Source organism: Rhinatrema bivittatum, chromosome 4 (genome assembly GCF_901001135.1).
Source record: "Rhinatrema bivittatum chromosome 4, aRhiBiv1.1, whole genome shotgun sequence".
Lineage (NCBI taxonomy): Eukaryota > Metazoa > Chordata > Amphibia > Gymnophiona > Rhinatrematidae > Rhinatrema > Rhinatrema bivittatum.
Window position 1 is genome coordinate 484,314,435 of NC_042618.1, and position 288,358 is coordinate 484,602,792.

General features: G+C 47.3%; 5 protein-coding genes across 5 annotated transcripts in view; 2 read left to right on the plus strand and 3 right to left on the minus strand.

Moving 5' to 3' along the window:
• The window catches only part of ANKS1B (ankyrin repeat and sterile alpha motif domain containing 1B), a 591,267-nt gene extending 569,149 nt beyond the window's left edge, over positions 1–22,118 (minus strand). Inside the window, exons 1-2 of the mRNA XM_029597376.1 lie at positions 21,838–22,118; positions 16,741–16,821 (exon numbers count right to left, since the gene is read on the minus strand). Coding sequence (XP_029453236.1) covers positions 16,741–16,821; positions 21,838–21,974 — 218 coding nt within the window. The 5' untranslated portion in view covers positions 21,975–22,118. The remainder of the gene's footprint in view (positions 1–16,740; positions 16,822–21,837) is intronic.
• Positions 22,119–66,403: 44,285 nt separating this feature from the next.
• LOC115089253 (protein SSUH2 homolog) lies at positions 66,404–67,929 on the plus strand. Its single transcript, XM_029597377.1, has one exon. The coding sequence runs from the start codon at positions 66,537–66,539 to the stop codon at positions 67,857–67,859; it is 1,323 nt and encodes a 440-aa protein (XP_029453237.1). The 5' UTR covers positions 66,404–66,536; the 3' UTR covers positions 67,860–67,929.
• Positions 67,930–70,412: 2,483 nt separating this feature from the next.
• Positions 70,413–71,800, plus strand: LOC115089254 (protein SSUH2 homolog). The gene has a single exon (XM_029597378.1). The coding sequence runs from the start codon at positions 70,535–70,537 to the stop codon at positions 71,720–71,722; it is 1,188 nt and encodes a 395-aa protein (XP_029453238.1). The 5' UTR covers positions 70,413–70,534; the 3' UTR covers positions 71,723–71,800.
• A 38,156-nt stretch (positions 71,801–109,956) lies between these two features.
• On the minus strand, positions 109,957–239,825 carry PWP1 (PWP1 homolog, endonuclein). Its single transcript, XM_029597379.1, has 15 exons — positions 239,566–239,825; positions 235,594–235,652; positions 215,059–215,231; positions 214,478–214,563; positions 213,122–213,218; positions 204,905–205,015; positions 198,152–198,282; positions 182,870–182,943; positions 174,460–174,556; positions 166,685–166,746; positions 161,050–161,161; positions 136,750–136,840; positions 116,235–116,356; positions 111,290–111,395; positions 109,957–110,188 (listed from the first exon to the last, which is right to left on the minus strand). The coding sequence occupies exons 1-15, from the start codon at positions 239,629–239,631 to the stop codon at positions 110,085–110,087; spliced, it is 1,491 nt and encodes a 496-aa protein (XP_029453239.1). The 5' UTR covers positions 239,632–239,825; the 3' UTR covers positions 109,957–110,084.
• An 8,957-nt stretch (positions 239,826–248,782) lies between these two features.
• The window catches only part of LOC115089256 (L-lactate dehydrogenase B chain-like), a 45,205-nt gene continuing 5,629 nt past the window's right edge, over positions 248,783–288,358 (minus strand). Inside the window, exons 2-8 of the mRNA XM_029597380.1 lie at positions 287,769–287,903; positions 275,982–276,099; positions 273,959–274,132; positions 270,646–270,819; positions 267,128–267,245; positions 262,429–262,552; positions 248,783–249,044 (exon numbers count right to left, since the gene is read on the minus strand). Of these exons, the coding sequence (XP_029453240.1) occupies positions 248,877–249,044; positions 262,429–262,552; positions 267,128–267,245; positions 270,646–270,819; positions 273,959–274,132; positions 275,982–276,099; positions 287,769–287,903 (1,011 nt within the window). The 3' untranslated portion in view covers positions 248,783–248,876. The remainder of the gene's footprint in view (positions 249,045–262,428; positions 262,553–267,127; positions 267,246–270,645; positions 270,820–273,958; positions 274,133–275,981; positions 276,100–287,768; positions 287,904–288,358) is intronic.

Genomic DNA, 288,358 nt, shown 5'->3' on the forward strand with positions numbered 1-288,358 from the left:
CACCCTCAGCTCCATCTGCAACCAGATTGGTCACTTTCAGCCCTATTTATGAAGGAGGGGGCAATAAACCCTACTTTTATGCAGGCAAAGATTTGATTAATGCCTCCTAAATTTGTAATGAAGGACAGTGTGTGAAGTTAAAAACAAACGAAAAAAAACAATAGATTATAAAACTAAAAATCAAATCCAGAATCAGAGAAAGTATCTGAAGAAAGAGCCAAGTCTTCACAGATCCTCTGAAAGCCAAGTAACCTGTGCCTGCTTCAGACGGGAGTCCATAAACTCAACCACGAGCATGACAGAGAATGGCGGAGTGCAGAAGAGCAATTCTTCCGCTGATCTCAGTGTCCTCGCAGCTTCTCTTATCCTGTAGATCAGGGGTCCCCAAACATCCCTGCTGTAGATCATACAGAACTTTAAAAGCAAGTAATAAAACATTTAACTGCAGAATACCTTAGAGAAAACTAATGTAGTTTCATTAAAACTGGAATAAGGTAGGAACAATAATACCCTGGGCTTCTGCCTTATGCACTGGTTGCAACGTCCATCTGTCCTTCACAGGTAAAGAGCATTGCATTGCAATCACCTGAACGTGATATATCAGTGCGAGTATTACACAGGCCAAATTCAGTGTTTTTAGAAATAAAACGAGCTTGGATATTCCAGAGCAGCCTTTGACACAGAAGGACTCTTAAAACGCATAAGCCTGACTGCAGGGCAAGGGTCAGCTTTCATGTTCTCACATTTTTTAAGGGTTTTACTGCTGATCCCTACTTCAGCCACTTTTACACGATTGCATCCTCCGTCCTCTGATCCACTGCTACATGAAGCTGCAGGTGCTCAGCGCATTCATACATCGCATTTTACTTTTTTATTTCATTTACGTTCTGCCTTTCAGCCATTCCCTTCAGGTTTTCAATTCTCTTTTCCAAAGGCTGAATATAAATGTTGGAGAGCACGGGCAACAAACTGGATTCCTGGGTCCATGCATGGGATACTCAGCAGGTTCTTCCCTGCACAAGGCCTGGTACCACCAACTCCCAAATCTGATAAACAGCCTAACAGAACCTATGGTGTCGGACGCCACACAGAGATCCAATAAGAACGCATTTCTTATTTACTTATCATTTCTTAATCGCTTTACAGATTAAAAATCTACTAATGCTGTTGGGGCTCTTCCAGTACAAAGACTGAATTGGGTGTAGCTAACTTAAGCTTGGATTTATCAAATCACGATAAATATAGCAGAAATATGGCGCGCTAGCATCCCACAATAAAAATGTGGGCATGGTGGGGAAATTAGTGAAAAACCGCCCTGTGTATGTAAGTATCATGCCGCGCGTCATTTTGTTTCTATAAAGCAGCTTTCTGCAGCTGCCTCTTTCAGAGTGTGTCAGGAGTTGGAGAGAGGAGATGCTGGTAAGTTGTTTTTGCTGTGATTACCTGAGTTGTCCTTTTTCCCTTTCCCTTTGTCTCTTGTGTTTATCTGTATGTGTAAGTTTTTCTCTGTTTATCTGTTTGCCCCTTTGTGAGGAGGAGAGGAGTGGTGGAAGAATAGTGGATGAGAAGAGTGGTGTAGAGAGGAGTGGTGAGTAGCAGGAGAGGATGGCGTGTGAAAGGCATGGAGAGAAGGAAGAGGCAGGAAGAGAGCGGGAGTAATGGGAGGAGTACAAGTAAGGACAGTAGGAGTAGAGATAGGAGGAGGGAAGGGACAGGAGGAGGCAGGGTAGGGCTACACAAAGAGGGCGGGGGGTAGTGGAGCTCTCACAGCAGGTGCGGGGGGGGAGTGGGGAGTGGAAGCGAGAGAGAGAGAGCGTGAGTATAGTGACGCCTCTCCAGAAGTGGAACTGGCAACCCAATCCTCCGGCAGGATGTCAGCTGCGTTTAAACATGGAGGAGAATGAGCTGCTCCTCGCCAGATCCCAGAGAATTATAACCGGGCAGCGAAGACTCCCAGGGCTGCCGATGGCCAAATATGCTGGACTCTAGTGCAGGCGATGTCTGGACTGAGAAGCATCACGTGGAGCGGAGAGCGGGTGGCAGAGACACTGACGCATGTGCCCAGTCATTCGGACACCAGTGGAGGACTGGGCTCACTAAACAGCTGGGACTGGATGTCCTTGGGGAATGGAGACGACGTGAGCCAGGGCTGGAAAGTCACCTCAGCTGGAAATGTCAAGTCTGCTACAGATGTCCACATAGTTTTGCATAGGAGGCTCACATTCAATGATGCAAAACATGACGCCTGCACTTCTTATCTTCTTCTTTGTTTGCACAGCTCTTGCCCAGGAAACCCCCGGTCACCGGCTGTAAGCCCCAGGGACCAGCAGCTCAGCCCCAGGTCTCAGCGGCCCCTTTTCAAATGGATGCAGGGATGCAGTGGAAAGAGGAAGAGGAGGAGCGGCAGCCACAACAGCTACTTCAACCCCTTGGGTCGCCCCTACCCCATGATCTTTGGCTTTATGGAGGGAATTGCCCTGCCATGGGAGGAGCCAGCCCAATTGCCACCTACCTTCAGCAAGCCACGTGACCAGTGGGAGGTACAAGGCAGCTCATCCCATGAGCCTGGCGATGCCAGCACTGGAGCCACAGAGAGCACCTCAGTGACCGCCAGCCCCAGCAGTGGATCCAATAGTGAGGGCCACAGTACATCACATTGAGAAGAGACATGGGCTGCAACGTCACCACATACAGGCAGAGATTGTCCACGTGAGGGCTCGGGTCACCCATAGCCCTTACCCAGAGCAGCTTAACCACCATCACAACCTCGATCAATAATTTCACAACAGCCATCCTACAACTAATTCAGCATTTGCCACAGCCTGCACCCATGCCATCACTCTCCTGGCAGGAGTCCACTTTGAGAAGCAGTCTCTGACTCTCAGGATGCAGCAAAACGCCCTGGGGAGGAAAAGGCCCATGAAGCTGACTAGTGCCAACCAACCATAACAATTGCACTCAAAGATAGATGCAAATTCCAGCCAAGCCAGGCTTTACCTCTGTACAGAGTTCCTGTGCTGGCTGGATGGAAGACGACTGCTGGGCCCGTCCTCACTACAGAGTTCCTGTGCTGGCTGGATGGAAGACGACTGCTGGGCCCGTCCTCACTACAGAGATCCTGTGCTGGCTGGATGGAAGACGACTGCTGGGCCCGTCCTCACTACAGAGTTCCTGTGCTGGCTGGATGGAAGACGACTGCTGGGCCCGTCCTCACTACAGAGTTCCTGTGCTGGCTGGATGGAAGACGACTGCTGGGCCCGTCCTCACTACAGAGTTCCTGTGCTGGCTGGATGGAAGACGACTGCTGGGCCCGTCCTCACTACAGAGTTCCTGTGCTGGCTGGCTGGAAGACGACTGCTGGGCCCGTCCTCACTACAGAGTTCCTGTGCTGGCTAGATGGAAGACGACTGCTGGGCCCGTCCTCACTACAGAGTTCCTGTGCTGGCTGGATGGAAGACGACTGCTGGGGCCCGTCCTCACTACAGAGTTCCTGTGCTGGCTGGCTGGAAGACGACTGCTGGGCCCGTCCTCACTACAGAGTTCCTGTGCTGGCTGGATGGAAGACGACTGCTGGGCCCGTCCTCACTACAGAGTTCCTGTGCTGGCTGGCTGGAAGACGACTGCTGGGCCCGTCCTCACTACAGAGTTCCTGTGCTGGCTGGATGGAAGACGACTGCTGGGCCCGTCCTCACTACAGAGTTCCTGTGCTGGCTGGATGGAAGACGACTGCTGGGCCCGTCCTCACTACAGAGTTCCTGTGCTGGCTGGCTGGAAGACGACTGCTGGGCCCGTCCTCACTACAGAGTTCCTGTGCTGGCTGGATGGAAGACGACTGCTGGGCCCGTCCTCACTACAGAGTTCCTGTGCTGGCTGGCTGGAAGACGACTGCTGGGCCCGTCCTCACTACAGAGTTCCTGTGCTGGCTGGATGGAAGACGACTGCTGGGCCCGTCCTCACTACAGAGTTCCTGTGCTGGCTGGATGGAAGACGACTGCTGGGCCCGTCCTCACTACAGAGTTCCTGTGCTGGCTGGATGGAAGACGACTGCTGGGCCCGTCCTCACTACAGAGTTCCTGTGCTGGCTAGATGGAAGACGACTGCTGGGCCCGTCCTCACTACAGAGTTCCTGTGCTGGCTGGCTGGAAGACGACTGCTGGGCCCGTCCTCACTACAGAGTTCCTGTGCTGGCTGGCTGGAAGACGACTGCTGGGCCCGTCCTCACTACAGAGTTCCTGTGCTGGCTGGCTGGAAGACGACTGCTGGGCCCGTCCTCACTACAGAGTTCCTGTGCTGGCTAGATGGAAGACGACTGCTGGGCCCGTCCTCACTACAGAGTTCCTGTGCTGGCTAGATGGAAGACGACTGCTGGGCCCGTCCTCACTACAGAGTTCCTGTGCTGGCTAGATGGAAGACGACTGCTGGGCCGTCCTCACTACAGAGTTCCTGTGCTGGCTAGATGGAAGACGACTGCTGGGCCCGTCCTCACTACAGAGTTCCTGTGCTGGCTGGATGGAAGACGACTGCTGGGCCCGTCCTCACTACAGAGTTCCTGTGCTGGCTAGATGGAAGACGACTGCTGGGCCCATACTGTCTACAAAGTTCCTACACCAGTTTGCTAATGTGGATGGTCTACTGTCTGCCAGTTTTGTGCTGCACCTTCCTTCTTATGCCCTCCTCTATGCTCTGCCCATAGTCCTGCCTTCTTCCTGCGGTCTCTTCTTATCATGTCTCATCTCCTGGGGCTGCTGCTTCCATGCTGCTGTCTCATCTCATCCTGCTGCTGCTTCCTTGCTGCTGTCTCATCTCCTGGGGCTGCCGCTTCCATGCTGCTGTCTCATCTCCTGGGGCTGCCGCTTCCATGCTGCTGTCTCATCTCATCCTGCTGCTGCTCCTTCCTTGCTGCCGTCTCATCTCCTGGGGCTGCCGCTTCCATGCTGCCGTCTCATCTCCTGGGGCTGCCGCTTCCATGCTGCTGTCTCATCTCATCCTGCTGCCGCTTCCATGCTGCTGTCTCATCTCCTGGGGCTGCCGCTTCCATGCTGCTGTCTCATCTCCTGGGGCTGCCGCTTCCATGCTGCTGTCTCATCTCATCCTGCTGCTGCTTCCATGCTGCTGTCTCATCTCCTGGGGCTGCCGCTTCCATGCTGCTGTCTCATCTCCTGGGGCTGCCGCTTCCATGCTGCTGTCTCATCTCATCCTGCTGCTGCTTCCATGCTGCTGTCTCATCTCCTGGGGTGAGGCGGATGCCACAGCAGTGTTCTGAGAGAGGCGTTTTCTGCCGCCTCAAAATTCTGCCATCCGAAGCAGCCACCTCACCCTGCCTCATTATAGAACTGCCCTTGCTTGCAGGTGTGTGAAGAGCCTTGGTTCCCGTCACAGAATACAAGCACAGTAAGAACTAGAAGTCCTATTGGAAATGCAGGTGCTCACATAGCCAGGTCTCTCTAGCAGGCTGTGCAGGGGATCTAGAATAAAATTACTACTACTTTTATTTATTTATTTGTTTGATTTCTTCAATTCTTACAAAATAAAACAATGTGATGTACAAAAAAACAAAGTGCAAAAAGGTTACAAAGAACAAAATAAAAACAGAAATGAACATACAATTAAAGATAAAAATAAAAACCTAAAATTGTATCATAACAATAATATTAAAATATCATAACATAAAAACTTATGTGATAAAAATTACTTAGTAAAAAGACATTACCAGGAGGCTACAAGGACCAAAACATTTAAAATGCAGAAACTAAGAAGTCAGACACTGAAATAAATCAAAACATCTCATTCAAAGAACTGAACAGCTGTATTCAGAAATTAGCCAGCGACTAAAAAATGAAATTTAAAAAGCAAACCTAGAAGGATGTTATAAGAAACATTTCAATGATTACAGAGATCATTCCATTATTAAGAAAACAGCTAAAGTCTACAATTTCTAGCTAAGGGGGGGTCATTCATCAAATCGCGTCTTAGGGCCCTAACGCCTGCAATAAATAACGCATCGCAAGACGTGTATGCAAATTTAAACATGTAGTCAAATGGGAAGAGTTTATGAAAATGAAGGGTGCTTAACATTGTGTGTGATAGCGTAACGCACGCTATTGCGGGGTTTAATGCCAGAAATAACTGGCATAAGGCTGTACATTATGCCTGAAATAGGATAAATATCCCAAATCCTGTTTTGGGCAAGGAAACGGGAGAAGGGAGGGGAGAGAGAGAAAACGCCTACATATTAGGCAACTTTTTATACCACTGCAGGAGGGATTACCAGTAACTCGGGCTGAGGTTTTGGGGCAGTTTTACATGCACAGTCAGAGGTACAAACAGCACAGTACACATCAGTGAAGCTGTGATGTGATTTGGAGTGATGACAGGTACAGAAAGATGAGATTTGCACATTGTACTCTCGACCTAGCGTGATGCACTCTCTGTCTAACTGCTATGAAGCCAGATCGAGAGTATAAATCTCATTTTGTGTACCTTTCATCACTCCATATCACATCAAATCTTCACTGATCATAACTGTGCAATTCGTACCTCTGACTGTGCATGCAAAAGTGCCCCAAAACCTAGGCCACCACCAAAACCTCACCCCGAGTCACTAGTTGCCCCGATACAGTGGTATAAATAGTTTTCTTATATGAGAGCCTTATAAAGACTCTCTCCACACCACACCCACACACACACCCACATCACAGTTTGCAATGTGAAAATATCACAGGTGCAATAGATTTAATGCACATTGCATATAATATGGTATCTGGAAAATTACCCTAACCACACCAGCTTTTTTTTTTTTTTTTTTAAATCGCGGGCGCTATTCTCGTGAAATTTAATTCTAGGCCTTCAAGAAAAGGAAAGTTTTCAAGGCTTTTTCTAAACGTAAGATAATCCTTTCTGAGGTGCGTTGCAGAGACTGGGTGCTAAGTATGAGAAACCTATTTCTCTTATTCTCTCTAGTCTGATTTGTTTTGGAGAAGGTAAAACTAATAATTCTGGCTGAGAGGAACCAAGCTGACGAGCAGGCTGATGAGGAACTGTGAAAGAAGCAAGATCTGAGGGGGAAACCCACCGTAGGGCTTGAATGCTGCGCACACAGTTTTAAATTGTGTTCTTAATGAAACTGGAAGCCATCGTAAATCTTTATTTATGAATCAACAAACAGCCTGTTCTACACTTCACAAACACATCAGAGTAAAAACAGCCAGGATCAATTTAAAGAAAATCAATAACATCCCTTCTAATAATGGTGGCCACCCAGTTTGCCTTACACCTCTATGGGGTGGCATTAAGAAGGAAAAGCCATTGCGAAGAAATATGGGAAGATTTTAAAAGGAACAAGAGGAGTTGATTAGTACATTGCAGTCTCTCTAGCTGCGTTGTACAAACCTTATACACAGGCCCGGCTCGACCGAGTGTGCATACTGTGCATTTGCACAGGGCGGCACACCCGGGGGCGGTGGGTCTGCGGCAGCAGCAGGAAAGGCCATGGGGCCACTGGACATGTGCATGTGTCAGCGGGTGTGTGTGTGTGTGTGTGTGTTTCAGATGGGTATGTGTGTCAGCATGCATGAAGGAGTGAGTATGTGAGTGTGTGTGTGCGCATCAATGTGTGCAAGGGAACTAGTCTGTCCGTATATGTGATGGGAGAGTATGTTTGTGTGTTTCAGCTATCAGCATGTACGATGGACGTGTGCATGTGTCAGCGGGTGTGTGTGTGTTTCAGATGGGTATGTGTGTCAGCATGCATGAAGGAGTGAGTATGTGAGTGTGCATCAATGTGTGCAAGGGAACTAGTGTGTCCGTATATGTGATGGGAGAGTATGTTTGTGTGTTTCAGCTATCAGCACGTACGATGGACGTGTGCATGTGTCAGCAGGTGTGTGTGTGTGTGTGTGTTTCAGATGGGTATGTGTGCCAGCATGCATGAAGGAGTGAGTATGTGAGCGTGTGTCGGAGACCCTAAGGGCGCATGTGTGTGCAAAAGCATACATGTCAGAGACTGTGAGGGAGCATGCGAATGTCAGAGACTGTATGTGAGGAAGCAGAAAGTTTGTGCACCCCCCTCCCACCTCCACTAATCCACAACAATCTCAGAATGACTGGAAATTACAAGCTCCCAAGTATATAAAGCGAGGAGTTAAATTGTTAGTGGTTTAATTATTGGGAGTTACTTGATGTCTGCTGTTAAATATTTTATTGGTCTTTGGCAAAATTAAAATAATTATATATGTTTTTAATTTTAGGATTTTCTATTTGGCAACTGTTTTGAAATATTTATTCTTTTTATTATTATGGTTTCACTATTACTGCTAATTTATATTTCTTGATTTCACTGTTTGATGCCTGGTAACTTGCCTACCTGGTGCGAAGGTGGCGGACCTCACGCGTCACCTAGATAGGATTATAGACAGTGCTGGGGAGGAGCCGGCTGTCGTGGTACACGTGGGCACCAACGACATAGGAAAATGTGGGAGGGAGGTTCTGGAAGCCAAATTTAGGCTCTTAGGTAGAAAGCTTAAATCCAGAACCTCCAGGGTAGCTTTCTCTGAAATGCTCCCTGTTCCACGCGCAGGTCACCAGAGGCAGACAGAGCTCCGGAGTCTCAATGCATGGATGAGACGATGGTGCAAGGAAGAGGGATTCAGTTTTGTAAGGAACTGGGGAACCTTTTGGGGAAGGGGGAGTCTCTTCCGAAGGGATGGGCTCCACCTTAACCAGGGTGGAACCAGACTTCTGGCGCTAACCTTTAAAAAGGAGATAGAGCAGCTTTTAAACTAGAACAGAGGGGAAAGCCGACAGTCGCTCAGCAGTGCATGGTTCGGAGAGAGGTATCTTCAAAGGATACTAATGATGCATTAGAATTAGGGCATCCCGACAGTGAGGTTCCAATAATTAGAAAAGGAGTCCAAGTGCCTGTAACTAAAAACTCACCTGAGCTAAAACATTCTAACTTATCCCTATCAATTAAAAAGCAGAATGAAAATACAAACAAAAAACAAACTTTGAAATGTTTGTATGCTAATGCCAGAAGTCTAAGAAGTAAGATGGGGGAATTAGAAGGTATAGCAGTGAATGATGACATAGACTTAATTGGCATCTCAGACACATGGTGGAAGGAGGATAACCAATGGGACAGTGCTATACCGGGGTACAAATTATGAAAGGAATGGAGAATAAAACAGAGAATATCATAATGCCTCTATATCACTCCATGGTGAGACCTCATCTTGAGAGCTGTATGCAGTTCTGGTCACCCCATCTCAAGAAAGATAGAGCAGAATTAGAAAAGGTACAGAGAAGGGCGACCAAGATGATAAAGGGGATGGAACAGCTCCCCTATGAGGAAAGACTAAAGAGGTTAGGGCTGTTCAGCCTGGTGAAGAGACGGCTGAGGGGGGATATGATAGAGGTCTATGAAATAATGAGTGGAGTAAAAGGAGTAAATATTAATCAGTTGTTTACTGTTTTGAAAAGTAAAAGACTAGGGAACACACAATGAAGTTACTGGGTTATATATTTAAAACTAATAAGAGAAAATATTGTTTTACTCAATTCATAATCAAGCTCTAGAATTCATTGCCAGAGAATGTGGTGAAAGCTATTTGTGGAGCTGCTTTTAAAAACGGTTTGGACAAGTTCCCAGAGGAAAAATCCATAAACCATTATTAAGACAGAGTTGCAGAAATCCACTGCTTAAGAACATAAGAACATGCCATACTGCATCAGACCAAGGGTCCATCAAGCCCAGCATCCTGTTTCCAACAGTGGCCAATCCAGGCCATAAGAACCTGGCAAGTACCCAAAAACTAAGTCTATTCCATGTTACCATTGCTAATGGCAGTGGCTATTCTCTAAGTGAACTTAATAGCAGGTAATGGACTTCTCCTCCAAGAACGTATCCAATCCTTTTTAAAACACAGCTATACTAACTGCACTAACCACATCCTCTGGCAACAAATTCCAGAGTTTAATTGTGCGTTGAGTAAAAAAGAACTTTCTCCGATTAGTTTTAAATGTGCCCCATGCTAACTTCATGGAGTGCCCCCTAGTCTTTCTATTATCTGAAAGAGTAAATAACCGATTCACATTTACCTGTTCTAGACCTCTCATGATCTTAAACACCTCTATCATAGCCCCCCTCAGCCGTCTCTTCTCCAAGCTGAAAAGTCCTAACCTCTTTAGTCTTTTCTCATAGGGGAGTTGTTCCATTCCCCTTATCATTTTGGTCGCCCTTCTCTGTACCTTCTCCATCGCAGTTATATCTTTTTTGAGATGCGGTGACCAGAATTGTACACAGTATTCAAGGTGCGGTCTCACCATGGAGCGATACAGAGGCATTATGACATTTTCCGTTTTATTCACCATTCCCTTCCTAATAATTCCCAACATTCTGTTTGCTTTTTTGACTGCCGCAGCACACTGAGCCGACTATTTCAATGTGTTATCCACTATGACGCCTAGATCTCTTTCTTGGGTTGTAGCACCTAATATGGAACCCAACATTGTGTAATTATAGCATGGGTTATTTTTCCCTATATGCATCACCTTGCACTTATCCACATTAAATTTCATCTGCCATTTGGATGCCCAATTTTCCAGTCTCACAAGCTCTTCCTGCAATTTATCACAATCTGCTTGTGATTTAACAACTCTGAATAATTTTGTATCATCTGCAAATTTGATTACTTCACTCGTCGTATTTCTTTCCAGATCATTTATAAATATATTGAAAAGTAAGGGTCCCAATACAGATCCCTGAGGCACTCCACTGTCCACTCCCTTCCACTGAGAAAATTGTCCATTTAATCCTACTCTCTGTTTCCTGTCTTTTAGCCAGTTTGTAATCCACGAAAGGACATCGCCACCTATCCCATGACTTTTTACTTTTCCTAGAAGCCTCTCATGAGGAACTTTGTCAAACGCCTTCTGAAAATCCAAGTATACTGCATCTACCGGTTCACCTTTATCCACATGTTTATTAACTCCTTCAAAAAAGTGAAGCAGATTTGTGAGGCAAGACTTGCCCTGGGTAAAGCCATGCTGACTTTGTTCCATTAAACCATGTCTTTCTATATGTTCTGTGATTTTGATGTTTAGAACACTTTCCACTATTTTTCCTGGCACTGAAGTCAGGTTTACTGGTCTATAGTTTCCCAGATCGCCCCTGGAGTCCTTTTTAAATATTGCGGTTATATTGGCCACCCTCCAGACTTCAGGTACAATGGATGATTTTAATGATAGGTTACAAATTTTTACTAATAGGTCTAAAATTTCATTTGTGAGTTCCTTCAGAACTCTGGGTGTATACCATTCGGTCCAGGTGATTTACTACTCTTCAGTTTGTCAATCAGGCTTATCACATCTTCCAGGTTCACCATGATTTGGTTCAGTCCATCTGAATCATTACCCATGAAAACCTTCTCCGGAACAGGTACCGGTATATCCCCAACATCCTCTTCAGTAAACACCGAAGCAAAGAAAGAAGAACTTAAGAACATAAGAACTTGCCATGCTGGGTCAGACCAAGGGTCCATCAAGCCCAGCAATCTGTTTCCAACAGAGGTCAAACCAGGCCACAAGAACCTGGCAATTACCCAAACACCAAAAAGATCCCATGCCACTGATGCAATTAATAGCAGTGGCTATTCCCTTAGTTGAGTGAAAAAGAATTTTCTCCAATTAGTCAAATGTGCTACTTTCTAACTTCATGGAATGCCCCCTAGTCCTTCTATTATCCAAAAGTGTAAATAACTGATTCACATCTACTCATTCAAGACCTCTCATGATCTTAAAGCAATTTACATATGGCATATAAAATACAAATACAATCAATATAAATTATACAAATGACAATGACCAGACAAAAATTTGATCCAGTCCAATTGATTTTAACTGGAAACTGAGGTATTTATTTATTTTATTTATAACTTTTCTATATCAATATTGGTGGGGACATCATATCAGTTTACATGAAACAACAAAGCATAAAGAATGGAAATTACATAAAACAGGGAGGTGTGGATGGAGAGATAGGAACTGTAAGAACGTAGGTTGAAAGTAGATAGGAATCAGGCTACTCTGAAACAAATGAGAGCCTAAGAACTTTGGGATTATATTTGTATAACCAGATAAAAACAACACCACAAATAACTATATATAAGGGTTCGGAATGGGTTTGCATGGGTCCGGTGTGTTTGCATGGTGGTGAGAAGGGTGTTATTGTCGATAGGCTTTTTTGAAAAGCCAGGTTTTTAAGTTGGCTCTGAATTTAGAGGTACAAGTCTCGAGTCTAAGATAGGGGGGGCAAGGAGTTCCAGAGCGTGGGTCCAGCAATAGATAGGGCTCTTTCCCTTGTGGAAGTAAGGTGTGCTTTTTTTTAGTGGGGGTACGTAGAGTGTTCCATTACTGGAGGCTCTGGTGGATTTGTTGGAACGTACAGGGCAGAATGGCTCAACGAGTCAATTTGAATTGTGTGTGTGTATAGCTTTGTGGGTCAATGTTAGAGTTTTATATATGATGCGAGGGGGGATTGGGAGCCAGTGCAAGTTCATGAGAAGGGGAGTGATATGGTCGTATTTGCGGGTATTGGAGATAGTTCTTGCTACTGCATTCTGCAGCATTTGGAGGGGTTTTATTGTAGAGTAGGGGAGGCCAAGGAAGAGGGAATTGCAGTAGTCCAATTTTGTTGAGAGAGTAGCTTGAATGACGGTCCGAAAATCACTGGCATGAAGAAGGGGTTTCAGTTTCTTCATGACATTAAGTTTGAAGAAACCTTCTTTGAGGATCTGATTGATGTGCTTTTTTAGGTTCAGTTGTTGTTCTATGTGAACCCCTAGGTTTCGTGCATCGGGCTGCTTCAGGAAGGTGACATAGGTGGGATCATTTGCAATGGCTGGTTTGGGGGATGATTGTTTGGAGATGAGGAGTAGCTCGTTTTTGAAGTGTTTAGTGCTAGGTGAAGGTTGGATAGAAAGGCATTGATGGAGGCAAGACAACCTCTCCAGTGGGTCAAGGCGTTTGTCAGGGTGTCTTGAATGGGTATGATGATTTGCACATCAGCGTACAGGAAGAATTTGAGACCAAGGTCGGCTAGGTGTTGGCAGAGGGGGGTAAGGTATATGTTAAAGAGGGTGGAAGAGAGGGAAGAGCCTTGGGGAACTCCCTGTGAGAGCGCATAGGGGGCAGATTCGGCAGTGCCTATTTTAACTGAGAATTTTCTATTGGTGAGATATGATGTGAACCGATGAAATGCTGTTCCTGAGATGCCAATATGTGCTAGGCGGGTGAGGAGTTGTTTATGACTTATAGTGCCAAAGGCAGCAGATATGTCCAAGAGGGCTAGAAGATAGCAGGTTCCTTGGTCCATGCCTCTGAGAAGGAAATCGGTAAGGGAGAGAAGGAGGGTTTCTGTATTAAGGTGTTTACGGAATCCAAATTGGGAAGCGTGCAGTATATTATTTTCCTCCAAGTAGTCAGATAATTGACTGTTGACAACCCTTTCCATAATTTTTGGGATGAAAGGGAGATTGGAGATGGGGCGGAAATTGGCTGGGTCATCTGGGTTCAAGGATGGTTTTTTTAGGAGGGGTTTGACTGCAGCATGTTTGAGGGAGTCAGGGACAATGCCAGTTGATAAGGAGCAATTAATAATGTCTGCCAGCGGTTTAGTATGGTGTCAGGTATTGTGAGGAGGGCTTTGGTGGGGTCAGTGTCAGAGGGGTGGGTGGGTGGCTGGTCTGATCTTTTTGAGGATAGTGGCTATTTCCAAGGAGGATGTGAGGTTGATGGAGTTGAAGGAGGCAGCTGTGGGGCGTGGGCAGGGTGAGATGGGTTGAGGGTCTGGAGTGAGTCTAAGGAGGATGTTTGCTATCTTGTTATGAAAGTAATGAGCCACTTCTTCACATTTGCTGCCTGCCTCTTTGTCGGGGATGAGAGGGGGGCTTGGTTTTGTAAGTTCAGTGACATAGGAGAAAAGGGCTTTTGGGTTGTAAATGTAATTGTGAATTTTTTTGGCGTGGAAGTCTCATTTGACATTGAGGGTGGAGGTTCTATATTGGTGTAGTGCTGATTTGAATGAGGATGTCTTATATGGCGATGGGTCTTTACGCCAGGCTCTTTCCTTTTGTCTGAGACTGTTTTTCAAGTGTTTTAGGTCAGACGTGTACCATGGTTTTTGATTTTTGGTAGAAGAGTTAAGGTTACGTGTGGTGATGGGGCATAATTTGTTTGCAATTTCCAGGGTGAGGGCGCTCCAGGAATTTATAGCATCATCAGGATTGGAGCAGTTGAAATTGGATAGGGCTTTGGACAGGGCAGAGCTAAGATCCTCGCTTGGGCAGGATTTTCTGAAGGTTATAGTGTTGGTGTCTGGATAGTGTGTTATGGGTGTCTTAATGGAGAGGGAGGTTTTGATGAGAGTGTGGTCGGACCAGGGAACTGGAGTGCATGTGGGGGTGTTGGGAGAGTTAATGAGAGAGTTAATGAATAACAGGTCCAACGTATGGCCTGCTTTGTGGGTAGGGGAGGTGATAATTTGCTTGTAGCCAATGGCATCGAGAGAGCTTAGAAAGGCTTCGCAAGATGAGGAGAGGGGTAGGGTGTCGACATGGAGGTTAAAATCTCCTAGAATGATGGTGGGGAGATCGATATTGATGTTGTCATTGATAAATTTGATGAGGGGGGAAGGGTTTAGCTCTAGAAGGTTAGGGGGAGCATAGACGAGGCATATTTGTATCTCTTGAGATTTGTAGAGCCCTATCTCAAGCTTGGGGGGGGGGGGGGGTTCAATGTTGATAGGCTTAAGGTTTAAGCGCTTTTTAACTGCTAGGAGGAGACCTCCGCCTCGTTTCTTGGGTCTAGGGGTGCTGTAGATGTCGTAGATGTGGTTAGGGAGTTGCTGGAGTAGGGCCAGGTTTCTGTGATGGCACATACGTCTGGTTTACAGTCAGATAGTAAGTCGTCGAGGATAATGGTTTTTTTGGAGATAGATTGAGCATTGAAGAAAATTATGGAGAGGGCTGAAAGTCCTATAAATTGGGTGAGTGGGGAGATGAGGATAGGTATAAGGGACTTGTGATGGACGGGAGCATATTGAAAGGAGGGGGGGGGGCGAAGTGGTCTGCGGTGGGGGAAATGAATGCATGGGATTGGGGAGCTTAAGTAGCTTGTCATGGCAGGAGTGTAAGGGTGCAACGAGGATGGGTAAGGGTCACAGTATGGTGGCAATGGGGCGTTGGGGGGGGAAGGGTGTTTAGAGGGGTGGGTATTAGAGCACCTTGGATAGAGCAAGGGGGTGAAGGGGCTAAGGTGCCAAGGTAAGATAAAGCTGTACATTAAATGCTGAGTTTGTATACAGGTAGAGATAATAGGTAAATTAGCATACAATGTGTGAATAGTTTGTATACAGGATAAATAGTAGGTGTAGTGCATACAGTAATTGCTGAGCAGGCAGAGGAAGATGCGTAGTCAGGAAGCAAGATGGAGGCGATGATTATGCGGTTTGCTGGATTGGAAGTCCGGTGTAGAGAAGCTTGGTGGTAGTCGCTGAGAGTTTAGGTAGATAGGAGAGCACAAAGGGGCGCACTAAGGGGCAGGCCCCTGTGGGGCGCGGCGCCACTGAACAGGGTCGAAGTTAAGGGCTGAAATGGCCGGCCTCCCAGGCGTCAGCAAGGACGCGGCTCCCTCCCTGACTGGAGGTTCGGGAGCGGCGGCGCGTTTCTTACTTTCTCTCTTAGTTGTTAGTTTAGAGGAGGATGGCGTCTTATCTGTCATACCTCATTCATTTAATCTTTCCGCGATGGTGCCCCTTTAACCCCTCGATCATCTAACGGTCCAACTGACTCCCTCACATTCTTTCTGCTTCGGATATATTTAAAAAGGTTTTTACTGTGAGTTTTTGCCTCTACGGCCAATTTGTTTTCAAATTCCCCAACTTATGCAGCTAGAATTGAGCCGCGTGCCGTGATGAATATCGCTGGGTAGCGACGGATAACTTTTTACACCCCTGTGACTCTCCCAGCCAGCTCCCGAGTCAGCTGCAGCACTCAGACACCCACTCCCCGGGTCAGCGCCAGCCAGGCTCACTCACCAAACACTGTGACAAATGCAGCGCCATTTATAGCAAAGGTCCCCCAAAGAATAGAAGCAAAGAGAAGGCCAAACCCGATAAAAACATCCATTAGAGCCCCAGTACTCCCAGCAAGCTGCCCTGTATACGCACTGGGAGAGGCCAGCACACCAAATCCCAGGGCCAAAAAGTCAATGCAAGCTTGGATGTGGCGCGTTCAACAGCAGCTGTGACAATATTTCCGTGCAGATTACGCTCGCATGTAAACCCTGATACAGGTACGTTTACAGCATTAACCAGCTCTATCCAGCATACAGCCCGCTAAGCAAACATCTAAGTACATAGAAAGCCAACAAGTAGGGCAATCTCTCAACCTCCCACCTCCCAAATTAAATAGAATAACTTTGTATGCAATCGATTCCCCCAACTTCCCAATTTAAGGAAGAAAGGTAGCAGGTGAGACCCCTCCTTCCTGTGAGAGCCGGGCTGCCTCCTCCTGGTCACCTGCACACCCCTCCCGAGCGCTGGGACGCGTATAAGAGCTCACTTACTTGTGTCCGTTCAGCGCAGCCTGGTCAGCTGCCCCTCTCCTGGTATAAGAGCTCACTTACTTGTGTCCGTTCAGCGCAGCCTGGTCAGCCGCCCCTCTCCTGGTATAAGAGCTCACTTACTTGTGTCCGTTCAGCGCAGCGTGGTGTAACGCGGTGTAACCCGATGAGTCTGTGCAGTTTATGCTGGGACCTCGCCAGATGCTGCAAAAACACACAAACAAGGATTCAGTTTATAGCAGGACCAGGACATGGCAGGAACCCTGCTGACGACGGGGAGCACCGTCAGCGCCAAGCCCTGGAAGCTGAGTACCCTCTGGGACCCTGTGCGCCTGGAAAGTGGGTGAGCAGCGCCAGATTTAATCCAACCACCTGCTTGCTTGGGTGATGCTCGCTGCTCATCCTTCTGGAGAAAGATGAAACGGGGGACTGCACTGGTCAGAGCTGGGATGTACTGGGCGAGGTAATGCTGCACTGCACTCACCTGGGCTGCACCCACCACCCCCCACTCTCCTCCTCCTCTCCACCCTCACTCCCCTCTTCTGTTTCCCACCTCTGCTGAAGCCTCTATTTCCTCCCTCTCGCTGCTCTGCAAGAGCCCCCCGAGCTCCAATCAACCAAAAACACCTTCTTCCCATTGGATCCCCAAGTCAGGACTAGAGAGCTTCGCTTTCCTCCATCTTCTAGGCCTCGCACTGATGACTCCTGTGTGTGGTGCGTGCTGCATGTGTGTGTGTGTGTGTGCCGCATGTGTGTGTGTGTGTGTGTGTGTGTGTGTACGTGCTGCACGTGTGTGCGTGCCGCACGTGTGTGTGTACGTGCGTGCTGCATGTGTCTATGTGCGTGTGTGCGCCGCACGTGTGTGTGCTGCGTCTGTGTGTGCTGCGTGTGTATGGGTGCGTGTGTGTGTGCGCTGCGTGTATATGCTGCATGTGTGTGTGCGCGCTGCGTGTGTGCGCTGCGTGTATATGCTGCATGTGTGTGTGCACTGCGTGTATATGCTGCATGTGTGTGCGCGCTGCGTGTGCGCTGCGTGTATATGCTGCATGTGTGTGCGCTGCGTGTGTGCGCTGCGTGAATATGCTGCATGTGTGTGTGCGCGCTGCGTGTGTGCGCTGCGTGTATATGCTGCATGTGTGTGTGCGCGCTGCGTGTATATGCTGCATGTGTGTGTGCGCTGCGTGTGTGTGTGCGCTGCGTGTATATGCTGCATGTGTGTGCGCGCTGCGTGTGTGTGCTGCGTGTATATGCTGCATGTGTGTGCGTGTGCGCGCTGCATGTGTGTGCGCTGCGTGTGCATGTGTGTGTGTATGTGCGCTGCGTGTGTGTGCGCTGCGTGTGCATGTGTGCTGCATGTGTGTGCATGTGCTTATTTCCAGTGTCTGAGCTCCCCGCTGAGCTAGGGCTGTTTCTGCTGTCAGGTCAGGATGGCCTTGCAGCTGGCAGTGACTGTAGCAAGAGGGGCAAAGAGAAGCAAAGCCTGAGTTGAGTGGAAGGAGGGATCCTGCAAGACGTTGCAGAGCTGAGGTAAAGGGGAGGCAGGGAGATGTCTGGAATAAGCTTCAGTATTTCTGGGAGAGGAGCAGAGAAGAGGGAGGCCCTGCACCCAAGGACAAAGGTGGCCCAGTGCTCCTGGGAAGGGATGTCAGCAGGGCAATAAAAAACCAGAAAACTGGGGGAACAGCTACGGTGGGGCCCTCACAGTCTGGGGCCTGCAATGTCACCCCGATCGCCCCTCCCCTCCCCTCCCCCGCCAAGCGCAGCCCTGGATGGTGGCGGAGGTTCAGTGCACTGCAGTGCGACCATGGTAGTGCAGGAACAGCGAAACACAGCAGATAATAACCAATGTGGACCATCTACTCTGCCAACAAGTGGTTTTGGGTAATAGCAGCTGCCGCTCCATGCAGGCCACCCCCAAGCCTTCTGTTAAGGGAAGTAACAGCTGCTGCAATGTGCAATCTACCCCAACTTTTCTCTTAAGAGTAGTAGCAGCTGCTGCAATCTACCCCAAGCCTTCGGTTAAGGGTAGTAGTAGCTGCTACAACGTGCAATCTACCCCCAAGCCTTCGGTTAAGGGTAGTAGTAGCTGCTACAACGTGCAATCTACCCCCAAGCCTTCGGTTAAGGGTAGTAGTAGCTGCTACAACGTGCAATCTACCCCCAAGCCTTCGGTTAAGGGTAGTAGCAACTGCTGCTACACTGTGGTTTGACAATGCCACTGACAGTGCAGTAGCCATGCAGTGACGAGGTAGCAGAGTAGCACTATGGTTTGACAATGCTGCTGACAGTACAGCAGCAGTGCAGTTTGACAGTGGTAGTGGAATAGCACTATGTTTGACAATGCTGTTAACAGTGCAGTGACGATGGTATGGAGTAGCACTATGGTTTGATGTTGCTGCTGACGGTGCAGGAGCAGTGCAGTGACGATGGTAAGGAGTAGCACTATGGTTTGACAATGCTGCTGACAGTACAGCAGCAGTGCAGTTTGACAGTGGTAGTGGAATAGCACTATGTTTGACAATGCTGTTAACAGTGCAGTGACGATGGTATGGAGTAGCACTATGGTTTGATGTTGCTGCTGACAGTACAGCAGCAGTGCAGTTTGACAGTGGTAGTGGAATAGCACTATGTTTGACAATGCTGTTAACAGTGCAGTGACGATGGTATGGAGTAGCACTATGGTTTGACAATGCTGCTGACAGTACAGCAGCAGTGCAGTTTGACAGTGGTAGTGGAATAGCACTATGTTTGACAATGCTGTTAACAGTGCAGTGACGATGGTATGGAGTAGCACTATGGTTTGATGTTGCTGCTGACGGTGCAGGAGCGGTGCAGTGACGATGTTAGTGGAGTAGCACTATGGTTTGATGTTGCTGCTGACGGTGCAGGAGCAGTGCAGTGACGAGGTAGCAGAGTAGCACTATGGTTTGACAATGCTGCTGACAGTACAGCAGCAGTGCAGTTTGACAGTGGTAGTGGAGTAGCACTATGTTTGACAATGCTGTTAACAGTGCAGTGACGATGGTATGGAGTAGCACTATGGTTTGACAATGCTGCTGACAGTACAGCAGCAGTGCAGTTTGACAGTGGTAGTGGAGTAGCACTATGTTTGACAATGCTGTTAACAGTGCAGTGACGATGGTATGGAGTAGCACTATGGTTTGATGTTGCTGCTGACGGTGCAGGAGCAGTGCAGTGACGATGGTATGGAGTAGCACTATGGTTTGACAATGCTGCTGACAGTACAGCAGCAGTGCAGTTTGACAGTGGTAGTGGAATAGCACTATGTTTGACAATGCTGTTAACAGTGCAGTGACGATGTTAGTGGAGCAGCACTATGGTTTGATGTTGCTGCTGACGGTGCAGGAGCGGTGCAGTGACGATGTTAGTGGAGCAGCACTATGGTTTGATGTTGCTGCTGACGGTGCAGCAGCGGTGCAGTGACGATGTTAGTGGAGCAGCACTATGGTTTGATGTTGCTGCTGACGGTGCAGGAGCGGTGCAGTGACGATGTTAGTGGAGTAGCACTATGGTTTGATGTTGCTGCTGACGGTGCAGGAGCGGTGCAGTGATGATGTTAGTGGAGTAGCACTATGGTTTGATGTTGCTGCTGATGGTGCAGGAGCGGTGCAGTGATGATGCTATGGAGGGATACTGCAGTGATTCTGCTGCTGTCAGTATTGCACATCATGGCATTGTTGTTGATGATGAAATGGCATCTGTCCAAATTCTAGTCCATTGCCTCCTGATCCATCAATATTTTGTTGCAGTGCAAAAATTTTAAAAGTGTTACCTTCACCTCTAATATTCTAGTCTAAGATGTCTTCAACCTGATACTCCAAAGCTTTTAGCATAGATTTGGAATGGAAGAAAAGCCTTGATAATCCCAGGCCTGTTATACAGAACCAGTGCTAGCAAAACACTTTTCTTGCCATCTCATCAACTTTTGGAGGTCAATATTCAGCTGTGGTCCAGCCAACAAAGTTAGTCAGATAATCTTCTCTGGCCAACTTCACAGGAATATTCAACAGTGTGGGTACACCACTGAAAATCAGCTAACTTTAGTACAGCTCTTCAGCAGTCCTAGTTATCCATCTATTTTAAGTTAATAACACCGAAAACTGAGGTTTATCTGCCCATCTGCCCCAGAACAATCCCAAGCTGATAAATCTTTCGCTGGATAAAAGGTAGCCAGCTAGCTCAGGCCAGTCAGCTCAGCGGGATTTCCAAATTTACACTCTTAATATTGGCTTCTTAGCTTCCTAAGACTTCTTTACCCTCCATTCCCCTGTCGTGATGCATTTTATAACATGCCAGCACCTTGCATTACCTTCATCGGCATGCATTGCCAAAGTGTCATTTAGCACAGGCAGCTCAGCTGGATCACTTGTATTGTACAGGGGAGTAAAGGACAGTAAGACAAACCCGAACTGCTGGAGACAAGATTAATGAGGTGAAATTCAAATGTTTTAATTGAATGACAGCAACAAACAGGGACCCTTATAAGTAGACATGTTCCAGCAGACAGCTCGGACAGTCCTGCTCTTGCCCCATTGCATGCAGGGAGTTGTAGTTCTGATTTCCCTATTGCAGGCCTTAAGAGAAGCAAGACTACTAGTCCCTGCATGCAATGGGGCAAAAGCAGGACTGGCTCAGCCTGGTTCTCTGGAGATGGAGTTACATAAATACATTAAAACCTGAAAAGTTTGTTTGTGTGTGTTAAAGTTAAAATAAAAGACTAGCACTGGGAGGGAGTATTTTACTGCAGAAGGTTTCTGAGTCTTGTCCCAGCACTAAGCAGCATCTGCTTACCATTAACATCTGGGGCTACCATGCACTACAGGCAGATCAAACTTCCTGCAGCAGGCTCAGGAGACTCCTGAGCCCAGCTCCCCGTCCCCAGCCACACATCCTGCCAAATTCACTGCTCTGCCCTCTGCACCCCGGGCTTTAAAGAGGGGACAACAGTTCCCTTAGGCCCGCAGTGCACATGGGAGAGGATTCAGAGATATCCAGCCTGCCCCAGCAGGAAAGAGAGGGGCTCTGCCTTGCAGACTTGAATTTCACAGAGCAGCAGCCCTCAGGATTAGGAATAACGGAAAGGCAGCTCCTGGATTGTAAAGCCCAGGGCATCCTCCCGCGTGCAGAATCTGCAGAGGCTGCACCTCTGTCCTCAGCAGGCAGGGCTGGGGGGGGGATGCCCGGGAAGCCGCTCCTTACCTCAGGAAACTGGCCAGGGGGAGGCTGGAGGAGGCGCTGCCGGCCAGGCCCCCGCCTCGCTTGCCGCAGAACAGTTTCTCCACCAGGGTCACGTTGCCCGTGCGGGCGGCTTCCAGCAGCTCGTGCTCCTTCCCCATCGCCGGTGCGGGGGCCTCCTCACTCCCCGGGAGAAGCGCCCGCTCCGTGCACAACGCCCATGAGCTGCTGCCTGCAAAGAAAATGCATCCTGCGGCTCAGTGCGCATGCGCCGCCCAGGAATCGCAGGCAGAGGAGGAGGAGGAGGAACCGAAGCCACGCACCCCCGGGGCACTGCCACGCACCCCCGGGGCTCTAAGCTGCCTCCATCGTGCCAGCCCCTGCTGATGAAAGGACCATGCTGAGGAGGCCCAGAGATTGAATCACAGGTGCAAGGGGGGAAAAAAGGCAAAAAACAAAATAAGTTGCCACAACACAAACAAGGACTTCTTCCAAAATCATAATCAGGCACCACCCTGGTAACAGCTCTTAGACCCCAAAAACCTCAATCAGGCTTCAGAGCAAAACTGCAGAACAGATATACAGATTCAAAACATAAAATCTATAAGCTCAATATTCATTGCATTTGATGGGACGTGGCTGGAAAAATGACAGGATTTAATCATTACTGCCCTCTGAATGTAACCGTCTCTTTTTAGTCAGTAAGGAGGCCCAGACAACTGATCCGCAAAGATAGACTTTTATTGCCAGCAAGATGCAGCTAAGACAAGGGCTCAGTACAACTGCATGCCACGCCCCCTTAGGAGCAAACTTTTATACACTTTACAGTTCTTATCTGTGGCACATGCGTTTTACTTTTTGCTGAACAAACAATTTACAAACTGCTGAACAAGCATTTGCTAGCGTGGTCCTCTAGTAGGTGTAGCTTATGATCAGACTATTGTTTCGTCATTTAATTGACGTGTTAGACATTTTACAGCGGTGATCGAATTAATACAATACAAATTATTATTCCAAAATGGAGTCACGTTACACTAAATGTTAGTGCGTAACTGCGTCACTACGCATTATGTGCCGTTTGCGTTGCAAATGTTAGTACATCCAAAATGGCCGTGCGTTTCACTGCTGGCCTAGTTAGTCGAGAGGTTTTCAGTTATTTCATTCTTCAGATGTTCACGAAGTTGAACTCCTTCATTCCCCCCTTTGATACTTCAACTGCGATGGAAGGCAGAAGTATCACTTGTATCTGGGAAATAATTGAAAAAAAAGACGATAGTTAATACACACAGCACTCCAGACGGGCCCTAAGATGTTGCCAGGTTGTTGGTTTCTTCACGGGTTTGAGACGGGTGGACCCTATTGGTGTCACCCCCCTTTGTAGCCCGGCTTACCCTAGCTAACAAAGTGGCCCAGGTTGGTTAGTGAAATAAGTTGCATTATAGGTTAGTATCAAGGTATTCATCTTCAGAATCATCGTCGGAGTCCGATGAACCAGATGAGGGAAATGTAGAAACTGAAGCATACTTGTTCATCATCATAACATGGGCAGCTGCTCTACAATCAGCAATGTTTTCAATCATTGAGCGTAAATTCCTGAAAATAAGAGGGAGACATAAAGGAAAGCAGAGACAAGTTATAATGAGGAATGCGAGAGGAAGGAAAAGTTCTCTCAGCCCAGGAATCGATGTAAGCCAGTTGGGGAGGGAAGCCGTCCAATCGAAAATTCCAGTCCATGTTTGTACAGGAACATGGGCTAGGCGTACCATCCGATCGGTGATGTCCTCGATAACTTTGCTCTTATCATCAATCTGTAAACAACAATTAGACAGGTTAAATTTACCACAGACACCTCCTTCCTGAGCTAGGAGATAGTCCAGGGCCAGCCGATTTTGATAAACGGCTGTAATAATTCTTGTGTTTTGCTTGGCTAGAATATTTAGAGCTAGAGCAGAGTCATTGGTTAGGAGTTCCAAAACTGCTTGTAGACGAATGATGCGGTTTAGCATATAGATAGGGGTTCTATATCCGTAAGAACCATCCTCTGCCCATGTGGCAGGTCCATAGTACTGCACAATTCGCTCGGGTGGCCATTCCTGGTCCTTCCAGTCTCCAATTGTAACTGTGTTACTTCTGCGACGTCTGTTTGGTTTCATTGGACTATAGACTGGGACCCCTAACGTTTCCCCAGCTGAGACTGGTAAGAGAAAGAAACTGGGTTGAATCGTTGCCAGAAAAGAAGTTCCATACCAACTTGTAGGCAAGAGTTCATAAGTTCTTCGACCGCATACAAAATAATATCCATCAGGAGCGGTGAAGGGAGTAGTGGGTACTCCAGCAGTTGTCCATGTCTTATTGAGAGTTGGTTCAGTCCAGAAGGGAGCAGGCATAGTAGAGTTCTCAGTCTGCCACCAGGTATGAGTGGTCATGTTGACAGTGAGGACCCCTGTGCAAGGGGAATTCCCAATGAGTATGCTGTATAATTTAGAATGTTGTCGGGATATACATTGTCGGCCAATGACATCAGTTTGGAGAGCCCATTCGTACGGATTGGTTTTTCGTGTATAAGTTACAGTAGTATTCAGAATATTGAGATCAGATTGGAATACTTCTTTGGCCTCCCATGGCCATTGCTCTCCGGCATTCGTTCCTCCACAAATGAAACAGTTTTTGACTTCCAAAGAGAGAGCTATGTTTTCAGCCAAATTCACGAACATATTCTTTGCTTGATGTGATATTGTGTGCTTCTTTAATTCCTCAGTCACGTGGGATATTTCATCAAAGAATGATTGATAACCAACTACAGTGGTTTGGTGGATGATTGGACGGGGTTTGTCTCTCCGCTGAGTGATTGTAATGTAAGTCATTGGGTCTTTTCCAGTTCCGTCGATACCGAATCCCCAAGTATCCTGCCATGGAGATCCTTCGCCTCTGATTGGCCATTGCAACGACACAATGTTTCCAGTTACTTCAGTAAGCCTGCCTATTCCGTGGCAGCCGTGATATCCTCCTCCTCCATCCGGATAGAGTGAGGTCCCCCGCACATGGCATCCAGCTAGATGGATTAGCTGCTCGATTGTAGGGGCAAAGGTATTTATGGTTGTAAGCATAGGAATCTTTCCAGGATTGAGATCCACAATGGAGTGCGTTGGGATGTCTATCAATTGCTTCACAAGCATCGAAGGTGAGTGTAACGCTAGATCCTCCTCCTATGAGGATCTTAGTTGAATTGATGTAGTACAAGATTCCTTTTCCTTCTGGTATAATGCTGGTGGTATAGCTCTTTGGCAACCCAGCGGTGAGGGTAATGTTGTAGTACTTGGGAGTGGTTGGTGAATGACAAATGACTTTGTTACCCTCTAGACATCGATGAAAGGATTGATATCCCTGGGTAGTATTTAATGCACAGGCAGGTTGTGTTGCACAAGAAGGAGGAGGTTGAGATTGATGTATGATTGTAGAGACAAGTTGAAATCCATCTTGAGTTGTAGTACGTATTAGTTTGATGCATTCGGTACAATTCTTGCTCAGAGGCAGCTTAAGAGATGTGGTTGATGCGCATGAGATCAGTAGTAAGGCTTGTAAATATTTTGACAGTTGAAAAAAAGAATAGGAGGTAATACAGATCTGGAGGCGTAGGCCGGGGTGATACCGCATTCTTCAGGACTTATGAGCAGACAGTTTAATGCTTCATGGATTATTGTCTCTGAAAGAAGGAGAGAAATGGATACGTTAGTTATTCTTCAGTGGTTTACTTAAGACTTTTACTTAGGAGTATCTTTCTGCCTGCCTTGGGAGAATCTTAATTTATGGTCCCCTATCCTGGAGACCTGCCAGTGAGTGGAAGCAGGTTTGAGTCGAGTCCAGTGGATCCATGACGGACATCCAGAGACTTTTACAGCCGTAGGTGTGGTTAATAGCACAGTATATGGCCCTTTCCATCGTGGCTTGAGGAAATCAGACTCATCCCATACTTTCATCCAGACAGAATTTCCAATTTGAAATGGATGAATGGGTGTTGGCAAGACTAGCGGTTCAGTTTCACAAGTGTAATTACGGATGGCCACTACTGTGTCATGTAGTCCTTTGAGTTGGTTGCTGAGGGACATTTCTCCTTGTATTTGCAAAGAGTCAGGAAAGGATGGTAGAGGTGGAGGTCTGGCATACATCATCTCATAAGGTGTTAAGCCAGACCTTCTAGGAGTGCATCGGATGTGTAGCAAGGCTAGTGGCAAGATATTTGGCCACTTAGTTTTTGTTTCCTGACATAATTTAGCTATCTGATTCTTTAGAGTCCTGTTGGCTCGTTCAACTGCTCCGCTACTTTGAGGTCTCCAAGCACAGTGCAAATGCCATTTGATACCCAAAATTTTACTTAGTTGTTGAGTGACTTCACTGGCGAATGCTGGTCCATTGTCAGAATTGATCTGTCTAGGCAATCCGTATCGTGGTAAGATTTGATGAAGAAGTAAGGACACTACCTCCTTAGCAGTTTCGGTTCGTGTAGGCATGGCTTCGACCCATCCTGTATAGGTACAGACTGCTACTAACAGTGCTTTGTATCCTTTTGAAGGAGTCATGTGAGTAAAGTCAATTTGGCAAACTTGGAATGGTGTTGTTCCCCGTAGAATGTGTCCGGGGGCAGGACCAGGTCCATTCCGAGGGTTGTTTTTTGCACACGTAACGCACTGATTAATCGCATGCTTTGTTAGCTGATAATTCTGTTGATGTAATATGTTTTCTCCAATAGTTTTATTAACGAGTCTCGACCAAGGTGGGTTTGATCATGGGCTTCTTTAACTATAGCCCAAGAAATTGCATCCGGTATCCATATTCGACCATCTTGTAGAACCCACCAACCGTCCTGTTGGTGAAACTGCTCGTTCTGCGCCCAGTCATTCTCGTTGACAGAATAAACAGGACTTTCAGTTGGGAATTGTAAGAGTGGGCAAGCCTTGGCAGCTGCTTGCATTGATGGCACACGTGCCGCTTCTTTCGCTGTTTTATCTGCCCATTGGTTTCCCTTTGCAATGGGATCTGACTTTCCTGTATGTGCCTTGCAATGCATGACGGCTACCTTTTTTGGTGCCCAGACAGCGTCTAGCAAGTTGTATATTTCAGATGCGTTAGTTAACTGTTTTCCTTCAGCAGTTAGAAATCCTCGTTCCTTATATAGAGCTCCATGTACTTGAATGGTAAGAAAGGCGTATTTAGAGTCAGTATAGATATTTACAGTTTGTCCTTCTGCCAACTGCAAAGCTCTGGTTAGTGCGATCAGCTCAGCCTTTTGTGCGGATGTTCCTGGGGGTAGAGGCTCAGCCTCGATGATGTCGTCTTCGGAAACGACAGCATAACCAGCAAACCGAACTCCATCAATAACCTGGCTACTTCCATCAGTAAATAAAGTCCACACTCCCTGCCAGGGTTGATCTCTTAGATCGGGTCGACTGGAATGTACGGTAGCCATAACTTCTTCACAATTATGGCTGACTGGATTGGGGGCTGGCAATAAGGTTGCAGGATTCAGGTTTTTACTGTCTTGTATTTGGATTTCGGGAGTTTCACATAGTAGGGCTTGGTACTTTACAAGACGAGAGTTAGTCATCCATTTTGGTCCATGAGTTTCTAGTAGTCCTTGAATGGTATGAGGAGTTGTTACTTGTAGAGTTTGTCCGAAGGTTAATTTGACTGCCTCTGGAATGAGTAAGCATGCGGCTGCGATGCTTCGAAGACACCCTGGCCATCCTTTTGCAACATTATCCATTCCTTTTGACAGATATGCAACAGGTCGTTCCCAAGAGCCTAGAGTTTGAGTCAATACCCCAATGGCCATCCCGTTCTTCTCATCAACGAATAGATGAAAGGGTTTCATTACATCTGGTAACCCTAGTGCGGGGGGTTCAATCAAGGCTTCTTTCAGTTGATCCAGTCGTTCTAATTCGTGTCTTTCCCATTGGAAAGGTTGAGATTCTGCCTCCTTGCCCCGCAACTTATCATATAGGGGTTGAGCAATAATCGCATAGTTGGCGATCCACAGTCTGCAGTATCCTGTGGCTCCGAGGAACGCTCGGAGCTCCTTCTTACAAGTGGGTACAGGTTGATCTCTTATTGAATTTGTATGAGAGATTCCGAGGCGACGAGTACCTTCACGGATTTGGAAGCCCAAATACTCTACTTCCAATTCACAAATTTGCGCTTTCTTTTTGCTTGCACGATATCCTTTTGAATACAAAGTCTTTAGCAAGTGGAGGGTGGCTACTGCACATTCAAGATACGTTTTTCGAAACAACAGAAGGTCGTCCACATACTGTATTACTGGCCCATACATAACTTGATACGTCTTCAAGTCTTTTGCCAGTTGCTCACCAAACAACGTAGGTGAGTGCTTGAACCCTTGAGGCAAGCGAGTCCATGTGTACTGTTGCTTTATTCCAGTGTGCGCATTTTCCCATGTGAAGGCAAAGATCTTTTGACACTCCTCAGCCACCGGAACGGAGAAGAAAGCATCCTTGAGATCGATGACACTGTACCACTTTGACACAGGAGAGACTTGAGCCAAGATTGAATATAGATTTGGTACGAGGGCTACTAGATCTGCTACTTGATTATTTACCCTTCGTAAATCTTGTACTGGTCGGTAATCAGTTGAACCAGGTTTCTTTACAGGCAACAAAGGGGTGTTCCAAGCAGATCGGATTCGCCGGAGAATGCCCAAATCATACAGTCTCTGCAGATGTATCTGAATTCCTTGCCTGGCCATATATGGAATGGGGTATTGAGGTTGATTGATCACCTGTGCATTCTGTTTCATCTCTATCCATATGGGGGTAGCGTCGATAGCTATTCCTCCTGGGTTCTGTTCGGACCATACTTGGGGTACACTATCCATCAGTTGTCTTCGTTTTTCGTTGAGGGGGGTGTTGTTTTCATATCGATGTTCGATGGTTCGTTCGACTATGGGAAGATGTAGTCTCCATTCTTCTTGGAGGGGACAAATGAGGGAGACTGGATTATCAGCGAACGATGCTTTAATTTCACCAGTAGACTCGAATTGCAAATTGGCTCTTAATTTGCAAAGAAGGACTCTCCCTATGAGTGGCACTGGGCATCCTGGGACATAAAGGAATTGATGGGACACTAATTGTCCTCCTACTCGAACTTGTCGTTTCTGGAGAAAGGGAGCAGTTAGTGGCTTCCCAGAGGCTCCAACTATAGAGATGTTCTTTGAAGTGGACGTGGTGATAGCAGTAGTCATTACAGATCTTTGAGCCCCTATGTCCAGCAATCCTTTGAATGTTTCAGTCCCTACTTTTATTTCCACCAAAGGATCAAGGGGGAGATTTCCCTTGTCTAGTCATGCTTCACTGTCTTCGCCGGATGTTTCACCTATGGCCATCTGCCATTCCGCTTCCTTTGTTTTGGACGGATTATATCCTTCCTGCTTTACTTGCAGGGACTCCGGGCACTCAGACTTCCAGTGTCCTTCTTGCCTACAAAATGCACACTGATTGGCTCCTAACGGCATTCTTCCACCTTTAAACGGTCCTCCTCTACTCGCTCTCCCTCTAGGCGGCCCTCTTGAGGGCGATCTACCTCTTCCTCTGGGTCCAGGATATCCTTGATAGTGCCTGGACGCATTCCCGAAATTAGTTTCTCCAGCGCTGCGGCTAACAAACTGACACTTTCTCTTAACTTTCTACTTTCTTTTTTCTCCTTTTTGTCTCCGTCCGGTTCTCGGTTTACATAGACTTTGTCTGCCATGGCTTTTAATTGGCTGATAGTCATTCCCTCAAATCCTTCTGATTTCTGTAACTTCCGGCGAATGTCTGGACAAGATTGCCCGACGAAGCTCATTACTATGATGGATTGATTTTTGGAGTCCTCTGGGTCAAATGGACTATACTGCCGATATGCATCCATCAATCGCTCCAAAAAGTTTCCGGGGGTCTCATCTTTTCTCTGCACTACGTCTTGGATTTTTCCCATGTTCACAACTTTCTTCTTTCCCTTTTTTAAAGCTTCAAGGAACGCTCTTTGGTAAGCAGCAATGCGCTCGCGCCCTGCTGCGGTCTGAAAATCCCAGTTGGGGTCTACAACCGGGGCTTGTTCTTTCATGGCTTCGTCAGGATTACCATCTGATCCAGCTCCTAGCCGAGCTGCTTCTTCCAAATTTAATTGTATTTGTCGACGTTCCTCAGTGGTGAAAAGAATGGAGGCTAAATGCCGAACGTCAGCCCAGTTGGGGTTATGGGCTGCAAAAATTCCCCGTAAAAAGTCTATCATCTGATCTGGTTTTTCAGCGTAAGAGGGGCCAAGCTGTTTCCAGTTAAAGAGGTCGCTGGATGTGAAAGGTATGTAGGTAAATAATTTTATTGTTCGCGTAGTACGATACTCGTTTTCTTCGGTCGGGACCAAGGGAACTACAGTAGATGTTTCCCTGATTGGTAGGTGCAAACTTGCGGCTTGGGTTTTACTACGAGTACCGCCTGCCACAGACGACTCGCCGCCGTCTTCAACTTTTGCTGCCGCAGCTTCAAGCTGTGCTTCGGGTGCCGGTTCTGCTATAGGGTCGGCTTGTGCATAGGCGGGGACTAAGGGGGCTGGTGGCGCGGTATACAATTGAGGGCAACTAGAGGCATATGGTGGCGGCAAGAGATGTTCCACATCAGATGGTACTGCGGGCGGCAGGGGTTTAACTTTTTTTTCTTGAGTCTCTGAATTCTCTTTCACTACAAATATGGCCGCTGCAGATGACGCATGATCTTTGATTCCCATAATGGCCGCCTTTCCCCTTCTCTTCCGGTTTGGGGACTTCCGGTCACCCATTTTGTGCACCTGAGCCACCATAACGAGGGCGGCTCCCTCCACTAACTTTTTTGCCCATGACGGAGGATCTTCAATGACTGCAATCCAAGCAGTTATGTACGGTATATCCTCAGGGCAACCCGGATTCCCTTCTTGGGTAACGATTTTCTGGACCCTCGTGGCCGTTGAGAAATCGAAAGTTCCCTTCGGGGGCCAATTTACACACAAACTAGGCCACCTATGGGCGCATCGTTGAATCATTCTGGGTTTCGTACATTTACGTCTATCAAACACTTCACTATAGTGCTTCGTCATGGCTTTTAGCGGAGTTGAATAGCCCCCTCCCATTAGGATAGAATCACAGACAAAGGAGGGAAGGGAAGACGGATAGGTAAGGGGTCCATACCCGTCAGACACAAAAGGGTCACAATCGCCTCGACTAGAACGCGGTCGCCCGGTCTAGAACTGCGAGGCCTTTCACTCTCTTTCACACAACAAGAAACCTATTCCCGCTATTGTACACTCTACTTATAATTTTTCCTCTTATGCGCGTGGCCTTCGGAACAGAATTCCTACTGAAACACTGCGCGGGGTGTGATCAAAGCCCCCTCGGTCCGCTCGGGGATGGACCGGCTACTCTTTATCTATTCTTCACTTCTTCTACTGTTCCCATAATACTCGCCTGCAGGGGTCTTCCGATCGTCACGAAAGCCTTCTTCCCGGATCACCAGCCCAGAGGTCTCAGAAGAATTTCTGTGGAACGGTCCCCTCAGAAACCTGATCGCTGAACTCAGCGGTGGCCACTCACCAGGTAAGTCTGGGGGATCGCTCCGCCACCAAACTACCGGACCCACTGGGGGGCTAAAATAGCGTCCCCGGTACCTCCTGGCTGGCTCACCAAATGTAACCGTCTCTTTTTAGTCAGTAAGGAGGCCCAGACAACTGATCCGTAAAGATAGACTTTTATTGCCAGCAAGATGCAGCTAAGACAAGGGCTTAGTACAACTGCATGCCACGCCCCCTTAGGAGCAAACTTTTATACACTTTACAGTTCTTATCTGTCGCACATGCGTTTTACTTTTTGCTGAACAAACAATTTACAAACTGCTGAACAAGCATTTGCTAGCGTGGTCCTCTAGTAGGTGTAGCTTATGATCAGACTATTGTTTCGTCATTTAATTGACGTGTTAGACATTTTATAGCGGCGATCGTATTAATACAATACAAATTATTATTCCAAAATGGAGTCACGTTACACTAAATGTTAGTGCGTAACTGCGTCACTACGCATTATGTGCCGTTTGCGTTGCAAATGTTAGTACATCCAAAATGGCCGTGCGTTTCACTGCTGGCCTAGTTAGTCGAGAGGTTTTCAGTTATTTCATTCTTCAGATGTTCACGAAGTTGAACTCCTTCATGAATACCTTTGGGTTTTAAATGTGGATTAAGGTGAACCGGTAGATATAGTATACTTGGATTTTCAGAAGGCGTTTGACAAAGTTCCTCATGAGAGGCTTCTAGGAAAAGTAAAAAGTCATGGGATAGCTGGCGATGTCCTTTCGTGGATTACAAACTGGCTAAAAGACAGGAAACAGAGAGTAGGATTAAATGGACAATTTTCTCAGTGGAAGGGAGTGGACAGTGGAGTGCCTCAGGGATCTGTATTGGGACCCTTACTTTTCAATATATTTATAAATGATCTGGAAAGAAATAAGACGAGTGAGATAATCAAATTTGCAGATGACACAAAATTAATCAGAGTAGTTAAATCACAAGCAGATTGTGATAAATTGCAGGAAGACCTTGTGAGACTGGAAAATTGGGCATCCAAATGGCAGATGAAATTTAATGTGGATAAGTGCAAGGTGATGCATATAGGGAAAAATAACCCATGCTATAATTACACAATGTTGGGTTCTATATTAGGAGCTACCACCCAAGAAAGAGATCTAGGTGTCATAGTGGATAACACATTGAAATCGTTGGTGCAGTGTGCTGCGGCAGTCAAAAAAGCAAACAGAATGTTGGGAATTATTTTATTTTATTTAGGCATATATCGTCATTCCAAATGAAGATTACAACGGTTTACAATATCACCATTCTTATTCTTGTTAGGAAGGGAATGGTGAATAAAACGGAAAATGTCATAATGCCTCTGTATCGCTCCATGGTGAGACCGCACCTTGAATACTGTGTACAATTCTGGTCACCACATCTCAAAAAAGATATAATTGTGATGGAGAAGGTACAGAGAAGGGCAACCAAAATGATAAAGGGGATGGAACAGCTCCCCTATGGGGAAAGACTAAAGAGGTTAGGGCTGTTCAGCTTGGAGAAGAGACGGCTGAGGGGGGATATGATAGAGGTCTATAAGATTATGAGATGTCTTGAACGAGTAGATGTGACTCGGTTATTTACACTTTCAGATAATAGAAGGACTAGGGGGCAGTCCATGAAGTTAGCATGGGGCACATTTAAAACTAATCAGAGAAAGTTCTTTTTTACTCAACACACAATAAAGCTCTGGAATTTGTTGCCAGAGGATGTGGTTAGTGCAATTAATGTAGCTGGGTTCAAAAAAGGTTTGGATAAGTTCTTGGAGGAGAAGTCGATTAACGGCTATTAATCAAATTGATTTAAGGAATAGCTGCTACTGCTTATTACCGTCATGAGATTTATTTATTGTTTGGGTACTTGCCAGGTACTTGTGACTTGGATTGGCCACTGTTGGAGACAGAATATTGGTCTGACCCAGGATTGCATATCTCATGTTCTTACATTCTTAAAATTTTAGCATTCATAAACTACAAGAGATGGCAGAAAGAGGAAGACAGGTAAAATATCTGGAAAAGCTAAGAGAAGCTGGAAAAGTAGCAGGAATATGAAAACTTGAATAGAAGAAAAAAATAGCAATTATGGTAAAACGGGGACAAGATTTTTTTTTTTTTTTTTAGATCTGTTAATGATAGAAGGAAGTGCAAAAGTGGCATTGTGAGACTCAGAGGTGAAGGGGAGGAATATGCAGAGGAAAAAGCTAAATTGCTTAAATATTTCTGTTTGGTGTTCACAGTGGATGGCTTGGAGCAAGACCACAAAAAACAAAAATAAATAAGATTGGAAGTGAGGTAAACCTCAATCAATTTTGAGAATGGTGTATTCTTGGGGAGCTAACTAAATAAAGTAGATTTCATCTAGTCCTTAGTGGAATACAGGCTTTGGTGTGAGAGGTAACAGTGAGGGAGCCACTTGGCAATAGTGATCACAACATGATCAAATCTAGCTTAATAACTGGAGGGAGCACACGAAAGAAATCTACTATGACAGCATTTAACTTTCAAAACAGTGACTATGATAAAATGAGGAAAATGGTTAGGAAAAAACTGAAAGGAGCAGCTGCAATGGTTAAGAGTTTAGCTCAGGCATGGATGTTTAAAAATGCCATCTTAGAAGCCCAGACTGGATGTATTCCACGAATTAGAAAAGGTGGAAGGAAGGATAAATGACAAATGGCATGGTGAGAGAGGCTATACTATCTAAAAGAACATCTTCCAAGAAATGGAAAAGGGATCCGAATGAAGAAAACAGGAAACAGCATAAGCACTGGCAAGTCAGATGCAAAGCATTAATAAGGAAGGCAAAGAGAGAATTTGAAAAGAAGCTGCCATGGAAGCAAAACCTCATAATAAAAACTTTCAGGTACATTCAGTGTAAAGAACCTGAGAGGGAGTCAGTTGGACCATTAGATGATTAAGGGATAAAAGGGACACTTAGGGATGACAAAGCCATAGCAGAGAGACTAAATGAATTCTTTACTTCAGTATTCACTGAGGAAGATGTGCGAGAGATACCCAGAAATGATATTCAAAGGTGATTCAGAAGAACTGAAACAAATCTCAGGATAGCAGAGAGACTAAATGAATTCTTTACTTCAGTATTCACTGAGGAAGATGTGCGAGAGATACCCAGAAATGATATTCAAAGGTGATTCAGAAGAACTGAAACAAATCTCAGGATAGCAGAGAGACTAAATGAATTCTTTACTTCAGTATTCACTGAGGAAGATGTGCGAGAGATACCCATGCCAGAAATGATATTCAAAGGTGATTCAGAAGAACTGAATCACCTTTCTTTCTTTCTGGCCCTTTTAGACATTTCCGCTGCCTTCAACACTATTAACCATGCTATATTACTCGACAGGCTAGCTGACATTGGCATCTCTGGGACCCCCCTCCGCTGGTTCAAATCATACATAAGTGACAGACAATTCAAGGTAAAAATTGAAAACCACGAATCTGAGCCTATCGATATCACAAGGGGTGTCCCCCAAGGCTCCTCCTTATCATCCACCCTCTTTAACATATACCTCCTCCCCCTCTGCCAGCTACTCTCAAATCTCGACCTCCCACACTTTGTCTACGCAGATGACGTGCAGGTCCTTATACCCATCACCGACTCCATCGCCAACGCACTAAAAAGATGGGATAATGCCCTCTCATCCATCAACTGTCTACTCACACAACTCAACCTAGCCCTAAATCCCAATAAAACTGAACTCATGATCATTTCCCCTCAACCCATCAATCCTTTACCCACCCCCTCAGCCAACTCCCCCCTTGCTCCCCCAGTCCTCTCGCAAGCCGTAAGAGACCTAGGGGTTATTCTTGACCCTCAATTCAGCTTACAGAAATTCATCTCCTCCACCCTCAAAGATTGTTACTATAAATTACTCACCCTCAAAAAACTTAAACCCATCTTGCACTTCAACGACTTTAGGACAGCCTTACAAGCCCTAATATTATCTAAAATTGACTTCTCAAATGCTCTACTCCTAGGTCTCCCGAAGAATAGCCTTGCCCCCCTGCAGTTGCTGCAAAATGCAGCTGCACGCGTATTAACAGGCACCCGTAGAAAAGAACATATCACACCCATTCTCAAGCAACTTCACTGGCTCCCCATCACAGCCAGAATTCAATTCAAAACCCTTACCCTTATCCACAAAGCCATACACAATCCTGATATGCATTGGTTCCCTGACAGCTTACACATCCGTTCCTCTTCCAGACCCACCAGAACGTCCTACACCGCAAACATTCACACTCACTCTTCCATCTCACAGCCACTAAACAACGTGCAATATCCCTAGCTGGTCCCTCTTTATGGAACGCTCTGCCCACCCACCTACGCCTTGAGAAATGCCCTAAAACATTCAGATAGAATCTCAAGACCTGGCTGTTCACAGGAGCCTACGCATGAGCCGCACTTCCCTTCTCTTCTATTCCCCTGCACCGATTCTTTCGCCATCCCGACTGAATTCCCCCCCCCCCTCAATTCTCTCCTCCCAGTATACTATTATACATTTTCTTGTATTTAAGTATGATTTTTGCGTGTAAATATTTGTACAGTTTAAAATTAGTTTCCCTTACCCCTCTACCCCCCTCCACATCCCCTCCCTCAATTTCTCCTCAGTTGCTTTGTAAAGCCTCCTCCCTCCACCCCGTCCCCCCCCCCCTTTCGCCCCCCTCCCCTCTAGTTCTTTTATCAGTTGCATTGTAAAACCCTGTTGGCCAATTATTGTTCTATGGAAACCGATGTGATGTTTTCTTAACGAATGTCGGTATACAAAAACTTTAAATAAATAAATAAATAAACTGAAACAAATCCCAGGGAACCTGAACGGCAGGGCAAACTGACAAACTAAAGAATAGCAAATCACCTGGACCAGATGGTATACATCCCAGAGTGCTGAAAGAATTGAAAAATGTAATTTCAGACCTGCTATTGGTAATTTGCAATCTATCTTTACATCATCTATGGTCCCTAAATATGGGAGGGTTGCCAATTTAATGACAATTTTTAAAAAGAGATCAAGGGGTGATCCAGGAAACTACAGTCAGTGAGTCTGACATCCATGCCAGGCAAAATGATAGAAACTATCGTAAAGGACAAAATTGATGAACATATAGATAGGCATAGTTTAATGGAACAAAGCCAACATGGATTTAGCCAAGGGAAGTCGTAAATAAAAGTGGATAAAGGTGAGCCAGTAGGTATAGTGTATCTGATTTCTATAAAGCATTTGACAAACTCACTCATGAGAGATTTCTTAGGAAATTAAAAAGTCATGGGATAGGGGGCAGTGTCCTATTGTGGATTGCCAATTGGTTAAAAGATAGAAAACAGAGAGTAGGGATAAATGGTAAATTTTCCCAATGAAGAAAGATGAATAATGGAGGGCCCCAGGGATCTGTGCTGGGACCGATGCTTTTTAATATATTTATAAATGACCTGGAAATGGGAACAAGTGAGGGGATCAGATTTGCAAATGACACAAAATTATTCATTGTTAAATCACAAGAGGATTGTGAGAAATTGCAAAAGGACATTGCAATACTGGGAGACTTGACAAGTAAATGGCAAATGAAATATAATGTGGACAAGTGCAAAGTGATGCAATCAGAGTCTGGACCTGATTGCTGGGAGAAAGCGTGAGCCCTTGCTCCATGGTACAACCCCAAGGGGCAAGGCTCCAAGGTAGGTGCCATGGGTAGGTGATCACATCCAGAAGCTTGGAGCACTTGGAGACTCCGCTGAACCTGCATGCACAGGAATGAAACCCAGCAATGCAATGCTAGTTTCTGGGGTAGCCCTCTGGCCACTCGGAACTGCTGCTTGGGAGTGGCTTGTGCCACAGGTCAGACTGAGGTCACGGACAGAAGATGACAGAAGAGACAAGAACTTAGATGAAAGCACAGAAGACTTGGAACTAGATGAAGATTCGGGTTCAGGTTCAGGTGCAGATTGAGTCCTATGCCACAGCACACCCTATACAGCCCATGGGCTGGTCATGGACCACACCGAATGCCAAGCATACTCTGGGCTTGGAAGATGATGAACACTTGGCACTAGAAACGATGAAGACTCTGGGAGAGTCCTGCCCCACTGCGCACCCTACACAACCCAATGGCTGGTAACGGGCCATGCCAAAGGCAAAGCAGACTCTGGACTTGAGACTTGGGCATGGACGTAAGCTGGGCAAGGAGCTCCAAAGACCAGGATCTGGATTCAGGGACTCAGAACCAGGTATAGGACCCCAGTGTTTAAAAACAAGGGGCTTCCAGAAACATGACCAGCAAAGGAGACAGGTCTTGTGCCACATAGAGCCCTACACAACCCATGGGCTGGTCACAGACCATGTCGCTAGCACGCCTGGAGGAGTAGATGAGAGAGAAGACCTGGAAGGCAGAACTTGGAGATGAGGACTGGAACATCAGGAACTTGACTGAAGACTAGGAAAGCTGGATATCAGGGTCAAGATGCAGGGACCGTTGAGAGACCAGGAACATAGAATGAAGAACACAGAGGAGCTAGCACAAAGAACAAGAAGACATCGAAGGAGCGAGGAAACAGGAACTCCGACAACTCCTGGAACAAAGGGCTGGAACAGGAACTCCAGTGACGAAGCAACGCCTTGCGAAGGCAACCAGGAAGTGTCTGAGGAGTCCTTTTATAGGACTGCAGGCATGAAGTCATCAGGAAGGGCCAAGGGGCTTTTCCCACCATGGGGCCTTTAAATGTTCAAGCGAGGCGCGCATGCATGCCTAGGAGGACCTCGGGGGCAGGAATAACATCAGAGGCAGGAGTGGCGAAATGGCGTTGTTTCCAAGCTGCATCAGATGTTGGAGGCGGCATTCAGCCGTGGAGAAGCAGACTGGCAGAGGACCCAGCACTGCATGGGATCAGCAGCAGGGCTCGGCAGCCCCTGCAGGCCATGGTCGGTGACACTTCAAGGCCATGCTGGAAATTAGTGCCGGAGTCAGGGGAAATAAGGTGCGAGAGCTGCTCAAGCAGTGGTGCAGCCAGAATTGATTTTTTGGATGGGCACAAGGTTAACATGGGTGGGCTGTAGGCATGCAGGTCTGAGACCAACTAGTTGTTTTCTTATTGATAAATAATGCCATATACTGCACCCTACAATGGCTTTCTAAGTAGTTTGCAACAGCCATTATGCATCATGCGTGAAACTTTAAAATATTTTATCTCAATTATTTCAAGCACTTACCAGCATTATTATTAATCTGTATTTTTATTTTATATTTACTGCAGTTTATAAATACACAAGTATAACATGTAAAAAGCAAACAAAACAATCAGATCCAATCAATCATGTAATTAAAAAAAAAATGTATTCTTTCATGAATCCTCCTTGCAGAAAGCCAGAAATCTTCATAAGTACAATAAAATATAATTAATCATCAGAGCAGGTGCAGAGCAGAGCTAGGACAATTCACATTATAACTCACATGAAGAAAATATTCAAATTCTGGTGTCACCTCAGCAAAAAATATCCCTCCACTGCTATTTTGTGAATTAACACAAACTCCTGCAAAGAAAGAGGCATCTAGAACCTTGCCATACAGTCACAGCACTGACTCTCAGGACTCAAATAACAGCAACCTTATGAAAAACGTAGCAATGCAAATACTACACCAGGCCCTAGAACATTAATACACCACCTACTGGAACAGAACAAACTGGACTACTACAGAGAAACTACACGCAAGCAGAAATACTGCACTTCAGTCACACACACAGGCAAAACAGAGACCGATCTTTACCTAACATAGAAATAAGAGACTATAAATTAGAAACAGAAACATGCAGATAAAACCAAAATAGAAAGCCTGAGAAACAAGACTCTGAAAAGTGGAATTCTGAAGAAAGAGCAAAATACAAAAATATAAGAAATGCACATTCCCAAAGATGGTATATTCAAATTGCTAAAATCTCAAAATATTTTTTTTTCCTATGTTGTCTGATATTTGTATTTTTCTAATCAGTTGGTCCTGGTTTCTTTTTCCCTTGTCACTCATTTCTTAATTCCTTTTCAGTGTCTCTTTTCCACTACTGTCTTCTTCCCTTCCTCACACACACTTTCTCTCCCAGACTCCCTCATACACTCAAGCTCTCACTCTCATATGTTCTCTCTCACACACACACAAGCTCACATTCTCTACACACACACACTGACGCGCTCACTTTCTCACCCCCCCCAGGCTCCCATTTGATGCACACACAGACCCACATCCAAGCTCACATTCTTATGCACACACTCAACACATATTCAAGCTCCCATTCTCACCCACCCATACGCACATTCAACACATATTCAAGCTCCCATTCTCACCCACACATACACACATTCAACACATATTCAAGTTCCCATTCTCACCCACACAGACACACATTCAAGCTCCCATTCTCACCCACACATACACACATTCAACACATATTCAAGTTCCCATTCTCACCCACACAGACATACATTCAAGCTCCCATTCTCACCCACACATGCACACATTCAAGCTTCCATTCTCACCCACACATGCACACATTCAAGCTCCCATTTTCACTCAAACATACACACTTTCAAGCTCCCATTTTCACCCACACACACGCCCAAGCCCTATTCTCAACCACACACACACACCCAGGCTCCCATTCTTACTCACACATACACACAGTCATGCTCCCATTCTCACCCACACATACACACATTCAAGCCCACACACAGCTCCCATTCCCTCCCCCCCCCCCCCCCAAAGAAGGAAGATCAGTGGGTCTCTCCTGCTGCCGTTGGCCTTCTATCTTTGGGCTGTATGGCACACCACTCTTCCTGCTTGGGAGGAGGAGGGAGGGAGTGAAGGGAGTGGAAACTGTGCACAGCACTTCCATTCCCTCCTCCCCTCCCCAAGCAGGAAGATTGGTGGACCATATGGCAGCAGGAGATGCCACGGGCTGCTGGCAGAGCCTAACCAGTCAGCAACCTGCCACTTCCCCAGATGTGTCAATCCGTGGCCATGCAAATGCATAGAATGCACTCCCAGTCGCACCAGGCCTGGGTCTCCTCTTTGCTGGTGCAGGGATGGGATCCCACAATGGCTTTGCAGTTCCGGCACTCCTCTTCTGGTTCCAGTTGAGTGGGCCTGGGTCCAAACTGGGTCCATTTACAACAACCTGTTACATTTAAAGCATTTAACAACAATGATGGTAGGGAGTCACGTGATGCAATGTAGGAGGAAGCTGTGATTCTCCTGCGCAGCGCCAAGCCTCCGAAATCCAACCCCATCCACCGCTTTAAAATCAGCGAAATTTCTGGGGAACTTTTGCCACCGGATCTATCTCACTAATTTGGGGTCCGGAGACTCTTTGATGGCTACGAGACTGACAAAACGGGACAGAGAGAAAGACCGGCCAAGAACGTCTGAACCAGGGAATATGGCGCCGCCCTCTCCCCCTTCGCAGGGCACGGCGGCAATTGAGGACGTTAAAGTGGCGATTTCAGAATTGCTTGGTCCTGAGCTTCAGTCGATCTCTACCAAACTGACTGCGCTTACCGAGACGATCGCCGGCTTTGAACCCCGCTTTTTGGAACTTGAGCAGAGGGTCTCGGATCTGCAAGATGGCGGCCATACCGCCGCGGGGGAAATCACAGCCCTTAAAGCTACCCTGGTGAAGCATCAAGAACGGTTAGAGGATCTGGAGAACCGATTGCGTCGGTCCAATTTGCGCCTTTTGGGCCTGCCAGAAACTCTGCTAGAACCAGACCTGCCCGCTTTTATTGAGGGATGGCTGACCAAGGAATTTGATATTTCCTCAACGCATGGGCCCTTAAGAATCGAACGGGCGCACCGCCTGGGCCCCAAACGGGACGCTGATCCGAGACCACGTGTGGTCATTGTTAAGATACTTAACTTTGTGCATAAAAATCTGATCCTCCGAGCCATGAGAGCGGGCAAGGCGCTACAGTACGAAAACCGTAAGATTTTAATCTTTCAAGACTTCTCCACGGATTTGGCGGCGAAACGACGACAAATGGCGCCCTTGTGTACACGCCTCATAGAGGCTGGAAATCGAGCCACCATTGTTTACCCTGCCAAACTTCGGATTGCTACAGAAGCTGGAGTCCGATGGTTCACAGATGCGGAAGAGGCCCGAAAATTTGTGAACACCATAGTTCCGTCTGCGCCACGGCCGGCACCCCCCTAACCTACTAATTGGCGAGCTCGGCCTTCTCTTTGCGCCTCGGGGGCTTTGCCTACCTTACCGTGTTCCCTGGTGGTAGGTAGGCTGGGGATGCGACCCCTGGAATTGGGGAATCTTTTTTTTGGCCTCTCGCCTGTTGTGGAGCGCCCCCAACAGCAAAAGAAACTTTTTTTCTTTTTCTCTTCTTCAGTGCATACTGCTTGGGACGCTTTGTACGTTTCTCATGCCGGTTTTTTTTAGCTTATTGTGCTCCGGCTACTGATGGTATAGACTGAGGTCTGCCTCTACGATATTCCAAGTGTTTCATACCATTTATTGATAACTGTGTTTAAGTTCTGGTTGTTCTGTTAGTGTGGATGGGGTTGGAATTGTGGGGGGAGGGGAGGGTGGGTGCCTGTATGTGTGGAAGTGACTCCACGTGACCCAATATGGTTCGGGTTCAGGTGATTGGGGGTTTTTGGGATGGGGTTATTGGGATAGGGGATTTGGGTGGGGGGGGGAACAGAAAGGAGTCCGGAAATATTTTTGGCTGTATTTACTTTTGTGTATTTATGTTACTGTTTTTGCATCATCTTTCCTTGCTCTTGCAGTGGGGGTTCCAGCTGGGAGAACCCTTGCTGTTCTACTGCTTATCCTGTTGTTACAATCTCCTTACTGGAGGTTCCATGGCTCCTAGTATTAGTACTAGAGTCCTCTCATGGAATGTCTGCGGCATAAATTCTCCCATTAAGCGCAATAAGATATTAACATATCTTCAAAGGAAGCAAGATGATGTGGCAATGCTGCAGGAAACACACCTTTCTGATAGCGAACATCAGAAGTTGTGTCGTGGTTGGGTAGGGGATGTTTACTTTGCCTCAGCGAATACTAAGAAAGCAGGTGTGGCTATATTATTAAGTAAACATCTCTCCTTTCAGGTGCTACGGGAGGTTAAGGACCCCATGGGGCGCTTTCTCCTCCTAGTTACAAAGATTTCCAATAGGACTATAATTTTCTGTAATATCTATGCGCCAAATGTATACCATCCCCAATTCTTTCGTGATATTCAAGGTCTCCTGATGCCCTATGTAGATGAATGTATAATCTTGGGAGGGGACTTCAATGCTATTAGAGACGTTCATTTAGACAAATCCAAGGCTGTATCTAGGGACAATAAAGCTAGTGTGGGATTACAGGACCTGGAGCGGTCGTTACATTTGGTGGACGCATGGAGGGTCCTTAACCCCACTGACCGGACGTTTACACACCTTTCTCGGGCTCATGATACCTGGTCCCGATTAGACTATCTCTTTCTCAGTAACAGTCACTTCTCCCTGTTAGGGGATGCTAATCTGGATGGGATATTTTTGTCGGATCATGCGCCGATATGGTTGGATCTGCACCTTTCATCGGGTGGGGTGGATCAAAGATTGTGGCGGTACCCATATTTCCTAGCAGATGATGCTCAATTCCAGGCGTATATCTGGGCTAAATGGCGAGCTTACTGCACTTCCAATGCGCAGCATGAGTCAGACCCTATTCTATTTTGGTATACCGCCAAGGCTGTCCTTAGAGGAGACATCATTTCTTACCTGTCCCACCGACGTAAGTCGCTGGATAAGCGCATTCTATTACTATCTACTCGGATGACAGCAATACGGCAGGCTTTAATTACCCATAATCGGCCTTCTGATAGAGTACTATACAGGGCTCTCCAAGGCGCTATCAATTCCTTGCTACATCAAAGAGCAAAAAAAAGTTTGTTGTACTATCAATTTCATCTCTACCAATATGGGAACAAATCGGGGAAGCTACTCAATAACTTAATCAAGACCCGACGCAGATCCAATCATGTCGCTGCTATCCAAACAGCTCAGGGTCATGTAGTTACTACCACTAAGGATATTCTATCCCAATTCCATGCATTTTTCTCGAATCTTTACGATTCTGAGGGGTGGAGTCAGGCTGCCTGTGACCGCTTTTGTGAGCGGCTTAGTTTGCCGTGTCTTACTATCGATCAACAAATATGGTTAAACAGACCTTTGGAGGTAGACGAAGTACAACTGGCGATTAAAAGCGCAAAGCGCTTTAAGGCTCCAGGCCCCGATGGCTATACTGCCGAATTTTATAAGTGTCTCATTGACCCCTTAAGCCCGGTGCTCACTAAGGTGTTCTCTGCATTGATTACTGCAGGGGCCTATCCCTTGCATGTTAATCGGGCCCATATCACACTTATTGGTAAACCGGGGAGGAATGCACAATCTGTGACATCGTATAGACCAATCTCGCTCCTCAATGCTGATCAGAAATTGCTGGCAAAGATCCTTGCCGAGCGGTTGGCGGTGGTCCTTCCATCTCTGATTGGTCCCAACCAGGTGGGTTTTGTTCGCCATAGGTATGCGCTTAATAATATTCGAAAGATTGTGGCCGCCCTGGAAATGAGTCAAGCTATGCAAGACCCCTCTCTCCTGATCAGCTTTGACGCGGAAAAAGCGTTTGATAGAGTGGAGTGGGGTTATCTGTTCTATATCATGCAGAGAATGGGCTTTGCCAGTCTGTTCTTTACAGCTATCCATTTGTTATATAAAGATCCTACAGCTATAATTGTGGCTAATGGGTCCGGTTCTGAGGTCCTAACTATTGCCCGGGGCACCCGTCAGGGATGCCCACTGTCGCCCTTACTTTTTTTGATACAACTTGAACCGTTGCTTAGAGCTATCTTGGCTACCCCTGCCATCCGTGGGATTCGCATGCATACCGAAGTTTTTAAATATGCAGCCTTTGCAGATGATATCATGGTGTTCTTGACGAATCCCCAAAGCTCGCTGCCCATTTTGATGGATTTGCTACTCGATTTTGGTGGGTTTGCTGGTCTGCGCCTTAACCTCGATAAGTCGGAAGCTTTGGCTTTCCCTGACGCCCTACGGGAGCGTTGGATAGGAGACTTTCCCCTACATTGGGCTGAAGGATCTATACGGTACCTGGGGGTCTTTCTTTCTACCGTACCATCACAGTTTTATTCCCTGAATATAGACCCCTTGCTTAAGCGCACGCGCGACCTATTGAGGAATTGGACCAATTTACCTCTTTCATTATGTGGACGAGTGAACCTTTACAAGATGGTCCTGCTTCCCAAGTGGTTGTATGTGTTGCAGAATCTGCCCCTTACTTTGCAGAGGGCGGACCTACAGGTCGTGGACAGGGAGTTGGGGCGCTTTCTGTGGAGGGGGGGTCGTTCTAGAGTCTCATTGGCGGCCTTGAGGGAGCGCTGGGGGGCAGGGGGTCTGGGGGTTCCAGACCTCCGCCTCTACAATTTGGCTGGAAACCTCCGTTTGCTTAGGGATTGGATAGTGGGTGGTTCCCATTATGTGCCCATCCAGTCTGAACAAGCGTTGACCATGCCGTTTGCCTTAACTTATGTACTGCAGGCCCCTGGCTCACGCCTTAACCCTTGGATTGTCCAATCCCCCTCTATCCGTCCGGTGCGCTTAGCTTGGCGGGCACTTACAAAATTGTTAAAGATCCCTAGGTGGTGCGCACCATTGCTGCCTCTTGAAGGTAATAGTGATTTTAGCCCTGGCACCCACACAGCGGGTTTCCGTCACTGGAAAGCTAAAGGAATCACCCATGTAGGCCATGTGCTCGATGACGATGGCCAACTGTTATCATTTTTGGATTTACAAACCCGATATCATTTGGCCCCGAACCAGGTGTTTAGTTATCTACAACTTAAACATTATTTACAGTCCCTTCCCGGGGGGTCCCATTCCCTGGCGGTCTTAACTGCTTTAGATAAGATATTGAAACTTAATGTTCAAAAGCCGCCCTCGTTATCTTATTATTATAAACAACTTCGGGAGCTGGTTAAACAGGAGCCATACCACATATTGGTGGAACGTTGGAATAGTGATGGTTTGTTTGTTCTCACTGTACCCATCCTTCGAACATGCTTTGCCAAGATCGCCACCCTCACGATGAACATGTATTATCGTGAAATGCAATTTAAATTTTTTCGACGGGCATATGTCTCTCCCCAGAATGTGTTTCGCATGGGATTGGCGGCCTCCGCCTCCTGTCCTAAATGTACCCATGGAGTGGGCACCTTGTCTCATTCCTTTTGGGCCTGTCCGCCTATCCGCAGGTTCTGGGGACGCATTGCTGTTTATCTTATGGACCTGCTGGGAGTTGTTCTCCCCATTACTCCTTTGTTTTTTGATTTTGGCTCCCGATTGCGATTTCGGTGAGGTGAGCGTCAATTCATTGGTAAAGCATGTTTAGTGGGGGAAAAGGTGATTTTATTGCAGTGGCGAGCCACGGAGGGTCCTTCCTTTTGGACCTGGCGCAATCACTTACATCGTATGCTACAGATGGAAGCCTTGGGCTCTCGACGCTCCCCGTCTCTACGCCGGAAATTTCTGCTGATTTGGGATCCTTATATCCAAGCTCTGCCACATCGTGCTCGAAGCTTGCTTTTGAACGATTACCCTCTTCAAGAAGCATAGAGCGGACTTTCTACATTTGAGAGATTACCTTTTCTGTTTTATTATACAGCCTATTCAGTATCTGACTTTTTGTTTATACGGACTTCTGGAGGTTACAATGGGGGGGGGGAACATAACAAAAATAGGGGGGGGGGAGAGGGGGTGGTTAGGGGGGGAAGGGGGGGAAGGGGATAAATCGCCGATATTTGTTAATACCTTACCTGTGGTTCTGACTAGTGAGGGTTAAGTAACCGCCCTCCTAGAATCTGTACACTTCGGTTGTTTGGTGAAACTTAATAAAAACCGTTTATACTAAAGCATTTAACAATGGCTGAAACTGGTTCCGAACAGCAACTTAATCCAAAAACAATATCTACAGTATAACGAGGTATATATCAGTGCTCAAAATCATGAGAGGGGGGAATTAAAAAAGGGGAAACTCGATAAAGTTTCAGTGAATCCGTGAAATAGTCATTGGAAAGATATTGCATGCCCGAAGTGGAAATGCAATGGGTGTGGTCTGTTGTCTTATCCTATGCCATCTTTGAAAGTTTGGCTGAACAGCCTCTTTTTTAAAGATGTATGTTTTCTAGTGAGCTCAGGTGTTGAGGTAAAGAGTTCCATAATTTTGGGCCCGTGATGGAGATGGCTCTGTTTCTTGTGGATGACAGTTTGGCTAGCGGTAGTGATGCACTTAGGGAAGAGGAACCCACAATTCAAGGTTCCACATTAGGAGTCACCACCCAGAAAAAAGATCTGTTAAGCTCCTCACCTTTTATCCGAAGTGGCTCCGGCATAGCCTCCAGCAGCCCGGGATAGAACCTCCTCCCTTTATAGGTCCTCTTGCCTGGACTTCCTGTGGTGCTGGCTGATGATGTCACATCCTCCAGGAGTATATAAGGAAGTCTCTTGCAAGCAGCCAGTGCCTCAGCGACAGGACTCCTGGTGCCCTTGTGTTCAGTGCTATATTTTTCTTTTTCTTGCCTTGTGCTCCTGCTTTGTTTCCTTGTGTTGTCCTTCTGTCCTTCTGCTCTGTTCCTTGATTGTCTGCTTTAGTTCCTGGCCCTGCTTGTTTCCCTTCCTTCTTGTCCTGCTGGCTTTCTCTTGGATTGACTACCTGGATCCTGGCTCTGGCCTGGCCCCTGACCTTCCACTGTCTGCTGCCTGTCCTGATCTCCGGCCTGTTACCCATTCTGCTGTCTGCTGGCTGCCACCACCCTTGCTCAAATGAGACTCTCATTCAGCTTAGCCCCAGGGACCCACCTAAATCCTGCCTGCTGCCAGAACCAAGGGCTCAACCTGTGGGGGAGGCGACTGGTATAGGTGAAGCTCTAGCCAGTCCTGCATATGGGTTCCTCTGCCAGCTGCCTATGTGGACCTAGTTAGTTTGCTCACTAGGTGGCACCAACCACACCACAGCCACAAGGGTCCACTTTCTTGACAGCATCACAGGATCTAGGTGTCATTGTTGAAAATATGTTGAAATCCTCTGCTCAGTGTGCAGCAGCAGCGAAGAAAGTAAACAGAATACTAGGGATTATTAGGAAAGGAATGGAGAATAAAACAGAGAATATCATAATGCCTCTGTATCACTCCATGGTGCATCCTCATCTTGTGTTCACATATTATACACAAACAGAATGCTGGGGATTATTAGGAAAGGAATGGAAAATAAAACAGAGAATATCATAATGTCTCTGTATCACTCCATGGTGTGACCTCATCTTGTGTTCATATATCATACACAAACAGAATGCTGGGGATTATTAGGGAAGGAATGGAGAATAAAACAGAGAATATCATAATGCCTCTGTATCACTCCATGGTGCATCCTCATCTTGTGTTCATATATCATACACACACAGAATGCTGGGGATTATTAGGAAAGGAATGGAGAATAAAACAGAGAATATCATAATGCCTCTATAGCACTCCATGGTGCATCCTCATCTTGTGTTCATATATCATACACAAACAGAATGCTGGGGATTATTAGGAATGGAATGGAGAATAAAACAGAGAATATCATAATGTCTCTGTATCACTCCATGGTGCATCCTCATCTTGTGTTCATATATCATACACAAACAGAATGCTGGGGATTATTAGGAAAGGAATGGAGAATAAAACAGAGAATATCATAATGTCTCTGTATCACTCCATGGTGCATCCTCATCTTGTGTTCATATATCATACACACACAGAATGCTGGGGATTATTAGGAAAGGAATGGAGAATAAACAGAGAATATCATAATGCCTCTGTATCACTCCATGGTGCATCCTCATCTTGTGTTCATATATCATACACAACAGAATGCTGGGGATTATTAGGAAAGGAATGGAGAATAAACAGAGAATATCATAATGCCCTCTGTATCACTCCATGGTGCATCCTCATCTTGTGTTCATATATCATACACAAACAGAATGCTGGGGATTATTAGGAAAGGAATGGAGAATAAAACAGAGAATATCATAATGCCTCTGTATCGCTCCATGGTGAGACCTCATCTTGTGTTCATATATCATACACAAACAGAATGCTGGGAATTATTAGGAAAGGAATGGAGAATAAAACAGAGAATATCATAATGCCTCTGTATCGCTCCATGGTGAGACCTCATCTTGTGTTCATATATCATACACAAACAGAATGCTGGGGATTATTAGGAAAGGAATGGAGAATAAAACAGAGAATATCATAATGTCTCTGTATCACTCCATGGTGCATCCTCATCTTGTGTTCATATATCATACACAAACAGAATGCTGGGGATTATTAGGAAAGGAATGGAGAATAAACACAGAGAATATCATAATGTCTCTGTATCACTCCATGGTTGCATCCTCATCTTTTGTTCATATATCATACACAAACAGAATGCTGGGGATTATTAGGAAAGGAAGGAGAATAAACAGAGAATACATAATGTCTCTGTATCACTCCATGGTGCATCCTCATCTGTGTTCAGATATCATACACACACAGAATGCTGGGGATTATTAGGAAAGGAAGGAGAATAAAACAGAGAATATCATATGTCTCTGTATCACTCCATGGGGCATCCTCATCTTGTGTTCATATATCATACACAAACAGAATGCTTGGGATTATTAGGAAAGGAATGGAGAATAAAACAGAGAATATCATAATGCCTCTGTATCACTCCATGGTGCATCCTCATCTTGTGTTCATATATCATACACAAACAGAATGCTGGGGATTATTAGGAAAGGAATGGAGAATAAAACAGAGAATATCATAATGCCTCTGTATCACTCCATGGTGCAACCTCATCCTGAGTACTGTGCTCAGTTCTGGTCACCACATCTCAAGAAAGATATAGCAGGGTTAGAAAAGGTACAGAGAAGGGCGACCAAGATGATAAAGGGGATGGAACAGCTCCCCTATGAGGAAAGGCTGAATAGGTTAGGACTCTTCAGTTTGGAGAACAGACGGCTGAGGGGAGATGTGATAGAGTCCTATAAAATAATGAGTGGAATGGAACGAGTAAATGTTAATCAGTTGTTGTAGATGTTGAGTCCGCTGGAACAATGGATCCTCTGCTTGGCTGTGCTGTAGTGGAAAGAGACTGAGAGTTACGAGTACACAGTGAGAAACATATAGAGTCCCAGGTAGAATAGGAGAAGCTCCGAGACATGGAGAGCAGGCCCTCGAGAAGCGAGTACCTGATCCCTTAGAGCAGGGAGACTCAGTGGTATTGTACTCACACAGCAATTCCACTAGACGAGAGGTCTGGCACTGGAACAGAGGGCAGAGCCTCGAGGAGCGAGTACCTGGTACCAGGGAAGCAGTACTGTAGAATAGATGGTAGTTGAACTCACGGATGGATACTGTTAGTGAGGTCTTCCAAGTAGAAAGGGTTGTAGATGCAGGCAGCGTCTCAGGGAACAGGGGCCTTCGAGGAGGGAGTACCCTGCTAGCAGTAAGAGTTCCAGATATCGCTGGAGTGGCAGAGTTGCTACTGTACAAAGAGGGAATCCTATCCGTAATAGTTCCGGTAAGGAGTCCGAATCATTGCTAACTCGATTAGCTAGCAAAAGAGGAAGGCTTAAATATCCGGGCAGTGTGACGTCATCTCAGGGGGACGTCCCTGAGGTTTCTCTCCAATGAGGAAATAAAGATGAGGGTGGCGTTCGCATCATGCCCCATGGTACCTTGGAGGAGCATGGCGGGAAGCAGCACCAAAGCCTGTCCAGGGAAGCTGGAGAGGTCGGCAGACAGACGCCGCGGCAGCCAGTAGTGAGGTGAGCAGGAGGAGCCGCAAGAAGAGTAAGGTAGGTGGGGTGAAGCCGTCACAGACCGACGGTCGCAACAAAATTAAAACCTTTACTAACATTGACAAACTTCAGAACAGTCTTACAAGCACTAATATTTGCTAGCACCGACTATTGTAATGCCCTTCTCCTAGGACTACCATACACAACAACAAGACCACTCCAAATACCGCAAAACTCTGCCGCAAGAATACTTACTGGTAAACAAAAAAAATGATCACATTACGGAAACTCTGGCAGAACCACACTGGCTTCCCATCAGATACAGAGTTCAATACAAAACACTTTGCACAGTACATAAATTAATTCACGATGAAAAAGCAGAATGGCTGAACCCAGCACTACGTGTTCATGTCCCACACAGGAACCTCAGATCTGCTAACAAGGCCCTCCTAACCATCCCCTCGGTTAAAACAGCAAGACTGACCCAAGTTAGAGAACCGGCTCTATCCTTAGCCGGACCGATAGAAATTAGACTACAGAGAGATTTTAAACTATTCAACAAGAGTTTAAAAACCCTGGCTTTTCAAGCAAGCCTTTTACAAAAAGAGCGGTGAATAGTGGAATATGAAATCTGACAGCAGAACGTCAGCACGCAGCCCCTTTCTGCTCAATAAGAGAGTTTTATTAAAACAAATCATACATCCCGATAGAGTTATATATGCAATTAAAACCGTGAACATAGAAAAGGACAAGATCTTTAACTTTTTGCAATAGTCTTTATTACAAAACGATGTTACCGGACTTTAATGGCACTTCCTATAGAGAGTATTAACGTATACATTTTCCATAGATGTATGTATGTGCCTCATTGTTAACCGTTGTGATGGTATAGAAAAGATTTTAAATAAATAAATCTACATTTAATTTCCAAATCTGAGAGGATCCAGACAACAGTTCAGTTGATAAGATGCCACTGTTTGGATTATATTGATCGCTGAAGGCGAGTGTAGGAGGGTTAGGAAAGGGGAGAAATAATGAAAATGCTCATCACAACTTTGGATTACTGCACGATATCCTGGGGTGTTTTAGTTTGTTAACTGTTTATTGACGATGGAAAACAAATAAATACATGCAAAAAAATTAAAAGTACAAATATGCAGCCTTATCACTTGCACATACTCATGAGGCTAAATTATGACTTTTCTGGGGGACGTGATGACGTCACCTGCGAGCATGGCGGCTTAAGCGAACACTCCCGGCTCGACCCTGTACTTTTTTGCCTTAAAACGCGGCGCTCATAACTTTTTCACTTCGCTCTTTGCCGCTCTCGACCCCCCGAGGTTTCGCGATGGCGGGGAAGAGAAAAGCTGTTAATTTAAAGCAATTCTCCTATGAAAAAACGGAGACTGAGGCCGGCGCACCAGCGGAGGAGCAGGCCATTGAGGGGGCCATGGCGTCTGAGCCCGACCATGCGCTTCCACAGACGCTCGATGACTTACCCTCGCGCTCGGAGCTCCGGGAGTGGTTTGTGGAGCTCCGAGCAGATATGAAACAACACAAACGCGACCTGCACCCTCATAACGGATGTTAAAGAGGATTTGGCGGCTCTGGGTCGTCGGGTCGACGATTTGGATAACCGGATGGACAGGCAGGAGGAACTCATGCGGTGCACAGGAGAGCATCTAAAAACTAGCAGCGTGGAGCGCATGACCTTGGAGGAAAAGCTGGAAGACCTAGAAAACAGGTCACGACGCAATAATTTGCGCCTACGGGGCATTCCAGAGACGCCAGCATTTTCTGACTGTAGGGAGGTAGCCACACCTGCTTCGCTTTATCATGCAGTCGGCGTCCCCTGCCAGTTCTGAGGGGGAACAATCCTCCTTTACTTATAATATTGAACGAGCACACCGCGTGCAGGGACCCCGCACAGGAGACCGCCTAGGATATACTGCTTTGCATGCAAGTCTTCGGGAGAAGGACAAAATCTATTTAGAGTCCAGGAAACAGCGAGAGTGGGTGTGGGAAGGCCATAAGGTGAGCATTTATGCGGACCTGGCGGCCTCCACCCTTCGTAAGCGGTACGAGCTGAGAGCTGCAACATCAGTGCTGCAGGGGAAGTCGATTCGCTATAGTGGACTTTTCCCTTTGGGCTTCTCTTACTGTAGCCGGAGTCTCCTACCGGATCAAGAATCTTGCAGAAGCAAAGGAGGCGTTCACTAAAGCTAACATCTCTAATGATCTTCCTACCAGCCGGCCGGAGGAAATGCCGTTTCGAATGATGCCAACCGGGATGGCAGAGAGTGGGCAACAACAAGCGCCTGGCGCGACAGAAGTCTAATCTCGATCACCACTCTCGAGAGCCAGTGCCTGACTCATGACTCCACAGTGGCTGGTTACTGCATACTGTATTAAGATTATGAGTTGCCTGATTTTTCCTCAGTACAGGTTGTTTATCTCAGAGCGCATTTACCAGGCTGGCTTTGTTCTGTTACCAATGCCTTTTTTCTTAGCCTAATGTAGGCCCAGCCTGGGCAGTGCGCGAATCTTTGTTCATTACTTAGCCGGATGAGCTTTCTGCTCTATGGTGCGATCACGTTCTCAGATTACAGGTATCCAGGGAGTGGATACAAATGGTTTGGGGGGATTGGGAAGGGTGGGTTTTATTCCATGAGTTCACAATGTTCTTTGCTGATTGGAATCCAGGTGCCAGTATCTTGGAGAGATTGGAGGGCATATGCTGTTTTGGCCTGGGGTGGGGAAGGGAAAATTATGAATGGCTCTGAGGGTATGGTCCCTTAATGTTAAGGGCCTTAATTCTCCCAAAAAGCGACAACTCCTGCAGAGAGATTTACAACAACAAAATGTTTCGTGGCTCTAATTCAGGAAACTCATATGCGCAAGCGCCATGAAAGGTTATTACAATTCGCTGGATACCCTCATGTATATCTGGCAGCCAGCACTCGAGGCAGTAAATATGCTGGGGTGGGTATTTTGATTGCCAGGTCCGTCACGTATGACTATATTTCTCATTTCGCAGATCCTGGTGGAAGGTATATTTGTTAAAGGTAAAGTTGGCCCAGCATATATATACGATTATTAATCTTTATGCACCAAACAAGGATCAGGGGCCTTTCCTCCGATCCCTCGCTGACAGCTGCATCCCTTTGTTGAAGGGCGGATTATCTGGGGGGGTGATCATAACCTGGTGCGCAATGCGCGGCTAGACACTTCCCACCGTGAAAACCGGAAGCTGGACTGCCTCATCTGAGTTATCTACTATTGTCTACATGGGGTTGGTAGATATTTGGAGATCTCGCAATCCCTTCTCCAGAGTGTATACCTTTTTTTCTCACCCCCACACCTCGTATTCGAGGATTGACTTCTTCTTAGTTGATAAGGGGTTACAGAATCAGGTCCTGGATGTGGGTATTGGTGATATTACCTGGACAGATCACGCCCCTGTGTGGGTGACAATGACACTCGCCCCTGTAGATAATGGGTTGCGCTTCTGGAGACTCGAGAGGATCTCTTGGGGGACGCAGAGCGGTGCAAACTGGTTAATGAATACCTCCGGGAGTACTTTCACCAGAATGAAGGTTCGGTGTCAGACGCCGGATCACTCTGGGAATGCTCTAAGGTGGTCATCCGCGGTAAACTCATAGCGTTAGCTACAGGGAGAAAAAGCAAAGGGAACACCGTAGAGCAGAACTACTCGGCCAACTGCACCGGCTGGCCCGCCAACATGCACTACCCTGAATGCTGATACACTAAGACAGTTGGGGGCTGTTCGGACAGAACTTAATCTGCTCGATGCTGCGTGGGTTGCCCATGCTCTGGAACGCACAAACCAGAGATTCTTTGAGGGTTCCAATAAAGCAGGGCGCATTCTAGCTCGGCAGTTAAAGCAACGAGCCTGCAGAAAACATAGCCCAGATTAAAAACTCAGAGGGGAAGTATGTTACCTCTAATACAGAGATTAGGGAGTGTTTTACTAAATTTTACGAAACCCTCTAAAAGGGATGACACCATTCAAGATCAGTCTGTTGAGCAATACCTTCAGGCTTTGGTGCTCCCTGACCTAACAGTGGACCAACAGGGCATTTTAGATGACCCGATTAATTTGGCAGAGGTTCAGACGGCTATTCGGGACCTAAAGGCCGGTAAAGCACCAGGCCTTGATGGCTTTTCGGGGGCGTACTATAAGAAATGCAGTACAACCCTTCTCACTCCTCTAGTGAATTTTTTTAATAGCTTGCGTGAGGGCGCTCACTTACCACCACACACTAACACAGCGGGCATAACGGTGCTGGCCAAGCCTGGTAGGGACCCCACCCACTGTAGTTCCTACCGCCCAATCTCACTAATTAACCTCGACCTCAAGATACTGGCGCGGGTTCTAGCGGCCCGTCTTAACTTAGTTTTGCCGGGTTGGTGCACAGGGATCAGGTTGGGTTTATCCCGCAAAGAATGGCGGCCGATAATGTTCGCAAAGTTACTGATATTATGTGGTGGGCCAGGAAGCAGGACATCCCGTTGTTATTATTGGCCATCGACGCAGAAAAAGCGTTTGACCTTGTGCATTGGGACTTCTTATTCGCTACCTGCAGAAAATGCATTTGGGCCCATGTTTATAAAATGGATAAGGGTACTTTACCACCTGCCGCAGCACGCATAAAGGTCAATGGGGGTTATGGGGGTACGTTCCCAGTGCAGCGGGGAACTAGACAGGGGTGCCGTTGTCGCCCTTGCTATTTGCCCTTCTGGAGCCTTTTGCGGAGCGAGTGCGTACCTCCACGCAAATTACGGGTGTTCAATTGGGGGATTTACACCTGAAACTCTCGCTTTTTGCGGACGACATACTCATGACTATTACCAACCCCACCACCTCTTGCGGGCCATTACAACTGAGATTCAATCCTTTAGTGCGGTGTCTGGTTTTAAGATTAACCTTGATAAGTCCGAACTCCTTAATGTATCGGTTGATGCCGGCACAGTCAGGGAGCTACAACAGCTGTATCCGTTTCGCTTAGCTACCACCTCTATTAAATATTTAGGGGTTCACTTAGGGGCCGACATCAATGCCCTCTATAATCTCAACTATATTCCCCTGCTAGGGAAAATAAGGAAGGATTTACAGGTTTGGGATAGAGGTCGGCACTCTTGGATGGGGCGTGTAGCCATTGTAAAAATGAATATTTTGCCCAGATTTTTATACCTGTTCATTACTCTGTCTATATATCTCAGCTCCGCTTCTTGAGGTCTTGGCAAAAGATCTTATTCGATTTTATTTGGCGCAAGCGACCCCCGCGAATTTCTCGTCGACTATTATACTTGCCCAGGGATCGGGGAGGCCTTGGAATGCCTAATCTAGAAAAGTATTATGTGGCGGCTCAACTTTTGGTTATCCTGGATAGTCACGGGTGTCCACTGCCAAACAGTGGGTAGCGCTTGCTGACCACGTTTTGGGAGGGATGCCACTATCGGCCCTGTTTGGCAGCCCCGTTTCACGTGGTTGAAAGCAGACCTCCTCACCCCATCCACACTACCACCATGAGATTATGGGCTAAGTGGAAGAAGCTTGTGGTAGGACACGCCAATATTTTTACTCTACCCATGTCTCTCATCTGATTAACTTCCCAGCTGGGCAATACCCCTGCCTTTCGGAATTGGTACATCCGAGGTCTTACCAGGATTGAACACTTTCTAGGGGGTGGAGCGGCTTTAACCTGGCCTCAACTTCAGAGTACGTATCAGTTGCCTGCTACGGACTTCCTAGCCGGCTATCAGATCGCTCACTTCCTAAATAGTGCGACTGTATCTCCCTCCATAGCACAGGGTAAAACTTTAATGGAACACTATTGTGCAGCCGTTGATAAAAAGCGGGGAGGGAATGGTTTCCAAGCTATATATTCTTCTATCCGGGGGTGATGCGAGGCCTTTTCCTCACACGCAGGCCTGGGAGAGGGATCTAGCGAGGGTCATTACGGTTGAGGAGTGGCTACAAGTATACACTACTGTCAAAAAATGCTCTATATCGGCGAATGTTCAGGAGAATTGTTTTAAGATGGTTACCAGGTGGTACCTGACCCCTCTTACCTTGCATAAACGTTACCCTAATCTTAGTGCTATGTGTTGGCGTAATTGTGGGTCTCAAGGCGACTACCTACATATGTGGTGGACCTGTCCCTTGGTACAATCTCTGTGGTCCCAAGTGGCTCATTGGGTGGAACATATCTTGCAGGTCACGGAGCTCCACAATGCTGGATTCATGTTAATCAATTTACCACACAAAGAACTGACCAAGCCACAAGCTTCATTGTGTCAACAGGTATTTATTGCAACCAGGATGGTACTTGCACAACATTGGAAGCAGTCGATAATTCCTGCCCTTCCACGTATTCAACAAAAGGTTCATTACTTGTGTCGAATGGCGGCGATTACTGCGGAGATTCATCACACTGTGTCTACTTTTAAAGCCACATGGACACCGTTCCTGGACTGGGAAAAGACTGTTTCTGATTAGCCTTGATCTAACCGGGACTATGACTCTCTTTTCTTCTGGCCTTGGCAGACTAAGTCTATCCTTGCTACGGGAGTCCAATCTGTGATAAGTCTTTCTCACTATTCCTAATTACGAACTCATGGAAGAGGGTGGGGATCCGGGGGTAGGGGGTGGGGGGTTGGGGGGGGGAAGAGGTTCTGGGTGACGTTTCTAATTTGTAAATGTTGAAAGACAACAGGTCTGCCATTTTGTTGTTATGTTGGTCTTGACTGTTTGTTTTCTTTCAACTTAATAAATATAAATTTAAAAAAAAAAAAAATTATGACTTTTCTGGCTAAGTAGCATCTTTGTTCCTACATAGGCAGACAAATAGGAACTTAGCTGGACTTATTTGGTTATATTCCAGTTTATTTGGTTGAGTAGCAGCGGATAAGCCTGAAAAGTGGCCCTTGTCCATCTAAGTAGTGCTTTCCAGACTTACTACATACTGCTACGTAGCTGGAGAAATCGGTTTAAGTCTAAACTCGTGCAGCTTGTGGTTTTTATGTGTGTGCGCAGGTTATAAAATACAGTAGTAAATACCATGTGCCCATATATATGCACATACAGGGGCATGGGAGCAGTTTTCAAAGTTACCTTCCCTGGGAATAGCCACCACTTATTACCGGCATCAGTAGCATGGGATCTTCTTAGTGTTTGGGTACTTGCCAGGTTCTTATGGCCTGGATTGGCCACTGTTGGAAACAGGATGCTGGGCTTGATGGACCCTTGGTCTGACCTAGCATGGCAATTTCTTATGTTCTTATGAACTGGATGGGAATTTGGCCAGAGGGACAAGCAGTGAGTTTGGAGGAGGAGAGAGATGGACAGTTTCCTTCACGGTGACTTTAGAAAAAGAGGAGAGAGTGGGGGGAAGCCAGAGGAAGGGTAGAGGAAAGAAGTGGGGGAGAGGGAGGTAGAGGTGACCTGGTTGAGAAGACACTAATTTTGTGAATCTTGTCATGGACGTTGTCCACCATAGCCTGAGCAATGAAGGGGGGAAGGAGGCAAAGGAAGTTTGAGAAGGGAATTGAGTGTGGCAAAGGGACAGCAAGGGTTAGATGGAAGAGAATTTGTCAGATGGACATGTATCCTTGCTTGGTAAGTGCAAGAGCAGATAAGAAGGAAGTCAGCATGAATTTGAAATGTACAGGATTTTAGCCAGAAATGTTCTACAGGGCAGGCACAGGAACGTAGGAAGAGAATTCTAGAGGGAAGCCAAGGCTGGGACAGTGCTAGGGAAGGGCAGGAGTGTCTACAGCAGAGGAGGGAATCGTTTGTTTGTTTATTTATTTATTTATTTATAGGCTTTTCTAACCAATATTAGTAGGAACATCATATCGGTTTACATCCAAAACTGCAGGTAGAAATTACATTAAACAGGGAAAGGGGTTGGGATAATAGGAAAATAGAGGAGAAGCTAACGAAGGAGAGGGATATAAGGCTGCAGATAAGTAGAGAAGTAACATGATAACACATGGTAACATCATAACATAGTAACATCATAACATGGCATGAGTGTTAGTAGTTTAGAGGCAAAAACTGCGTGCAGGGGTGAATTTATGGAGTAGGCCTAATCTGGGTATGCCTGTTTGAAGAGCCAGGCTTTAATTTTTTCTTGAATTTGATGGTGCAGGGCTCGAGGCGGAGGTTCACAGGTAGTGTGTTCCAGCGGGTGGGTCCTGCAATGGACAGAGCTCGATCCCTTGTGGATGACCGGTGTGCCTTTTAGCGTGCCATTACGGCTAGTTCGAGTGGGACGGCTGGATTGTATGAAGTGGAATGGCTCATCAAGCCAATTAGAGTTGTGAAGGTAGATGGATTTATGAATAATGGTGAGGGTTTTGTAGAGGATGTGTGAGGGATAGGGAGCCAATGAAGGTCTTTGAGGATGGGGGTGATATGGTCGGATTTACGGGCAGATGTGATGGTTCTAGCTACAGCATTCTGCAGCATTTGGAGCTGTTTTATGGTGGAATAGGGGAGGCCGAGAAAAAGGGAACTGCAGTAGTCCAATTTGGATGAGAGGGTTGCCTGAATGACTGTGCGAGGTCATGAGATGGAGAAGCGGTTTGAGTTTTTTCATGATGTTGAGCTTAAAGAAGCCTTCCTTAAGGACTTTGTTGATGTGTATTCTCATGTTTAGAGACTGGTCTATCAGGACACCTAGGTCTCATATGCAGGACTGAGAGGCGATAGAGTTGAAGGCTGGGTCGCTTGAGAGGGATGGCTTAGGGCTTTGCTGGTTGGATATAAGAAGCAGTTCAGTCTTGGAGGAGTTTAGGGCAAGGTGGAGGTTTGCGAATAGGGAGTTTATGGAAATGAGACATTTCTCCCAGAAAGTAACATGTGTTGTAAGAAGAAACTACTTCAGCAACTGATTCACAGAATGTAGTAGAGGAAAGGAGAGATGAAACAGTATTGGAGAGGATACAAGTGTATACAGCTTGGAGATTCCTGAAGGTGTTGGTGGTAACTAAATGAGGCTATAGGAGAGGATGGCTTAGTGTGAAAGTTATCAGATAATGGTGAGAGAGGAAGAACCGAGGTAGAGAAGTCTGAGAGACAGCAGTTGAAGGAAAGGATGAAGCCAAGGCAGTGGCCATGCTTGTGAGTAAGGGCGGTAGAGCAGAGCTGGAGATCAAATGAGGAGGTAAAGGAAAGGAGTTTTGAGACAAAAGTCAGAAGAGTCATCAACATGGAGGTTAAAATCACTAAAAATAAGGGAAGGGGAAGATGGATCAAGGAAAGCCAGGAATCAAAGTCAGTGAGAAGGGAAGGGGGGGGGGGATTTATCAGGGGGTCATCAATAAAGAAAGCTACCCTGGTTATAGTGAAATGAATAGGTGGATGGAATGAGCCTGAAAGGAAGTAAAAGAGTGAGTCTAAGATGGAAGAATGTGTTGGTGAGACCGCACCTTGAATATGTGAACAATTCTGGTCGCCGCATCTCAAAAAAGATATAATGTGCGATGGAGAAGGTACAGAGAAGGGCAACCAAAATGATAAAGGGGATTGAACAGCTCCCCTATGAGGAAAGGCTGAAGAGGTTAGGGCTGTTCAGCGTGGAGAAGAGACGGCTGAGGGGGGATATGATAGGGTCTTTAAGATCATGAGAGGTCTTGAACGAGTAGATGTGGACTCGGTTATTTACACTTTCAGATAATAGAGGACTAGGAGGCATGCCATGAGTTAGCATGTGGCACATTTAAGACTAATCGGAGAAAGTTCTTTTTCACTCAACGCACAATAAAGCTCTGGAATTTGTTGCCAGAGGATGTGGTTAGTGCAGTTAGTGTAGCTGGGTTCAAAAAAGGTTAGGATAAGTTCTTGGAGGAGAAGTCCATTAATGGCTATTAATCAAGTTTACTTAGGGAATAGCCACTGCTATTAATTGCATCAGTAGCATGGGATCTTCTTAGTGTTTGGGTAATTGCCAGGTTCTTGTGGCCTGGGTTTGGCCTCTGTTGGAAACAGGATGCTGGGCTTGATGGACCCTTGGTCTGACCCAGCATGGCACTTCTTATGTTCTTATGAAAACCTACAGAGGGGGAGAGCAGCAGTCCAGGACCACCACTGTGGCCTATTGTACGAGGTTATAGGAGAAAGATAATCTCTGTGACAGAGAGCAGCACTGAAGCAGACTCTTCAGTGGAAAGGCCAGATCTCAGTAAGAGACAAAGGAGATGAAGAGTGTGAGAAATAAAGAGGTCATAAAAAATACGCAAGCTTCATGGAACCAGAGTGTGCACGAGAAAGGAAGAGAAGAGGAAGGGAGAAGGGAATGGCGGTACAGTTGGAGGTTAATGGTTTGATATGAAGCAGTGGGGTGAAAGTTGCCGTGGAAGGCTAGGATTGGGATTGATATCCCAGCTGGAGAGTAGGAGGAAAGCAGAGAACTTGCAGAAGAGAGATAGAGTTCTGACGACAGCAACAAGGAAGAGATGCTGTCAGGGAGATGGCTAGATGAGAGGAAGAAAACTTACAAGTTCAAGAGCAGCAGACAGTGCTGATGAGAGAGTAGCAGGTGAGATAAAGAATGTAGGGAATGGGGAAGATGGAAATAAAGAGAGGCCTGCAACGTTCCCAGTACCTGGCCAGCTGCTCAAGGAATGTAGGATGGGGATAGCTCAAGCCTGAGATGGATTGGACTGACTCCTGGAGTCAACCACCAAGGCAACTGGGAAAAATATGTAGATGGGCTGCAACCTCCCCAGTCCCTAATCAACTGCTTAGGGAGCATGGGCTGGGAGCAGTTCAGGCCCAAGGTGGGCTATGGTGTCTTCCAGAGTTGACCACCGAGGCAGCTTGGAGAAGTGTGCAGATAGGTTAAGAACATAAGAAATTGCCATGCTGGGTCAGACCAAGGGTCCATCAAGCCCAGCATCCTGTTTCCAACAGAGGCCAATCCAGGCCATAAGAACCTGGCAAGTACCCAAACACTAAGAAGATCCCATGCTACTGATGCAATTAATAGCAGTGGTTATTCCCTAAGTATAATTGATTAATAGCAGTTAATGGACTTCTCCTCCAAGAACTTATCCAAACCTTTTTGAACCCAGCTACACTAACTGCACTACCACATCCTCTGGCTACAAATTCCAGAGCTTTATTGTGCGTTGAGTGAAAAAAGAATTTTTCTCCGCGGCCAGGCAGGTGAGGCGGGGGCTGGGGCAAAGTTTGCCCGGGACTGTGAAATTTCGTCTCTCTCTCTGCTGGGGATTGGGGTTGGTTTGGTCTGGGACTGTGAAATTTCGTCTCTCTTGCCCGTCCGAAGGAGGGTTGCTTTGTTGCGCTCCGTGCCTCTGATCACCGGCTGCTGGGGCTTGCTGGCGCCGGGCGCTCAAGACAGCGGGGTCTGTAGGAGAACCATCCACTTCCTGGAACCTGTCATTTCAAACGCCATTTGAAATGACAGGTTCCACGCACCCAGGATACTGTATAGGCACTGTATTAAGCACCTATACAGTAAAACGGATTGCGCTTCATGGACGCTTCTTGGACGCAGCTTGCATTTGCATGCCATTTAAATACTGTATCGAGCGGTATGTGATCCGGACGGTGCGCGCGGCAAACGAGCGGGCCCCGGCACTGCGGCACTTTTTTCTTACGCGCCCTTACTGTATCAGCCTGTGTGTTTGTGCGTCCTGAGTCCAGCCATTACTGTGTCTCCCCACGGGGCTCCTCCGGTGGGCGTGGTCATCTTCCACAGTACCCAAGAATCCACTCAAACACCTCCATACAGCAATGGTATCTGGAAAATGACCCTAACCACACCAGCTTTTTTTTTTTTTTAGATCGTGGGCGCTAATTCTCGTGAAATTAATATCTAGGCCTTCAAGAAAAGGAAAGTTTTCAAGGCTTTTTCTAAACGTAAGATAATCCTTTCTGAGGTGCGTTGCAGAGACTGGGTGCTAAGTATGAGAAACCTATTTCTCTTATTCTCTCTAGTCTGATTTGTTTTGGAGAAGGTAAAAACTAATAATTCTGGCTGAGAGGAACCAAGCTGACGAGCAGGCTGATGAGGAACTGGGAAAGAAGCAAGATCTGAGGGGGGAAACCCACCGTAGGGCTTGAATGCTGCGCACACAGTTTTAAATTGTTGTTCTTAATGAAACTGGAAGCCATCGTAAATCTTTATTTATGAATCAACAAACAGCCTGTTCTACACTTCACAAACACATCAGAGTAAAAACAGCCAGGATCAATTTAAGAAAATCAATAACATCCGTCTAATAATGGTGGCCACCCAGTTTGCCTTACACCTCTACGGGGGGGCATTAAGAAGGAAAAGCCATTGCGAAGAAATATGGGAAGATTTTAAAAGGAACAAGAGGAGTTGATTAGTACATTGCAGTGTTGCGTCATTCGGTCTCAGACGGCTTCGACCCTTGTGCCTCACCTTTTTCTCTGCTCTCCCCGCTAGCCTTGGGAAGATGGCTACCACCGCGTCTACAAGCCGCGCTCTCCGACGTCCCCAGAACAGCTATGGCGTTGCCTCCTGCCCCTCTCAAGTGACGTCACGGCCATCGGGTATTTAGCCTGTACTTGTTTGCTAGCTCATTGAGTTAGCAAGGATTGGACTCGTCCAGTCTATGCTACTCTGCCGCTTCCGTGCTGATGCTCTCTCTCTCTGCCTTTCGGGGTAATCTCTCTAACCTGGGTACCCGCTCCTCGGGGGCCCTCTGCTTTATTTCAGGTGCCTTACAGGGAACAGGTACTTGCTCCTCGAGGGCCTGCTCTCCCTGCCTCGGTGCCTGTTACCATCTACTTCAGCCTGGTGGAATCGCCTACCTACAGCAAACACCTAGTGAGTCCTCTAACTCTCAGCCTGTCTCATCCACAGCATTGCCTTGCAGGGAAACCTACACCGGAATCCCCCTATACCAACGGGGTGAGACGAATTCCCTCTGCCGAGGGTCCCGAGACTGCTACATCTGAACTACTTCACTACTGCCACCTCTGGTGGTATACATCAAGCTGTACAATAAAAGAGCTAACTCTGTGTTTGTGCATCCTGAGTCTAGCCCAGTACTGTGGCTCCCCACGGGGCCCCTCCCATGGGCGTGGTCATCTGCCACAGGACCCAAGGATCCACCCAAACACCGCTAAACCATAACAGTGTGCTCCTTTCAATTACTTGAAACACAAACTCGTCCGACATTGGCTGGCTGTGTTTCGACACATTGCATCTGTGTCAGGGGCTGTAGGATGGAGCTGGTTCTTATAGACCCTCCTTGCATTCCCCCCCCCCCCCCCCCCCCCCCTTAGCATGCCTCTGTTGATAAGACAGGTTAAGAGAGAATTTGAAATGAAATTGGCCATAGAGGCAAAAACTCACAGTAAAAACTTTTTACAATATATCCAAAGCAGGAAATCTGTGAGGGAGTCAGTTAGATGAACTAAGGGTTAAAGGGGCTCTTAGGGAAGATAAGGCCATCGTGGAAAGACAATTTTTTGCTTCCATGTTTACTAATGAGAATGTTGGGGAGATACCAGTTCCGGAGATAGTTTTCCTAGATACTGAACCTGGAAGATGTAGTAGGCCAGATTGACAAACTAAAGAGTAGCAAATCACCTGGACCAGATGGTATGCATCCTAGGGTACCGAAGGAGCTCAAAAATGAAATTTCAGATCTATTAGTAAAAATTTGCAACCTATCAAAATCGTTCATTGTACCTGTAAATTGGAGGGAGGCCAATGAAACTCTGATATTTAAAAAGGGTTCCAGGAGTGATCCAGGAAATTATAGACTGGTTAGCCTGACTTCAGTGCTGGGAAAAATAGTGGGAAATATTCTAAAGAATAAAATCACAGAGCATATAGAAAGACATGGTTTAATGGGACACAGCCAGCATGGCAAGGAAAGTCTTGCCTCACAAATATGCTACATTTTTTTGAAGGGGTGAATAAACATGTGGATAAAGATGAACCAGAAGATGTAGTGTATTTTAATTTTAAGAATGTGTTTGACAAAGTCCCTCATGAGAGGCTTCTAAGAAAACTAAAAAGTCATGGGAAAGGAGGAGATGTCCTTTCGTGGATTACAAACTGGCTAAAAGACAGGAAACAGAGAGTAGGATTAAATGGTGAAGTTTCTCAGTGGAAAAGGGTAAACACTGGAGTGCCTCAGGGATCTGTACTTGGACCGGTGCTTTTCAATATATTTATAAATGATCTGGAAAGGAATACGACGAGTGAGGTAATCAAATTTACAGATGATACAAAATTATTCAGAGTAGTTAATTCACAAGTGGATTGTGATAAATTGCAGGATGACCTTGCGAGACTGGAAGATTGGGCATCCAAATGGCAGATGAAATTTAATGTGGACAAGTGCAAGGTGATGCATATAGGGAAAAATAACCCTTACTGTAGTTACACGATGTTGGGTTCCATATTAGATGCTACTGCCCAGGAAAAAGATTTAGGCTTCATAGTGGATAATACTTTAAAATCGTCGGTTCAGTGTGCTGCAGCAGTCAAAAAGCAAACAGAATGTTAGGAATTATTAGGAAGGGAATGGTTAATAAAACGGAAAATGTCATAATGCCTCTGTATCACTCCATGGTGAGACCACACCTTGAATACTGTGTACAGTTCTGGTCGCTGCATCTCAAAAAAGATATAATTGTGATGGAGAAGGTACAGAGAAGGGCAACCAAAATGATAAAGGGAATGGAACAGCTCCCCTATGAGGAAAGGCTGAAGAGGTTAGGGCTGTTCAGCTTGAAGAAGAGACGGCTGAGGGGGGATATGATAGAGGTGTTAAAAATAATCAGAGGACTAGATCAGGTAAATGTAAATTGGTTATTTACTCTTTCAGTTAATAGAAGAACTCGGGGGCATTCCATGAACATAGCAAGTAGCACATTTAAAACAAATCAGAGAAAGTTCTTTTTTACTCAATGCAGAATTAAGCTCTGGAATTTGTTGCCAGAGGATGTGGTTAGGGCAGTTAGCTTAGCTGGGTTTATAAAAGGTTTGGATACGTTTATTTATTTATTATTTATTTATTTATACAATTTTTGTATACCATTGCACAGTGCAATTCCATCACTATGGTTAACATAAGAGATAAAAAAATATAAAATGTTAAACTCATTTAAAAATATTAACCTATTAAAATATTACAGACAATTATAAAATCTTAGACATATTACAATCAGTTATTAAAAAAACTTAAACACTAAAACAGGAATTTAATATTAAGCTAATATACTGGAACTATATGGCTCTCAAACTCCTTCCCTGATTTCCCTCTCGAATGCCTGACAAAACAACCTTCCTGTACTTCTTTTTCACTTGCTGAAGCCTTAATTTGGTTGGCAACTGATTCCACAGCCTGGGTCCTGCGACGGACAATGAGCGACCTCTACATTCCTGGAGGAGAAGTCCAAACTGCTATTTACTGGCAGTAGTAGCATGGGATCTATTTGTATCCTGGATTGTCCATTGTTGGGAGCAGGATTCTGGGCTTGATGGACCCTCGGGCTGACCCACTTATGTTCTTAAGGAAAGAGCAATGTGAGAGCCTTAAAAGGAAACCTCCCCCCACGAGGGAAACCCTGGAACACAAATCTAATGGGATAGCAACAGTGTGCAACCAAATAGTGTGAGAGATACGGCCTCTGGAACTATTTAAGCATCACAGGGAGGTAAATCTTAAAAATGAACTAATCCACAGATAAAGCACCACTTTACCCATAAAAACAGCTTTGAAAATTACCCCCTTATTGTCCTTGGGGATTCAAAAGTCAACTTAACTATGAAATAATAGCCTCGGTCTTTTGCTTTCAGAATCATTTGTGTACTGCTCTCAGCCTCAACAGCACCCACTGTCAACTATTCAGTCTTATGCTCTAGAGTTTGTTTTGCCCAGAAAACAATTCAGTTTCATCAGCTGTGAAGAAGCTGCAAGTTTTCCTGGGTTCTGTGACATCAGTGGAATCCTCAGCATCCATCCGAGTTCCAAATTCTGATGCAGAAAAAGAAAACACAGAAAAATACAGCACTACCTTGTTCAAACCAAAGAGAAGAAGCTTTTCCTAGAAAAAAAATGGCAATGTAGCTACCCTTTGCCCTTCCATGAAGTAATTCCTATCACAGCACAGGCACAGGAATACATCATCATGCAAGAGGCCCTGAATCATTTTGACAAGTCTTTATCCAGTGTGGAAAATTTACCTTATATTTTAAGTTTTCCATATGATCTACCTTCGCTTCCATCATCTTGTCCATCTCCGAGTCCAGTGGTACAGCTGACACCACTGTCATCGCAAAGATCATCACCGTATTCAATACTTCGTTTAAAATCACTACCATTACCAAGACCATCAACACATTCAGCTCCACAGCTGAGATCACCACCATCACTAGAAGCACCAGGGTCTCCAACTCTACAGGCAACAACAGTTCCATCACGAAAGCTAGCATTCAGACAAACTCAACAACCAACACCACCATCATCAAAATCCTGGGCCAGAAGAGGCAAGAAAGAGAGTAAAAAAACTCAAACAGAACTCTTTCTCCCTGTTCGTTTCCTGCCTTTGTCAGAAGAGCAGATCCGGAAGGTTTTGCTTGATTGGGTGTCCACAAGACGTTCATATCGGAAAAGGGCAGCACGAGAGATGATATTTGCGGTAATAGATTTTGTAATAGTGTATCTGTACAGGCTAGAAACATTTATAGAAGAGCGGTCTGTCACTCTTCAACATAAACCCTTTGGCACGTCTGTGGATCATGGTGCCATTGAGGACTGGCAGATGGATCCTTGGGATGTAGCCACTGCCCCTTCTCAAATGTTTCATAATGAGATAAAGTACTTGCGTATGCCACACAGTGAGGAGGAAAAGATCTGCCTTGAGTGTGGAGGAAGCAAGTGGGTCGAATGTGATGCGTGTCTTTCATCAGGCACCATACGTTGTTCAACCTGTCGTGGCAGTGGGAGAAGTCTCCTAGGAAGCTTCTGTCACATCTGCGAAGGAAAGCAATTAGTCAAGTGTATGAATTGCATGGGAGAGGCCAAACACATTTGCCCATCCTGTGCAGGTCAAGGACTTCATTATTACTTCAAAGAATTAAAAGTTGAATTTAAGACCAGCATTCACCAGCATATCTGTTCCACTGTAGAGATTCCCCACCATTTAGTAGAAGCAGCAGACGGGGAAATCCTATATGAACATGATGCAGAAAGAGTCGACCCACTCACGACCTTCTCTGAGCAGGAAATCAATCGAGCCTCCCAGATGTTTGTGGAAATTAGTGAGAATGTACTGAATCCTGGCTGCAGAATCTTACGACAGAGACATTACCTGAAAGCAGTCCCCGTCACCAGGGTCTACTACCGATGGACTACAGCGGTTGGACTTTTCTTTTTGTATGGAATAAAAAACTCTGTTCACTGTACTGATTATCCAGATCAAAGTACTTCCTGCTTACCAGTCTGTTGGTAACATATTTCAGTAATGATGCAGTGTTTCTTAGTTTCTTCAACTGAAAAATAAAGGTGGATTTCTGATGCTAGATTATTATTCACATCTCCTCTTACTATTGCATCTTCTGTTATTAGGAATGTTTCCAGCTTCTTTTTGTAGGACTATCACAGAATCCAATGTATGGGTAACCCTGAGATGGGCGTAGACTCCAAACACAAGCTTTAGAATTCTTACAACATCAGTGGTCGATCAGGTGTTGTAGTGGATTGGTGAGTGAATCACTCACTCACTCGCTCCATGGTGAGACCGCACCTTGAATATTGTGTACAATTCTAGTTGCCGCATCTCAAAAAATATATATCTACGATGGAGAAGGTACAGAGAAGGGTGACCAAAATGATAAAGGGGATGGAACAGCTCCCCTATGAGGAAAGGCTGAAGAGGTTGGAGCTGTTCAGCTTGGAGAAGAGACGGCTGAGGGGGGATATGATAGAGGTCTTTAAGATCATGAGAGGTCATGAATGAGTAGATGTGAATCGGTTATTTACACTTTCAAATAATAGAAGGACTAGGGGGCATTCCATGAAGTTAGCAAGTAGCACATTTAAGACTAATCGGAGAAAATTCCTTTTCACTCAACGCACAATAAAGCTCTGGAATTTGTTGCCAGAGGATGTGGTTAGTGCAGTTAGTGTAGCTGGGTTCAAAAAAGGTTTGGATAAGTTCTTTGAGGAGAAGTCCATTAACGGCTATTAATCAAGTTGATTTAGGGAATAGCCACTGCTATTAATTGCATCAGTAGCATGGGATCTTCTTGGTGTTTGGGTACTTGCCAGGTTCTTATGGCCTGGATTGGCCACTGTTAGAAACAGGATGCTGGGCTTGATGGACACTTGGTCTGACCCAGCATGGCATGTTCTTATGTTTTTATGCACAGAGCTAAGCAGAAAGGGTGGTGGATGCCTGGTGGGCCCTTCTGGAGGAGGTGGTGGAATTAAAAATGCTTGGGATAAGCACAGAGGATCCATTGTGGCAAGAGGATGGTAATGAAGTACATTGGGGTAACCTGCTCGGAACCACAATTGCAATCATTTTTATCAGAGCTCAGAAAAAACGTAGGGTCTAGGGAGGACAACAGTTTGATAAGTGCGATTGACTTGGCCATGCTTGGGAACGATATGAGAGGAAGATAGATAGGTTGAATGTAAAACACAAGATAGGAGATGGTGTTAGGTTGCATTTGGGAATTTTATCTGCATGTCTTCCAATACAGGATGAACCTCAACTGAGCAGACTGGATGGGCCATTGTAATTTTTATCTGCCATCATTTAGTATGCTACGAAGTTTCAAAAGTGCCTGAAAATCAGGGTTGAGTTGACATTCAGGTGGCTTGGAGCTCAGTTTGTGCTGCGTTAGTTGATTAACAAGCCTTATCCTCTTGCTGTAATTCCACCTTTGATACCAGTATGAGATGGAAAAGAAATCTGCATTAGAAGTGAAATTGTAATGTACGCAGCCTGGACTAGAAGCATCTCAGAAGTGCACAGAATGATTTCCAGTTGTTTTTATTTTGTAACTTATTGTACACCGCCAGCAGTTAACAAATGCATAGATTAATAAAGCAGGCAACTTCTGTGCAAAACAAAGGGGAAAGATCAGCTCTCAGCTACATCTTATCACACAGTCATAGTATTTTTAGAATAGAAGCAGAGTTGCATCTATCAGGTTCAACCTCTTTCTGACTCTTGTTACAATAACTTTGGTTCAATGTTGTATTATATCGTCGTATCTGTTACTATTCTATACCTTCCTGAAAGTATCTAGTTTTTAAAAAAAATAATTTATTCCCTGTTCATATTGTTGTACATTTACCTCTGCCCTCAGGATTGACTTTGATCGTCCCAGTGGGTACCTCTGCACCAGATGGGCATAAACTTGGTTGAGGAAGGAGAGGTACTGTAAGTCTGAGGAGTGACTCATTATTCAGGCCTTTGTCTAGTCCCCTCCCTTCTAGGGACTGTGTATGTTTGCATGTCTTTAACAGCTAAAAGGACACTAATGACTAGTGACAAGAGTCTCTAATTCAAGATGATGATCTCTAGAGCCTCCCCTCCCTATTTAAGAGGAAACACTCCCTAGCATTTAATTGTTGCATGCCGAGGAGATGGAAAGGAGGCTCTGCAGTGAGGAGAGGGCAAGAGATAAGGATGAAAAGGGGTAGCATGGGCAGTAATCTGAGGAAATACTAATGGCACCTGAATGTTCCTATGTTCTTATGAATTTCACTTACCCTAAGCTACCAATGAAAAGGTGAGAACTAAATGCACACTAAATAAATTAGGGAATATTCCTTTACAGAAAGGGTGGTGGGTGCATGGAGACAAGGCCCGTATCTCAACTCAAGAACGCACAGGACAAGCACAGGGAGTAGTAGAAATTGTAAAGCTGAGCAGACGAGTTAGGCCAGATGATCCTTTCCTGCTGGCAGGTTTCTATGACATCAGGTGGGCACCTGTGACATCAGTGGAATCCTAAGCATCAATGTCTAAGTTCTGATGCAGAAAGAGATAACAAGTTCACACCAAAGTAAACAACCTTTTCCTGGAAAGAAAATGGAATGGAAGAAATGTTGTAAGCTTTTGCACACCATGCAGTAATTTCTGTTACAACACCAACCACTGAGTACATCAGCATGCAGGAGATGCAAGAGGCCCTGGATCATTTTGATAAGTCTCTAGAAGGTGTAGAAAACTTACCTTATATTGTAAGTTATCCACCACTTCCATCTCCACATCCAAAGTTACGCTCGACATTAAGATCCTCACCGTATTCATCAGGAAGACCCTCGCCACAACTAACTAGACAGTCAACCCCCATGAGGTCTCCATCGCCATCAGCCAAACCTGGGAAAAAGAGAGGCAAGGAAGAGCTTCAATATGGCAGAGGAGAAGTTTTTTATGCAATCCATTTTCGTCCTTTGTCAGAACAGCAAATCCGAGAATTGTTGCTTAAATGGGTCTCCACACAACCTTCCTATCGGAAGCAGGCGGCAAAAGAAATGATCTTCCGCTCAGTGAGCTCAGTGACAGTGTATCTCTATAGGCTGGACACCTTTATAGAGGAACGGTCTATTCATGCCAAGTTTGAGCCCTACGGTACCCATGTGCTTGACAGACCTGTGGAGGGGTGGAGGCTGGATCCATGGGACCTAGCTGCCTCTCCTTTTCAGATGTTTAACAATGAAATAAAGTGTGTGAGGGTCCCACACACAGATGAAGTGCAGATGTGTCCTGAATGTGAAGGCAAACGGTGTGTACCTTGTAAAGCCTGCTTCGGCACTGGTACCATGAGATGTTTGGCCTGTGAAGGCACTGGCAGAAATTGGTTTAGGATGTCCTGCTCAGCCTGCCAAGGCAGGCAGCTTCTCAAATGTACCACCTGTTTTGGCACTGCCCAGCTCTCCTGCCAATCCTGCATCGGCCAAGGATTTTGCTGTTACTTCAAAGAACTGAAAGTGGAATTTCGGAACATCATGTACCAGCATATTTTTACCACACTGGAGATCCCTCGCCATCTGCTGGCCGAGGCTGAAGGAGATATTCTGTATGAGCAAGATGGTAGAAGGGTCAGCCCAATCACCAGTTTTCCTGACGAAAGTATTAATAAAGCATCACAGGTGTTTGTAGAAATAAGCAAAAGATTCTCAGGTCCTGATTGCCAGATCTTGTGGCAGAAACATCACTTAAAAGCAGTTCCTGTCACCACTGTTTGCTATCAGTGGAGAAAGGATGGAAAATTCTTTGTGTATGGAATTAAAAACTCTGTTTATTGCATTGATTATCCGAGTCAAAGTACTTCCTGCTTACCAGCATGTTGTTAGTATGACCCTAGAACAAAGCTCAGAAAGGAATAATGCAAGTCCTAAGGGGAGGTGTGTGCTCCAGTCTCTTGCACAGCAAATAAAAATCTGATGAAACTGCTGCCTTCCCGTTCATACTTTTAGCTAAGTTGGAAGTGCCAGGAACTGGGAGCAAAAGTGCCACCTCTCCTGTGAGAGGGGCTCTCTCTTTTTGTCACCGTAGGGAGAGGAAATGAGTGCTCTACGCATGCAGAGGCTTTCCCAGGGTGGGCTTTACAGGTGTGCACAGATGTGCACAGTTTGTCCCAAGAAAACCTATGCACATACATTAGCAGGTGTAAACAAGCACTGCTCACATTTCTGGGATAATGTTATTTATTCTCTTTTTTTATGAATTAAAAGCAGTACAATGCCAGATGTTACGCATATAAATCAATATAAAGGGTTCAAAACACAAATTAACACATCTGGCTGAAATGGACCACATCTCAGTGAACATATTGCTCCATTTAAGCTAAAAGACATTTAACCTAAAAAACATGGCTGTTCTGCCGAGCCTTCCCTGCCACTTGTCCAACAGCCTGACTTAGAATTGTGCCAGCAATTATGTAAATAATAACGTTCCAGCAATTATGTAAATAAATAAATAAACGCTAAATCATGTTACAAGTTATCATGAGGACGGCTCCTTGCCCCTCTCACATACTCTCTTGTATATTGTACTCTATCTTCGTTCCCCCTACTCCCGGTTAAGGCATCCTTGTTATAATGTAACTTTATACTCCTTCAAATTGTCTCTTGTTGATTGGTTGGTTATAGTTACTGCCTAGTTCGATGTAAACCGAGTTGATTTGATTTGTATCAAGAAAGTCGGTATAAATAAATAAATAAAAACCCTATGCAGTTCAAATGTCAATGTGAGGACGTGCTCCAATACTCTATGATCACCAATACAATCTGTCAATCCACTAACTATAAGCCAAAGGGCTATCCTATTACCCCAACTAAATCAACGCTAGTAAGAGGAGTTGTTCTAGAATTAAAAGATTACCTTATTTTTGGTACTTTAGGATAGGAATCTCATAATTGGAAGGCAAGGAATTCTGTTGTGTAGACTTGCCAAAGTAGTCGCATCTAAACCACCAAGGAAGGCGTGAAACTCAGACTCCGATGGCAGCGGCTAATAAACGATTTACCTGTCTAATTCCATTATCGTGATGGAGCCAAGACAGAATCTCAGACCAGCAAACTTGAATCTTAGGGCTCATCCCGTTCCCCATAATCATGCTAACAGGTATTACTCATTCTTTTTAATTTATCGGGGGTATAATACCATTGATGCAGGACCTTATAACCATTTTCTTGTCTAGTAACATTTATTTATATTCCGCTCTCTGGCACTTCAAAGTGAACTACATTCAGGTACTGTAGGAATATGACAAAAGATTTTCTCCCAGCTCGAATCAGGTAGCCCCCTCCTTATAACCCCTTCTTTCTCTTTCTTTTAAAAATCCCATCCTCTTTCTTGGATTGCAGAAGACAATATAGTTTGGAAATGAGACCTTCACTCTGGAAGAGGCCTAGTGCCAATTTTGCAAAAGCTGTCAACTCCCCTCTGCAAGAATTCCTTCTGGATGCCCTGAAGTTGCAGATATTGGCACACAGGTCGCCCTTTTCAGCTGCTGAATGGAGCAAGCATTCCTTTATCATACGTACCTCTGGTATACTTAGTTTTCAGTTTTTATTTTATTTTTCCTGGGAATTTCCATGTTATAACAAAAAAGAAATCTGTGGAAAAATGACTTTCCCACTGATTTGTGTGTTATAATAGTAAGTTTCCCAGGAAAAAAAATAAAATTTCAAAATGAAGAGGCCCCTAGGTATACTCTAACCAATCCAAGGCTTCTCCACCTGCAAAAGGATTGAGTTCTGAACTGCAATGGGGAATCAGGATTTTCCCATAATAGAGGCAACGGGGAAGGAATGATTGATATCTGATGCCCACTGACCACCTTTTTCCATGTTTCCGAATCTAAGCTGATAATAGCAAGCTTTTGCCAACTATAAAGCCCATAAAAGATAGCCAGGGAGATAGGTGCCACCGCCGATCTGCAGCACAATTTCTCTCCAGCTCAACCTCAGGGCAGGTATGGCAGGCAAGCACCTCTGAGACAGTTTTTGCACTGACGCAGGTTTTGCACTGAGACAGTGCAAAACCTGCGTCACCCCAGCCCCTAAGTCTTTAGATGCTGATAAGTTTGAGATATTTTCGGCTTCTTTCCTTGCTATACAAACTTAGATAACATTACATTCAAAGAGGTAAAGACATTAAATTATAGGGAAGCATTTCCAAATGAAAAAGAACTCGGCATGCAAGAATGAATCTGGCCACCGTCCCTCAAAATCTTCCTCACCAGAGGCACGGAAAATACAAACTCTCCCAAATGTTGGATATAAAACTCAAATACCGGTTGAAGTCTTATGACCATTTAGTAACCATTTGTTTCTTAATCAGTGATAAAAGTACAAGGAGAGAGACTCATTCCCAAACAGTAACAATTGCCAATGCACTCACTGGAACAAGGCACAGCCACAACCATCGCAGGTGACCAACATTCTGTATTCATAGGTGTAATTTTATATAACTTGGTCGGAAAAATAAATTACCCCTCCCCCCCCATCCCCATCCCCCATAGCGGTCCTGGATCCAACATGTGTTAGAAGCGATGTTCCAGGTCAACAGGTGAATATACATCATCCTTATCGAGTTACAGTGCCTGGCTGTCTGGTTCTGGTCCAGCCACGGCCAACAAAGCTCCAGGGAGCTGGAGCAGAGAAGGCATCAGAAAAAGGAACATCAATATTAACATTACCATTAATTCCCACCCCCATTGTCTGTATTATGGGAAAATACTGACTCCCCATTGCAATTCAGAACTCAATCCTTTCCCATCCCTCGAGATGCATCCTTGAAACTTTGTTCATCACAGACATGATCAATGCCTTAAATATTAACCACATGTGTAGATATGGGCTTTATAGGCGATTTAACAAAAGACTTACTCTCCCAGCAAGACTTTGAACATAGCTATCCACAGACAAGACAGCAAGAAATTTATTTTTTGCTAGTGGCGAGTTAACCGCTATAGCAGGCCAGTACAGTACAGTGCGCGCCGGCGGAGTGCACTGTTAACCAGCGATTGGATGCGCGTTTTCGACACGCTAGCTTTACCCCTTATTCAGTAAGGGGTAATAGCACGTTGAAAACGCGCATCCAACACCCCGAACCTAATAGCGCCCACATCATGCAAATGCATGTTGATGGCCCTATTAGTTATTCCCGCGCGATTCAGAAAGCAAAATGTGCAGCAAAGCCACACATTTTACTTTCAGAAATTAGCGCCTACCCAAAGGTAGGCGTTAATTTCTCCGGTCACCAGGAAAGTGCACCCTCCGACTTAATATCATGGCGATATTAAGTTGGAGGTCCCGAAAGTTTAAAAAAGTTTAAAAAAAATTTTTTTTAAATCGGCCCGCGGCTCATGGGTTGAAAATCAGATGCTCAATTTTGCCGGCGTCCGGTTTCCGAACCCATGGCTGTCAGCAGATTTGAGAACCGACGCTGGCAAAATTGAGCATCGGCTGTCAAACCCACTGACAGCTGCCGCTTCTGTCCAAAAAGAGGCACTAGGGATGCGCTAGTGTCCTAGCGCCTCTTTTTGCTGCAGGCCCTCATTTGAATACAGAATCGCACGCACAATATAGCAATAAAACTGGTAAATATTTGGCTAATCTTGTTCGACCTGTGAGGGGATCCAGTTATATTCAAGGGTTACGCACATCTGATGGAACAGTAGTTCATACCAACAAGGATATTACAAATTCCATGATGATGTATTATCGGGAATTATATACTTCCCAATCATCATCTGCTAATTTGATTACACAATTTTTACACAAACTAAATCTTCCCAGCTTCTCAGAGACTCAACTGGCCCAGTTAAATTGGCCAATATCGAAAGAGGAAATTCGCATGCAAATTAGCCAGGCCAAACCATTGAAAGCTCCCAGATCTGATGGATTTAGCGGGGAATTCTATGAGATATTAAGTGACCCGATCTCTCAGCTACTTATGCAAGCTTTCCCAGCTCTTCTAGAGAAAGGGGAATATCCTATAGGGGGAAAATATGGCCCAAATAGTAGTTTTGCCTAAGAAGGGCAAGGACCCTATGATGCCAGCCTCTTATAGACCCATATCGCTAGTAAATTTTGCCCAAAAGCTCTTTGCTAAAATCTGGGCAGACAGATTGGCACCTCTCCAATCTAACTTTATATTAGCCCTGGACAAGTGGGATTTGTGCGTGGGAGGCACGCTATTGCCAATGTGCGGCTGGTGATGTCTGCCATGACTTATTGCCGCCAATATCAAATACCCTTCTTGGCAGTTAGCTTTGACACTGAAAAAGCGTTTGATAGGGTAGAATGGGATTACTTGGAGGAAGTGACGTCATCGGCCTAAGATGGCTGCTTGAACTTTCTCTCCGGCTACCCCCACAGCATTTTATGCATTTCTAGCCCACTATAGCGAGATATTCGCCTCGCTTGCATTGTACCTTGCGTAGGGGACAACACCGATTATGTCTCTCCGGAAAAAAACGGTGGATCTTCAGCAATTCTCCTTTGATGCGGGCGGATCCCGCTTTGCGGCCTTGGGAGACACGAGTGCGGGCTCTGGCCACGAGGGAGACGGGGCTAAACCGCGCCAGGAGCCGCCGGAGATGGAAGGCGGGGACGAGCCTATTTTGAAGAAAGATCTACAATATTGGTTCCAGGACCTGAAAAAAGATATTAAAACCTTGACGGAGGAATTTCGCGACGCCATCGCTACTCTCCGCACCGATGTTAATGATCTAGGTCAGCGGGTGGCGGATGGAGAATCAATATTGGAGGACCATGATCTTCGGCTACTTACCTTGCAGTCTGAGTTTGTTCAGCTAAAGTGTCTCCATGAAGAAACCGTTCTGAAGCTAGAGGATGTGGAGAACCGTACACGGCGCAATAACTTGCGCATCCGCGGCCTCCCTGAAGACCCCAATTACGCTAATGCGATGGAGGTGGTCCAACGGATCTGCCAGGCGATTCTCACGGCAGCCTCGGAGCCGGGGCCTGGAGTGTCGACGGAATTATCAATGCACCCAGAGACATAGTGACTTGCCTGCACAGTTTCGTGGTCAAAGAGGAGATAATGAAAGCGGCAAGGAAACTTGAGTCTTTTGAATGGGATGGGCATGAAATCGCTATATACAATGATATTGCCCCAGCGACACTGAAGCGGCGAAGAGATTTTAACCAGGTGACTGCCTTTCTCCGCAAGGAACATTACCGCTATCGCTGGCTGTACCCATGCGGTATTGCGTTTACTGTCAAAGGAATTACCTCGAGGGCAAAGACGCCTTCGGAAGCAGCGGGTATACTTCAGGAGGTGGGTCTGGAGATTACATGCCCGGAGCCTGCCAGTGAACCTGCGCGAGTGGCCGTGGATCGGGCAAAATGGCAGCGAGCGGGAAAGGGAGGACGCCGCTTGAAGAGGACATCTGACCCTGAGTCCCGATCGCGGATACCAGCGGCCGGGAGTGGGAAAGACATGGCTCCTCCTTGAGCTTGTATGGGGGGTGTCTGCTCTGGACTTACACCTCATGAGTCTTTCAGAGGCTTAAGATAATTGAGACATACTTTATTGCTTTGGGGCGCGACTGGCTATAGGCCGTTTCCTTTTCACGCATACCTCTATGTCCCACTTTTTTCTGGGGTTTAGAGGATTATCTTTTGTTTCGGTGGGCTAAAAGGTTTGAAATTAGTGATTGTGTGCATGCTGGGGGGGGGGGGAGAGAATTGGATGTGACTTCCTCTACTCAGAGTCAGGCCTATGCTGGGTGACTCTGTATGTGTGATGGGGGGGAGGGGGGGGGGAGTGCAGGGGGAAACTGGGAAGTATTGGGCTGCATTGACTGATCGCATTTTGCTTCGAAGGCTACGAGGGAGTGTTGGCAGGGGGTGGGGGGGATCCTGTTCTGATGTCTCTTAAGTTTCTTTCCCTGAATGTGAAGGGCTTGAATTCCCCGTTGAAGCGACAACAGCTATGTAATGAGTTGCAGAGGCACCCTGCGTCTGTGGTCTTCATTCAGGAGACGCATTTAAGGCGAAAGCATGAACATTTACTTCGCCCCAGGTTGTATTCCCACAGATATTATGCTGCCAGCACTCCTGATAGCAAATATAGCGGGGTAGGAATTTTGTTTGCTAATAATTTGGGAGAAAAAGTTCTTGATAGTGTCGTAGGCCCTAAGGGCAGATATTTAATTTTAGTGGTGGAAATTCAAAACTGCAAGTATACCCTGGTTAATTTATATTGCCCGAATCAGGGGCAGGGTGACCTGTTACACGAACTTAACCAGAAATTGCACAACCTGGAAGGGGGATATTTGATAATGGGAGGAGATTTTAATTTAGCTCCTACAGCAACTCTTGATACCTCATCGGGTCAGGGGGGCACGCATGCTCGGGATAGGAAGTCTCTCAACCAGTTATTGACGGATTGGAATTTAGTTGATATTTGGCGGGCGTGGTATCCTCACAGCCGGAATTACACTTTTTACTCAAGGCCACACAACACATATTCCCGGATTGATTACTTTTTAATAGACAAAGCATTGAGTGACCACACAATAAAAGTAGATATAGACCATATTACTTGGTCCGATCATTCTCCTCTGTGGTGGGAGGTGAAAACGCCTTCCGTGCAGCAGAGATCTCAGTACTGGAAACTTAATGATAGCTTACTGAAAAATAAAAAATATCTGGTTAAACTGCAAGCCCAACTGGAGGACTATTTAGTTCTTAACTCGGATCCTGCGGTGTCTCCGGTGACAATTTGGGAGGGATTGAAGGCCACCATGAGGGGTAATCTTATCAGTCTGGGGGTATATCACAAAAAACAGAAGGAGGCCACTCGGGTCAAATTGGTGGAGCAATTAACGAAGTGGGAACAGGAACATAAGAAGAGTCAAACGCCCCATGCTCTTAGAAAACTAGATGAGATCCGCAGGCAAATAAAAGACTTAGATGCGGAACGGATTGCCTTTCAACTTGATCTTGTTAAGCAGGTGTATTACGAACAGGGTGATAGGCCTGGGAAATTGTTGGCCCATAAGCTGAAAGGACAACGCTTACAATCTCACATTCAGTCCATTAAAAATGACAGGGGGCAATTATGTACCCAATTGTCCGATATTAAGACGTGTTTCACCAGCTTCTATGAGGGGTTATATTCCACTGATCATGATACGACTGCTGCAGATATCGATCATTTTTTGGACGGTCTGGGGTTGCCCACGATGTCCAGTGCCATTGGGGATAGGCTAGGCTCTCCCATAGTGGACAGGGAAGTCCAAGAGGCTATTAAATCCTTGAAGCAGGGGAAGGCCCCCGGCTTAGATGGGTATACACCCTTCTTTTATAAAAAATTTAGGGACCTATTAGTGAAGCCACTGAAAGATATGTTTAATGCATTGCGGGAGGGTCATCAATTGCTGCCCAATGGGAATGTAGCGGGTATCACCATCCTACTTAAAGCCGGCAAGGATGCCACGCTTTGTGGGTCATATAGGCCTATATCATTGATCAATATTGATTTAAAGCTGTTAGCGAAAATCATGGCCAATCGTTTAAGGGGGGTTATTCTTGACCTGGTCCAAGAAGATCAAGCGGGTTTTATGCCGGGGCGGTCCACCTCAGATAATATACGGAAAATATTAAATCTCATCTCGATCGTAAAAACAGGCCCTTCTCCAGCGGTGCTACTGACTATTGACGCCGAGAAGGCATTTGACAGGGTGCACTGGCCTTTCCTGTTTGCTGTGATGGAGCGGATGGGGGTGGGGGGATATTTCTTGGCGTGGGTTAAGGAGCTATACAGAGACCCCCGGGCCTGTATTAAAATCAACGGGGGGTACAGTCACTCGTTCCCTATCCATAGAGGTACCAGACAGGGGTGTCCACTCTCGCCGCTGTTATTCGCCCTGAGCGTGGAACCCTTAGCGGAAATGATCCGACAATCCAAGGACATCCATGGGATTAATGTTGCGGGGACCCCATATAAAATTTCATTATATGCGGATGACATTATTTTCACGGTCCGGAATCCCCTCACATCCCTTCCAGCTTTGTCCAATGCGTTGCAACGCTTTGGAGCGGTGTCTGGCTTCAGGGTCAATATGGAGAAATCCGAGCTATTTCCTATTGGGCTGCAGCCAGACCAGATCTCTACTTTGCGAAGTCTGTTTCCCTTTCGGTGGACGAATGGTCCTATACGATATCTGGGTGTCAATTTGGTGGAAAATCGTCAGGATTTATTTACGGCTAACTATATCCCCCTGGTCGATCAATTATGCAAGGATATGCAACATTGGGATAGATTTCATATATCCTGGCTGGGACGAATAGCAGTTGTAAAAATGAACTTGTTTCCCAGGCTTAGCTACCTTTTTCAGGTATTACCCTGTTTGGTTACAGAACATTGGTTGAGAAGTTTACAACGGAAATTTTTTTCCTATATCTGGAAACGAAGGCCTCCAAGAATAGCAAGGAAGGTGTTATACAGGTCTCGGCTTAAGGGAGGTTTAGGTGTCCCCAATCTTCAGAAATACTATGTGGCATCACAATTACAGGCAGTGGTGGATTACCATATCCCGGGGCCTAAGAAACAATGGATAATAATTGAACGATCGTGGCTGGGGAGGGATGTCCCAGAAAATGTTTTTTGGGACCGGATACCTCCCCCGCAGAGGGATTCTCGTATTCTGCCTTCTCTGCGTTGTACGTTGATTTTGTGGTATAAGTGGAGGGAAAGTCTCACTGGGAAGAAGGGTTATTTCTTTCCGGCTCGTTTCCATGGTCTATCAGATTTCCTGATTGGGCGGGGTTCCCGGACGTTTTGTACTTGGGTGGACAAGGGACTCCACCGGATTCAACAGGTCTGGGAAGCGGGAAAGGTGAAGTCCTTCTCTCAGTTTCAGAGGGAGTTCCTTTTGCCAGACGGGGATTTCTTAGCTTATGCCCAAATACGCCATTTTTTACATAAGAGAGAGGTCCTTCGAGATCTCCAGGCAGGAGTCTCATTGATGGAAAACTTTTGTACTTCATTGAAACGACCTCCTAAATTGATGTCCAAACTTTATAAACTCTTGGAGGATACTGATGTGTATCAGGCCTCGCACCTTCAGGCTTGGATACGTGATTTAGGGGGGACCTGGGACAAGGAACGCTGGGACACCTGTTTTCTGAGTTTGGGGAGATATGCTATGTCCACAAGTATGATTGAAAACGAATATAAAATGCTGTACCGGTGGCACCTTTGTCCCGGGACCTTAGCAAAGTGGTACCCGGCACTCTCAGACAGGTGTTGGCGGTGTGCGGATATGGAGGGGACCTTTGCTCATGTGTGGTGGTCATGCCCTGTCATACGCACCTTTTGGACAAAGGTCCAGGGCCTCGCGACCGCCATAGTGGGTAGGGAGCCCAGATTAAGTCCGGAGTTGTGGCTTCTGGGTCTCTGGCAAGAGGAGACGGACCTGCGTAATACTAGACTATTGCGCTACTTGGCAATAGCTACCAGGTCGGTGATAGCCCAATGGTGGAAAAAACAGGAGGCCCCGCCTTTGCAGTTGGTTATCACCAGACTCAAAGGAATCAAAACGATGGAAAAAATATCTGGCCTCCGGAGGGACCGGATGGTTAAGTACGCACAGATTTGGGACCCCTTTGAACACTGGCTTTCGAACCATGAGGGTAGGGGAGGGCCTTCAGATGGTCACTCATTGCTGGACGGGGCACCGCCTTCACACTAAATATCATTATTGCTGTTGTTGGCTAGGGAGTGCACTTCATTGCATTTTATGCTGTACATGGTTGGCTATTGGGGTCCTTGCATTCTCTCCTAATAGCCGGTGTGTTTACTCTTGTTTAGCTTTGCTTGTTCTTGTAGTCTACTGTGGTGTATTAATGTTGGGGATCATGTTCAATGCAGGTCTGGGGCTCTGGGGTTGGGGAGGGGAGGGAACGGAGGGGGGGTGTTTATACCTGAAAATGAATGGGTGACTGGACAGTCCTGTGTGGGCTGCAGCTGTATGACATAATTCTGGCTTGTCTATTTACTGTTATCCAAATAAAATGTTTAATTACAAAAGAATGGGATTACTTATTTGCAGTTATGCAAGCCTTGGGTCTGGAAGATCTATTTGGCAAGCAGTGAGATTGCTCTATACTAACCCCCAAGCCTTTGTGATGGCTAACCAAACCCAATCTGAACGATTCACAATTGGCCAGAGTACCTGACAAGGCTGCCCTTTGTCTCCCATTCTCTTTTTGTTATTTTTGGAACCCTTTCTGCACATGCTGCAAAATGATGAGTCCATAGCTGGAGTACATTTAGGGAACTATCACTTTAAATACGCGGCTTTTGCCGATGACATTTTGTTTTTTCTCACGTCACCACAAACCTCCCTGTCCTCTTTGTTGTGGGAGTTTTTCAGGCCTCAAACTCAACATAGACAAATCTGAAGCATTAGCAAACCACCTACTCTGTTTTCTGGATGGGGTGATAGCTTTCCATTAAAATGGGCAGACGGTCAATTTAAATACTTGGGCATCCAATTATCTACTGACCCAGTCGAATATTATGCCCTTAGTGTTAGTCACTTAATGACCTATACTAGGGATAAACGTAACTCTGGAAAGGTTTACCATTATCATTGGGGGGGAGGGTGAATCTATATAAGATGGTATTGATCCTAAAATGGTTATTTGTACGACAAACTCTCCCTATACGTTTGTCACGAAAGGATCTCAACAAATTGAATTCCCTTCTTTCTAAATATATATGGCAGGGGAAGAAACCGCTTATCTCTTTTTCCTATTTAAAATTACCTTGGGAACAGGGAGGATTGGCACTACCAGACCTAGAGGAATATAACCTTATCAGTTTATTACGCATAATATGAGACTGGGTATACAATAAGTCAGATTGTATTCACATAGCAGGGGAAACAACTTTGGTAGGTCCCTTAAGTTTGTGATTCATCCTCCATGCTACTCCCAAAATACTTGCCATGGATATACGTAGCAATGTCTTAATATCCCCCTTGAGATGGGCTTCGAAAGGTTTATTGCAGAAATGCAACCACTCTTATAATTGTTCCCAAATGTTACCCTTATATGGAAATCTGAACTTTCTCCCAGTAGCCAATCAATCAAAGGACTTTCAGAAGTGGTTTGCATGAGGACTCACTCACCTACAGCAGGTTTGACTGAGGAAGGGAATATGCAACCCTTTGCTTCTTTAAAAGCTGCATATGGCCTCATGGATGCTAACTTCTTTTCTTACCTGCAACTGAAACATTATGTGAGCACTCTGCCCGTACAGGATCTGCACAATAAAGTTTTGGAATTGCTGGAGGATCTTTTCGGCCCTGAAAGGGACAAATGTTCAGTGTCTACTTTGCGGAAGAAACTCTATAGACTTGCACCTTCCCCTGAATACACAGCTGTGGTGGTTCGCTGGTCCCAGGATGGAGGACTATCAGTCCAGGAAGATACGATTAATCACTGCTTTCAAAATCTGAAAGACCTGTCTGGGAATATAGTTCTCCGAAAATTACACCAGAAGTTTCTGAGAAGAGCTTATGTGTCACAAGTACAAGCCTTTCGGGCTGGCATCACACAGTCACCCCTATGTCCGTGCTGTCTGGTGGAGCAGGGAATGTTGACTCATGCTTTTTGGTCCTGCTCATTAGTGCAACAAATTTAGGCCAAAGTTATAGGATACATAGAAACATAGAAACATAGAAATGACGGCAGAAGAAGACCAAATGGCCCATCTAGTCTGCCCAGCAAGCTTCACACATATTTTCTCTCATACTTATCTGTTTCTCTTAGCTCTTGGTTCTATTTCCCTTCCACCCCCACCTTTAATGTAGAGAGCAGTGATGGAGCTGCATCAAAGTGAAATATCTAGCTTGATTCGTTAGGGGTAGTAGCCGCCGCAATAAGCAAGCTGCACCCATGCTTAATTGTTTTACCCAGACTATATTATTAGCCCTTATTGGTTGTTTTTCTTCTCCCCTGCCGTTGAAGCAGGGAGCTATGCTGGATATGCGTGACGTATAAGTCTTCTCCCATGCCGTTGAAGCAGAGAGCCATGCTGGATGTGCATCGAAAGTGAAGTATCAGGCACATTTGGTTTGGGGTAGTAACCGCCGTAACAAGCCAGCTACTCCCCGCTTTGTGAGTGCGAACCCTCTTTTCTTCTCCCCTGCCGTTGAAGCAGAGAGCTCTGCTGGATGTGTGAAGTATCAGTTTTTCTTCTCCCCTGCCGTTGAATCAGAGAACTTTGCTGTATATGCATTGAAAGTGAAGTATCAGGCTTATTTGATTTGGGGTAGTAACCGCCGTAACAAGCCAGCTACTCCCCTCTTTGTGAGTGTGAATCCTTTTTTCCACATTTCCTCTTGCTGTTGAAGCTTAGAGCGATGTTGGAGTCACAGTAAGCCTGTGTATGTTTATTTAATAAGGGTATTGACTCCAGGCAGTAGCCATCATTCTGGCGAGTCACCCACTCTTCATTGGCAGCCTCTTGACTTTATGGATCCACAGTGTTTATCCCACGCCCCTTTGAAGTCCTTCACAGTTCTGGCCTTCACCACATCCTCCGGAAGGGCATTCCAGGCATCCACCACCCTCTCCATGAAGAAATACTTCCTGACATTGGTTCTGAATCTTCCTCCCTGGAGCTTCAAATCGTGACCCCTGGTTCTGCTGATTTTTTTCCTTTGGAAAAGGTTTGTCGTTGTCTTTTGATCATTAACACCTTTCAAGTATCTGAAAGTCTGTATCATATCACCTCTGCTCCTCCTTTCCTCCAGGGTGTACATATTTAGATTCTTCAATCTCTCCTCGTACGTCATCCGATGAAGATCCTCCACCTTCCTGGTCGCCCTTCTCTGTACCGCCTCCATCTTGTTTTTGTCTTTTTGAAGGTACGGTCTCCAGAACTGAACACAGTACTCCAGGTGAGGCCTCACCAAGGACCTGTACAAGGGAATAATCACTTCCCTTTTCTTACTCGATATTCCTCTCTCTATGCAGCCCAGCATTCTTCTGGCTTTAGCTATTGCCTTGTCGCATTGTTTCGCCGACTTCAGATCATTAGACACCATCACCCCAAGGTCCCTCTCCTGCTCCGTGCACATCAGCCTTTCCCCCCCCCATCGAATACAGTTCATTTGGATTTCCACTCCCCATATGCATGACTTTGCACTTCTTGGCATTGAATCTCAGCTGCCATATCTTCGACCACTCTTCCAGTTTCCTTAGATCCCATCTCATTCTCTCCACTCCTTCCGGCGTGTCCACTCTGTTGCAGATCTTAGTGTCATCCGCAAAAAGACAAACCTTACCTTCTATCCCGTCCGCAATGTCGCTCACAAAGATATTGAACAGGACCGGTCCCAACACCGATCCTTGCGGTACACCACTTAAAACCGCTCTCTCTTCAGAGAAGGTTCCATTTACCATCACACATTGTCTTCTGTCCGTCAACCAATTTGCAATCCAGGTCACCACCTCGGCACTCACTCCCAAGCTTCTCGTTTTATTCACCAGTCTCCTGTGCGGAACCGTATCAAAAGCTTTGCTGAAATCCAAGTATATGATATCGAGTGCTCTTCCTCTATCCAATTCCTTGGTTACCCAGTCAAAAAAGTCAATCAGATTTGTCTGACAGGATCTTCCTCTGGTGAATCCATGCTGCCTCTGGTCCATCAATTCTCCGGACTGTAGATAGTTCACTATTCTCTCTTTCAACAGTGACTCCATTACTTTTCCCACCACTGAAGTGAGGCTAACTGGTCTGTAGTTACCAGCCTCCTCTCTGTTCCCACTCTTGTGAAGAGGGACCACCACCGCTCTTCTCCAATCACTCGGCACCACTCCCGTTTCTAGGGATCTATTGAACAGGTCGCACAGCGGTCCCGCCAGCACATCTCTGAGCTCCCTCAGTATCCTTGGATGAATCCCATCAGGCCCCATGGCTTTGTCCACTTTCAGATTCTTTAGCTCTTCCCATACATTATCTACTGTAAATGGTACCTTTCACTTATGGTACTGATACCTCTCACTTATCCTGAACCATTCTATCCCACTGGACTCCGGAGCCATCCCTTTTTGAACACCTTACCCCTACAGGCCTTAAATCTCGGGGTGCGGCCACACTATTTCGGAAGGCCTGCTTATTGGGAAAAAAACCTATACTACTGACTTGACAGAAAGCATCAGGTCCTTCATACTGGACATGGCGCAATTTATTTCACATTTTAGCAGTGATGGATTACGAAGCTTCACACCACTCCTTCAAGAAACAACAAGCTTTTAAATTAATTTTTTATTTATTTTAAGTTTTTATAGACCGACATTCATTGGGAACATCACATCGGCTAAAGGACCCTCCCCACCATCATGACTCCCAGAGAAACCTGCAATCTCAAAACACTGGCCTGCTTGTCATCCCTCACACAAAACTAGCCCACCTCACCTCCACCAGAAAACGCACCTTCTCAGTAGCAGCCCAATCCCTCTGGAACAAGCTGCCCACCCAACTCAGACTGGAACCCTTCACCCAATCATTAAAAAAACCCCCTGTAAACCTGGCTATTCCAAAAAGCCTTCCAACACACAGACTAATCCAACTACTCCGCCCATGCCCCATAGCAGATGCAAGTATTCTATCCTCTCAGCAATCAACGTCATCATCTCATACGTTTTCTCCATTTCAATGCTATTATGTTCCAATGCTTCAATGTTACCATGTATCAATAAGACACCTTAGTCTTAAGTTAAATGCTTATATGTTATAATGTATTAATAAGTCTCCTTAGTTTTTTTAAGTTTTTAAGTTATTTTTTTATGTTTCGCAATGTTACAATGTATCAATAGCAAGACACCTTAGTCTTACTATTTCTAACAGTTACAATGTAAACCGATGTGATATACGCCAATGAATGTTGGTATATAAAAACAACTAAATAAATAAATAAAATCAGTTTACATGGAACTCAATGCAGCAAACAGAAGGCTTTACATGGAACTGAGATCAAACCAGAGTAGAACTAATTTAGAAACTGTAACATGGAACCAATTTAGAAACTATAACATGGAACTAATTTAGACACTAACATGGAACTCAATGCAGCGAACAGAAGGCTTTACAGGGAACTGAAATCAAACCAGAGTAGAACTAATTTAGAAACTGTAACTTTAGTTAACATTGACTAGGATTATAAAAAGGCACAAAAATTACAATGGAACAATTGTATTGCGATTATCTTAGAACAAGAGAACAAACAGAGATGTGAACCAAGATTTCAAGTAACAGAGGGGAGGTGGCATTTAAATATGAGTATTGCATTAAATGAGTGTTATGCTGTAGAGATATCAGCAGGTGGGGAGGGAAGAGAATAATTGAGTGGATTTCAGTTGGAGAAAATAATAGAAGGGTAAGGTATGTTAACATTTTGAGGAGGATGTTAGAGTATGGAGTATCAAGTATAGGCTTGTCTGAATAGCCATGTCTTTAGTTTCTGTTTAAATTTTTTGGGCAGAGTTCTTGTCGAAGGTGTTCCATAGGACTGGGCCGGCAATGGATAAGGCACATTCTTTAGTGGTGGTGAGATGGGTGAGTTTGGGTGATGGCGTGTATAGTGTTGCCATGTATTGAGTTCTGGTAGGTCTTGAGGGGGTGCGAAGTCTTAAGGAATCATTGAACCATTGCATATCAGGATTATGTAGGGATTTGTGGATGATGGCAAGGTCTTGTAGTGGATCCGGGATGATACTGGGAGCCAGTGAAATTCCTTTAAAATTGGAGTAATGTGTTCATTTTTGCGGGTTCTGGTAAGAATCCGGGTGGCGGCATTTTGGAGTAGCTGGAGGGGGTAGGTTGCGTTTTTGGGAGGTCTAGGAGGATGGAGTTGCAGTAGTCTATTTTTGATAAGATAGTAGGCTGGAGTACTGTACAGAAGTCATTGAGGTGTAGGAGTGGTTTGAGTTTCTTTAGAGTGTGTAATTTGAAAAAGCTTTCTTTTATTGTGGAGTTTATAAATTTTTTTAGGTTGATTTGGTTGTCGAGTATGACTCCAAGGTCTCGTACATGTTGTGCAAAGGAGATTGGTGTGGGGGTGTGGGGGGAGGGGGGTTCTTAGTGAGGTGTTGTGGGGAAATTATCATGAGTTCTGTTTTGGATGCATTGAGGGCAAGGTTAAGAACATAAGAACATGCCATACTGGGTCAGACCAAGGGTCCATCAAGCCCAGCATCCTGTTTCCAACAGTGGCCAATCCAGGCCATAAGAACCTGGCAAGTACCCAAAAACTAAGTCTATTCCATGTTACCTTTGCTAATGGCAGTGGCTATTCTCTAAGTGAACTTAATATTTATTTATTTTATTTTTATTTATTTAAAAAACTTTTATATACCGGTATTAGTATGCATACATCATACCGGTTTACAATGTAACTTAAAAGGCAGAAATTACAATGAACAGGGAGGGCGAACAAGGAGGAGTATACATAGAGCAGGAGGAGGAGGAATTAAAGCAATAAATAAAACTGCAACGGACTATTTACAGGAATATACAAGGCGTAGGCAAGATACTTGCGGAAGTCAGTGTATTTAATCAGGGTAGGCTTGTCGGAAGAGCCATGTTTTAAGTTTTTTTCTGAACTTGGCGTAACATGGCTCTAGCCTGAGAGTGGTAATGGACTTCTCCTCCAAGGTTGAGGTTGGTAAGGAGGCTGTTGATTGATGTGAGTGCTGCTTCCCATGTGTTAAGGGCTTTTTGTATGGTATCGGTCATAGGTATGAGGATTTGAACATAGTCTGCATATATGAAGTGCGGAAGATCGAGTTCGGAGAGGAGGTGGCAGAGTGGTAGTAGGTATATGTTAAATAGGGTGGAGAACAGAGAGGATCCTTGTGGTACACCTCGTGATAGGTAACAAGGAATCCAAGGCTATTGACCTATTTTAACTTTGTATTGCCTGACATTAAGGTAGGATTTGAACCATTGAAGTGGGATTCCACTGTTGCCGATTTCTGTGAGCCTATCAATTAGGATGTCATGGCTGATGGTATCAAAAGCGGAGGATATATCTAATAGTGCCAGGATGTATGAATGTCCTTTGTCCATGCCTTTGAGGATGTAATCTGTTAGTGAGATAAGGAGGGTCTCAGTACTGTGATATTTGTGGAATCCATATTGGGATGGGAAAAGAATGTGATGCTTATCTAGGTAGTCCGTTAGTTGCAAATTCACTGTTTTTTCGAGGACTTTAGCAATGAAGGGTAGGTTAGAGATGGGGGCGATAGCTAGTTCAGTAGGGTCAAGTTTTGGTTTTTTTAGTATGGGTTTAACTATGGCTAGTTTGAGAGATTTTGGTACAGAGCCAAGGGTAATGGATCAGTTGATAATGTCGGCTATGGGTTTGGATATTATATTAGGGATGGAGAGTAAGGATTTGGTGGGAATTGTATCTAGTGTGTGTGACGATGGTCTTATTTTCTTTAGGATGGATTCAATTTCAGAGGAAGATGTGGTCTCAAAAGTATTTAGTTCAGCATTAGGTTGTTTGGGAAGGGTTCTGGTGGATGAGGGGGTGGTAGGGAAGCGCGTTGTAAGTTTGGTGATTTTGTCATGGAAGTATGATGCTAAATCTTCACATTTAGCTTCGACGTTTTCATCAGGTGAAGGGGTAGGTGATGTTTTTGTTAGCGCTGAAACATATTCGAAAAGGGCATGGGCATTAAATTGTAAGTTGTGAATTCTCAAGGAATAGAACTCTCGTTTGGTTTTGTTTATGGTCTCACGGTATATGTGTAGGGAGGATTTGTATGTTGCAATATGTGTGGCAGAGGATTCTTTGCGCCATCTTCTTTCATGGTTTCTCAGGTTGTGTTTCATCTTTTTTAATTCTGGAGTGTACCATGGGGTTTTTTTTGTTATGTGAAGGGTTTATTTCTTTGGTTTGTAACAGGCAGAGATTGTTAGCAATGACGCTGGTGAGGTGATTCCAGGATGAGAGGGCAGAGTCGGGGTTGGTTAGGTCTAGTTTGTCGAGATCTTTGGATAGGACTAAGATTAAGTCTTCCTTGGTGCATGGCTTTCTGAATTGGATGGTGTTTCTTGAGGGTGACGGAGTGGAAGTGTTTTTTATGGAGCAGGTTGTTCTGATGAGAAAGTGGTCAGACCAGGGGACAGGTGTAAAAGAGGGAGCTCCGGAAGGATTAGGGAGTTTATAAAGATTAAATCTAGGGAGTGGCCTGCTTTGTGGGTAGGTTTGGTTATGATCTGTTTGAGGCCCATTGCATTGAAGGCGGCCAGGAGAGAGTCACAGCTGGAAGAAGGTGGTGTTGCATCTACGTGGAGATTGAAGTCTCCAAGGATTATAGCGGGGGAGTCTATGTTTATGTTTTTGGTTATAAATTCAATAAGGGGGGATTTTTTTCTAGCAGGCCTGGGGGCCTTGGGGTGGGGGGGGAGAGTATACTAGGCAAATTTGCAGTTTAGGAGATTTGAATAGCCCAATTTCAAGTTTGGAGTGTGTGTTGACAGATTGAGGTAGTAGTTTAAGTTCAGTTTTTGAAGCGAGTAGGAGGCCTCCACCTTTTTTCTGGTCTTGATATAAAGATGTCGTATTTATTTATTTATTTATTTAGAAATTCTTCTATACCAATAGCCATTTGCACATCGTATCGGTTTACATATAACCAATAATAATTAGGCAGAGCCTTGGAACAATTAGGCAGAGCCCTTACAAGGAACAGTAAACAATTATATGAGGGAAGGAACAGTAAAACAACTATATGTTAGCATACGAGGAACTTATAATACATAAAATTCAATAATACTAAAAAAAAACAAAAAAAACCACCTTATAATATATATTATTCTAGAGTACTAAAAGAACGAGATATGGTGAGCTAAAGTACAAAGATACAGAAACTCTTGCACATTCCAGAGCAACGCTCGTGGAATATTTACAGGGCAGAAAGATAAAAGTCTATGCTGAATAGAAGGTGACATAAAGAACTTGATGGGGGATCAAGGAGGAGCTCAGATAAATAAATGGACAGAAATGGTTCCTCAGAAGAAATTGATGGTAAAGGGAAATGGGGGGGGGGGGGGGGGGGGGGGGGGGGGGGGGGGAGAGAATGACGTAGTAATCAAATAATTGGTTCGACTACACGGAATTTAGGAATTCTTCTCGGAGAGGGAGGAAAGTGAAGGGTAGGCTTGGAGGAACAAGTCTTGTTTGCGAGTTGGTTTAATAGGACTGAGTCCGTATCTTTGAGCCATGTCTCAGTTATGGCACATATACCTGGATGTTCATCCAGAAGGATGTCAGTGAGTATTGTTGCATCCGTCAGTCATAGACGGCTGCGACTGCTCTACCTCTCCTCTCTTTTAACCTTTTCCCCCCTCCATTGGAAGAATGGCTGCCTCCGCTGCTGTTTGCCGAAACCATCAGCATCTCCGAGCCAACATGGGCGTCCCCATCCGCCATGCTTCTTCCTAAGGCCTCCTAGGATGCACGCGCGTGCACGCTGCCTATGTTTTTGTATAAGTCATGGCGGGAACCTCGGGGGCGGCCCCACCGCATGATGTCAGTACCTCTGGGTATTTAAACCTCCACTCCGCTCCAATTAAACGAGTTAGCAAGGACTTCGGTTTTGCTACTCTGACCGCTTCTAAGCTGCTCGCTTGGATTCCTCGCTACCCTCTGGGGTATCTCGCTACTATGGAAGCTCTGGAGTATCAAGTATAGGCTTGATACTGCTCCTCGGGGGCCTCTCGCTTCTACTCACCCTCCAGGGCTAATCTGCCTAACCTTAAGGACACCCGCCCCTCGGTGGTCCTGTCTGCTTTCTTTCAGGAACCCTTGGCGCTCCTAGGTACTCGCTCCTTGAAGGCCTATTCTGCTCAGGGTATCCTGCACCTCAGACCTCGGGTCCCTCTCTTCATTCAACTACCGAAGGAAGTTATCAGCACTGCTACTCTGAGTATCACTACACTCCAGCTCTCCTCATTCCACCCTTCAGGTTCACGGCCTATCCCGCGCTGCGAAACACTACCGGACCTTTGCTACATCTGGGTGAGACTATCATCTACCGAGACTGTCTGAGCCACTGTGTAACGCTGGACTACAGCACTGTCCGTGAGGATTCTACTCATTGGCTGCAGTATAATAAAGCTTTCTCTCCTCAGTGTCTGCTTACTAAGAGTCTAGCCAATCGTTGTGGTTCCCCACGGGGCCCCTCCCTGTGGGAGGAGTCATCGCCACTTTGACCAAGAGTCCACAATATGCCACAAACCCAACAAGTATGTGTGTTTATTTGACTATTGATTGCGAGTTGAAAAGCATGAGGGTGAATGCTGTGAGGCCAATAAGTTGAGTAAATGGGGTAAGCGTGATAGGTAATAATGTCCAGGGTTGTGAGTATGGGTGGGTAAGGTGGGAAGTGTTAACCTTAGGACTGTAGTATTTGAGGATGGGTATTTGGTGGAACAGCATGTTTAGGAAAGTGGAGGGTATTGGTTGTCAGTGGTGCAATGAGGTTTGTTGTATTAGGAGGAGATTGTTGAGAGGAAATGAAGGCTGGAAAAAGGGAGGAGGCGGCAAGTCTGAGGTGTGGGGTGTCTTGAGGGAAGAGGTACTCGCTTGTAGAGTGAACCAGTTTGAGATGATTGTGCTGTCCTCTGCCTCTTGGCTCTTCTTTGATGTGTTAGTGTCAGGACAGGAACAGCATTAAAGGAGCAGGCCCCTTAGTCGTGCTCCTTTGGCGCAAGACGCTGGAGGCCTGCTTCCTACTTTTAAAGATCCTCCTGGACCGGATGTGATGTGCGCCGGGAGGGGGGGGGGCATTCCGCTCGTCGCGTGAAGGTCGGGTCGGGTAGAGGTAGGCCGTGGGCTCAGCTCGGCTCAGTTACCTACGCTCCTGGTCACCCGGAGCCAGAAGTTTAGTCTTGAACAATGTCTTATAATTTCTGTCAATCTAGGTGTAAAATCTGCTCCCCTTTCATTTTCCATGTAATGCCAAACTTGGTACATGAATCTTATGCATCTGGGAGGGGAATGGGGGGGGGGGGGGATTGGAAAAGGTTTCTAACAATGACAGTTCTGTATGTTGATCTGTGGATTCAGGGAGAGTCAGGGACCCACATTCCCCATCTCATGATGGTATGTTTGTAAGTGCTTATCATGTCATATTCAAAATAAAAAACAGATTAACCATAAGGGAGTATAATAACAACAAATTCTGCCAAAATAGCCTTCTTATCAGTAATTAATTTCCCTACTGAATTCTTAATATGGGAGATGAAACTGGGCCCACTAGATGTTTTAATCAGAGAAGACATAAGTTTCCCGGCCTTATCACTATACAATTGAAATTTATAATACACAATGCTTTTCATCGCCCTCTGGTACAATAACGTATTCAAAGCCTGTTGCGTGGCCATATACGCTTCTTTGTTTATGGGTGTGTTACAATTTGGTAGTAAAACCTTAAGTTTCCTTAGCTTGGTTTCTAGGGTAAGAATGCGTCTATTCATGTCCTTACGGCGCTGTGATAGATAGGCTATAATATCACCCCTAATTAATGTTTTCGCTGTATACCAAAATAAGATTGGATTGGATTCTCTTTGGGGGGTGATATTAATTAAGAAATCTTTCCATTTAGAGCACAGGTAAGCATGAAAGGACGCATCCTCTATTAAGTAATATGGGAATCTCTAAGGCATAGTATGGGCACTCAAATCAGCATTACATAAGGCAACCCAAATAGGAGCGTGGGCTGAAATTTTTATGTCCCTGTACCAGCCTCCTCAATCTTAGAAAACCCATGAGAAGATGTCAGAAGGTAATCAATCCTGGAGAAAGTACCATGTGCCCAGGATAAGTGAGTGTAATCTTGCTCGAGTGGATGTAGTATTCTCCATACATCCATCAAGTGCAATTCCAACAACCTCAAGAGGATCCCTTTATTAGCACTTGTGGAAGAACCCCTTGATGTTTGTGATTTGTCCACAGAAGGATCCGCAACTAGATTAAAATCCCCCCATAACTATAAATTCATCTGTATAAGGTAACAAATGTTTGATGAGGTCGTAGACGTACTGGTGGTCATAAGTATTGGGCCTATATACATTATTTATTTGTTTGTTTATTTTTCTATACCGATGTTCATCGGCCATATCACACTGGTTTACAGTGTAACAGAGGAGTCTATTAGTGTACATTATATAGCACAACCTTATCCCTATTCAATTCTCCTATAATGTAAATACCTATACCTAATGTTATTCTCTCCCTTTTCTTCTCTCCTCCCAGTTCTATTACCTTGTTATTTGTAACTGCTTCCTTCTACACAAATAGGTTATTGAATTGTTCACTGTACACCCCTGTTATATGTAAACCGGCATGATGTGTTTGCAACATGAATGCCGGTATATAAAAATTTTAAATAAATAAATAAAATAAAATAAATAATAATATATCTACTATTGAAGTCTTTGATCTCGTTCCTGACTGTTAAGGAGAAGTTTTTGTGTACTAGTTTTGCCACTCCCGCAGATTTGGTGGAGGGCAAAGCATAGCTAACATATCCAACCCACCAACACTGCAGTTTCTGGTGTTCACAGTCTGTCAAGTGCATTTCCTGTAAAAATATCACATTGGCAAACATACGTTTTAAAGCTGTGAGTATTTGGGTATGTTTCACAGGTGTATTGATCCCGCCGACATTCCAAGAAACTGTTTTCATTGTATTAGTAACCATAGCATAAACAGGAGAGGGATCATACCAACTTTATATCACCGTCATATATTATTAAGCAAGGACCCTCCCAGTTAAGGTCCCCGCTTGGGTCATAGAACAGAGGCATCGTATTAACTGTTATTAATGAAATTAGGTGGTGCATCTCCCAGGAAACCGCCCTACCTCCCCCCATGTCCCCACTACCATATATTTCATACAAATTACGCTCGACATTCAGTTCCCCCCCCCCCCCCCCCCCCCACATATGCATTCACACTGTCCAAATTCTTTCGAGGTCCATACTGACGCGACTTCCTCGATGAGCTAGATTCAAAAAAAGTAAATCCAACAGAAGATGTATCAATCACCGGCCCTGTCATGATGTAGTTGAATAGAGAATCTTTAAAGAACCAGAAGTGTGTGTGGAAGACGAGTACCGTACTAAGAATCACAGGAGAATCCACTTGATGAGGGCACCCCGAGCCATATCACCCAAGATATCAATTTGTAATGCGCCCGACAGCACCAAATAAAATGGTACTACAACACGGGTTGCGTCGTCATTCCAGTCCATGGACAAATGTCGGAGTCAACATAGCAGATCTGGTCCAAAATATTAGTACTACTGAGTGTCCTGGTTAAGAACAGTGTCCTAGCTAGCCCGGCGCAAAGCATACTGTAGCAAGAAGCAGAGCCTCTCCTATGGTCTTATGGGCATATATACTGAGCTGTTAATATAGAAAAGTCGTGCAGCGGAGTCAGAATTAAACTTTCACACCCACGATCCAAAGCGCCTTATATAAGAAACAGTCCCTTCATGTTTGCAGAATGCTATCCATGGTTATTTTGTCCCTTTCCAAAGTGGGAATCACTCACCTCCGGAGCCACGGGTGGATTCCATGATATTCACTAATTGCTGTGCTGTGGCTGCCATAGTAAACCACTTAATTCCAGCCGGACATGCAACTTGCAATTTTGCGGGGTATAGGAGAGCAAACCCCAGCCCCAAGCTGTGTAGTCTTTTGCATACCAGGCCAAATTCTTTTCGTTGCACAGGCAATTTTTGCAAATAATCTTGAAATACCAAAATTTTGTTGTTATAGTGCAGGGTCTTACCGGCTCGCAAGCTCTGTAGGATTTCTGTTCTATGAGCAAAATCCAAGATTTTCACTATCAGTCTGGGTTTCCCCATATCGGTGCGTTTGGCGCCAAGCCGGTGGACCCTCTCTTTTCTTAATGGGCCTCGTGTGGCAGAAAGTCCCAGCTTGCTTACCAGCCACTGCTCTAAGAATGGGAGCAGCTCTTTGTGGGACACCAATTCAGATATCCCTATGAAGCATAGATTATTGCACCTGGAGCGATTTTCCAGCTCCTCCAGCCGGTCTTCCTGTCTTTGTACTTGCTGTTTTGTGGCCTGCAGTTTGTCCTTCATGAATAATTGCGTCCTGGTCCGCTGTTCTAAGTCTTGACAGCGAGTCTCACATATTTGCATGCGGGAGGTGAAATCTTCAAATTTGTCTATCATCTTCTGAAATTCAGGGGATAACACTTCGACAACTGCCATTTTTGTTGCATCGGAGGTGGACCCTTGGGCCGAGGTGGGATTGACGCAACCCACAGGTAAGGACCTATGGGTCCCCACCGTCCCCAGCCCTCGTTCCCCATGGGTTGAGCCTTTGGGTGCCGGGGCTGGCAAGACTTAGGTGGGCCTCTGTATACAGTTGCAGGAGAAGTTGGTTCAGCCCAGAGACAGCAGGTGAGAGATGGTACAGTCCTACTCTGGACTGGGTAATGTCCTGGAAACTCGGGTGCCAATGGAACAAAGGCAGACAGAGGGCACTTGAGCAAAGGTAAGTCAAAGTCTGATGAATCCACGTCCAGGGAGTAGACAGAAGAGGCGTCCAATGATAAGCTTGAGTCAGGGCTGGTGGAAACCAGAGGCAATGGCAAGCAAGGCTAAGATCTGATCACGCAGATAGTCAATAGCGAAGTTGGACGAAGCAGAGGTCAGGGTCTAGAGATAAGCAATATGTAGGCGGACAAGCAAAGGTCTGGGTCTAAAGATGGGCTGTAGCGTAGTCAGGCGAAGCAGAGGTCTGGGTCTGGAGATAGTCAATAGCATAGTCAGACGAAGCAGAGGTCAGGGTCTGGAGATAAGCAATATGTAGTTGGACAAGGAAAGGTCAGGGTCTGGAGATAAGCAATATGTAGTCAGACAAGGAAAGGTCAGGGTCTGGAGATAAGCAATATGTATTCGGACAAGGAAAGGTCAGGGTCTGGAGATAAGCAATATGTAGTTGGACAAGGAAAGGTCTGGTTCTGGAGATGGCCTGTAGCATAGTCAGGTGAAGCAGAGGTCTGGGTCTGGAGATGGGCTGTAGCATAGTCAGGCGAAGCAGAGGTCTGGGACTGGAGATAGGCTGTAGCGTAATCAGGCGAAGCAGAGGTCTGGGTCTGGAGATAGGCTGTAGCGTGGTCAGGCGAAGCAGAGGTCTGGGACTGGAGATAGGCTGTAGTGAGGTCAGGCAAAGGAAAGTCAGTCCGTGTAGTCAATCCAAAGCATAGACAGGACAGGAACAAGGAAACAGGAACCAGGAACAACAAGAAACAGAAACGCAGGGAAGAGACGAATCTCTTAATAGCAACGAGTACTCGACCAGCTAGGAGACCTGTTGCAAAAGCAAAGCTATGGAGCGGAGCCTGAGCTTAAATACTGTGAATAGTTTGATGTCATGATCCGGGGCCGCGGCTAGGTTCCTGCCGCGGTCCCTACATAAGGATCAGAAATGGGCGCAGTGCAAGTGATGGTGTCTCTCCGCGGGCCACACGGAGAGGCCTGATGAGCAGTGGCATCAGGACTGGGAACGCCAGGGACTGTGGCAAGGCTGGAGGCACCAGAGGATGCCTGAGGACGGAACTGGCGGTCCACCGCCACCAGCGAGGAGGAACCAGAGGCTGAAGTCCTTGTGGAAAGGTGAGAGGGCTGTGCGGGTCTGCCGCGGACAGCACGTGTAACAGTTTTAAGTTCCTGTAGAGTAGTGTCCTGTCTCAGTGCCTGCTCCTTAGCTGGTGTACCTTCAGCCATTTTGTGGCGGCCTTGGACTTCTCTTTCTTTTTATCCTTTTCTTTCCAGCTAAAACGGGTCTACATGCCCTGAAATCGGGACAGTAGCTTCCCCCATTAAGGAGTTGAGTTGTTCAGCGATCCAAATCAACAATTTGTAGATGATGGGAGTGGATGTTGTGAGTGGGAGATCAGAGCCAGGCAGATCACATACTACCGGCTCAAGATGTCACGTGATCTCCCCCACATGATCATTTAAAAGGGTAATCTCCTTACTAATGTTCATCTCCAAAATGTCTGTCTTGGAAACATTACTTTTGTAATCTGAGAATTTTCCAAAACTCTCAGTCATGGTCATAGCAGAAGAGTGTAGGTCACAAACATATAACAACATATCATTTACAAATAACGCTATCTTATGATCAATGATGGCTGAGCAAAAGCTTCTGGGCTGAAGCAGTAAATCACGCTGACGCCAGCTTTTTCTAATGCAATATTCACTTTTATTCATATAATCAACAACATAACACTCGACTGCCTATCTAGGCAGTATTCAGTTTACTTACAAGGTTGAAGACTGTTTTCCCTCTGGATAGTGCACTTTCAATCCATTCTGGTTTGGTCAGAAAAGTTACATAAGAACATAAGAAATTGCCATACTGGGTCAGAGCAAGGGTCCATCAAGCCCAGCATCCTGTTTCCAACAGTGGCCAATCCAAGTCACAAGTACCTGGCAAATACCCAAATATTAAATAGATCCCATGCTACTGATGCTGGCAACAAGCAGTGGCTATTCCCTATTGATTAATAACAGCTTATAGACTTCTCCAGGAACTTATTCAAATATTTTTTTAAAACCCAACTACACTGTCTGCCTTAACCATATCCTCTGGCAATAAATTCCAGAGCTTAATTGTGCAGTTGAGTGAAAAATAATTTTCTCTGATTTGTTTTAAATGTGCCTCTTGCTAACTTCATGAAATGCCCCCTAGTCCTTGTATTATCCAAAAGAACAAATAACCATTTAACATTTACTTATTCAAGTTATTCCATGATTTCTAGACCTCTATCATATCCTCCCCTCAGCCATCTCTTCTCCAAGCTGAACAGCCCTAAACTCTTAAACCTGTGCTCATAGGAGAGCAGTTCCATGCCTTTTATCATTTTGCTCGCCCTTCTCTCCACCTTCTCCAGTGCATCTATATCTTTTTTGAGATGCGGCGACCAGAATTGTACACAGTATTCAAGGTGCGGTCTCACCATGGAGCGATACAGAGGCATTATGACATTTTCCATTTCAATTGCCATTCCCTTCCTAATAATTCCTAACATTGTTTGCTTTTTTGACTACCGCAGCACACTGAGCCAATGATTTCTATGTATTATCAATATCTACTATGACGCCTAGATCTTTTCCCTGGGTGATAGCTCCTAATATGGAACCTAACATTGTGTAACTATAGCATGGGTTATTTTTCCCTATATGCATCACCTTGCACTTATCCACATTAAATTTCATCTGCCATTTTGATGCCCAATTTTCCAGTCTCACAAGGTCTTCCTGCAATTTATCACAATCTGCTTGTGATTTAACTACTCTGAATAATTTTGTGTCATCTACAAATTTGAATCCCTCAGTCATCGTATTCCTTTCCAGATTATTTATAAATATATTAAAAAGCACCGGTCCAAGTACAGATCCCTGAGGCACTCCACTGTTTACCCTTTTTCCACTGAGAAAATTGTCCATTTAATCCTACTCTGTTTCCTGTCTTTTAACCAGTTTGTAATCCACGAAAGGACATCGTCTCCTATCCCATGACTTTTTAGTTTTCTTAGAAGCCTCTCATGAGGAACTTTGTCAAACGCCTTCTGAAAATCCAAATACACTGCATCTACTGGTTCACCTTTATCCACGTTTATTTACCCCTTCAAAAAAATGAAGCAGATTTGTGAGGCAAGACTTCCCTTTGGTAAATCCATGTTGGCTGTGTCCTGTTAAACTAAGTCTATCTAAATGTTTTATGATTTTATTCTTTATAACAGTTTCCATGATTTTTCCCAGCTCTGAAGTCAGGCTCACTGGTCTGTAGTTTCCTGGATCGCCCCTGGAGCCCTTTTTAAATATCCAGGTTACATTGGCCATCTTCCAATCTTCAGGTACAATAGATGATTTTAATGATAGGTTACAAATTAATTGAAATAAGTCTGAAATTTCATTGTTTAGTTCCTTCAGTACTCTGGGGTGTATACCATCTGGTCCGGGTGATTTACTACTCTTCAGTTTGTCAATCAGGCCTACCACATCTTCTAGGTTCACCGTGATTTGATTCAGTCCATCTGAATCATTACCCATGAAAACCTTCTCCATTACGGGTACCTCCCCAACATCCTCTTCTGTAAACACTGAAGCAAAGAATTTATTTAATCTTTCCGCGAGGGCCTTATCCTCCCTAAGTGCCCCTTTAATCCCTCGATCATCTAAACGGTCCAACTGACTCCCTCACAGGTTTTCTACTTAGGATATATTTTAAAAAGTTTTAATTATTAGTTTTAGTCTGTATGGCTGACTTCTTTTCAAATTCTCTCTTAGCCTGTCTTATCAATGTCTTACATTTAACTTGCCTGTACCATCTTCTCATCCACAAATTGGGATCCTGCATGTGGAAGACAGCATTTCAGAAAATGGCATCCTGAAAGTTCTGGATTTCAACTTTCTATGTAGGCACCTAAATTTGGCTTCCAGAACCTCTCTTCCATACCATCATATGCCATCGGTGCCTACATGTTCCACAACAGCCAGCTCCTCCCCAGCTCTTTCTAAAATCCTACCTAGGTGATGCATGATGTCCGCCACCTTTGCACCAGGCAGGAAAGTTACCAAGTGATCCTCATGTCCACCAGCCACCAATATTCCTAATAATCGAAGCACCAATTATGACGGCAGACTTAACTCTTTCCTCCTGGGCACAATCCCTTGGAGTTTCACCCTTGGTGCGAGAGGATAATACATCACCTAGGGAGCAGGTTCTAGCTATAGGATCACTTCCTGCTACACCAAGGTGATTCTCTCCAACCATGTGGCCTTGCTCCTCCAAGGCAGCACAGGGACTGCCAACTGGAGATGGGACTGTTCTATGTGCCTGAAGGTCTCCTCTATATTCATCTATCTGCCTCAGCTCCTACAGGTCTGCCACTCAAGCTTCCAGAGTGTAACGGTTCTGCCTATATGCAACCTCACCTGCCAGCAGAGATCTTCACCGAGAAACCCTTGTTTTCGCTCTAGACATCTTCTTGATAGGTCCATGAATCAGCAGGGTCAGCCCTGCCTCACTCACAACTCTGTACCTCGTCGTTGGCTCCTGTGCAGCCCTTGGGGCCTCCTGCTTTGTGGTTTTCCTTGCCCTGTGGCCTCCTTGGCCTTCTGTCCTTGTCTCCTGGCCTAGCCTTGCTCTGTTCTACCTTGCAGCCTTTAAGATGACTTGCTTTGCTCTGTGGTCCTCAGTCTAATTCTTACCTTATCCTGCTCTCAGGCCTTCTTGCTATTCCCATGCCTTGCCCTGTGACCTTCGGGCCTCTTGTACTGCCTCCCTGTGCCTTGGTACTCTGTTTTTCTTATCTTATCTAATCCTCCCTGGTCCCAGTCTCCAGTGGGCCTTCTGTGTCTCCAGCCCCTGGCCCTGTGCCCTTGTCTCTGGTCCCAGGCCTTGCCCTTGTTTTGGTTCTAGCCACAGCTTATCTCCAATACAGACCAAGTCCTGCTAGCCACCAGATCCCAAGGGCTCAACCTGTGGGGAAGATGGCTGGTCCAGGCTGAAGGATCCTGCCCAACCTTTCCCTAGAGACTGGCCCTGCTCCTCCAGGGGATCCCCATCCAGCTGGTTCCCCAACTCTGTGACACCGAGATTGGACTCATTCTCTGAAAGCCAGGAGATCGTTGCACCAGGCTCACACATACAAACTCTCACCAACTGGTAGATAATCATACATGTAGCACTCTGCGCAAAGAGTAGAAGGCTCCCATCTTGCTGCTGGACTGCTAGCTACATCTTAATATTGTTGTGTTCTTAGTTAATTTAGGTTACTAAGGGAGAAAGGGTGCATATGTTAAAGTCCTTTAAATTTGTGTAATTATTTCATGCTAATTTGGCAATGACTTGCAAGAGAACAATAATGAATCTATTGATAGGGCTAGGTTACTCCATTGTTTTAGATAAATCCCTGATTGATTTGTGTTGTGAAAATTTCTCTTGCTCCACTTAAATAGGATAAGAATGTGCTTAAGGGTTTATGGGATGGGAAAAAGAGACACTAAAAATTACCTACCTTTCCTTTTTTGTAATCAGGCACACGCTAAAATTTACCACCTTTTCTTTCTTGTAATCACTCACACACACTAAAAATTACCTACTTTTCCTTTCTTATAATCAGGCACCCACAAAATATTACCTACCTTTCCTTTTTAATTAAGCAAACTAAAGGTTAATTTATCTCGCAATTTCACCTCTCCCCCAAACTTTAAGTCTTAAAATTACCCAGCAATGCATTACTCACCAGTCATCTTCTTCCATTCTCTATACTCCTCCTACGATTTTTCCCAGCATTGATGTCAGAGTCACTGGTCTATAATTTCCAAGATCACCACTGGAATCCTTTTTAAAAATTGGCATTGCATTGGCCACCGCCAATCTTCAGATACAATAGACAATTTTAAGGATAAATTTCAAATTACTAGTAAAATTTTCCAAAAATGGAATATCTGTATTTGATATATGCTGACATTCAGTTTTTTATACCTAGTGCAGATTTGACTTTTCTTGTACTACTGTTTCACAAGTATATGGATGCCATTAGTATCTGGTTAAAAGACAATTGTTTAGCCCCTAATATTAAACATCCATTTTAAGGGTCAGTAAACCATTGCACTCAAGCACATCACTGAGCATGTCGTATAATGGTAATAATTTACCTGTCTTGATTGAAGCAAAGAATCTAGGGATCACCTTGGATTCACAGTTAACTTTTAAACCTCATATAAGACAAAAATATGATCCTCTTTTTATAAGTTAAAAACACTTTATCCATTAACGTTTCTGTTAGCACGCTTCTACAGCGCCCTGCAGGCTTTCCTATGGAGGGGGAAGAAAGCAAGGCTGCTCATGGATGTACTTTGTGCACCACTGAAATTTGGAGGATTGAGATGTCCCGACTTATTGCGATACACACAGGCTTGTAGTTTGAGGTACATTAAAGATTGGATATTCCACTCCTCCATATACACCCCGTGTCAATATTTGATGGCTCGGTACTGGGTACCTTTGCTTAATCATCTTCCACAAATAGACAGTCAGGATGTTCCATCTCAAGTGAAACCTCATGAACAATTCAGAACTTGTAGGAAACCTTGGCTTCACCTTTGTAAACACTTTGGCCACGCCTATCGCTTGATTTCACTAATCATTATTGCCCATAGCCCCACATTTCTCCCAAGTCAGGGAGAAGCAGCCTTTTTCTGATGGCATAAACAAGGCCTAACATATATATATCAACTGTTTAATGCAACTACGGGGGAACGGTTAGACTTTTCATCGCTACAACAATATAGACTAGGTCAAATTGACTTTTACCCATTTTTACAAATCCATCATCTTATAGACCGAAACCTTCTCTACTATATGGAACTAGGGGCCAACCAGAAAATACACATGGTCATGTCCACTGGAAAGACACAAATCCCTAACATATCTTACTTTTATAAAAGACACTGAGTACTGATGGAAGTTCTCATCGGTTGGAAGCTCTACTTGCCCGGTGCAAGCAGTGGCATCAGTTCTCAGTCCCCTTCGATGCCTTTAAAATGGTATTTCAAACACTTCCGGACATCTCCGAAAATATTTTACTACAAGAAACAGAATATACATTTCTTTGGCAATGATACATACCTCCCGAACGAGCATACCGTTATAACCTTACCACCTCCAACACATGTCTTAAGTGCCAACAGAGTATAGGTACTTATGTTCATTGCTTCTGGGAGTGTCCCTTAGAGTTCTACACTTTTGGGGTCAGATACGAGACACTTGTGCTTCCTTGGTAAAGATCATAACTACCACTTACATCTGATTTGTGGCTTTTCAATTCTAGTCAGTTGAGGCAGTTCCCCCAGGATTCTTTGACCACACTTTTTCTACGGAAAGCTAGCCTTACTGATAAGAAAGTTATTCTAACGAAGTGGTTAGATGCCCAAGCCATGAACATTGGTTCAGGAAAATGTTACACCTTTGCTCTATGGAATATGCTATTACCCGGAATATGACCCCCAAGAAACACGATTCTGTCAACTTTGGAGACCACTACTTAAATATCTCCTACGATACAACTACAAGCTGAACCCAATTATTAACTTGGTTATCAAGTTATGCGTTTATCGGGTGGATAACTATATGGTGACTAAGACGCGTTTGACAAGGCTTGCCAGATTGGCTTATTAGCTACGCCTAATTACTAGAAACCGCAGGTTCAAGTTACCCCAAGTAGCTCTTGTGGAAATAGGCTTAAATGTATAATCATTGATGTTCTAGGGTATTATTATTATCATTCTAATTATATTATCATTTTTTAAGGTCCTATTTTAATCTTATTTTTGTGTATTCTTTATTACTACAATTGTATCTCTGTGCAATGTCACTTACGGCTTTATGGGAATCTAGACAAAATGAGCTCGAAATTTGCATAATTTGCATGAATCTGAAAGAATATATATAATACTATGTTCAGTCCGATGGTTATAGACACCTGATGCAAAGGATCAAGTTTAAGATCTGGAACACAGAATTTGAACATAATCCTGATAAGGTTTTACATCACAGATAGGTAAAAGTAAAATACCTTAATGGAAACCATAGAGGAATGAACAGGAATGGGAGAGGGGAATATTGGAAGGGATTCAAGAACTGCGATATGTACTATTATTCCATTGTCATGTATTTGGTTTATTGAATCTCAATAAAATATATTACACAAAAAAAGTTTCTGTTAGCTCTGGAGATGTTTAGAGCTGTTCTCCCATCAATACTATTTGGCCAGCTTGATTATTGTATTGCCATAGTGATTGGCTTCCTAAATCCCACCTAAGAGTATTGCAATTAATCCAAAACACTGCAGCCAGGCTTATTGATGGGATAGGACGTTTTGAACATATTTCATCAACACTGCAGAAGCTGCATTGGTTGCCTGTGCAACAGTGCACACAATTTAAATTGTTAATTATTATCCACAAATTACTTTTTGGGGAGTGTTGTTGCATTTTACAAAATACATTGATGGTTTACCTGCCCTGCTAAAAATTTGTGTTCTGCAGATTCCCAATTGCGAGCTGTCCCATCCCTACATAAATACAAGTTACAATCTACATGCATTAGAGCTTTACCTATTGTAGACGAGTACTCTGGAATGCCTTGCACCAGGATTGATGCAGAGAAGCAGATATTAAGGAGTTCAGAAATAAGGTGAAAGCACTGAATTTTAAAGAAGCATTTAAACATTTAGGTTAATTTTTACTATGTATTTGCTTTTATTATTTTACTGTTCTATATCTTGTCATTACTTTTATGAACCTATCACAAAATACTCGGTGTTATGTATTTCAATCAGATATTCACTGATAATCAATCAAAATGTTAAATCCAAAAGGATCTTTTTATTTTTTGTTCTTTAGAAAAATTTTTGTGGAAGATGGGAATGGTTTCATACGTTATATTCGGCAAAGCCCTTTGGTGCCTTTATCTCTTTAATCATAAACGCATCTGCCAACCTCCATATTTTTTATTTTAATTTAAACCAACTTTTTAAAACCAATTTTTGATTTGAATTTCAGTGAAAATCGCTTTTCTTATATGTGTTCGTGGTCTATTTCATTTCATTTCTCATTAACTTGTCTCTGTACAACGTACTACTAAATATTTATTGTAAGCCATCAGCAATAACTGGTTTGTACTTAGCTTTAGTAAGATCTCTGAATTAATCCCGACTTGCGCAAGTTTCGACATACAAATGTCTTCATCAGGGTTCATTCATGTCCTTTATTTTTTCTTCAAAAGGTATACATCGGCCGCACAAAGAGAGCCATCAAAATACGCTTAGCGGAACATAGATCACACATTAATAATGCTACGTTAACGGCGCCAATTGTACAACATTGTATGGAGCGAAACCACACGTTCGCCCAATTGCAATGGACAGTGATTGATAGTTTGGAGGACAAGCAATATAACCATACTCTGTTGAACTATCGCGAACAGTCATGGATCTTTAGATTGAAATCGGAACAGCCTGCGGGTTTAAATGATCAGCTAGATTGGTTCTCGTTAATCTAAGATTTAAAACTAATTGGTATCCAGGAAGGGTATTTAAATTGAGACCGGAAGTAGGATAACGTTGAACGCCGTCAGGAAGAGCGTTGAATGGAGGCTTGTTCAGAGCACCGAAGAACAGAATGAATGGATAGCTTTTGAAGAAAAAATAAAGGACATGAATGAACCCTGATGAAGACATTTGTATGTCGAAACTTGCGCAAGTCGGGATTAATTCAGAGATCTTACTAAAGCTAAGTACAAACCAGTTATTGCTGACGGCTTACAATAAATATTTAGTAGTACGTTGTACAGAGACAAGTTAATGAGAAACGAAATGAAATAGACCACGAACACATATAAGAAAAGCGATTTTCACTGAAATTCAAATCAAAAATTGGTTTTAAAAAGTTGGTTTAAATTAAAATAAAAAATATGGAGGTTGGCGGATGCGTTTATGATTAAAGAGATAAAGGCACCAAAGGGGTTTGCCGAATATAACGTATGAAACCATTCCCATCTTCCACAAAAATTTTTCTAAAGAACAAAAAATAAAAAGATCCTTTTGGATTTAACATTTTGATTGATTATCAGTGAATATCTGATTGAAATACATAACACCGAGTATTTTGTGATAGGATTATAGTTGCACTTGGTGTAGAATCTCACTTTGAAATTTTGTGTCATTACTTTTATGAATGCATGCTTAAAATCTGCTTTGAACCACAATGTGCAAATGTGTGGAATATAAACAAGGTGTAAATAAATAAAATAAATAGGTCTACAATTTCATTTTTTAGTTCTTTCAGAACTATAGGGGTGTATACCTTCTGATCCAGGTGATTTGCTATGCTGTAGTTTGACAATTTACTCTATTACATCTTCTCAGTTCACTTTGATTTGTTTCAGTTCCTCTGAATCATCACTGGCATCTCCCCAAAATCCTCCTCCATGAACGCTGAGGGAAAGAATTAATTTAGCCTTTCCAAATATAGGCTCATCTTCTCTAAGTGCCTCTTTTACCCCTCAATCACCTAATGGTCCAATTGACTCCCTCACAAGCTTCCTGCTTCACATGCATTTGTGTATGCTATATTATACCCCGCTTGGAACCCTGGAAAGTGCGGGCAACAAATATTTTAAAATAAATACATAGAAGTTTTTTTTCTTTACAGAAAGCTTCATTACAAATTCTCTTTTTGCCTGCCTTAATCAATGTTTTGCAACTAACTTGCCTGTGCTTATGCTTTTGCATATTTATTTCATTTGGATCCTTTTTCCATTTTTTGAAAGAAGGTCTTTTGGGTATAACAACCTCTTTTACCTCATCTTTTAATCATGCTGGCAGTCATTTGCCTTCCTTTCACCTTTTTTAATACATGGAATACATCTGATCTGGGCTTCCAAGATGGGATTTTTAATGTCCACGCCTGATGTAAATTCTTAAACTTTGCAGCTGCAACTTTTAGGTTTTTTTCTGTTTTCCTCATTTTATCTCCCTTTTGAAAGTTAAATGCTAGCGCAGTAGTTTGCCTTAATGTCTTTCCTCCACTTGTTAAGTCAAATTTAATCATGTTATGATCACTGCTGCCGAGTGGCTCTACCACCATTAGCTCTCACACCAAATCCTGCAGTCCACTAAGAATTAGGTCTAAAACAGCATCCCCTCTTGTTGGTTCCTGGATCAGCTGCTCCATGAAGAAGATATTATCCTGCTTTCTGGAAGAAGGAAAAGTAGGTTTATGACATCAGCATGCCTGTGTCTGTGGGTCCTCCCCTACTAACCTTTGTGTTTGATATCTTAATCATATCAAGTCTTCAGGACACTGCAGAGGAGTGTGTGTTTGAAGGAGGGGAATGAACCTCCTACCCCTCCACTGTATATATTCCCCCTTTTGAGTTAATGCTCTGTTTTCTTAAACCAGTTACCTGTTCCTCTAACAACTCCCCCTTTACCTATCCACTCTTCTCTATCCTTTTCTCTTCTCTTAGCCTCTTATTTAATCGCCCCATCTCGAACCTGCCCCTAATAGCCAAAATCCTAGAAAAGTCAGTCAATCGACAATTAACCGAATACCTTGACGAAAACAATATTCTCTCGCAGTCACAATACGGCTTCCGTCGACATCACAGCACTGAGACCTTACTCGTCTCTCTGTCTGATTACATCCTCAAAAGCCTCGACAAAGGTCTCTCACATATCCTGATCCTCCTTGACATTTCTTCTGCCTTTGACACGGTCAACCACAAAATATTAACAGAACGCCTCACTGACACTGGCATCACAGGCTCAGCCCTCCAATGGTTTCAATCCTACTTACAGGACAGGCAATACAGCGTCCAAATAGACAATTGTACGTCCAAACCAATCCCCCTTCCACAAGGTGTTCCACAAGGCTCTTCCCTTTCCTCCACTTTATTCAACATTTATCTCCTCCCCCTCTGTAACCTCCTATCCAAGCTAGGCCTCCCGCACTTCATCTATGCTGACGATGTGCAAATCCTCATACCGGTACATGACACACTTCACAAAGCCAGGACAGGGGGGGGGAAATAGACGTCATGGGAACTTCACCCTATCGATCATTAACACTCTCCTGACAAGCAACTTCCTTGCACTCAACACTGCCAAAACAGAGCTTCTCTACATTGCACCACAAAGCATTTCCCCACCCCTCCAGTCAAACACCCCCTCCTCCGCTACTGCCTCCATCCAACATGTGCGCAGCCTCAGCATCACTATCGATAACCACTTCACCTTCAAAAAATTCATCAATAATACAATCAAAGCCTGTTACTTCAAACTTCACTTACTCAAGAAACCGAAATCCCTTCTACACCTCAATGACTTCCACACCATTCTACAGGCCTTCATCCTATCCAAAACTGACTACTGTAACGCCTTGCTCCTAGGACTACCCAAAAGCACCTGCAACCACTTCAATTGCTCCAAAATGCTGCTGCCCAGATCCTAACACCCACAAAAGCGACCACATCACTCCTGTACTGCAACACCTACATTGGCTTCCAGTCACTGCAAGAATAACATACAAATCTCTCACCCTAGTCCACAAAGCCCTCCACAACCAAAATATGCACTGGCTAGAAGAACACCTTACTTTTCACAACACAGACAGACCAACAAGACAGCAACACCGCGCAACACTGCATATCCCTTCTCCCAAAGACTCTAAGCTCAGCTCCACTAAAGCTCAGGCACTGTCATTAGCTGCACCCACCCTTTGGAACAATCTCCCCCCCTCCCTACGTCAAGAATCATGCCCCAAAAAATTCAAACAGAACCTGAAAACCTACCTTTTCAAACAAGCATACTCTGACCAGCACACCTCCCTCCCATGACGTCTATTCCCCCCCCTGTCCATCACGACATTCTTGTAAATAGTGATTTTTAAGCTTCATAGTTTATGCCTTATAATTTGTAAATCGTTCAATTTTATCCTATCTGTATATTCACATGTTCATTGTTTCACTGTAAAGCGCTTGTTGCTGATTTTCGTTTAATGTGAACCGATGAGATGTTCCCAACGTTCATCGGTATATAAAAACTTCTAAATAAATAATCAGTTATTTGTTATAATGTAACTTTTTTCTTCCGATTTCTCTTCCTCCCTTTCGTTTTATGTAAACCGATGTGATGTCCATACGAACTTCGGTATATAAAAGTGTTTAAATAAATAAATATGTGTTTGTATATCCCAGAAGCAGGCTCCATTAATTCCATGGGGAACTACTACTTCTCTTCTAGAGAAAGGGCCTGTAAAAGACCCGTGTAAACAGCAGATCATTGCAGAGTGGAACTATAAGTCATAAAGCAGTGACTTAGCAGCACCATTCAATATCTGTGCTGCCAAATGTCACTATAATCTTTTCACCACTTCCTAAACAAAAAATATTTAATTTTTCACCTGAAAAAGATCACATTTTTATTAACAGGGTCTGTAAGCCTTACTACCATAGTACAATGCACTTTTAAAGTACAGGAAGAGACACATAAAACGATGCTGAAACTGATTAGCACATCTTCTCTATCTCTCCATGGCTGTGTCCCGGCTGCAGGAAGTACTGGCCACAGGACCTGAAGAACCACTGCTGAACATTAGTCTCTCACGGTTTCCAAATATTTCTTTCACTGCAACAGAAAATCAAGGGAAGAACCTGGGACTGAACGATAGCGTTAGGAGTGTGCGAGTGTGAGTGTGAGTGTGCGAGTACAGCATATGCGGCTGTTGGGGGACTAGGCTATTAATGATACAATTGTGTACCATTCTGGAAACCATACACAAAGAAGGATTCACACCAAACAGACAGCTGGTCAGTGATCTTTATAGACTTAAAATCTAAACATGTATACCTTGGAGGAGAGGTTGGGAAAGGGATATAAGATAGAGATACTTAAATACCTCCAAAGAATAAATGTACAGGAGGTGAGTGTCTAGCAATAGAAAGAAAACTTGAAAAAGGGTAAAAGGGGGTAGATATGGAAGTATTTCATCACAGAAAGGATAGCAGACACATGGAATAGCTTCCTTCTGGAGATAGTGGAGATGAAGAGAGCCATGAGATAAGCACAGGGGATCTCTGAGGGAGAGGAAGACACTATAAAGCTGAAGAGAGCTTCCTTCTGGAGATAGTGGAGATGAAGAGAGCATGAGACAAGCACAGGAGGATCTCTGAGGGAGAGGAAGACACTATAAAGCTGAAGAGAGCTTCCTTCTGGAGATAGTGGAGATGAAGAGAGCATGAGACAAGCACAGGGGGATCTCTGAGGGAGAGGAAGACACTATAAAGCTGAAGAGAGCTTCCTTCTGGAGATAGTGGAGATGAAGAGAGCATGAGACAAGCACAGGGGATCTCTGAGGGAGAGGAAGACACTATAAAGCTGAAGAGAGCTTCCTTCTGGAGATAGTGGAGATGAAGAGAGCATGAGACAAGCACAGGGGATCTCTGAGGGAGAGGAAGACACTATAAAGCTGAAGAGAGCTTCCTTCTGGAGATAGTGGAGATGAAGAGAGCATGAGACAAGCACAGGGGGATCTCTGAGGGAGAGGAAGACACTATAAAGCTGAAGAGAGCTTCCTTCTGGAGATAGTGGAGATGAAGAGAGCATGAGACAAGCACAGGGGATCTCTGAGGGAGAGGAAGACACTATAAAGCTGGGTATGAGACGTGGATGGGCCATGTTCTATGTTTCTACAGAGCATGCTCTGTGGCTGTGAGCGATGGACCTTACCTGCACCAACACGGCTTATATCCCAGACCCTGAGTCCTTCTTTCTGACCTCCGAAAGCATACACAAATGGTAAATCTGGGCAGCAGGCACTACAGAAGAGAATACTCTGCAAAATAAATAAGAAACACACACAATGTAGAGAACAAAATGATCAGCCAGAAGGCAGATTCTGTACACCCAATCAGATTCCAGTTCTCATTGCACGTTTTCATCAAATTTATTTTCCGGACTAAATTAAGGTAATTAAGGGGTAAAAAGAATTTTAAAACTTTTAGAAAAGCAAGTTTGCTTACCATAAACGGTGTTTTCCGTGGACAGCAGGGTTGGATTAGCCATGTACTCTGGGGATCGTCCTCCGGTCCTCTAGGTGGCAGAGCTCCTCAAAGCACACATAGCTGAGCTGAGGTGGGCAGGTCAGCATGGCTAATTCACCCTGCTGTCCACGGAAAACACCGGTTACGGTAAGCATACTTGCTTTTTTCCCCGCAGATAAGCAAGGTTGGATTAGCCATGTACTCTGGGGAGTCCCCAGCTAGCAGGTTAGATACCCCCTAGTCTCTGGAAGTGATGGTGATCTGTTCCGGTCTTATTGGGGGTGCGCTCAACCTGTCACCTCACTGCGGACAGTCTGCTGGTAAGGCAGTCTTGAGAAGTAAAAGGTATGCAATGATGACCACGTGGCGACTCTATGTATGTCCTGAATAGGTACTTTGCTGAGTAGACGATGGATACTACCATCGTTCTGATTTAGCAAACCTTCACTGATGTAGGTATAGTGTCTGTTGCCTTATATTAGAACAAGATATGCCGAGAAATCGTTGACAATATGTCTCTCCTGGATCCTGATAGTCCAGAGCTTCTGGGTTAAAGGACCTGAAAGTTCAGAAACTCTGGACTCTGAGTGTGCACGTTCTTCATAGCGAGCTGAGGCACTCCTGCAGCCCGCTGTGTGCAGCAGTCTTTTCATCTCTGATATATGCAGCTCCGGAAGGGTTACCTATCTAGTTAGGGGGTAACACTGATACCCCACGGGAAAAGGAGTAAGGGCATGCTTTCGGTGGTACCTACCACAATAGCACTTGTAGGTCACTGATTCCCTGTTGATGTTCCAGGCAACCAATAAGCACTTTCTTCCCGAGGGGATACCTCATCTGGCTACCGATCATGAGTTCAAGGGCGGTAACATCAGCTGCTCCGGGGGTTGAGATCCCTCGGTCTTTGAGCCGGTGGGCGTATTTAAAAGATGCTGGACAACTCTGGGGACCCATGGTTGGCATGACACCAAGAAGCCCTCAAGGAGAGTAGTAGCAGAATATTGCTGACATGTACTCTACGGATGCTGTTTGCTAGATTTGCCCAATCCAACAAGAGGCGATGTTGCAATAGACATTCCTGGGAAGGAGAAGGATCAACTTCGCATTCTCCATGCCACCCTGGATACATGGTCCCCTTGCTCGATAATACTTCATGTCGGAGATTTTCCTGGAGGGTACCAGGCCATCCAGGATTGATCTTGGTAAGCCCTGGGTTGTTCATGCTGTCCTTTCAAATCCCACCCTGTGTGGCAGGGAAGCAGGTACAAGAGATTAAGAAGGAACTCGTCCCGCTGCAGTCAGGTTTGGGTTGGCAGGTGGGTAAGATGGGTATATTTCTGTTGCCGAGACCACCCTACCTTCCTGACCATGAGACTGGTACTACCTAGTCTTGCGTTTCTTATGAAGGGGGGGTGAGCCTGTTGTATACGGTAGTCTCTCCCCTTTGTGTATCTCCTGATGTACACCACTTCTGACAGCTCATCTGGGCCAGACTCTCTTCCTTCGCTTGTGAAGAATATCTATCTCTGACTGCTTCTGGCTCACTCAGGGATCCATCTCCGAGCTGTCCCCCCTGGATTGACTGCTGAGAGGCATCCCTGCTGACATCTGGGGATGCACCTTCACTGTGACCCCTCCTCCATGTTCCTGGTGGCGCTGTTTCCTGTGGCAGGAGCCCACATATTCAAGCCTCTTTGCCAACACCGTATTTGCCACTGTGTGCCTATTACGCAATGTTGAATTCATCACCAGAAGTAGCTCGAAGGCTGTGCTGTCGAAGAATGGACTCTGCAGGACCCACCTCTTTTTGTAGCAGAGGAGGGTTTCCAGTATTTCATGCTTCTTGACACAGGTCACAGACCTTGAGTAACTCTGATAAGGGCACTCCGGATCCTTGGAGCCCGAGAAGGCACCATGGACTGGATGCAGTTCACTCGGCCCACCATGAAGTCCTGTAAGCGGATGCGGTGGTTGAATTTAAGCGCATAAGACCTAGCCACTGGTCCCACCAGACGTAGGGCTGCAATGAGGTGATGTATTAGGGGGAGTCACTGAACTCCCATTAACACCTCAAGGTTTGAGCAGAGCCTAGTCCTCGTGAATTCTTGCAGGTCATCCCCTCATCCCGTTAACCATGGTGATAGTTGAGGATACTCCTAGCATTCTTGCTGGGTCTTGAGAGAGGTTAAGACAGCAGCTTCACGCAGTTGTCATAAATCTGCTATCAAGTACAGAAGCAGGCAACTGCGGGAATATGGACCCCCCGAGGATAGCTCCTACTCCTCTTCCTCAGTTAGTAACAGTCAGAGTGGGCTGGCAGGAAGTTATCCCGCTTCCTGCTAATGATGGATCTCTTTAGAGCCGACGACCCTCTGATCTCTCGGGAATGAGGAAGTGCGGGCACAGGGCCCTCCGCCCCGTAGGAAAATGGGAAATCTGCAGCTGCAACCTTGTTAAGGGTATCTAGAGGCCTTAAGGCCGAGACTACTGCTAGCATTGTCCACGTGTGCTGGCCCATACAATGCACTATTGGCCGCGGCCCTGCGCTGCCGTCGTCTGGAGTTTTATTCCAAATTTATCCCACGAACTTTGATCTGGGCCCATACCACCAATCTGGCCATAATACTCATAGATTCTGGGTGACGCCCTGTGTCCCCTGACACAGCAGACTCCCCCCCCCCCCCCCCCCCCCCAACCTAGCATGTTGTTACTTTGGGGAGGGTTGCTATCCGGCAGCTGTAATGGTCCAGCTTTGAGGGCTAGAGGACCTCACACCAGCACTGCATAGTCCAGCATTCCCGCCTGGAGTATACGCCGTGTAGAGCCTGCTGTGCTTGATGACGACAGAAGAGTTGCTAAGCAGCTCTAAAGGCATGCGCCCGAAGTAGAGACACCCAGGAGCGACTGCCTTCTCCTGCAGCAGCCGGATAGTCCCTGGCTGCCTGAACAAGAGAAATGTCTGGAATCACTGGGAGGTAGCTCCCACTAGATTATCTCTATATTGGGTGCCCCCTTGTGCCATGTTGCTCCAGGGCTCCTGGCCCTGAGCTGGCGCTGCGTCCTGGTCACTACCTCCTCATGCAACCCCCTCTAGGGGCTGACAGCAGTCTGCCTTTGTTTACCTGGAGGTGCCTGATGAATCAGCATCTTTAGGGTGGCTCGGCGCCCCCGACGTTGGCCACGAGCATCGGCGCTGGCGGGAAGCATTACGCCTTCTCAACATGTCGGTACCATTCAAGTCATTCACCCATGCCATCACGGAATATAACTCCCTGCAGGATACCAGGACTTGCGCAAGGCAGCTTTCGTCACTGTCATCATTGCGCTGAATCTTCCTGGCCCCTTGACAGATCCTCGTGTCTATGCCATTCCCCTCAAGCGGACAGCACTACAGTCAGCCGCCCACACCAGCCCTATTGGTAGTTCCACCTTGCTGGGGGCTCGATGCGTGCTTCAATGTGCCGGCCTCAGCGCTCCTGATCTCTTGACTCTGTGCTCCATGAGCTGACCTGTCGGGTTCTAGTGCGCCAGCCCAATATTCCCCATGGCGCCCACGTTGATACATGACACACCGGCCACTCGGGCGAAGGCATTCCATGTCGCCTGGGGAGCTCCCTCGGGAAGGGCTCCCCGCCGAATTAGGGGCTGGGAAGAGGGCTGTCTGTCCAGCGGTCATTCCCCTGCTTCCCTTCCATCGAGACCTGCAGCGGGTTAGGCGACAGGGGTCTTGCCTGATTCTGGCTCCACTGAGCCGGCTCTTGCAACTGCTCCTCCCCCCCGGGTCCTGCATATAGGCCCCCGGAGGGAATCCAGAGCCAGCCCGAGGCCACCGCTGCATCGCTTCCCCCAATGCTGCTCCCTAACGAATGGCAGGGGGACTTGAATGCTGCCCCTGGTGCAGGGCTCAGAGGAGACGGTAAGCCTCGGACTCCGGGGACTTCAGGCCCAGAGTGGCTGTGATTCTACCCCCTGCCGAATGCAGGGTGGAGAGGCTCTCACCAATCCTGCAGGAAAAGAGAGAAAGAAAAGTAGTAAAGAGGAGATTCCGTGCACACCATGCAGCGCGGAGAAACCAAAGACTGGAGCAGACTGGGAGACTGCATGGTTATATACACAGCCAGGCACACAGAGCTCAGCTGTCTGTGTGCTTTGAGGAGCTCTGCCACCTAGAGGCCCGGAGGACGATCCCCAGAGTACATGGCTAATCCAGCCCTGCTTACCTGCGGAAAATACAAATTCAGTATTGGACTAAAGGGTATAAAAGTATAGAGAACGGGAACTGCAGAATTAAGACAGACACAAGAAATCATGGACTCTGCATAGAGATGCTGTAATGCAGCTACAGCTGATCACAAGGTATATATTATATATAAATGTGCTACAGCTGATCACAGGGTATATATTATATATAAATGTGCCACTACATTCACATGGGAGGCGCTGTGTCCAGGGAGGAACTGTGCCACTCCCCTTGGTGCCCCATATGGTATTGCAGGAAGATGCAGTCTTGTTCTCATAGTGTATCCCTGTGGTATCACAGATGCTGCAGCATACAAAGTGTGTTAGCATCATATGCGGAGAAAGATGTGCTCTATATGAGATCACAGAGCTCTGCTACAGTGTCACTTTACCATTTTCATATTGCGAGAATGGATCAGACTTGGCCTGTCTCCCAAAATGTCCCAGACCTTCACATATTTATCTGCAGAGCAGGTAACGAGGCATCCCCGGATCTGGCTGCTCAGCTGCAGTCCTGCGGAAACAGAGCGGAAACCATAAGAACATAAGAAGTTGCCATACTGGGTCAGATCGAGGGTCAATCAAGCCCCGGCATCCTGTTTCCAACAGTGGCCAATCCAAGTCACAAGTACCTGGCAAGTACCCAAACATTAAATACATCCCAAGTTACTAATGCCAGTAATTGCAGTGGCTATTCCTTAAGTCAACTTGATTAATAGCAGTTAATGGACTTCTCCTCCAAGAACTTATACAAACCTTTTTTAAACCCAGCTACACTAACTGCACTAACCACATTGTCTGGCAACAAATTCCAGAGCTTAATTGTGCGTTGAGTGGAAAATAATTTTCTCCAATTTGTTTTAAATGTGCTACTTGCTAGCTTCATGGAGTGCCCCCTAGTCCTATTATCTGAAAGAGTAAATAACCGATTCATATTTACCTGTTCTAGACCTCTCATGATTTTATAGACCTCTATCATATTCCCCCCTCAGTCATCTCTTCTCCAAGTTAAAAAGCCCTAATCACTTTAGACTTTCCTCATAGAGAAACCATTCCAATACCTTTATCATTTTGGTCACCCTTCCCTGTTAATTTCTACGGTGTAACTATATAATTTTTTAGATGCAGCAACCAGAATTGTACACAGTATTCAAGGTGTGGTCTCACCATGGAGTGATACAGAGGCATTATGACATTCTCTGTTTCATTCACCATGGCCTTCCTATTAATTCCTAACTTTTTGTTTGCTTTTTTGATTGCCGCAGCACACTGAGCCAACAATGTCAATGTATTATCCACTGGGTGGTAACTCCTAATATGGAACCTAACATTGTGTAACCACAGCAAGGGTTATTTTTCCCTATATGCATCACCTTGCACTTGTCCACATTAAATTTTTTCTGCCGTTTGGATTCCAGTCTTCCAGTCTCACAAGTTCCTCCTGCAATTTATCACAATCCACTTGTGATTTAACTATTCTGAATAATTTTGTATCATCTGCAAATTTAATCACATCACTCATCGTATCCCTTTCCAAATCATTTATAAAATATTGAAAAGCACTGGTCTAAGTACAGATTCCTGGGGCTCTCCACTGTTTACCTTTTTCCACTGAGAAAACTGACCATTTAACTCTGTTTCCTATCTTTTAACCAGTTTGCAATCCATGAAAGGACATCACCACGTATCCCATGACTTTTTAGTTTTCTTAGAAGCCTCTCATGAAGGACCTTGTCAAATGCCTTCTAAAAATCCAAATACACCACATCTACCAGTTCACCTTTATCCAAATGTTTATAAACCCTTCAAAAAAATGTAGCAGATTTCTGAGGCAAGACTTCCCTTAGATAAATGCAGGCTGGCTGTGTCCCATTACATCATGTCTTTCTATGTGTTCTGTGGTTCTATTCTTTGTAACAGTTTTCATGGTTTTATCCAGCACTGAATTCAGACTCACCGGTCTATTGTTTTCCGGATCACCTCTGGAGCCCTATTCAAATATCAGGGTTACATTGGCTACCTTTCAGGTACAAAGGACGTTTTTAATGATAGGTTTCAAATTACTTGTAATAGGGCTGAAATTTCATCTTTGAGTTCCTTCAGAACCGGGGGTGCATACCATCCAGTCCAGGCGATTTGCTACTCTCTAGTTTGTCAATCTGGCCTACTATATGTTCCAGGTTCACCATGCAACCAAATCATCACCCTTGAAAACCATCTCTAGAACCATTATCTACCCAACATCCTCATTAGTAAACACAAAAGCAAAGAATTCCTTTAGTCTTTCCACAATGGCCTTATCTTCCCTAAAAACCCCCTTTAACCTCTCAATCATCTAACAGTCCAAACAACTCCCTCACAGATGTCTTGCTTCGGATATATTTAAAAAGAATTTATTTTGAGTTTTTGCCTCCATAGCAAACTTATTTGTTTAACAGCTTTTCTATACCGACATTAGAATGCACATCACATCGGTTTACATCTCAACAGTAGGTGGAAAATCCAATGAACAGGGGTGGGAGAGGGACAACAGTAGAAACTTGAGGGCAGGACTGAAAATTGAACTAGAGAAGTAACAATAACTCGAGAGGTAACATTTACATGATGCAAATTACTTGGAGCGAGTCAAAGATAACAGAGAAGCAGGTGGAAGAGCCAAGTCTTTAGCATTTTCTTGAATTTAGTATGGCAGGGCTCCAGGCAGAGGTTTGTGGGTAGGGCATTCCAGAGAGTTGGGCAAGCAATTGAGAGAGCACGGTCCCTTGTTGCTGTGAGTCGGGCCTTCTTGAGGGGTGGGACTTGTAGGGTGCCTTTGAGATTTGCTCTAGTGGGGCGGGTGGATTGTGTGGATCGGAGCGGTTCGCTGAGCCAAGAGGAATTATTTATGTGGATGGATTTGTGTATGATAGTGAGAGTTTTGAATAAGATACGTGATGGGATGGGGAGCCAGTGGAGGTCTTTAAGAATGGGGGTTATGTGGTCTGATTTGCGTGCGTTCATGATTATCCTTGCAGTGGCATTCTGTAGTATTTGGAGGGGTTGATGGTGGAGTAGGGAAGGCCAAGGTACAAGGAATTGCAGTAATCCAGCTTGGATGAAAGGGTGGATTGGATGACTGTTCTGAGATCGTGTGTGTGGAGGAGTGGCTTGAGCTTTTTTATAACACTGAGTTTGTAAAAGCCTTCTTTTAGGACGGAGTTAATGTGTTTTAGATTTAGATGTGGATCAATTAGAACGCCAAGGTTTCGTACAGGAGGCTGTGAAGTGAGGGAGGTGGCTGTAGGGTCGTTGGGAAGAGAGAGCTTAAGGGTTTGGTGGTTGTGGATGAGGAGAAGCTCAGTTTTTGAGGAATTGAGGGCAAGTTGTAGGGAGGTGAGTAGTGAGTTTATGGATACAAGGCATGTCTCCCAGAAAACTAGTGTTGTAGATAATGATTCATGGATAGGGATGATGATTTGTACATCATCTGCATAGATGTACAAATTGAGGCCAAGGTCAGATAGATGATGGCAGAGGGGCACGAGGTAGATGTTGAAAAGGGTGGATGATAGGGAGGAGCCTTGGGGCACTCCTTGGGTGAGGGCGAAGTGTGTGGATTCTGAGTTGCCAAGTTTAACAAGAAATGTCTGTTAGCCAGGTAGGATTTGAACCAGAGTAGGGCTATGCAAGAGATACCGATGTCAACCAAGCGGGAAATGAGGAGGTTGTGGCTAATCGTATCAAAGGCTGCAGAGATGTCAAGGAAGGCAATGAGAAAGCTATGACCGTGGTCAAGGCCAGTGAGGAGGGCATCGGTGAGGGATAGTAGAAGGGTTTCTGTGCTCAGGTTCTTACGGAAGCCAAATTGTGAAGGGTGAAAAATGTTGTTGTCTTCAAGATAGTCCATAAGCTGGGTGTTCACCACCTTTTCCAAGATTTTGGCGATGAGGGGGAGATTTGAGATGGGACAGTAGTTGGCCGGGTCTTTAGGGTCAAGAGATGGTTTTTTGATAAGGGGTTTGACGACTGCGTGTTTTAGGGAATTGGGAACTGAGCCAGCTGATAGGGAGCTGTTAATGATGTCTGCTAGGGGTTTGGCAATGATGTTGGGGATGGACAGGAGGGTTTTGGAGGGGATGGTATCGGATGGGTGGGATGCGGGCTTGATTTTTTTGAGAATGGACTCAATTTCCTTGGAGGAGGTGAGGTTGATGGTGTTGAGTGAGTTGTTGGGGGAGGTGTGGTGGTTGCTGGGCATGGGAGTGGTTGAGGGAGAGAACCTGAGGAGTATGTTTGTTATTTTGTTATGGAAGAAATGAGCGAATTCTTCACATTTTGTGCTGGCTTCTTTGTCGGCGATGAGAGGGGCGGGAGCTTTGGTGAGGGCGGTGACATATGAGAAGAGGGCTTTGGGGTTATAAATATATTGATGTATTTTGGCAGAGTAGTAGTCACGTTTGGTTTTTTGAATGGCAAGGCGGTATATATGTGTAAGAATGATTTGTAGGCGGTGGAGTGTTGTTGGGTTGGGTCTTTACGCCAGGCTCTCTCTAAGTCTAAGGTTGTTTTTCATATGGTGCAGTTCTGTGGTGTACCATGGTTTGTTGTGTGGGGGTGTAGTGTGTTACTTGCGGGTGATGAGAGGGCATAAGTTGTTGGCTATGTCGAGGGTGAGGTTATCCCAGGAGCTGAGTGCAGCTTCGGGTGAGGAGCAGTCTAGTTTGCTTAGGGATTCGGAGAGTGCGGTGGTAATTTCTTTGGACAAACAGTGTTTACGGAAGGAGAAGGAGTTGTTTTGGGGAGGATTACAAGTGGTGGTGGCGCTTGTGGTAAGGTGAGTCTCAATAAGTGAGTGATCAAACCAAGGGACAGGGGTGCAGGAGGCGGGAGATGGTATGTGGATGCAAGAGTTGATGAAAATGAGGTCTAGGGTGTACCCCGCTTTATGTGTGGGGGTGGATATGATTTGGGTGAAGCCTAGGGCCTGTAGGGCGGCAAGGAATGTTTCACATGAAGGTGAATGGGGTATGGAATTTACGTGAATATTGAAGTCTCCTAGTAGTATGGCAGGTTTATCATAATTGATGTTGTTGGATATGAATTCAATGAAGGGGGAGGGATTGTGTTCCAAAATGCCTGGGGGGGAGTAGACTAGTCAGATTTGGAGATCTATGGATCTAAATAGGCCAATTTCGAGTTTGAGTGGGGGGCTGATGTTCAAGGGCCTGAGTTTGAGGGGGGTTTTTTGGCGGCTAGGAGGATGCCTCCTCCTCTTGAAACTTCATTTCAAATTCTCTCTTAGCCTGTCTTATGAGTGTTTTACACTTAAGAAAAAGCATAAGCATTGTCAAGATATTTGGATCCTTCTTCCAAGTTTTGAAGAAAGTTTTTTGGGCTAAAATAGCCTCTTTCACCTTGCCTTCTAACTATGCAGCAATTGTTTGGTCTTCTTTCCATCTTTCTTAATGTGTGGAATACATCTGGACTGCACTTCTAAGATAGTATCTTTAAATAATGTCCATGTCTGTTGTACATGCTTAATCTCTGCAACTGTATCTTTCAGTTTTTTTTCTATTTCCTTCATTTTATCAAAGTTTCCCTTTTGAAAGTTTAGTGCTAGAGCCTTAGATTTAAATATTGCCCCCCTTCCAGTCATTAGTTCAAATTTGATCCTGTTATGATCACTATTGCCAAATGGCACCATCACCATTACCTCTCTCACCAAATCCCTCGTTCCACTAAGAATTAAATCTAAAATAGCTCCCTCTCTTGGTTCCTGAACCAATTTCTCCATGAAACAGTCATTTATTCCATCCAGGAACTTTACATCTCTAGCATGCCCTGATGTTACATTTACCCAGTCAATACCGACCAGTCAATTTCCTTATTTAGGTCACATGTCCTGCCATTATACATTGTATAATGGCAGGACATGTGTTTGCTGATTTTAGATTCGCGGTGATTGAACAACCTAAACCATCACAGAGGGGTGGTAATTTTGATTCGGTACTTCTACAAAAAGAACAGAAGTGGATCCATTATTTTAAAACAGTGACCCCTAGTGGTCTAAATAAGGAAATTGACTGGTCGGTATTTTAAATAAAGTTTGTTTAATGAGGAGTAGCCCCTTTAAATGTGATTGACAGCTGGAGTTTCCGGGCGGGTGGCTGGGTATAAATGTTGTTGAAGGAAGTGAGGATATGAGTTTGAACGCCGAGGCACTATTAATGCTGCAATTGAAACTACTACGTAAATAAGAATCCTGGAATGATATATGAGTGGATAAGCTCAAAGAGACCTCATATTTAAATGCCGGAAGGCTAAGCTAATGTAAGCTTTTGATAGCATTCAATCAATTTTTAATCATTGGTCTCAATGGGCTGAAATTTCGAGGGCGCGGGGAGCTGCCCGTTTATGCACATTGAAAACTGAAAGTACTTGTAACTCGGAATGCTGACGCTTAAATCCGACAATGTACTTATCTTGCCGTGTCCGTAAATGAGCCTAGTGATGATAAGCTTGGTGGACTCCGACGTTGCCCCGACACTGAGTGTTTCGGAGAGGACCTCCTTCTTCAGGGGGCCGGGTACCACTAGAACAGGCTCTGTAGATGTTCGGAGGACTTTGACAGACTGTGGGTAAAGTAAGTACAAGAAACAATGTGCATAAATAATACCACTCAAATTTAGAGAAATGGCGCCGGAATGTAGGAGAACACTTACTGTTACAAGATTGATTATTGGTGCAGTAGCATCGATAGCGTTTCTATTTCACTCTGCGAACATAACATAATGCCGTCTATAAGCGATGTAGTTCAAAGTATGAACTTATATTAAAGATCAATACCTGTTCCTCTTAAAATACTGACTTGTACAATGCTGGACTGGAGGTAATGCGCTCGGCCGTGATCCTTCTATCGGCGGCGGCAGACAATGGGAGAACGCTGACCTTTAAAGGAGGCAGAAAAGGCGCCAAGCCAAGGTATGTGTCCATAAATGGATATCTACGTCATGGGGAACACCTTATAAGGGAAATGACGTTTGTCAGACGCCATGTTGGATTACTCTCTCATTGACGGGTTACCCGGAAGGAGCTAAAAAAACGGACATCTACGTCACTGACTACAGCAAGAAAACATCATATTCAAAGGAACAGTAGTTAGATGAGAGTGTACCACTCAATTTTCTCATTTAACCCATATGGTTCCACCGATTTAAGACGATGAATCCATTGCTGTTCCTTAAAATTCAGCGAGGAAACTCTGTCCCCGCCTCTCCATGATGGAGCGACATGTTCTATAATGAGCCACTGGAGATGCTCAAAAGTGTGTTGATATATGATGCAATGTTGTACAATCGGTGCTTTAATGTCCAGATTTTTCATGCGACTCCGATGTTCCGTCAGGCGGGTCCTGATTTTGCGTTTGGTCCTGCCCACGTATACCTTATGACATGGGCATATAATGCCATAAATAACAAAGTCAGAATTACAATCAACTGAGTGTCTGCGTGTGATACGCATCTGGGTATTGGGATCTTGCCACGTGATCCCTATAATAGCTTGAGCGCAAAAACTACAGTGACCACATTGAGTTTGTCCACTGGGGCCAAGAATAGAATCACCATCTTGTGTGGCACGAACCACCTGTTGTTTGATATTAGTACCCCTGCTGTATGCAAACATCGGTAATGCATTGAAAATTTGATGTGGACCGGCGCCATTTCTCTAAATTTGAGTGGTATTATTTATGCACATTGTTTCTTGTACTTACTTTACCCACAGTCTGTCAAAGTCCTCCGAACATCTACAGAGCCTGTTCTAGTGGTACCCGGCCCCCTGAAGAAGGAGGTCCTCTCCGAAACACTCAGTGTCGGGGCAACGTCGGAGTCCACCAAGCTTATCATCACTAGGCTCATTTACGGACACGGCAAGATAAGTACATTGTCGGATTTAAGCGTCAGCATTCCGAGTTACAAGTACTTTCAGTTTTCAATGTGCATAAACGGGCAGCTCCCCGCGCCCTCGAAATTTCAGCCCATTGAGACCAATGATTAAAAATTGATTGAATGCTATCAAAAGCTTACATTAGCTTAGCCTTCCGGCATTTAAATATGAGGTCTCTTTGAGCTTATCCACTCATATATCATTCCAGGATTCTTATTTACGTAGTGTTTACTAGTTATATCCTGTATATGTGGATTCTTTACGTGCAATTGAAACTACGGCAGAATTATTTCGTATGTAGTGACATTTTTTGAAGGTAGGAGACTATGAGAATGAAATAGGGAACAACTAATTTGGGAACAAGATGTTTAATGGGTGGTGTTTGGTGATACGTATTCATGTGGTGAGAATTTTTAACATTGTTTGTTTTAGGTTGAATTGATTGACTAGAGCGTCGGAAAGGCAAATATGAAATTATGATACAAGGCACCCCCTGATGAAGACTGGAAACAGTCGAAACATGGCCCATGTCGGGACAGTGTTAAAATAAAAAAAATCTACAGTGGGAGCTAAGTATAACTTTTAATGTGCATAATGCTTCATTAAATAGAAATTAGATTTAATGAAAGTTTGCTTTTGGGTTTAAAGAAAATAAAGTTTTTTAAGTGGATTAAATAAAAATAGCGGGAGTAAACGGGAAACATCAAATGATTATAATACAGTGCTTGACAAACTGCTGATACTGCCTGCGGCCCATTGCGTGGCGAGAGGCAGTGGATTAAATTAGATCTGCACTTATTCTTATGATGTTGTTTTCGTGGTAGTAATTAGATATCAACAGGTTGGATAATAAATAAGATGTATCCTCTCTATTTCATTAGTTTGATTATTCTGAGAGGATAAGAGCTTCTGTATGGTGATTTGAAACCAGAATCATCACCATTCCTCAGAAAACATAAAACAAAATAAAGAAATATGAATCATTAATAGTGAATATCAATAAATATGAAAGGTCTAGCCCAAATACAAATGAGGATTGTATGGAATCATCCGGGGAAACCTCATATGGTGCGCCTATGTGGCTACTGCAACTCCAACCCCACCACTGTGGATGTCAGACTGGTTTATAATCATTGGTTGCCCCAGACGAAAAGGAAAATTATGTTCTTACCTGATAATTTTCGTTCCTGTAGTACCAAGGATCAGTCCAGACTGCTGGGTTATGCCTCCCCTCCAGCAGATGGAGTCAGAGAGAAAACTGAAAGCACCCCCTAGATATACTGGTGTGCCACCTGCAATCCTTCAGTATAATCGATAACAAAGCAGAAGAAGTAACACAACTCCTCCGCTAAATGATTAACTATGGCAACTGTCTAGATCAAGTAGTAAAACTCTTTAACATTATTATTAACATTCTTCAAACAAACCAACCCCAACGAAACAAAATGGGTATCCACTTACCCAAAATACCGGATACCTGAAAGAGCTGGTAAGAAAAGAGAATCGAGCGGACTCTCCTGAAAACATAGAATTTGTGCGGGCGTCTGGACTAATCCTTGGTACTACAGGAATGAAAATTATCAGGTAAGAACATAATTTTCCTTTCCCTATACGTACCAGGATCAGTCCAGACTGCTGGGATGTACCCGAGCCGACTTAAATGGGGTGGGACCCAGAGAGTCCCGCTCGAATTACACTGCTTCCAAAGGAATCAGCTGATAGCCCTCGAACATCGAGCCGATAATGTCGAGCGAAGGTATGCAACAACTTCCACGTGGCCGCCCTGCAAATCTCTTGGCTAGAAACCAGCTGACTTTCCACCCATGAGGTAGCCTGAGAACGCAGTGAATGGGCTTTGAGTCCTTCAGGGACAGACTTACCACAACCAATGTACGTGGATGCGATCAAGCTCTTCAACCAACGGGCAATAGTCGCTTTGGACGCCTGCAGCCCCTTCTTGGGGCCCTGCCACAGAACAAACAGGTGATCCGACCTTTGAAAGTCGTTGGTGACCTCCAAATATTGCAGGAGCACTCGACGAACATCCAAACGTCTCAGATCCGAATCTTGAGCAGACTTTAGCTCTGTCGCCGAGAAAGAAGGCAAGTCCACCGTCTGATTAACATGAAAAGCCGATACGACCTTAGGTAAGAAGGAAGGTACCGTACGCAATGACACACCGGACTCCGAAATCCGCAAGAACGGTTCTCTGCAAGAAAGAGCTTGTAGCTCCGATACCCGACGGGCGGACGCGATGGCCACTAGAAACACCGTTTTGAGAGTTAAATCCTTTAAGGAGGCCCGCTTGAGAGGCTCAAAGGGAGCCGCGTTGAGGCCTTTGAGAACCAAGTTCAAATTCCAAGAAGGACAAGGAATCCTAAGCGGAGGACGTAAGTTCCGAACGCCACGTAAAAATCGTGCTATATCTGGGTGACACGCGAGAGAGGACCAGTCAACCTTACCCCGCAAACAACCCAGAGCCGCCTCTTGAACCCTCAGAGAGCTGTAAGCCAAACCCTTCTTCAATCCATCCTGCAAAAACGTAAGGATTTGACCTACGGAAGCTCGGTGTGGTGAAATGTTAGAGACACCGCACCAGGAGTCAAACACTTTCCACACTCTAGCGTAAGTAAGCATAGTAGAAGGCCTCCGTGCACGAAGAAGCTTGGAAATGACAGGTTCCGAATATCCCTTCTTCCTCAACTGTCTCCTCTCATAAGCCAAGCCGCCAGACAAAAGCGATCCGCCAGATCGAAAAATACCGGCCCCTGTCGAAGGAGGTGCGGAAGATGACCCAGACGTAAGGGTCCGTCCGTCGCGAGATTGACTAGATCTGCAAACCATGGCTGTCTTGGCCACTCCGGGGCCACTAGAACCACCCGACCGCGATGGGATTCTATGCGTCTTAACATCTTGCCTATCAGGGGCCACGGAGGAAACACAGAGAAGAATGTGACGAAGCCATGGAAGCACTAACGCATCCACGCCTTCCGATCCGTGTTCTCGCCTTCGGCTGAAGAACCGCGCTGCCTTTGCATTTAGCCGAGTCACCATCAGGTCCAGACGCGGAATCCCCCACCGCCGGGTGATGAGACTCATTGCCTCGGCTGAGAGCTCCCACTCTCCGGGATCCAAGCGTTGTCGACTGAGATAATCCGCCTGAATGTTGTCTACTCCTGCGATGTGGGTGGCCGCGATGCGGGATAGAAGACGCTCCGCCCAGGTCATTAACAACGACGCTTCTGTCGCCACCGGCCGACTCCTCGTGCCGCCTTGGCGATTTATATACACTACCGTGGTCACGACGTCCGAGAGAATCCGTACCGCCCGACCCTGCACCATCGGGAGAAGGTGACACAAGGCTAGACGTACCGCTCTGGTCTCCAGATGGTTGATGGACCAAGAGGCTTGGCGAGGGGTCCACGTTCCCTGTACCGCTCTGGATTGACAGACCAGCCTGAGACTAGCATCCGTCGTCACAACAACCCATGGAGGAGGATCTAGGTCTACTCCCTACAAGAGATGGTCCGGGACCAACCACCAAACTAGGCTTGACCGTGCCGGCTCCAACAGTGGCAACTGGACGCTGTAATCCTCCGATCTCTGGTCCCAGCGAGAAAGAAGAGCCGTTTGCAACGGACGCATATGCGCAAAAGCCCACGGCACCATTTCTAGAGTAGAAACCATATGCCCAATGACTTGCAAATAATCCCAGGCTGTGGGTAACGGGAGATCCAGCAGGTTCTGAACCTGAACCATCAGGTTTTCCATTCTCTGCTGCATCAGGAATACCTTGCCCTCCAAGGTATCGAAACGTGCTCCCAAAAATTCCAAATACTGGCTCGGAACGAGCTGACTCTTTGCAAAGTTGACTACCCAACCTAGCGATTGAAGTTGCTTCACTACCAACTGGACCGCTCGCCTGCATGAGTCCTCCGACTTTGCCCGGATGAGCCAATTGTCGAGGTAGGGATGTACCAGTATTCCCTGATGCCGCAGGAAGGCTGCGACTACTACGAGAACTTTGGTAAACACTCTCGGAGCAGTGGCCAAACCGAATGGGAGGGCGCAAAATTGGAAGTGTTCTCCTAACACTATGAACCTCAGGTATCTCTGATGACACTCCCTGATCCCAATGTGAAGATACGCCTCGGCCAGATCTAAAGAAGCCAAAAATTCTCTCTTGTGGACGGCCGCAATAACAGATCGTAGAGTCTCCATACGAAAATGAGGAACGCGCAGGACCTTGTTTACTCTTTTCAAATCCAGGATCGGCCGGAACGTGCCTTCCTTCTTTGGGACCACGAAGTAAATGGAATACCAGCCCGTCCTGGTCTCGTCCGGTGGAACAAGCAACACTGCCCCCAGGGTCCGCAACCGGTCCACAGTTTGGGTTATAACCAGCTGTTTTTCCCGAGGACCGCAAGGAGATATCATAAAAAGATCCCAGAGGGGCCGAGCAAACTCCAACTCGTAACCGTAACGAACAATGTCGAGGACCCACTGGTCTGAAGTGATCTTGACCCATTCCTCCCAAAACAGGGACAACCGACCTCCGATGCGTGGAAGGGAGGAATGGGCCTGCGCGCCTTCATTGCGAAGGTTTGCCGGCGGCCAGATTCTGCAAGGATCCCAATCGCTGCGGCCGCCTGCCTCGAAAGGAAGGAGTCCAAGACTGAGACCTGGGCCCCTGCTGCTTCTGGGGAAAAGGACCTCCCCTTCCCATGCAAAACCGGCGTTGCCCCCGAAAGCGGGTCCGCGAATTTCCGAAAGAACGAAACTGCCAGGGCTTGTCCTCAGGCAACTTATACACCTTATTGTCTCCCAAGTCTTTGATGAGTTGATCCAACTCCTCACCAAACAACAACTTCCCCTTGAAGGGAAAGGAGGCTAGACGCAATTTAGAAGAGGCATCTGCCGACCGACGGAGCCAAATTAATCGCCTAGCTGCAACCGCCGATGACAGTGCGGGCCGAGGTTCTCAGCAAATCATACAAGGCATCCGCAGTGTAAGCGACTGCCGCTTCCACACAATTGGCTTGTTCTGCCTCGTCCAGCGGGAGCTCCTGTGTGGTAAGCAATTGCTGAATCCAGCGGAGAGTGGCCCTCTTGACCATAATGCTACAAGCCGCTGCCCGAACTCCCAATGCAGCTATCTCAAAGATGCGCTTCAATAGGATCTCTAACTTCCGGTCCTGGAGATCCTTCAAGGCTACCCCTCCTGTGACGGGAATGGTAGTATGCTTAACCACAGCTGTGACTGCCGAATCTACCGAAGGGACCTTAAAGATATCCAAAGATTCTGATGGCAGAGGATATAACTTATTCATTGCCCTGCTAACACGCAAGGACGCTTCCGGAACTTCCCATTCCTTAGAAATGAGTTGTAATACCTTGGGATGCAAGGGAAAGGATTGTGGAGGGGCCCTGAGACCCGCCATAGCTACATCCCCTGTGGAAGTATCCATGTCTTGCTGCGGCGCCGGGATTTCTAACTCCTTCAAGACATGAAGGATCAAAAAATTAAGCTCATCTTTGCCAAACAGGCGCAAAACCAGGGGGTCGTCCCCCTCGAGGGATCCTTGCGCGTCTGAGACTTCTGTCCCAGCGCCATCCTGCGAGCCTTGGGTGAGATCCGGGACCCCCGGATCCCCTGTACCCCCCAATAAATGCGCTCCGGCTTTTTCTGTAGCCCCAGCCCCGTCCTGAGCCCCTGATTTTTCCTTAACAGGAGCCAACTTGGGAATCTTTGCAGGGGGGGGGGGGTTCATCTGGCTCCCAATCTGCTGCTGCCTCCAAAAACGCTTTGTGCATCAAAAGCACAAATTCTGAAGAAAAAGGTACTTTCCTTTTAAATGAGCCCCCCGCGGGTCTTGCCGGGGCGGGGGGGGGAGGGGGGGCTCGAGGAGGTTCAAAGTTGGAGCCACTGCGCGGGCTTAACGCAGGCGGTGAGAGAGGAAAAGAATCCTCTTCTTCCAACGGTGAATCAGAAGACTGCCGCGTGTCAAAGATGGCCGCCGGCTCATTTTCAGTGGGAGGCGGGGCCGAAGAACGAGCTACAGACCGGCTCCCCAGCCGCGCCGAAGAGGACACAGACGTGCCGCTGCGGGCAGTGTTCGGCCCCCGGGAGGGTCCCTCGCCCCCGGGAATGCAGCGGGAACAGAGACCCTCCCAGGAGAGTCGCGCCCCCGCCCTCCCACAGGCCGTGCAGGCCGAAGAACAGGGCATCCCGAAGCAGGAGAGAAAAAGCGCGCCAAAAGTGAGTCCCCTCAGCAATAGCTAGTAATGCCGGGTGACCTCTGCCACCCCCTCCGGAGTCCCTGGTCGATTAGTAAGAAGCGCGGCAGGCTAGGGCTGTAGTACAGAGCACTGCCTGCTACCAACAGGCCTTATGTGTCCCTTGCTCTCTCTTTTTTCTTTTAGCAAAAAAGAAAAGCCCTCTTCAGATGAAAACACCTGGTAGAATTGCGGGGGGAGGGTGACCGGCCCACCGGTAAACTCTCCCCCAGGACCAAAGGGACACACAGCTTCCAGGCACTTTAGTGAGAGCAGTGCTCTCAACGCCTGCCTGTACGCTGCGCTTAATGAAACAGGACTACTAACTAAAAATCTATAGCATTCTAATTTTTTTTTTTTTTAAACTAAGAAAGAAAGAAACTAGTTGATCTAGACAGTACAGACAAGATAATAATAACACCTGAAACGTATTTTAGTCAGGACAGACAGGACCACAGGTTATGCCTCTCAATCTGCTGGAGTCAGAGAATATACTGAAGGATCGCAGGTGGCACACCAGTATATCTAGGGGGTGCTTTCAGTTTTCTCTCTGACTCCATCTGCTGGAGGGGAGGCATAACCCAGCAGTCTGGACTGATCCTGGTACGTACAGGGAATGATGCTTTCCTTATTATTTATAAAGCTATCTTTTGAGTCCGGTATGAGTCCACTGCTGTGGATAAAAGTGCTGGTATACAAAAGTCTTGTTATACCAGACTATCGTATTATGCTCACTGTTTTGGGGCCAAGATTATAATCGGAAATCTTCATGCAGCAAGTGTAACAGTCCTGACACTGCAATGTTTTGAATGTGAGTTCTTCGTCAGGGAATCACTTTTAGGCATGGAATCTGCATGTGAATCTCGGCTGGAAATACTCTGGTAGTTGTGGTCAATGTGCTTCCACGGTGAAAACTCTTGGCTCGGTGTGCGATCTCAGTCTGCGTATCCGGCTGTCCGGCATCCGGAATGTCAGGACATCCGGATGCACAGGCTGAGATCGCACCCCATCACTCCCAGATAAGCTGCATTGCTGTTTCCGACAGCGCCCATTCTCCGGGATCTGCGACTCAGAAAATCCACTTGAATGTTTTTCAAACCTGCTAAGTGTGACACTGCTACGCACTCCAAATGTTCCTCCACCCATTAAATCAACTCCTGAGCTTCCTTAGCCACAGCTCAACTCTTTGACCGGCCCTGTCAATTGATATAGGCTACCATAGTCGCATTGTTTGAAAGCACCTTCATGGACCAACCACTGACCAAAAGCAGAAAGGCTCACAATGCCAAATGCACCACCCTGGTCTCCAACCGATTGATAGACCAGGAAGTCTCTTCCATACCCCAAGAACCTTGAGCTGACTGGTGCTGACAAACAGCTTCCCAACCAGAGAGACTGGCATCTGTAATAACTACTACTCAATCTGGAACCTCCAATGGTATCCCACACAGCAAATTGGAATCCAGTAGCCACCAAGACAGACTGTCCCATGGCACATCCTCGAGAGGAAGGGGAAGAAAAAAACTCTTCCGAGAATGGGTTCCATCAAGCCAAAAGAGAGCCCCCTCATATAGGCAAACGCCATTGGGACTAGCTCCAGGGTTGAAGCCATTGAACCCAGAACCTGCAAATAATCCCACGCCTTTGGAACTGGCAAGACCAGCAAGTGCCAAACCTGCCTCCGCAGCTTCTGAGTCCACTCGTCTGTCAGAAACACCTTGCCCTGCTGCATGTCGAATCAGGCACCTAAATACCACTGACCAAAAGCAGAAAGGCTCACAATGCCAAATGCACCACCCTGGTCTCCAGCCGATTGATAGACCAGGAAGTCTCTTCCATACCCCAAGAACCTTGAGCTGACTGGTGCTGACAAACAGCTTCCCAACCAGAGAGACTGGCATCTGTAATAACTACTACTCAATCTGGAACCTCCAATGGTATCCCACACAGCAAATTGGAATCCAGTAGCCACCAAGACAGACTGTCCCATGGCACATCCTCGAGAGGAAGGGGAAGAAAAAAACTCTTCCGAGAATGGGTTCCATCAAGCCAAAAGAGAGCCCCCTCATATAGGCAAACGCCATTGGGACTAGCTCCAGGGTTGAAGCCATTGAACCCAGAACCTGCAAATAATCCCACGCCTTTGGAACTGGCAAGAACAGCAAGTGCCAAACCTGCCTCCGCAGCTTCTGAGTCCACTCGTCTGTCAGAAACACCTTGCCCTGCTGCATGTCGAATCAGGCACCTAAATACTCCAGTGACTGAGCAGGAACCAAGTGACTGAGCAGGAACCAAGTGACTCTTTGCCAGGTTTACCACCCCACTGAGTGCTTTGAGCAAACGGACCACCTTCTGCACTGACTGACGACATAGATCCTTGGACTTCGCCTTCAGCCAGTCATCCAGATAAGGATGTACCAAAACACCTTCCCGACACAATACGGTCACTACAGCCACCATCACTTTGGTTAAGACATGAGGAGTCATGCCAACCCGAAGGGAAGAGCCTGAAATGGAATATATAAACTGAAGACTATAAACCACAGAAACCGCTGATGATCCCTCCAAACGGGAATATGCAGATACGCCTCCATCAGATCTACTGGAAGCCAAAAATCCGCCCGCACGGACTTCTGCAATAACATACTTCAGAGTCTCCATGCAAAAACGCGGAACCCTGAGCGACACAATCACCTTTTTTTAAGTCCAGAATTGGCCAAAAAGTGTCTTCCTCCTTTGGATGATGAAGTAAATAGAATACTTTCCCTTCCCATTGCTTGTCGCGAGGGACGGGAACCACCACCCCCAGCCGCCACAACCTGTTTAGCGTTTCCCGGACTGTGAGACACTTGACTAACGACCCACAAGGGGAAACAAGGAACAAGTCCAGAACAGGCCTTGCAAATTCTAACACATAACAATCTCTTATCACCGTGAGGACCCACTGATCCTGAGTAATCTTAGTCCGCTCCCCTTACAACTCACTGGGCGACACCCCTATAGAAGGAGCGCCGGAGTGGACCAGCCTCACCTCATTGTGAAGATTTAGCCCCCACGGCACTACCGCCTGCGGTTTCTCAGAAGGGCCTTCTGCCCCCAGGAATTGCACCAAGCACAGAACAGTTTCTATGGCCCCGAGAGTCCCCTAGCCGGCCGGGACCTTCTGATATCCCGAAAACGAGAGTGCACCTGAAAAAAAATCTCTTATTCTTAGGTTTATCCTCAGGCAACCTATGGACTTTATTCTCCAAGTTCTTTATCAACTGCTCCAAATCCTCTCCAAAACAAGAGTTTACCTATAAAAGGTAAGGAACCCAGTTGAGCCTTGGAGGAGACATCCGCCGACCAGTTACGCAACCACAATGGCCTCCTGGTGGACACTGCAGATATCATAATTCTAGACGATGTCCTCACTAAATCATACAAGGCATCTGCCATTGCCGCCTCTATGTGCTCCGCCCTGTTCACATCTCCTCCAGAGGTTAGCTGTCTCCTGTAGCTGTTGAACCAGCATAAACAGGCCCTCTGCATAAGGTTTGTACAAATAGCAGCCTGCAGACTTAAGGCAGACACCTCAAAAATCCTCTTTAAAAGTACCCCTAACTAGCAGTCCTGCATATCCTTCAATGCTGCGGACCCTGCAACTGAAATAGTTGTCTTAGTTTCTGCAGACAGTTGTAACATCTGCTCGGGCAGGAGGTAAAGCTTCGCCATAGCTCTCCCCACCTTCAAGCTGGCCTCAGGAGAATCCCACTTCCTGTCCACGAGCTTCTTCACCGATTTGTGATAAGGGAAGGCTGTTGGCGGGGTCCTCAAACTGTCAAGAACTGGATCAGCACCTTCCAGATCCGAATACTCTTGAGGCACTTTAACATCCAGCTCGTGAAGAACTTGAGGAATTAGATTTAATTAGAAGATCTAATTCCTCCTTCCAGAAAAAATGCATAACTGTTACGTTTCGTGGACCCAAGTGCTAGTATAACAGCCTTACCTGAGTTAGATCAGCACAGAGATTCGGCCGAGGTAGCCAAGACACAGAATCTGATACGCAGTCCGGGTCAGAGAAGGCAGCAGGCAAACAGAATCCAATAGTCAGTCCGGGTCAGAGGCGGGCGGAAAACAAAACAAATCCAAAGGACAGTCCAGGTCAGAGGCAGGCAGCAGGCAAACAAATCCAATGGGCAGTCCAGGACAGAGGTAGGCAAGGAAATCCAGAAAACAGTCCTGGTCTTGAGGCAACACAGAATCACCAAAAGGCATCAGCACAAGCAAGCCTATGGCCGAGGCATTGCTGGATCTGAAACGCCGGGCTAAATACTATAATTTTCCCATGCTGACGCAAGGCCCCTCAGAAAGACGTCAATGTGAGGGGAGGAGTGTTGCCAGCTGAGTGTGGCGCACAGCCATGATGCCAACAGGGAATGACTGCGTCGTGTCAGGAGGCATCTCCCGACGGTCAGGTATGCGTCTGCACTGCAACAAAAACCTTTGGGTCATCACTTTCGGAAACCGGGAAATCATCCATAACAGCTCCCTGGACATCAACTCCCGAGCCAGGGTCTACAGGCACATCTTGCTCAAGCGGGGCTCCAGCTCCCACAGGAGAAACAGAGTCTCCGAATCCTCCCCCTCCAGAACTGCCGGGATGTGACCTGCAGACCCCTAAGGTGCCTGGTAACCCATCAGCTGCCCCTCTGATCAACCACTAGGACGCCGAAGGAGCAAAGGCACCTGCTACCTGGCCAGATAAGCCTCATGCAGTAATAACACAAAATCAGATGAAAACGGCTGAGGGTTATCATGCCTAGCAGAGCAGGACTCCTCCTCCGAGCCTTCCTGGTCTCCTTCAGCGCTAAAAAGAATCGGGGACAACCACAAAGGAGCGTATCCTCCCCCCCCCGATGGCACGAGAATGACCAACCTAGACTTAAAATGGCCGCCGTCCCCACGCCGAGCGGGAAGGGATCCTCTACCTGCTGTGCTACCCAACAAGGCTTCCGATGTGGTGGCGAAGCGAAACGCAGCCTCTTGCCACCACCCAACCCTTGGACGGGCCTTCCTCAGCCGCGGCGCAACTGGCACAGAGGGCCTCTCGATAAACCCGAGATCGCACCAAGCCGCACACGCAGCATGCACACCCCTGAGGAGGAGGATTTGCCTTTTTTTGTTTTATTTATATAAACTTTAAGAAGTTAGCAAACCTGAAAAAAAAGAAACACAGGGCAACCTCAGCTTTAAAGAGAAACCACTCCCTGAGCCTGTAGCCGCTGTAGCGACCTCATGAAGGGAAGGAATCTGGACAACCAGATTTACACCCCGTGGGTGCATGGACCAAGCCTACAAAAGGATTACTAACCCCACATTCATCCACTTCTATCAGACAGGGAAGGACCCACCAGGATCCAAAAATCCCCTGGGAGAAAGGCTCAAAAGAATAAAACTTAACTCCACCATCTGCTGGAGACAGAGAAATACTGAGGAGCTGCAGATGGTACATGAGGTTAAGTGGCAGCATCAGCAAAACTTTGTCTCCATCTGCTGGCAGGGAGGCAAAACGCAGGAGTCTGGACTGATCTGGGATCACGCTCTGGCGCTGACTAGACAGGCAGCAGTACCTGCTTCTTTGCCGGCGTCTGTCCGCCCTGCTTAGCCTGCATGGCTGCAAGTGTTTTTCCATGCTAGAAGCACTAGCAGCCCCGGAAGGGAGAGAAGCTGTAGCGGTTGCACTGCTGCTTAAGAAACTTTGATCTGCCTCTGTTCCACTGTGACTGGAAGTGCCTTTTTGATGTGGCCTGTGGTCACGGCTAGCTATGGCCCTGCACTATCCCATTGGTTATCCTCTTTCCACCATGTCTCTGAGATGCCAATTAAGTCTATGTCATCATTTACTGCTATACATTCTAATTCTCCCATCTTACTTCTTAGACTTCTGGCATTAGCATACAAACATTTCAAAGTTTGGTTTTTTGTTGTATTTTCATTCTGCTTTTTAATTGATAGGGATAAGTTAAAATGTTTTAGCTCAGGTGAGTTTTTAGTTACAGGCACTTGGACTACTTTTCTAATTATTGGAACCTCACTGTCGGGATGCCCTAATTCTAATGCATCATTAGTATCCTTTGAAGATACCTCTCTCCGAACCATGCACTGCTGAGCGACTGTCGGCTTTCCCCTTTGTTCTAGTTTAAAAGCTGCTCTATCTCCTTTTTAAAGGTTAACGCCAGCAGTCTGGTTCCACCCTGGTTAAGGTGGAGCCCATCCCTTCGGAAGAGACTCCCCCTTCCCCAAAAGGTTCCCCAGTTCCTAACAAAACTGAATCCCTCTTCCTTGCACATCGTCTCATCCACGCATTGAGACTCCGGAGCTCTGCCTGCCTCTGGGGACCTGCGCGTATTTACTTAGCTTAGTCCTGTGCCTAGGCCTTTTCATCCTCATTCGATGAGAACTCATACAATGTTGTCAGACAGTCACCATTCCCTCTTTGGCCTGCTGCTCCAGGGCCCGGGTTTAGGCTAACGGAGGCAAGGGAAGTGCATAGGTGCTGTGAGGCCTAACACAAGCCCTTGCTGGCTTCCCAGATGACATTGGCTGTTCCCTCTGGCCCAGATGAAAGACAATGTCAGCAAGGATAGGACCAGTGAGGCGGAGGCTTCAGTAGCCAGTTTTGACCATTTATGCAAAATATAAAAATTAAGCTCTAACACTCACCAGATATTTCTCCATCATGAGCCTTTAATGTGAAAAGTGGCTTATCGGAGCGAGCATCCAGACAGTACATAAATCCATCCTCTGTGCTAGCCTAGGATAATCACAGACACAGCACAATATTTATTTTAAAATATTTCTAGTCCGCCCTTCTTACATTCAGGGCAGATTACAAAGATACACTCGCAGTGTTTGACAAAAGAAATCTACATAAAGTAAATTTTAAGCAAAATAAAATGTAAAATAAAATGGATTTTAAATTCTGAAATAGACAAAAACTAAAAGTAGACTAAAAGTAAATTATTCATTAAAAGCAATATTGAAAAGGTGGGATTTAAGCTTTATTTATTTATCTATCGAGTTTTATATACCATCGTTCGGTTTCGCCATCACAACAGTTTACAAAGTTTCGATGTTTAACAGTGTTCAAAATTTCATAGGCTTGTTAACAGAGTTATTTTAGTCGTTATAAACACAGTTTGGTTGTAAGTTGTACAGGTTAAATTACGTGTTTTGGATTGGATCTTGCATGATTATATGGGTCAATAGGGAGGGAAGTTGTAGCACAGAGTCATAGGGTGTTTTGGTAGGCTCTGGTGAACATTTAGTTCTTTTTTGAAGGTTTTTAAATTTCGTTGTGTTCTCAGTTCGGTTGGGAGGGAGAACCAGAGTTCAAGGCTTCATAGGGATGTGGCTCTCTTCTGAGTTGAGGTAAATTTGTGACGAGCAGGTGGAATTTTTAATAGACCTTTGTTAGCTGAATGGAGATTTCGGTTTGGTGAGTGTTTTATGGATGCACTTAAGAGGGATGTGCTGCGGGCTAAAGCTGATCAGGGATTACCAACCCCCTGCCCGCTCGCCCGGCTCAACCTGAGAGATGGCCCACGAAGGAACCAAACACCTCAGGGACATCCTTCAAAAATTGGAAGAAGGATCCATCAGAAGAAAATAGGATAAAGCATAAGCATTGTCAAGCTAAGTGTAAAACTTTGATAAGACAGGCGAAGAGAGAATTTGAAATGAAGTTGGCCATAGAGGCAAAAACTCATAATAAAAACCTTTTAAAATATATCCAAAGCAAGAAACCTGTGAGGGAGTCGGTTGGACCATTAGATGACAGAGGAGTTAAAGGGGCTCTTAGGGAAGATAAGGCCATTGCAGAAAGACTAAATGAATTCTTTGCCTCCGTGTTTACTAATGAGGATGTTGGGGAGATACCAGTTCCAGAGATGGTTTTCAGGGGTGATGAGTCAGACGAACTGAACGAAATCACTGTGAACCTGGAAGATGAAGTAGGCCAGATTGACAAACTAAAGAGTAGCAAATCACCTGGACCGGATGGTATGCATCCTAGGGTACTGAAGGAACTCAAAAATGAAATTTCTGATCTATTAGTTAAAATTTGTAACAATGTTAGGAATTATTAGGAAGAGAATGGTTAATGAGGCGGAGAATGTCGTGGTGTCTGTGTTGCTCCATGGTGGGACCACGCCTTGAGTGCTGTGTGCGGTTCTGGTCACCGCATCTCAGGAAGGATGTGGTTGCGATGGACGGGGTGCAGAGAGGGGCGACCAAAATGATAAAGGGGATGGAACAGCTCCCCTATGAGTAAAGGCTGAAGAGGTTAGGCCTGTTCAGCTTGGAGAAGAGATGCCTGAGTGGGGATAAGATAGAGGTCTTTAAGATCATGAGAGGACTTGAACAAGTAGATGTGACTCGGTTATTTACACTTTCGAATAATAGAAAGACCAGGGGGCACTCCATGAAGTTAGCAAGTAGCACATTTAGGACTAATCAAAGAAAATTCTTTTTCACTCAATGCACAATTAAACTCTGGAATTTGTTGCCAGAGGATGTGGTTGGTGCAGTTAGTGTAGCTGGGTTCAAAAAAGGTTTGGATAAGTTCTTGGAGAAGTCCATTACCTGCTATTAATCAATTTTACTTAGGGAATAGCCACTGCTATTAATTGCATCAGTAGCATGGGATCTTCTTAGTGTTTGGGTAATTGCCAGGTTCTTGTGGCCTGGTTTTGGCCTCTGTTGGAAACAGGATGCTGGGCTTGATGGACACTTGGTCTGACCCAGCATGGCAATTTCTTATGTTCTTCTAACTTCTCTTCTTCTGTTCCTTCTTTCTTTCTTCTTAACTACAGGTTTGCACCTCTTCCATCTGCTGGAGACAGAGAAATACTGAGGGGCTGCAGGTGGCACTCTCGGTTATGTAGCAGTGCCTCAAAGCTTTCAGTTCTCTGCCTCCATCTGCTGGTAGGGATGCAAAATCCACTGGTCTGGACTGATCTGGGGTTCAAACAGGAACAATCAGTTTTGAAAACCTATCGTGATGGTATTACAGCTTGTGAGATTAGGATTTTGCACTGGGAAATGCTGAGATTTCTCTATACCTAGGCACCTTCATTTTCAGCTTATTTTATTCTTTTCTGCGAATTTTATAACAAAAAAAAAATCAATGGAAAAATGACAATGGTACAGGAGAAAAATCAATGGAAATATGTTTTCCACTGATCCTTTTATATCAACATTGATATTCCAAGAAAAAATAAAATAAAAACAAGAAGTGAATGATGTTTACTGAGAACACTGTATTTTTTTTTATAGCAACTATTCAAAAGTTTTAAAATAACTCATCTGCTTGCTAGGCTATAAATATTTTTAGCATCCCTCCTACCACACTCTCAAATTTTCATTAAGACTACTGCATAATTAGGGGGCTGAAAAAAATTGTGTATTATAGGAATCAATTAATAAGTTCACACAAATAAGTGCAATCAACCCCAACTACAATTTAAGGAAATAATAGGTCACTGGCAAACAGTGTAAACAAAGATATACCAAATAAATTTTAGGGACTTAATAACTAAAAACAGAATGACACAGACAGCAGTCCAGCAGTGAGATAGGGGCTACCTTGTGTCGTATCTACGACTGCTGCCTGCTGATGGGAGGTTGAATGTTTTCATCTGGCGTTATGATCTCCTGGAGGTCAGACGTAGACAGCGTTATATAGAGAAGATCTTCAGGGACATAATACAGGGGTCCCTTGCCCGCTGGTGGAGAAAGGGTCATCTAAAAGGAAACAGTCACCTTGGTGTGGCAGAAGTGGTACCCGTCCTCCACATGATGCTTTATCCTTTCGTACCAAGGATGTGTTTCCAGGGCAAGTGCCCAAGCGAGAAGGAACAAGGCCCAATCAATCATTAGAAACGCAGATAGACGGAGGGTTGCCTGCCTGGTGCAAAGGCGGTGGATATGATTTTAAAGCGTGCTGGGGAGGAGCCGGCGGACATAGCACATGTGGGCACCAATAACACAGGCAGATACAGGAAGCCACATTTCAGATGTTAGGTAGGAGAATAAAATCTCCAGAGCCTCCAGGAGAGCTCCCACCTCCACAGGCAGGCTGAGCTCTGGAGTTTCACCGAGTGGGCGAGATGATGGAGAAGGGAAAGTGGTTTTCAGTTTCTTATGAATTGGGGATGGGATAAGCTCCACTATAATCAGTGGCTGCTTGTGCTAAGAATTGAGATAAGCAGTGGGGTGCCCCAGGAACATGTAATGCGACTCATACTTTTAAATATATTTATAAATGATCTGGAAAAGGGAACGATGAGGGAGGTGATTACATTTTCAGATGATACAAAATTATTCAAAGTTGTTAGGTAAGGAGGAAGTGCAACAGGACCTTGTGAGACTGGGGATTGGGCAAAGTGAGGCCTACAGGGAAAAATAATCCAAGCTGCCTTCTATATTACACGTCTCCAGCCAGAAAAAGTTTTGGAGTCCTTGAGGACAGTACTAGGAAATAATTGGCTCATTGTGTGGCAGTGGCCCAAAAACCAAACAGAATGCTGGGGATTATTAGGAAAGGAATGGAGAATAAAACAGAGAATATCATAATGCCTCTGTATCACTCCATGGTGCATCCTCATCTTGTGTTCATATATCATACACAAACAGAATGCTGGGGATTATTAGGAAAGGACTGGAGAATAAAACAGATAATATCATAATGTCTCTGTATCACTCCATGGTGCATCCTCATCTTGTGTTCATATATCATACACAAACAGAATGCTGGGGATTATTAGGAAAGGAATGGAGAATAAAACAGAGAATATCATAATGTCTCTGTATCACTCCATGGTGCATCCTCATCTTGTGTTCATATATCATACACAAACAGAATGCTGGGGATTATTAGGAAAGGAATGGAGAATAAAACAGAGAATATCATAATGCCTCTGTATCACTCCATGGTGCATCCTCATCTTGTGTTCATATATCATACACAAACAGAATGCTGGGGATTATTAGGAAAGGAATGGAGAATAAAACAGAGAATATCATAATGCCTCTGTATCACTCCATGGTGCATCCTCATCTTGTGTTCATATATCATACACAAACAGAATGCTGGGGATTATTAGGAAAGGAATGGAGAATAAAACAGAGAATATCATAATGTCTCTGTATCACTCCATGGTGCATCCTCATCTTGTGTTCATATATCATACACAAACAGAATGCTGGGGATTATTAGGAAAGGAATGGAGAATAAAACAGAGAATATCATAATGCCTCTGTATCACTCCATGGTGCATCCTCATCTTGTGTTCATATATCATACACAAACAGAATGCTGGGGATTATTAGGAAAGGAATGGAGAATAAAACAGAGAATATCATAATGTCTCTGTATCACTCCATGGTGCATCCTCATCTTGTGTTCATATATCATACACAAACAGAATGCTGGGGATTATTAGGAAAGGAATGGAGAATAAAACAGAGAATATCATAATGTCTCTGTATCACTCCATGGTGCGACCTCATCTTGTGTTCATATATCATACACACACAGAATGCTGGGGATTATTAGGAAAGGAATGGAGAATAAACAGAGAATATCATAATGTCTCTGTATCACTCCATGGTGCGACCTCATCTTGTGTTCATATATCATACACAAACAGAATGCTGGGGATTATTAGGGAAGGAATGGAGAATAAAACAGAGAATATCATAATGCCTCTGTATCACTACATGGTGCATCCTCATCTTGTGTTCATATATCATACACAAACAGAATGCTGGGGATTATTAGGAAAGGAATGGAGAATAAACAGAGAATATCATAATGCCTCTGTATCACTCCATGGTGCGACCTCATCTTGTGTTCATATATCATACACAAACAGAATGCTGGGGATTATTAGGAAAGAAATGGAGAATAAAACAGAGAATATCATAATGTCTCTGTATCACTCCATGGTGCATCCTCATCTTGTGTTCATATATCATACACAAACAGAATGCTGGAGATTATTAGGAAAGGAAGGAGAATAAAACAGAGAATATCATAATGCCTCTGTATCCCTCCATGGTGCATCCTCATCTTGTGTTCATATATCATACACAAACAGAATGCTGGGGATTATTAGGAAAGGAATGGAGAATAAAACAGAGAATATCATAATGCCTCTGTATCACTCCATGGTGCATCCTCATCTTGTGTTCATATATCATACACAAACAGAATGCTGGGGATTATTAGGAAAGGAATGGAGAATAAAACAGAGAATATCATAATGCCTCTGTATCACTCCATGGTGCATCCTCATCTTGTGTTCATATATCATACACAAACAGAATGCTGGGGATTATTAGGAAAGGAATGGAGAAGAAACAGAGAATATCATAATGTCTCTGTATCACTCCATGGTGCATCCTCATCTTGTGTTCATCTATCATACACAAACAATGCTGGGGATTATTAGGGAAGGAATTGGGAATAAAAGAGAGAATATCATAATGTCTCTGTATCACTCCATGGTCAGCCCGTATCTGGAGTACTGTGTGCAATCCGGTTGTCGCATCTCAAAACAGACAGCAGAATTTTAAAAGGTTCAGAGAAGGGCGACCAAAATGATAATAGAGATGGACAACATCCCTATGAGGAAAGGCTAAAGAGGTTAGGGCACTTCAGCCTGGAAAAGAGACAGGATAGGAACAGTTATTTACCCTTTCCAATAAACTATTAGGCAGCACATTTCAAATGAATTGAAGAAAGTCTTTTTTCATTTAGCACTCAATTAAACCGTGAAAATTGTTGTCAGAAGAGGTGGTGAAAGCAGTTAGTGTAACTGGGTTTAAAAAGGATTTGGGCAAGTTCATGGAGGAAAAATCCATAAACTGTAACTGGCTCTGTAGACTTAGTAAAGCCACCGCTTATCCCTGGTTATGAGCAAGGACTGGATCTATTCTTTGGGTTTCTACTTGGTACTCATGGCCCATACTAGCCACAATCAGCAATAGGATGCTGGGCTTGATGGACCTGACCCAGTATGGCATTTCTTATATTCTAGTGTGGTCCATGAACGACATTTTACTTTTCCTTAGTTTTTAATTATGTTCTTTGTAAATTTTCAAGTTTTTATTTCTTTTATTTGATGTTTATGTTATTAGATGTGTCTTATATGAAAATTAGTTCTTACCTGATAATTTTCGTTCCTGTAGTACCACGGATCAGTCCAGACACCTGGGTTGTGACTCCGCACCAGCAGATGGAGACAGAGCAAAACTTGACGGGCTCCCTACATATAGTAAGGTGCCACCCACAGCCCCTCAGTCGAACGAACTGTCAAAGCAAATCAGTGCCCGACTAACTAACTAGAACAATTTTAACCAATTCAAACACCCCCTGGCTGAAAACCGAAAACATCAGACCAGAGGCAAGCGGCATTATGCCAAGAACTGGAACAATTGCAGTACGAATAACCAAACGAGCGGACTCTCTCTCTCTTCATCGTACCGAACAGACGGGCGGGAGCCTGGACTGATCCGTGGTACTACAGGAACGAAAATTATCAGGTAAGAACTAATTTCCATTTCCCTGTACGTACCCGGATCAGTCCAGACACCTGGGATGTACCAGAGCAAACTACCGAGGGTGGGAAGCAGAGAGTCCCACTCGGAGGACACTCGCTCCAAACCCCGGCGCTTCAGACGCCTGGACATCCAGCCTGTAATGCCTAGTGAAAGTATGCAAGGACTTCCACGTCGCAGCTCTACAGATCTCCTGCGTGGACACCTGAGAGACCTCGGCCCAGGACGTGGCTTGCGCCCGAGTGGAATGAGCACGAAGCCCCCCCAGGTGCCACCTTGCCGTGCAGAAGATATGCGGAGCTAATGGCCTCTTTGAGCCAACGCGCAATAGTGGCCCGCGACGCAGCAGACCCCCGGCGAGGCCCGGACCAGAGGACGAACAGATGGTCGGAAACCCGGAAAGGATTCGTAACCTCCAGATACCGAAGCAGAATCCTGCGAACGTCGAGCTTCCTTAACTCTTTCATCCCCTTGTCCATCTGATCCCCGACCTCAAAACCTGGAAGGTCCACTGACTGATTTAAGTGAAACGAGGACACCACCTTAGGCAAAAAGGACGGCACCGTCCGCAGGGAAACTCCGCCCTGCGAAAATCGCAAGAACGGTTCCCGACAGGACAAGGCCTGCAACTCTGAGACCCGACGAGCAGACGTGATGGCTACTAGAAACACGGTCTTCAAAGTAAGATCTTTCAGCGTCGCCCGCTTAAGAGGCTCAAACGGTGCTCCCCCAAGCGCCGAGAGCACGCAATTCAAATTCCAAGACGGACAAGGATTCCGTACCGGAGGGCGTAAATGCTTTGCCCCGCGAAGAAAACGCACCACATCCGGATGACACGCCAAGGACACTCCGCGAACCTTACCGCGCAGACAACCAAGCGCAGCTATCTGGACCTTCAGGGTACTCCAGGCCAGCCCCTTCGAGAGGCCCTCTTGCAGAAAGGCGAGGACCCCCGGCACCGGGGGACGTACAGGATCCACCTCATTAGTACTACACCAGTCCTCAAAAACCGTCCACACCCTCATATAGGCTAAGGATGTAGACTGTTTTCGAGCCCTCAACAAGGTCGCAATCACAGCCTCAGAGTACCCCTTAGTCCTTAAGCGCGCCCTTTCAAAAGCCATGCCGCGAGACAAAAGTGATCCGCATCCTCCAAACAGACGGGTCCTTGTCGCAGAAGAGATGCGGCCCCGTGAAACCGAAGCGGAGGCTCCGCCGCCAGCTGAATGAGGTCCACGAACCACGGGCGCCTTGGCCACTCAGGCGCCACCAGGATCACGTCCGCCGGATGTAACTCGATTCGGCGAAGAACCTTGCCTATCAGCGGCCACGGGGGAAACACATATATCAACACGTCCGTGGGCCAGGGAAGTACTAGAGCATCGACTCCTTCTGCGCCCCGTTCCCTCCGACGGCTGAAGAACCGTGGGGCCTTTGCGTTGTGAGCGGTGGCCATCAGGTCCAGGCGTGGCGTTCCCCACCTGGCACAGATGAGGCGATACGCCATGTCTGGTAGCTCCCACTCGCCTGGATCCAGCCGATGCCGGCTGAGGAAATCCGCCTGAACGTTGTCCACACCTGCGATGTGAGACGCCGCCAAGCCGCTGAGGTGTTGCTCCGCCCAGATCATGAGCAGCCTTGCCTCCTCCGCCACTTGCTGGCTCCTCGTGCCCCCTTGACGATTGATATACGCCACCGTGGTTGCGTTGTCCGAGAGCACCCGAACCGCCTGGCCCCGTATCCACGGAAGGAACGCTTGCAGGGCCAACGACACCGCCCTTGTCTCCAAGCGGTTGATGGACCACCTTGACTGCTGGCTCGACCACTGCCCCTGGACCGAGCGGCCTCCGCAGACCGCCCCCCATCCGAGTAGACTGGCATCCGTCGTCACTACCGTCCAGGTGGGCATGACCAGAGACACCCCGCAGGACAGATGATCCCGGGAGAGCCACCAGTGCAGACTGGCCCTGGCACAGGGCGTGAGAGGCAACGGAAGATGGAACTCCTCCGAAACCGGCTTCCAGCGGGAAAGTAACGCTGATTGTAACGGTCGCAGATGAGCGAATGCCCAAGGGACCAGAGCGAGGGTCGACGCCATGGAACCCAAGACCCTCAGGTAATCGCAAACCAGCGGGCACCGCATGGACAAAATGTGGCGCACCTGTCGCTGGAGCTTGCCCACTCTCTCCTGAGTCAGCGACACCATGGCCCTCTCGGTGTCGAACAGGGCCCCCAGATACTCCAACCGCTGCATAGGCTGCAGATGACTCTTGGACAAGTTGACCACCCAACCGAGCGATCGCAAGAGTTGTAGGACCCTGGCAATCGCCTGCCGACACTCGGCCTCCGATTTCGCCCGGATGAGCCAATCGTCCAAGTAAGGATGCACCAGCAGCCCTTCCCTCCGGAGCTGGGCAGCCACCACCACCATCACCTTGGTGAAAGTGCGTGGAGCCGTGGCGAGGCCGAAGGGAAGAGCCCTGAACTGGTAATGGCCGCCCAGGATGCAGAATCTCAGGTACCGGTGAAAAGCCGGCTGAATCCCGATGTGAAGGTACGCCTCCGTAAGGTCCAGCGAAGCGAGGAACTCGCCCGGACGAACCGTGGCAATTACCGAGCGGATTGTCTCCATCTTGAACCGCGGCACCCGCAGGCACCGGTTGACGCCCTTTAGATCGAGAATGGGCCGAAAAGCTCCATCCTTCTTTGGGACCACGAAGTAAATGGAGTACCTTCCCTTGCCCTGCTGATCCTGCGGCACGGGAGTAATTGCGCCCAGGTCCACTAGCCGCCGAAGGGTGGTCCGGACAGCGGCGCGCTTGACGAGGGCCTTGCAGGGTGAGACGAGGAACTTGTCCACCGGGAGCCGAACAAAATCTAACGCGTAACCGTCTCTTATCACCGCGAGGACCCACTGGTCGGAAGTTATTCTGGTCCATGCCTCGTAAAACAAGTTGAGCCTCGCGCCCACGTAAGGTACGAGGGCTGGAGGCAACGAGGAATGGACCCCTCTCGTTTCATTGGGCCGACTTGGACCCCGAGCCGGACGAGGGTCCACTGGCTCTGTTGAATTTCTTCCCTCGAAAGGACTGGGACCAGGAGGACGATCTAGCCGAGCCGGACCGATAGGACTGGCCTGACCCCCTCTGCGGCCGCTGACGGCGGTTGGACCGGAACCTGTTCCTTCCAGCAAAGGACGACCGCTGCCTGGGCCTATCCTCCGGCAACTTAAAAGCCTTGTTCTCGCTCAGGAACTGCATCAGATCGTCCAGCTGCTTGCCAAACAGGAGCTTACCCTTAAATGGTAAGGACCCCAGGTGGGCCTTGGACGCTCCATCCGCAGCCCAGTTGCGAAGCCAAAGGAGACGACGCGCCGAGACCGCCGACACCATCGCTCTGGCCGATGTTCTGATTAAATCGTGCATCGCATCGGCGGTGTAGGCAATCACCGCCTCCAAGTTATCCGCCTGAGTAGCCTCCCCCGAGGAGAGGTCGGCGTTCGCTTGCAGTACTTGGGCCCACCGGAGCCCCGCTCGCAGTGCAAAAGTACTACAAATGGCTGCCCGCACTCCCAGTGCGGACACTTCGAAGATCTTCTTCAACTGCACCTCCAGCTTCCTATCTTGGATATCCCGGAGGGCCGTAGCACCCGTAACGGGGATGGTGGACCTCTTCGTCACTGCTGACACCGCCGCGTCCACCCGCGGGAGACGCAGCAGTTCCAGCGCGTCCTCTGGGAGGGGATAAAGCTTGTCCATAGCCTTACTCACCTTCAGCCCCAGTTCCGGGGTATCCCATTCCCGAAACAATATATCAGAGGCCGAGAAGTGAAAAGGGAAGGCCAGTGCAGGGCCCGCCAGGCCCAACAGCACCGGATCCATCTTGACCCCCTGCCTGGACTCCACTGGAGGAGGATCCACTCCGATCTCGTCCAGAATGGCTGGGATAAGTGGAGAAAGTTCTTCCCGACGAAACAGGCGGATGACCTTAGGGTCATCACCCTCTGCCGCCTGCGGCCCTTTGCCGGCTCCCGGCTGGGCCTGCCCCTCGTCTTCGTGGCCCTCCTGGCCCTCAGGGGATCCCAACAGCGCCTCCTCGTCCGAGGAGGCGGTGGACGCTGACTCCGACTCCTGCAGGTCGCCACGCGGCTGCCTCTTCTCCCGTGGCACCCCCCGGGCGTCCCGGGTCCGAGCAGCTCTCTTCCGGGGCTGGGAGTGTGCTTCCCTGCCCCCTGAAGCCTTCCCAGCCTTTATTCTTGACTTTTTATATTTCGCCAGTTTTTGCATCAAAAGGGAAAAATCCTCCGAAAACGAGCCCTCCGATCCGGAGGAGTCCTCCCCAGCACAAGGGCTCCCCGAGCCACGGGTCCCTGGGGGCTCTCCCCCCGAAACCCTGGGCTGTGGCGATAGCGCGGGAGGCTGGGCGCCATCTTGGAGCGCCCTCCTCGTGGCTTCCCGCACTGTAGACAAAATGGCGTCCGTTCCCGCGCTAAGCGGGAACGGATCAAAGGACGCGGCCTCCGAAGGTCCGGCGCGCGATGGCGAACGGGCCCCCGCGATCGACCCCCCCGGGTGACCTCCGACGGACCCTTGCCACCTGCAACGCATCCGGAGCAGACCCCGTCCCTGGAGAGCCGCGCGCACGCAGAGCCGCACGCGCGGCAAGTCGACCACCTCGGCTACCAGGCTCCCCAACCAGCGCCCCCCCTCCGCGAACGATCGACCCGACCGGCGAAGGGACGGCGAAGAGGGAGAGAGAGCCGGCGGCCCAAAATTAAACACGCTGGTTTTTGGTTTTTTTTTTTTGTTACTTAGCCGCTAGCCGTGGTCCTGCAGTCTTCAGCTCCAGCGGGGGTGAGTGAACCGGGCTCCCCGGTGTCACCCCCGACGCTGCTGCCCGCACAGGCCGGGTCCTCGACCCCCAGCAGCGGCCTCGACCTGGAGGGGATGGTCCTCTCAGGACCTTCCAACCCTCCTGGGAGGCTCCCCCGACGGGAGACTTCTGTCTTCTTCTTTATGTCTTCTTTCTTCTTTTTTTTTTTTTTTTTTTTTTTTTAAACACACACTGCCCTAACAACTTAGGCTTAAATACAAATGGATCCCTGACTGACTACCCCGAGCCACAAAAACAACCAAGGATCCCCGAGACTGTGGGTGGACCTGCCCCATCTGCTGGAGACAGAGAAAGACTGAGGGGCTGTGGGTGGCACCTTACTATATGTAGGGAGCCCGTCAAGTTTTGCTCTGTCTCCATCTGCTGGTGCGGAGTCACAACCCAGGTGTCTGGACTGATCCGGGTACGTACAGGGAATACATGTATGTTTATTCTTTTATTTAGTGCACTATTTTTATTTTGTTTTTTACATTTAGTTATTGTTTGTTAGATATTGTTTCTTTTAATTGTACAGTACATTGTCTTGGTTTTTCTTTTATGGGAAGAAAGGTGGTTTATCAAATGTGATAAACTAACTTGCATACATCATGGATAATGTATTTTAATCTAAACATGGGCCTTCATAATATTAGCGGTACTGTCACATCAGAGCATTGTATATTATGAAGGTCCATTTTTGAATAATGTAATTCATGGCGCATGGCAGTACGCTCTGCTCATGACTGATTTTGGTACCAGTAGTTTGAAGTTGGGTTTACTGGATGTTCCTTTTTTTATGTTCTTCCAGTAAGAGGCACTCAGATCAGCAGAAGGCGAAGCAGGATGACTCAGAGCATGTGGGGATTTTGTGTTGCTGTTCGGGATAGTATTTGCCGTTTTGTGAATTTTCATGTGCCCGATTTTTCATATGTGATGTGTTCTCTGGAGAGTCAGTGTGAACAAAGGCTGGCAGTAAGCCCTGTGGAGATAATAAACAGAGGGGTACAATAGCACCAGCAATGCAGTGTGATAAACGCTGCAGCTCTCGGAGAGCAGAGGGGACAGCAGCACATCCTGGCACGATGGCTGCGGACATACTTGGACCTCATATTTGATGGCTGCGGACACCTTGGACCTCATATTTGTAAACTCAAGCATCTCACACGCAACTCCACCCATATGCAAACCTGTCCCCTGGTCTGACCATACATTAATATCTTCCACCTTTTCGTTGGAACAAAAGAGAAATAAACTTGTCCCGCAACCAGAATTTATATACAGGAAATCCTGCACCTCCGAGGAATTAAACAATCATCTTGTCCCAGAACTCCCACTCATAGACATTTCCTCGCCCAACTCAGCCCTCCACTCTTGGTCCAAGATAACAGAAACAGCAACAAACAAACTCTGTCCACTGGCAACAAAAAAACTCAAACACAACACCTCCAAAAGACAACCTTGGTTTAACGAAGAACTTCAAAAACTCAAACACTCCCTTTGACAGAATGAAAGCAAATGGCGGAAAGCACCCTCACCGACCTCCCTCTCCGCCTACAAACTCGCCCTCCACCAATACAAAAGCGCCACATTAAAAACAAAAAGGGACTTCTATGCGCAGAAGATCCACCATCTCATTTTTTATTCAAAAGCCCTTTTTGCCTATGTATCAAATTTAACGCAAACCATTACTCCTGACATCCCTGCCAACCAAGCACAAGAAAAAGCAGGAGTTGGCCCTTTTCTTTAGCAACAAAATCTCCAACCTTATAACACAGCTGAGATCCAACAATTCAGCGCCATCCAACCCATACTTCCATCACAACAAAGACATCATTCTACAATCCTTTGAACCCTATCACTACTTCAGAGATACTTTCTGCATTGAAGAAAATGAAACCATCGTCACACCCATTAGACCACATCCCATCCAAACTTCTCCTGCTAATACCAGACACCATCTCCAATGCTCTGACAGACATTATCAACTGTTCCTTAGCACAAGGAATCTACCCCGACGACCTGAAAATTGCATCCATCAAACCGCTCTTAAAAAAACCTAACTTAAATCCCAAAGATCCTACCAACTTCCGTCCAATATCCAATCTCCCTTTCTTAGCCAAGGTAATGGAAAAATTAGTTAACGCCAGACTCTCAGACTACCTCGAAGAACATAAAATTCTGTTCCCGACCCAATATGGTTTCCGAAAATCTTTAAGCACTGAATCACTACTCATATCCCTGACAGACTACCTTATCATGGGCCTGGATAAAGGTCACGCCTACTTACTGATCCTCCTGGACCTCTCAGCTGCCTTTGATACGGTTAACCACTCCACCCTACTAATTCAATTAGCGAACATTGGAATAACAGGAACAGCATTGTCGTGGTTCAAATCGTTCTTGGGGAACAGAAAATACAAAGTCAAAATACACAACAAAGAATCTCAGCACTATTCTTCCTCTTTGGGAGTTCTGCAGGGCTCTTCCCTCTCACCAACGCTCTTCAATATCTACCTGCTCCCTCTGTGCCAACTGCTAACAAAATTAAACCTTAAACACTTTCTATATGCAGATGTCCAGATAATCATCCCCATCAAAGAATCCTACTCTAAAACTCTAGAATTCTGGGAAACTTGTCTTCAAAAAATTGACGGACTCCTCTCCAGCCTAAACCTAATACTAAATTCCTCAAAAAGTGAACTCCTCCTAATCTCCTTTGAAAACAGTAACATCTACACAAATACACCACCCAATTTACAAACTCCACAAGTAAGAGACCTAGGGGCTATCACTGATAACAGGCTAAACCTAAAATCATTCATAAATACCAATATGACTTCCGCACAGTCTTGCAGGCAACTATTTTGTCTAAGATTGATTACTGCAATGCTCTGCTTCTGGGTCTACCTAAAGCTACAATTCAACCTTTGCAAATGTTGCAAAATGCAGCTGCCCGCATTATCACCGACACAAGCCGCCACGAGCACATTACCCCAGCACTTCAGTCCTTACACTGGCTACCAGGATAATATATAAATCTATGACGCTGATACACAAAGCCATTCAAAACAGAGATATGCACTGGTTCACTGATCTACAATTCAACACTTCATCCCGCCCAACGAGATTCCAGCATTTAGCCAAACTAAAGATCCCAGCACCCAATCTGACTAGACTTTCTAGTACAAAAGAACGGTCATTCATCATTGCTGGATCAACAATATGGAACACCATGCCCTCTGAATTACGCCAGGAAATTTGTCACAAAAAATTTAAACAAAACCTTAAAACCTGGTTATTTAAAAAAGCCTACTATTAATGATCTGAGTCCTATACCATTCTTCACCATTTCCACAGTCTCTTATATTTCGATTATATTCTTTTAATACAAAGTTATACATGGTTTTGTATTTGTTCAGTTTCTATGTTATATTGTAAAGCGCAATGCTGAATTATTGTTTTAATGTAAACCGCGGTGATGTTACTTACGTACCCCGGTATATAAAAATCTGCAAATAAATAAATAAATAAAACTACCAAGGACTGCTTCTATAAACTCCAAGTCTTAAAAAGAATAAGACCACTTTTCCACTTTCATGACTACAGATCTATTCTGCAATCAATAATCTTTGCTAAACTAGATTACTGCAACTCTATACTATTAGGTCTTCCTTCATCTCACACTAAACCCCTTCAGATGGTTCAAAACATGGCAGCGAGAATATTAACAAACACACGGAGAAGAGACCACATATCACCAATCCTCAAAGACCTGCACTGGCTGCCAATTCACTACAGAATCATATATAAATCCATAACCACTATTTACAAAGCCATACATCAACTCTCTCCGCTTAACCTTCAAATTCCACTCAAAAAATATACCTCCTACAGACCAGTCAGAGAGTCCTACAGAGAATCCCTACAAGTACCACACCCCAAAACCATGCGGCACATAACCTCCAGAGACAGGGCTTTCTCCACTGCAGGACCTACACTGTGGAACTCCATCCCTCCAGATTTGCGACAGGAACCCTGCCTTCCTACATTTAAGAAAAAACTCAAAACGTGGTTATTTATGAAAGCCTTTCCGGACCTAAACTGAACCACTAGTCAACATTAACTAATCGCTTAGACTTTGCCTTAATATGGTAAATAATAACTCCACCCCAACAGGGTAATTCACTAATGCTACAAATGCCGCTATGTGCATATATGTTCGCTCTGTTAAATCCCTAACTTCTTTTCTCTGTTCCAAGTTGTATAACTCCCTTGTTTTATTGTAACTGCAATTCCTTAGCCTTCACTTGTTTAATGTTTACTATTATTATTATTATTTATTATCTTTTTTGTTCCCTCTCCATGTTAATTGTAAACAGACATGATGCGATATTCATCGCGAATGCCGGTAGAGAAAAACTTAAAATAAATAAATAAATACTGATCCCAGGGCTTAGAAACATCGTCTACGAAGGTAACATAGTTATGACGGCAGAAAAAGACCAAGATGGTCCATCTAGTCTGCTCAGCAAGCTTCCCAAGGCAGTAACTGCTGCTCCGTGCAGGTTACCCCCATGTTTCTCACAAGGGTAGTAACTGCCGCTCCGTGCAAGTTACCCCCATGTTTCTCACAAGGGTAGTAACTGCCGCTCCATGCAGGTTACCCCCATGTTTCTCACAAGGGTAGTAACTGCCGCTCCGTGCAAGTTACCCCCATGTTTCTCACAAGGGTAGTAACTGCCGCTCCATGCAGGTTACCCCCATGTTTCTCACAAGGGTAGTAACTGCCGCTCCATGCAGGTTACCCCCATGTTTCTCACAAGGGTAGTAACAGCTGCTCCGTGCAGGTTACCCCCATGTTTCTGTTAAGGGTAGTAACTGCCGCTCCGTGCAGGTTACCCCCCATGTTTCTCACAAGGGTAGTAACTGCCACTCCATGCAGGTTACCCCCATGTTTCTGTTAAGGGTAGTAACTGCCGCTCCGTGCAGGTTACCCCCATGTTTCTCACAAGGGTAGTAACTGCCGCTCCGTGCAGGTTACCCCCATGTTTCTCACAAGGGTAGTAACTGCCGCTCTATGCAGGTTACCCCCATGTTTCTGTTAAGGGTAGTAACTGCCGCTCCGTGCAGGTTACCCCCATGTTTCTCACAAGGGTAGTGACTGCCGCTCCGTGCAGGTTACCCCCATGTTTCTGTTAAGGGCAGTAACTGCTGCTCCATGCAGGTTACCCCCATGTTTCTCTCAAGGGTAGTAACTGCCGCTCCATGCAGGTTACCCCCATGTTTCTCACAAGGGTAGTAACTGCCGCTCCATGCAGGTTACCCCCATGTTTCTCACAAGGGTAGTAACTGCCGCTCCGTGCAGGTTACCCCCATGTTTCTGTTAAGGGTAGTGACTGCCGCTCCGTGCAGGTTACCCCCATGTTTCTGTTAAGGGCAGTAACTGCTGCTCCGTGCAGGTTACCCCCATGTTTCTGTTAAGGGTAGTAACTGCTGCTCCATGCAGGTTACCCCCATGTTTCTGTTAAGGGCAGTAACTGCTGCTCCATGCAGGTTACCCCCATGTTTCTGTTAAGGGCAGTAACTGCCGCTCTGTGCAGGTTACCCCCATGTTTCTGTTAAGGGAAGTAACTGCCGCTCCGTGCAGGTTACCCCCATGTTTCTCACAAGGGTAGTAACTGCCACTCCATGCAGGTTACCCCCATGTTTCTGTTAAGGGCAGTAACTGCCGCTCCGTGCCGGTTAAGCTTTTTTATTTATTCCCATCCTCCAGCCTTTAGGGATCCACAGTGTTTATCCCACGCCCCTTTGAAATCCTTCACAATTTTAGTCTTCACCACTTCCTCTGGAAGGGCATTCCAGGCATCCACCACCTTCTCAGTAAAGGAAAATTAGTTCTTACCTGATAATTTTCGTTCCTGTAGTACCACGGATCAGTCCAGACACCTGGGTAGTGACTCCGCACCAGCAGTTGGAGACAGAGCAAGACTTGTCGGGCTCCCTACATATAGTAAGGTGCCACCCACAGCCCCTCAGTCTTACGTAATGTCAAAGCAAATGAAGTGCCCGACTAACTAGCTATAACACGACCTTCAAAACAGGCCAATTCAACTACACCTCCAGCTGGGAGAACTGCCAGAACCAGAGGCGAACGGGCATGCTTCCGAGCTTGAATAAAAGAGAACTAGAATCCAACCGAGCGGACTCTCTGTCACTTCAGCGCAATCCTAAAATCAGAACATAAGGGTGGGAGCCTGGACTGATCCCTGGTACTACAGGAACGAAAATTATCAGGTAAGAAACTAATTTTCCTTTCCCTGTACGTACCCGGATCAGTCCAGACACCTGGGATGTACCAGAGCTAATTTCCAAGGGTGGGAGCAGAGAGTCCCGCACGCAGAACACTCTCCCCAAAACCCCTAGCATCAGCCGCCTGGACATCAAGCCGGTAATGTCTAGAAAAAGTATGCAGCGACTTCCACGTCGCCGCCCTGCAGATCTCTTGCGGGGACACCTGAGAGGCCTCCGCTCAAGACGTAGCGTGTGACAGAGTCGAATGAGCGCGAAGGCCCCTGGGAGCCGATTTGCCCCGCAAAAGATACGCCGATCCAATAGCCTCCTCGAGCCAATGCGCGATCGTGGCCCGAGAGGCAGCCGCACCCCTCCGAGATCCAGAACACAAAACAAACAGGTGGTCTGACACTCGGAAAGGATTCGTCACTGGGGCCTGAGGGGCCCGATAAAGAGGGACCAGCTCAGCCAGGAGCCGGCAAAGGAGCACAGGCGACGGATGGAGATGATCCAAAGGTCGTGCGCCTGTTTCGGAGGGAGGAGCTGTCCCCCCTCATTCCGGCCATTCTCCAGGAACTCGGTGTCGAGGCCCCACCGGTGGAGTCCCGTCAGGGGGCAAATATGGATCCGGTGCTACTGGGCCTTGCCGGCCCACAGGTGGCCTTTCCGTTCCACTTCTCAGCCTCTGATATCCTTTTTCGGGAATGGGATACCCCGGAACTAGGCCTGAAGGTGAGTAAGGCCATGGACAAGCTGTATCCTCTGCCAGAGGAGGTGTTGGAACTTCTTCGCCTCCCTCGTATGGATGCAGCGGTGTCGGCGGTAATGAAGAGGTCCACCATCCCAGTCACGGGGGCCACAGCACTCAAGGATATTCAAGATAGGAAGCTGGAGGTGCAACTCAAGAAGGTCTTCGAGGTATCCGCCCTGGGGGTTCGGGCGGCCATTTGCAGTAATTTTGCGCTGCAGGCTGGGCTGTGCTGGGCACAGAATCTACAGGCGAATGCAGGGCTCTCTGAAGGGGAGTCATCGCAAGCGGATCACCTGGAGGCGGTGATCGCTTACAGTGCGGATGCGATGCATGATCTTCTGCGGACATCGGCCAGAGCCATGGTGACAGCGGTCTCGGCGCGCCGCCTCCTCTGGCTTCGAAACTGGGCGGCTGGCGGGTCGTCCAAGGCTCACCTGGGCTCCTTGCCTTTTAAATGGAAGCTATTATTTGGAAAACAGCTGGACGACCTGATGCAGTTCCTCGGGGAGAACAAGGCATTTAAGCTACCAGAGGACAGGCCCAGGCCTAGAACCTCCTTTTCAGCGAGAAGTCGTTTCCGAGGAAATAGACGACAGCGTCCGCAGAGATCATCCGGGTCCGGGCCTTCCTACCGGTCCGGCTCTACTAGGTCCTCTTCATGGTCCCAGTCCTTTCGAGGGAAGAAGTTCGGAAGTTCTGGAGGTGCCTCGTCGGGACCGGGTCCCAAGTCGGCCCAATGATACGAGGAGGGTCCATTCCTCGCTGCGGCCTCTGGATCTCGTGCCAAACGTGGGAGCAAGGCTAGCATTGGTTTTCGAGGAGTAGACCAAGATAACTTCAGACCAGTGGGTCCTCAGCGTGATAAGGCACGGTTACGCTTTAGATTTTGCACGTCTGCCAGCGGACAAGTTCCTCGTATCTCCATGCAAAGGGTTAGCAGAGAGCACTGTGGTAAGGGCAACCCTCCGGCGCCATTACTCCCGTACCCCCGGGACAGCATCGCCGGGGGAGGTACTCCATTTACTTCGTGGTGCCCAAGAAAGAGGGGACGTTTCGGCCCATTTTAGACTTAAAAGGGGTCAACAGGTGTCTTCGAGTTCCACGTTTCAAAATGGAAACGATTTGCTCGGTGGTGGCCGCGGTTCAGCCGGGCGAGGCGTACCTGCACATCGGAATCCCGCTGGCCCATCACAAATTCTTGAGGGTTTGCATCCTGGGCAGACACTATCATCGGGCCCCTCAGGCCCCCCTGGGACCGTGTCCTCCGAGGAGGAGGAGGTAGACTCCGAGCTCGAGCCCTGCGGGGCTCCCCACATAGGTCGCTTTTCCCTCGGTGGGTCCTTCAGCGCCCGATCCCGGGCCGCCCTCTTCTGGGGCCGAGAGCGATCCTCCCTGCCCCCCGAGGCCTTAGATTCCCCCGGCTTCTTCCTGTTCTTTTTGTATTTAACTAACTTGTGGAGCAATAAACGAAAATCTGCTGAAAAGGAATCCTCCGTGTCCGAGGAGACGTCCTCCACGCTGAGGTCCCCCGAGTCAGGCCCCCCCGGGGTCCCGCAGCTGCGGTGATAGAGGAGGAGGCTGGCCGCCATTACAGGCCCGCCTCGTGGCTTCCCTGACTGTCTGCAAGATGGCCGCCGTTCCCACGCTGATCGGGAACGGCTCTGAAGCCTGGTCCTCTGACTGCACGGCACGCGGCGGCGAGCGGTTCGCCCGAGGACGGCCCCCAAACCGACCTCCAATGACCCCTCGCCTCCGGACACGCGCGGCACGCCGCTCCCCTCGGCATCCCCAACCGTCGCTTCAAAACCAGCTGAAGGAGAGGTAAGCTACCCTTAAAATCACCACACACCCCCCCCCCCCCCCCCGGCGAACGACGCGATCGCGGAGACAGCGAGAGAGAGACGGCGCGGCAAGAACAAGTCCTGCAAAACAAAAAACTTTTTTTTTTTTTTTTTTACTTATGCCGCTAGCCCGGGTCCTGAAACCGTCTGCTCCAGCGGGGGTGAGTGAACCGGGCTCCCCGGTGTCACCCCCGACGCTGCTTCCAGTGAAGGCCGGGTCCTCGACCCTCAGCAGCGGCCTCAACCAGGGGGGATGGCCCTTCAGGACCTTCCCACCCCCCTGGGAAGCTTCCACTGACGGGAGCCTTTTCTTCTTTCTACTAAACAGATCCTTTTTCTTTTTTTTAAGTTTCCCTGACTAACTATATCAACTACCCCAGGGATCCCAGAGACTGTGGGTGGACCTGCCCCATCTGCTGGAGACAGAGAAAGACTGAGGGGCTGTGGGTGGCACCTTACTATATGTAGGGAGCCCGACAAGTCTTGCTCTGTCTCCATCTGCTGGTGCGGAGTCACTACCCAGGTGTCTGGACTGATCCGGGTACGTACAGGGAAAGAAATATTTCCTGACCTTGGTTCTGAGTCTTCCTCCCTGGAGTTTCAAATCGTGACCCCTGGTTCTACTAAATTGTTTCCAATGGAAAAGTTTTGTTGACTACCATGGATCATTAAAACCTTTCAGGTATCTGAAGGTCTGTATCATATCAGCCCTGCTCCTTCTCTCCTCCAGGGTGTACATATTCAGGTTCTTCAACCTCTCCTCATAAGTCATTCAATGGAGACCACCCACCATTTTGGTTGCCCTTCTCTGGACCACCTCCATCCTGTCTCTGTCCCTCTTGAGATTCGGTCTCCAGAACTGAGCACAGTACTCCAGGTGAGGCCTCACCAAGGCCCTGTACCAAGGGGATTATCACTTCCCTTTTCTTACTCGATATTCCTCTCTCTATGCAGCCCAGCATTCTTCTGGCTTTGGCTATTGCTGTGTCACACTGCTTCATCGACTTTAGCTCGTTAGACACCATCACCCCAAGGTCTCTCTCCTGCTCCGTGCACATCAGCCCTTCATCCCCCAACACACATTGTTCTTTCGGATTATGACACCTCAGATGCATGACTCTGCATTTCTTGGCATTGAATCCCAGCTGCCATATCGTCGACCACGCTTCAAACTTCCTTAAATCCAGCCTCATTCTCTGTACTCCTTCCGGCGTGTCCACTCTGTTGCAGATTTTAGTATCATCCGCAAATAGACAAACTTTACTTTCTATCCCTTCCACATTGTCACTCACGAAGATGTTGAACAGAACCGGTCCCAACACCAATCCCTGTGGCACTTCACTTAACACCGCTCTCTCTTCAGACTAGATACCATTTACCATCACCCGTTGTCTTCTGTCAACCAGTTTGTAATCCACACCAACACCTTGGAGCTGACTCCCAAGCTTCTCATTTTGTTGATGAGTCTTCTGTGCAGGACCGTATCAAAAGCTTTTCTAAAATCCAAGTAAATTACATCGAGCGCTCTTCCCTGATCCAGTTCTCTAGTCACCCCAAAGAACTCAATTAGATTCGTCTGACAGGACCTTCCCCTGGTGAATCCATGCTGCTTCTGATCGAGCAACCCACCGGATTGTAGATAGTTCACTATCCTTTCCTTCAGCAGAGTCTCCATTAATTTTCACACCACCGAGGTGATGCCAACTACCCTGTAGTTTCCAGCCTCTTCTCTGCTCCCACTCTTGTGAAGCAGGACCACCACTGCTCTTCTACAGTTACTAAGCACTAAGAACATAAGACAATGCCATACTGGGTCAGACCAAGGGTCCATCAAGCCCAGCATCCTGTTTCCAACAGTGGTCAATCCAGGCCATAGGAACCTGGCAAGTACCCAAAAACTAAGTCTATTCCATGTAACCATTGCTAATGGCAGTGGCTATTCTCTAAGTGAACTCAATAGCAGGTAATGGACTTCTCCTCCAAGAACTTATCCAATCCTTTTTTAAACACAGCTACACTAACTGCACGAACCACATCCTCTGGCAACAAATTCCAGAGTTTAATTGTGCGTTGAGTAAAAAAGAACTTTCTCCGATTAGTTTTAAATGTGCCCCATGCTAACTTCATGGAGTGTCCCCTAGTCTTTCTACTATCCGAAAGAGTAAATAACCGATTCACATCTACCCGTTCTAGACCTCTACACCTTTTTCCAGGGATCTATTGAACAGGGCACACAGTGGAGCCACCAGCACATCTCTGAGCTCCCTCAGTATCCTGGGATGAACCTCATCAGGCCCCATGGCTTTGTCCACTTTCAGTTTTCTTAGCTCTTCCCATACCTTACCTTCCGTAAATGGAGTTTCATCTAACCTGCATGAGCAGCAGTTACTACCCTTAAGGGTAACATGGGGGTAACAAGTGATGGTCCTTCTCCAGGGTCTTCTTTAGTGAACACTGAACTGAAGTGTTCATTTAATGTTTCTGCTAATTCATCATCTCTCTCCACCCAGTGATCCTTATCCCCTTTCAATTTCACTCTACCACTATGTACCTTTCTCCTTTCTCTGATGTATCTGAAAAATGTTTGTCTCCTCACTTTATCTCCTTGGCAATCCTTTCCTCTGCCTGACTTTTTGCTTTCTTGATTACTTTTTTCATCTCCTTCAGTTTTGCCAGATAATCCTCCCTGTGTTCCACTTTTTGGGATCCTTCATATTTCTTAAAAGCTGATTTTTTTGCTTTTTTATATCAGCCACCTCCTTTGTGAACCAGGTTGGATTCTTATTTCTCTTACTTTTGTTTACTTTTCTAACATACAGATTTGTGGCTCTTGTAATTGCTCCTTTTAGTTTGGCCACTGTTCCACCTCTCCCATTTTCTCCCAGTCTTCAAGTTCTGCCTCCAGATATTTCCCCATTTCTACAAAGTCTGTTTTTTTGAAGTTCAAAACTTGGGTCTTTGTGACACTTTTCCGGATCCTATTTGCAATATCAACCCATACTGTTTGATGATGACTGGTGCTGAGGTGGGCGCCCACCCGGACAGAGACATTATCTCCATTAGTGAGCACTAAATCGAGTATAACTCCCTCCCTCGTGGGATCCATTACCATTTGTTTGAACAGAGCCCCTTGCAGGGTATCCACTATCTCTCTACTTCTATTAGATTCTGCAGAAGGGATTCCCCAGTTTATGTCCGGCAGGTTAAAGTCTCCAACAATCGACACCTCTCCCTTCCTTCCCACCTTTTCTATGTCTTCTATCAGCTCTCTGTCTAGTCCTTCTATTTGAGTCGGAGGCCTGTAAACCACTCCAGTAAAAATGGATGCACCTTCATCAAACAAGGCACAATCTTATTCAAATATAAAGCCCGATTACATTACGCACAGGTAAATAACAAAATAAAATTGCACTTCGTGTCAGCAAGGCTGTGGCTCATGAAGATCCCAGGTAAGGAGAACAGTCCGTAAGCTCTGAAGAGATCCACAGAAAGGAAGGAGAAAGACATGCCCCATAGGGCCTGTCGCTTCGTTGCTAGAGGTCCAGAAAGATGAGCACCCGCCTGTTCCCCGACAGTAAAAAGATGCATCCCAGAGTCATTTGCATAACGAAGAGAGAGAGAGGGGAAGCTGCATCCAAAACCTACCAGAAAGTTACAGGGAGAAAAATGGTTCCAGGTTACTCTCTCCACCTGCCCACTGAATCTCCAAAGGCGATGGCTTCCTTCAGGGTTTCGGCAATCATACAGGATGGCAGCCCTAAGGGGAAAGCAAACATTCATGCCCATCAGAGCCCTGATACATTCTCTCCTCTCAGCAGAGGAGTCAAGCAAACTTGAAGAGGATGAAGGCTAGAAGGAGAGGATAGAGAAGAGCAAGCAGTGGGGGACAGCGGCAGGAGAGCAGGCTTAGAGAGGGACAGCACCAGAGGAAGGGCCATGCCAGACACAAGCAAGCGCAGACAGCAATAAGCAGACTGCTTCACTGTACACTGGGGGAACCTCTTCCTCTGCCAGTGTTTCTTAAATTAAAGTCTGCACTTTTTAATTATAAAATACCAAGACACACAAAATCTAGGGCAGTGACCAGAGGTTATGCACACCTGGAACAGATACAGAGAGCAGTGTGAGGGCAGGTGGGGGGGAGATGCAGGTAAAACAGTGACAGAGGTTACGCACACCTGGAACAGATACAGAGAGCAGTGTGAGGGCAGGTGGGGGGGAGATGCAGGTAAAACAGTGACAGAGGTTACGCACACCTGGAACAGATACAGTGTGAGGGCGGGGGGGAGGTGCAGGTAAAACAGTGACAGAGGTTACGCACACCTGGAACAGATACAGAGAGAGCAATGTGAGGGCAGGTGGGGGGGAGATGCAGGTAAAACAGTGACAGAGGTTACGCACACCTGGAACAGATACAGAGAGAGCAGTGTGAGGGCAGGTGGGGGGGAGATGCAGGTAAAACAGTGACAGAGGTTACGCACACCTGGAACAGATACAGTGTGAGGGCGGGGGGGGGAGGTGCAGGTAAAACAGTGACAGAGGTTACGCACACCTGGAACAGATACAGTGTGAGGGCGGGGGGGGAGGTGCAGGTAAAACAGTGACAGAGGTTACGCACACCTGGAACAGATACAGAGAGCAGTGTGAGGGCAGGTGGGGGAGGTGCAGGTAAAACAGTGACAGAGGTTACGCACACCTGGAACAGGTACAGAGAGAGCAGTGTGAGGGCGGGGGGGGGGGTGCAGGTAAAACAGTGACAGAGGTTACGCACACCTGGAACAGATACAGAGAGAGCAGTGTGAGGGCAGGTGGGGGGGAGATGCAGGTAAAACAGTGACAGAGGTTACCCACACCTGGAACAGATACAGAGAGAGCAGTGTGAGGGCAGGGGGGGGGAGGTGCAGGTAAAACAGTGACAGAGGTTACGCACACCTGGAACAGATACAGAGAGCAGTGTGAGGGCAGGTGGGGGGGAGATGCAGGTAAAACAGTGACAGAGGTTACGCACACCTGGAACAGATACAGAGAGAGCAGTGTGAGGGCAGGTGGGGGGGGATGCAGGTAAAACAGTGAAAGAGGTTATGCACACCTGGAACAGGTACAGAGAGAGCAGTGTGAGGGCAGGTGGGGGGATGCAGGTAAAACAGTGACAGAGGTTATGCACACCTGGAACAGGTACAGAGAGAGCAGTGTGAGGGCAGGTGGGGGGAGGTGCAGGTAAAACAGTGACAGAGGTTACGCACACCTGGAACAGATACAGAGAGAGCAGTGTGAGGGCAGGTGGGGGGAGGTGCAGGTAAAACAGTGACAGAGGTTACGCACACCTGGAACAGATACAGAGAGAGCAGTGTGAGGGCAGGGGGGGAGGTGCAGGTAAAACAGTGACAGAGGTTACGCACACCTGGAACAGATACAGAGAGCAGTGTGAGGGCAGGTGGGGGGAGATGCAGGTAAAACAGTGACAGAGGTTACGCACCTGGAACAGATACAGAGAGCAGTGTGAGGGCAGGTGGGGGGGAGATGCAGGTAAAACAGTGACAGAGGTTACGCACACCTGGAACAGATACAGAGAGAGCAGTGTGAGGGCAGGTGGGGGGGATGCAGGTAAAACAGTGACAGAGGTTACGCACACCTGGAACAGATACAGAGAGAGCAGTGTGAGGGCAGGTGGGGGGGAGATGCAGGTAAAACAGTGACAGAGGTTACGCACACCTGGAACAGATACAGTGTGAGGGCGGGGGGGGGGAGGTGCAGGTAAAACAGTGACAGAGGTTACGCACACCTGGAACAGATACAGAGAGAGCAGTGTGAGGGCAGGTGGGGGGGAGGTGCAGGTAAAACAGTGACAGAGGTTACGCACACCTGGAACAGGTACAGAGAGAGCAGTGTGAGGGCAGGTGGGGGGGATGCAGGTAAAACAGTGACAGAGGTTACGCACACCTGGAACAGATACAGAGAGCAGTGTGAGGGCAGGTGGGGGGGATGCAGGTAAAACAGTGACAGAGGTTACGCACACCTGGAACAGGTACAGAGAGAGCAGTGTGAGGGCAGGTGGAGGGGATGCAGGTAAAACAGTGACAGAGGTTACGCACACCTGGAACAGGTACAGAGAGAGCAGTGTGAGGGCAGGTGGGGGGGATGCAGGTAAAACAGTGACAGAGGTTACGCACACCTGGAACAGGTACAGAGAGAGCAGTGTGAGGGCAGGTGGGGGGAGGTGCAGGTAAAACAGTGACAGAGGTTACGCACACCTGGAACAGATACAGAGAGCAGTGTTAGGGCAGGTGGGGGGGAGATGCAGGTAAAACAGTGACAGAGGTTACGCACACCTGGAACAGATACAGAGAGAGCAGTGTGAGGGCAGGTGGGGGGGAGGTGCAGGTAAAACAGTGACAGAGGTTACGCACACCTGGAACAGATACAGAGAGCAGTGTGAGGGCAGGTGGGGGAGGTGCAGGTAAAACAGTGACAGAGGTTACGCACACCTGGAACAGATACAGTGTGAGGGCGGGGGGGGAGGTGCAGGTAAAACAGTGACAGAGGTTACGCACACCTGGAACAGATACAGAGAGCAGTGTGAGGGCAGGTGGGGGGGAGGTGCAGGTAAAACAGTGACAGAGGTTACGCACACCTGGAACAGATACAGAGAGAGCAGTGTGAGGGCAGGGGGGGGAGGTGCAGGTAAAACAGTGACAGAGGTTACGCACACCTGGAACAGGTACAGAGAGAGCAGTGTGAGGGCAGGGGGGGAGGTGCAGGTAAAATAGTGACAGAGGTTACGCACACCTGGAACAGATACAGAGAGAGCAGTGTGAGGGCAGGGGGGGAGGTGCAGGTAAAACAGTGACAGAGGTTACGCACACCTGGAACAGATACAGAGAGCAGTGTGAGGGCAGGGGGGGGAGGTGCAGGTAAAACAGTGACAGAGGTTACGCACACCTGGAACAGGTACAGAGAGAGCAGTGTGAGGGCAGGTGGGGGAGGTGCAGGTAAAACAGTGACAGAGGTTACGCACACCTGGAACAGATACAGAGAGCAGTGTGAGGGCAGGTGGGGGAGGTGCAGGTAAAACAGTGACAGAGGTTACGCACACCTGGAACAGATACAGAGAGAGCAGTGTGAGGGCAGGTGGGGGGGAGATGCAGGTAAAACAGTGACAGAGGTTACACACACCTGGAACAGATACAGAGAGAGCAGTGTGAGGGCAGGTGGGGGGGAGATGCAGGTAAAACAGTGACAGAGGTTACGCACACCTGGAACAGATACAGAGAGCAGTGTGAGGGCAGGTGGGGGGGATGCAGGTAAAACAGTGACAGAGGTTACGCACACCTGGAACAGGTACAGAGAGAGCAGTGTGAGGGCAGGGGGGGGGGATGCAGGTAAAACAGTGACAGAGGTTACGCACACCTGGAACAGATACAGAGAGAGCAGTGTGAGGGCAGGTGGGGGGGAGATGCAGGTAAAACAGTGACAGAGGTTACGCACACCTGGAACAGGTACAGAGAGAGCAGTGTGAGGGCGGGGGGGGGGTGCAGGTAAAACAGTGACAGAGGTTACGCACACCTGGAACAGATACAGAGAGCAGTGTGAGGGCAGGTGGGGGGGATGCAGGTAAAACAGTGACAGAGGTTACGCACACCTGGAACAGGTACAGAGAGCAGTGTGAGGGCAGGTGGGGGAGGTGCAGGTAAAACAGTGACAGAGGTTACGCACACCTGGAACAGGTACAGAGAGAGCAGTGTGAGGGCAGGTGGGGGAGGTGCAGGTAAAACAGTGACAGAGGTTACGCACACCTGGAACAGATACAGAGAGAGCAGTGTGAGGGCAGGTGGGGAGGTGCAGGTAAAACAGTGACAGAGGTTACGCACACCTGGAACAGATACAGAGAGAGCAGTGTGAGGGCAGGTGGGGGGGAGGTGCAAGTAAAACAGTGACAGAGGTTACGCACACCTGGAACAGATACAGAGAGAGCAGTGTGAGGGCAGGGGGGAGGTGCAGGTAAAACAGTGACAGAGGTTACGCACACCTGGAACAGATACAGAGAGCAGTGTGAGGGCAGGGGGGAGGTGCAGGTAAAACAGTGACAGAGGTTACGCACACCTGGAACAGATACAGAGAGCAGTGTGAGGGCAGGTGGGGGGGATGCAGGTAAAACAGTGACAGAGGTTACGCACACCTGGAACAGGTACAGAGAGAGCAGTGTGAGGGCAGGGGGGGAGGTGCAGGTAAAACAGTGACAGAGGTTACGCACACCTGGAACAGGTACAGAGAGAGCAGTGTGAGGGCAGGGAGGAGGTGCAGGTAAAACAGTGACAGAGGTTACGCACACCTGGAACAGATACAGAGAGCAGTGTGAGGGCAGGTGGGGGGGATGCAGGTAAAACAGTGACAGAGGTTACGCACACCTGGAACAGATACAGAGAGCAGTGTGAGGGCAGGTGGGGGGGAGGTGCAGGTAAAACAGTGACAGAGGTTACGCACACCTGGAACAGATACAGAGAGAGCAGTGTGAGGGCAGGGGGGAGGTGCAGGTAAAAGAAATTGTGGAGGAAGGGAAGAGGATGGATTTTGGACTAGTAGAAGATTAGAAGGTCAAAAGGAGGATAAGACAGAGCCAAGCTTGCACTGAAGCGTATGGGGTAGAGCTGACTGAGGGAAGCAGGCTGACCTGGCCACATTTGATCTCTTGCTTGTGGTCAAGCCTGTATGGCTGGCATCCAGGTGATATCCTGATTGCCAGCAGCAGAAGCAGGGACTGAACACAAATGGATGTAATGTGCTATCTTTTGGCTGCACCTTACTTTCTAAGTGCAGTGGGATGTTTAAAAACCACCTGAGGGTGAGGAAGTTTGGCTCTTTCTAGAAAAGAACTAGTCGAAAAGTCCCATCAAAAGAGAGATCGACACAGCCTCCCCTGTAACACCCACTACTGCTGCTCCAGCGGTGCCTCGGCACTGCCACATGGACCATTGCCAATATCAGCTTCTGAAAGCCCAGGCAGACGAGCTTCAGCAGGCAGGCCCTGACCCTAGCACGGGTGAGTCACAGCCTATCCGACTGCACTGCTCCATGCCATCTGCCCCTGCACAACAATCCAGCTGCCGAGTATTTACTGTGCACGACCATGCAGGGAGAATAAGCTCCCTTCACTCTACATATCTGCACAGCCCAATATTACAGGGAGCTCCAGGTTCAGCACATGTCCAAAAGTGCCCTGTGTTTCTAAGAAACAGGCGTATTAAATGAGACAGCAAAAGAAGCCCTAGCCTCTATTCCTTACTTATCATACGATCCAGAGACCAGAGTCTGGGGCTCAAACGGATGAAACTGCAGTGTTTGAACCTGAAAAAAAGGAGAGAGGTTTATTCCACAAAGACCCATCAATTGCTTCCTTACAAATGCTAAGGAGAATCAGGGATGGAGAACAGAAACATAAAACTGCCCTTCAGCAACGTGAATAGTGTCAGCAGTGTATTAGAAAACTGGGTCTTACCTACTAAGTTTTGTTCCTGGAATTCCCCAGATCAGTCCAGACCAGTGGGTTTTGCATCCCTACCAGCAGATGGAGACAGAGAATAAAAACTTTTCAGGCACTGCTACTTAACCGAGAGCGCCACCTGCAGCCCCTCAGTACTGACCTGAACCTAAGCTAAAGTACAGCCACATTCCCAACTTCCCCCCTAGGGCCAACACAGGAACCCCCCGAAGCAAAGTCTTCACATCCAACAACATTCAGCTGTAAATGTTCCAGCTGTGCACACAAAATAAGCTCTGCATAAACACGTATCGCAATCTTATCAGACTTTCGGAATCTAGGGAACGGGTCTCTGGACTGCTCTGGGGCATTGCAGGAGCGAAGATTAGCAGGTAAGAACCAAATTTTCCTTTCCTGTTCATACTCCAGATCAGTCCAGAAAAGTGGGATGTACCCAAGCTCCCCTACACTCTCAGAACCCACTCACTGAAACTCGCAAATCTAAGCGGTAATGAGGGTGAAAGACTGAAGGGAAGACCATGCCGCTGCTCTACAGCTCTATTGTGGCGACACCAACTGACATTCCACCTAAGAGGCTGCTTGTGCTCCCACAATCCCTCCGAAACCTTCTGACCTTTTCAGAGATAGGCCGAAAAAATAGTCTCCTTTAACCACCAAGCAACAGTGGCTTTACACACTCGAGTTCCTTTATTCAAGCCCATGAACAAGACAAATAGACAAACTGATTGTTGGAAACTGTCAGTAACCTTAAGAATATGCATCAGGGTCCGCTGCACATCCAATAACTGAAGTTCCCTCGCAAGCGTTCCCTCCACCGACAAAGACCTTACAAAACCAAGTTAAGATTCCACGAGGTCGCAAATGCTTGGCCCCCTTGAGAAAACATATACTAGTTGGATGAGAAGCCAAAAATCTTCCCTGCAACTTCTCCTGAAAGCAACCTAAGACCACCACCTGCACCCGAAGTGAATTATAGGCCAGACCCTTTGACAAGTCCTGTAGTACAAAGGCCAAGATCTGCAGAATATCCACTCACAACAGCTCCAGGCCCTCTTACACACACCAGGACTCGCTCCACACTCTGACATAAGCCAGCGAGGTGGACTGTCTCCTTCCCTGAAGCAATGTAGCCACATCCGCCTCGGAGTACCTTTTCAGTCTCAAGTGTCTCTTCTCAAAAGCCAAACCACTACACAAAAGTGATCCACCTGGTCTAAAACGATAGACCCTTGCCTGAGCACACCTTACAGACAAGTCAACCAGATTGGTTCATCCACGGCAAGATGAATCAGATCCGCAAACCACGGACGATGCGGCCACTTGGAGCCATCAGAACCACCCTGCCTGGATGTTGCTCTATGTACCACAAGACTTGACCTACGAGAGCCCATGGAGGGAACTTATATAGCAGAATTCCCGTTGGCCATTAAGAATCAGAGCATCGATCCCTTCGGTCTCTACCTCACTTCCGCAACTGAAGAACTGAGCCGCTTTCGCATTACTGCAAGACACCGATCAGATCCAGTTGGAGATTGCCCGACCTGGCTCAAATGAGATCCAAGGCTTCTGCCAACAATTATCATTCCCCTGGATCCAACTGCTGCCTCGTGAGTTAATCTGCCTGCACATTATCCATTCCAGCCACATGTGATGTCACAATCCCCTCCAGATATTGCATACAAATAAATCTGGGTCTCCAGAGCCACACCTCAACTCTTCGTCCCACCCTACCAATTGATATATGCCACTGTTGTTGCATTGCCCGAGATCACTCGCACCATTCGCCCATGAACTTGAGGGAAGAATTCCAACAATGCTCTGTGCACCTACCTCATTTCCAAATGATTGATAGACCAGGAAGCTTCTTCTGCAGACCACAGCCCTAATTAGCTTTAGTTAAAAATAAACAACCTGCCCTGAAAAATAGGCAAACCATTCTTGTAAAATAGTATTGTAAAGAGCCTGCAGCTGCCTCAGCGGCCTTGTGAAGGGAGGGATCTGGACAACCAGATTTACACCTCAAGGGCACCCAGACCAAGCACACACAAGGGTGCCAACCCCCGGCTCGGTCGCCTCAACCGGACAGGGAAGAACCCTAAGGATTCTAAAAAAATAAAAGAAACCCCCGGGAGGAAGGCTCAAAAGAAAAAAATTAGTCAACTGCAGAATTGCAGGATTAACAGCCTCTCAGCCATCTGCTGGAGTCAGAGAAATACCGACGAGCTGCAGGATTAACAGCCTCTGCCATCTGCTGGAGACAGAGAAATACCGACAAGCTGCAGGATTAACAGCCTCTGCCATCTGCTGGAGACAGAGAAATACTGACAAGCTGCAGGATTAACAGCCTCTCAGCCATCTGCTGGAGACAGAGAAATACCGATGAGCTGCAGGATTAACAGCCTCTCAGCCATCTGCTGGAGACAGAGAAATACCGACGAGCTGCAGGATTAACAGCCTTTGCCATCTGCTGGAGACAGAGAAATACCGACGAGCTGCAGGATTAACAGCCTTTGCCATCTGCTGGAGACAGAGAAATACCGACGAGCTGCAGGATTAACAGCCTTTGCCATCTGCTGGAGACAGAGAAATACTGACAAGCTGCAGGATTAACAGCCTCTGCCATCTGCTGGAGACAGAGAAATACTGACAAGCTGCAGGTGGCACGGTTGCTTACATTCGGTGTCAGCGAGGTTTTTTTTTTCCTCTGTCTCCATCTGGACTGATCAGGGTACGTACAGGGAATTACTCCTGGGGGAATTCTGTGTAAAAAAAAAATGTAAAATTCTGTGCACAAAAACTTAAAATTCTGCAAACTTCATATTGGTCAAAATAACACAATTTACATGACAGTCTTTAAGAAATTACATTTTAAATTAATGCAGAAAAAAGTTGTTAAAGATGCAGAATTTTAAATACTTTGAGCAGAATTTCCATAGAAATTCACTGTAAGTGTCCCTTCCACTCGCTCTCCCTACTCCCCTTGCCACTTTGCCCTCTCAGGACCCAACTCCTCCACCTGCCAGTATCTCTCCCCTCCACCTCTAGGCTCAACCCCTTCCACTCTATTGCCAGTCCCAGAGTTTGACCCCGTTCTCAGTACTGCCCCTCACACAGGCTCCCTCTGTCCCTCCCTCTCACACACACACAGGCTCCCTCTCTCTAATACACATACACACACCCTCATACAGGCTCCCTTCACTCTCTCTCGCAACACACATCCCCTCATACAGGGCCCTCTCTCTTGCATACCCACCCACACAAGCTCCCTCTGTCCCTCCCTCTCTCACACCCACACAAGCTCCCTTTCTCTTTCAAACATACATCCTCACACAGGGTCCCTCTGTCCCTCCCTCTCTCTCTAATACATATTCACACAGCCTCATACAGGCTCCCTCACTCTCTTGCACACACACATCCGCTCATACAGGGCCCTCTCTCTTGCATACACACCCACACAAGCTCCCTTTCTCTCTCACACATACTCCCTCACACAGGCTACCTATGTCTCTGTCTCACACATACACACTCCTTCACAATCTCCTCATATAGGCTCCCTCCCTCTGGCACCCACTCTCAAGCACCCCCCCCTGCCTCTCTCACACTCACTGTCACTGGGGCCTTCATCTTCACTGCGAATGGTGCACACTCTGTTTGTGGCATGCCGGGGTCTCCTCTCTATTTTCTGCGAAGAATTTGTCAATTCTGTAGGGGGGGGGGGAATTCTGCACAAATTCTGTGCTCCACAGTAGCACAGAACTCCCCCAGGACTAGATGATGGTGCTATATCAGCTTGAGGTAAAGGCTCAGAGCACTAGGGGAAGATGCTGGTGCTATATCACCAGGATGTGTGGTAAAGGCTCAGAGCACTAGGGGAAGATGCTGGTGCTATATCACCAGGATGTGTGGTAAAGGCTCAGAGCACTAGGGGAAGATGCTGGTGCTATATCACCAGGATGTGTGGTAAAGGCTCAGAGCACTAGGGGAAAATGCTGGTGCTATATCACCAGGATGTGTGGTAAAGGCTCAGAGCACTAGGGGAAGATGCTGGTGCTATATCACCAGGATGTGTGGTAAAGGCTCAGAGCACTAGGGGAAGGTGATGGTGCTATATCACCAGGATGTGTGGTAAAGGCTCAGGGCACTAGGGGAAGGTGATGGTGCTATATCACCAGGATGTGTGGTAAAGGCTCAGAGCACTAGGGGAAGATGCTGGTGCTATATCACCAGGATGTGAGGTAAAGGCTCAGAGCAGTAGGGGAAGATGCTGGTGCTTTATCACCAGGATGTGAGGTAAAGGCTCAGAGCACTAGGGGGAAGATGCTGGTGCTATATCACCAGGATGTGAGGTAAAGGCTCAGAGCACTAGGGGGAAGATGCTGGTGCTATATCACCAGGATGTGTGGTAAAGGCTCAGAGCACTAGGGGAAGATGCTGGTGCTATATCACCAGGATGTGTGGTAAAGGCTCAGAGCACTAGGGGAAGATGCTGGTGCTATATCACCAGGATGTGTGGTAAAGGCTCAGAGCACTAGGGGAAGATGCTGGTGCTATATCACCAGGATTAGTGGTAAAGGCTCAGAGCACTAGGGGAAGGTGCTGGTGCTATATCACCAGGATTAGTGGTAAAGGCTCAGAGCACTAGGGGAAGATGCTGGTGCTATATCACCAGGATGTGTGGTAAAGGCTCAGAGCACTAGGGGGAAGATGCTGGTGCTATATCACCGGGATGTGTGGTAAAGGCTCAGAGCACTAGGGGGAAGATGCTGGTGCTATATCACCGGGATGTGTGGTAAAGGCTCAGAGCACTAGGGGAAGATGCTGGTGCTATATCACCGGGATGTGTGGTAAAGGCTCAGAGCACTAGGGGAAGATGCTGGTGCTATATCACCAGGATGTGTGGTAAAGGCTCAGAGCACTAGGGGAAGATGCTGGTGCTATATCACCGGGATGTGTGGTAAAGGCTCAGAGCACTAGGGGAAGATGCTGGTGCTATATCACCGGGATGTGTGGTAAAGGCTCAGAGCACTAGGGGAAGATGCTGGTGTTATATCACCGGGATGTGTGGTAAAGGCTCAGAGCACTAGGGGAAGATGCTGGTGTTATATCACCAGGATATGTGGTAAAGGCTCAGAGCACTAGGGGAAGATGCTGGTGCTATATCACCAGGATGTGTGGTAAAGGCTCAGAGCACTAGGGGAAGATGCTGGTGCTATATCACCAGGATGTGTGGTAAAGGCTCAGAGCACTAGGGGAAGATGCTGGTGCTATATCACCAGGATGTGTGGTAAAGGCTCAGAGCACTAGGGGAAGATGCTGGTGCTATATCACCAGGATGTGTGGTAAAGGCTCAGAGCATTAGGGGAAGATGCTGGTGCTATATCACCAGGATGTGTGGTAAAGGCTCAGAGCACTAGGGGAAGATGCTGGTGCTATATCACCAGGATGTGTGGTAAAGGCTCAGAGCACTAGGGGAAGATGCTGGTGCTATATCACCAGGATGTGTGGTAAAGGCTCAGAGCACTAGGGGAAAATGCTGGTGCTATATCACCAGGATGTGTGGTAAAGGCTCAGAGCACTAGGGGAAGATGCTGGTGCTATATCACCAGGATGTGTGGTAAAGGCTCAGAGCACTAGGGGAAGGTGATGGTGCTATATCACCAGGATGTGTGGTAAAGGCTCAGGGCACTAGGGGAAGGTGATGGTGCTATATCACCAGGATGTGTGGTAAAGGCTCAGAGCACTAGGGGAAGATGCTGGTGCTATATCACCAGGATGTGAGGTAAAGGCTCAGAGCAGTAGGGGAAGATGCTGGTGCTTTATCACCAGGATGTGAGGTAAAGGCTCAGAGCACTAGGGGGAAGATGCTGGTGCTTTATCACCAGGATGTGAGGTAAAGGCTCAGAGCACTAGGGGGAAGATGCTGGTGCTATATCACCAGGATGTGTGGTAAAGGCTCAGAGCACTAGGGGAAGATGCTGGTGCTATATCACCAGGATGTGTGGTAAAGGCTCAGAGCACTAGGGGAAGATGCTGGTGCTATATCACCAGGATGTGTGGTAAAGGCTCAGAGCACTAGGGGAAGATGCTGGTGCTATATCACCAGGATTAGTGGTAAAGGCTCAGAGCACTAGGGGAAGGTGCTGGTGCTATATCACCAGGATTAGTGGTAAAGGCTCAGAGCACTAGGGGAAGATGCTGGTGCTATATCACCAGGATGTGTGGTAAAGGCTCAGAGCACTAGGGGGAAGATGCTGGTGCTATATCACCGGGATGTGTGGTAAAGGCTCAGAGCACTAGGGGGAAGATGCTGGTGCTATATCACCGGGATGTGTGGTAAAGGCTCAGAGCACTAGGGGAAGATGCTGGTGCTATATCACCGGGATGTGTGGTAAAGGCTCAGAGCACTAGGGGAAGATGCTGGTGCTATATCACCGGGATGTGTGGTAAAGGCTCAGAGCACTAGGGGAAGATGCTGGTGCTATATCACCGGGATGTGTGGTAAAGGCTCAGAGCACTAGGGGAAGATGCTGGTGCTATATCACCGGGATGTGTGGTAAAGGCTCAGAGCACTAGGGGAAGATGCTGGTGTTATATCACCGGGATGTGTGGTAAAGGCTCAGAGCACTAGGGGAAGATGCTGGTGTTATATCACCAGGATATGTGGTAAAGGCTCAGAGCACTAGGGGAAGATGCTGGTGCTATATCACCAGGATGTGTGGTAAAGGCTCAGAGCACTAGGGGAAGATGCTGGTGCTATATCACCAGGATGTGTGGTAAAGGCTCAGAGCACTAGGGGAAGATGCTGGTGCTATATCACCAGGATGTGTGGTAAAGGCTCAGAGCACTAGGGGAAGATGCTGGTGCTATATCACCAGGATGTGAGGTAAAGGCTCAGAGCACTAGGGGAAGATGCTGGTGCTATATCACCAGGATGTGAGGTAAAGGCTCAGAGCACTAGGGGAAGATGCTGGTGCTATATCACCAGGATGTGAGGTAAAGGCTCAGAGCACTAGGGGAAGAAGCTGGTGCTATATCACCAGGATGTGTGGTAAAGGCTCAGAGCACTAGGGGAAGATGCTGGTGCTATATCACCAGGATGTGTGGTAAAGGCTCAGAGCACTAGGGGAAGATGCTGGTGCTATATCACCAGGATGTGTGGTAAAGGCTCAGAGCACTAGGGGAAGATGCTGGTGCTATATCACCAGGATGTGTGGTAAAGGCTCAGAGCACTAGGGGAAGATGCTGGTGCTATATCACCAGGATGTGTGGTAAAGGCACCGAGCACTAGGGGAAGATGCTGGTGCTATATCACCAGGATGTGTGGTAAAGGCTCAGAGCACTAGGGAAGATGCTGGTGCTATATCACCAGGATGTGTGGTAAATGCTCAGAGCACTAGGGGAAGATGCTGGTGCTACATCACCAGGATGTGTGGTAAAGGCTCAGAGCACTAGGGGAAGATGCTGGTGCTACATCACCAGGATGTGTGGTAAAGGCACCGAGCGAATGGAGGAGATATCGGCAGCACATAGCTATGCTGGTATTTTGTAGGTGATCATACCTTGTCTGTGTGCAGCGTTAGGTCTGCAGCTGGCTTTCCCAAGTTCATATCCCAGAGGATAACGCTGTTGTCAGCTGATGCACTAGCTAACACGTTCCTGATATACATAGAAACAGAACAAGAATGCATTTTAGAACTGGTGCTCTTACAAAATGTAACAATAATGAGGTATGCAACACAAACTCAGCATCTTCACACCGGGCATGCATACACTCTGTGCTCCTGAAATCACTTTACATACATATGCATGGGTTTACTACAAGGACACCCATATTCTCTGCTTCCTCCGCCTGCCTGGGGTCTCCCCTTTCCTTCCTGAGCCCGCTCACGGGGACGGTGACTTTAAAACAAGCATGAGATACGCCTCAATTTCAAATTATCCTCGCAATTGTGCGCATACAATATCAAATTTTCCCAGTGCACACAGATGTGCTCCTAATTTTAAGCAGTTACACAATGAAATGTTATTCGTGTGACTTTCCTTAGGCTTTGTCGGTATTTACAAACGCAAGTGAGCGCATTTTGAAACATGGGTGCGTGAAGGAAATACCAATTTAACCACTTAGTCCACGAGTTGGCCCAGTCTATCTCTAGGTCATCAAGATCCCTCTGATTCTTCAGCCTGACTCCCCCCAGCCAGTCAGTTTTTGGTTATAATAAGTTTTATTCAGACTTAGACCTGAATGAAAAACGTGGCTGAATGAAAAACTTTCTCCACCAAATAATAGTTTTTGGTTATAATAAGTTTTATTCAGACTTAGACCTGAATGAAAAACGTGGCTGAATGAAAAACGTGGCTATTCACGAAAGCCTTTCCTGAACTAAACTAAACCTATTCCATTATTACCTATTCGCTCAGACTTTGCCTTAATCATAGTAATTAATATCCCTACCTCATAAGGGCAATTCTTCAACGCTATAAGCACATTGACTGGCATATATGTTATATATATTTAAACCCCTGCTTCTTTTCTCTGATCCAAGTTATATTACTCCCTTGTTTTATTGTAACTGCATTCCTTAGCCTTCTCTTGTTTAACGTTTTTTACTACTATTACTATTATTTTATTATTATTATTACTTAGATCAATGTTATTTATTGCCTTTTGTTCCCTATCTACTTGTTAATTGTAAACCGACATGATGCAATTTTTATCGCGAATGCCGGTATAGAAAAACTTAAATAAATAAAAAAAATAAATGAGAGCAGAAGTAAATATGCGCAGGTCACAGCCTGGCGCACGCTGTGTTCATTGGATTTAAAGTCAGGATTTGTGTGCATAAATGTTGGACCAGTCCTGGAACTAACCCCATACGAGGGTTATTTACTCAGCTGCATTACACTTTTACTGTGCATTATTTCACCCCTGATACTGCTGGAATGATAATGCATGCAAAGCAGCTCATTACCAGGCAATTTCTTGTTAGTAGAATAACGTGGTTTACTGAAAGCATCCGTAAGCTGCATGAAAGTAGCCACAGCTGAAGAGTTGCAGCAAACCTTCCCCAGAAGATCGGGTGCTATCGCCTGTCCCAGTGCTCCTGGAGAAGAGACAAACTCTTCTCCCGGAGTGTCTGTGAGTTCTGTCTCCCCCCGACCCCCCACCCCCAGTGCAAAAGTTAAAACAAAATAAAACATAATGCACAGTGCAGGCCTCTCCCCTCCCTTCCCAACCTGGCCCCCTGGAGAAGAGACGGCTGAGGGGGGATATGATAGAGGTGTTTAAAATCATGAGAGGTCTAGAACGGGTAGATGTGAATCGGTTATTTACTCTTTCGGATAGTAGAAAGACTAGGGGGCACTCCATGAAGTTAGCATGGGGCACATTTAAAACTAATCGGAGAAAGTTCTTTTTCACTCAACGCACAATTAAACTCTGGAATTTGTTGCCAGAGGATGTGGTTAGTGCAGTTAGTATAGCTGTGTTTAAAAAAGGATTGGATAAGTTCTTGGAGGAGAAGTCCATTACCTGCTATTAAGTTCACTTAGAGAATAGCCACTGCCATTAGCAATGGTTACATGGAATAGACAAGAAAATTATTACTTACCTGCTAATTTTCGTTCCTGTAGTACCATGGATCAGTCCAGACAGTGGGTTATGTCCCCAATCCAGCAGATGGAGTCAGCACAAGCTTTGAGGGGGCGTCACCTTAAGTACTACTACCCCCTCTGCAGGAGTTCAGTATCGAGTATATCAAAGCCAGAGTAGAAACCCCCGAAGGATCAAGTTTGTGGAAACAGATAATGAAAACAATTGTAACCGCAACAAGTAACTGCAAACATCCTACCAACTTGTAGGGAGCTGTGAAAAACAGCGAAAAGAAACGACTGTGAAGACACAGAACACTGCAAGCAAGAAGCAGCGCAGAGCTGAGCAGGATCAAGAACCCAAACGTGGTGGGCGTCTGGACTGATCCATGGTACTACAGGAACGAAAATTAGCAGGTAAGTAATAATTTTCTTTTCCCTGTACGTACCTGGATCAGTCCAGACAGTGGGATGTACCCAAGCTTCCCTAAACCGGGTGGGGTCCTGCGAGGCCTGCTCGGAGAACCTGCTCGCCAAAGTGTCCAGAGACCGAAGAGGCGAGGTGCAGACGATAGTGCCTCGAGAACGTGTGTAACGATTTCCAGGTGGCTGCCCTACAAATTTCCTGCGAGGATACCGAGCGAACCTCCGCCCAGGAAGCCGCCTGAGAACGTGTAGAATGCGCTACGATTCCGGGTGGGGGAGTCCGACCCGCCCCAATGTAGGAAGCAGCAATGCCGGCCTTCAGCCATCTGGCAATGGTAGTCTTCAAGGCCTGAGACCCCTTCTTAGGACCGGCCCAGAGTACGAAGAGATGGTCAGAGGTCCGGAACTCATTTGTAGCCTCCAGATAGAGGCGCAGAGTGCGCTTGACATTCAAGAGACGGAGAGACTTCGGCTCTGAGGAAGAGAAGGATGGCAACTCCTCCGTCTGGTTCACATGGAATGCAGAAACCACCTTCGGAAGGAAGGAGGGAACGGTGCGAAGCGAAACTCCAGAGTCGGAGAAACGGAGATAGGGCTCTCTACACGACAGAGCCTGCAGCTCCGAGATGCGTCGAGCGGAACAGATGGCCACAAGAAATACAGTCTTGAGAGTGAGATCCTTTATCGTTGCATTGCGCAGCGGCTCGAACGGTGGTCCCGACAGGGAGCGAAGCACAAGGTTAAGACTCCAGGAGGGACAAGGGTCCCGTAACGGAGGACGCATATGCTTGCCACCCTTGAGAAAACGAGCAATGTCAGGATACTGTAGAAGAGAGCCCCCATCGCTCAACAGCGAACCAAGGGCGGCCACCTGAACCCGTAGTGAATTATAGGCGAGCCCTTTTTCCACCCCCGCCTGTAGAAACTGAAGGATCTGAGGTACAGAAGCCTTAGCGGGTCTCGTGGCCTGGCTGGTACACCACAGCTCGAACACCTTCCAGACTCGAACATAGGCCGCCGATGTCGATGTCTTTCGTGCCCGCAATAGCGTGGATACTACCGCCTCCGGGTAGCCCCGACGCTGGAGGTGGCGCCTCTCAAAAGCCAGGCCGCAAGACAGAAGAGTTCTGCCTGCTCGAAAAATACCGGGCCCTGATGTAGGAGCTGGGGGAGGTGCCCCAGCCTGATTGGCCCGTCGATCACCAGCTGTAGCAGGTCCGCAAACCTGGGTCGCCTGGGCCATTCTGGGGCGATGAAAACCACGGTCCCCTGATGGCTTTCTATTCTGCGGAGCATCCTGCCCACCAGGGGCCATGGTGGAAAAGCGTAGAGCAGAAGATGTGGCGGTCACGGGAGGACCAGGGCATCCACTCCCTCCGCGCTGCGCTCTCTCCGGCGACTGAAGAAGCGTGGAGCCTTGGCGTTGAGAGCGGACGCCATCAGATCCAAGTGGGGGGCCCCCCACCGATGGACGAGAAGTTGAATCGCTTTGTCGGAGAGAGACCACTCTCCGGGGTCCAGCAGTTGACAACTGAGGAAGTCCGCCTGGACGTTGTCCACACCGGCGATGTGCGAGGCCGCTAGCCGGACGAGATGACGCTCCGCCCATTGCATCAGCAGCGCCGCCTCGAGCGCGGGCTGCGCGTGCCTCCTTGTCGGTTGATGTAGGCCACGGTGGTAGCGTTGTCCGATAGGATTCTGACTTCCCGGTTCCGAAGAAGCGGGAGGAAATGTCGCAGAGCTAGCCGGACCGCTCTGGTTTCCAGACGGTTGATTGACCACTTCGCCTCCACCGTGGACCACGTCCCCTGCGTGGCGCTTCGATCGCAGACTGCACCCCAGCCTGCTAGACTGGCATCGGTGGTCACCACCACCCAATTTGGCAGATCGAGGGACACGCCACGGGCCAGGTTCGGCGGATCCAACCACCAGCCCAGACTGTCCCTGGCATTCTGCGGGAGTGGGAGAATCATCTGGTAGTCCTGCGATACTGGTTTCCAACGGGAGAGGAGCGCCCACTGTAAGGTCCTGAGGTGCGCGAAAGCCCAAGGTACAAGGTCGATGGTGGACCCCATCACTCCCAGGAGTTGCAGGTAGTCCCAGGAGGTGGGCTCTGGTAACGCAGAGAACCGTCGTGTGTGATCCCGCAAGGATTGAGCTTTGTTCTGGCGCAGAAAAACTTTGCCCAGTAGGGTGTCGAAGGTCGCCCCCCAAAAAAACCCAAGCGTTGCGAGGGCATGAGGGAGCTCTTGGAGAAGTTCACTACCCATCCCAGGGAATGTAGAAACCGTACTACTCGAGTCACCGCTGAGCGTCCATGATCGAATGACTTCGCCCGGAGGAGCCAATCGTCCAGATAAGGATGAACCAGGATGCCCTCCTTCCGGAGAGCTGCCGCCACGACTACCATGATCTTGGTGAAGGTGCGCGGCGCCGTCGCCAATCCGAACGGGAGAGCCGTGAACTGAAAATGCTGGTCCAGAATTTTGAAACGAAGGAAACGGTGGTGGTCCGGGCGGATGGGAATGTGCAGGTAGGCCTCTGTTAAGTCCAGGGAGGCGAGGAACTCCCCCCGATGCACCACCGCAATCACTGACCGGAGCGTTTCCATGCGGAACCGAACGACTCGAAGGGATTTGTTGACTTCCTTGAGGTCTAGGATAGGCCGGAAGGAACCGTCCTTCTTTGGTACGACGAAATAGATGGAATAGTGGCCCGAGCCCACCTCTCCGAAGGGCACGAGCGCAATAGCGCCTATCTCCCGGAGTCTGTCCAGAGTCAGCTGCACTGCTCCTCTCTTGAGGTCCAAGCCACAGGGGGAAAAGATGAACCTTCCCTGCGGGGGGCGGACAAATTCCAATGCGTAGCCGTGTTTTATGGTATCCAGGACCCACTGGTCCGAGGTGATCCGTGCCCACTCCGCGTAGAAATACGTTAGTCGGTCCCCAATCTTGGGGACAGGGGAGTGGGCGAGACTGGCATCATTGTGAAGACTTGGTATAGGGGTTCCCGGTTCCGGGAGTAGTGCGTGCGGGCAGACGCCCGCGAAAGGAGCGCGACCAGGGCTGAGACCTGGGGGCGGATGACCGGGAGCCCGCCTGTCTGTATCCCCTGTAGCGCCGTTGCGCTCTGGCTCTGGTCTGAGAAGAAGAAAATGCTCTGGATGGTCGAAACCTATCCTCCGGCAGCCGATGAACAGCGTTCTCCCCCAGGGACTTGATGATCTGGTCCAAATCCTCCCCGAAGAGGAACTTGCCCCTGAAGGGAAGAGAGCCCAGACTCGACTTAGAGGACGTATCAGCCGCCGAATTGCGTAGCCACAGTAGTCGTCGTGCTGCCACTACCGAAACCATGGATCTTGCGAGGACCAGAAAAAGGTCGTACGAGGCGTCCGCCCCATACGTCACTGCGGCTTCTAGCCGATCTGCCTGGGCAGCCTCATCGGACGGCAGGTTCTGAGACGTGAGGAGTTGTTGCACCCAAAGGAGACTAGCCCGCTGGGCAAGCGAACTGCACATCACCGCCCGCATACCCAGAGCGGAGACCTCGAAAACCCGCTTAAGGAAAACTTCCAACTTACGATCCTGTGTGTCCGCAACGCCGCACCTCCCGTCACTGGGATAGTCGTCCTCTTCGTGACCGCCGACACTGCGGAGTCCACCTTTGGGACCTTGATGAGGTCCAGAAAATCTTCGGGGAGCGGGTAGAGCTTTTCCATAGCCCGGCTGCTCTTCAGGGAGGCCTCCGGGGTGTCCCATTCCCTGGTGAGAAGTTGTAAAAACGAGTCATGAATGGGAAAAGCCCGAGCCCTCAGCCGGAGTGCCGCCAGGACAGGATCTCCCTTCCTTGAAGAAGTGACGACAGCGGGAGCTACTGGGGCAGGCGGGTCTGGTGGCGGGTCCAAATCTAATTCTTGGATGATCTGCGGGATGAGGTCGTCCAGCTCTTCCCTCTGGAAGAGGCGTAGGGTACGCGGATCATCCCCCTCCTGCGTGCCGTCCCCTTGTCCCCCGTCCGAGAGGTCAAGTCCATGTCCCGCTGGGTCTGGCACCGCCCCCACTGCCGCGGGCGTGGATCGGACCCGGGTAGGAAGGCGGGAGGCCCCCACTCCCGGAGGGTCGGGGGGGGCCAGCGTCGAGGGCGACATCCGAGGGATCTTAGGAGGGAGGGGTCCCACAGGTGCTTCCAGCCCCTGCAGATAAGCGGTATGCATGAGCAGGATAAACTCCGGAGAGAACCCCGGCCTGCTCGGGTGCGCTTCGGGGGCGGCGTGGTTCCTGCTCCCTGGCTCTGGGTGCTTGGTTCCTGCACCAAAATCGGGGGAACACCCCCGCTGGTAGAGTCCTCCAGGGATCCGTTCTCCCTCGTGGCCTCCAGGGATCCGTTCCCCCTCGTGGCCTGCGCCTCAGGGCGCTCAGAATGTAAAATGGCCGCCGTTCCCGCCAAAAATGGCGGAGTGGCCGGCCCGCGCCGCCCGGGCAAAAAAGAGAAATCAGTCAGGGACTGTGAGGTACCTTCCCCCCCGGGGAGGCATCGTGCACAGATGCCCTCCCGGGAAATCCGGGACCCCGGGTCTCCGCAGGCCGCACAGCGGGACGGCCGCGGCATCGGGATCGCTGTAGGAGAAAAGAAAAAGCCACGGGGGGGGGGGGCCACGCGCACAAAAGCGCCGCTGCGGGGGGGCCTGGTCGGCCCGCACTGCCCGCTGTCCGAAAATAGAGGAGGGTGCCGCGGGGGGGCCTTCCCGGCCACACGACCCGCCCCAGACATCTTTCCCTAAATGGCTCAGCAGCCCATGAGGAGCTGTAAAATGGCCGCGGGTGAGGGAGTAAAGAGCGAAGAGGCCGGCTCCACCGGCTTTCGCGGGCACCGGGGGCTGAGCTGTGAAGGAAAAAACTACAAAGGAAAAAAACAAACTTACCCCTGGCTGCAACGAGAAATAAACAGCAAGGCCGCAGAGAAGAGACAAGGAAGAGAAGCCACTCCCCAGAAGTTGAAAGAACTCTGCCTTTTTTTTTTTTTTTAAACTTAATACAAACTTGATACAAACTTGATCCACAGAAAAAAACAACAACAAGCCATAATCAAGCAAGAAAGTGAAGAAAAAGGAAAAGGAGGGGAAGCCTGATTCCCCTACTCGCATCTGCTGGAGTCAGAAGATACTGAACTCCTGCAGAGGGGGTAGTAGTATATATGGATACGCCCCCTCAAAGCTTGTGCTGACTCCATCTGCTGGATTGGGGACATAACCCACTGTCTGGACTGATCCAGGTACGTACAGGGAATTAGTGTTTGGGTAATTGCCAGGTTCTTATGGCCTGGATTGGCCACTGTTGGAAACAGGATGCTGGGCTTGATGGACCCTTGGGGTGACCCAGTATGGCATGTTCTTATGTTCTGTCAATATCCCTACCCCCCAGCATCCCTCTCCCTGACCCTGCACCCCGCCACCAAATCATACCATGCAGACTGGTGGCCCAATAAGGCCCAGAGCATCCCCTAAGCCCTGGGCTCTGCACCGTCCCTGAAAAAAATGCCCCTCAGTGCCCAGCATCCCTTCTATCCATCCCCCATCCTTCTCCTCTCCTCGCTTTCTCCCCCCAGCAACCTCCTCTTTCTCCCTTAGCAGCACATCATCATCACTCCAAGCTCTGCCGCCCAGCGACCTCTCCACCCTCTGCCTACCCAGAATCCAAATTCTCACCCTCTCTCCAAAACTCCCTTACCCACCCAGCTTCCCATCCCCAGAGGGAAATGCCGACAGCCCCTAAACGCAAGGCGCTTTGAAGGGCCCGAAATACAAATCAGGAAAATAAACCTACCCAGCATCCATTCCCCTCTGTCTTGTGCTGCAACGTCCTAAAAGGGGGTAGGTGGCACCTCGAGCTTTCTGGAGTATTTACATATGGAAAAAGCTGCGCTCCTTTGCAGGGAGATTACACCAAGCATTTTTACCTGATTTGTCTATTCCATGAAAGATCAAGAACAGCATCTGAATGACCATCAGGTGTGCCTTCAGCTACTGAACTCTGTAAACAGATAAACAACACCGTCCTTAGGGATCGTGCCCCCAGACATCACACAGAGAACACACATACAGCACCATCACCACCACCGTCCTTAGGGATCGTGCCCTCTGCCATCACACAGAGAACACACATACACCATCATATAAAAACATAAGAAATTGCCATACTGGGACAGACCAAGGGTCCATCAAACACGCTTTGAAATGTTTGTATGCTAATGCCAGAAGTCTAAGTAGTAAGATGGGAGAATTAGAATGTATAGCAGTAAATGATGACAGACTTAATTGGCATCTCAGAGACATGGTGGAAAGAGGATAACCAATGGGACAGTGCTATACCGGGCTACAAATTATATCGCAATGACAGAGAGGAGCACTCGGGAGGAGGTGTGGCGCTTTATGTCCGGGATGGCATAGAGTCCAACAGGATAAAGATCCTGCATGAGCCTAAATACAAAATTGAATCTTTATGGGTAGAAATCCCTTGTGTATTGGGGAAGACTATAGTGATAGGGGTATACTACCGTCCACCTGGTCAAGATGGTGAGACGGACAGTGAAATGCTAAGAGAAATTAGGGAAGCTAACCAAATTGGTAGTGCGGTAATAATGGGAGTTCCTTGTATGTACCCGATCAGTCCAGACTGCTGGGTTATGCCTCCCTTCCAGCAGATGGAGTAAGAGAAAAAAAGTTGTAAGGTATCCCCTGATAACCCGGTGTGCCACCTGCGATCCTTCAGTATTTCTCTGACTCCAGCAGATGAAGGATGGCATAACCTGCGGTCCTGATCCTTTACAAATTTTTGATTCTTTAATAAGTTGGAAGGGGTCTTTTTGCCTTTGGGTGCCTTTGGCTAGATCAAAGTTTTAGTAAGTAGCTTGGTGAAGAAAAAAAAAAAAAGTTTTAAAGCTGAGGGAAGTACAAGGAGTACAGATTCTCCCTAGGAGGGACAGTTTCAGTGTCAGCAGGCAAGGCGGGGCCTTTGGTCCTAAAGCCTCTGTACCTGGAGTAATTTCAGAAGCCCGGTGAGTAGGGGGGGGGGGGGGGATTTACCGGTGGGCCGGACCCTCCCCCCTCCATACACGTTCCATTCCTCTGTTGAAAGCCTCTATTCAGTAATTAAACACAGGGACGTTTCATTTCCCTGGTTAATCGGCTCGATTTAAAAAAAAAAAAAAAAAAGGCAAGTTGAGCCGCGTAAGCCTGCTTATTGTAATTTTCTATTACCCAGCTGATTTCCCCTGCAGCTTCACTTACCACGCCACGGGGATCACGGGGATCACGGTGCTCGGCCTGTGGAGAGCCAGCAGCACGGCTCACCCGCGAGGAACTATGTTCTTGCTGCATTCCCGGGGGTGAAGGCCCTTCACAGTTGCCTGTAGCAGGCAAAAGAGTATCGCTCCCACGACCACGAGGAGCTGGATTCAGTCAGCTGCTTCAGAAAAACGGTCAGCTCTGGCCCCAATTAGCGCGGGAACGGCAGCCATTTTGGGAGACTCAAGCTCCGATACTGCACAGGGCTCCAGGAGAGGAGATTTCCCACCGCCTCCTAATTTAAGCCCTGAAAGGCCTCTCGATTCGGGATTCATCCTTCCTTGCCTCTGGGGGAGGGGGGGCCTTAAAGAGGCAGCACCCCTTTTCTTCACAATTTGTCCTTTTACTGCATATGGCTTACATTGAGGCAGAGGCTGATTTGGCTTTGCGGAGTCTCCTCCAGCAAAGATCCCCAGGCCTGTGGACGGCCAGGGGGCTCTTAGGGACTGACTACCCCAGCCAGCTCCTGATGCAGTGATAACAGCACCCCCTCCCCCTCCTGACCCCTCACCCCAAGACCCTCTCTCTGCGGACACGGGTGATGACATTGATAATTCCACTCCGGTAGAGGAGGATGACCCACGGGTGCCCAGTTTACTTCGAAGGTAGGAGCTGGATCCTCTAATCCCTCACGTGCTCGCGAAACTCTATATTCCAGCTCCACAGCCAGTGGTAGAGACTTCCCTGGGGGATCCTCTGTTGGCAGGTCTTCGCGCCCCTCCTAAAACTTTTCCTTTTCACCCGAGGCTCTTGCAGCTCATGACCTGGGAATGCGACGCCCTGGAAGCCAGTCTGCGGATTAAGTAGGGCCATGGAGAAGCTTTATCAGCTCCTGGATGAGTCCTTAGAAATTCTTAAGATTCCTAAAGTCGATGCGGCCGTCTCGGCGATCGCCAAGCACACCACAATTCAAGTGACTGGAGGGGCTGCCCTCAAGGATCTCCAGGATAGGAAGCTGGAGGTTCTCCTCAAGCGGATTTTTGAGGTGTCGGCGCTTGGCGTTAGGGCAGCTGTCTGCAGTAGTCTCATGCAGAGAGCTACCCTTAGATGGGTACAGCAGTTGCTTATGGCTCAGGAACTTCCCCCAGCAGAGGCAGAGCAGGCGGAGCAGATGGAAGTGGTGGTCGCTTATACAGCGGATGCCCTGTATGAGTCTCCTATGTACTTCCTCACACACGATGTCCTCAGCTGTGTCAGCGAGGAGGCTTCTTTGGCTCCGTAATTGGTCGGCCGAGATATCTTCTACGTCTGAGCTGGGGTCCTTCCCGTTTAAAGGAAAAAAAACAAAACTTTTATTCGGGGATGATCTGGAACATCTCATTAAGGACTTAGGGGATAACAAGGTTTACAAATTGCCGGAGGACAAGTTCAGGTCTTCTTGCCCCTTCAGTTCCTTTAGGGGGCGTTTTCGGACGAGAAGAGCCCTGTCCTTTCCTCCTCGCCAGTCGTCTTCGAGGTCCCAGGCTTGGGCCCATTCCTTTCGCAGCAGGCGGCCTCTCCGCGATGGAGCCTCCCAAGGATTCTCCGCCAATAAGTCTACCCAATGAAGGTGCGCCAGCCCATTCCTCCGTTCCGGAGATCGGAGGTCGTCTCTCTGTTTTTGCAAGGAATGGGTCAAGATCACGTCGGATCAGTGGGTCTTGAACATTGTAGAACACTGTTATGCTTTAGATTTTGCTCGCTCGCTGTGGGATCTCTTCTTGGTGTTTCCTTGCGGATCTTGGGCGAAACATCAGGTGATACTCCAGACCCTGTGTCGTTTGAAGGCTTTGGGAACAATCATCCCGGTTCCACCGGGCGAATGCAGGACCGGAAGATACTCCATTTATTTTATGGTCCCCAAGAAGGAGGGCTCCTTCCGTCCGATTTTAGACTTGAAGGTCAACAGGGTGCTTTCGGTACCTCGCTTTCACATGGAGACGTTGAGATCCGTCATTGCAGCTGTCCACAAAGGCGAATTTTTGGCCTCTTTGGATCTGATGGAGGCTTACCTGCATATCAGCATCCAAGAGCATCATCAGCGGTTTCTGCGGTTCATGGCATTGGGCGAACATTACCAGTTTCAAGCGCTCCCGTTCGGTTTGGCGACAGCTCCCTGAGTTTTCACCATGGTAATGGTGGTGGTGGCAGCGGCTCTCCAGCGGGAGGGGATCCTAGTTCATCCCTATTTGGACGACTGGCTGATTCGAGCAAAGTCGGAAGACATTTGCAGGAAGGCAGTTCAGGTGGTCTTACATCGTCTTCAGTCGATCGGCTGGGTTGTCAATTTCTCCAAGAGTCAGCTGGTACCATCTCAGGTGTTGGAATTCCTGGGAGCCCGTTTTGACATGGTGATAGGCAAAGTTTTCCTTTCCCAGGAGAGGATGAACAAGCTCATGACTCAAGTTCGCCATCTGTTGGCCCTTCCTTTGCCCACAGTCTGGGACTACTTGCAAGTTCTTGGCTCTATGGCATCTACTCTGAAGTTGGTTCCCTGGGCGTTCGCCCATATGAGATCTTTGCAGAGGGCATTGCTTTCTCGCTGGGATCCCAAGTCAGAAGAGTTCCACTTATGCTTACCCCTCATGGATCCAGCCAGGAGCAGTCTTGGATTTATTTATTTATTTATTTAGGATTTTTATATACCGACCTTCTCAATACAAGTATCAAATCAGGTCGGTTTCCAAAAAACAAAACTGTCGCGGTTAAGGCGTTACAATAAACAGAGTTTCTGAACATAGGAACAACATAGGAACAACAGTAACTCGTCAAAATAACGTGAATAAATATAGGGAATGGCTAAATAGGGGTAATGTAACATGGGATATAATGTAACTTGGATGGTGGATGGTGGTTGGGTCCCGACCATTTACAGCGGGGGATGGACCTGGAGAATCCCCAGTGGATAATTGTGACAACATATGTCAGTCTCTCTTGTTGGGGGGCAATTTGCCAGTGGACAACTCAGGAGTCCAAGTGATCCATAAATTGTTTGCAGACCAGAGTGGTTTGTCTAGCGCTGCACAGTTTTCTCCCCCTTGTCCACCATCGGTCCCGTAAAGGTTCTCTCCTACAATGCGACCACTGTGACGTACATCGGCAAGGGGGGATCAAAATGTCGGCCGGTGGCCATGGAAGCGGACAAGCTGATGATCTGGGCGGAACGCCATCTCATATGGATAGCGGTGTCTCACATAGCTGGAGTGGACAATTTAAGAGTTTTTATATGCCGTCATTAAGTAATACACCATCATAACGGTTTACAGATGGGCACCTATAACAAAGTAAATATAGATACAATGTCCAGGCAGATTTTCTCAGTCGCCAATGCCTAGATCCCGGAGAGTGGGAACTGTCCGAGGAAGCGATGAGGCTCTTGGCTCATCGGTGGGGAGTGCCCCATCTTGACTTGATGGCAACTTGGCTCAACACAAAGGCGGCTCCTTTCTTCAGTCGCAGAAGGGAGCATGGAGCGAAAGGGGTAGATGCCCTGGTCCTTCCGTGGCCCCACAACATACTTCTCTATGTGCTTCCTCCTTGGCCATTGGTGGGCAAGGTCTTGAGATGAATAGAGTCCCATCAGGGGTCGGTGATCTTTGTAGCCCCAGAGTGGCCACGGAGACCTTGGTTTGAAGACCTGATCAACTTGGCGGTAGATGGGCCCTTGCGTTTCGGTCACCTTCCGAATCTACTTCAACAGGGTCCAGCATTTTTTGATCAGGCGGATCGCTTTTGTCTAGCGGCTTGGCTTATGAGAGACGGCAGTTAAGAAAGGTTCTCCGGATGCGGTTATTTCCACTCTGCTATGTGCCCAAAAGACCTCTACCTCGTTCACCTACGTTAGGGTCTGAAAGGTTTTCGATTTTTGGTGCGGCGGGTTGAAGGTTTCCCTGCATTGGGCCACCATTGTGCACATTCTCGCATTCTTACAGGAAGGCTTAAAGAAAGGCTTGGCGTACAGTGTTTACTGAAGAGTATGTTAGGGAGATACCCGTACCAGAGAAAGTAGGCCTGATTGACAAAATGAAGAGCAGTAAAATCACCTGGACCAGATGGTATACACCCCAAGGTTCTGAAGGAAAAAAAAAATGAAATTTCAGAGCTATTAATAAAAATTTGTAACCTATTATTAAAATCATCCATTGTACCTGAAGACTGGAGGGTGGCTAATGTAACCCCAATATTTAAAAAAGGCTCCAGGGGTAATCCAGGAAACTACAGACCAGTTAGCCTGACTTCATTGCCAGGAAAAATAGTGGAAAGTGTTCTAAATATCAAAATCACAGAACATATAGAAAGACATGGTTTACTGGAACAAAGTCAGCATGGCTTTACCCAAGGCAAGTCTTGCCTAACAAATCTGCTTCACTTTTTTGAAGGAGTTAATAAACATGTGGATAAAGGTGAACTTGAAGATGTAGTGTATTTGGATTTTCAGAAGGCATTTGACAACATTCCTCATGAGAGGCTTCTAGAAAACGTAAAAAGTCATGGGATAGGTGGTGATGTCCTTTCGTGGATTGCAAACTGGCTAAAAGACAGGAAACAGAGTAGGATTAAATGGACAATTTTCTCAGTGGAAGGGAGTGGGCAGTGGAGAGCCTCAGGTATCTGTATTAGGACCCGTACTTTTCAATATATTTATAAATAATCTGGAAAGAAATAAGACGAATGAGGTAATCACATTTGCAGATGATACAAAATTATTCAGAGTAGTTAAATCACAAGCAGATTGTGATAAATTGCAGGAAGACCTTCTGAGACTGGAAAATTGGGCATCCAAATGGTGGATGAAGTTTAATGTGGATAAGTGCAAGGTGATGCATATAGGAAAAAATAACCCATGCTATAGTTACACAATGTTAGGTTCCATATTAGGAGCTACCACCCAAGAAAGAGATCTAGGCATCATAGTGGAAAACACATTGAAATAGTCGGCTCAGTGTGCTGCGGCAGTCAAAAAAGCAAACAGAATGTTGGGAATTATTAGAAAGGGAATGGTGAATAAAACGGAAAATGTCATAATGCCTCTGTATCGCTCCATGGTGAGACCGCACCTTGAATACTGTGTACAATTCTGGTTGCTGCATCTCAAAAAAAGATATAATTGTGATGGAGAAGGTACAGAGAAGGGCAACCAAAATGATAAAGGGGATGGAACAGCTCCCCTGTGAGGAAAGACTAAAAAGGTTATGACTTTTCAGCTTGGAGAAGAGACGGCTGAGGGGGGATATGATAGAGGTGTTTAAAATCATGAGAGGTCTAGATCAGGTAAATGTGAATCAGTTATTTACTCTTTCGGATAATAGAAAGACTAGGGGACACTCCATGAAGTTAGCATGTGGCACATTTAAAACTAATCGGAGAAAGTTCTTTCACTCAATGCACAATTAAACTCTGGAATTTGTTGCCAGAGGATGTGGTTAGTGCAGTTAGTGTAGCTGGGTTTAAAAAAGGATTGGATAAGTTCTTGGAGAAGTCCATTACTTGCTATTTAGTTGATTTAGATAATAACCACTGCTATTACTAGCAACAGTAACATGGAATAGACTTAGTTTTTGGGTACTTGCCAGGTTCTTATGGCCTGGATTGGCCACTGTTGGAAACAGGATGCTGGGCTTGATGGACCCTTGGTCTGACCCAGTATGACATGTTCTTATGTTCTTAGTACTGAGCAATGGGTTCTGTGAGGCGGACAGGAAAAGCCAAGTAGAAATAGTGGTTCCTGGCACTCTCTTCTGAGATCTGAGGATGCAGGCTTTAGAGCAGAGCTTTCCAAACTTTTCATGTTGGTGACACACTTTTTAGACAAACATAATTTCACGACACGGTAATTCAGTCTACTAGTAAACCAGAGGTTAAAGGTTAAACGAACAAAACATATTTCGACAATTTATGTATGTTTCCTTAAATATATACATAAATAAAATGTTTCACGACACAACCTATCTCATGAAAACCTTAAATTTATATTAAAAATATATATTCCAAGATTCATGTTATTGTTATAATTTATAAGAAACAATAATAAAACAAATTGTCTGTCCCCCACACACTCATCTCTCTCCTCCCCCCAGCACATGTCTGGCCCCCACACACTCATATCTCTCCCCCTCAAGCACATGTCTGTCCCCCCAGCACGTTTGCCCCCCACTCACTCATCTCTCTCCCCAGCACATGTCTGGCCCCCACACTCATGTACCTCGTCTTTTTGATTGTTGCCAGTTAAGTGCTTCACTCCCTTCCATGATCACCAGACACTGCTGCTTGCAGTCAGTACTCCTCATGGCCAGGCCTCATCGGCAGCAGCAGCCAATGCAAGGATGGCTGGGCTCATTCCACCCACCAAGCCCCCCCAAAAAACACGATTGACAGCAAAAATCACCCAATAATAAGCAACCCATAAACCGAAAAAAAAAAGTGAATCTCTAGGGAAAAAAAAGCCCAAACTCGCATCAGAGTTGACCGGGCTTGCGCGACACACCTGCACACTGCAGGCGACACACTAACGTGTCCCGACACACAGTTTGGAAAGCTCTGCTTTAGAGGATCAGAAGGTAGAAAAGGAAAATTGGTTCTTATCTGCTAATTTTCGTTCCTGTAGTACCTCGTATCAGTCTAGATGCCCGGGCTCATACATCCCTGCCAGTAGGTGGAGACAGAAAAAAAAATTGCCTGCCACTGCTACATAAACCCTAGAGCCACCTGCAGTTCCTCAGTATGTTCTCTTTCCCTGTACGTACCAGGATCAGTCCAGACGCCTGGGCTCATACATCCCTGCCAGCAGGTGAAGACAGAGAAAAACTTGCCTGACCCTGCTACATAAAGCCTAGAGCCACCTGCAGTTCCTCAGTACAGATCTGTACCCAAGCAAAAAATTGCAACTCTCAATCCAATGAATCAATAGGAAAAAAGTAAAACCTGAAACAGGCTGCTAGGAATCTGTACGCATAAGGCAAAACTACAGCTGAGCGAGCGGCTCTCCACCTCCAGGAAAAACGGGCGGGTTCCGGACTGATCTGTGGTACTACAGGAACAAAAATCAGCAGGTAAGAACCAATTTTCCTTTCCTTGTACGTACCCAGATCAGTCCAGACCCTGGGATGTACCAAAGCTCCTTAAATGGGGTGGGACCTGGAGAATCCCGCTCGCAGAACACTTTCGCCATAAGAAAGAGACCCAGAAGCCCCCAAATCCAGGTGATAGTGTCGCGCAAAGGTATGTAAGGATTTCCAAGTTGCAGCTCTGCAAATCTCCTGAGGAGATACCAATTGCGCTTCTGCCCAGGTTGTCTCCCGAGACAGTGTAAAATGAGCACGTAAGCCCTCCAGAACCTGCCGCCCAGCAGTAATGTAAGTGGAACCAATTGCTTCCTTCAACCAGCACGCTATAGTAGCCTTGGAAGCTTTAGAACCTCGGCTCACGCCGCTCCACAAGACAAAAACAATGATCGGATCTCCTGAAATCATTACTTACTTCAAGATAGCGCAAAAGAGCTCGGCAAACGTCTAATCTCTTGAGTTCTCTCGCAATGGGAGCAGATGCCTCCCCCTCCGGAAAAGCTGGAAGCTCCACCGTCTGGTTCACATGAAACACAGAAATGACCTTCAGTAAAAAGGAAGGCACCGTCCTGAACAAGACCCCTGAGTCTGAAATCTGGAGGAATGGATCCCAACAGGACAAAGCTTGTAACTCCGAATTCCGCCTGGCAGAACAAATCGCTATCAGAAAAACCACTTTGAATCTCAAGTCCTTCAGCATCGCCCTCTGCAAAGGTTCGAACGTCGTTGAACAAAGACCCTGTAGAACTAGAATCAGGTTCCAGGATCGACACACTTTCCGAACTGGAGGTCTCAAATTCTTCGTTCCTCTGAGAAACCTTATCACATCCAGATGAGCTGAAATAGCGGAATCACCAACTTTACCCCGCAGACAGCCCAAGGCCGCCACTTGAACTCTAAGGGAATTCTGAGATAGACCCTTAGCAAAACCTTCCTGCAGAAAGGACAAAATCTCGGGGATGGAGGACCGAAGGGCATGAACCCAATGAGCAATACACCAGGCCTCGAACACCTGCCAGACTCTAATGTAAGCCAGATTAGTAGATTGCCTCCTAGCCTGCAACAAAGTGGTGATAACCTTTATTCCTTAACCTCTGCCTTTCAAAAGCCAAGTCGCTAGACAATAGCGATCGACCTGGTCGGAAAATATGGGACCCTGCCGAAGAAGACCCTTGAGATGTCCCAAACGAATTGGACCATTTACTGCCATGTTGATGAGATCCGCAAACCATGGACATCTAGGCCACTCCGGCACAACCAGAATCACTTCCCCGTGATGTCTCTTGATGCAACGCAACACCCTGCCCACCAGAGGCCAAGGAGGGAACACAAAGTAGAACCCCCTGAGGCCAAGGCAGAACCAGCACGTTGATGCCTTCGGCCCCGGGCTGTCTCCGACTGAAGAAGCGTACCGCTTTGGCATTCTGACAAGTCGCCATCAAATCTACGTGAGGAGACCCCCCAACATTTCCAGATGAGCTGCATCGCAGTCTCCGCTAACTTCCACTCTCCTGGGTCTAGGTGAGTGCGACTGAGAAAATCCGCTTGGACATTTGACGCCGGCTATGTGAGATGCTGCTCTAGATGGACCTCTGCCCTACACATCAAGAGCTGAGCCTCCTGATCTATCGCCTGACTCCTGGTACCACCCTGCCGTCACATTGTCCGACAGGATTCGGACTGAGCGACCTGTTACTAGCAGCAAGAGCTCCCTCAACGCAAGCCGCATTGCCCTGGTCTCCAACCGGTTGATAGACCATGCAGACTCTTTCGTAGACCAAATGCCCTGGACGGAATTGCGCTGACAAACCACCCCCAGCTGAAAAGGCTGGCATGGGTCGTCACCACCACCCCCAATCCGGGACCTCGAGGTCCATTCCGTGGAGAAGATTGACCGACTGAAGCCACCAAGATAAGACTCTCCCTGGCCTCCCCCCCTCCAGGGGCAGAAAAAATTCCTCTGAGCTCGGCTTCCAATGTACCAAAAGCACCCTCTGCGATGGCCTCATATGGAGAAAAGCCCAGGGAACCAACTGCAAGGTTGAAGTCATGGACCCTAAGACCTGCAAATAATCCCATACTCTGGGAATTCGTAATTGCCACAACCGAACTCTGTTCTGAAGAGATAGCGCCCTTTCTTCCGACAAACACTTTGCCTAACCAGGTGTCGAACCTCGCTCCCAGGTAGATTAGGGCCTATGTCGGGGTCAAATGACTCTTGGCCACATTCACCCCAGCCGAGAGAGTGGAGAACATCGCAAACCCTGCGAATCACTTGTCGACATAGATCTGCCGACTTTGCTCTGATCAGCCAGTCGTCTAGATAAGGATGCACCAGGAGACCTTCCTTCCGAAGTGCCGAAGCTACCACCACCATCACTTTGGTGAAAGTGCATGTGGCAGTGACCAGACCGAAAGGAACATAAGAAAATGCCATACTGGGTCAGACCAAGGGTCCATCAAGCCCAGCATCCTGTTTCCAACAGTGGCCAATCCAGGCCATAAGAACCTGGCAAGAACCCAAAAACTAAGTCTATTCCATGTAACCATTGCTAATGGCAGTGGCTATTCTCTAAGTGAACTTAATAGCAGGTAATGGACTTCTCCTCCAAGAACTTATCCAATCCTTTTTTAAACACAGCTATACTAACTGCACGAACCACATTCTCTGGCAACAAATTCCAGAGTTTAATTGTGCGTTGAGTAAAAAAGAACTTTCTCCGATTAGTTTTAAATGTGCCCCATGCTAACTTCATGGAGTGTCCCCTAGTCCTTCTACTATCTGAAAGAGTAAATAACCGATTCACATCTACCCGTTCTAGACCTCTCATGATTTTAAACACCTCTATCATAGCCCCCCTCAGCCGTCTCTTCTCCAAGCTGAAAAGTCCTAACCTCTTTAGTCTTTCCTCATAGGGGAGTTGTTCCATTCCCCTTATCATTTTGGTAGCCCTTCTCTGTACCTTCTCCATCGCAATTATATCTTTTTTGAGATGCGGCGACCAGAATTGTACACAGTATTCAAGGTGCGGTCTCACCATGGAGCGATACAGAGGCATTATGACATTTTCCGTTTTATTCATCATTCCTTTTCTAATAATTCCCAACATTCTGTTTGCTTTTTTGACTGCCGCAGCACACTGAACCGACGATTTCAATGTGTTATCCACTATGACACCTAGATCTCTTTCTTGGGTTGTAGCACCTAATATGGAACCCAACATTGTGTAATTATAGCATGGGTTATTTTTCCCTATATGCATCACCTTGCACTTATCCACATTAAATTTCATCTGCCATTTGGATGCCCAATTTTCCAGTCTCACAAGGTCTTCCTGCAATTTATCACAATCTGCTTGTGATTTAACTACTCTGCACAATTTTGTGTCATCTGCAAATTTGATTATCTCACTCGTCGTATTTCTTTCCAGATCATTTATAAATATATTGAACAGTAAGGGTCCCAATACAGATCCCTGAGGCACTCCACTGTCCACTCCCTTCCACTGAGAAAATTGCCCATTTAATCCTACTCTCTGTTTCCTGTCAGGAAGTGCCCTGAACTGAAAATGTTGTCCCAAGATCATGAAGCAAAGAAAATGCTGGGACTCCGAGTGAATCGGAATGGCAGATAGGTTTCCATAAGATCCAGAGAAGCCAGGAACTCCCCCTTGTGAACCGCTGCTATCACCGAACGCAAGGTTTCCATCTGGAAGCGGGGAACTTTGAGGGCAGTATTCACTCTTCAAATCGAGGATGGGCCAAAATGTGCCCTCCTGGAATGACTGCCCCCAATTCCTGGAGGTGGCCTAAGGTCTCCTGTACCGCCTTTCGCTTGTACCCCGGACTGCAAGATGAAATTAGAAACAGATCTCGAACGGACCGAGCAAATTCTAACACAAGGCCGTCTCTTATTATACTGAGAACCCACTGATCCTGCGTGATGTTGGCCCACTCATCGTAAAACTGTGTCAAGCGACCTCCTATAATAGGAATGACAGAGTGGACCAGCCTCGCTTTATTGCAAGGACTTGCCACTGGCTGCAGATTCTCCTGCAGCACCCTGAAATGGCCCATGGGTCCCCTGGAAGGACTGCCCCCAAGTATACCCCCTAGGAAAAACTACCTCTGAGGAGCAGAGGGAGCCCGCATCAGCCGAGATCTCCTGTCGGTACGGAGACACGAACGGGTCTGAAAAAAACCTCTTCGCCTTAGGTCTGTCCTCCCGTAACCGTAGGTGCTTATTCTCCCGAAGCGACTGAATCAGATGCTCAAGGTCGTCCCCAAACAACAGACGCCCCTTGAAAGGCAAAGAGCCTAACTGCATCTTAGAGGAGACGTCTGCTGACCAATTATGCAACCACAACCACCGTCGGGCTGCGACAGCCGAAGCCATAGCTCTGGAGGACGTACGCACTAAATCATAGAGGGCATTTGCCCCAAACGCAACCGACGCCTCTATTCGCTTGACTATCCGCTTGGTCCCCCGACTTCGGGAGCAGGTCCTGCAGCTGCTGCACCCAACAGAGACAAGCCCGCTGCATAAAGCTTGAGCAAATCGCCGCATGCAAACCCAGCGCAGAGACCTCAAAGATCCGTTTGAGGTGAACCTCCAATTTGCGGTCTTGCATATCTTTCAATGCCGCAGAACCCACCACGGGAATGGTGGTCCACTTAGTCACTGCGGACACTGCCGCATTGACCTTAGGAAGGACAAAACTCTCCAAGACCTCCTCTGGAGGGGGATAGAGCTTCCCCAAGGTCCTCCCCACCTTCAGCGAAGCATCAGGCATCCCCCACTCTGCATCCACCAACTTCTTAGCCGCCTTATAGTACAGAAAGGAAGCCGGGGGACCTCTTACCCTGTCCAGGGCAGGATCCTCTTCCTCCAAATCCGGGTCACTTTGGGGCATTTTAATGCCCAAACACCTGAAAGGCTAAGGGCAGCAACACCTCCAATTCCTCCCTTTGGAACAGGTGGACCTCCTCAGTATCCTCGGACCCGAGACTAGGGACCCCTGGATCATCTCCCAGCAAAGTATCCCCAGACGTCGGTGCCCCCTGACCTGCCGGTACCCCCGGGTCCGGGTCCTCGGGAGCATCACCGGAGTCACCAAGGCCCCCTCTGACAGACCACCCTGGTGCCGGAGGTGACTGAAGCCTCTGAGCGGAGGGCAATGATGGCCTGACCTCCAAAGCGGGTCCCGAGCCCGGCAACGAACTTCCCAGAGTCCGCTCAGCATTAAGGTCCATTCCGCATCCAGGCCGTTTGCTGGCCAAAAAAAGGCCTCGTGCAGTAATAAAACAAATTCTGAGGAAAAAAACACTTTACAGCCCCAGCAGCCTCAGAGCTAGCGGCAGCACCAGGCCCACTCACGATTTCCACCCCCTCAAGGCCCCCCCAACTGGAGGAGCCCTCCGAACACGAAGCACAAAGACCGGCCCTGTTTAGACACGATCGTGCTGAGCCACAGGCTCGACAGGCGATACCTCGGGTCATGCTGAGGAAGGGAAATAAAAATACCCTCAAGAGGAAAAAAGAAAAAGTTAGGAGAAAAAAATCCCCAAAGGAAAAAAGAAAGCTTCCCTCACCCCGGAGCTGATCTTACCGGGGGAAGTCGCCGTCTGCCAGAAAAAAAAAACAGCCTTGGATTTTTTTTTTAGAGCTAAAAACCTGACTACAAGAAACAGGTAGTCTGAGCCATAAGGGAACGAAAAAATCCCTGGAGAGCCTGCAGCCGCCTGGGTGGCCTCATGAGGGAGGGATCTGGACAACCAGATGTACAACCCCACGGACACACAGACGGGCTAACAAAAGGGAACAACCCCCGGCCCGTCTGCCTCTACTGGAGGGGGTAGGACCCACCAGGAATCCAAAGGAAAAACCAAAAACCCCCGGGAGGAAGGCTCAAAAGAAATCATTAAAGACAAAAACCCCGCAGAACTGCAGGACCCGCACCCTGTGCCATCTGCTAGAGACAGAAAATACTGAGGAACTGCAGGTGGCTCTAGGGTTTATGTAGCAGGGTCAGGCAAGTTTTTCTCTGTCTCCACCTGCTGGCAGGAATGTATGAGCCCAGGCGTCTGGACTGATCCGGGTACGTACAGGGAAAGAGAAAATACTGAGGACCTGCAGGTGGCTCTAGGGTTTATGTAGCAGGGTCAGGCAAGTTTTTCTCTCTGTCTCCACCTGCTAGCAGGGATGCATGAGCCCAGGCGTCTGGACTGATCCTGGTACATACAGGGAATCCTCAATATAATCCAGATACCAAGTCTGAGTCTCTGCCCCTGGACTGGGGTTCTCCACTGGGGGCTGTTTTGCTCACATCACAAATCTGACATGTTGCAAGAAGAGAGGAAAAGGGTTGGGGAAAAGGTATGAGAGGGGGAAAGGAAGTAAAGAGAGAGCAAGAGTGCAAGGAGGTGTGTGAGAGAGAATGCACAACACACAAACACCCCCTCCATTCCCTAGCTGGGCAGATATTGGGGAAGGAGAGAGGCAGGGGAGTGTGACAGTCTGGCAACTTCAGAGAAATCTAGAAATATTACTGACACCATCCGCCACAGCCGGGGTACCCAGCTCCCCTCCTCCCCCGTCACCAAGAGGGCCAGACATGGTCCCACCCCCTCAAAACTCTGAGGAACTCTCCCCCAGCTCAGCAAAATCTGAGCAGCCCTGCCCCCTTTGCACTGATTTGAAATGTCCTACCTGGCCTTCCCTTTACACTGGATGAGTTAGATTTGCAATCGTATGTTTTATTGGAACCTGTTTTGAGCTTTTACTCAGAAGGATGCGATCAAAAAATGAATAAATGAAATGAAGACTGCATTCCACAACGACAAAATACAATTTACCTTGTTTTTCTTTTTCTTCTTCTTTTTGGTTTTCTTGTTGCCAAGAGAAAAGACTGGCTCCAAGCAGTCCACTAAATCCAAATCCCAAACGTCAATAACTGTCGTCATGTTACCAACGGCTACATAGTTACCTGCCAGGAGGAGAGAGCAAAGCTATTACATGCCCTAATCCCTCTCTCCTGCCACCCTAATCCCGCTCTCCTGCCACGAGGAGAGACTGCAGCCACTGCATGCCCTAATCCCTCTCTCCTGCCACCCTAATCCCGCTCTCCTGCCATGAGGAGACCAAAGCCACTGCATGCCTTAATCCCTCTTTCCTGCCACGAGGAGAGACTGCAGCCACTGCATGCCCTAATCCCTCTCTCCTGCCACCCTAATTCCTCTCTCCTGCCACGAGGAGAGACTGCAGCCACTGCATGCCCTAATCCCTCTCTCCTGCCACCCTAATTCCTCTCTCCTGCCACGAGGAAAGACTGCAGCCACTGCATGCCCTAATCCCTCTCTCCTGCCATGAGGAGAAACCAAAGCCACTGCATGCCCTAATCCCTCTCTCCTGCCACAAGGAGAGACTGCAGGCACTGTATTGCCCTAATCCCTCTCTCCTGCCACAAGGAGAGACTGCAGCCACTGCATGCCCTAATCCCTCTCTCCTGCCACCCTAATTCCTCTCTCCTGCCACGAGGAGAGACTGCAGCCACTGCATACCCTAATCCCTCTCTCCTGCCACGAGGAGAGACTGCAGCCACTGCATGCCGTAATCCCTCTCTCCTGCCACCCTAATCCCTCTCTCCTGCCACGAGGAGAGACTGCAGCCACTGCATGCCCTAATCCCTCTCTCCTGCCACAAGGAGAGACTGCAGCCACTGCATGCCCTAATCCCTCTCTCCTGCCACGAGTAGAGACTGCAGCCACTGCATACCCTAATCCCTCTCTCCTGCCACAAGGAGAGACTGCAGCCACTGCATGCCCTAATCCCTCTCTCCTGCCACAAGGAGAGACTGCAGCCACTGCATGCCCTAATCCCTCTCTCCTGCCACGAGTAGAGACTGCAGCCACTGCATACCCTAATCCCTCTCTCCTGCCACAAGGAGAGACTGCAGCCACTGCATGCCCTAATCCCTCTCTCCTGCCACGAGTAGAGACTGCAGCCACTGCATACCCTAATCCCTCTCTCCTGCCACGAGTAGAGGCTGAAGCCACTGCATGCCCTAACTCAGAAATTGTCAACTAGGATTGCAAACAATTCTATTTTTTCAATGAATATTACAAGGCTACCTTGAAAACCAGGTATGTCTGTGGCCCTTGAGGACAAGAGTTGATAACCCCTCCCCCCTATTTATTTCCCCTACCTGTTCCAACCCTGCTATCTCTTCATCCAAATCATATTCCTCCAGTATAAGAAAATTATTACTTACCTGCTAATTTTCGTTCCTGTAGTACCATGGATCAGTCCAGACCGTGGGTTATGTCCCCAATCCAGCAGATGGAGTCAGACCAAGCTTTGAGGGGGCGTCACCATATATACCACTACCCCCTCTGCAGGAGTTCAGTATCGAGTATATCAAAGCCCGAGTAGAAAACAGAACCCCTTCTTGGATCAAGTTTACAAATAACCGGCAACAAGAAGCCATGCAACTATAATAACGAACGCCAACTGCAAGTACCCTACCAACGGGTAGGGAACATTGAACGCAGCTAGACAACCTGTAGGGAGCTGTGAAAAACAGTAGAACCTGAAAGAGTCATGAAGGACAGACCCAGAGAAGATCCGAGCAGGATGAGAAAACCCAGACGCGGTGGGCGTCTGGACTGATCCATGGTACTACAGGAACGAAAATTAGCAGGTAAGTAATAATTTTCTTTTCCCTGTACGTACCTGGATCAGTCCAGACCGTGGGATGTACCCAAGCTTCCCTAAATCGGGTGGGGTCCTGCGAGGCCTGCTCGGAGAACCTGCTCGCCAAAATGCCCAGAGACTGGAGAGGCGAGATGTAGGCGATAGTGCCTCGAGAACGTATGTAACGATTTCCAAGTGGCTGCTCTACAGATTTCCTGAGAAGAAACCGAGCGAGCCTCCGCCCAGGAGGCCGCCTGAGAACGTGTAGAGTGCGCGACAATGCCGGGTGGGGGAGTCCGCCCCATCCCAATATAGGAAGCTGCAATGCCAGCCTTCAGCCATCTGGCAATGGTCGTCTTCGAGGCCTGGGCCCCCTTCTTAGGGCCGGACCAAAGCACGAAGAGATGGTCAGACGTCCGGAAATCATTCGTAGCCTCCAGATAGAGACGCAGAGTGCGCTTGACGTCCAAGAGACGGAGAGACTTCGGCTCAGACGAAGAAAAGGACGGCAGTTCCACCGCTTGATTCACATAAAATGCAGACACAACCTTCGGGAGAAATGATGGAACGGTTCGGATGGAAACTCCAGAGTCGGAGAAACGTAGATAAGGCTCTCTACACGAAAGAGCCTGCAGTTCCGATATGCGGCGAGCGGAACAGATTGCCACCAGAAAAACTGTCTTAAGGGTGAGATCCTTAAGCGTTGCACTCCGCAGGGGCTCGAACGGAGGTCCCGACAGGGAGCGAAGGACGAGGTTGAGACTCCAGGAGGGACAAGGATCTCGCAACGGAGAAAACGCACAATGTCCGGGTGCTGTAGCAGAGAGCCCCCGTCACGCAAGAGCGAGCCAAGGGCGGCCACCTGAACCCGCAGGGAATTATAGGCGAGCCCCTTGTCCACCCCCGCTTGTAGAAACTGCAGGATCTGAGGAACAGAAGCCGTGGTGGGTCCCGTGTTTTGGCTGGAACACCAGGACTCGAACACCTTCCAGACTCGAACGTAGGCCACCGACGTCGACGTCTTCCGTGAGCGCAACTGCGTTGACACTACCGCCTCCTGGTAGCCCCGGCGCTGGAGGCGGCGCCTTTCAAAAGCCAGGCCGCAAGACAGAAGAGTTCTGCCTGATCGAAAAGTACCGGACCTTGGTGCAAGAGGTGGGGAAGATGTCTCAGCCGGATGGGTCCGTCGATAACCAGCTGTAGCAGGTCTGCAAACCAGGGACGCCTGGGCCATTCTGGCACGACGAAGATCACAGTCCCCTGATGAGCCTCTATACGGCGGAGTATTGTGCCCACCAGCGGCCATGGCGGGAATGCGTAGAGAAGAAGGTGGGACGGCCACGGGAGCACTAGGGTATAGACTCCCTCCGCGCCTCGCTCCCTGCGGCGACTGAAGAACTGGGGAGCCTTGGTGTTTTGCGCGGACGCCATCAGATCCAGGTGGGGGGTCCCCCACCGATGGACAAGCAGCTGCATCGCCTCGTCGGATAGGGCCCATTCTCCGGGATCCAGTAGTTGGCGACTGAGGAAATCCGCCTGGACGTTGTCTACTCCTGCGATGTGCGAGGCCGCTAGGCGGACCAGATGTTGCTCTGCCCACTGCATTAACATCGCTGCTTCGAGCGCGACCTGCGGGCTGCGAGTGCCGCCTTGTCGGTTGATATAGGCCACGGTTGTCGCGTTGTCCGACAAGACCCTGACCTCCCGGTTCCGAAGAAGGGGCAGGAAGTGTCGCTGAGCTAGTCTGAACGCTCTGGTCTCCAGGCGATTGATGGACCACTTCGACTCCTCCTCGGACCATGTCCCCTGCGTGGCGCTGCGGTCGCACACTGCTCCCCAGCTGACGAGACTGGCATCGGTGGTGACCACCACCCAATCCGGCAGATCGAGGGACACGCCGCGAGCCAGACTCGCTGGATCCATCCACCAGCTCAGGCTGTTCCTGGCCGACTGCGGCAGCGGGAGAATCACCTGGTAGTCCTGCGAGAGCGGTTTCCAACGAGAGAGGAGAGCCCTCTGTAGGGGCCGGAGGTGCGCAAACGCCCAAGGGACCATGTCGATGGTGGAGCCCATCACCCCCAGGAGCTGCAGGTAGTCCCAGGAGATGGGATCTGGTAACGCAGAGAACCGCCGTATGTGATCCCGCAAGGAGTGCGCCTTGTCCGGACATAGAAAAACCTTGCCCAGACGGGTGTCGAAGGTCGCCCCCAAAAAATCCAAACGCTGCGAGGGCACGAGGGAGCTCTTGGAGAAATTCACCACCCATCCCAGGGACTGCAGGAACTGTACCACCCGGGCTACCGCTGCCTGCCCGTGGTGGAAAGATTTTGCTCGAACGAGCCAATCGTCCAGATAAGGATGAACTAGGACGCCCTCCTTCCGCAGGGCAGCCGCCACCACCACCATGATCTTGGTGAAAGTGCGCGGAGCCATCGCCAACCCGAACGGGAGGGCTATGAATTGGAAATGCTGGTCCAGGATCTTGAACCGGAGAAGACGATGATGCTCCTGGCGGATGGGGATGTGCAGGTAGGCTTCCGTCAGATCCAGGGAGGCGAGAAACTCCCCCCGATGTACCGCCGCGATCACCGACCGCAGCGTTTCCATGCGGAACCGGACCACCCGGAGGGACCTGTTGACCTCCTTTAAGTCCAGGATGGGCCAGTAGGAGCAGTCCTTCTTCGGCACCACGAAGTAAATGGAATAATGGCCCGAGCCCATCTCTCCTGAGGGCACGGGCGCAATAGCGCCGATCTCCTGAAGCCTGTCCAGCGTCCGCTGCACCGCCCTGCGCTTGGGTCCCGATCCGCAGGGGGAGAAGATGAACCTTCCCTGCGGAGCGCGGACAAACTCCAATGCGTAGCCGCGTTCTATGGTGTCCAAGACCCACTGGTCTGATGTAATTTGCGCCCACTCCTGGTAGAACCACGCCAGCCGGCCCCCAATCCTGGGGACGGCGGAGTGGGCGAGCCTGACATCATTGCGAGGACTTGAGAGAGGGGTGACCCGCCCCGGGGGTGGGGCGCGCGGGCTGGCGCCCGCGAAAGGAGCGCAACCAGGGCTGAGACCTGGGGGCGGAGGATCTGGAGGCCGTCGGTCTGTAGTACCTGTAGCGGCGTTGTGCCCTGGCTCTGGTCCGAGATGACGAAAACGCCCTAGAAGATCGATATCTGTCCTCTGGCAGCCGATGCACCGCATTTTCCCCCAGGGACTTGATGATCTGATCCAAATCCTCCCCGAAGAGGAACTTACCCCTGACAGGCAGGGAACCCAGACTCGACTTGGAGGACGTATCCGCCGCCCAATTGCGAAGCCACAGCAAACATCTGGCCGCCACAACCGAAGCCATGGATCGTGCCAGCACCCTGAACAGGTCGTACGAGGCATCCGCCCCGTACGCCACCGCCGCCTCCAGCCTATCCGCCGGGGCGGCCTCCTCGGGAGGCAGGGCCTGGGACGTGAGAAGTTGTTGTACCCAGAGGAGGCTCGCCCGCTGGGCAAGGGAACTGCACATCGCTGCTCGCATCCCCAGCGCGGAGACCTCCCCCGGGAAGGCACCGAGCGCAGATGCCCTCCCGAGAAATGCGAGACCCCGGCTCGCCGCAGGCCGAGCAGCGAGACGGCCGCGGCATCGGGATCGCGTGGCAGGGAGAAACGGCAGCGAAGAGAATAATAATTAATTAATTAAGCCTCGGGGGGGCCGCGGGAGAGAGGGAGAGAGACGGCGCCGCGGGGGGGGCCGAGGTCGGCCTGCACTACCCGCCGGAGGAAAACCAAAATGCCGCGGGGGGGCCCTCCTGGCCTCACAACCCGCCAAAGAAGTCCTCCCTGCCTGCCACAGCAGCCCCCGAGGAGCTGCAAGATGGCCGCCGGCAGAGAAATCAGCGCGGAGAGGCCGGCTCCACCGGCATCCGCGATGCACCGGAGGTTGGGGAGCTGCAAAGGAAAGGCACAGACCAAAAAACAAACTTACCCCGGCCAAATCGAAGTCCAGATAAGAGGAAAGACACAGAGGGTAAGCAAAGATGCAAAAAAAAACACCTCCCCACAAATCGACAACTTTTTTTTTTTTTAACTACAAAACTTGATCCAAAGAAAAACAATAGGCAGAGGCCAAAGAGAAATTAAACAGGGTAAAAAGGCACAGAGAAAACCTATTCCAATGGGGGAAACCCCAGGATACCCTACTCGCATCTGCTGGAGTCAGAAGATACTGAACTCCTGCAGAGGGGGTAGTGGTATATATGGTGACGCCCCCTCAAAGCTTGGTCTGACTCCATCTGCTGGATTGGGGACATAACCCACGGTCTGGACTGATCCAGGTACGTACAGGGAAAAACAGTTATATAGCAGTATTTAATTTTTGTTTTTACATCCACTAAACTATAGTTATTTTGCACACATGCTCAGAGCAGCTTAGCGGTTAGAGCAACAGGGTTGAAATCTCGCTGACACTTCTTATGTGAAGCGGGGAAGCCAGAGTTCAAATCCTGACACTCCTTGTGGTCTCGGGCAAGTCATGTCACTCTCCATTGCCTCAGGTACAGAGTGTAAGCCCTCTGGGGACAGGATATACCCTTCTATACCTGAACATAACTCTTCTTAAAATAGCATTGAAAAGGCCTAAACTACATCCAAATAAAAAGGGCTGCATTTTATTGGGTTCACACTGAGGTGGGATGTCTGCAATCTACTCGCCTTTAAATAAAAGCAACTCTTTGCATCTTTCAATTACAGCATCAATTCAGCTATATTCTTGCGTTCCTACTGCCTTCTGCTGCTCATAATTACAGTCTGGATCCCATCACTCCCAATCCCGAAGCACTACCCTTCACAGGGCCACCCAACCCTCTTCTAGAGAGCCTTCGCCTGCCTCACCAGTCACTCCGCATGACCGCTTTCCTTAGCATGGCTACCTGAGACTTCTTCTGGATTAGGGTCAAAGTTCAGCCACTCCACACACAGGGGATATGCAGGCAAGAGGATATCATGATGCACGTAAAATGAGTCCTCTTCGTGATTATAAACTGAAAGGAGACAAGTAAATGTCTTACTCCATTCCAGGAAAGCACAAACTTCATACACATATAAACATGCTTGTCAAACCCCTTAACATTTATTTATTTAGTGAGTTTTATATACCATCATTCGGTAAAGCCATCATAACGGTTTACAAAAGCTCAAAATGCAGGATTTTTAACAATTGAGCAAAAAGGGATAACAGGAAGCATATTAACATTAAGTACTGCGAGACAATTTTCCAAAGTGATTTATGTGGTAGGTGAAATTAGCTCTTACCTGATAATTTCCTTTCCTTGAACACCAGTCAAACCAATCCAAAAAGAATAGCTTGTGTCCACCTACCAGCAGATGGAAACCATAAGCATCGCCCTTTATATGCATCCTTGCTGACCTCAGACTGCCATGCTAATTTGGGCAGCGTTAATTCCAGCACAACCACTGAAAACAAATTCTCTCTCGCTCTTTTTTTCTTCTTCTTGTACTTATTTAGCTAGCATGTTTCCAAAAGGAAAAACATCCTGGAAGTGGAACACTGCTCCCCACTCTGTAAGCACTCACCTGCTTAAGATAAACATTGCACCTTCAACATGCAATGAAAACAGAAAAGAAAATTATTCCTTACCTGCTAATTTTCGTTCCTGTAGTACCATGGATCAGTCCAGACCGTGGGTTGTTCCCCCCCTTCCAGCAGATGGAGTCAGAGCAAAAACTGAGAGGGCGGTCCCTCGTGACTGGTGCATCCTCTGTAAACCTTCAGTATTAAGAATATCCAAGCAATAGAGAAAATACCTTGGATGGATCAATACAAAACTGAATATCAATTGTAAACATGTTTAAGCAAAACTTGCAACCTCGTCTCTTAATCAGTCCCAAACCGGTCCTGAAATAATTAATTACACAGTCGAGCTGACAGATTATCCCAAAGAACCCCCAACAATCCTTAGGGTGGGCATCTGGACTGATCCATGGGACTAGAGGAATGAAAATTAGCAGGTAAGGAATAATTTTCTTTTCCCTGTACGAACCAGGATCAGTCCAGACCATGGGATGTACCAAAGCTTCCCTAAGTAGGGTGGGGGCCACTGAAAACCCAGCTCGAATGACCCGAGCCCCAAAGGAGCCCTCGATTGGCTGAAGATTCAAGCAATAGTGACGCGCAAATGTGTGCAACAACTTCCAGGTAGCCGCTCTGCAAATCTCCTGCAGAGAGATCGCTCAGCTTTCTGCTCAGGAGGCTGCTTGAGCTCGGAGAGAATGAGCCTTTATACCGTCTGGTGGTGGATGCCCAGCGCCAACATACGCCGTAGAAATTGCTTCCTTTAGCCAGCGGGCATTGGTGGTTTTAGAAGCCTTGTTTCCCTTCCTGGGACCACTCCAGAGGACAAAGTGGTGATCTGATAAACAGAAATCATTGGTACCCTCCAGATAGCAAAGGAGGACGAGCTTGACATCGAGGCGTCTAAGCTCTCTGGAATCCTCGTCCTGGAAGGACGGCAGTTCCACCGACTGATTCAAATGAAAGGATGAGACCACCTTCGGTAGAAATGATGGTACGGTACACGAGGACACTCCCGAATCCGTGAAGCGTAGGTAAGGCTCTCTACATTACAAGGCTTGAAGCTCCAAGAATTTTTGAGCGGAACAGATAGACACGAGGAATACTGTCTTGAGAGTGAGGTCCTTGAGGGTAGCTCTTTTCAGAGGTTCAAAAGGTGGCCAGACAACAATTTAAAGGTCCAAATTCAAGCTCCACGAGGGGCATAAATTGCGGATCGGAGGCTTTACTCCCCTCAATAACTGGACCATGTCTGGGTGTGCGGAAAGGGTAGATCCATCCAGATGATGAACAAGAGCACCCAGGGCTGCAACCTGCACTCTAAGGGAATTGTAGGCTAATCCCATCTCCAGCCCTCGCTGTAAGAACGACAAAATCTGAGCTATGGTCGCATGACGTGTAGAGAGCTGAGTGGACCAGCACCAAGGCTCAAAGACTTTCCAAACCCGGACATAGGACATGGAGGTGGAGGTCTTCCTAACCTTGAGAAGAGTGGAGATAACCACCTCTGAATATCCCTGTCTCCTCAACCGGCACCATTCAAAAGCCAAGCCGCTAGACAGAAGCGATCTACCTGGTCAAAAAATACTGGCCCCTGCCGTAGGAGATTCAGCAGATGCCACAGACGAAGCAGGCCATCCACCGCTAGGTTGACTAAATCTGCAAACCACGGCCGTCGAGGCCACTCCGGAGCCACTAGAATCACGGACTCCGTGACTCTTTATTCTTCGGAGCACCCTTCCCACCAGAGGCCATGGCAGGAACACAGAGTAGGATGTCCCGTGGCCACGGGAGGACTAGGGCATCAACTCCCTTGGCGCCACATTTCTTTCAGCGACTGAAGAAGCGAGGAGCCTTCGCGTTTCTTTGCGTGGCCATCAAATCCAGATGGGGAGGTCCCCATCACGTGACGAGTAGTTATACTGCCTCTTGAGACAGTTCCCACTCTCCAGGGTCTAAGCGCTGGCGACTTAAGAAATCCGCTTGAACATCGTCCACCCATGCAATGTGAGACGCCGCCAGATGAGACAAGTGGAATTCCACCCACGGCATTAGCTTGTTTGTCTCCCGAGCAACATGGAGACTTCATGTCCCTCCCCGACGATTGATGTACGCCACTGTCATAGCGTGGTCGGAGAGGATTCGGACTGCTCGGCCTTGGACTAGGGGAAGAAAGCACTTCAGTGCCAAACGAACCACTCTTGTCTCAAGACGGTTGATGGGCTACGCTGCCTAAACTGGTGTCCATTGCCCCTGTGTCAACTGGCGGCCACACATTGCCCCCCAGCCGGCGAGGCTGGCGTCTGTCGTAATGATTACCTACTGCGGAACCTCCAGGTCCACCCCTCGTAGCAAGTGATCTAGGTTGAGCCACCAGGCCAGGCAGTCCTTGGATAGGGGTGGTATTGGCAGAAGAGCTTGAAATTCCCGAGACACCGGCTTCCAGTGGGAGAGTAATGCTCTCTGCAATGGACACATGTGGGCAAATGCCCAAGGCACTACATCTATAGTGGAGGTCATGGAGCCCAGCACCTGGAGATAGTCCCAAGCTGTGGGAAGTCTGAGGTCCCGAAAACGCCGAACCTGAGTGAGGAGAGACTGGCCCACTTTGGTGTCAAAATGAGCTCCCAGAAAGTCAAGTGACTGCGATGGAGTGAGGCTGCTCTTGGCAAAATTGACGATCCGGCCGAGCGATTGGAGAAGGAGTAATACTCTGTCCACCAAGTGCTGGCACAAATCCCTGGCCTTTGCCCGGATGAGCCAGTCGTTCAAATAGGACCAGAATTCCTTCCCTCCGTAGGGTCACCGCCACCACTACTATTACCTTGGTGAGGGTGCAAGGAGCGGTCGCCAGGCCGAATGGCAGGGCCTGGAACTGCTGCCCCAAAATCTTGAAGCGAAGGAAGCGCTGATGCTCCTTCAGGATGGGGATATGAAGATAAGCCTCAGTCAAGTCCAAGGACACGAGGAACTCTCCCCAGTGCACCGCAGCAATCACAGAGCAGAGTTTCCATCCTGAAGTGTGGTATCTTGAGAGCCCTGTTGACCATTTTGAGATCCAGGATTGGTCAAGAAGGAGCCTTCCTTCTTGGGGACTATGAAGTAGACGGAATAATGGCCGAACCCTTGTTCCGGTACCGGCACCGGGAGAATGGCACCCAAATCTAGGAGCCGATCCAGCATCTGTCGCACTGCGCATTGTTTCCTTAGTCCGCATGGGGAGAAGACAAACCTGTCTGAGAGGTCGAGCAAATTCTAAAGCGTAACCGTGCTGTAGAATATCCAAGACCCACCGGTCTGAGGTGATTTTGACACGCTCCTCGTAGAAGAGGGAAAGACATCCTCCTAGCCTGGGAACCAAAGAGTGGGCCGGAAACGTTTCATTGGGTAGATTTAGCAGAAGCTCCTTGCGTAGAGGAGCCCCGAGCTGGTCTCCGGCCTCGAAAGGAATGAGACCAGGATTGCGACCTCGAAGAGGGAGTCCTGTGAGGCAATAGTCTAGTCTGACGAAAATGCTGTTGGCCTCTGAACCGGGTCCGCGTAAGTTTGAAGGTTCTGGAGGACCAAGGACGATCTTCCGGCAATTTATGCACCTTATTCTCTCCTAGCAATTTGATGATCTGGTCCAGCTCTTCTCCAAATAGTAACTTACCCTTGAAGGGAAGTGAACCCAGCTGAGCCTTAGAGGAGGAATCCGCCGACCAGTTTCTGAGCCAAGGGAGCAGTCTAGCTGAGACCACAGATCTGGCCACGACCCGGAGCAGATCATATAGCACGTCCGTGCCATAAGCTATAACGGCTTCCAGCATTTCTGCCTGCAGTGCTTCCTCCGGAGGACGTTCCTGAGCACTGAGTAGTTGTTGGACCCATCGGAGTCCTGCTCTTTGCATGAGGGAACTTCAAACAGCATCCCTGATGCCCAAGGCAGACACCTCGAAGACTCTCTTCAAATATACCTTGAGCTTGCTGTCCTGCAGATCTCTCAGGACGGCTTCACCAGTCACTGGAATAGTGGTCCTCTTCGTGACTGCCGTCACCGAGGCATCCGCTTTTAGTATCTTAAGCAGATCTAAGGACTCCTCCAGGAGAGGGTATAATTTGTCCATGGCTCTGCCTTATCCTGAGCCAAGGAGCAGCCAATTCCTGTTCTATGAGAGATACTGGAACATGGCAGTGGAATTCTCACCCACAGGAGAAAATTTTGTTTCTTCCTGTTTATCTGCAGAGACCACGTCTGCTTACTGCAGCAGAAAGGACTGTGATGGCTCAAGTTCCAGTAGTTAATCATAATGATCCCCTCGGAGAGAATAGTGGACACAACTATATTCTCCTTAGCAACATTCAGGATCTTTAAACCTGAGATATGAATATAAAAATATAAGATATGCCACACTGGGTCAGACCAAGGGTCCACTAAGCCCAGTATCCTGTCTCCAACAGTGGTCAATAGGATTTTCTCAGTGGAAGGGAGTAGGCAGTGGAGTGCTTCAGGGATCTATATTGGGACCCTTACTTTTCAATATATTTATAAATGATCTGGAAAGAAATACGACGAGTGAGGTAATCAAATTTGCAGATGATACAAAATTGTTCAGAGTAGTTAAATCACAAGCAGATTGTGATAAATTGCAGGAAGACCTTGTGAGACTGGAAAATTGGACATCGAAATGGCAGATTAAATGTAATGTGGATAAGTGCAAGGTGATGCATATAGGGAAAAATAACCCATACTATAGTTACACAATGTTAGGTTCCATATTAGGTGCTACTACCCAAGAAAGAGATCTAGGCGTCATAGTGGATAACACATTGAAATCGTCGGTTCAGTGTGTTGTGGCAGTCAAAAAAGCAAACAGAATGTTGGGAATTATTAGAAAGGGAATGGTTAATAAAACGGAAAATGTCATAATGCCTCTATATCGCTCCATGGTGAGACCACACCTTGAATACTGTGTACAATTCTGGTCGCCGCATCTCAAAAAAGATATAATTGCGATGGAGAAGGTACAGAGAAGGGCAACCAAAATAATAAGGGGAATGGAACAACTCCCCTATGAGGAAAGACTAAAGAGGTTAGGACTTTTCAGCTTGGAGAAGAGACAACTGAGGGGGAATATGAGAGGTCTTTAAGATCATGATAGGTCTAGAACGGGTAGATGTGAATCGGTTATTTACTCTTTCGGATAGTAGAAAGACTAGGGGGCACTCCATGAAGTTAGCATGGGGCACATTTAAAACTGATCGGAGAAAGTTCTTTTTTACTCAACGCACAATTAAACTCTGGAATTTGTTGCCAGAGGATGTGGTTAGTGCAGTTAGTATAGCTGTGTTTAAAAAAGGATTGGATAAGTTCTTGGAGGAGAAGTCCATTACCTGCTATTAAGTTCACTTAGAGAATAGCCACTGCCATTAGCAATGGTTACATGGAATAGACTTAGTTTTTGGGTACTTGCCAGGTTCTTATGGCCTGGATTGGCCACTGTTGGAAACAGGATGCTGGGCTTGATGGACCTTGGTCTGACCCAATATAGCATGTTCTTATGTTCTTCTTATGGCTGTGGAGGGGGCATGCACAATCACACAACAGTAGCAAACCCTCCCCACTTATGAAAGATGCATGTGCAGTCAAACAATAGCAGGACTGGACAAAATCACAGATATAAGTCAGCCCCGGTGAATACAATTTAATACCTGGCACCAGGCTTAGGAGCCAGTGAGGTCAAGAGAAAGGAAAACTGCATCCCAATCCCTCTCCATGCCTGCGGGACACGGGCACACATAGCGTCTTCCCAATCCCTCTCCATGCCTGCGGGACACGGGCACACTCATAGCGTCTTCCCAATCCCTCTCCATGCCTGCGGGACACGGGCACACTCCTAGCGTCTTCCCAATCCCTCTCCATGCCTGCGGGACACGGGCACACTCACTGCGTCTTCCCAATCCCTCTCCATGCCTGCGGGACACGGGCACACTCATAGCGTCTTCCCAATCCCTCTCTCCATGCCTGCGGGACACGGGCACACTCATAGCGTCTTCCCAATCCCTCTCTCCATGCCTGCGGGACACGGGCACACTCCTAGCGTCTTCCCAATCCCTCTCCATGCCTGCGGGACACGGGCACACTCATAGCGTCTTCCCAATCCCTCTCTCCATGCCTGCGGGACACGGGCACACTCCTAGCGTCTTCCCAATCCCTCTCTCCATGCCTGCGGGACACGGGCACACTCCTAGCGTCTTCCCAATCCCTCTCTCCATGCCTGCGGGACACGGGCACACTCCTAGCGTCTTCCCAACCCCTCTCCATGCCTGCGGGACACGGGCACACTCATAGCGTCTTCCCAATCCGTCTCCATGCCTGCGGGACACGGGCACACTCATAGCGTCTTCCCAATCCCTCTCCATGCCTGCGGGACACGGGCACACTCACAGCGTCTTCCCAATCCCTCTCCATGCCTGCGGGACACGGGCACACTCACTGCGTCTTCCCAATCCCTCTCCATGCCTGCGGGACACGGGCACACTCACAGCGTCTTCCCAATCTCTCTCCATGCCTGCGGGACACGGGCACACTCACAGCGCCTTCCCAATCCCTCTCCATGCCTGCGGGACACGGGCACACTCACAGCGTCTTCCCAATCCCTCTCCATGCCTGCGGGACACGGGCACACTCACAGCGTCTTCCCAATCCCTCTCCATGCCTGCGGGACACGGGCACACTCACAGCGTCTTCCCAATCCCTCTCCATGCCTGCGGGACACGGGCACACTCACAGCGTCTTCCCAATCCCTCTCCATGCCTGCGGGACACGGGCACACTCACAGCGTCTTCCCAATCCCTCTCCATGCCTGCGGGACACGGGCACACTCACAGCGTCTTCCCAATCCCTCTCCATGCCTGCGGGACACGGGCACACTCACAGCGTCTTCCCAATCCCTCTCCATGCCTGCGGGACACGGGCACACTCACTGCGTCTTCCCAATCCCTCTCCATGCCTGCGGGACACGGGCACACTCACAGCGTCTTCCCAATCCCTCTCCATGCCTGCGGGACACGGGCACACTCACTGCGTCTTCCCAATCCCTCTCCATGCCTGCGGGACACGGGCACACTCACAGCGTCTTCCCAATCCCTCTCCATGCCTGCGGGACACGGGCACACTCACTGCGTCTTCCCAATCCCTCTCCATGCCTGCGGGACACGGGCACACTCACAGCGTCTTCCCAATCCCTCTCCATGCCTGCGGGACACGGGCACACTCACTGCGTCTTCCCAATCCCTCTCCATGCCTGCGGGACACGGGCACACTCATAGCGTCTTCCCAATCCCTCTCTCCATGCCTGCGGGACACGGGCACACTCATAGCGTCTTCCCAATCCCTCTCCATGCCTGCGGGACACGGGCACTCATAGCGTCTTCCCAATCCCTCTCCATGTCTGCGGGACACGGGCACACTCATAGCGTCTTCCCAATCCCTCTCCATGTCTGCGGGTCACGGGCACACTCATGACAGCTTCCCGAACTCTTGATATGCCATGTGCCTTGCCACACAACTCACCATGCACCTCCAAACTGCAATGGTCCTTTTCAGCCCTTCCACAAACCACCAGGTTATCATTGGGTTTAAGGAAAAACTCTTCATGTTCATATTGATCCTAGAAGATGAAAAACATGTCAAAAGAGCCAGAAAGATATCATCCTTTCTCTGTAACTGGGCAATGTTAAGCAGCAGGTACTCTGCGGTAACTGGGCAATGGCTGCTGCATGCAATATACCACCCCAGGGCCCAGAATAGGATTGCCCCATTTGGTACTTGTGTTCTTGTATTTTTAAAGAACTTTCATATCACAAACTAGGAGGGGTATGGTAGATGGAAGCCCATGGGATGTCACCCCTAAAAAGCAAAGGGAGGCAGTGGAGGAAACCATGGAAGAACTGAATGCACTCGTCTACTAAGATGTGTGCAGGAAAATACACAAGTCAGGAAGCAACAGATGGAAATCTTATACAAATGCTCATAGCCTGGGCAACAAAATAGCAGAAGCACAAGCCGTAAAGGTGGAGGCAGACGGGGATTAGGGTTGCAGTAGCAGAGAGGGGTTTCAGCAAGTGCCAGAGCAAGCTAAGATCTGCTAAGGAAAGGTGTGGCACAGCCACTTGCTATGGGTAAAAGAAATGCAGGGTAATGGGGAAGAGAGGAGCAGCTTCCATTCCTGCTGGAGGAGCCTACAGAGGACCCGCACGCAGCTTACGCAGGACGTACAAACGTGGGAAATGTAACCTGACAGATATGGATTGTAAAAGAAATGCAGGGGTAATGGGGAAGATACCTCTCTCCGAACCATGCGCTGCTGAGCGACTGTCGGCTTTCCCCTTTGTTCTAGTTTAAAAGCTGCTCTGTCTCCTTTTTAAAGGTTAGCGCCAGCAGTCTGGTTCCACCCTGGTTAAGGTGGAGCCCATCCCTTCGGAAGAGACTCCCCCTTCCCCAAACGTTTCCCCAGTTCCTAACAAAACTGAATCCCTCTTCCTTGCACCATCACCTCATCCATGCATTGAGACTCCGGAGCTCTGCCTGCCTCTGGTGACCTGCGCGTGGAACAGGGAGCATTTCAGAGAAAGCTACCCTGGAGGTTCTGGATTTAAGCTTTCTACCTAAGAGCCTAAATTTGGCTTCCAGAACCTCCCTCCCACATTTTCCTATGTCGTTGGTGCCCACGTGTACCACGACAGCCGGCTCCTCCCCAGCACTGTCTATAATCCTATCTAGGTGACGCGTGAGGTCCGCCACCTTCGCACCAGGTAGGCAAGTTACCAGGCGATCCTCACACCCACCAGCCCCACCCAGCTATCTACATTCCTAATAATGTTCTCTCTGTGTTCAGTGTTAGTAGAAGAGAGGAATTTCTGTACGTACTGTATCTTTCAGGGTGACATACGGATCATGTTCATTGCTCCCATATACAGCGAGACCTGCCAAACTGTCGCCAAGACTTACAGCATCTGTAACAGAAGAACAGGGAGGTGAAGGCCGCAGGAGGAAGAGCAGAGACAGAGGCTGGGAAAGAGGTTCCTGGAGGCTGCATCCAGGACCCAGTCCCTCTGCCTCAGGGCGCAGCCCATTTTATCTTCTGTCCTCCCAGCTCAAGCCTTCACTTTCAGCTACCTCAGTGGTTTCCCAAATCGCTTGGCTCTGACACAGCTGCTGCCACGCACCAGGCCTCAGGCCCTAAATCCAGACACAGGTTCCCAGCCTCATACAATGCCAAGGACCCCCTACCCCACACCCAGGGAGAGTGGCACGGCACGGACACGTGGGGACCTTCTTTACATGCCCACAGATGAAAGGGGTATTCCCCCACCCCCAACACTGATAAACTGTGATACTGCTCTGACTGTGCAACTTGTGTGTCACGGAAGCTCATGCGATACAGCATCTGATTTGCTGGTTCACAACCTACAAAAGACTTCTTCAATACAGAGAGAAATTCACTGCACCCGTTCCATCCTCTTCATCATAGTTCTCCAAGTCGTATTCTGCCAGTTCATGGGAGTGCGGCCGTGCAGACTCTTCCTCTGAGGAAGCTGCTATCTCATCCGCAGTGTAGGTCTCATCCTCCACCACTTCACTGCTTCCACCTTCATCATTCCCATTACCGTCCTCATCCTCTCTGCCAAACAAATCATAAAAAGGAAGAATGGACTGGGAATAGCTTTGAGGACAACGTTAGTGTCATTAAAAGGAAGAGTTGGCACCTAGAGTTGCACTTAACGTCTCGATTAGCTAAGATTCCCAAACACGAGATATCCCACCAGCCCCAGAATGCGCTCACAGTGATAATTACTACTTCTATAAAAGACAAGTCTACTCAAGGGAGCAGGGCTGAAAACAGATACCAGATTCCTGGGGCAAGCTTACCACTCACACACACTGAGCCCTGCCACAGAATGGATATTTCATGGGCAGCAAGAATACAAGCATAGCCCCCCACCCACCAATACACACCCTCTACCACGAACACACAGCATGGGCAGCAGCAGCAGAGGAAAATTGGCTCTAGCCTACTAATTTTCCTTCCTGTAGCACCACAGATCAGTCCAGAAGCTTGGATTTTGCCTCCCTGTCAGCAGGTGGAGACAGAGAAAGTTTCACTAATGCTGTACATAACCCAGTGTGCCACCTGCACTCCCTCAGTATTGACCTGTACCCGCCAAGATGACAGCAACCATAAATTTCTAAGCAAACTCCCTCCCCTTAATAAGCCAGAAGAAGGTGAAGTTGCCCAAAAAGACAATGGAAACTCATTTCCCAAATTTAACATAAGTGATCAGCATTGTAAACCTCCAATTCCGCACTATATACAAAAGCTACCATACAAGCAGCGGACTCTCCCCCCAGTAAATGGGTGGGACTCTGAACTGATCTGTGGTACTACAGGAACGAAAATTAGCAGGTAAGAACCAATTTTCCTTTCCCTGTACGTACCCGGATCAGGCCAGACACCTGGGATGTACCTAAGCTCCCCTTCACTCAGGTGGGATCTGGAGATTTCCACTCATAGCACATGGAAGCTGGAGCCCCGACATCCAAGCGATAATGCCTAGCAAAAGTGTGCGACAACTTCCCAGTATCTGCCCTGAAAATTTCATTCAGAGACACCTGATGTGACTCAGTGCAGGAAGTTATCTGAGAATGCGACAAGTGCGTCCCTAAACCCCCGGCAGCAAATGTAGGTCGACGCAATCGCTTCCTTCAGCCCCCGCCCAATTGTAGCCTTAGACGCCTTACTTCCCTTCTTTGGACAACTCCACAGTACAAAGAGGTGATCCGAGCTACAGAAGTCATAAGTAACCTTTAGATCCCTCAATAATGCAAGCCTCCCATCCAAGAGCTTGAACTCCCCCAAGTGAGGTGTAGAGGAATACAAATCCGGAAAAGCTGGAAGCTCCACTGTCTAACTAACATGGAACGCCAGGACTATTTCAGGCAGAAAAGAAGGCACCATGCATAAAGATAAACCCAAATCTGACATCTGTAGGAAAGGATTTCGACACAACTGCACCTGGAGCTCCACAATTCTCCTGGCTGAACAAATAGCCACCAAGAAAACCACTCTAAGAGTCAAATCCTTAACCGTAGCTCTCTTTAGTGATTCAAACTGAGCCTCACACAATCCTCTAAGGACTAGATTTAGACTCCAAGGTGGACAAATGCTCCGTACCCAAGGAAGCAAGTTCTTAGCTCCTCGAAGGAACTGTATAACATCTGGATGTGTGGACAGAGGATACCCTTGCACCTTATCCCGCAGACAACCTAGTGTCGCTACCTGGACTCTCAGAGAGTTAAAGGCCAGTCCCTTGACCAAAACCTTTCTGTAGAAAAGCCAAATATGCAACACCGTAGCCTGAACAGGCTGAGACTGCACTCCCTCAATAGCAGACCAGGTGTCAAAGATCCTCCAAATTCGCACTTATGTCAAGGATGTAGGAGGTCACCTAGCCTGCAATAAGATGGAAATAACTCCTTCAGAATATCCCCTCTATCTCAGTCATCTCCTCTCAGAAGCAAAGCCATGAGACAGAAGTGAGCTGCCTGACCCAAAAATATTGGGCCCTGGTGGAAGAGAGTCAACCGATGTCCAAACCTCAGGGGCCCGTCTATGGCCTTTGATCAGATCTAGTTGATATGGCCACTCTGGAGCTACCAGGATCACTTTTCCCAGATGTTTCTCATTCTCCCATATGGGCCGATACAGTAAAAATCGCGGGGCAGCGGGCGAGCGCCCGCTCTCCTGTGCGCACGATACAGTAAGAACATAAGAAATTGCCATGCTGGGTCAGACCAAGGGTCCATCAAGCCCAGCATCCTGTTTCCAACAGAGACCAAACCAGGCCATAAGAACCTGGCAATTACCCAAACACTAAGAAGATCCCATGCTACTGATGCAATTAATAGCGTGAGATGTGCTGTTATAACAGAGGGGACAGTTAGTAGAGCCTTATTAGCCGATCTCAGGTTTCTTTGCGGGACATGTACGCGTAGTGCAGTGTTAAGTCAGTCAGCTTTTTCCTCGTGGATTAGTTTATGAATAATACATAAAGCCTTATATTGTATTCTTTGTTCAATTGGGAGCCAGTGTAATTCAGCGAGTGTTCCTGTAATATGGTCATTCTTTTTTTTGCCTGTCAAAATTCTAGCAGCTGAGTTTTGTAAAATTTGCAATGGCCGCATTGTAGATTGTGGTAGTCCTAATAGTAGGGAGTTTCAGTAAACTGATGTATTTAAATTAGGGCCAGCGGTAAAAAGAGGTGCTAGGGACAGTAGCGTGTCCCTAGCACCTCTTTTCGGACAGGAGCAGCAGCTGTCAGCGGGTTTGATAGCCAATGCTCAATTTTGCCGGTGTCGGTTCTCGAGCCCGCTGACAGCCACGGGTTCGGAAACCGGATGCTGGCAAAATTGAGCGTCCGGTTTTCAACCAGCGAGCCTATTTCAAATTTTTTTTTTTTTACTTTTTTTTTTTTTTAACTTTCGGGACCTCCGACTTAATATCGCCATTATATTAAGTCGGCTGCACATTTTGCTTTCTGAATCGCGTGGGAATATCTAATAGGGCCATCAACATGCATTTGCATGCATTTGCATGTTGCAGGCGCTATTAGATTCAGGAGGGTTGGACGCGCGTTTTCAACTCCTTACTGAATAAGGGTTAAAGCTAGCGCGTTCAATCGCGGGTTAACAGTGCGCTCCGCCGGAGCACACTGTACTGTATCGGCCTGATAATCCATTGTCCACCAGAGGCCATGGAAGGCAGACAAGTAAGTGTCTATACACAAGTATTAGTATAGAATTTCACCAATCTGCAAGGTTGCACTTTAGAAGTGTCGTTTATTAGTTTTATGGCAATGCACTATTCGTGTATCTTTTCTGGTTTTATAGAGATACCAGGCTTACTTATGTTTTGAGACAGTGTCTTTTCAATGTCCCCCTTCCAAAACATTGCAATGTTGGGTGATTTTGGAAGACAATTCAGTTAACCATATATCTATAGACAGATACATGCATGCATAGACTTTTCCTAAAATTCAAACATATTACAAACATTTCAGAAAAAAGTACAAACTAGTAATATGAAATGACTGATTAAAATTTGCAGCACAAAGAGGACTCTTGAATCGTCCTTCAGCATTAAGAGGATTTGTATTTTATGTTCCTCATTGCTTTAATTGATGCTCCATTATGATGGTCATTCATATTTTTTTACATTTACATCAATATTACGCATCATTATGTTTGTTAAAGTGAGATCTTCATTGTTCTAGTATAGGGCGTGTCATACGTGCACAAGTACCCAAACAAATATGCACTTCAGGTTAGGTTGTAGCCTTATGTGCACAAGTACCAACGCAAATATGCATTCAAGTATCTGCGCAAATACGCGCTCAAGTCAAGGTCACAGATGTATGTGCTCAACTCTAGGCAGCAACCACCATGCAGTGAGAGTGCACGCACACACCTATGCACGAGGGAAAAGAACCACTGCTGCGGCCTACCTGCACCTTCAGCGCATTTAGGTCCAAATCTGTTCAACATCCAGCACCAAAAATCAAAGGCCTACAGAGCTTCTCAAAAGCTCAGGCCTCTTGACTGGCCGAGAATCCATGGAGACTGGGGCAGAGAGCCAGCATCTCCTGCTGCCTGGTCTGCTAAAGGAAAATTAGTTCTTACCTGATAATTTTCATTCCTGTAGTACCACGGATCAGTCCAGACCATGGGTTAAGCCCCCGTTCCAGCAGGTGGAGACAGACCAAAGTTCTAAGGGCAGCCCAAATAAGGACAGAACCCACCTTGGAACCCTCAGTATAACCATTGTCAAAGCAGAAAATACAAGCTCAAGCAAGTAACAGGATAACTAGTAATTTAAGTTAAACCAACAAAATAACAGAACAATTGAATGAACTGTGTAACTAAATGTTCTTGTATATCTACTCCTGATCATCGTAACGATGTCTATTAGTAAATTCCAGGAAGATGATGCAGGGATAAAAAAAGAGAGAGTCCTATAAGAAGGAAAAAAAATCAAACAGGAAGAAAAATTCGAGCGGCCAGAAGAACGGGCGGGTGTCTGGACTGATCCATGGTACTACAGGAACGAAAATTATCAGGTAAGAACTAATTTTCCTTTCCCTGTATGTACCCGGATCAGTCCAGACCATGGGATGTCCCAAAGCTTCCCTACAGAGGGTGGGACCCAGACAGTCCCACTCGAAGCACCTGCCAACCAAAGGAACCAAAGGCTGGAGCCTGAACATCGAGTCGGTAGTGACAAGCAAACGTATGAAGAGATTTCCATGTAGCCGCCCTACATATTTCTTGCGGCGACACCGATTGAGACTCCGCCCAAGAAGTCGCTTGAGAACGTAAAGAATGAGCTTTTAGGCCTTCAGGAACTGGTCGGCCCTTGCAAATGTAGGCCGAAGAAATCGCCTCCTTCAACCAGCAAGCGATTGTAGCCTTAGAAGTTTGCTTCCCCCTGTTGGGTCCACTCCACAGGACAAAAAGATGATCGGAAACCCAAAAATCATTAGTGACCTCAAGATAATGCAATAAGGCTCGTTTGACATCGAGACGACGAAGATCACTATTACCAGACGCCGCGATATCCTCTGGCAAAAAAGCAGGAAGTTCCACGGACTGGTTAACAAGAAAAGACGAAACAACCTTAGGTAAGAAAGAAGGTACGGTCTTGAGAGAGACGCCCGAGTCCGAAAAACACAAGAAAGGGTCTCTACAGGATAGAGCTTGAAGCTCAAACACCCTCCTGGCAGAGCAAATAGCAACCAAGAAGACAGTCTTGAGAGTCAAGTCTTTGAAAGTGGCTCGGAGAGGTTCGAACGGTGCCGAACAAAGAGCTCGAAGACCCAAGTTTAAACTCCACGAAGGACAAATAGACCGGACAGGTGGTTTCAGGTGCTTAGTGCCCCTGAGAAAACGTACAACATCCGGATGAGAGGCGACTGCCCGACTTTCGATAGAGCCCAGGAGGGAACCAAGAGCCGAAACCTGAACTCACAAGGAGCTAACCGAAAGACCCTTGGAGAGACCACGCTGAAGAAAAGTGAGAATAACTGCAACCGAAGGCGAACGTGCCGAAACACCCAACTCCTCACAGACGTTTTCAAAACCTTCCAGACCTGGACATAGGTAAGTGATGTCAACTGTTTGCGAGACCTGAGGAGTGTGGCAATAACTTCATTCTTATATCCTCTTCGTCTCCGTTCAAAAGCCATGCCGCTAGACAGAAGCGATCCGCCTGGTTGAAAAATACGGGACCCTGCCGCAGAAGATGGGACAGGTGACCGAGACGAAGAGGTCCGTCCACAGTGAGATTCACCAGATCCACGAACCACGGCCATTCGGGGGCCACGAGAATGACTGGACCACGATGGAGTTCTATTCTCCGTAGAACCTTCCCCACTAACAGCCATGGTGGAAAAACATAGAGAAGAACGTCGGAGGGCCAGGGAAGAACCAGCGCATCCACCCCTTCTGAACAATGCTCCCTCCACCGGCTGAAGAACCGGGGAGCCTTGGCGTTGGATAGCATCGCCATGAGGTCCAGCTGAAGGGGACCCCACCTGTGCACGATTAGGTCCATCGCTTCGTCTGACAACTCCCACTAGCCGGGATCGAGATGTTGTCGACTGAGGAAGTCTGCTTGAATATTCTCCTTGCCTGCTATGTGGGAGGCCGCCAGGTGATCCAAGTGCCTCTCTGCCCAGAGAAAGAGCTTGCTGGCCTCTAGCACCATTAGACGACTTCGAGTCTCTCCCTATCGATTTATGTAAGCCACTGTGGTGGAATTGTCCGATAGCACCCGGACCGCGTTGTGACGAATAGGAGGAAGAAGAAATTTGAGAGCCAGGTGAACCGCTCGGGCTTCTAGACGATTGATGTGCCACCGAGACTAGGAGAGGGACCAGAAACCTTGAGTCATTTGAGATTGGCAGACGGCCCCCCAACTGGAGAGGCTGGCATCTGTTGTCACAATGACCCAAGAGGGAGTCAAAGAGGCATCCCCTTGAGAAGATGTGCCATGGAGAACCACCATTGTATATTGGCTATGGTAGAGCCAGAGAGAGGGAGAATCTCTTGGTACTGCTCGGCCATCGGTTTCCAACGGGATAACAATGCTTTCTGTAAAGGACGTATATGAGCAAACGCCTAGGGGACGAGATCGATCGTGGAAGCCATGGTGCCTAAAACTTGCAGGTAATCCCACGCAGTGGGAAGCGGTAGAGAGAAAAGTGTTCAACTGAGCGATCAGGTTGAGAGTCCGCGAGTCCGAAAGAAACACTTTCCCGACCAGAGTGTTGAAAAGAGCACCAAAGAATTCCAGCTCTTGTGAGGGCCGAAGATTGCTTTTGGAGTAGTTGATTATCCAGCCGAGAGATGTGAGTAGGGCTAAAACTGTTTATTGCGTGCGCGCAGAGGGCAGCGGACTTCCCCCTTACCAACCAATCGTCTAGATAAGGATGGACTAAAATCCATTCTCGTCAGAGAGCTGCCGCAACAACTACCATGATCTTGGTGAAGATGCAGGGAGCGGTGGCAAGACTGAAGGGAAGGGCCCGGAACTGGAAGTGCTGGTCTAGGATCTGAAAGCGAAGGAATCTTTGATGTTCCCGACGGATGGGGATGTGAAAATAAGCCTCTGTAAGATCGAGGGAAGAGAGGAACTCGCCGGAACGGACCGCCGCAATCACCGCACACAGGGTTTCCATCTTGAAAAGGGAACCTTGAGGGCCCGATTGACCCTTTTGAGATCCAGGATGGGGCAAAAGGAATCGTCCTTTTTGGGAACAATGAAGAAAATTGAATACTGGCAGATGCCCTATTCTTACACTGGTACCGGAAGGATCGCCCCCAAATCCTGAAGTCTCAACAGGGTGGGACAGACCGCAGGTCGCTTGGAAAGACCGCAAGGGGACACGATATATAGATCCGGCAGGTCCCTGGCAAACTAACCCGTAGCCATGTTCTATCACCTTGAGGACCCAGAGATCGGAAGTGATTTTGGCCCACTCCTCGAGAAACAGAGAAAGACGCCCACCTAAGTTTCGTTCGGAGGAATGGACCAGCCGAATCTCATTGGGGAGCTGACTTAGTGGTCGTGTGTTGCTGATGGCCATCCCGGCAGCCTCGACGGCCACGAAAGGAATGGGACCAAGACTGGGACCTGGAGACACCACCTCTGGGGAAGGAGCCACGAGCCCTGGTGCCGTAACGGCGGTTTCCCCTAAAGCGAGTGCAAGTCGGAAAGAAAGACTTCGACTGTTTGGGACGGTCCTCTGGCAGCTTGTGGACCTTGTTCTCACCCAAGGATTTAATAAGCTGCTCCAGGTCCTCACCAAAAAGCAACTTGCCCTTGAAAGGAAGAGTGCCCAACTGAGCTTTTGAAGAAGCATCAGCAGACCAATTACGTAGCCAGAGAAAATGTCTGGCCGAGACCGCAGAAACCATAGCCTTTGCCTGGACACGCAGCAAGTCATAGAGAGCATCCGCACCATAGGCTATAGCGCCCTCCAAGCATTCAGCTTGCTTAGCCTCTGCAGACGGGAGGTCCTGGGTGCTGAGTTACTGTTGCATCCACCTAAGGCTTGCCCGCTGCATGAGACTGCTGCAAATAGTCGCCCGGACTCAGAGAGCCAAAACTTCAAAGATGCGTTTCAAATAAAATTCAAGCTTACGGTCCTGCACATCCCGTAATGCTGTAGCGCCCACCACAAGAATGGTGGTACGTTTTGTCACCGCGGTGACAGAAGAATCTACCTTAGGAATCTTTAACATGTCCAGGCAGTCCTCAGGGAGCGGGTATAGCTTATCCATAGCCCTACCAACTCGAAGCCCCGTCTCTGGGGACTCCCATTCCCGGAGAAGCAAACAGTGCATTGGATGAAACGGGAAAGTACGCGGTAATGCCCTGAGTCCCGCCAGGACCGGGTCCGCGTTTGGTGTCATCGCTGCCGCCACAGAATCATCTGGTGGGGCTTCAATTCCCAGTTCCTGGAGAACAAAGGGAATAAGAGGCTCCAGTTCCTCCCGCTGAAATAAGCGCAGGACACGGGGATCATCGCCGGGACCACATGAACCCTAACCGGGCCCTGAGGGTCCGGAACAACATCAGGGGACAGCACAGGAAAAGGAGCAGGTTTCGGAGGAAGGGGAACAATTGGGGGGGGGGGGGGGTCCACCTCCCTCTGTAAGCTGGCCAAGTAAGATTCATGCATTAAAAGGACAAAATCCGAGGAAAAACGGGTCCGGGCCGAATTTTTCACGGGGGGGGGGGAGGGCGCAGCCACACACACACACCCCGAGAGTGAACTGGGCTCAAATCGGGGGGAAAAAAATTGGCTCCCCAGCCCCCGGAGAAGCAGGAAGTGTTTCATCAGAAACACCCAAAATGGCCACCGCTGACGCGCGCTCCCAGGACGGCTTAGAAATACGTCAGAGAGCCCTTCCCAGAGGTCTAAAATTTGGTGGTTTAGAAGAGGAGTCTTCACCCCCCGAAATACACCTGTAGCATATCCCATCGCAAGAGAGTCGGGAGGCCGACTCTCCACAAACTAAACAAAAAGGTGGCCGCGGCATTGAGCAGGAAAGCGGCTGCAAAGATAATTGAAAACAGCTGAGCGGGGAGCCCCTGAGGAGCTGGGCGGGAGATTGAACCCCGCTCCCTCCTCACAAAATCAAACTGCTGCCTTTTTTTTTATTTAATTTGACAAGTAAACAATATATTCTGTGAAAGCTTGGGAAAACAAAGGCAGTTTTATTCACATAAATAATTCACAGCATTCACAGAGGCAGGGGTAAGATAATCCTCCCTGAAGCTCCACCGAGGCATGGGCATCTCGGGGCACGGCAGCAGATACAAACGTGGGGAGAGGGACTGGCACCACCAGTATCACCCACACAGGTCACCGGGAAGGGAACCTAGGCTGACAGAAATCAAGGGGCAAGGCCCCCCTAGGAACCCTAAGAGCGAGGGAGACAGAACTGTCTGCCCTGACACAGTCAGAGAAAAAAAAAATCTCTTTTTTTTTTTTTTAAATTAAGAAGTAAATTAAAAGAGTACTTGTGTGAGCTTGCCCCAGAGAAAAGGGAGGAAAGAAACACAGAGGGCAAGCTAAACAGGGAACCAAAGGGTGAGCTGTTCCACCTGCTGGAGACAGACAAATACTGAGGGTTCCGTCCTTATATGGGCAGCCTCAGAACTCTGGTCTGTCTCCACCTGCTGGAGACAGACAAATACTGAGGGTTCCGTCCTTATATGGGCAGCCTCAGAACTCTGGTCTGTCTCCACCTGCTGGAGACAGACAAATACTGAGGGTTCCGTCCTTATATGGGCAGCCTCAGAACTCTGGTCTGTCTCCACCTGCTGGAACGGGGGCTTAACCCATGGTCTGGACTGATCCGGGTAGGTACAGGGAAAGAGACGTTAAACAGTGGTCCTCATTTAATGAGATATCAGAACTGGAAGTAGAATCCATACTAAAAAAATTAAACCCTGCTCCTCATATAATAGACACACTACCAACATTCGACATAAAAAAAAGCAGCTAATATCATCTCCCCAATATTAGCTAAGATTATATACCTTTCCTTAGAAGAAGGAATAATGCCAGATATATTGAAAGGGGCAATTATAAAACCAATTATAAAGGGAAAAAAAACAGTGAACCCCTCATCCTAAGCAACTACCACCCAGTGTCAAATCTCCCTTTTATTGCTGAACTAATAGAAAAAAACTGTACAGCAACAACCAGCTGAACATTTACAATAATAATATACTATATCTAACAACATGGATTTCACAAACACTACAGCAAGAAGACACTGCTGCTCTCACTAACAGACAATGTTCTAAGAGGTTTTGACAGTGGAAAATATTACATTCTAATAATGCTAGACCCATCATCGGCCTTTGACATTGTAAATCATAAAATTCTACTTAAAAGACTAGAAGAAATTGGGCTACACGGCTCAACATTAAACTGGTTCAGCTCATATCTAAACAGATTCTTTCAAGTTCAGATCAAAGACACAATATCAGAAAAATTTAATCTCGAAACAGGAGTACTGCAAGGATCAGCCTTGTCCGCAACTCTATTTAACATATACATGCTGCCTTTATGCCATCTACTAGCAAGGCTGGGCATCATATACATCATATATGCAGACGACATTCAATAATCCTACCAATTGAAGACACTATAGAGAAAACGTTAAACCTAGCTAACATGTACCTAGACATCAAACAGCTGCTAAACCAAATGGAACTTATTAACATTGAAAAACAGAATTTCTACACTTAGAATGGAAAAAATATAGAGGTCATTCAATCACAAATAACACTCAAAAATAATCAACAAATAGAGCTAGCTGGAACCTAGGAGTTAAGAAATCACTACAAACAACCCTAAACTTCTGGAACAACTGCCTTCAAGATATCAACAACCTCCTCACAAGCCTTAACTTAATCCTTAATACCGATAAAACGGAACTACTCCTCGTCTCACAAGACAGCAACTATGCAGTTTCTAACATGCCCCCCACAAGGCAACCATCCTTCTCCCCTCAAGTCAGAAACCTCGGAGTCTTAATGGACAACCAACTGAACCTAAAAAGATTCATCAACACCGCAAAGGAAGGCTTTTTTAAATTACAAGTTCTAAAAACGGCTGAGACCGCTCCTTCACTTCCAAGACTACCATTCAGTTTTACAAGCAATAATCTTTTCAAAGATTGACTATTGCAATTCACTTCTACTCAGCCTTCCAGCGAACACCATTAAACCCTTACAGATGTTGCAAAATGCCTCAGCCAGGATACTGACTAAGACCAACAAAAGAGATCACATTACTCACATCCTAATGAATCTGCATTGGCTCCCAATTAAATTCAGAATAATGTACAAAGTACTAACCATCATACACAAAACCATTCACAATCTCATTCCTCTGGAGTTCAATTTCCCGTTTCAGCTACATGTACCCTCCAGACCGGTGAGATTTGCTTATAGAAACACCCTCTTTGCCCCACCCATCAAAACTTCTTTAAGTAAACGAGCTCTATCCACTTCGGGCCCTGCGCAATGGAACTCTCTTCCAACAGAACTCCGGCTAGAACAATGCCATATCACCTTCAAAAAAAAGACTCAAAACTTGGCTGTTTGACCAAGCTTTTCACTCATGCAGTGGATCTTCCTAGGTCATCACCTTACATACCAACAGACTAGTGTTCAGGCTTGCACTCCAACTCGACAGAGGATAAATCTAATTTAGCTCTGTTCTTACCCTTACCCTTAGTTAATTCAATATTCACTCAGATCGTTAGACAGTTCTTCTCTGGCCTCACGAAAAAATCCTTTTATTTGTTACGTTGATCCTGTTCCATTGCTCCAAGTTTTCATCCCTGTTAAATGTAAAAGCATTCTTACATGCTAGTTATTGTTATACTGTAAACCGAATTCATATGTAATTTGCTGCATGAATTTCAGTATATAAAAGTGTTAAATAAATAAATAAAAGACAGGAAACAGAGTAGGATTAAATGGACAATTTTCTCAGTGGAAGGGAGTGGACAGTGGAGAGCCTCAGGGGATCTGTATTGGGACCCTTACTTTTCAATATATTTATAAATGATCTGGAAAGGAATACGATGAGTGAGGTAATCAAATTTGCATATGATCTAAAATTGTTCAGAGTAGTTAAATCTCAAGCAGATTGTGATAAATTGCAGGAAGACCTTCTGAGACTGGAAAATTGGGCATCCAAATGGCAGATGAAATTTAATGTGAATAAGTGCAAGGTGATGCATATAGGGAAAAATAACCCATGCTATAATTACACAACGTTGGGTTCCATATTAGGTGCTACAACCCAAGAAAGAGATCTAGGTGTCATAGTGGATAACACATTGAAATAGTCAGTTCAGTGTGCTGCGGCAGTCAAAAAAGCAAACAGAATGTTGGGAATTATTAGAAAGGGAATGGTGAATAAAACGGAAAATGTCATAATGCCTCTGTATCGCTCCATGGTGAGACCCCACCTTGAATACTGTGTACAATTCTGGTCGCCGCATCTCAAAAAAATGAAAATTAGTTCTTACCTGATAATTTTCGTTCCTGTAGTACCACGGATCAGTCCAGACACCTGGGTTGTGACTCCGCACCAGCAGATGGAGACAGAGCAAAACTTGACGGGCTCCCTACATATAGTAAGGTGCCACCCACAGCCCCTCAGTCGAACGAACTGTCAAAGCAAATCAGTGCCCGACTAACTAACTAGAACAATTTTAACCAATTCAAACACCCCCTGGCTGAAAACCGAAAACATCAGACCAGAGGCAAGCGGCATTATGCCAAGAACTGGAACAACTGCAGTACGAATAACCAAAACGAGCGGACTCTCTCTCTCTTCATCGTACCAAACAGACGGGCGGGAGCCTGGACTGATCCGTGGTACTACAGGAACGAAAATTATCAGGTAAGAACTAATTTTCATTTCCCTGTACGTACCCGGATCAGTCCAGACACCTGGGATGTACCAGAGCAAACTACCGAGGGTGGGAAGCAGAGAGTCCCGCTCGGAGGACACTCGCTCCAAACCCCGGCGCTTCAGACGCCTGGACATCAAGTCTGTAATGCCTTGTGAAAGTATGCAAGGACTTCCACGTCGCAGCTCTACAGATCTCCTGCGTGGACACCTGAGAGACCTCGGCCCAGGACGTGGCTTGCGCCCGAGTGGAATGAGCACGAAGCCCCCTAGGTGCCACCTTGCCGTGCAGAAGATATGCGGAGCTAATGGCCTCTTTGAGCCAACGCGCAATAGTGGCCCGCGACGCAGCAGACCCCCGGCGAGGCCCGGACCAGAGAACGAACAGATGGTCGGAAACCCGGAAAGGATTCGTAACCTCCAGATACCGAAGCAGAATCCTGCGAACGTCGAGCTTCCTTAACTCTTTCATCCCCTTGTCCATCTGATCCCCGACCTCAAAACCTGGAAGGTCCACGGACTGATTTAAGTGAAACGAGGACACCACCTTAGGCAAAAAGGACGGCACAGTCCGCAGGGAAACCCCGCCCTGCGAGAATCGCAAGAACGGTTCCCGACAGGACAAGGCCTGCAACTCCGAGACCCGACGAGCAGACGTAATGGCTACTAGAAACACGGTCTTCAAAGTAAGATCTTTCAGCGTCGCCCGCTTCAGAGGCTCAAACGGTGCTGCCCCAAGCGCCGAGAGCACGCAATTCAAATTCCAAGACGGACAAGGATTCCGTACCGGAGGGCGTAAATGCTTTGCCCCGCGAAGAAAACGCACCACATCCGGATGACACGCCAAGGACACTCCGCGAACCTTACCGCGCAGACAACCAAGCGCAGCTATCTGGACCTTCAGGGTACTCCAGGCCAGCCCCTTCGAGAGGCCCTCTTGCAGAAAGGCGAGGACCCCCGGCACCGGGGGACGTACAGGATCCACCTCATGAGTACTACACCAGTCCTCAAAAACCGTCCACACCCTCATATAGGCTAAGGACGTAGACTGTTTTCGAGCCCTCAACAAGGTCGCAATCACAGCCTCAGAGTACCCCTTAGTCCTTAAGCGCGCCCTTTCAAAAGCCATGCCGCGAGACAAAAGTGATCCGCATCCTCCAAACAGACGGGTCCTTGTCGCAGAAGAGATGCGGCCCCGTGAAACCGAAGCGGAGGCTCCGCCGCCAGCTGAATGAGGTCCGCGAACCACGGGCGCCTTGGCCACTCCGGCGCCACCAGGATCACGTCCGCCGGATGTAACTCGATTCGGCGAAGAACCTTGCCTATCAGCGGCCACGGGGGAAACACATATATCAACATGTCCGTGGGCCAGGGAAGTACTAGAGCATCGACTCCTTCTGCGCCCCGTTCCCTCCGATGGCTGAAGAACCGTGGGGCCTTTGCGTTGTGAGCGGTGGCCATCAGGTCCAGGCGTGGCGTTCCCCACCTGGCACAGATGAGGCGATACGCCATGTCTGGTAGCTCCCACTCGCCTGGATCCAGCCGATGCCGGCTGAGGAAATCCGCCTGAACGTTGTCCACACCTGCGATGTGAGACGCCGCCAAGCCGCTGAGGTGTTGCTCCGCCCAGATCATGAGCAGCCTTGCCTCCTCCGCCACTTGCTGGCTCCTCGTGCCCCCTTGACGATTGATATACGCCACCGTGGTTGCGTTGTCCGAGAGCACCCGAACCGCCTGGCCCCGTATCCACGGAAGGAACGCTTGCAGGGCCAACGACACCGCCCTTGTCTCCAAGCGGTTGATGGACCACCTTGACTGCTGGCTCGACCACTGCCCCTGGACCGAGCGGCCTCCGCAGACCGCCCCCTATCCGAGTAGACTGGCATCCGTCGTCACTACCGTCCAGGTGGGCATGACCAGAGACACCCCGCAGGACAGATGATCCCGGGAGAGCCACCAGTGCAGACTGGCCCTGGCACAGGGCGTGAGAGGCAACGGAAGATGGAACTCCTCCGAAAACGGCTTCCAGCGGGAAAGTAACGCTGATTGTAACGGTCGCAGATGAGCGAATGCCCAAGGGACCAGAGCGAGGGTCGACGCCATGGAACCCAAGACCCTCAGGTAATCGCAAACCAGCGGGCACCGCATGGACAAAATGTGGCGCACCTGTCGCTGGAGCTTGCCCACTCTCTCCTGAGTCAGCGACACCATGGCCCTCTCGGTGTCGAACAGGGCCCCCAGATACTCCAACCGCTGCGTAGGCTGCAGATGACTCTTGGACAAGTTGACCACCCAACCGAGCGATCGCAAGAGTTGTAGGACCCTGGCAATCGCCTGCCGACACTCGGCCTCCGATTTCGCCCGGATGAGCCAATCGTCCAAGTAAGGATGCACCAGCAGCCCTTCCCTCCGGAGCTGGGCAGCCACCACCACCTTGGTGAAAGTGCGTGGAGCCGTGGCGAGGCCGAAGGGAAGAGCCCTGAACTGGTAATGGCCGCCCAGGATGCAGAATCTCAGGTACCGGTGAAAAGCCGGCTGAATCCCGATGTGAAGGTACGCCTCCGTAAGGTCCAGCGAAGCGAGGAACTCGCCCGGACGAACCGCGGCAATTACCGAGCGGATCGTCTCCATCTTGAACCGCGGCACCCGCAGGCACCGGTTGACGCCCTTTAGATCGAGAATGGGCCGAAAAGCTCCATCCTTCTTTGGGACCACGAAGTAAATGGAGTACCTTCCCTTGCCCTGCTGATCCTGCGGCACGGGAGTAATTGCGCCCAGGTCCACTAGCCGCCGAAGGGTGGTCCGGACAGCGGCGCGCTTGACGAGGGCCTTGCAGGGTGAGACGAGGAACTTGTCCACCGGGAGCCGAACAAAATCTAACGCGTAACCGTCTCTTATCACCGCGAGGACCCACTGGTCGGAAGTTATTCTGGTCCATGCCTCGTAAAACAAGTTGAGCCTCGCGCCCACGTAAGGTACGAGGGCTGGAGGCAACGAGGAATGGACCCCTCTCGTTTCATTGGGCCGACTTGGACCCCGAGCCGGACGAGGGTCCACTGGCTCTGTTGAATTTCTTCCCTCGAAAGGACTGGGACCAGGAGGACGATCTAGCCGAGCCGGACCGATAGGACTGGCCCGACCCCGACGCCCTCTGCGGCCGCTGACGGCGGTTGGACCGGAACCTGTTCCTTCCAGCAAAGGACGACCGCTGCCTGGGCCTATCCTCCGGCAACTTAAAAGCCTTGTTCTCGCTCAGGAACTGCATCAGATCGTCCAGCTGCTTGCCAAACAGGAGCTTACCCTTAAATGGTAAGGACCCCAGGTGGGCCTTGGACGCTCCATCCGCAGCCCAGTTGCGAAGCCAAAGGAGACGACGCGCTGAGACCGCCGACACCATCGCTCTGGCCGATGTTCTGATTAAATCGTGCATCGCATCGGCGGTGTAGGCAATCACCGCCTCCAAGTTATCCGCCTGAGTAGCCTCCCCCGAGGAGAGGTCGGCGTTCGCTTGCAGTACTTGGGCCCACCGGAGCCCCGCTCGCAGTGCAAAAGTACTACAAATGGCTGCCCGCACTCCCAGGGCGGACACTTCGAAGATCTTCTTCAACTGCACCTCCAGCTTCCTATCTTGGATATCCCGGAGGGCCGTAGCACCCGTAACGGGGATGGTGGACCTCTTCGTCACTGCTGACACCGCCGCGTCCACCCGCGGGAGACGCAGCAGTTCCAGCGCGTCCTCTGGGAGGGGATAAAGCTTGTCCATAGCCTTACTCACCTTCAGCCCCAGTTCCGGGGTATCCCATTCCCGAAACAATATATCAGAGGCCGAGAAGTGAAAAGGGAAGGCCAGTGCAGGGCCCGCCAGGCCCAACAGCACCGGATCCATCTTGACCCCCTGCCTGGACTCCACTGGAGGAGGATCCACTCCGATCTCATCCAGAATGGCTGGGATAAGTGGAGAAAGTTCTTCCCGACGAAACAGGCGGACGACCTTAGGGTCATCACCCTCTGCCGCCTGCGGCCCTTTGCCGGCTCCCGGCTGGGCCTGCCCCTCGTCTTCGTGGCCCTCCTGGCCCTCAGGGGCTCCCAACAGAGCCTCCTCGTCCGAGGAGGCGGTGGACGCTGACTCCGACTCCTGCAGGTCGCCACGCGGCTGCCTCTTCTCCCGTGGCACCCCCCGGGCGTCCCGGGTCCGAGCAGCTCTCTTCCGGGGCTGGGAGTGTGCTTCCCTGCCCCCTGAAGCCTTCCCAGCCTTTATTCTTGACTTTTTATATTTCGCCAGTTTTTGCATCAAAAGGGAAAAATCCTCCGAAAACGAGCCCTCCGATCCGGAGGAGTCCTCCCCAGCACAAGGGCTCCCCGAGCCACGGGTCCCTGGGGGCTCTCCCCCCGAAACCCTGGGCTGTGGCGATAGCGCGGGAGGCTGGGCGCCATCTTGGAGCGCCCTCCTCGTGGCTTCCCGCACTGTAGACAAAATGGCGTCCGTTCCCGCGCTAAGCGGGAACGGATCAAAGGACGCGGCCTCCGAAGCTCCGGCGCGCGATGGCGAACGGGCCCCCCGCGATCGACCCCCCCGGGCGACCTCCGACGGACCCTCGCCACCTGCAACGCATCCGGAGCAGACCCCGTCCCTGGAGAGCCGCACGCGCGGCAAGTCGTCCCCCTCGGCATGCTGGACCACCTCGGCTACCAGGCTCCCCAACCAGCGCCCCCCCTCCGCGAACGATCGACCCGACCGGCGAAGAGGGAGAGAGAGCCGGCGGCAGAAAACTAAACACGCTGTTTTTTTTTTGTTTTTTTTGTTACTTAGCCGCTAGCCGTGGTCCTGCAGTCTTCAGCTCCAGCGGGGGTGAGTGAACCGGGCTCCCCGGTGTCACCCCCGACGCTGCTGCCCGCACAGGCCGGGTCCTCGACCCCCAGCAGCGGCCTCGACCTGGAGGGGATGGTCCTCTCAGGACCTTCCAACCCTCTTGGGAGGCTCTCCCGACGGGAGACTTCTGTCTTCTTCTTTATGTCTTCTTTCTTCCTTTTTTTTTTTTTTTTTCAAAACACACACTGCCCTAACAACTTAGGCTTAAATACAAATGGATCCCTGACTGACTACCCCGAGCCACAAAAACAACCAAGGATCCCCAAGACTGTGGGTGGACCTGCCCCATCTGCTGGAGACAGAGAAAGACTGAGGGGCTGTGGGTGGCACCTTACTATATGTAGGGAGCCCGTCAAGTTTTGCTCTGTCTCCATCTGCTGGTGCGGAGTCACAACCCAGGTGTCTGGACTGATCCGGGTACGTACAGGGAAGATATAATTGCGATGGAGAAGGTACAGAGAAGGGCGACCAAAATGATAAGGGGAATGGAACAGCTCCCCTATGAGGAAAGACTAAAGAGGTTAGGACTTTTCAGCTTGGAGAAGAGACGACTGAGGGGGGATATGATAGAGGTGTTTAAAATCATGAGAGGTCTAGAACGGGTAGATGTGAATCTGTTATTTACTCTTTCGGATAGTAGAAAGACTAGGGGGCACTCCATGAAGTTAGCATGGGGCACATTTAAGACTAATCGGAGAAAGTTCTTTTTCACTCAACGCACAATTAAACTCTGGAATTTGTTGCCAGAGAATGTGGTTAGTGCAGTTAGTGTAGCTGTGTTTAAAAAAGGATTGGATAAGTTCTTGGAGGAGAAGTCCATTACCTGCTATTAAGTTCACTTAGAGAATAGCCACTGCCATTAGCAATGGTTACATGGAATAGACTTAGTTTTTGGGTACTTGCCAGGTTCTTATGGCCTGGATTGGCCACTGTTGGAAACAGGATGCTGGGCTTGATGGACCCTTGGTCTGACCCAGTATGGCATTTTCTTATGTTCTTATGTTCCTATCTCTGTGGAAAAGCCTTAACATGGTCCGGGATGGTTCCAAGTCCGGAGGGATTTCCCTGTCCTCCAATGAGTCTGCATCATCTGTGGTGTCTGGGTCCCTGTCAGGGATACCCTTGGTGAGCTGAGGGATGCTGATAGGTCTGGGGCTCAGTCCGGGCAGGGGCACAGCTGCCTGCGCCTGAACAAAGACTTGAAGAACCTGAAAGGATTGCACCCAAGAGAAGGTCACTGGGTCCATGCCAAGGCCAGGAGGAACTGGCGCCGCTGAACTGCCCTCGCCCGAGGAGGACGCAGTCCTGGGATTGTTCAAATCCGGGAAACTACCAGATAAGGTCGTGGCTGACCCGCCTCCAACTGGGAAGGGCCGGGCTTAGAGACGTTCTGAGAGTCCAGCCCTCCTCACAGTGCTGACACAGGTCAGACTGTGCAGCCCTAATATGGCAGCAGCACAAAGAGTGTCACTTCTGCTTCTTTGATGCCGAAGCCATAGTTCAGTGCAGCTTGTGTGTTCAGCCGGCTAGCGCTTGAACTGGAGCGCGTAAAATTCCACCCGAAGCGCATAAGTATCCAGTTGTGCGTGAACGTATGCGTGTACTTACACACATAGGTATGCGCACGATTATGTGCATGGTTATGTGCAGTGGGGCCGGCTCACACCAAGCGTACCGACAGTCTATGGAGGAAAATGGTGCCGCACAAAACTGCGCGTAAGATGGCACCACCACAGCCCGTCACATGGAGGTCCATTCAACCTGCTCGGAAACCCCCTTCCCTTGCCCCAACGAGATGGGGAATGTCGTCAGTACGATGCGCCAAGCAAGAGACCGAAGGAAAGACTCACCGAAGCCCTTCCACATCTCTGAACAGGAGCAGTAGTTCTTTTACTTACCTGGGCTCAGCACTTATCGGCTGAGTACAGAGAGTTTCCGGCTGTGGGGGGAAGAGGGCTTCCTGCACCCGCTGCCTTTCAGCTGCTTCAGCAGCAAAGTCCACACCGGGAACCGGCTACCAGACGAAGGAACACCTCTGAGGGATCTTGGAAATTGTCTCAGGAATTCTCAACTGGAGGAGGAATCATTAGGTATCACCACAGGAGAGCGGGGCTCAAGCTCTCTCAAATTTAAAGGTAAATTTTCCTCTTCTAAAGAGTACTGTCCTCCCGATAGGAAACACAATCCACATCTGCCAGGAGACGGAGAGATACTGAAGGGCTGAGGTGAATATCTAGGATGACGTCAGCTTTGAAATCTGACTCCATCTCCATCTGCTGGCAGGTGAGCACATAACCCATTGGTCATGAGTCCATCTGGCTGCATGCTAGGAATGCTGTATTTTATTAATTCTAAGATGTAAACTGCTTTGGGTTCCCTGTTAGTGGAAGAAAGCAGTACATAAGAATGAAATAGCACCATGAGCAGCAGCACTACCCGCTTGCCTCACATACACTCTTACCAAAGAATAGCTATTGCATGAAGAGCAGCCATGCAAGCTTTCCCAACTCACACTGCCCTGACTCTGTAGTGTTTGTGCAGCTCTGATTCAGGTGCATGGCACCCATGGGGCAGGGAACGTAGGAGACGCATGGTACTTCAAGGCTTACTTGAGTTTCTCTTTAGCTTCAGATATCAACCGTTTCAATTCTTCTTTGCTCAGCTCCACCTACAAATGAAAAGAATATTCTCTCGCCTTATATTAACTTTCAAAAACATGTGTGAGAGCTCATCCAGAGGCTAATCTGTTAGCAGCACAACAAAAAATCTGCTGGAAGCACTAATGAAATTCCACAACAGAACAGGTACAACACAGGAAGCAGCTGTGCAAGCCTCTCTCTCACATACAGCATGGGCAGCAGGTCTTCCACATACATTGCCCCAGCACAAGAGCAGCCGTGCAAGCTTCACTCAAATAATTTGCCTCACTACAGAATGCAGCCAACCCACCTCCCAATCATGGGCCAAACAAAGAATACAGAACAGAGTTTATTGTTACAGTTCCCATCATCCGCAGGCAGAATGTCCTCATAATACTGAAATTCTGTTGCTTTTTAGCCTGGATATTTTTCATCACAGATTTGATGTTAGCATTAACTATATCCTGGTGTTCTTTGATACTCTACACCTTGTAATTCTGTTATCGCATTAGAGCAGTCTGGGCTAGCAAGTACCAATATAGAAACATAGAAACATAGAAATGACGGCAGAAGAAGACCGAATGGCCCATCCAGTCTGCCCAGCAAGCCTCACACATTTTTTCTCTCATTCTTATCTGTTACTCTTAGCTCCTTGTTCTATTCCCCTTCCACCCCCACCATTAATGTAGAGAGCAGTGATGGAGCTGCATGCAAGTGAAATATCTAGCTTGATTAGTTAGGGGTAGTAGGGGCAGTAACCGCCACGATAAGCAAGCTACACCCATGCTTATTTGTTTTACCTAGACTATGTTGTACAGCTCTTGTTGGTTTTTTTTTTCTTCTCCCCTGCTGTAGAAGCAGAGAGCCATGCTGGATATGCATTGAAAGTGAAGTATCAGGCACATTTGGTTTGGGGTAGTAACCGCCGTAACAAGCCAGCTACTCCTCGCTTTGTGATTGTGAATCCTTTTTTTCTTCACCCCTGTCGTTGAAGCTATGCAGGATATGCGTGAAGCATCAGTTTTTTGCTTTTTTTTTCCCCTGCCGTTGAAGCAGAGAGCTATGCTGGAAATGCGTGATGTATCAGTCTTTCTCCCATGCCGATGCAGCAGAGAACCATGCTGGATATGCATGGAAAGTGAAGTATCAGGCACATTTGGTTTGGGGTAGTAACCGCCGTAACAAGCCAGCTACTCCCCGCGTTTTGAGTGCGAACCCTTTTTCTTCTCCCTTGCCGTTGTAGCAGAGAGCTCTGCTGGATGTGTGAAGTATCAGTTATTCTTCTCCCCTGTCATTGAAGCAGAGAGCTATGCTGTATATGCATTGAAAGTGAAGTATCAGGCATATTTGGTTTGGGGTAGTAACCGCCGTAACAAGCCAGCTACTCCCCTCTTTGTGAGTGCAAATCCTTTTTTCCATTACCTCTTGCTGTTGAAGCTTAGAGCGATGTAGGAGTCACAGTAAGCATGTGTATGTTTATTTAATAAGGGTATTGTGTCAATAGCCATCATTCTGGCGAGTCACCCACTCTTCATTGGCGGCCTCTTGACTTTATGGATCCGCAGTGTTTATCCCACGCCCCTTTGAAGTCTTTCACAGTTCTGGTCTTCACCACTTCCTCCGGAAGGGCATTCCAGGCATCCACCACCCTCTCTGTGAAGAAATACTTCCTGACATTGGTTCTGAATCTTCCTCCCTGGAGCCTCAAATCGTGACCCCTGGTTCTGCTGATTATTTTCCTACGGAAGAGGTTTGTCGTTGTTTTTGGATCATTAACACCTTTCAAGTATCTGAAAGTCTGTATCATATCACCTCTGCTCCTCCTTTCCTCCAGGGTGTACATATTTAGATTCTTCAATCTCTCCTCGTACGTCATCCTATGAAGATCCTCCACCTTCCTGGTCGCCCTTCTCTGTACCGCTTCCATCTTGTCTTTGTCTTTTGTAGATACGGTCTCCAGAACTGAACACAGTACTCCAGGTGAGGCCTCACCAAGGACCTGTACAAGGGAATAATCACTTCCCTTTTCTTACTTGATATTCCTCTCTCTATGCAGCCCAGCATTCTTCTGGCTTTTGCTATCGCCTTGTCGCATTGTTTCGCTGTCTTCACATCATTAGACACTATCACCCCAAGGTCCCTCTCCTGCTCCGTGCACATCAGCCTTTCCCCCCCCATCGAGTACAGTTCATTTGGATTTCCACTCCCCATATGCATGACTTTGCACTTCTTGGCATTGAATCTCAGCTGCCATATCTTCGACCAATCTTCCAGTTTCCTTAGATCCCGTCTCATTCTCTCCACTCCTTCCGGCGTGTCCACTCTGTTGTAGCAAGTTTGTAATTTAGGTGTCTTACACACAGATCAAGAGAACTAAGAGTACCTTTTATAAATGAGGGCTTCTTTGAAAATCAAAACTGCTTTTATCTTTTGATTATTTTAGATTGGAGCTACAGGCATGTATTAACATCCTTAAACTACTACAATTCGGTGTTCTTATTTTTACCCATGATTACTATTTGAGCTTAATAAGCAGTTCAGAATGTGGCAAAACGGTGCTAACAGGAGCCAAATTGAGGAACCACATCTCTCCAGTCTTGAAATTCCTACCCTGGCTACCCATTCAGATGCATATTAGGTTCAAAGTTTTGACGTTGATCCGTTAGGCCTCTAGTTGTGACACACCGAAATGCTTTAGCGCTCTTAAAAATCTACGGGCCCTGATATTTATTACAGTTGTTTGGTAAGAATTTATTAGATGTTCCCTCTGGGAGATCAGCCCACCTTGCAAAAACATGAGATAGAAGCTTTGCAATAGTAGGTCAAATTCTCTGGAATTTTCTGCCTATTTAAGAGCTGAAGTATTTTGGACAACATTTAGGAAATGTTTGAAAGCTTTTTTTTTTTTTCATTCAGACTTTTAAGCAGCTGGGATGAGGCTAAGGAGAAGGATCTTCAGCTATATGGGGCAATTCAACCCTTTGGTTCTTTGCTAAAATGAGAAAGCCATCAGAGGATACTGGTGCTAAGCCAAAAAGAATGTAGTGTAATGGCTCGTCTTAGTAGTAGTATAAATACACTTTTTATTATGTTTGTTTAACTTATGAACGCTTTTTTCTCCTGCAGCTCACATAGAAACTTAGATTTAGCAAGATATACAATTTTTAAATAAATGTTAAGAACCTTGAAGAGCAACATCATGTCAGATAAGTAACTGAGAAGCGCCTGGCTGGAAGTGACAATACTGTATTGGATAAACCTCCAGAATGATAAAATACAATACAAACAAAATATAGAATCAGCCTGCTGTGATGTTAAACAATCAATTTAGAAACACAGAGGCAAGAGCATCACACTGTGCTGACTGCACACATAGAAATCTCATGGACTTCACTCTACCTTACCCCTAGATTTATCAAAATGCTATAAAGATAGCAGAAAGAGCACCGGTGATTTAAAATAAAAGGGGGGGAGGTCGTGGTTATACGTCACTATTTATACTACTGTAAGAGGGGGCACTTAACTCAGAGGTGGTAGTTTGGGGGGTTGCATAGTAGGAGGTACGAAGAGGAAAAGTACAAGAGGAGCTGATTTGTACAATGCACTCTCCACCTAGCTTGCTCGATGTGTATTTTCCTGTTTGTACCAACTACTACGCAATAAATGACCCTGTTATAGTGTAGCAAAGGGTTTTGAATGAAAGTAACACCATGACTTTTGTGCCCCTGAGGCAGACGCTACATTTTGAAACAGTGTAGCAGACTCGGACTCATAATTGTTTATCCAAAATCAGAGACGAGCACATCTTCAAGATCCCTATGGGTTACAAGATGGAGTTTTATTCACGTTAAAATGCTGATAATTACAAGAGCGAAACCAGCGCAGTATGATGGTCTTGCTTTGTTGGTGTGACAGGTGAGCCAGACTCTGATTGGATCTCACCTTGTCTGGGGTCAGTTTGGGGACTCCTTGCTGCACCCAACACACACAGGTAATCTGGCAGCTCATGGCCTCCGCAGAAGTCCAACCAGGGCGGAATCTAAGGCACAGAAAGAATTGTTAGCGCTTTTCTTCTGATTCTTGCTGGGCTCAAACCTGGATAATGAAAGCTTCCGGGTTCGTGCGTCCGCGTGAGGGAGGCGAGCACAGGCTCACGGGAAGCTGTCGGCACCGCGCACGCGCCGCCTCCTCTCTCGCGCACGCGGCGCCACTCACCCACTTCCGGCGCGCTGCTGATGACGTTTACAGATCGCTTCCGCGCTGAGCGGAAGAAGTCACGTGGTCTGCACAGGCCCTGGGAATCAGAGGGAGCGCCGCAGGCGCTGGTGGGAGGAGCTTTTCCTTTCCAAACTCTGCTGCAGGTTTCGCCTGAGTGAGCGCAGCTTTCCGCAGCGCCCCGCTCCGATGAGGAAATCCTATGGGCAAAGCATGCGGCGGGTAACAGGCTGCTCACATGGAGCATCCCTGGGAGCTCCCGGGATTTCACATCAAATGCATGGTCTCTGGGGAAACGCTAGCCACCTCAGGGCCCCTCTGTATACAGCTCAGGCTCAGTAAACAATTACATAGACATGGTTTGATAGGACACAGCGAGCATGGATTTAGCCAATGGAAATCTTGCCTCACAAATAAGAACATAAGAACCTACCATACTGGGTCAGACCAAGGGTCCATCAAGCCCAGCATCCTGTTTCCAACAGTGGCCAATCCAGGTCACAAGAACCTGGCAAGTACCCAAAAACTAAGTCTATTCCATGTAACCATTGCTAATGGCAGTGGCTATTCTCTAAGTGAACTTAATAGCAGGCAATGGACTTCTCCTCCAAGAACTTATCCAATCCTTTTTTAAACACAGCTATACTAACTGCACTAACCACATCCTCTGGCAACAAATTCCAGAGTATAATTCTGCGTTGAGTGAAAAAGAACTTTCTCCGATTAGTTTTAAATGTGCCCCATGCTAACTTCATGGAGTGCCCCCTAGTCTTTCTACTATCCGAAAGAGTAAATAACCGATTCACATCTACCCGTTCTAGACCTCTCATGATTTTAAACACCTCTATCATATCCCCCCTCAGTCGTCTCTTCTCCAAGCTGAAAAGTCCTAACCTCTTTAGTCTTTCCTCATAGGGGAGCTGTTCCATTCCCCTTATCATTTTGGTCGCCCTTCTCTGTACCTTCTCCATCGCAATTATATCTTTTTTGAGATGTGGTGACCAGAATTGTACACAGTATTCAAGGTGCGGTCTCACCATGGAGCGATACAGAGGCATTATGACATTTTCCGTTTTATTCACCATTCCCTTCCTAATAATTCCTAACATTCTATTTGCTTTTTTGACTGCCGCAGCACACTGAACCGACGATTTCAATGTGTTATCCACTATGACACCTAGATCTCTTTCTTGGGTTGTAGCACCTAATATGGAACCTAACATTGTGTAATTATAGCATGGGTTATTTTCCCTATATGCATCACCTTGCACTTATCCACATTAAATTTCATCTGCCATTTTGATGCCCAATTTTCCAGTCTCACAAGGTCTTCCTGCAATTTCACAATCTGCTTGTGATTTAACTACTATGAACAGTTTTGTATCATCTGCAAATTTAACTACTATGAACAATTTTGTATCATCTGCAAATTTGATTATCTCACTCGTCGTATTTCTTTCCAGATCATTTATAAATATATTGAAAAGTAAGGGTCCCAATACAGATCCCTGAGGCACTCCACTGTCCACTCCCTTCCACTGAGAAAATTGCCCATTTAATCCTACTCTCTGTTTCCTGTCTTTTAGCCAGTTTGCAATCCACGAAAGGACATCGCCACCTATCCCATGACTTTTTACTTTTCCTAGATGCCTCTCATGAGGAACTTTGTCAAACGCCTTCTGAAAATCCAAGTATACTATATCTACCGGTTCACCTTTATCCACATGTTTATTAACTCCTTCAAAAAAGTGAAGCAGATTTGTGAGGCAAGACTTGCCCTGGGTAAAGCCATGCTGACTTTGTTCCATTAAACCAGGTCTTTCTATATGTTCTGTGATTTTGATGTTTAGAACATTTTCCACTATTTTTCCTGGCACTGAAGTCAGGCTAACTGGTCTGTAGTTTCCCGGATCGCCCCTGGAGTCCTTTTTAAATATTGGGGTTACATTTGCTATCCTCCAGTCTTCAGGTACAATGGATGATTTTAATGATAGGTTACAAATTTTTACTAATAGGTCTGAAATTTCATTTTTTAGTTTCTTCAGAACTCTGGGGTGTATACCATCCGGTCCAGGTGATTTAGTACTCTTCAGTTTGTCAATCAGGCCTACTACATCTTCTAGGTTCACCGTGATTTGATTCAGTCCACGTGATTTGATTCAGTCCATCTGAATCATTACCCATGAAAACCTTCTCCAGTACAGGTACCTCCCCAACATCCTCTTCAGTAAACACCAAAGCAAAGAAATAATTTAATCTTTCCACGATGGCCTTATCTTCTCTAAGTGCCCCTTTAACCCCTCGATCATCTAACAGTCCAACTGACTCCCTCACAGGCTTTCTGCTTCAGATATATTTAAAAAAGTTTTTACTGTGAGTTTTTGCCTCTACGGCCAACTTCTTTTCAAATTCTCTCTTAGCCTGTCTTATCAATGTCTTACGTTTAACTTGCCAATGTTTATGCATTATCCTATTTTCTTCTGTTGGATCCTTCTTGCAATTTTTGAATGAAGATCTTTTGGCTAAAATAGCTTCTTTCACCTCCCCTTTTAACCATGCCAGTAATCGTTTTGCCTTCTTTCCACCTTTCTTAATGTGTGGAATACACCTGGACTGTGCTTCTAGAATGGTATTTTTTTAACAATGACCACGCCTCTTGGACATTTTTTACTTTTGTAGCTGCTCCTTTCAGTTTTTTTCTAACAATTTTTCTCATGTTATATTTGTTCGATGTAAAACGCCACTCCAGGCATCTGTTTGCGTTACACTGTGAACTGATGTGATATCCTTGATGATTGTCGGTATATAAAAATTTTAAATAAATAAATAAATAAAATTTTATCAAAGTTTCCCTTTTGAAAGTTTAGCTCGAGAGCCATGGATTTGCACACTGTTCCTTTTCCAGTCATTAAATCAAATTTGTTCATATTATGATCACTATTGCCAAGCGGCCCCACCACCGTTACCTCTCTCACCAAGTCCTGTGCTCCACTGAGAATTGGATCTAAAATTGCTCCCTCTCTCGTCGGTTCCTGAACCAATTGCTCCATAAAGCTATCATTTATTCCATCCAGGAACGTTAAGTTTATTAAGAAAAAGTAGGACAATGAACAGATAAAAGATTTAAACAGAAACAGGTAAAACAACAAGAGTTATACAGCAAAGGTTAACTGAAGATGTTTCATTACTTACTATTGCCTGAGGCGGTCAGGAAAAGGCTGTGCACAGAAGATGAACAGGGCCTCTGCACTCCCAGCCAAGACTGGAGAGGTCCAGACCCCTCTGTTAAGCCCCTCACCTCTGATCCAAAGCAACTTTGGCAGAGCTTCCTCTAACTTTGGACTGCCTTTATAAGTCCCCTAGCTGGGACTTCCTGTGGTGCTGGCTGATGATGTCACATCCTCCAGGAGTATATAAGGAAGACTTGCGACCAGCTAGTGCCTCAGCAACAGGTCTCCTGAGTAGCCTGTGGCTCAATGCATGCTGCTAGTTTGTGGCCCTGCCTTGTGCGCTGGTCCCTGTCTGGGGTCTGCTCCTTCCCTGTCTCTTGTTTTCTTATGTGTCCTACCTCTGTTTCTTCTCCTGCCTGCCCTGCTTCTTTGGATTAACTTCTTGGACCTGACTTTGGCTCTGGGCTTGACAACTGCTTGCTGCCACCTGTCCTGACCCTGGTTTGCCTCTTGGATTCTGCCTTCTGCTTTGTTCTCTGGACTTCCTTGTTTGCTGCCTGCCTTGACCTTTGCTTGGCTCTGGACATTCTCCCCTGTGTTGCCCCTGGGACCTGCCCAAGTCCTGCTGGCTCCGCCTGGTATAGGTGAATCTCCAGCCGGTCCCTTCCTGGCACGTCTGTCAGAAAATATCTTAATATTTTGTGCTTTATTGATAATTACTTATATTTAGTGAAGTCAGTAATCAATTAGCCATAAAGAAACATGTTAGCATTTAATACCCATAAGCCTTTACTTTTAAAAGCCATGACATCGGTCATGGCTGTGCTGAAAAAGCTCCAGCACATAGCTTTCACCTTTCCCCTACTTAAAACCTCAAGATTTCACCTTTGTCCCACTTTCAGACTTTGAGAGTACAGTTGTTTACCACTTTCTCTTATCTCAAGTAAGAAAGCACCTGCATTTTATGACATTGAGCATCCTAACGCAGGTGGCATGATTGACCACCCTAAAAACAGATGGCCAGCCAATTAAGCGTGAATCTTGTGACAGAAGGGAGTGAAAAAGATTTTCTCTTAGAACTACAAAAGAAATCCAATTAAAAATCAAAAATGGGCGAAGCTATAAACAGAATAAGAATAAATCCTATATTTTACTGTTCTGATATGAAAAATTGATTGAACCATAGTCAAGGTCTTCTTCAAAGGCTAAAAGATAGATGTGTTGATGGAAGTGTAACAGCGACCCTGGATCAAAGGGTCTTAAGTGTATAAAACAGTGGCAGTCTGAGGGAGAGGGAGAGGTGCTACTTAGACTTTCTTCGCACGTGATTGAGAGAGACACAGAGCGGGGTGCTTCAGATAATTGGTAAATATAATTTTTTATTCAAGTATATGAGAACCTTTAAATTGCTATTGTTTCTACATTGGCAGATGTATTAGAAATGTATTAATTTCTAAAAAGATGATATTTAGACATTTATCTGATATTAATAATTTCAATTACTTTTTTTAATGGCTCTTACATTGATTGTAGGATATACTCTGGTAAAGTTAAGATTTGAACATGAAAGTGTTTCTTAGTCATTTAGAGATATTTATTCATGCCTTTCTTTATCTGAAATAAAATATTTTTACAATAAACTGACTGGTTTATTTATGCATGATGTGCTGCAAGAATTAATGGTTAATAAAAAATTTCTGTGGTAGATTCGAACACACCTCTGAAAGTAAACTTTTTGTCTCAAGGCAGAAAGGGTAGGGAAATAGAAGTGGAAGTGGGATATTTTATCAAGGCAGGATTCCCTGGTTTTAAATTCTGCTAAGGGTAGAAGCCTCAATACTTCCATTCAAAATTTACCACACGTCTGCCTGTGCTAAGAGGAGCCACACGGGTTTGCTTGTGTGCACGTTCTATCACCTCACCACACAGGGGTCCACATTGCTACTGGTCAGTCTGAAAGGGCTCGCAGAGTGGCTGGATTGCTACCACCTAACAGTTTGCTGAGGCATGGACCTGGCAGAGTTGGCCACACTCCATGCCATTTCTGGTATAGTACAATGGATTCAGCAGCAGCAGAATGTACTGGATCAGGTCTCAGGGGTTTTGTAAAGACTGGTAGTCCGGATGAAGTGTTCTTTCCCCCAGCCAACGCCACCCTTAGTGCCTCCGCCACTGGTTCCAGCACCCCCTACCTCCCTGCCAAGATACCATGGTGACCCTTGGAAATGTTGGAGATTCATCAATCAGTGCTGCATGCACTTCACCCTGCAGGTGGCCCTCTTCCCTACCAACAAAACCAAATTAACCTTCATACCGTCCCTGCTGGGAGGATCTGCCCTAACCTGGGCTTCCCTGCTGTAGGAACAGGAAGACCCGATTCTGGAAATCCTAGAGTGAGACTTCCACCTTATCTTTGACAAACCAGGTCAAGCATATTCAGTTGTTTCTGGCCTCTTCCAGATTCGCCAGGGTTCCCGAACCGTGGGGAATATGCAGTCCAGTTTTGGACACTGACCTCAGAGGTACTTGGAAATGACTGCATACTTTCATCAGACATCGCTTGGATGTTGGGGCTCTGGCTCCCATGGGCTTTGAGTGTTCTGTGAGAGGGACTCTCCAAGTCCCACCCTGTTTAGGGGAGCTTAGGTACATCCCAGGAGTATGGAGTAATCTAGGCACATACAGGAAAGGAAAATTGGTTCTTACCTGCTAATTTTAATTTCTGTAGTACCACAGATCAGTCCAGAGATCTGAAGGGTGGGAGAATGTAATATAGAGTTGTTAGTGGTTTTCCACGCTATTATTTTATTTTCTGGGACGGAGTCCCCATCCTCCTGTTTATTTGGGGGGAGTTTGCAGTTTTTTAGTGTGGCTATCATCTTGGCTTGTGTACGGGTCAATACTGAGCAGGAGGCACACTAGGTTATGTAGCAGTGTCAGTAAAACTTTGTCTCCCATCTGCTGGAGGGGGAGGCAAATCCCAGGAGTCGGGACTGATCTGTGGAACTACAGGAACAAAAATTAGCAGGTGAGAACCAATTTATTTTTTCTTGCATGAAGCTTTTTATTGGTTGGAACAGCAGTGTCCCAGGTCTCTGCAGTTCTTTCAGGGTTGTGATCCCAATGCTTTTCTGGTACAGCAATGTTATAAGTGTTCACACAGTTTCTAGTGGATGAGCCATGCCACCCTATGCCTTTCTGTGTACAGGCCCTCTGATGCCAACATAGCACAGCCAGTCACAAGCAACCTCTCTCCTGCACAGGTAACAGAGCAGCTGCTTGAACTGCATGATGCTCTGGATCTAGGGTATAGCAATGGATTCAAGAAAGTTCATAAAACCGTGCCAGAAGGAAGCTCTCTTTGGCCCAATGCAAGTATTAAGAAGGGCATTAGCAGGGGATTTGAGAGATTGAGATCAAGATCCAGCATACCCTGGCTTACAAGTGAGGTTTATGCCTGTTAAGGCTTATGCAAAAATTAACCCAGGTGGGAGACACTGCCCCTGGCTGAAACGGATAAATACACATTCTGGAAAACTCTTGAACCAAATGGTATGCCCTAGATCCAGAGCACTATGCAGTTCAAACAGCTGCTCTGTGAACTGTGCAGGAGAGAGGCTTTCATAGCCGGTATGCATTAGAAGCACTGGGCTGCCCTCCTGTTGGGTAGGGCCAGGCTACAGATGGGGGAGGGAGGTGTAGGGATCTCTAACAGTTTAGCTGTTTTAAGTTTTGCAGTAGGAGGTGTATTATTGTTCTAGGACCTGCTGTAATAGTTGCAGAGTGGACATTTCATAGGTAAGGCTGTTTCCGTTTCAGTGCTGGCAGGTAGTGCTGTTTGGTGTGGTGGGGTTGTTATACAGGTTCTGAGTTGTGGTTTCTATTGGTTCATAATGTGCATGGTGGAGGGAGTTTGTGTTTCTGTTATGCGTAACACCAGAATCTGAATATTGTTTGTATGGTGAGTTGTAAGGAAAATTTCCTATTTCTGCTTTGCACCCATTGTCAGGGAACTGTTTATGGACAGAGTCTGTTTAAAGACGAGGTGCAGGATTTATTGGGGCTCTGTTCCATCCTGATTAGACCACCATACTTCACTTTCAGATAGAATTGGTTGAACGATAGTTTAACTGAGTAGTTAAAAATGGACAGGAATTTTCTTACGGTGTTCCCCTATCTTTTGAAGCCCAAGGCAGATATGCAGTCACAAAAATGTTGTCTGGCACACCAGATACCACCAAGCAGCAATGCAGGCACGAAGAAGACTGATACAGCTGAAAAAGCTAGAGAGAGACTGAAAGCCCAACTCGTCTCTCTTCTAAATTTTAAAACAAAGGGAGAGATGGGGTAAAGACGCCCTTGAACCTGCCATGATGGACCAGCTCTCTCTATACAAATGCGAGAGAAGGGAGAAGTCTCTGTGATGCGGGCCACCAGCTTGGTTACTTACCTTGATTGACATGTGGCTACCAGAGCAAGTCCAGTGAATCAGATGCAGTGCACACACTCGCCCCATCTCACTCAGGTTGGGGATATGACAGAGGCTGCAAGCATTCGAAGGAGGTGGATAAGGAGCAGGAAGATGAAGATGTGCTACCCAAAGCGGGGCCCTGCTCTCCAGGACTTGTGCGTGGCTAGGACGAGGAGGCATGCATGCTTACATGTGTTTTCAGAGAGGAGCTCCTACATGCAAGAGCCGCCGCTGCTGTCTCTGGTCGCTGTGAGGAGCTGAGAGCACCGCCTGGGTGCTGGCCTGCATCTGAGCATCAGGCAGTGGTGACTTTTCCCGGCGCGTGCACAGGCCACTCTCCTGTGCGCACAATTCAGTATTTAAATGAGGGCTCGCGGTTAAAAAGAGGCGCTAGGAACACTAGCGCGTCCCTAGCGCCTCTTTTTTGACAGGAGCGGCAGCTGTCAGCGAGTTTGACAGCCGACGCTCAATTTTCACGGCGTCTGTTCTCAAACCTGCTGACAGCCATGGGCTCGGAAACCGGACGCCAGCAAAATTAAGCATCCAGTTTTCAACCCGCGAGCCAATTTAAGATTTTTTTTTTTATTACTATTTTTTACTTTTGGGACCTCCGCCATGATATTAAGTCGGAGGGTGCACAGAAAAGCAGTTTTTACTGCTTTTCTGTGCACTTTCCTGGCGTCAGCAGAAATTAGCGCCGACCTTTGGGCAGGTGCTAATTTCTGAAAGCAAAATGTGTGACTTGGCTGCACGTTTTACTTTCTGTATCGCGAGGGAATAACTAATAGGGCCATCAGCGTGCATTTGCATGTTGCGGGCACTGTTAGTTACGGGGGGTTGGACGCGCATTTTCGACGCGCTATTACCCCTTACTGAATAAGGGGTAAAGCTAGCGCGTCGAAAATGCGCGCCCAAACACGGGTTAACAGTGCGCTCCGCCGGAGTGCACTGTACTGTATCAGCCTGTTTATAGACAATTTAAAGCTCGGATGGAGATATCCAGCCTGGTGGCTCTGCAGTAGTACTATTTATTTATTTATTTATTTATTTATTTATTTATTTTTATTTATTTAGCATTTTTTTTATACCGATAACTATTTGCACATCGTATCGGTTTACAATTAACTTCGAATTAATAGGCAAAGGCCTTTACATGGAACAGCACATAGTAAAGGCCTTTACTATGTGCTACCATGCAGGAGATGTGGGTTTAATTCCTGTACACAGTCTGTTCTAGTCCTCCCAGCCCTCTCTTAATGCTTCACGGAAACATTCACTCAATAAATCTGAAGAGAAAGGAAAGCCATGTTCTTAATTTGCATTTATTTATGACCCTGTAGACAGGGATTCCTACAAATTCAGTCAGGAGAAAGCTGACAATAGGAAGAGCTGGGATATTACAAATCTTTCAGATCCTTCTGGATATTCCACAAGGTGTCGGCACTTTTCTTCAGCTGGGCCACTTCCTCATCCTTCAGTTTTAGATTGATGACACTCGTGATTCCCTTGGCATTAAGCACACATGGGAGGCTGAGGAAGACTTCGTTCTTGATGCCATACATGCCCTGTCCAAGGCAATAACAGATTCTTTAATGAGTGGCTAATTGCAGCTAATGCCTGCCTTGGACACGGCTTTCATGGTGCCCCTCTGAAAATGCCTTTCAGAAAGCCACATAACAGAAAACGTGGTCTTCTGAACTACTTCTCCAGTAATGTTAAGAAAAGCAAGAGTTACAACCCTTAGCCGGCTCGGAGAGGCCTGGAAATGTACAATACTGAGCATGGGGCTGAGTACAGGAAGCAGTGAGAACTGCTGTGGCCCCAGGTGGAAGATGTACTAGCGGGGAAGGAAGCACTGAGCAATGCTATGGCCTTGCACATGGAGTGCACAGGTGGGAAGTGAGGGGAAAGAAGCATTGACACTGCTGGGGCTCCAGGCAGCGAATACATTGAGGGATGTATAACAAGTACTGAAGGAAGGATTACATATTGAGAACAGCTAGGTCCTCAGACAGGGAATACAATGAGGGGGGGGTACAGGGCAGACTGAATACTGCTGATGATCCAGGCAGGGAATACACTGAGGAGGGTACAGGGCAGACTGAATACTGCTGATGATCCAGGCAGGGAATACACTGAGGAGGGTACAGGGCAGACTGAATACTGCTGATGATCCAGGCAGGGAATACACTGAGGAGGGTACAGGGCAGACTGAATACTGCTGATGATCCAGACAGGGAATACACTGAGGAGGATACAGGGCAGACTGAATACTGCTGATGATCCAGGCAGGGAATACACTGAGGAGGGTACAGGGCAGACTGAATACTGCTGATGATCCAGACAGGGAATACACTGAGGAGGGTACAGGACAGACTGAATACTGCTGATGATCCAGACAGGGAATACACTGAGGAGGGTACAGGGCAGACTGAATACTGCTGATGATCCAGGCAGGGAATACACTGAGGAGGGTACAGGGCAGACTGAATACTGCTGATGATCCAGGCAGGGAATACACTGAGGAGGGTACAGGGCAGACTGAATACTGCTGATGATCCAGGCAGGGAATACACTGAGGAGGGTACAGGGCAGACTGAATACTGCTGATGATCCAGGCAGGGAATACACTGAGGGGGGTACAGGGCAGACTGAATACTGCTGATGAGCCAGGCAGGGGCACTGAGCATGGGGAGCCAGACAGGGAATACATAGAATGGGGGTGGCACTGAACATTTTTGGGGACCCAGGCAGGGTAGGCACATGGAGGGGGTTATAGGAGGCACAGTACATTTCTGGAGTTCAAGGCAGGGCATGCATTAGGTGGGAGCTATACAGGAGACACTAAGCATTTCTAGTGATGCAGGCAGGGAATGCACAGGGAGGGGTATGTATGTAAGGAGGCTCCTTACATTGCTAGTGATGCAGGCAGCGAATGAACAAGGGGTATGTAGAAGGCAGCACTAGTGCAGAGTGACCTTTCCCCCTTACTAAAGGAAAATTGGTTCTTACCTGCTAATTTTCATTCCTGCAATACTAAGATCAGTCCAGACGCCTGGGTTTTGCATCTCTACCAGCAGATGGAGACAGAAGAAAAGCTTTGCTGAGCCTGTAGTACTTAGGCATGTGCCACCCGCATTCTCTGAAGTATAACCTGTACTCAAGCCAAGATGAGTAAAATTGCTAAACTCATTTTTCACCCTTTACAAAAGCAGGGGAAAGGTTAAGCCCTAGAGCCAGGCCCCATCCTAGAAACACAACCAACATAGTCAAAGAACCAAATTTCTGCACAGAAGAATCCAAACTTAGAGTCATAGCAGAGAACTGAGCGATCTTTCCAGAGAGGGTGGGACTCTGGACTGATGTGTGATATTCCAGGAAGGAACATTAGCAGGTAAAAACCAATTTTCCTTTCCTGTCCCAACCCCAGATCAGTCCAGACATCTGGGATGTACCCAAGCTCCCTACACTGGGCTTGGGTATATCCCAATGTCAATGAGTGGCTAATTGCCCGCTTTCAGCACACTTTCTCCAAATCCTGTCTCCTATGGCGCTCGCACATCCAGGTGGTAATGTCTTGCGATAGTGTGGAAAGACGACCAAGTTGCCGCCTGACAATCTGCCCAGGACACCACTTGCACCCTGGTAGAATGGGCCCGCAAGCCCTCAGGAACCAAATGCCCTGTGTAGATATAAGCTGACACAATAGCCTTCTTGAGCCATCTTGTGATAGTTGCCTTAGACACTTTATTCCCTTTTCTTGCTCCTACAAAAAGGACAAAGAAATGATCTGAATGGTGGAAGTTATTGGTCACTTTTAAATAGCGCAACAATCCCCCGGCAAACATCCAACAAATGCAAGTCCCTAGCTTGCAGATCTGAATCTAGGCCCCTAAAGGAGAGATGGATTTGAGGAAGCTGGAAGAGTGGTCGAAGATATGGCAGCTGAGATTCAATGCCAAGAAGTGCAGAGTCCTGCATATGGGGTGTGGAAATCCGAAAGAACTGTATTTGATGGGGCTTGAAGGGCTGATGTGCACGGAGCAGGAGAGAGACCTTGGGGTGATAGTGTCTAAAGATCTGAAGTCGGCGAAACAATGTGACAAGGCGACAGCTAAAGCCAGAAGAATGATTGGATAAGTTCTTGGAGGAGAAGTCCATTACCTGCTATTAAGTTCACTTAGAGAATAGCCACTGCCATTAGCAATGGTTACATGGAATGGACTTAGTTTTTGGATACTTGCCAGGTTCTTATGGCCTGGATTGGCCACTGTTGGAAACAGGATGCTGGGCTTGATGGACCCTTGGTCTGACCCAGTATGGCATTTTCTTATGTTCTTATGTTCTTAATGCTGGGCTGCATAGAGAGACGAATAACCAGTAAGAAAAAGGAGGTGATAATCCCCTTGTAAGGTCCTTGGTGAGGCCTCACCTGGAGTACTGTGCTCAGCTCTGGAGACCGTATCGCCGAAGGGACAGAGACAGGATGGAGGCGGTACAGAGAAGGGTGACCAAAATGGTGGATGGTCTTCATCGAATGACTTATGAGGAGAGACTGAAGAATCTAAATATGTACACCCTGGGGGAAAGGAGGAGCAGGGGTGATATGATACAGACTTTCAGATACTTGAAAGGTTTTAATGATCCAAAGGCAACGACAAACCTTTTCTGTCAGAATAAAATCAGCAGAACCAGGGGTCACGATTTGAAGCTCCAAGGAGGAAGACTCAGAACCAATGTCAGGAAGTATTTCTTCACAGAGAGGGTGATGGATGCCTGGAATGCCCTTCCGGAGGAAGTGGTGAAGACCAAAACTGTGAAGGACTTCAAAGGGGCGTGGGATAAACATTGTGGATCTATAAAGTCTAGAGGATGTGAAGGAAGAGAGGGAGGCTTGCAGGGAAGATTGCTACTACCTGGAGATAATACCCTTATTCAATAGACATACACACGGTAAATGCAACTCTGACAGTGCTCTATGCTTCAACGGCAAGAGGAAATGTGAAAAAAGGATTTCCATTCACAAAAAAGCAGGGAGTAGCTTGCTTGTTACGGCGGTTACTACCCCAATCCAAACAAGCTTCACTTTCAATGTTTCGCTTTCAATGCATATCCAGTGTTACTCTCTCCTTCAATGGCAGAGGGAATGAAGAAAAGATTATTTTATATTCTGACAACAACCAACAAGGACTGAATTCTACAGTCTGGGTAAACAAATAAGCGTGGGTGTAACTTGCTCACTACGGCGGTTACTACCACGAATCAATTAAGCCTGATACTTCACTTTCAATACATATCCAGAGAAGCTCACTGCTTCAATTGCAGGGGGAAATGAAGAAAAGTGGATTTATATTCAGATAACAACCAACAAGGACTGAATGGCACAGGCTGGGTAAACAAATAAGCATGGGAGTAGCTTGCTTATTGCGGCAGTTACTACCCCTAACCAATTAAGCTAGATACTTCACTTAGAAGCAGTTTCAGCACTGCTCTCTACATTAATGGCGGGGGTGGAAGGGAAATAGAATCAAAAGGTTACATTAACAGTGGGGGTGGAAGGGAAATAGAACCAAATGGTTACATTAACGGCAGGGGTGGAAGGGAAATAGAACCAAAAGGGTACTAAAGGCCAAGAGTAATAGATAAGTATGAGAGAGTGAGGATTAAAAAAAAGTGTGGAAGCTTGCTGGGCAGACTGGATGGGCCGTTTGATCTTCTTCTGCCATCATTTCTATGTTTCTATGTCCAACTAAGATGCAACAAAAAACACCTTTGGTAAGAAAGAAGGTACGATGCACATCACTCCATCCTTCCTAACCTGAAGGAAAGGATTCTGAAATGACAAGGCCTGAAGTTCTGAAATCCATCTAGCAGAACAAACTGCCACCAGGAAAACCATCTTCAATGTTAGATCATTCAACATTGCCTTTCTCAACGGCTCTAATGGTTGACCGCAAAGGACCCTCAACACTAAATTCAGATTCCATGAAAGGACAATCCGCCACACTGGAGGGCTCAGATGCTTTACCCTCCGGAGAAATCGGATAACATCTGGGTGCAAAGCTAAAGCCAGACCCTGCACCTTACCCCTAAAACAGCCTAAAACTGCCACCTGAACCCTTAAAGAGTTGAACACCACCCCTTTTTGAGGCCAATCGGCAAAAAGACCAAGATGCAGGACACTAAATCCTGAAGTGGTCTCAAACACTCTCCACACCCGGACATAAGCTAAAAAAGAAGACTGCCTCCTAGCTTGCAACAAAGTTGTAATGACCTGAGTAGCCTTTCAAAAGTAAGCGGTGCCTCAAAAGCCAGGCATGAGACAAGTGGAGTAACCTAATCAGATGCCTGAATCTTAGCAGGCTGTCTATCGGCAGATTGATCAGATCTGCAAACCACAGCCAATGCAGCCATTTCACAGCGATTAAGATCAACTCCACTGGGTGAGTCTTGATGTATCTGAACACACTTCCCATGAGAGGCCAGGGAGAAAAGACGTACAGCAGAATTCCTGTTGGCCCCCAGAGAACCAGGGCATTGAAACCTTCTGCTTCTCTCTCATCTGCGACTGAAGAAGAGTCGGGCCTTGGCATTTCCTCTCAATGCCATCAGATCCAATTGAGGCACTCCTCATCTGGTGCGATTGAAAGTCATTGCCTCTTCTGCTAGCTCCCATTCCCTAGGATCCAAAGCTTGACTGCTGAGAAAATCTGCTTGTATGTTGTCCTTCCCGGCCACATGAGATGTTGCCAGATTTCTCAAGTGCTGTTCTGCCCAGTGGAATAGTGTACCTCTCTGGACACCATGAGACTCCAAGTTCCCCTTTGCCAATTGACATAAGCCACCATAGTCGCATTGTCCAAGAGGACTCTTGTTGTGTGAACCCTCAGCAGTGGAAGAAAAGACATCAGGGCCTTGCATACTGCTCTCATTTCCAAAAGATTGATGGACCACAATGCCTCCTCTGCCGACCATCACCTTTGAGCCATTTGCCTTAGGCAACCGGCACCCCAGCACTTAAGGCTGGTGTCAGTGGTGACTACCACCCATTCTGGGGTTTCCAACTCCACACCCTTCAGCAGGTTTGCTCAAGAAAGCCATATGATAGACTGGATCTGGATTCCCTCTTCAGAGGCAGCGGTAGCTGAAACTCCTTCGACTAAGGTTTCCAGCAGGACAAAAGAGCTCTCTGGAGTGATCTCATATACGCGAATGCCCACAGAACAAGTTGTAGCGTAGACACCATAGAACCCAGAACCTGCAAATAATTCCAGACTCTGGCAATTGACAGTTATAGTAACTTGAGAACCTGCATCTGCACCTTCTGCACTCTTTCTTCTGTTTAGGACCACCTTGCCTAAACTGGTATCGAACCGGGCCCTCAGATATTCCAGCAACTGGGTTGTATCCAGGTTGCTCTTTGCCATATTGACCACCAAGCCCAGGGCACATAGAAGCTGCATGACTTGTCTTACTGAGTCCAGATAAAGAGCCTCTTATCTTTGCTCAAATAAATCAATCCAACCACCTTCCTTTCATAACACTGTGGCTACCACCACCATCACCTTGGTTAACATCAGTAGTGCCATTGCTAGGCCAAACAGAAGGAACTTCTGATGTTTAAAATCATGAGAGGTCTAGAACAAGTAAATGTGAATTGGTTATTTACTCTTTTGGATAATAGAAAGACTTGGGGGCACTCCATGAAGTTAGTGTGTGGCACATTTAAAACTAATCGGAGAAAGTTCTTTTTCACTCAACGCACAATTAAACTCTGGAATTTGTTGCCAGAGGATGTGGTTAGTGCAGTTAGTGTAGCTGTGTTTAAAAAAGGATTGGATAAGCTCTTGGAGGAGAGGCCTTATTGACTATCCCATCACCTAAATTGGCTCATTTGAGTTCAGTTAGAGAGAGATCCTTGTCTTTGGCGGGACCAAAGATGTGGAATTCCCTGCCTGTTGAGATTCGGTTAGAAGAGAACATAAATAGTTTCAGGAAACAAATAAAGACCTGGCTATTTGAACAGGCCTTTCCCAACCAATCATGATCTTATTTTATTTCTACAGATGGAGCAGTTATAGCAACTATAGCAAGGGGAGAAGGGCGAAAAGGGAGATGATTTGATGGACAAGGGTTTGGCGAGGAAGGGTAAACTTATGAATAATAGGGATGACAGGAGGGGTTAAATGTATAAAAAGTAGGGTAATTCTACTAGTAATAAATAAATGGGTGGCTTTCTATGATAATTTTGTAATATGTTTTAGTTTAATTATATATTGGCTATGTAAGAAACATCAGGGTATGTTATATGTTTGTGTATTTACTTGAGCTTTGCTACTGCAACTCAACTTTATTGTAAACCGCCTTGAAATGAACTTGAAAGTCGGTATATAAGGATATATATAAATAAATAAATAAATAAGTTGACTTAGAAAATAGCCACTGCTATTACTAGCAAAGGTAACATGGAATAGACTTAGTTTTGGGGTACTTGCCAGGTTCTTATGGCCTTGATTGGCCACTGTTGGAAACAGGATGCTGGGCTTGATGGATCCTTGGTCTGACCCAGTATGGCATGTTATGTTGTTATGCCCCACTACAGGCAATGGAACTATTGCATCTCGGAGTCTTAACTGCTCAATGGTACAATGTACTGTTTGTCTTATGGTTTGAGAGGTGCAAGGGAGACCATGTGAGCTTTGTGCAGCGGGCAAGAAAATTCCAATGCTTATCCTTCACTTACCGTATTTTTCGCTCCATAAGACGCACTTTTTTTCCCCCAAAGGTGGGGGGAAAATGTATGTGCGTCTTATGGAGCGAATATAAAAAAAAAACCAAACAAAAATCTAACAAACACCCCCCCCCCCGACTCCCCCAAGACCTGCCGACTTAATTTCCTACAACCCCCCCCCCCCCCCAAGACCTGACAAATTAATTTCCTGCAACCCCCCACCCTCCTGACCCCCCCAAGACCTGCCAAACGTCCCTGGTGGTCCAGCGGGGGTCCGGGAATGATCTCCTGGGCGTGGGCCGTCGGCTGCCAGTAAACAAAATGGCGCCGACGGCCCTATGCCCTCACTATGTCACTGAGACCGATCGCTGCTATTGGTCGGTCTCAGTGACATAGTGAGGGCATAGGGCCGTCGGCGCCATTTTGTTTACTGGCAGCCGACGGCCCTATGCCCTCACTATGTCACTGAGACCGATCGCTGCTATTGGTCGGTCTCAGTGACATAGTGAGGGCATAGGGCCGTCGGCTGCCAGTAAACAAAATGGCGCCGACGGCCCTATGCCCTTACTATGTCACTGAGACCGACCAATAGCAGCGGTCGGTCTCAGTGACATAGTGAGGGCATAGGGCCGTCGGCGCCATTTTGTTTACTGGCAGCCGACGGCTCACGCCCAGGAGATCGTTCCCGGACCGCTCCTGGACCCCCGCTGGACCACCAGGGACGTTTGGCAGGTCTTGGGGGGGTCAGGAGGGTGGGGGGTTGCAGGAAATTAATTCGGCAGGTCTTGGGGGGGTCAGGGGGGTGGAGGGTGTTAATTTAAAGGGTTGGGATGGGGGGGGGGGGGGTTTTGGGGGTTCCCACAGAAAGAAAAATTTTCTGATCTGGGGAGTGGACCGAAATGGCCCTCCCCAGACCCGAAAACAAAATGGGGAGAAAAAAAAAAACTATGCACTCCCCTAATTTGCTCCATAAGACGCCCAGACGCAGAGCCGGTTTAGCACAATTTATTTTTTTTTAATTTTCCCCCTCTGAATCCTAAGTGCGTCTTATGGTCAGGTGCGTCTTATGGAGCGAAAAATACGGTATATTGTAAGAGCCAACTGGTCCATAGTTATTTTGGCCCACTGCTCATAAAAAAAGAACTAGACATCCTCAGATAGTCTTTGGGGAAGAGTGGACCAGCCTCACCTCATTGTGTAGTCTTATTTCCTTCCGCTTTCTGGCTGGAACTGTCTCGGGATGGTCTGCACAGGTCATGAAAGGACTGTGACCTGTTCAATCCTTGCCTCTGGGCAGAAAAGGAACCCCTATTGGGGCAATGCCTCCTTGAATCTCTATCTAGACCTGGACAGAAAACTCTTCTTGCCACCCTAGGGCTTGTCCTCTGGCAACCTATGCCCTTTGGACTCGCCCAGATGCTTACTCAGTTGTTGCAAGTATTCTCCAAATTAGGAGTTTGCTCTTGGAGATTTCCAAGCTGTGACTTGGACCACACATCCGCCGACCAGTTTCTCAACATAGGAGCCACCTAACCGATATTGCCAACATCATATTTCTTGCTGATGTGTGGAGCAAATCATATAATGCATCCATAAGCTATTCCTGCCTCCAAGCGCTCAGCTTGCTTGGCAGATCATGAAGCTGATGATGTTGAACCCAATGCAAACAGGCATGCGCCTCAAAGACTGCTGCAAATCACAGTGCGAATACTGAGCACCAAATATAAAAAACCCTTTTGAGGTGAATCTCTAACTTCCGGTCCTGAGCATCTTTTAGAGCTGCTGCCCCTACCACTGGTATGGTGGTCCTCTTAGTCACAGCCGAGACCGACGCATCCAAATTCAGTAGCTGTAGCAGTACCAGTGGATCTTCCATCAAAGGGTACAGCTTTGTAATGGCTCTTCCCCCTTTAATCCAGGCTTCAGCAGTCTCCCACTCCCTTACCACCAGCTTCTTAATGGTCTTGTGGATGACGAAAGCCTTTATCGAAACTCTAAACCAAACCATGACCAGATCTGCTCCCTCATGATTCCATTCTTATTTTATTTATTTATTTATTTATTTAGGCATTTTATATACCGACGTTCCAAATGAAGATCACAACGAGGGGGGGGGGAGATCCTTTATACCTAATTCCTTCAGAGCCTGGGGAATGATAAGAAAGAGCTCTTCTCTTCTAAAGAGCCTAATCACCTTAGGGTCTTTTCCTTCCACTACCGGCATCTGCTTGGGGACATAGGACCCACTAAGAGCATTGCTATCCAGGGATCCCCCTGCTTGGATAGTCATCTGCATCCAAAATCTCCGATTCCTCCGATGTACTAAGTGTCCTTCTTCCCAGACCAGGAATGTGAGCGGGAACCTTCTTGCCCACCTGAGGTGCACTGCCTTAGTCTACCTCTCCGAGCACTTCCTTGTTATTCCTTTATTGGCTAAGGTCTTGTGCAGCAGAAGCATAAAATCTGTGGAAAAGGACTCCTCTGCCTCTGAATCTACCTCAGAGAGGTCCTCATGTCCCTCAGAGTCCTCCTCCATGCACTTGGCTTCTAGCATGGCAGGGGACAAGGCCAGAAGTGATCCTTCTGCCTCCTCTGATTTGCCTTGTCCCCCAGCACTTGCTTCTAAAATGGCCACCATTCCCACACTGACCTGAAAGGCCTGGCCAGTCGCAGCCACGGAGTGAGTGAGTTATTTATTTACTTATTTAAAAATGTTTATATACCGCCTTTACAACACACGTCGATCAAAACGGTTTACAACTAATAAATTAGGACACTTAAAAACAGTAAACATAAGATAGACAAAAAGTAGACAATCATGGTGCAGTGCCGTAAAAAACTGATGATTAAAATGAATGTACAGATCTGTGCTTTTGAACGCTGAGAGTGAGTAAATGTGACCTAGTGGGAGATGGAGAATGATTTAAAGACTAATGAAAATAAATGTAACTAAACCTTTTTTTAATTCTTTATGCGATAATATCTGCCTTAAGTAAGCTGGGATGGAATTCCAGAGCGAGGGGCCAGTTCTGAGAAGGCAAGTCTTCTGGAGATATTGAGCCTGGCAAGAGTGGGTACTTCTAAGAGGTTTTTGTGTAGGGAGCGTAGATGTCTGCTAGGTTGATAAACGCGAAGTAGTGTGCATAACCAGGTAGAAGAATCATTATTGTTGCATGTCCCGCCCATGGCAGGCCCGCAACTGGGCCTACTCGCCTCCAGCTCCCGGACCTGGCCCATCCTCACTAGTGGCGGTAGGCAGCCTCCTGCGCTCCCGCATCCCTGTTGCCTCCTCGGCCGTTCCTGGCTCCTCTGCGGTCCTCTCCGGCTCCCAGCAGGTCTCCCCATGTGTGCCAAGGGGAGACGCCGCCATCCAGTGTCCTGCCTCTCTCTAGGCGCGCGCGCCTTGCCAGCTTTTAAAAGGGCCATGGCAGGAACCTAACCCGCGGCCCCGGTTGATGATGTCAACGGGCCCTGCTGCTTAAGGCAGGGCCCGCCACTCATTCCTTGCCTTGGCAACAGGTCTCTACACTAGTCATGTGTTTCATTGGTCGTCCTCGTTCCTGTTCCTGACTTCGTTCCTGGTTCCTACCTAGCTTTGCCTTGAACTGATTACCGGCTTTGACCCTTGCTTTGTTGGACCACGCTTAGGACTGATTACTGTGTTTGACCCTCGCTTCATCGGAACCACGCTCAGGACTGATTACTGGCTTTGACCCTCGCTTTGTCGGAACCATGCTCGGGACTGATTACTAGCTTTGACCCTCGCTTCGTCGGAACCACGCTCGGGACTGATTACTGGCTTTGACCCTCGCTGTGTCGAAACCACGCTCGGGACTGATTTCTGGCTTTGACCCTTGCTGTGTCGGAACTACGCTCGGGACTGATTACTGGCTTTGACCCTCACTTCATTGGACTACGTCTAGCTCTGCCACCTGTCCCAACTCCAGCCTGTTCTGGACTTCGCCTCTGGTATCGACTTGGCCTTGTCCTTGTCAGGCTTCGGCCTTCTGCTGCCCGGGCATCACCGACTCTTGTTCCTGGCCCGTCCTTGCCGCCCGGGTCTCTGGATCCCTGCTCATTCGGACCTGCCTCGGTCCCACTGATACCTCTGCTGGCTACCTGCTACAACATCCACTGGGAGTTGTCTGATGGAGGCCCGCCAAAGACCAGCCAGCTCTGGCACCCAAAGGCTCAACCTGCGGGGAATGAGGGCTGGTATTGGCGAAGCTCCAGTTGGTCTCTGTCTCCTGGTCTGCTCCGCCTCCCGTCAGTGGGGACCTGTGGGGCTTGCCGCCGGATCGTCCCCAGTATTATTTCCAGGATCACCTCCAGGAACCTCCTGTTGTTCTTCTGAACTGCCAAATCCATCTTCCCTTGTGGAACCACCTTAGGCCTCTTAGATGGGCATTGAGACTTCTGATAGGCCTTGTAGAGGAGTAGGAAAAAATCTGTAGAAAAAGTCACACTTTACCAGTCTTCAGATGTGCTTCCGACCATTGGCAGAGGGGGGAGGGGACGTCCTGCCTGCTTTCTGCCACGTGAAGGCAAAATGGCTGCTGTCCACTCAGCACCAACAGAGGCCTCTTTATCTGCCCCTGCTGACCAGGTAACCTGTCTGCTACCTGTCGTCTCCATGGATGTTCCCTCTCCTCTGGAGACAGTCTCTGAGTACAATGTGACCACATTGAGACGCGATCATCTCATAGTGCAGGCCTGAGAAACTTTCCGCACTCAGCGACTGGCGCATTGCTTCTGCATATGTGCTGCAACTGCTCTGAAACTTCCTGCTGACACAAGTCACTCCTTCACAAGTTGCCCTGGACTCTCAAGCTGTGGCCGAGTCACCGTCTCTTCTCACCCCTGAGCCTTGCTCTGCCACTCGGACCCAACGCATCACATGATCGCTTTTTTTTTTAAGAAACAGTGGGGTAGATTTACAAAAAATGTGTGTTCGCGTACTTTTGTTGGCACCAGTCGCAAACAAAAGTACGCTGGATTTTAGTAGATACGCGCGTAGCCGCTAAAATCCAGGATCGGCGTGCGCAAGGCTGCCGATTTTGTGCAGCCGGCGCGCGCCGAGCCGCGCAGCCTACCTCCGTTCCCTCCGAGGCCGCTCCAAAATCGGAGCGGCCTCGGAGGGAACTCGCTTTCACCCTCCCCTCACCTTCCCCTCCCTTCCTCTACCTAACCCACCCCCCCAGCCCTATCTAAAACCCCCCCCCCCTACCTTTGTCCGGGGATTTACGCCTCCCAGAGGGAGAAGTAAATCCCCGCGCGCCAGCGGGCCGCTAGCGCGCTGAGACGCAACCTGGGGGCGGTTCTGGAGGGCACGGCCACGCCCCTGGACCGCCCCGGGCCGAAACCACGCCCCGGTCCCGCCCCCGAAACGCCACGTCCCACCCCCAAAACGCCGTGCCGATCGGCCACGCCCCGACATGCCCCCCTCGAAAAACCCCGGGACTTACACGAGTCCCGGGGCTCTGCGCGCGCCGGTGCGCCTATGGAAAATAGGTGCACCGGCGTGCAAGGCCCTGCTCGCGTAAATCCGGGCGGATTTACGCGAGCAGGGCTTTTAAAATCCGCCCCAGTATGCCTAAAGTACAAAAAATGAATGTATACTTTCCTGAGTCCGGCAGCCAGGGTGGGTAAGAAGACCTCAGAGGGTCCAAGGGAACCAGGACCCCTGGTTTTCAACCCCTAGGGTTGCTGTGGCCTGAGACAGACCAAGGATGGCCCACGTAGGAACCTAACACCTCAGGGAGCAAGTCGTCTTCTTTGTTGTCCACTACCAATCTACTGTGCCTCCTTTTTGTTTTATTTTTGTTTCTTTTTCTAAACTCCAGACTGCAGGTGGCACATGAGGTTATGTAGCAGGGCCTGAAAAGTTTTTATTCTCTGCCTCCATCTGCTGCTAGGGATGCAAAACCCACTTGTCTGCTCTGATCTGGGGTATGAATAGGATGAGGTTTCTGTTTATTGTGTGAAGAATAAAGTTGTGCCAGAGGAGCTGGAGTCCAGGGTGAATCTGTCCTTTAGGAAAGCCATAGGCTGCTTGTGCTCTGTGACGCGTGTAATTCCACTGAGGAGCAGTAGGTCATTGACTGAAACTGTAAGCTACAGTCCAAACCTCCAGGTCTGCCCTGATGATCTGGTGCCATTCTCAAACAGCAATTAACCAGGGCCTGAAAGTTAATAACCCGCCCTGCCAAGGGACTTACCTTCACCATGGTGGAGACTGGGTGAATGCGAGAGAGGTTCTTCACTATAGATTCTGAAAGGTTCGCAACGCTCAGGCCAATAGCCCAATTAGTGTAGCCTTTCAACGTTATCACCTCGTAGGCACTGAAAGAGCAGAGCACATGAGAGAACCGTCACCTTGTAAGCACATGCAAGGCAGGACAGACAGTGCACTTACTCTGACCAAGGCAAAAACACAGGAGCACACGGGAAAAGCAGCGATTTACAAATTTATTTATTTATTTACGGGTTTTTTATATACCGAGGCACGTTTGCAAAACATCACCTCGGTTCACAATGTAACATAACTTAGCAACAAGCTTTACAATAATAACATTAACAGGGAGAGGGTTAACAAAGGCAGGGGATGATAGTACGAGAATTATATACATATGTACATGTTGGTTTTAACAAGTGAGTTAAACAAGGCAATCAGGATAATTAGCGGGGGGAAATAATAAAGGGAAGGGGAAGAGGAGGAGTATACCCACAGTGGGTGGGGGGTCGGGAGAGAAAACAGAAAGGGCGAGGGTCAGTTGGGCGGTCATGTCGCATCTTTGGGAAGAGTCAGTTCGTTAGTCAGGGTAAGCTAGTTTGAACAGCCATGTTTTAAGATTGTGCTTGAATTTTTTGTGGCAAGGTTCCTGGCGTAATTGGGAAGGCATTTTATTCCAGTGGGTGGTTCCTGCAATAATGAATGATCGCTCTCTGAAAGTAGTGTGCTTCATGAGCTTAGGAGAGGGTATTTGGAATTTGGCCAGGTGATGCGTTCTTGTGGGTCCTGTCGGAGTGTGAAGCCGGAGGTGTTTTGGGAACCATTGCATGTCATGGTTATGAATGGCTTTGTGTATGAGCGTGAGTACTTTATATACTATCCTGGAGGTTACAGGGAGCCAGTGTAATGATTGAAGGACGGGAGTGATGTGGTCATGACGGTGAGTGTTGGTAAGAATGCGTGCCGCGGCATTTTGTAATAACTGTAGAGGTTGTAGAGTACTTTTTGGTAAGCCTAGGAGGATAGCGTTGCAATAATCAAGTTTGGACAGGATCATAGCTTGCAGAACTGTGCAGAAGTCAAAGGTATGTAGAAGAGGTTTGATTCTCTTCAAGGTGTGGAGTTTGAAGAATCCGCTTTTTATGGTGGCTGAAATGAATTTTTTGAGGTTAAATTGGTTATCTATCATAATGCCAAGGTTGCGGACTAGTAGGGTGGGAGGGCAACTGGGTAGTGAGGGTGTGGGGGAGAGACTGCATGAAGGGTTGTTAGGAGGGGAAAGAATGAGTAGCTCTGTTTTGTTAGTATTGAGCGCTAGGAAATTCTCGGAGAGCAATTTATTTATCTCAGATAGCGTAGAGTTCCAGATCTTCATTGCGTTTGCAATGGAATCATTAATAGGGATGAGTATCTGCACGTCGTCAGCATATATAAAGTGCTGGATACCCAGTTTAGAGAGGAGATGGCAGAGGGGGAGGAGGTATATATTAAAAAGGGTAGAAGAGAGGGATGAACCCTGTGGTACTCCTTGAGATAGTTTGACAGGGTTGGATTTGTTGCAACCAATTTTTACACTGTAGCTTCTGTCATTAAGGTATGATTGGAACCATAGTAGGGCTGTGCCAGTAATGCCAATTTCCATGAGGCATTTGATGAGTATGAGGTGGTTGACAGTGTCAAATGCCGCAGAGATATCTAATAGTGCAAGTATGTGGGATTGTCCGTTGTCCATGGCTTTAAGTATAGATTCTGAGAGGGTGATGAGTAGCGTTTCTGTACTATGGTGTTTGCGAAATCCATATTGGGATGTGGAGAGTATGTTGCGTTCATCAATGTATTCAGTAAGTTGTTTGTTGATAATCTTTTCCAGTATTTTGGAGAGGAATGGGAGGTTTGAAACTGGGCGATAGTTGGCTAGTTCATTGGGATCTAAATTAGGTTTTTTGAGTGTGGGTTTGATAATGGCATGCTTGAGTTGCTTTGGGACTTGTCCTAGAGTAATGGATTTGTTCAGGATGTTTGCGATGTGTTTGGCTGTAGTAGCCGGGCTTGTGAGTAGTATTTTGGTGGGCAGGTTGTCTGAGGGGTGATAGGCAGGTTTGATTTTTTTGAGAGTGGTTTCAATTTCGAGTGCAGATGTGTTTTCGAAGTTCAATAGAGAGGAGTTTGGGTTTTTTGTGTGTGGGTGTGATTGTGTGCTTTGATTGGTGCAGTTTATTGAGGTGTTTTTAGGTGCAGGTGAGTTTGGGGAGCCAGAATGAGCTGTGAAGCGTGCCATAATGGTTTCCACTTTAGAAAGGAAGTAAGATGCTAGATTCTCACACTTTGTTTCATCGTCATTGTCAGGGTTGCATCTGTCTTGAGATGTAATGAGGCTGTTTACATATTGGAAGAGGGCTTGTGGGTTGAACTGGAATTGATGGATTCTTGTGGCATAGAAATCTTTCTTTGCTTTTTCTGTGGCTTTTTGGTATGCGTGTAATTGGGTGCGAAACTGTGCTAGTGTGGTAGGGAGGCGGTTCCTTCGCCAGGTTTTTTCTAATTTACGAAGATTCAGTTTCATGGTTTTAAGTTCATTTACATACCATGGTTTTTTGTTATTCTTTTCTAAGTTGATTTTTTTGGTTTGAGAGGGGCAGAGTCTATCTGCTATGTTGGTGGTGATTTGGAACCATGAAGAGGTGGCGGAGTTAGCATCTGTGAGGTCTAGGTTAGGTAGTTCCTCTGAAAGTGCCTCTATGATATCTTCGGTTTTAGCCTGTTTGCGGAAACTAATTGTTTTTGTAGGTTGTGAGGATTGGGGGGAATCTTGTATAGTGAACCATGTATCGATACGATAGTGATCTGACCAGGGAATGGGCGTACAGAATGGGTGGACAGCTTGGATTAAGGTATTGGTAAATATAAGGTCAAGGGTATGACCCGCTTTGTGTGTGGGGTTAGTCACAATCTGTTTGAATCCAAGGGCATTCATAGCTGTCAATATGGTTTCGCATGAAGGGGAGAGAGGGTCACAGTCAACATGGAGATTGAAGTCTCCGAGAATGATGGCTGGGTTGGCAATATTTATATGTTTAGAGATGTATTCTATGAGGGGGGAGGGGTTATAGTTGAATCTCTTTTTGGCTGCAAGGAGTAGTCCACCCCCTTTCTTTTTGGGTCTGGGAATGGAGAAAATGCTATATAGGTCTGTGGGGAATTGGTTAATTAATGCAGTATCAGTATCCTTTAACCAGGATTCTGTGATGGCACATATGTCAGGAGATTCGTCAGTAAGTATGTCATATAGTAGGGTGGTTTTCTTTACAATAGATTGAGCATTTAGAAGTAGAATAGAGAAGGTCATTAAACCTATCAGTTGTGTGAGGGGAGAGGCCATTACGGGTATAAGTGATCTGTGTTGTATGGTTTGGTAGGTGTCTCGGATCACTTTATATGGAGTGTAGAAGTGTGTAATGGTGGGAATGTGTTGGATGTGTTGATAACCCATATTGCTGATTAGTGGATGGGTTGCAGTATGGTAGGTGGTTGATAGGTGTGAATAGTAAGATTGTTCACTGCAGGGAGGCAGGATGTAAGGAGAACATTAATACAGACGATTCACTTTTAAAATTGAGACATCAGCTGGTGACATTAGCATGGGAGAAAGTAGTAGAAGGTTGTTTTGGGGTAGGAGAATAGCAAAATAGGAGGCCGATTGATATTATGTTTCAAATGAGATCAGGAAGAGGGAAGAAAGCAGTGGCATTCAGACTGGAGGGAGATGCACACGAAGCCCTCTGTGTTTATTTTCCCAAGGAGCCTGGTGTTTCTCAGTCCCATCTCTGCGCTGCAGTTCTTTACAGAAAGGACTGAGAGCTGAGAAGGATTATTTGAAATGTAAAGCTCAGTTCTCTCAACAAGCGTAGGGCTGGGGTGAGTTTTTTCTTTGTATTGCTGGTCTTCTACCAACTTGTTTAAAAAGCTTATTTCATTGTTTCCGTGCTTGTGCTCCTCACAGTTTTCACGATGCACTACGGGAATCTGCAGAATATCTTTATTAATAAAATAAGAATAAAGCGTGAGTGGGTGCTCCCAGGTTAGAGAGGGCACGGCGGGGACTCGCTCTGAGGCTCTGGGGGGCAGATTTTGGCACAGACGCTCCTGAAGCATTAGCATCACTCTCATGGGAGTTCATGCTTCCTTGCTGGGACCTGATGGGTTAGAAGCAGGAGCTGCCAGAGAGAGATTGGGGGGAGGACAGCAGGAGTTTGTTTGAAGTGTAATTTCTCCTGTAGCTATGAGGGGGCTTCACTTTAAATCACCCACTGGTGAGGGTGTGGGATTCAGAAGAAATCACATATAGGACCAGGCTCACTGACCCTGCAAATGTATTAAATCTCCCAGTGAGATGGCCACAGCGTTGGAGCCCTGCTGAATATTCAAATCAAGAATTATGATTGCCCATGTCACCTCGTCCGGGAGTTTAGTGACCAGCTCTAAATTCTTGTAGAGAGGGAGGGAGGGATCAGGATACAGCTCCGTGAGAGCCGTACACAGGCCTGGTTTTCAGAATACACACAATGAATATTCATCAAGCACATCTGCAATCATTTGGTCATAGAACCAGATTGATTTGCACAGCTTACTTGCCCAAAAAAACCAGACCTGTACAGGTCCCCAAGGACGAAGGCCATTTCACAAACCTGTCAACCACCATCTGATGAACCTTTTTCCAGTTTTCACAGTCCTTCTCGCTTCCAAGCTCAGGATTGAGGGTCTGCAGGGATAGTCCAGCCACATTAACGCCACTCCACACAGGCACTGCAAGAAACGAAGTAGGCCATACAAGCAGAATAAACTGCGTGGAGCAAAAAGAATGGGTGAAGTGCAAAAGGATGGTCCAACATTAAAATCCCCGGCCCGCTCTGCGTGCGTACGGTTGACTGTGACGCCGTGTGATATCCCCGGCCTGCTCTGCGTGCGTACGGGTGACTGTGACTCCGTGTGATATCCCCGGCCTGCTCTGCGTGCGTACGGGTGACTGTGACGCCGTGTAATATCCCCGGCCTGCTCTGCGTGCGTACAGGTGACTGTGACGGCGTGTGTTATCCCCGGCCTGCTCTGCGTGCGTACGGGTGACTGTGACGCCGTGTGATATCCCCGACCTGCTCTGCGTGTGTACGGGTGACTGTGACGCCGTGTGATATCCCCGGCCTGCTCTGCGTGTGTACGGGTGACTGTGACGCCGTGTGATATCCCCGGCCTGCTCTGCGTGTGTACGGGTGACTGTGACTCCGTGTGATATCCCCGGCCTGCTCTGTGTGCGTACGGGTGACTGTGACACCGTGTGATATCCCCGGCCTGCTCTGCGTGTGTACGGGTGACTGTCACGCCGTGTGATATCCCCGGCCTGCTCTGTGTGTGTGACGCAGTGTGATATCCCCGGCCTGCTCTGTGTGTGTGACGCCGTGTGATATCCCCGGCCTGCTCTGTGTGTGTGACGCCGTGTGATATCCCCGGCCTGCTCTGCGTGCGATTGGGTGACTGTGATGCCATGTGATATCCCCGGCCTGCTCTGCGTGCGTACGGGTGACTGTGACGCCATGTGATATCCCCGGCCTGCTCTGCCTGCGTACGGGAGACTGTGACTCCGTATGATATCCCCGGCCTGCTCTGCGTGCGTACGGGTGACTGTGACGCCGTGTGATATCCCCGGCCTGCTCTGCGTGCGTACGGGTGACTGTGACGCCGTGTGATATCCCCGGCCTGCTCTGCGTGCGTACGGGAGACTGTGACTCCGTGTGATATCCCCGGCCTGCTCTGCGGGCATACGGGAGACTGTGACGCCGTGTGATATCCCCGGCCTGCTCTGTGTGCGTACGGGTGACTGTGATGGCGTGTGATATCCCCGGCCTGCTCTGCGTGCGTACGGGAGACTGTGACTCCGTGTGATATCCCCGGCCTGCTCTGCGTGCGTACGGGTGACTGTGACTCCGTGTGATATCCCCGGCCTGCTCTGCGTGCGTACGGGTGACTGTGACTCCGTGTGATATCCCCGGCCTGCTCTGCGTGCGTACGGGTGACTGTGACTCCGTGTGATATCCCCGGCCTGCTCTGCGTGCGTACGGGTGACTGTGACTCCGTGTGATATCCCCGGCCTGCTCTGCGTGCGTACGGGTGACTGTGACGCCGTGTGATATCCCCGGCCTGCTCTGTGTGCGTACGGGTGACTGTGACGCCGTGTGATATCCCCGGCCTGCTCTGTGTGCGTATGGGTGACTGTGACGCCATGTGATATCCCCGGCCTGCTCTGTGTGCGTACGGGTGGCTGTGACACCGTGTGATATCCCCGGCCTGCTCTGTGTGCGTACGGGTGACTGTGACGCCGTGTGATACTATCCCCGGCCTGCTTTGCGTGCGTACGGGTGACTGTGATGCCCTGTGATACTATCCCCGGCCTGCTCTGCGTGTGATGGCGTGTGATATCCCCTGCCTGCTCTGTGTGTGTGATGGCATGTGATAGCCCCGGCCTGCTCTGCATGCAATCGGGTGACTGTGACGCCGTGTGATATCCCTGGCCTGCTCTGTGTGCGATCGGGTGACTGTGATGCTATGTGATATCCCCGGCCTGCTCTGCGTGCGATCAGGTGACTGCGATGCCGTGTGATATCCCCGGCCTGCTCTGCGTGCGTACGGGTGACTGTGACGCCATGTGATACTATCCCCGGCCTGCTCTGCGTGCAAACGGGTGACTGTGACGCCGTGTGATACTAACCCCGGCCTGCTCTGCGTGCGTACGGGTGACTGTGACGCCGTGTGATATCCCCGGCCTGCTCTGCGTGCGATTGGGTGACTGTGATGCCGTGTGATATCCCTGGCCTGCTCTGCGTGCGTAAGGGTGACTGTGACACCGTGTGATATCCCTGGCCTGCTCTGCATGCGATTGGGTGACTGTGACGGAGTGTGATATCCCCGGCCTGCTCTGCGTGCGTACGGGTGACTGTGACGCCGTGTGAATACTATCCCCGGCCTGCTCTGCGTGCGTACGGGTGACTGTGATGCCGTGTGATATCCCTGGCCTGCTCTGCATGTGATTGGGTGACTGTGACGGCGTGTGATATCCCCGGCCTGCTCTGCGTGCGTACGGGTGACTGTGACGCCGTGTGATTACTATCCCCGGCCTGCTCTGCGTGCGTACGGGTGACTGTGATGCCGTGTGATATCCCCGGCCTGCTCTGCATGTGATTGGGTGACTGTGACGCCGTGTAATATCCCCGGCCTGCTCTGCGTGCGATTGGGTGACTGTGACGCTGTGTGATATCCCCGGCCTGCTCTGCATGCGATCGCATGACTGTGATGCCGTGTGATATCCCTGGCCTGCTCTGCATGCGATTGGGTGACTGTCACGCCGTGTGATATCCCCGGCCTGCTCTGCGTGCGTACGGGTGACTGTGATGCCGTGTGATATCCCCGGCCTGCTCTGTGTGTGTGATGGCGTGTGATATCCCCGGCCTGCTCTGCGTGCGATCGCGTGACTGTGATGCCGTGTGATATCCCTGTCCTGCTCTGCATGCAATTGGGTGACTGTCACGCCGTGTGATATCCCCGGCCTGCTCTGTGAGTGTGACGCCGTGTGATATCCCCGGCCTGCTCTGCGTGCGATTGGGTGACTGTCACGCCGTGTGATATCCCCGGCCTGCTCTGTGTGTGTGACGCCGTGTGATATCCCCGGCCTGCTCTGCATGCGATTGGGTGACTGTCACGCCGTGTGATATCCCCGGCCTGCTCTGCGTGCGTACAGGTGACTGTGACGCCATGTGATACTATCCCCGACCTGCTCTACGTGCGTACGGGTGACTGTGACGCCGTGTGATATCCCCGGCCTGCTCTGCGTGCGTACGGGTGACTGTGACGCCGTGTGATATCCCCGGCCTGCTCTGCGTGCGTACGGGTGACTGTGACGCCGTGTGATATCCCCGGCCTGCTCTGCGTGCGTACGGGTGACTGTGACGCCGTGTGATATCCCCGGCCTGCTCTGCGTGCGAACGGGTGACTGTGACGCCGTGTGATATCCCCGGCCTGCTCTGCGTGCGTAAGTGACTCTGTGTGACAACTGTTACTATATCTGGACCGTTCTGTATGTATTGCGTTATAGAGGTCAGATAGGTTGTGCAGGCTCCTCCGTCACTGCCACTTCAGCCTATTCAGATTCTGTTCTTACCGCTGGAGTCCCCATGCTCTCCTAACACAAAGCCGTGGCAGCAGGAAGCATCAATTTTAAGCTTCTGGGACATCAGGAAGCGGAATCGGGCCGAGTCCAGGTTGCATCCACTCCCAATGACGCGATGCTTTGGCAGTCCGCTCAATTTCCAGGTCACATAGGTCATGATGTCCACTGCAGAGGGAACAAGCAGTCTCTAACTTCCCTTGCTTTCGCTGCACAGCTTTCCAGCAGTGCTGACTGCACTAACACCGAATAGCAGGAAATAAAATAGCAGGAAATAAAATACACGGCTTCCTCTATGACCCAAAAACTCTCTTCTCATATGTTGCCACACTCACCACCCCTATTCCTCCAGTCATCCCGGAAGAAGAAGCACAAAACAAATCCTCCGAGCTGGCAGTCTTCTTCGACAACAAAATAAAAAACGTACTTATCCCGCTACTATCTTCCAACCCCATTCCCAACTCCCAGCCCCCTCCTGACCAAAACCATGCCCCATTGACACACAAACGATCTCTAGAATCTTTTGATACTACATCATCCCTGGAAATAGAATCTATCATCAAGAAAATGAAGCCCTCTTCGCATCCTATAGACCAAATCCCGACCAAACTCCTTCTCACAATCCCTAACATCATCGCCAAACCTTTGGCCGACATCATAAACTGTTCACTCTCAAACGGTACTGTCCCGGATGCTTTAAAAACAGCCTCGCTGAAACCATTACTAAAAAAACCCAACTTGGACCCATCCAACCCCACAAATTTTCGCCCTATCGCTAACCTACCTTTCATAGCCAAGCTAATGGTAAAGCTGGTCAATACTAGACTCACTGACTACCTCGAATCCCACAACATACTATATCCATCGCAATTCGGTTTCAGGAAACGCAGAAATACAGAATCTCTCCTACTCTCATTAACGGACAACATCCTGTTGGGTCTCGACAAAGGCCAATCATACTTACTAGCCCTGCTAGACATCTCGGCAGCGTTCGACACAGTTAACCACACAATCCTCATCAACCGTCTGATGGAAATAGGCATTTCAGGGGCTGCACTCCTCTGGTTAAAATCCTTTCTAAGCGACAGATACTATAAAGTTAAAATAATCAACAAAGAATCTCATCCTGTAGCTGCCAAACAAGGAGTTCCCCAAGGTTCCTCTCTCTCGCCGACCCTATTCAACATATATCTTCTCCCCCTATGCCAACTCCTCAATAATCTCAACCTCACATACTTCATCTATGCAGACGATGTGCAGATCCTAATCCCCATCAAGGATCCAGTTTCAGACACCCTAAACTACTGGAATAGCTGCCTCCACACCATCAACCTCCTTCTCTCAAGTCTCTGCCTCGTACTCAATACGTCCAAGACCGAACTGCTAATCATTTCCCCCAATGATAATAACCTGCTAGCCTTCAATACCAACACACCACTAACAAATCAAGTGAGAAACCTGGGGGCATTCCTAGACTCCAGAATGAACCTCAAAAAATTAATCAACAACACCACCAAAGAAGGTTTTTATAAACTACAGGTACTAAAACAGTTAAGACCTCTTCTACACTTCCACGACTACCGTTCGGTCCTTCAAGCCATACTTTTCTCAAAGATTGACTATTGTAATGCTCTGTTGCTAGGTCTCCCAGCCTCTTCTACCAAACCTCTTCAAATGCTGCAAAACGCTGCAGCCAGGATCCTCACAAACTCTCGCCGCATGGACCACATCACCCCGATTCTAAAAATACTCCACTGGCTACCCATTCGCTACAGAATTCTCTTCAAGACACTCACTATTATCCACAAAACCTTATTTCAGGAATCCTCACTCCAACTCACCATACCCCTCAAACCACACTCCTCTACAAGACCCACCAGATCTGCATACAGAGATTCCCTCCAGGTTCCCCCAAAAAAGTCCGTTCTCCACAACACCATTGAAAAACGTGCTCTATCAACTGCCGGTCCGCATCACTGGAACTCTCTTCCGCCAGATCTCCGCCAGGAACACTGCCATATCACTTTCAGAAAAAAATTAAAAACTTGGCTGTTCGCCCAAGCATAACCCTGAAGAAACCGCAGGATCACCCCCACAGTCACATACCCCGCGGTTGCGTCCTCCTTCAGCAACTCAAAAAAAGGAACTGTTTCTCGGACAACCGCACTTTAATATAACTTGCCTAATATTACACACGATGTAATTTTGGTATATAATGCTTACCATGTAAGCACTTACGTTTCTGCTTATTTGCTTTGTTCTCCTGTTAGAAATTGTTTAACCTATCCTTTCCTCTAACTACCAAGTTCCACATTCCCTGTTATAATGTAATTTCCTGCTTCTATTGTTAACTGGTTTTTTCCCCCTAGTTCATTGTAAACCGGTACGATAAGACCTGGTCTTGAGCATCGGTATATTAAAAGAATTTAAATAAATAAATAAATAAAATGCAGGTGAAAACATTTTGTTCTATACAAAATTCCAAGAACACCGTCTTCTGGGTAGAGAGCACGCTTTTCAAAAGCATTCAGTTGTGTAAATAGCTGTTACTGGGGTAATAGGGCTTTCCGATTGCCACCATGTGCTCTGTGCGTTTTACAGCAGAGAGTGGAGGGGGTCCCAGGGTAGGGCTCGTATGGGGAATAAAACCACACACATTGCTTTTCAGGGGAAAAATAGCCGCAGAAGAAGCACAGAGTGATGAAAATTGCCCTAAAATGAATAAAGCACCTGCAGTTTATTGCATTAAATTGAAGAAAGAGCTGAGAAATGATAAGAACTAAGCATAGCACTGATAGAAAATGCTTGTAAAGTCCCCCCTCAGTGCCAGCTAAGAGTGCAGCCTGTGTGCTCATGTCCCATTCAAAAGAAGCTTTGAGAGAGAAATCCCGGCTTTGCATGTAAAGCTCTGCCGTGTAGCCAGAGGTGACTTCAGCAGGCCTTGGTGCATTCACTGAGAACGGACCTAATTGTGCAGCTCAGATTCCCATCCCTGGGGCTCAGATCCACATCACTGGATTAGCTGAAGCTAGGAGATTGTCTCTATGGAAAAAACAACTCCAGCTCAGCAGGAGATTAGTCACAAATTATTTTGAGAATTGGAATTTGCTCCTGAAAGTAAATGGATTGTAAGCATTTGTCCTTCAGCATCATCCCCTGTGAGGAATAAAGCCAGGCAGGAGCTTGTGCTAAATCAGGAACCTGCTCTCACTCTTCCCGGGTGCAGACGCTGCTATCAGGTCAGGATAGCCTGAAAAACCAAACACCAAGCAACAACTGTAAGAGTGAAGAGAGCGGAGCCACTTACCTGGATTAGAAACCACCAGGAGGATGCAGTCAGGGCTGTATTTCACCACCTGAGGAATGATGCATTTGAAAACATTCACATTCCTCTGAACCAGATCCAGACGACTCTCCCCCTCCTGCTGGCGGACGCCACCAGTGACAATCACAATCCTTGAGTTTGCGGTGACAGAATAATCTACAAAAATGCAAGGAAGCTCCCATCACTGAGTGACACCGATTTCACGGCAGCTCTCATATGAACAAAAGTGTTCTTATCACGCGAGTAAGATGCTCTTATGTATTTCATTTCATCATCGCTGGGTTCACATAATGTGGGAATTCACTGCTGTTAAATAAATAAAAGCTAAGCATCCACAGCTGAGTGCGGGCAGGAAGTGGAAGCAGTCAATAGAGATCACACTTCCGAAAACCTCCACAATTACTCTCTTAACCGATGTAGCCAAGAGATCATGTCCATAAATCCACATTTTTATTACATCTTCAGTACTGATCATAGCACACAATGGAAAGAGAAAATCCAGGCTCTGTATCCCCTGCTCCCATCCCCTGTTCCCTCCAGTCCTAGAGGTGACAGGCTCTATATCCCTGCTCCCATCCCCTGATCCCTCCAGTCCTAGAGGTGACAGGCTCTGTATCCCTGCTCCCATCCCCTGATCCCTCCAGTCCTAGAGGTGACAGGCTCTATATCCCTGCTCCCATCCCCTGATCCCTCCAGTCCTAAAGGTGACAGGCTCTGTATCCCTGCTCCCGTCCCCTGATCCCTCCAGTCCTAGAGGTGACAGGCTCTGTATCCCTGCTCCCATCCCCAGATCCCTCCAGTCCTAGAGGTCACAGGCTCTGTATCCCTGCTCCCATCCCCTGATCCCTCCAGTCCTAGAGGTGAGAGGCTCCGTATCCCTGTACTCATCCCCTGATCCCTCCAGTCCTAGAGGTGACGGCTCTGTATCCCTGCTCCCGTCCCCTGATCCCTCCAGTCCTAGAGGTGAGAGGCTCCGTATCCCTGTTCTCATCCCCTGATCCCTCCAGTCCTAGAGGTGACAGGCTCTGTATCCCTGCTCCCGTCCCCTGATCCCTCCAGTCCTAGAGGTGAGAGGCTCCGTATCCCTGTACTCATCCCCTGATCCCTCCAGTCCTAGAGGTGACAGGCTCTGTATCCCTGCTCCCGTCCCCTGATCCCTCCAGTCCTAGAGGTGAGAGGCTCCGTATCCCTGTACTCATCCCCTGATCCCTCCAGTCCTAGAGGTGACAGGCTCTGTATCCCTGCACCCATCCCCTGATCCCTCCAGTCCTAGAGGTGAGTGATGCTGGGCTGCACAGAGAGAGGCAGTAGTCATTATCCTATTTGTTTATTATTTTTTTATATACTGATATCACACCGGTTTACATTCAGGTACTGTAGGTATTTCCCTATCCCCAGAGGGCTTAGAATCTAAGTTTTGTACCTGAGGGTAAAGTGACTTGCCCAAGGTCACAAGGAGCAACAGCGGGACTCGAACCCTGGTCTCCTGGTTCATAGCCCCCTGCTCTAACCACTAGGCTATTCCTCCTCCCTATTATTAACTATGAAGTTCATATTGAGTCACTGTCCTGATAGCAAAGTTAGTCAAATACACTTATCCGGCAACCTTTAGATGTAGATTCAGTGTTGCAGCCGCACTATGGACTACAGCCCACTGTCTTACATGTAACCCGCCTGACCAGACTTATCCGGCTAACGTACCTCCTCCCCAAACACCCCACAGTTATCTGGCTGCTCTCTGAGTTATGCATCTAAACGCTTCTGCCTCCTGGTTAGCATGCAAGGGAGCGAGGTTATTCCTACCCTTCCCCACCTTCCACAAGGCAGAGCTTACGCGGTTTCTACCATAAATTGCAGTCTTCGGTCCTTCAGTATCCTCAGGGATACGGAGGCAGCAGGGCTGAGAATTTGGGGATCCCTGATGTTGTTGGTTAGTTTTTTGATGCAAGGACAGAGCTTATTAATACCTGGGAGGAGGGGGGCGGGTATTACATCGATTCATTACCTTTGTCTGCTACAATCACAGGCGTTTTGAGGAAGACACTTCCATGCTGTAAGTCCAGCATTTCTCCTCGGAGTTTCTGTTCCAGGATATCGACCAGCGCCAATTCATCAGGGAGTTTCTAAGAATGAGACACTGTTAGCTGCAGCCTGACCACGTCACACCTAGCAGCATTTCCCATCACTTACTGCCTTTGCCGACACTTCTTAGCTGTGAATCAGACCTTCTAATCCTCCATCCTGAAGAGGAGCAGCAGATAGCACCACAAGAAGCTTGCTGGTAGACTGCATGGACCATTTGGTCCTTATCAGCCATCATTACTATCGGGCCGATACAGAAAAACACGCGGGAGAGCCGGCGAACGCCCAGGCAGCAACAATATGCAAATTAGAGCCCGCGCTAATAAGGAGGCGCTAGGGACACTGGCAAGTCCCAGCGCCTCCTTATTGACAGAAGCAGCGGCTGTCAGCGGGTTTGACAGTCAGCACTTAATTTTATCGGCATCGGTTGTCAAACCCGCTGACAGCCACGGGTTCGGAAAACGGATGCCAGCAAAACTGAGCATCTGTCTTCCAACCCCCGGGCCGCAGACAGATTTTTAAAAAAAATTTTTATCTTTGGGACCTCCAACTTAATAGCGCCATGAGATTAATATCGCCATGAGATTAATATCGCCATGATATTAAGTCGGAGGGTGCACAGAAAAGCATTTTTTTCTGCTTTTCTGTGCACTTTCCCGGTGCCGGCCGAAATTAACTCCTGCCTTTGGGTAGGCACTAATTTCTGAAAGTAAAATGTGCGGCTTGGCTGCACATTTTACTTACTGAATCACGCGGGAATGACTAATAGGGCCATCAGCGTGCATTTGCATGTTGTGGGCACTATTAGTCTCGGGGGGTTGGCCGAGCGTTTTCCACGCACTATTACCCCTTACTGTATACGGGATAAAAATAGCGCAGCCAAACGGGGGCTAACAGTGCGCTTTACTGTATCGGCCCCTATGTTACTATGAGTGCATTCAAAGCCATTCACGTGACTCACATAGCGCATTACCCAGGGAAAGTGCTCGTCTGACGTCTGCAGCTAAAGCTATGCACATCCTTTTAGCTACCAATAGCGGAGGGATTCCTAAGGCCATGTTTTGGGCAGCAAGGGAAAAGGAAGCAAATAATTCCTGGCATTTTCAAAACTATGTGTCTACCTTTAAACTTCAGTAAAAGAGGTTACCAGAGGGAGAAAACTGCATGCGCACTCAAAACCTTTTTCCTGGAAAATGCCTTCTCATAACAGCTTTCATCCACATTAAAATGGGACATTCCCAGGGCTTTTATCTGCATTAAAATGGGACATTCCCGGGGCTTTTATCTGCATTAAAATGGGACATTCCTGGGGAGTCGTGATGCCGGTGCGTTTATCCATATTAAACAGGGCATTCATGGATGCAGGCTCTGTAGATCAGCAGCCAAACACTACAACAATTCCCTAAAAGTCAGATTTTGGGGCAGGCTGGTGCAGAAGTTCTGTGCACCGTCAAGAAGAAGACTTCAAGTTTAATCCCTGGACTGCTCCCTGTTCACTGGGGATGCAGAAAAGGCAGCACTCACAGCCCCTGGTGGAGAGGGAGTCTCAGCCATTGCTCAACAGCGACACCTACAGGCCAGACCCAAGGTGTACTTGGCTATGAAAGGAGTCGTGGTCTCTGTTTCCTGGTCAAGGACTCTCAGCAATGCACATTCCTAAAGCTGAGAGAAAAAAATCAGACTTCCCACAAAAGAATGAGCAGGAAAAACTCTGCAGAACCCTGAGGCAAACAGGAGGAGCGGCAGCAAGAAAGCAAAATATGAAGTATCTTGCCAGCAGGCTAGAAATGTGATCTGACCAGAGACAAAATGGCCCAGCACTAGAGCCAGAGAATCGTCCTCCTCATTCTCCTTTTTGTACCTTGTGAATTTATCTCACTAGTTTTTTTAAATTGTTTCCTTGGTAGTTTTGTACTCTTTACCCGCAAACTTAAAGGAAAATTGGTTCTTACCTGAAAATTTTCATTCCAAGATTACCACAGATCAGTCCACATTCCTAGGGTTTTGCCTCCCTGCCAGCAGCTGGAGACAGAGAAAAAAGTTTCACGGATGCTGCATATAACCTAATGTGCCACCTGCAGTCCCTCAGTATTGACCTGTACCCAAGCCAAGATGATAATAACCACATTAAACTAAGACCCCCAAAACCCCTCAACAAATAGGAGGGAGGTGAAATCCCAAAACTGGAAAACCCTTTTCAGCAACAAGTAAGACCATCAATGAAACCCCCAACAACTCTGTATCATTTACATTCTGTCAACATGAGCGGACTTCCTAATTGGGTGGGGCTCTGGACTGGTCTGGAATATTCCAGGAATGAAAATTAGCAGGTAAGAAGCAATTTTCCTTTCCTGTTCGTACCCCAGATCAGTCCAGACTCCTGGGATGTACCCAAGCTCCTCTAAACAAAGTGAGTCCTTGATATTCCTGCTCGTAGACCACTCTCACCAAAGCCCATGGAAACCAGAGCCCAGACATCCAACAAATAATGCCTGGCAAAAGTGTGCAACAATTTCCAAGTAGGTGCCTAACAAATCTCCTGGGAAGACACCTGTTGACACTCAGCCCAGGAGGTCGCCTGAGAGTGAGTTGAGTGAGCCCTCAGCCCATCTAGAACTGGCCTACCCTTACAAATACAAATTGAGCCAATAGCTTCCTTCAGCCAACGCGCAATGGTAGCCTTAGACACCTTTCACTCCTTCCGACCACTCCAAAGCGCAAAGAGGTGATCTGACATTTGGAAACCATTAGTAACCTTGAGATACTTCAACAGCGCGCAGCATGCATCCAATACCCGAAGCTCCTTTGCGTGAGGCGCAGATTAATCCAAATTCGGAAAAGCCAGAAGCTCCACTAATTGACTAAGATGGAATGCAGAAACTACCTTTGGAAGAAACGAGGCTACCATACACAAGAAGACCCTGGACTTTGAAATCTGAAGAAAGAGATCTCTATATGACAATGTCTGAAGTTCCAAAATCCTTCTGGCTGAACAAATTGCCACCAGAAAAACTATCTTTAGGGTTAAATCGTTTACAGTTGCCCTATTCAGCAGTTCAAATGGAGCCACACACATCCCCCTCAGCACTAAACTGAGATTCCAAGAGGGAAATATCTTTCTCACCGGGGGGCCACAAAAGTTTTACATCCTGGAGAAAGTGAACCATATCCGGATGTGTGGCCACTCCGTGCACTTTACCCCGAAGACAATCCAAAGCTGCTACCTGCACAGAAAGGGAGTTGAAGGCTAGTCCTTTAACCAACTTCCTTCGTAGAAAAGTCAAAATATGCAAAACCAAAGCATGAGTAGGATGCACTCCCTGATCGGAACACCAGGACTCAAAAACCCTCCAAATCCTCACATAGGCCAAGGAAGCGGATGGTCTTCTGGCCTGCAGTAAAATGGTGATGACATCTCAAATGTTTCCTCTCAAAAAGCAAGCTGTGAGACAGCAGTGATCTGCCTGATCCAAAAATACTGTACCCTGATAAAGAAGCTGTGGCAGATGACCGAACCTTAATGGCCTGTCTACTGCCATATTGACTAGGTCCACAAACCATGGTCCACACAGCCACTCTGGAGCCACCAGAATCACCTCACCTGGACGTTTCTCTATCCGACATTGTACCTTGCCAGCCAGCAGCCATGGAGGAAACACATAAAGAAGAATTCCCCGCGGCCAGGGTAGGTGCAGGGCATTGACCCCTTCTGCCCCGTGTTCTTGCTTGTGACTGGTGGGAGAAAGCCACCCTGAGAGACTGTGCCTAGATACCCCCTCGAGAGGAAGTGGAAGATGAAACCGTTCTGATAACGGAGTCCAATGCTCTCTGAAGAGGCTGCACGTGAGCAAACGCCCAGGGGACCAGCTCCAACATCGATGCCATGGAATCCAAGACCCGCTGTGGCGTGAATCGTGCCAACAGGCAACAAACTTGATGCTGCAACTTTACTAACCTTTCCTCTGTAAGAAACAATTTCCCCGCCTGGGTGTCAAAAAGAGCCCCCAGGTATTCCAAGGGTTGAGAAGGTAGCAGATGGCTTTACCCCGAATTTACTACCCAGCTCAGAACCTCAACTGAACAGCTCCCCTGTGAGGAAAGACTAAAGAGGTTAGGACATTTCAGCTTGGAGAAGAGACGGCTGAGGGGGATATGACAGAGGTGTTTAAAATCATGAGAGGTCTAGAACGGGTAGATGGCACTATTGAAACAGCTGGTAATGGCGTTTGTGATCGCAGTGCAGGCGGATTTTGGAGGAATAGCATGGAGTCATTGAATCACATCTGGAATTAGAATATGGCAGGTAAAAACTGAATAGAGCCAGAAATGTGTTTTATATGTGAGGAAAATAAGGTTTGAAATCCCCCTGATAAAGCCGTTTGGGTGGTGTGAACTTATGGAAATATATTTATGAAAAACATCTGTGAATACTTCTGGAAAGTTGTGAAAACATTGGGTGAATTTTGGAAATATAATTTTCTGAAGAAACATCTGTGAACATTTCTGGGAGGTTTGGATTTGTATAACATGAAACATCAGGGTGTGTGCACCTGTGAGAGTGTAATTATGAGACGCGCTTCAGGGCATTGAAATGTTCCAGAACGGAGAAACATCTTAGGATACACGAGGAAGGCTGGTGAACGTAGAACAACAGTAACTTCCAGAGTGGTGGCCTCCTGTGGGAAATAATATTGTGTGGGATGATTTCCGAGATAATTTTGTATGTTTAGCAAGAAATTGCTCTGCTATATGAATGCTTTTTCAGAAAACGTTGTGAAAAACATGAATAAATAAAAAGGTTAAAGACTGAATTGAATGTGATTGCTGTCTATCCTCCTATGTGATCAGATATGAAACATGAATAAATAAAAAGGTTAAAGACTGAATTGAATGTGATTGCTGTCTATCCTCCTATGTGATCAGATATGAAACATGAATAAATAAAAAGGTTAAAGACTGAATTGAATGTGATTGCTGTCTATCCTCCTATGTGATCAGATATGAAACATGAATAAATAAAAAGGTTAAAGACTGAATTGAATGTGATTGCTGTCTATCCTCCTATGTGATCAGATATGAAACATGAATCATAAAAAGGTTAAAGACTGAATTGAATGTGATTGCTGTCTATCCTCCTATGTGATCAGATATGAAACATGAATAAATAAAAAGGTTAAAGACTGAATTGAATGTGATTGCTGTCTATCCTCCTATGTGATCAGATATGAAACATGAATAAATAAAAAGGTTAAAGACTGAATTGAATGTGATTGCTGTCTATCCTCCTATGTGATCAGATATGAAACATGAATAAATAAAAAGGTTAAAGACTGAATTGAATGTGATTGCTGTCTATCCTCCTATGTGATCAGATATGAAACATGAATAAATAAAAAGGTTAAAGACTGAATTGAATGTGATTGCTGTCTATCCTCCTATGTGATCAGATATGAAACATGAATAAATAAAAAGGTTAAAGACTGAATTGAATGTGATTGCTGTCTATCCTCCTATGTGATCAGATATGAAACATGAATAAATAAAAAGGTTAAAGACTGAATTGAATGTGATTGCTGTCTATCCTCCTATGTGATCAGATATGAAACATGAATAAATAAAAAGGTTAAAGACTGAATTGAATGTGATTGCTGTCTATCCTCCTATGTGATCAGATATGAAACATGAATAAATAAAAAGGTTAAAGACTGAATTGAATGTGATTGCTGTCTATCCTCCTATGTGATCAGATATGAAACATGAATAAATAAAAAGGTTAAAGACTGAATTGAATGTGATTGCTGTCTATCCTCCTATGTGATCAGATATGAAACATGAATAAATAAAAAGGTTAAAGACTGAATTGAATGTGATTGCTGTCTATCCTCCTATGTGATCAGATATGAAACATGAATAAATAAAAAGGTTAAAGACTGAATTGAATGTGATTGCTGTCTATCCTCCTATGTGATCAGATATGAAACATGAATAAATAAAAAGGTTAAAGACTGAATTGAATGTGATTGCTGTCTATCCTCCTATGTGATCAGATATGAAACATGAATAAATAAAAAGGTTAAAGACTGAATTGAATGTGATTGCTGTCTATCCTCCTATGTGATCAGATATGAAACATGAATAAATAAAAAGGTTAAAGACTGAATTGAATGTGATTGCTGTCTATCCTCCTATGTGATCAGATATGAAACATGAATAAATAAAAGGTTAAAGACTGAATTGAATGTGATTGCTGTCTATCCTCCTATGTGATCAGATATGAAACATGAATAAATAAAAAGGTTAAAGACTGAATTGAATGTGATTGCTGTCTATCCTCCTATGTGATCAGATATGAAACATGAATAAATAAAAAGGTTAAAGACTGAATTGAATGTGATTGCTGTCTATCCTCCTATGTGATCAGATATGAAACATGAATAAATAAAAAGGTTAAAGACTGAATTGAATGTGATTGCTGTCTATCCTCCTATGTGATCAGATATGAAACATGAATAAATAAAAAGGTTAAAGACTGAATTGAATGTGATTGCTGTCTATCCTCCTATGTGATCAGATATGAAACATGAATAAATAAAAAGGTTAAAGACTGAATTGAATGTGATTGCTGTCTATCCTCCTATGTGATCAGATATGAAACATGAATAAATAAAAAGGTTAAAGACTGAATTGAATGTGATTGCTGTCTATCCTCCTATGTGATCAGATATGAAACATGAATAAATAAAAAGGTTAAAGACTGAATTGAATGTGATTGCTGTCTATCCTCCTATGTGATCAGATATGAAACATGAATAAATAAAAAGGTTAAAGACTGAATTGAATGTGATTGCTGTCTATCCTCCTATGTGATCAGATATGAAACATGAATAAATAAAAAGGTTAAAGACTGAATTGAATGTGATTGCTGTCTATCCTCCTATGTGATCAGATATGAAACATGAATAAATAAAAGGTTAAAGACTGAATTGAATGTGATTGCTGTCTATCCTCCTATGTGATCAGATATGAAACATGAATAAATAAAAGGTTAAAGACTGAATTGAATGTGATTGCTGTCTGTCCTCCTATGTGATCAGATATGAAACATGAATAAATAAAAAGGTTAAAGACTGAATTGAATGTGATTGCTGTCTATCCTCCTATGTGATCAGATATGAAACATGAATAAATAAAAAGGTTAAAGACTGAATTGAATGTGATTGCTGTCTATCCTCCTATGTGATCAGATATGAAACATGAATAAATAAAAAAGGTTAAAGACTGAATTGAATGTGATTGCTGTCTATCCTCCTATGTGATCAGATATGAAACATGAATAAATAAAAAGGTTAAAGACTGAATTGAATGTGATTGCTGTCTATCCTCCTATGTGATCAGATATGAAACATGAATAAATAAAAAGGTTAAAGACTGAATTGAATGTGATTGCTGTCTATCCTCCTATGTGATCAGATATGAAACATGAATAAATAAAAAGGTTAAAGACTGAATTGAATGTGATTGCTGTCTGTCCTCCTATGTGATCAGATATGAAACATGAATAAATAAAAAGGTTAAAGACTGAATTGAATGTGATTGCTGTCTATCCTCCTATGTGATCAGATATGAAACATGAATAAATAAAAAGGTTAAAGACTGAATTGAATGTGATTGCTGTCTATCCTCCTATGTGATCAGATATGAAACATGAATAAATAAAAAGGTTAAAGACTGAATTGAATGTGATTGCTGTCTATCCTCCTATGTGATCAGATATGAAACATGAATAAATAAAAAGGTTAAAGACTGAATTGAATGTGATTGCTGTCTATCCTCCTATGTGATCAGATATGAAACATGAATAAATAAAAAGGTTAAAGACTGAATTGAATGTGATTGCTGTCTATCCTCCTATGTGATCAGATATGAAACATGAATAAATAAAAAGGTTAAAGACTGAATTGAATGTGATTGCTGTCTGTCCTCCTATGTGATCAGATATGAAACATGAATAAATAAAAAGGTTAAAGACTGAATTGAATGTGATTGCTGTCTATCCTCCTATGTGATCAGATATGAAACATGAATAAATAAAAAGGTTAAAGACTGAATTGAATGTGATTGCTGTCTGTCCTCCTATGTGATCAGATATGAAACATGAATAAATAAAAAGGTTAAAGACTGAATTGAATGTGATTGCTGTCTATCCTCCTATGTGATCAGATATGAAACATGAATAAATAAAAAGGTTAAAGACTGAATTGAATGTGATTGCTGTCTATCCTCCTATGTGATCAGATATGAACATGAATAAATAAAAAGGTTAAAGACTGAATTGAATGTGATTGCTGTCTATCCTCCTATGTGATCAGATATGAAACATGAATAAATAAAAAGGTTAAAGACTGAATTGAATGTGATTGCTGTCTATCCTCCTATGTGATCAGATATGAAACATGAATAAATAAAAAGGTTAAAGACTGAATTGAATGTGATTACTGTCTATCCTCCTATGTGATCAGATATGAAACATGAATAAATAAAAAGGTTAAAGACTGAATTGAATGTGATTGCTGTCTGTCCTCCTATGTGATCAGATATGAAACATGAATAAATAAAAAGGTTAAAGACTGAATTGAATGTGATTGCTGTCTGTCCTCCTATGTGATCAGATATGAAACATGAATAAATAAAAAGGTTAAAGACTGAATTGAATGTGATTGCTGTCTATCCTCCTATGTGATCAGATATGAAACATGAATAAATAAAAAGGTTAAAGACTGAATTGAATGTGATTGCTGTCTGTCCTCCTATGTGATCAGATATGAAACATGAATAAATAAAAAGGTTAAAGACTGAATTGAATGTGATTGCTGTCTATCCTCCTATGTGATCAGATATGAAACATGAATAAATAAAAAGGTTAAAGACTGAATTGAATGTGATTGCTGTCTATCCTCCTATGTGATCAGATATGAAACATGAATAAATAAAAAGGTTAAAGACTGAATTGAATGTGATTGCTGTCTATCCTCCTATGTGATCAGATATGAAACATGAATAATAAAAAGGTTAAAGACTGAATTGAATGTGATTGCTGTCTGTCCTCCTATGTGATCAGATATGAAACATGAATAAATAAAAAGGTTAAAGACTGAATTGAATGTGATTGCTGTCTATCCTCCTATGTGATCAGATATGAAACATGAATAAATAAAAAGGTTAAAGACTGAATTGAATGTGATTGCTGTCTGTCCTCCTATGTGATCAGATATGAAACATGAATAAATAAAAAGGTTAAAGACTGAATTGAATGTGATTGCTGTCTATCCTCCTATGTGATCAGATATGAAACATGAATAAATAAAAAGGTTAAAGACTGAATTGAATGTGATTGCTGTCTGTCCTCCTATGTGATCAGATATGAAACATGAATAAATAAAAAGGTTAAAGACTGAATTGAATGTGATTGCTGTCTATCCTCCTATGTGATCAGATATGAAACATGAATAAATAAAAAGGTTAAAGACTGAATTGAATGTGATTGCTGTCTATCCTCATATGTGATCAGATATGAAACATGAATAAATAAAAAGGTTAAAGACTGAATTGAATGTGATTGCTGTCTATCCTCCTATGTGATCAGATATGAAACATGAATAAATAAAAAGGTTAAAGACTGAATTGAATGTGATTGCTGTCTATCCTCCTATGTGATCAGATATGAAACATGAATAAATAAAAAGGTTAAAGACTGAATTGAATGTGATTGCTGTCTATCCTCCTATGTGATCAGATATGAAACATGAATAAATAAAAAGGTTAAAGACTGAATTGAATGTGATTGCTGTCTGTCCTCCTATGTGATCAGATATGAAACATGAATAAATAAAAAGGTTAAAGACTGAATTGAATGTGATTGCTGTCTATCCTCCTATGTGATCAGATATGAAACATGAATAAATAAAAAGGTTAAAGACTGAATTGAATGTGATTGCTGTCTATCCTCCTATGTGATCAGATATGAAACATGAATAAATAAAAAGGTTAAAGACTGAATTGAATGTGATTGCTGTCTATCCTCCTATGTGATCAGATATGAAACATGAATAAATAAAAAGGTTAAAGACTGAATTGAATGTGATTGCTGTCTATCCTCCTATGTGATCAGATATGAAACATGAATAAATAAAAAGGTTAAAGACTGAATTGAATGTGATTGCTGTCTATCCTCCTATGTGATCAGATATGAAACATGAATAAATAAAAAGGTTAAAGACTGAATTGAATGTGATTGCTGTCTATCCTCCTATGTGATCAGATATGAAACATGAATAAATAAAAAGGTTAAAGACTGAATTGAATGTGATTGCTGTCTATCCTCCTATGTGATCAGATATGAAACATGAATAAATAAAAAGGTTAAAGACTGAATTGAATGTGATTGCTGTCTATCCTCCTATGTGATCAGATATGAAATTTAGGGGAGGATTATTGTTAATATAAGAGGGATCTGTCCTTTTGAAGATATATACATACAGATATATATATATTTTTATCAGTTAGGCAATCAAGAAGTTATTTTTAAGTAAATAAACAATCGGGTGCGCCCAGGACTTTGTACAGGAGTGGCAGTTCTTGCCGCGCACCATCACAGCAACGTAACGGCTGGGGAAGGACCCCGGCAGCCATCGTGTGCACAGCAACCACTTGAGCAATAAAGAAAAATGTCCTTTTTCTTAAACTTTAATAGCTGCAAGCAAAGAAAAAGCTTTCTTCCCTTAACCAGCCAGACTGAGGAGATGCAGAGCTGGCACAGGGAATCCAAAAGTCACTCCTGGAACTGGACCAGCCCCACGGATCCTAGGATCGAGCCTCTCTCAAGGGTCACCAACCCCCTGCTCGTCCACCTCAAACCCAGGGAGATGACCCCACCAGGACCTGACAACCCCCGGCACGAATGCTCAACTCTTTTTCCTCTTTCTTTTTTTGCTTTTTTTTTCCCCAAACTGCAGGTTTTACGCATCCTCCGTCTGCTGGAACCAGAGAAATCCTGAGAGGCTGCAGGTGGCACCTGAGGTTCTATGCAGTACCAGTGAAACGTTTTTCCCTGTCTCCATCTGCTGGCAGGGAAGCAAAACCCAGGAATCTGCAATGATCTGCGGTGTGAACAGGAACACAAATTGTCCCAGCAAGGCACTCAGACCCATTTCTGGCTGCTAATGTGTGCGCAGAGTTTCTTTGGGAGGGGAAATATGCAGAGCTCGTGTACAAGAGCCCCTCTTCTTACTGTGGGTAACAGCGGGGGCAAATGAGCCCTCTGCGTACAAGTCTATTTCCATGTAAGCTTCCTGAATCTGACTGGCACTTCAATAAATGAGCCAGAAGAAAATCCCAGCTAAATGCAAACAGCTCCAATAAAACTGCAAGCACAAAGGAGCATGAAAGAGAATTAAATCTAACATCACTTTGTATAGCTTCAAAGCAATTTCCATTCCTCATTCATTTAGAAAGGGTTCTGGGGCATTACAAATCTGGAGTGAACGTGCAGTGTGGAGGGCCAGGGTCCCGGTTCAATGGTTTTCTGCTTATTTGCTATTCTGGCCATGATCAGGCTTGAGTTATACACAGGTTCTTATGCTCATTGAGCTGCTGTTACTCTTGTTTAGCCATTATTGCTTTAAAATATGCTTTGTTTTGTACTATAACACACCTGCTGCAAGATGCTGATGGCACAGGCCATGCCAACCTGTCCTACACCCACTATGCTGATCTTGCTGGTGGGGAGAGTGCTCTTGTCTTCCACGATAGAGGTGAACAATTTGTCGAGGATGGTGGCCATCGTGTACTGCAACCAAGAGAAATAGAAACTCAACGACACAGCCAAAAACCTCATGACTTTACAGTTTAAACCCAAAACATACAAAAAGAGGGCTGGACCAGTGGTTCAGGCCTTTGCATCCCTTCTCTGTACCATGGAGGTGGCGCACAGATCAGTTGTTGATATGGTGATGGTGGTCCTTGCCAGTGCCTTGGAAGAGGCACCCACCAACCCTTGGGATGGCAAGGGCTCTGCCAGCTGCCTCGGGAGGGTAGGGAAAGGCGGAAGAGAGAACTCTGACAGCTCCCCTGTGCACTCTTCCCTAGGACATGACAGATTGTTTTCTTTTTTCATCGTCATCCCTCAGATCCCAACCCTTGATCAGTGATAGATCCCGGGCAACAGTCACAGCTGCATCCCAAAACCCAACTCATTTCATGCACCAGTCACACGGGGAGGTACACAGAGCGATGGAGGAGGAT

Excerpts from the sequence above, each read along its gene's own strand:
- LOC115089253 (XM_029597377.1), top strand. The coding sequence starts at position 66,537 with ATGCAAGAGGCCCTGAATCATTTTGACAAGTCTTTATCCAGTGTGGAA.
- LOC115089254 (XM_029597378.1), top strand. The coding sequence starts at position 70,535 with ATGCAGGAGATGCAAGAGGCCCTGGATCATTTTGATAAGTCTCTAGAA.
- PWP1 (XM_029597379.1), bottom strand. The coding sequence starts at position 239,631 with ATGAGCTGCCAGATTACCTGTGTGTGTTGGGTGCAGCAAGGAGTCCCC. Across the intron at positions 116,357-136,749 it reads TCATGATGGAGAAATATCTG|GACTGCAGCTGAGCAGCCAG; the intron begins GTGAGTGTTAGA and ends CTGTTTCCGCAG. Across the intron at positions 111,396-116,234 it reads ATTCTCGCAATATGAAAATG|AGTATTCTCTTCTGTAGTGC; the intron begins GTAAAGTGACAC and ends TTTATTTTGCAG.